Source organism: Opisthocomus hoazin, chromosome 21, assembly GCF_030867145.1.
Source record: "Opisthocomus hoazin isolate bOpiHoa1 chromosome 21, bOpiHoa1.hap1, whole genome shotgun sequence".
In the NCBI taxonomy this organism is placed as follows: Eukaryota; Metazoa; Chordata; class Aves; order Opisthocomiformes; family Opisthocomidae; genus Opisthocomus; species Opisthocomus hoazin.
In genome coordinates this window covers 4,422,262-4,666,054 of record NC_134434.1, presented here as the reverse complement: position 1 = coordinate 4,666,054, position 243,793 = coordinate 4,422,262, and the positions used below count along the sequence as shown (strand labels likewise).

The window sequence follows — 243,793 nt, the reverse complement described above, 5'->3', positions numbered from 1 at the left end:
CCTGCTGGACATCTGGGTCTGGCCGTGAGATTGTAACTTGGCATTGGGTTAGGGTGGGAAAGTACAGGAGTGCTCATCGGTACGAATTCCACTGAGCCCAAGTCCTCTGTACATCTGCCATCTCCCTCTTCCCTCCTACGCATCTTCCCTGCAGACACACAGGCTGATACCTGCAGTGAGCTCAGAGGTGGCAGTGAACCCCACAGATGAAGAACCCGTGCCTACTTGCATGGTGAGGGGCAGGAGGACCCCGTGCACCGTAGGAGGAAGAAAACCAGCAAATATTAGACACAGCAAGGTCCTGTGCTGTGCAACCAAGCGCTGCAGGTGGCACAGAGGGCGCGGCACAGCTCCATTTCCCCAGGCAACCTTACTTCTAACATTTCCTAGCTCTCAAGTTCTCAGCTGCCACAGTCCAGAGCCATGCTCCGTGTGTCCACCCCAGTCAAACCTCTCTGTGCTTTCTGCTCTAGAAACACATCAGTTCTCACCCACTGCATTCACAACTTTTAGTGCAACTATCCACATGGCTGTGCTTGTCCCACCTGACCCCGCATGCGCTCGCCATACAGTGAGTAAACATCCTCCAGGCAATTTTTAGAGACTAATCCAGAAATAATGACTTTTATTGGTAAATTTCTATCATTATGAAATAGTCTTCTTAAATAATTCCTGTGCTGTATTTTTACTGTTCATTACATTAAGCACATTGGATATTAACACTATTTTTAATGTTTCTAAAATTTACAGGAATATTAGCAAGAAACTGTTCATAAGCACAACACCTGCTGATCCCCCAACTTTCGACATCACACCTACGGAAAAGAAACACTCATGTATAGAAAAGGACCAGGTCTAAAGAAATTCACAGGTCACTGAACAATCTAAGGGTACTGGAGAAGGCCACTGACTTCAAAACCACTCTGAATCACAAAAGAGAAAGAAACATTAATTTCACATTTGAGCTTAGCACTCTCTGGGTGCAGAAGATCTGGCTGTGGGTTGGGATCTTCCAGTGCTCCAGTGCAGCAGTGTAGGAATTACAGGACACTGATTTACAGCAGCCAAGAATCTGGTCCTTGTGTCCCTCTGCACCTCTGCCACCACCTCGCAGGCCCTGTTTAGGCTAAGTGCCCAGTACTTGGAGAGACGGAGCTTCACTTCAATCTCAGGATACTATTTTTTTAATTGTCTGATAAAGGCATGTTAGGGATTTGCAGATAAGGTGCTCTGCTGGTGAGCCTAGATCTGTAGCAGCAATGCCACGCCAGCGAGCACCCACTTGGAAGGATTTTCTCTAGTTTTAAGGTTAAAAGTCCACACATAAGTTGGGCCTCTTTGGCGTGTTTTGTATACAGGACACGGGTACATGCTACGGATCTCTTGTTTGTCAGCAGGAATGGCTTTGATGAAAATGACTGGCATGGCTGGGGTTAGGTCCTTGAGCCTGGCATCTGTGATTATCCCGGTCTACAAAGGAGAGAAGACAAAGCCTTAGTTAAATTTCCAAGATGTCCATCAGCTGTACCCCAATACACATGATCCTCTGCAGTGTTTATACAAGCTGGACTTACTGGGCAAGGGCAAGCATCTTTCCAGAGATGAAGGGTGCGGATGAGTCTATCTGAGGTAAGGAGGGTCTGGGTCAGACATTTATCCTGTTTCATCAGAAGCCTCCCTCAAGCATAGCTTATTCCAAGGGGTGTGTACAGATGCCTGCTCTCACCAGATGCCCAGAACCACTCAACAATGTTCCTGGCTACGTCCAGCCACATATCCTCGTGCTGCTCATAAGTCAAGGTGTTTTGCCAGACCAGAACCACCTTGTGGGAGATGTTGTTTGTGCTAGGACCAGTTGTGGACACCTGAACAAGGGGCTCAGGATGGAGAACAATGCTCACTTGAGAAGAGTCTAAAAGGCACCAAGTAAGTCTCCCACCACACCACCAAAATTTGAGCATGACCTGGGATACAACTCTCTGTGCAATGAACACACTCAACGTTTTGTGTGGCCCCAAAAGGCACCACAGGCTTGTTTCTGCCCACAGGTGCTCACGCCAACAAGCGGGATTCAAAAGCACTATTCCTGAGGGAATATTATCATTAAATAACAGGTCCACATTTCCTCTTCAAAGCAATGCTCTCGCTCAGTAGGCTGCCCAACCCAGGAGAAGGATGGTATGCTGTCAGAGCATGAAATCAACGGCTTGTTTCTCTAACTTGGGTCTCTTTAGCAACTTGTTTCTCTTTCTGAAAATAAAATGCCTTGTACATCAATCAATTTCCAGGAAAGCCTTCAATATTGCTTAATGGAAACTAGAGAGACCAAATGAAAACAAATACTGGAGTGGAAATAAAACTCAGTGCTGAAGAAACTGCCTCTCACTGCAGCTTAGCTTCACATATCATTATCATTTCAAATACTCTCAGATCAGACTTACGGGATGAGATTCAGCCTCTCTAGTAGTTTATTTAGTTCTGCAAATGAGTGGAGAAAAATAATCCCTCTTACGACTCACCTCAGTTTAATTGTACTAATGCCATCTGTTACACTAAGCTGCAATAAATCCAACTGTGATTTAGGATTTTATATTTCCAATGTGCTGAACAAACATTAAATAATTCTTATAATACCTTGCAAAGAAGCTATTTATCAAGCATTATTATTCGCTCTTTTCAAATCCACATCTTTTATTTCTCAGGTGGGATTTTGATCAGATGTCATTTTTACTGCTGACAACTCTTCAAATCAAATTTCCAAGGCATATTCTACCTGTTTCTGGGTTAACAAGAGTTGAAACCTTCCTGAGGTACCTCTGCAGAACAGATCATTGTGTTACATCTGGGCTGATTTGCATTTGCTTTTTTTATCGCTCTCATCATCAGAAATTAATTCTACTCTGAAAGCAATTTTCCCTAACTACTGGCACAGCACACCTGGTAAAAAGCCACTGTTCTGTGCCCAGAGAGCTCAGGCCTCAGGTCCTAAAGAAGTCTTCACTTCTGCTTGTCCTGCCTTCTCAACAGGCAATTTGAAGGGTGGAGACATTACACTGCCACTTGTTGATGCATCCAAAGACAGAAACCAGCTGTCCCAAGCCAGGGATGCTAATCAACGAACCCAAACACACATGGTTATGAAGTTAGCCAATATTCCCCCTGCCCCCCACCCCAAATGCCCTTCAAGGTTGTTACTGGCACAGGCGCACCTGCACCCCAGCTAATTTAGTGTCAGTTGGCTTAAAGACCTTCAGCATGGCTTGGCTGTCTTTCAGATAGAGTTGCCTGTGTTTGCAGGGAAGGGGGGCTGGTGATCTGCCCAGCAGTGTAGCCAGCAGGGAACATCACTCCAAGATGCTCCAGAGACTGCTGTGCTTACTGGGGGAACAAGAAAAAGCGACATCCATGGAGCACGCAGTGAAGACAACCTCATGATGCGCTGACCAGTAAAGCCAAATGGGAGAGGAACTTCCATCACTGAGTAGTTTAAGAGTTGAAATACAGATAGAAAAGGGTTTGCCAAGTTATTAAATTTTCAAAAGAACCATAAAGAAGAGACTGGCTGTTCACAGCACCATTTGCAAGTGGCACGTCCATGGCTGCCTTGTAAGTTTAGCAGCTTGAGCCACATCCCACTCTCACAGCTTACAAATACATGGGCGTTACTGGAAGTTGACATCTGCAGGAAAAGGCTTCATATGATGTCCCAGCTCACCCCTCCAGGAAAAACTTCAATCTCTGATGCACGAGATTTGCTGCACCTCGTGCCTCTGCAGAAGAAAGTGGCAAGCTGTGATGTTTGGGACTGTAGCACCAGAACCGGGCTGTGCCAGGGGCTGAGTTGCACAGTGACGCTGTTTTCATCCGCATCTGCTGCTGGGAGCATCTCAGATAAAAAGGAGTGGTGTGTAACTGTTCCCAAAGATATTGAGCTACTTGAACTTTCAAATAAATGTGACTGTTCTTTGCCCCACAGATCTGTCTTTCTAAGCCCCTCCACTGGTTTAAGACTGGTGCTTTACATAGGGCTAGCTTTAAAAAGTACGCAGAAACCATAGCTGATGTGGCTCGAAGGAGGCACGATACCCTCAGTGTTAAGCCACTGCTCAGCACACTGTGCACGGACTGTGCATCTCCTCCAAGGACAGGATGGTGTCCTGTCTGCACCAGGCCAAGCTTCGTGTGGCACACGCGGTGCAAACCCCACCTTTCCCCTTATCCTGTCCTGCTCCGGTGCCCTTGGTGAGTAGCAGGGCACACCTCTGGCATCAAACTCTCCATTGCTGGGAGCAAGAAAGCCAGGAATCAGCCAGCAATCTCCCATGGCTTGAGATAAAACGTCTCAAAGTGTCACCAGTCAAACTATCTCTCACTGAGTCCCACTGACTTTAATAGTGCTACAGCAAGACATCATCTGGACCCAAAATAACCTGCTTTCTTTCATTTCATCTAATAGCTGCCTGCTTTTTTGTAATGAATGTTTTATAAATTTAAGGCACCCAAGGGAAAACATAAATGTTTCAATAAATAGAAAAATGTGAGTAGAAGAACACAGAGGGACTTTTTCCTTTTTTGGAGGCACAACATAAATGTGAAATATTCTTTCAAAAGTGGATGTGTTCCCCAGAGGAGTTCTTCTAAACATGAGCTGCCATTCTTATCAGAGGATTAATTTGGAAGGAGTATACAACCCAAAAGAACTGCGCACTTGTTTCAAAAATGCTGCATCCATTAATATATACTGATGCTCACTGGATTACAGGTAAAATGAATAGTTCCACAAGATAGAAATGACATTTCAGTCTGAGCAGCAACATATGAAAATATTCTTTTCCTTTCTGAAATAAATTGAAGCATGATACCCAGAGATTATGAATGGTTCTATAAGTGTAATTGCTCAGTACCTTTCAATCATAAGGAAAATGTAACCAGAAAAACACATTTACTAAAGTCTGGATGGTCTCTGAAGACAAACCTCATTGCTGAATGCAATCACCTATACAAGTAATTGGAGGGAGGCAGAGGCAAGAAGCCACGTGTTTCCCCAGAAGATTTCTGGCTTTGCATCACCAAAGCTTCTCACTCTTCACTTCCATTACCACCTGGGGATGGGTAAAACCCAGGCAGAACCTTTTTGCCCTTTATAGTTTCTAGTAATGGTGGTAATGATGGTAAAGGAAAACCTAACAGCAGCCACTGGAATCTGTTGTTAATGGAGTATTCAATATGCAAGACAAGGAATGTTTTTAAACTTTCTCTGTACTGTTGTGTCCAGCTGATTTGTATCAGCTTAAATCATCAGTTTTTGAGGGTAACTGAAATCTGGTGCTCACTGTAGTAAGGCGTTGTGCAAGAGCTCCAAGAGGTTTTGTACGGCAGCCACACCAACGGCTTAGGCAGGGGAATAGGCAGGGACCTGTGGGACCGGGGCTTGGGAAATGGCCTGGGCTGCTCTCTGCTCTGCTACTGTGAGTTCTGCTATGAACAGAGCCGAAACCAGGGGGGCACGAGATCTGACCTGATACCCACGTGCGATCTTTACTGCAGCCGTCTGACAGAGCCTTTGCCAGGGTTCCTGACTGCCTGTGGCTTTCCAGACCCAACGCGCACCTCAACCCACTTCCAGAGAGAAAATGGAGCCTTGACCTTACCAAGGCTTTGTGATAAAATGCACCGGATGCCATCAGTCAGTGAATTCAAAGCTTTGCCCAGTTTCCTATTCTTCGTTGAAAACTATTTCAGAGAGGGAGCAGAAGAAGTGGAGAGTATTAGATCTGAATTGCAAGGTCAGGCTGGGGTATGGTATAAAACAGGCATGGCCTCTCTCCTCGGCATCCTACCACCAAGCCCCACAACAGATAAAGGAGGATCTTCAAGGTTAAGACTCCAAAGTGCTGCCTCTGAAAAAGTCTCCTTCTGCGAGGGTGTAAACTTGACACAGATAAGTAAGTTCTGGGTGACCCACTTTGATCAGCCTTCACTCTCTCACAGATCACTGGCAGCAGGAGCATCGCACTGGTTGCCCAGAGTAGGAGCTGCATGAATCACTGTCATTTCATTCTCACACGCAGCACAAATTGGGAGTCATGGTACCACAGGCCAGGCAAATCGGAGGACCAAGCCCAGTGGGAATTTGTCAGCCTAACGGCTCTCGCTCTGCAGACTGCACTCCTAACAGCTGACAACTGTCAGAAGGAATGACAGGGACAATTGTGCTCCTCTGGGATGCTGCTCTGAGAGGTGCACTGCAAGAGGAGCACTGACAGCTATACAGGCAGGAAAAAGCAAGTGTATACGGTTCCTTTCAGCTGCATGGTTGGAGGGTATGGTTCACAGAATCACAGAATGTTAGGGGTTGGAAGGGACCTCTGTGGATCATCTAGTCCAACCCCCTGCCAAAGGAGGGTCACCCAGAGCAGGCTGCACAGCACCTTGTCCAGGTGAGTCTGGAATATCTCCAGAGAAGGAGACTCCACAACCTCCCTGGGCAGCCTGGGCCAGGGTTCCGTCACCCTCAGAGGGAAGAAGTTCTTCCTCATCTTCAGACGGAACTTCCTCTGCTTCAGTTTGTGCCCATTGCCCCTTGTCCTGTCGCTGGGCACCACTGGAAAGAGTCTGGCCCCGTCCTCCTGACACCCACCCTTAGGATATTTATAGGCATTTATAAGACCCCCTCTCAGCCTTCTCTTCTTCAGGCTGAACAAGCCCAGCTCCCTCAGCCTTTCCTCGTAGGAGAGATGCTCCAGTCCCCTCCTCATCCTCGTAGCCCTCCGCTGGACTCTCTCCAGTAGCTCCTCATCTTTCTTGAACTGGGGAGCCCAGAACTGGACACAGCACTGCAGATGGGGCCACACTAGGGCAGAGTAGAGGGCGAGGTTCTTACCCTGGCTGCCCTGAGGCTGGCTGTGCTACAGCTGAGAGGTATCAGGCCACATCCAGAAGGGGAAAGAAGAAGAGCTAGGGCCACCCACACTGTTTGTTTGTCCAGGATCAGCCTACCCCCCCATGCTGAGTCACCAGCCTGAGTCCTCATTGACCACACAGGTTAGACTTTTGTGTAAGCTTTGTTTGCCACCCTAAAGGGATGGCTAAATGTTGTGATTAATTTTTGGCCACAAGGTCTATCTATGCAGATGACAGGACAGTGGTCTGGATTTGGCACATTGCACCCTTTCAGCTCTGGGGACCTGTAGGAAATCAGGGTCCTCTCCTTTCTCCTCACTGCTACTAAATGGGTGACAGAGTAATGACAATGTGAAAGTCTGCCGTGTCACTTTGGGAGGCAGCAGCGAAACTACAACCATGCGAAGGTGCAGGGACAATGCAGCCCTGAGGGGACCCCACGGTTTCTGCCTGTAGTAACACCATGAGCACCGACCACAGTTTAGTCAATGTACAGTGAGGTTGAGATTCACCTTGTAAAGACTAGATGTATCAGTCCAAGCTGACCACCCTGAACTCTCTTCACAGCCATGAAACAGACAGCTCCGAGGTGTGATTCATCTGACCACCTTGGACACCCACTCCAGGCTGCAGAGGAGAGGGCCGTGTTTCACACCTTTCCCATTCCTGAAGATGCAGCTCAAATGACTATGTTAGATGAGTGCCTGCCTAAACTGAGAAGATCCCCAGATAACAGTACCAAGCAATAAGGGCATAACTTCCCTGGCTTCTCTCTCGACACAATACCCTCGGTGAGCTCACCTGTACATCCCACCGCGCACCTTCCATGAACAAACCATGGACATATGCCCCTTCCCGAGGAGGACTGGCAAAATCTTCTCTGTTCTTTTTTGTCACATCACACTGCAAGGTCATCTTGTCCAAAGGCCATTCGTTCTTTCGGGCTGTGGACTGCATGATGGCTGTCAGGAAAGACTGGGGATTGAAGAACCCAGCAAGCCACACTGTGGAGGGTAAGGAAAAGTCTCCTGTCCAGGCCTCCAGTTCCTTGATGCGAGTGAGGAGGTCAGCAAACCATGTGCCCAGGCTGGCTGTGGAAGGGTAAGCCCTCTTTATCCAGGACTCAGGCACCATGTCCAAGAAAAGGGCATTCTGCAAGTTCTCCATGTCACTCGTCATGGTCAGTTCTCCCTGGGTGAGAAAGGGTATAATTAGCACTGACAACTAACCTGAACAAAGCCTGGTTGAAAGCAGAGGCTGAGCTAGGGAACGTGGAAGAGCACAACACTCTACACGGTCACAAGTGTTCACATACTTTGAATTTCTTCATGAGTTCTAGGTTTTCATGAACGCCATCTGTTGCATATTCCTGCATCCTCATTTTCCCTACTGTAAAAACACTGCTTGGAGGAAAAAATGTGTTACAGAGTGACAGCGAGCTTGGCTGTCCCTTAGTTGTCCCAGTGTTGTTTGTGTTTTCTCTCATTGACTGAAGAACTTCATAGGGCAGATTTTCAGAGGTGCAAAGTTGTTCTCACTCATGCTGCCAGGGCAGGATACTGGAGTCTCTGATGATCTATTCCAAAACTGTCCAAATGTTTGTTATGTCAAGTCCTACCCCCTCATCTCCTCCATTTCCCCTCGTTCCCCTCCTTTATGACTTTAAAGTGCAAGTCTTTGTTTTTGACTTCACATATTGTCTGCAAATGTAATCACAGTTTCTGTCACAGCAGGGAAGCATACAGCAAATTAAGATATGATTCAGCCAAGTGAGATATAGAGAGAGATTTGGCTTTTCCTTTATCCAGCAATTAATTATTTTTAAAGCTTTTAGGAACCTGTATCAGTTTTGCCCTGACAGAAGAGCTGGAACATCACTGCATGGCCAAGATCTTCTGCACAGCAATAACCACAGCCCTCTTGAACTTCTGGTACTCTGCAGAGGGTCCCCTGTGACTGCCAGTGCAAAATTAAGAAGATTCCTGCTGTATCCCTCTGAAATTATATTAAATCTAAGCAACAGATGCCTGGATGGTACCAACGGTGAAAGAACAGCTAAGAGAAGCCATTAAGAGAAGCAGCAGTTTGGGCAGCAGGTTGTGCAGAGGGGCACACAGACTGGGCTCACAGACTCTGCCAAGGGAAGCATCTGCTTGCTTAGTGATGGTGGTGGCATGCCACGGGGCATTGTCCCTGGCACCACTGGGAGCAACTGTCCCTGGCACAGCAGAAGCCTCAGCTCAGACCAAGCTCCTCACGGAGGCTGCAGCTCATCATGTCTGGGACTGCAGGTGGTACCTGGAGCCTCTCACTCAGCCTGGGGCCGGGAGACTCTCTCCATGCCTGCAGGAGATATGCATTGGTGGAGGACTGTGACACAAAGTAAAGGATCTGCAGGAGGATGCCAGCAAACTTTTTAGCATCAGTGGTGATGAGAAAGAGACCAACTGGATCTTCTCTGAGACCCTGCAGATGCAAGAGGAGCCTCAACTCCCAACAGTATCGAAGGGAGGCAGGCAGAGTCTGCGCGTATCTGCTTGGGAAAGGCAGATTTGTGTTGTGATGAAGGCTGGAAGCTTGTGACTCACAGCAACAGGAGCAAGACTTCTATCCCCCCTGCAGATCTGCAGCTACAGAATAGGTTCAGTGCCCAGGCAGGAGACGAGGGGTTGGGAACTCTGTCCATCAAAGCAGCCATGCCAACGGAACCTGAGCAATGCAGCAGCACAGGAGAGAGCAGTGAGTGACAGTAGTAGGTGACACCCTGCTGCAGAAGACAGAGGCCTCCATTTGCCAACCTGCCTTGCTGTCTGGGGACATTTACTGCATGTTGGGAACTTGGATCCAGGACACGGCAGAAAGACTACCCCCTTATACTCTTCCACAGGGCCATCAATGATACCCAAAGATAGGTGTGCTGCCATTCAGAGGGACCTGGATAGGCTGGAGAACTGAGCTGAGAGGAACCTCATGAAGTTCAACAGAGGGAAATGCTGAGTCTTGCACCTGAGGAGGAATAACCCCATGCACCAGTGCACGCTGGGGACCAACTGCCTGGAAAGCAGTTGCAGGAAAGGACCTGTGAGTCCTGGTGGAGAACAAGCTGACCATGAGTCAGCAATGTGCCCCTGTAGCAAAGAAGGCCACCAGCATCCTGGGCTGCATTAGGAAGTGCATTGCCAGCAGGTTAACGGCAGCGCTCTGCTCAGCACTGGTGAGGCCACATCTGGCATGCTGGGTCCAGTGCTGGGATTGTTCAGGCTCAAGAAGAGATGGCACAGGGAGGATCTTTTCAATATCTATAAATATCTGATGGTAGGAAGTAAAGAAGATGGAGCCAGACTCTTCTCAGTGGTGTCCAGTGACAGGACAAGAGGCAATAGGAACAATGTAAAATACAGGACATTCCACCGACACAGAAGGATAAACTTTTTTACTGTGAGGGTGGCTGAACACTGGAACAAGTAACCCAGAGAGGCTGTGGAGTCTCCATCCTTGGAAATTTTCAAAACCCAGCAGGGTGTGGTCCTGGGCAACCTGCTCTACGTGACCCTGCTTCGAGCACGGGGCTGGACTAGACGATGTCCAGAACAACTCATCTGTGGGTCTGTGACACTCAAGCCAAGCTGTCTGCAAAGACAGCAACTTGCAAATGCAGGCTCAGCTTCTGTGGGTACATCAAGCCCTTTGCGATTTAAACCTTTGCATGCCCCATGCTGAGCTAGAGGGGTACAACACACGTAGCAGTTTGATGACTTCTAGTTAATGTTGATCGCTGGTTTTCATTATAAATATTTACATTTGTCCCCTTATCATTTTGCCAAAATTTGTCTGACTTACCATTTCTCTTTGCCCCAGGCTAAGCGTTTTTGGAAAGATTAACTGAAATCAGTTGAGCCGTTGCTGAGAACGAGGGCGAGGGAATTGGGTCAGCCTATTCACATTAAAAAATTCCAACTGTTCTTTCACAGGATTTCAGTGCCTCCAGCCACGAGGTCAGCAGAGGTGCCCTTTATTGGGGCCACAAGAATCTACAAAGTTTCCACAAAAGTGGAAATCCACTTAAAGCAAACCCAATACATGTCTAGCGATGCTTGTCAGAGTCCAGCAGTTAAAAATCTTTGCAGTTTATTCCTACGCTGCCCATGTCCCGCAGAGCTCTGATCTGCAGATCACACTGATGGGCTACGACAGGGCGAGATCACAGCCACACACCCACCCAGGCCACGGGAGAGCAGCAATCAGTGTCCTTGCTGGTGGCCCATCCTGCATCTGGCACTAACAAGGAGAAGCGGGCTCAGCGCTGAGTGATGAAGACTTAGGGCAAAGAAGCATGCCGGCACTCTTCGGTTAGCAAGCGAGCATTTTCTCAAAGGAAATTCACTGCAAAGAGACCAGAGACTCCTGAATTTGGAATACAACTTGTCATCGGAACAGGGGTCCTCCGAGCTAACCACGCTGCTGCAAATGCAACACTCTGAGCTGCTGGATGACAGCGAAAACAGAGGGGTTGAACGCACGGCCGCCCCACGCACCGCGCCTTATCAAAGGGAGGAAGGGTGTCAGCTGAATTCAGCCACTGGAAATGTCCACTTTAGCACTTGTGGCTTTTTAGCCACACACCTTCTCCCCTCCACCCTCCCTTTTTTCCCTGTGAAAGTTTCTAAACATCCATGATAAAATTCATTTTGTCTGGCAATAAGCAAGGGCAGTACTTCGCAGGGATGTGTCTCCCCAGCACCCACCAATTTAAATCAGAGCTGAGAGCACTTTTGTGCTGCCCCCGCGCCTGGAAGCTACTGCAGCCCCGGGACCCCCATTCAGAGTCACCTTCCAGAGATCTGTGGTTCCCCTTCCCGCGAAATGTTCATCTCTCGACAGGATGGACTGCTACAAGGCATTATTAAACCTCTGCTCCAAAGAGGACTTGTTAAAGGAGTAAGCTTTTACGGGCAGCAAGCATCTGAACCTGCTGGGTTTCCCAATGGAGAACAGATTTCAGGTGGACAGAGAAAATCCTGTGTACAAAGGTTGTAAGATGGCTTTTGGTTTAACACTCTTGAAGCTAAAAGTGACAAATAGGGTTAAAAGTGGAAGCAGGACTATTTTCAATTAGTCCTAAAACATGCAGAACAACTGTAACCACCTTTCAAAATACCCATCACCTTCTGTCATTTCCTATGAGGAGGGACCAGGTAAGTCTCTGCCAGTAAATCATCTCATTATTTCTATTCAATGATTTTACATTTGTAGGGCATCTCAAAATGATGGGTTACCTGGTAAAAGGTCTTTTAAGTCCTGGGTAGTTCCAAGCACAAGGGTCAAACACTAATTAAAGATTTTTCATTTTGAGACTTTCCATGCAGTGACACAGAAGTACAAAGGCAGTGCACGCCCCGTGCGTTTCCTCCTAGGCACCTGACCTGCTTCACTTTATCTATAACACACTTTCAGACAATTTACTGACCCACAATTAAAGATCACACAATAGAAAAGCGTGGCCACATCTAATTGGAGTGTCTGGTAATGAGCTTCACAAGGCTGACAAAATGATTTGACCTCACCGGGGGGCAGCTGCCATGGCTTTGTTATTTAATAACTTCTGTTGGCATAGGAACTCTGACTTCTAATTGTGGTTCATTCATATCACATGGGTCATCTTCTCCCATCCCAGGAGACCTTAGACCCTGAGAGGACCTATTCAATAGGTTGGTCTCTACCTAAAGCCATGGCAAGACCACGCAGGAAGGGAAAAAAGATCTGAGGGGCAAAGTACTGCCCTGGTCACAGCAGGACACAGAACCACAGGGCCTTCTACCAGCGACAGTCAGAAGTATTCTGCACTGCTGGGCAGGTTTTAAAGCTGGTAAAATATTGCAACATGTGCAAGCAGTCAAACTGATTTAAAGACATAACCCTCATGATCATATAGCCTGTCTAGTTTTATTCTGAGGAAATGAATTAGCAAATGTAATTCCCAGGAAGGTTTAAGAAAAGCAATTTTTAAAGCCTGCGCATTCAAGCATACTTGTTGGAATCTCCTGTGAGGGTTCAAAGCATGTACAGCAGCTATCTCATGGAGTTGTCCAAACACAATTATGCATAAATTTCCATTTCAGATGCTGAATACTAAAGTGCATCCGGAACAATTCAAGGTACTTTTTTTTTTAACAAATTGATGGGAATAATTTTGATGAAAGACACCCTTGGAGGAAATCCTAATCAGCCTACAGACATTCCCTCAAGATGAGCAGACTGTTGTCACAAATTGTTTCCCCAGCTAAGGTTATTTTCACTTCATACAGTGAAATACCCAGCTAGCCTTACAAAATTTGGTCTTACTTTATCGTTTCATAATATTTATTATCCTCGTTTTGGAGACTTATCCTTCACTGAAGTTGTAAAATAGAAAATCTACTTGAAAAAATTACACTGGGTACAACATTAACATGCAAGTGTTTCAGCCCAGCCTCTGGTCTCACCGAAGTCATCCAGAACACAGGGCTTTGAAATGCAACATGCCAGTTATTTTTGATGGCTACCAGTCTATTGCAATTTCTCTTCCTCTTAATGGGATGTCTCCTATTTTTGGACCAAACAATCACTTTCCGCTACACAGACACAATGAATTATTCAAAAATTCAAATTAGGCATGACATTTCCAAATAGCCCTCTTTCAGCAGATAGTCAGTTAAAAACAATAAGACTTGCTTCCTCTGTGTTTTATTTATTGTCTTCTGAGATCTGTGGTTCCTGTTATGTAAACTCTCCTCCTCTGACTGCTGTCAGCAAAGATCCCCAACCCCAGAGATTACCACGCATTAACAGCTCTCAGAGGAGCTGCTCTTCGAAGGAACAATTAAAGAATGATTTCTCTCCCAAACTGAGCGTGAGACCTACCTGACAAGTCAGGACAAAGGCACTGCCTACAGAAAAAGCAAACAGCGTCTCTTCAGCGTACACAAGATGAAGAAATGCTAACACGAATGGATGCTGCTACTCACCTGCTCTTCAGTAGTCCTTAAGTCCTGGCCCTGGGGTGTGTCTGAACCACACCATAGGTGTTGAGGCTGTTGGGACCAACCTACGTAGCCATTAGAGGTGCCTTTTCTTCAGATACCATCTTACTTCCCTGCCTGGATTTGTGGCAGGGTTTTGGGGAGAAACTTGCATGGTCTATTATTGCCTGATTTCTGTGCATCTTTTTTCTCTGTGATTTATTTGTTTATTTATGCATCTACTCATTCTCCCTACTAATATTATACAGCTTATTCTTCCACATTTTAAATCTAATTGCTACACATTGTCCCAGTTACAATTATATCTTGTTTGGTGCTCCAGGATTGAAACATTAAATCACTTCTGTTCACCTGTCTCAGGAAACAGAATTTTCAATTCCACTGCCTTACGCCAGAAAATAAAGGAAATCTGTTTATAATAATTGACTACATAAATATCAGCCTATTTTAAAATGGACTGTACATACTGGGCCACCACAAAGCATATATGCTATGTGTCTGTCTTTAATCAAGACAACCAGCATCAGCAGCGAATGCAATGCAGAAATGTCTGAGCTAGCATGGCCCCAAGCCGCTGGGCTCACAGTGTACAGCACAACGCTGGTGGGATTCACCAGCAGCCTAGTCCTATCCCCACAGAGCTGCAGCTGCCCAAAATCCCAGAGCCAACCCTAGCACCTCTGCGTGCACGCTGCAGATATGTCCTTTGAAGATGTGTCTTCAAGGCTGCCCTCAGGAGAGGGCTGGAGTTGTCATTCAGTCTCAAGACAGGTTCTCCTTGCTCACCTATCAGCTCTTTCTACTAATGGGGTCATACAAAGTTGTTGCAGTTCCTTCAAGAATATTTATTTATAAGCTTGAATATAATATATATATAATAATATAATATAATAATAATTATATTATATGTAATAATATATATATATATAGTTGCTCTTATATTCAAGAGCAGTTGCTCTGCTTATAAATAAATAAGCTTATATTCAAGAGTTGCTCTGCTTATATTCTGTTCCAAAAAGCAGTCATTGCTACGTGTATCCTTAACTCCCCAGTGCCTGCGCGCATGCCCTGCGGACCATGTGCCATTTGAAATTTATCTGTGAACCCTTCTCCATGGAGTCAAGTTGGTTTTGCAGCCAGCAGGGCTGAATACAGAATGTGACCCCTTCTATTCCCTGAGCAGATTTTCCATTCATCAAGATTCTACGACGCTGAAGTCGCAAGCATCCAGAGCTCCTACCTTCAGCCCCAGATCCAGTTCCTTGAGAGAGCGCTTTATTTCACTGGTGAGGATGTTCATGCGCTCACATTCCTGGAAGGCAACCACAACATACGGCGTCCTCTCCTCCACCTTTGCCATCAGTTCTGCAATATTAAACTCATCCATCAATTTCTCTAACATCTCTTCCAGAAGAGCTTTCACCTGTGTGCCGAAGGGAAAAGAGAGAGAGATGTCAGTGAATGTCCCACTGGGCTTCCTCAGCTGACAGCTGCCTGAACACAGGATGAAAACTCCATCTGCCAGTTAGTGTCTCCGGAAACAATCCGTGTCAGCTGCGCTGGGCACGGCACCTTACAAAAAGCTTGCCCCATCCTATTAAAATTCAAATGCTTACAAAAGTTAATGTCAGATGAAAAGCTTTCAAAATGATGGTTTAAAAATGTCACCGTGACAGGTAGCAGTCTCCTTTCTTCTTGGGTGTCAAGCCTGTATTCTTACTTCTCCTAAGGTCAGATTCAAAAGAAGACGATGGATGGGGCTACAGCCTCAGCTGAGCCTCAGGACAACTGAGCTTATGAGCTGGTTTTCTGTGGTATATTGATAGAGAGAGGTGACTATATAAAATTGCATTTTAAGCTGAATTTGGGATTCTGAACTAATGGAGCCAGAGAAGAAAAGCATAATGAAACAAAATTATTTTCTGGTCAGCATCACAGCTTGATTTGGAAACTGTGCTTTATATCTCTAAATACTAAAGAGGGAAAGATCCAAGGCAACAGGATGTTTCTAGTGTCTAAAAAATAAATAAGACAGACAAAAACTTTTCTGATTGACCATGAGGCATGAAGATACTAAACTTCATGGGATCAGCTGTACCTCTGAGGTTTACGTGGACTGTTAGGCAGCTTGGTACCGAAGTCTCTCATATGATGCTTTGCTTCACTTCCATGCTTGAAGCTCAGCAAGACTTTGGCTTCTTGGGGATTTTGCAGGAACACGTAACGCACAGCTACAACTCTGTGACCTGATGTGCAAAACCTGGTGCGCAGGTGCCAGTGACAGCTGCCAGCCAGTAACAGAGGGAGCCCAGGGTAATTTTATTGCCATGCCCACTGACGTTCATATTTTGGACTCTATACTCCAATTTCCTCCCGCTGCTGCTCTTCCAAACCCTCCACATTCACGTCAGATGTTAAGAAGAGGAGACAATGCGTGGGCTGTTATTGCACCCAGCTAGGTGGCTAAAGTTAAAGCTCGGCTGGAAAAGCTCTTCAGTTGCACCTAAACTGCAGTATAGAAATATCCTCTAATTTGAAATTCCCCTGCAGATCCCTTTGGCTCTGATTCTTTCACCACAATAACAGCTCATTGTCTGTAACATGGCCTCAGAAACCTGTGGGAGTAATTGGACTTGTCAGGAAAATGACAGGCTCACAGTTTCCCCATAAGCTCCCTAAAACCACCTCGGCCAAACTAGGGGTTGGAAATCCTCAAATGGAGGAGCTAAGAGACAACTCTTAACTCGCCCTCACTCAAGAACCAAGAGAAGCGGATGCAGCCAGTGCCAGGTGCAGCTCAGATAATGAGAGAGATCACCTCCAGAAGAAAATCAGCTGCGAGGGCATCCCCCCAGGCACAAAGCAGCGCAGTGGGGCCACACTCAGGTTGCTTTCAGGCAGCTTTTCTTCTCAGAGAGATCACAAAAGTCACAAGGACTTCTGTGTTCCTGTGACAGTCTTCTTGACTGTCACCAGGAGTTTGCAGGGTAGCCATGTCCTGTGATACCACTGCTGGATCACTCGCTGATAATTCTGCTTCTCTGGACAAGGAGCTTAACTGTATTTCCACAGAAAACGGACTGGGAGGGGAGAAGAGGTAGTCACATTTGCTTTTTGAGCGTCTCCTTTGGCTTTGCTGCCTCTGAATTATTCCCCTCACCTCAAATTCCAGTATGAACCAAAAATTGAACAAGCCCAGCACTCCTAAGAACCTGTTAGGCAAAGGCAGTAAGTTCCCCAGCTCCACACCAAGCCGAAGGAAGCCGTGTGAAAACACAGACATCACTGAAGCTTTCTGTTAGCCCTTCACTTATTTGCAAAGCTTGAAACACAGCGCTGGGACCTTAAGACTGAAGAAATAAAAAACTGAGCAAGTGTTGGGTGGTTTCAGATCCTGCTATGAACGCTTGGGCCAGATTTTAATGAGCTGTGAGTTTTGAGAGCTAGGGCTGAGATCAGCCCGGTACATAGGCATAGAGAAGGACATCAGCTGGAAACAAAGAATTACAAGGCCTCTGGGAGTTTAGGAGCTGGGTGGGACCTGGTGGCAGCAGTATGAGGTGGGCTGAGCTCTGGGTGGCACGTTGTACCTGGCAGACGGTGCGCTCGGGGAGCTCATTGGTATGCCAGGCACAGCATGGTGCACAGGGACCGGGGGCTTCGAGACAGAAGGTTTGTTTGCAACGTCTTCACAGGATGATAATGAAGGCACTGCAGTTCAGGGGGTAATTAAAAGCCACTGTCCTATTACTGACAATACTCCAATTACATCCCACCATGGTGATGTTCTGCATAATAAGAGGCTAGTGGTTTAGACACTAGGTTTGTATCCAGCAAAGGCAGATCACATTGTAATAAGCAGTTGTAAGACAAACCTGAGCTAGACAGAGCTACTTACAAATGAGACAGATATCAAAGTCCAAAAGCTCCTTCCCCTAACACTCTCACCGTTTCTTCCCGGGTCACCACTCCTCCTTCGCCCGTGCCGGTGTCCCGGGGCTGCATCTCCAACACGGTGCGGAAGAGCTTCTCTGAGGTCTGGGTAAGGAAGCCAATCTCAGCATTGGGATGGAGGCCGTACAGGTAAGGAGACTCTGGAGGCAAGGCATCATCTATGTACTGCACAGAGAAATTCAGGCTCAGGTTAGATACAGAGTCCAGGGCACCTTGCTTGCAGGGTTCACGGCGCTGGAATTATCACCCGAGTAAGTAAGGCCAGGCTGATGTAACACTGCTTGTGGCTGAACCACCAGCGAACTGATGGGAGAAAGGACTGCACCGTTGTTTACAGAACTGCTTCCACTCCAGCTGTGAAAATGCTGTAATTGCTAAAGTTTGGCTTGGCTACATATCTCAGGCCTGGACCTTCTCTAGCAATTATCTGCTATGCATTTCAGCATCAATATCCTGAAATCTCTTGTGGGAATTTAGCTTCCAGTAGTTAAGTTTTATGAACAAAACCAGCCTAATATGCCTATCTTTGCTACCGCATTTGTGTACAAAGAACAGATGAGATCAGTGAGTAGATCAACAAGACCTTTCAGTGTTTCTCATTGAAACTGATGATAAAAGGAGCTTGAAAGAGCCATTTTAGCAAACAGTGTGTGGATGTAATTTTCTAGGAGCCCCGCTCAAGTCTCAAGAACCAATACAGTTGTTCTATTCATGCATGAACAGAATGAGCCCATGATGAACTAGCAAATTACCATTAGACTTGGTTCATCCAAGGGAATGCTGAAATGTCTACAGAAACAGAACATAATGGGAAATAACAGGAGGTGTGCTGAAACACTGCAGTCCTATTCGCTGCCTCCTAAGACAGATCACAGGGCAGTTATGGAAGACATTACTTTTATGTATATAAATAAAGCTAGAAAACAAAAAGTTTACCTGATGATAGCCGTTATAGTCCGTGTTCCCTGGGAGGGGGAATCCTGGAGCAAGGAGGAGTTCTCCCTCCAGCATTTCTGGCTTAATAAATTCTTCCAAATAAGTTTTGCAAAGCCGCCTGTCCCAGTCATCTGTAATGTGACCTCCGTACATAATCTCACCAAAGAGGTAGCGCAAATCATCATACGGGACCTGAAGAATGAACCGGGAGGGCATGAAGAAGTTCAGACAGCCAGAGCTCCACCAGCCATGTTGTCGAGCCGCAGGCTACAGAACTAAGCACTGATTTGCACAGTGAGTGCTTCCACTTCACTATTTCAGTTTTCTAAGTAAACAAACATTAGGTAGTAGTTAAATCCTGCCCAAGGAAAACTGGATCACAGCATAGATTTCATACAGTTTCCCACTGAAATGCAAATTTATTCTAAGCTCTGTTAAACGAAAGACCACTATGTATTTTCAATGAATAAAGACTACAGGCACAATTTGCTATGATTTGTAAGCTGCTACAGATGTGAGTGGCACTGCAGCCACAAATGTACACTGAACTGTAAAGCTGTAAAACCAAAGATACCAAAGAAATGGCATTTCAGGAGACTTCTCAGGAGATTCAGCTGAAGCCGCTCCATCACTGGTGGTTAAAAGCCACCAAAGAGCCGGCCTTTGACTCACGCACCTTTGAGCTGGCCTCCAGGTAATTGTACAGCACGTTCACAGAGATAGTGAGGTCTCCAGTGTTAAAGGGGTAGGAACGGTTCCAGCCTTGGGGACCAAACTTGCGCCTTTCCGCCACCACGGCGTGGAAATAGCAGAGTGCAAAGAGGATGCTCTTGAACTCATTCTCCCGGGTGCACATCTCCAGGGTATCCTGCAACACAGGCAGAGAGGCAGGGCTGTAGAAGTCCACATTGCCCTCAGCCTCAGTGATTCTCTGGGCCTCCCACATGCACCGGACTTTGGACAGGGGTGAACTGATTTGCCCAGTCAGTTCATTTCTGCATAACATACACATTCACTAATTATCTAAGTTGGTGGCTTTGCATTGCAAGTTTATTGGCAAATTCTGATGCGTATTTTCCAAATCAATATTTTTCAACTCAAAGTGGCTTTGCACAGGAACACATACTGACAGCCACGAAGGGAAGGACACGTGCACTCACCCAACACCCCATCACCTGCATGTGCCCCACATCCCACACCAGAGAGGTGGAGAGAGGCACCACACAGGACAAGCGTGCCAGCAGTGGGACTGGGACCATGGCCCTGAGAAAGGCCCATGCCAAGGAGGACTGTGCTTGGAAGAACTAAAGTCTGTCCCACCCCATGAGTACAAAAGCTTTCCTTAGGGCAGCATTTCTTTGAGCTGCAGGGCTGCAGCAGCAGGGAGGTCTCCCAGGAAGGCTGTGCTCCTGCTCCTGTGCCGCTCTGCACGCAGCCAGCCCGGCCGTGTGCGGCAGTGGTGCATTCATTGATGGCACGACGTTGCGCAGCACACCAAAGCGGGGATGTGAGAAACCGCTAAAAATTCAAGCAGGGGAGATCACATGCTTGCAAAGAAAAAAAACATCTAATGCAGCCCCTTAAAGCCAGCCCAGCAACGGGTGCTTCCTTTCCCAACTTCCAGGTGACGTTTGAAGTTTCAATATCTATAAATGAGTAGGCAGAATCGTGATGTCGGAGGTGGAGAGGCGGGATCCTGAGTCATTTAATCAATGAAAATGAACAAAGGGTCTCCAAGAACCCTGAGCAGTGCTGGGAGTGACGTCTCGGCAGGTGGGCACCGAGGGGAAGCCTGGGCAGCCATGCCTGTTCCCAGCAGCGTGAGCATCAGTGTTACAGGAGTGCAGAGCAGCAGAAGGGATGAAGGACTGCAGCTGTAGCATGGTATGAGGCTGAAGCTCAGCTCTCACATGGGAAGCTGAACCCCCCTTCTGTGGCTGAAGCCAGGCAGAGGCTTGGAAAGCTATGGCCCTTGATCTGCCTTGGCAAGTGTGCTGTGGCTGAGCAGCCGATCCCTTGCCCCATGGCAAGAACCTGATGTGATCTCCCATGGCCAGGAGGTACAGATCTCCCCAAACCTGGGAGATGAACATATTGGGTAGGGCTTGCCTTCACCTCTGTCCACGTTTCTGCAAACCCTGCCCGGGCACAGCATATCCAGGGTACGGTGGCTCTGACCTGCACAGCTGAGCAAGTGGCTGAGCAAGGAGGCAGCAGCTGCCCCAGTCCCTCCATCCTCCCTACCCAGGGACAGCCCCTTTAAGTCCACTCTGTTATGTGACAAAGGCTACAAAGGGTGCCTGTGTGACTTCCCTTCATTGTCTTTCTCTTAAAAAAATACAATGTTAAACCTTTAATCAGCTGGGGAGCATAACAGAGCTCAGGGTCTGTGCTGAAAAGGGGGAACCCATTAAGTACGCAAGATGTTGACTAACCGCATAAGATGATCAAGAAATCCCAAACCCTATTTTCCCCTTGATCGGACAGCACTCTAAGCTCCTTTCATTATCAGCAACCTGATGAAGAACTGGTTCAAATATGTGCTGAGCACCTTTCTCATTTCAGAAAATGCCCCTGGACTTCAAGGCGAGCTTGCCTGAATGAACACTGCGTAAGAATCCAGCTCAGTCTCATTTGGCCTCTCTATTTCGTTGTGCATTTTGCTTCAGCTACAAAGCAGAACAATATTCCTCGCACAGAATAATGGGCCTTCTTTGTGGCTTTCAGCTGAAAGCTAAATTTGAACACCCATTCTGTACAAAGCAGGGAAATGAGGTGTAAAGGGGCCCCACCCACTCGCTCCAGTATTTCTGATAACAGACATTTTATAATACTCCAGCAATTTAGAAAATGCTAATTACTATCTGATTGAAATGAGCAGAGGCAGGATGGAAATGTTACTTGGAGTGAAGGTTCTCCCCTCCCTTGCTCTCCTGGACTTTTTGTGGAGTTCAAGATGATGAATGACAGTAGGTAAAAATGGAATAATCTTCCCTGACTACTCGCATTAATCCTTGCGTGGTGCCTCCCTGACTCACCCGCTCAGCAATGTTAGCTCCTGCACTCAAGACTCTCTCCGTACCAACGTCTACATGCAAAAAGAGTTGTGAGCTGCCCCCATTTCTCTGCCCTATGGACCTGTGCCTGGGGTCCACAGTAGGCTTGGGCTGCTCCTGCCTGGTCCCAAATGACAAGAGGCTGTATAGGGAGAAAAGAAAGTGATCCTGCAAGGTTTGCTCTGCGTGTTCCCGGCATAGTCACCAGCAGAATGGAGAGGACGTAGTAACTTCAGTGCTAGCGATCCAAAACGGCAGTCCGAGGGGTGAATGTGCCTTCAGGCCCTTCTGGCTGCTCCGGGTTTAACAGCCAGTGTCTTGCTGGGAGAGCTGGGCACGCCAAGGTAACAGCGATGTGTCACTGCAGATAATGGGCATTCAGGGCAGCAGAACGCAATGGTCTGTGTCTCTAGGAAAGGTATCATCATCAACACGAGTGGTTAGCCCTTAGCCTTTTGTGTCACGTGGAAAACGGGGTCAGCAGAAGCGCAGCCTCCTCCAGCAGCGAGACAGGGCAGTGTCCAGCATGCCCCGACACGGGCTGTGCCCGGGGAGCTGCCGGGACTTGATCCCAGCCCTGCTGCTGTCGGCAGCCGCCTGCCCTGCGGTGCCCGGCGCTGCCGAGCGAGGACACAGAGCAGGCTCGTTTAATCACCGCCTTACGACGCTAACATTGATCCCTACCCTCTGCGGCACCAAGAAAAGAATATTTCCCGTCATTCCCACACGCTTCGCTTTTGTGTCCCCTCCACAAGAGACTGGGCTGCAGTTCCAGCAGCAAAGAGCAGGGACGGTGGCTGCTGGAACAGGAGCGTGTGTATGTGGTGACCATGCAACAAAAGCAACAAGCAACCTGCCATCGGCTATTCTTGTGGGCCAGCAGTTCTCAAGATGGCCTACTTTACCCTCGTCTGGCAAAGCAAGTCCTCCCTGCAGGGCCATTTCAGCTCTAATTTGCAACGCTTCTGATGCCAGCAAGGTTTTGAGCTGAATGGCCTCTGGCCACACAACACCGAGTGCCCCTACGCTGCTCTGAAGAGTGATGTGGGATGTGAGCGTACCAGCAGTTCTGAACCTCTAGCGCTGGTTAAACAGAAGGGCAAGAAAGTAAGGTTTAACCTGCTCGCATCTTCGTGTCTCTAGGTGTTAGATGTGATGTGTCACTCGCCAGCCCAAAAAGGAGTGACACAGAAATCAAATCAAAATGTGGCAAAAGTCTCCCAAATGCTGCACTCAGAAGTTTGATTGCGTAACAAAATAGCCTTTCTAAGGATCATACATTGGTGAGAAAACGATTAAACTGGGCAGAAGTCTGGTATCCTGTCACCTGCTGCAAGCAAGAGGCTGGTCAGGATTACCTGAGTCCTCTCTTGGGAAAATCAGTGCTTGGAAAGAGATCTGTGCCCAGATGTTGGAGAAGAGAGGGGACGTTGTTGGATCCAGAGACTACACGATGCAAAGGGACTCGCACGTCTGCTGCCCGAGGGCGGCAATGCCCATGCCCGTCACGCTCTACGCAGGGCTCCAGCAGCTCCAAGCCAACCCGTCCGCCCGTCGCCGGCGCGAGCCCCGCTGCGCTCCTACCTGGGTGAAGTTGTCGAGGGCTTTGTGCAGGTTTGCATGCATCCCGGTCGGGGCCTCGTTGGTGATTTTGATGGAGTTCTCCAGGATGCCCTGGGGGATGATGTGGCTGTCAGGGGACGGTGCCGGCTCCGCGCTAATGAAGACACGGAAATCCTGGTGGCTGCCCCCACTGTGCTGCTCCAGCTTCTTCTCCAGAGAACTCAGCCACTTGGCCACCAGGTGGATGTTCTGGCAGGGACAAAGCAGACAAGGCTTCATCAATCATCCCCCGCTTACACCCGTGCTGAGCAGGCACCCAATCCATCACAGCAATGAATGGCACCCACCAAGGCTATGCTCTAGAAGTTGGTACTTGCCCCAGTAGTGCCTGTGTGTAATTCACAGCCCCAAATATTCTGTCACATCAAGTACACTTTTAAACTCAAAATATCAATATAAATTACCAGCAATGAAGCAAGCTTCTATTGGGCAGTTTCGGTTCTCGGTGATGATACTCTCCTTCTTGTTACAGCAATGTACAGCTGATGAAGTGGAGTTACTTCCCCAGATCTATCTCAAGCTCGAATGAAAATGTGTTCATTTTTAACAGAATAACAGTGAGGACACTCAATATCCATTACTGAGAAAAAAAATCATGCAGGTGGTTTTACAAAGACCTTTAACATAAAATATTTATTTATTCATGCAACTAATTCAAAATATCTATCGGAAAATTAAGCAGTATTATGCAGATATGGTGAAATGGATGAAGACATGCTTCAGATTTTCAATTAGAGCCCTATACAGTGTTGTAGTTTCCAGGCAAGAAAACAGTTTTTTTATGTAATAGGAATGGGGCAGATCACACACAGCAGGGATTCGTGGGCTAAAACTACCCTCATATTAAAGCTAGGTGTGTAATCCAAGCTGATTGTATTAACAGGCACTCTAGAAGGCGATTTATCCCATCCAAAGACAAGACAAGGAACTTGATAAATTTAAATTAAAAGCAGCCGCCAAAAAGATAAACTGCTTGGAGGTGGCAAGGAAATTACATAAAGGAACCATAGCAGAGGCTTAGAATAAATAAATTTACCACCTATAAAAAAGGACCAGAAAGGAGCTCTCATGCTTAAATAGCAGAGCAATGGAGACTATTAGGAGTAAAATTACTTTCTTCAGAAAGCAGAAATTGTGTTCAAATGAGAAAAACAGAGAATAGCACAAAATCCAGTTACGGTAAGGTCAAAAAAGGTTTAAAGAAGCAATATTGTGAAAACCACACTAACTAATAATAAAGCCTTTTCCATAAACCAGAAACCTACCAGAGAGCCTATAAAACTACAAGATGATCAAGGTGTACAGGGAGTGCCCAAGAAAGGCAATGCCACCTCAAACGAGCTCATATTTGTAGGAATATTCCCTGCAGAGCTTGGGGAGGGTCTCGCTGCTACAGCCTGGGTGACATGGTAGTGTCACTCCAACGCTGAGGCTGGAGACACCTCCGGAGCTCTTCCAGCCAACCCTCCTGCTGGAGGCAGGGCCAGCTAGAGCAGGCTGCTGACTGCATCCAGTTGGGTTTATTGGTATCTCCAAGGCTGAAACCTCCCTTTTTTCCTTTTCCTTCATGGCAACCTGTGCCAGTGTTCAGCCATGAAGGAAAAGGAAAAAAGGGAAAGGAAAAAGGGGGACAGGGAGGGACAGGGAGAGAAAAGGAAAAGATTCTGTTTAAGGGAAACCTGTATTTCTATTTGTGCCCACTGCCTCTTACTTTTTCACTGGGCACCACCATGAAGAGTCCAGCTCCATCTTTCATACTCGCCGTGGGGTGTTTAAACACACTGGTAAACCCCTCTGAGCCACTGCTTTTTGAGGTTAAATAATCCCAACTCTCGCAGCCTCTCCTTATACAACAGATGCTCCAATCCCTTAATCATTGGAAGGACTCTTAAACTGAAGCAGCAGATGAAGAGTTTTTCTGAAAAATTGATAAACTAATAATAACAATTTACTAGGACCAGATGGTATCCACCCTAGAGAAACTCAGATATGGAAGCGCTGCAGTACTCCTTGGTATACGCTAGGCAAACTGGCAGGGGCTCTAACAAACCATGAAATAACACACAAACAGTATGAGTTAGAGAAAACCAGGAATCTAAAATTTCCCACCCATTTTAGATAGCTAATAGCGGGATATCCAAATCTGAGCTCATCACCGTAAACTCCTTTTACAGTTGCTAGAAAGGTGGGCTCCAGCAGGCAGCTCAGCACATCAGCTTCAGGCATCGCCCTGGACGGTGCAGAAGTTGCCTCCATGGGGCCAATGTATCTCCATGCTTGGATTTTCATCAGTATCAGCTATTAATCTTCCAGTTACCAGTATTATTACAGGTAAGAGGGAAGGTCACATAGGCTACCAGCTGGTTAAGACAAGGAAACAGGAGATGGGAAGCTACTGAAGGAGTCTGAGCTGTTCACCCTATTCAAAAACCACCTGATAGAGCAAATGATTGGTGAGCTGACAAAATTAGTCGTAAGACAAAGTAATTTCAAGTACTGAAAATAAAACCTGGTGGTAAAGAACTGCAAAAGTATGCCATCATTCTAAGTGACTGGCAATGATACGGCAGAAGAAATTTGGTGTTGATAGATGCAATGTAATGCACACAGAAAAACAACCCTAGCTCCAGATATAAACAATGATGGGTTCAGAATTAGCTATTACCACTCAGGGAAGATATCTCGGAGTCCTTACAGTTATTTCCTACAAATAACACTTCAGTGCTTAACAATGTGAAAGCAATCCAATGTCAGCAAAGGAACAGAGAATAAAACTGCAAACATTATTATGCCATTCCATAAATCCATGGTGGGCCTTCATCTTGAAAACAACACCCAGCTCTCACTTCTCTATCCCCAGGAGGATACAGCTTCCACAAAAGGAGACCCTACATTGATAGGGACTCCCCAGTTTGGAGAAAGAGGAGATCAGGGTGAAGGGGGTGAGTGAAGAACAAGAATGGAGGGATGAATACAGCAGGCTGAAAATTTAAAAAGCATAAGTGGAAGTACATTTTCATATGACACATATCTAAACTGTAAATTCCTTGCCTCAGGGTTTTGTGGAAGTTGAGTGAATCGCAGAATGAAACTGAGCTTAGATCCACAGAGAGGAACATCCCTGCACCCTTGCACTGTTTAGACACCCTTTCCCTCAGATTCTGGATGTGCCTTTTCACAGGCCAGGAACTGGGCTGGCAACACTTTGGTCTGCCCCAGTACAGTGCTTTTATAGACTGGTGCCATACAGGAACATCAAGAGACCTCCCTCACGAGAACGCAGAAACTCTCTTCTGGCTTTTCTGTTGGAGGACTCAAGTGCCTCTTGTGAGCTACTCGTGGAGACTTCCCAGCCAGGACTGGAGAAGAGGATGAAGAGATGTAGCAAAGGAAAAGCTGAGGTCCTTTAGGCACAGGTTGGGACAGAGCGGTGGCTGCTGTCACAGACTGTCAGCAGTACTTGCAGATGCTGGAGGGATGGGTCAGCACTCATGGGTGGAAGGACCGGATGGTGCCACATCTCTGCAGAGGAGCTGGGGTGCCTCAGGAGAGAAGAGACTCAAAACTCAGTCACATCCAGAAACGGCCCCCTTTGCACATCAGTGACTGTCCTTGGACACTGCCATGTACTTGCCAAGTCCTGGGCACCAAAATCAGTGTTACCTCACACTTTTGTAGCTGGATCCTGCTAAGGATCAGTATGTTTACATCTGGTATCTCAACTATACTTTTTTTTATCCCTATTTATATATGTATTTTTTTTTCCTATTTATATATTTATATCATGGTGAAGGCTGACTTCCAGATTCCTAACAGTGACAGCAATGTATGCCGATCTCTGCAAGCAATGCCACCCAGTCTCTACAAGCAGCTGGACTAGCAGGCACGCTTACCTCCTTCAGAGAGTAACTTCCCTCTCAAATGCCACAAAGCAAGAGCTCTAGTCTGTTCTTGGTTACACAAGCACAGCTTCAGTACAAGGTGCCTTCACAATGACTTTATGCCTCTGGATCTGTACCAGTTTTCCAGGGTACTGGATAGGTCTGAACACAGATGTCTGCAGCTGAACTAGTCATCCCACTGGAGAGTCACGGAGCAGTAGTCATCTTATGAAACACTGGAACGGGTTGCCCAGAGAGGTGGTGGAGGCCTCATCCCTGGAACCATTCCAGACCAGGTTGGACAAGGCTCTGAGCAACCTGATCTAGTTAGCGGTGTCCCTGCTCGCTGTGGGGAGGTTGGACTAGATGACCTCTAGGGGTCCCTTCCAACCCAAAACTTTCTATGATTCTATGATTCTATGATTATCCTAAAGCAGATGTGCGCAGTACATCTGATGGATAACTCTGGTGAATGTGCCCAGCTCTCCCCCAGGCTGGAAAAGCGAGCTGTGGTGACTGGGTCAGATGGAGCCGTTTCTGTTGCAGGCACCTGAAGTTAAACGGGTGCTTTCAGAAGCCTCCTAGTAATATGGGAGACACGTTACTCTCACTGGCTTCAGGAGTATCAGCAAATAATACAAGTGTGCAACTGTGTTTTCAAGACAGTAACATCTTTTAAAAAGGCACACTTCGCTATTTCCATTTTCTTACCCTCCATGGGGCTGGGTACAAAGTGTACCAAGAACTCAGGAAAAGCTCCTGTGCTTCTGCGTCCTTGCCCAAGACCTCTGCGTTTTAGATACAAATACCAACTTGTCTGCCACTTGGTAGCTTCAATATTGCCCAGCTCTGCGCAAGATCTTACAGGGCTATCTTGATGCCCTAAGTCAAGTAAACTGCTAGATGACTTCTGCCAGAGGTCAACCCTCCACCTCTGAGACAGCAGCTGCCTCAGCAACATGAGTCACGAAAATTATTGTTGGGGGAAGTCATGGATACCTTGCACCCTCCAAGTCCTCTTGCCCCAAATCTGATTCACATGGCTGGCAACAACACTTCTTATTTAGAACTGCATAAATTCAGTCTCCTTCCCTGAAAGGATTTAGGGTTGTGCTCACATTACATGGATAAAATGGAGTTTGGAGCGTAGGGAGAAACAAGGAGGAGATGCCTGAGCAAAGAAATCACAGAACCCTAGAATAGTTTGGGCTGGAAGGGACCTTTAAAGGCCATCTAGTCCAACCCCCCTGCCATGAGCAGGGACATCTTCAGCTGGATCAGGTTGCTCAGAGCCCCGTCCAACCTGGCCTTGGATGTTTCCAGGGATGGGGCATCCACCACCTCTCCGGGCAACCTGTGCCACTGTTGCACCACCCTCATTGTAAAAATTTCTTGCTTATATCCAGTCTAAATCTACCCTCTCTTAGTTTAAAGCCATTACCCCTGGTCCTATTGCAACAGCTAAAAAGTCTGACCCCATCTTTCTGACAAGCCCCCTTTTTAAGTACTGAAAGGCTGCAACAAGGGGATAAGAATCACGTTCCGGGGAAGAGTTGCTCTGCTGTAAACAACGACCGTGTGAAGAGCAGCAGACAAAATGCAATTATATCTGACTGCTAATGCACCAGTGCTTGCCTGATATATTTAGGATTTCAAGAGATGAGGTAATCCCCAGGGTCCAGGCAACCAACTCTAAAAACAGAAGTTCAATAATAAAGCAGGAGTGGACTGAAACCTGTAACCAAAGTGTTTCAAAGAACCCCTGAGCTTTAGTAATATAGGGAAAGAGCTCAACAGAATAGCAGAAGAAAAATTGTGCATTAAGGATCAGTTTAATCACAGACTACGTACCTGACCTTAAGTATTTTCATCTTTAATTGGTAGTTTCTTCCTACATCTGCTTTGGTAGCGTTAGATGGCTGAAAAATAATTGCTTTCGCTTGTGTTGACACGACACCAATGATCATTATTTGACAGTATCACTGCTTTCTAACAGCCGACTTCGGGAACATTTCTAATCTAATGATAATTGAGTGCATATCCTTTTATGATAGAAGGGAAGGAAAAGAGGAATATATGCAGCAAAACATGGGTTGGTACTAAGAATTCACGATTTGGTCAAATTAATATGTCTGCAAAAAACAGACGGAGATGCTGTGGAGGGGATTCACAGGTTTGAAGGAAACTTTGCAAATTAATTCTCAGCACTCAGATAACACAACTTTCAGAACAAGACTAATGACAACATATGCCGTCACAATAATTGAACGTTATGTCAATTATCAGTAATGACATAACACAGACAATGCTAAATTAACACTGACCTCAGCTGAGCTGTATGTTCATCAAAGAACCACCTCCTCTTTCTTGTTTTGAAACCTGCCTCCCACCAAGCTCATGGGCTACCTCTAGCTCTCACTCAGGAGAAAGAGGAGATGATCCAGCCTGTTCACCTTCCTTTGGCTCAGGGCTTCAGGCACTCCCAATACTAGCACCCTAAACCATACTCCTCATTCCATAAGACCCCCTGAAGGCACAACAAGGTAATTCACTGCTTTATTACAATTTTTTCTTAGCCAGATTTTGAAATCTGTGAAAAAGCTGTTGTGTAAGGGTGAAAGACAACTCCCTAGCATCTCTCTTTTTTTACAGCTCATGTCTAGGTCTATGCTGCAGGCAGAAACAGGGAATAGTCTCAAATTCATTACCTTGCTTTATGAATGGAAGGTAGGGGCCAAATCCTGCCAAAAAGTAAACTGCTGAAAAAGCAGGCAAAAAAGAAATCTGAAGCATCTTCCCGTGCACACTGACCATTACCACAGTACCTTGCCCTGTGTTATCTCCCCACTTTGTGTTATGGAGTATGAGTGACTGGGAGCAGGTACCAGAGGATGAGAGTCTGTGGCAAGAGCTGGGCTGGGTGCTCGTGCAGGAACGTGGGAGCACCAGTGGCTGTTCTTTGGGAATTCACTTCCAAGCCCCTCTGTGGTTTTGTACTTCACAAGGCAGAACATATATCAGAGGATGCAAGTGTTGCTATGGTAACCATCAGAAATAGCACTACATATATATATATAACCCAGCACACACTCCACTTTGCTGATAGCGACTGGAGACCCTTCACATTTCGGAAAGCGGCTCTCTCCTTCACGCCTTATCACAAAGCACCTCCCAGAGCAATGAGAATCAGTTGTTTTTACAAAGTCTCATTCTCTTGCGAGATGCTCTCACAAAACAGTCACTGCTTTTACAGTCAATCTGAAAGCTAGGCTTAACAGCCCAGCACTTTCATACTCACTGCACCATGTCAGGGCATAAAACAGAACAGGGAGGGGGCACTGCAGAGAGTCTCTTCCCTTGGCCATGCTTACTGTCAGTGGTAGCGTGACGTTTCATCACGTGAGAAGATGCCACACACACTCAGGAACAGCTCCATCCTTCCACAGCCAGCCCTACAACCATGAGAATACTGCTACAGGACTCAGGGACCGCAACAGACAAGCACAGACCCTACCACCAACACCTGCCCATATGTCTAAGAGACCAAGCTATTTCTGAGCAATAAGCTTGCTCTTGTTCGATGTGGAGAGAGGCAATCTCAGAGCTCTGGAAGCACCAGAGAAGTTTTAACCCACCTCTGGCATGTGCTTTCCTCTAGCCGAGAATTTACGGCAGCCAACTGACCAAAGGTGCCCCAGCTGGCAGGCAGTGAGGGCTCCATCACTTTGTCACCCGTGTGAAGTGCTTGGATTTCAGCAGTAGCACCCTGAGGCTTTTTCAGACCTCACTCCATGGTCACACTTGACAAGGAAGAACACGTTTGATCCTTGCATAGTCAGCACTATCTGATCCCTCCCTGAAGCCCTGAACCCCCACCGAGCCTCTCCACACATAATTGGGGGCAGGATTACAGCACGTAAGAGCAAGTGCAATTAATTTGTTGCCCTTCAGTCTCATCTCTGAACGTGCTGTCTGTTCCTCTTGTGTTGCTGGGCCCTATGAAGTTCCGCATCATCTTAGTCAGGCTGGGCCAAAGTAGGTAGCTCTGTCATCTACACAGCGTCACTTCTCTGCTACCACCTTAGTCACGAAGCAATTAAGAACATGGTGGCACCACTCTACCTTTTACTGCACTAAACTACGCATCTGTTCCTATCCTCTGTGGATATGTTATAACTCAAAATTCGTCCTGAGACAGAGGTTTCCAGAGCAGCTGTAGAACAAAACTGGGACTGCAGTAATTACAAAGGTATTGAAAGCCGAACAGAAACTTAACTCCACCCCAGATCGATACTGGGATTACTTTCTGGACTGTAAGGGGATTTGCAATTGGAAAAATTTGGGAATGGCTGTTGTGACATAAGGCAGGAAGGAAAACAGCTGTCTGAAATCCAATACCTTTCTCCATCAGAGTATTTGTCCAAAAATCATGAAGGACAATCGGAAGTCGAGTGGGTATTTCTCCTTTTATACATATTTAGGAATGAAAAGATACTGTGGCTGGAAGGAAATCAGTCTCTTCTTTAGTGAATCAGACGCTTCGTGCCAAATGCTTCTGTGTGCCTTGAATAGACAATGTATGCTGTACAGGACCACGTATCTCTTTTGCTTGTAGCTAGGACTAGTTGTGAAGTGCACAGAAAAAGGCTCCGTTGTACTTACAATGCAATAAGGAGGGCTCAGCTGATGTCTGAATCTCATAGTTTTGCTCTAGGAGCTCACTGTTATTCAGTTTAGTACATGAACCTGACTCACTGAAGCAACAACCTATGAAAATGGAAAGACACTCAAGAATTAAATTAACTTGATCACAAAGAAAGGGAAGTGACATTTTGGCTAATGGATGAAGACTATAATATAATTGGAAAGATCTAATGGCTGAACTTTTCCCTGCACCAGTTCATTCAGACGTGCATCTGTAAACATGTAAACAAATTTTGCTATTTCTTTGCTACTAGGCTGATAAACATCATTTTGTGATTGTGATGGTCACTGTCTCAGCAAAAAGCCTTTCAAGTAGCCCCAGAGAGGGAAAAAGCAGCCATAGTTTTTGCTAGCTCACAGCTTAGTGTTCCCTGATGTGCAAAGCTCTTTCCGCCCTACACAAGCGAGGCTACACGCATCAGAGAAACCATATTCCTGGCTAACTTGGCTGTAGAAATGCAGAGCTCACAGAATCACTGAGGTTAGAGACACTTCTGGGGTTCATGTAGTTGCAACCCTGTGCTCAAAGCAGGGTCAGGTAGAGCAGGTTGACTAGGAGCGTGCTCAGCTGGGTTTTGTTTATCTCCAAGGATGGAGACTCCACAAACTGTCTGGGTGACTTCTTCCAGTGTTTGACCACCCGCACAGTAAAAAAGATTGTACTTAGGTTTAAATGGAATTTCTGTATTTCAAGTTGTCCCCATCAGCCCTTGTCCTGCCACCAGACACCACTGAGAAGAGTCTAGGCTTTACTCCCTACCATCAAGTGTTGATGATGGATAAAATCCCCAAGTCAGCTCTTGCTGAGGATGAACAAGCCACAGCACTGGACCCAGCATGCCAGGCGTGTCTCAGCAGAGCTGAGCAGAGTGAAGGACCACCTCCCTGACCTGCCAGCAATGTTCTTCCTAAAGCAGCCTAGGACACTGGTGACCTCCTTTGCTGTAAGGGCATACTGCTGGTTCATGTTCAGCTTGTTGTGCACCAGGACTGTCAAGTCCTTTTCCTGCAAAGCTGCTTTCCAGGCTGTTGGTCCCAAGAGTATACTGGTACTTGGGGTTATTCCTCTTCAGGTGCAGAACTTGACTTTTCTTTTTATTTGGTATCATTAAGTTCCTGCCAGACCAATTCTCCAGCCTGTCCATGTCCCTCTGAGTGGCAGGACACCTATCTAGTCTACCAATCACTTCTCAACACTTATACATTATCTGCAAACCTGCTGTAGGTGCAGTCTGTCCCATCATCCAGGTAAACTAACAAAGGTTTTTAACAGTATAGAACCCAGTACCAACCCTCGGGGTATACCACTAGAGAATGGCCTCCAGCTGGACTTCATGCAGATGATCAACCATTCTTGAGCTTAGAGGACGTGATCTCTGAATATCAATGAGCTCTTCTGGACCCTCTTATTTCCAGCACCATATTCCACAAGATTCTTCCAAGCAGATCCCTGAAATGGCCAAAGTCTGCTCTCCTGAAATCCAGGCTTGTGATCTTCCTTTTTGCTTTGTTCCCTCCTCTCAGGATCCTAAACTCCATCATCTCATGGTTACTGCAGCCAAGGCTGCTCCTGACACAAACATCATCAACCGCTTTTCCTTTGTGCACATCAGGACCAGCAGAGAACCTCCCCTCACCAGCTCCTTAATCAGCTGGGCCAGGACTTTGTCATCAATACCCTCCAGAAAACTTCTGGATTGCCTGTACCCTGCTGTGTTATCCCACCAGCAGATATTACGACGGTTGAAGCCCCACCATGAGGAGTAAGGCCTGTGAAAACCTTCAGTTGACTGAATGCAGCCTCATCTACTTCCTCTTCATGACCAGGTGTTCTATAACAGAAACCCACCGCAACCTCAGCCAGATTGATCTGCCAGCTAATCCTGACCCATAAGCTCTCAGCTGGCTCCTCATCTGTCCTCAGAGACCCAGGCATTCCTGCTGCTCTGCGTGCATGGCAGCACTCAGTCACGTGAGCTATCCCAGCACATCTTTGGGATCCCAATGAGACTGTAGTCCTACAACTGCATGCAGATCTGTAATTCCTTCTGTCTGTTCCCCATGCTGCATGTGAGATGCTGAAGCTGCCCCCAGTGCAGCTGGATCTGACCTCTACCAAGGCAAATAGGAATGTGTGAGAAGACAAGCTCTCCACAGGGATCCCCTAAGCAGGAGATATTTTTCACTCAGACTTCACCTATCAAAACATTTATAGACTCAGTTGATTATCTCTGCTTGCTATAGTGTGCCTGGAGAGAAGAACAGAAGATTCTTCAGCAGAGACCCTTCCTGCCTAGGACTGGAGCTGTGATTTATCATTCTTTCAGTGCCCACAACTATTCACAGGAACCCAGTTTACAACCGGCACATCACATAAATTGGGTTTATTCTGTTCCCGCCTTGCCTAACATTCACATGATCTCCCATAAATTCCCGCACTGGTACTACCTACTTTCACTGAGCTAAAGCAGCAGGCACTACGATGTGAAGTGCCTACAAAATCAGGACAGCAGAAAAGACAGGAAATAAGACATAACATCCATGCCAAGATCCCACTCATGAATTTATTAAACATCCTCTTAAGAACACTTAGGGCTTTGCCACGACACCTCTGGGGAGTCTGTGCTGGACCTTCACTGCTCAGACAGCCAAAGAACTTTCCAACTCCAGTTCGTACCTGCTGTTTTCTTTGCAGGAATATCTCCTACCTGAAGCAGCTCTTTTTCTGTTTGCTATTAGTCCTGCGCATATGACCTTCCACTGTTCTATTTAAACTTCATCCCATTTCAAGAACTCCAGACCTACAGGCTGTTCAAGTCCTCCTGCATCACATTTCAATCTTCTTCTCTATCGATGACACCCCTCTTAATAATGTGCCAGTGAAAAGCCATTAACATTTACTCATTTTTTTAAGCCAATGTGATGTCTAAAGTAAGACTTTGCCCTGTGACTGTTCCTTAGGATTTCTGCTAGCAACATTCAGCTTCTCAGCTTCCCTAATATGGTCCTGTGTGGCACCATCTCTGCAGCTCTACTACAGTCCACATCAATTAGAGCTGCTGTATTTCCTCTAAAACTTCAGTTACCTTCACAGTGCAAACTATAAAATAGACATGAACCATCTTTAGCAAATTCTTATTACATTTGATACATTTACCTACAATACTTTACTTCTTATGTCCTTCAAAGTTTGTTCTGAAACTGAATACTGTCGAGTTTAGACTTAATTCTTTTGCTCCAGGAACTTCCCACTGTTTTAAATACAGATGTTAAAGAATCTGTTAATTACTAGTCAGATGGCACCCTCCGATTTGACAGATTCATTATGAAGACTTGCAATGGACTTGCAGTTTCTTCTACCAGCGTTTTAATATTCTGAGATACAGATCTGGCCCTCTGAGTTGAGCACATCATGCTCTTTGATCTGATTTTCCTCCTATTTTTAACAAATCTTGTTTTCAAGAAAAGTTCGTTTGTGTGGATCTTCCAAACAGCCAGCCCTCAAGGACAGCATGTCTTTCAACCTTGGAAGAGAGCTGGCACCAAGAGTCTCACAGCCAAAATATTCCAGAAAGGGACCAGGGAATCACAATGAGCAACCTGGGAAGATGCTGTTACTGGAATGGGGCAGCTGCAGAGGGCAGAGCCCTGCTGGACCCTCAGACCATCTCCCAGCTGTGGTACCTGGCTGCTTCCTACCTCCAAGGCTACAGAACTTGCCGTGAGTAACAAACTGGCAATTATCTGCACTTCAAAACTGAATGCTACCCCTTCAAATGAACGGAAAGCTATGGAGAGGAACTGTGCCTGGTGTCTGCGTGAAACTTCATGTGTGTGCAACACCAAGCTCCTATAGCCCTGTGTTCCCCCGCCAACCTGTTCTAGGATAACTCCCTAGTTTGGACCACTACTCCATCAATTCAGCCCCAGAGAGACATCTGGAGAAGTTGGCAACACAGAGGAACCAACAGAAGCTCCAAGAGGCAACGGCTGTCAAGCCTGGAGAGCCCCAAGAGGCATTGCTGGAGCGCTGAGATGTTGGCATCACACAACAGTATGATTTAGTCAGGATCTGCACAGAGCATGCTTCTACCAGGGCATCACGCTGCTGCAGCGGCTGGGCACCCCTCACGCATTTCTGAGAAACCCACGAGAGAGAACAGGCTTTAAATAAACGTTCTTTCCAACTGTGAAATCTCCTCCTGTTTGAAAGTGCTTTTTGTGCAATGCCCAGGAGCTCCAGGTCTCCGCACTTAAGCTACTAGAGATGCTCCTTGTAAGCAGGCCAATGCTGTGCTCTGCTTATCTGCCTCTACGAAAAGCATCCGTCTGAACCACATGGCAAATATTTGCTCTGATCCACCTATGACTGAAATGATGGGAGAATCCTCTGTGGGACTCTTACCCACTGACTCCTGCTGTGATGAGTTTGGATACAGATTTGATCAGTATCTGGAGAGGTCAGAGATTCTGACTTGTGAAAACAGTGTGTCCAACCTTGTAAAAAATAGTTTGTCCAGAGGGTGATTTTATTTCAGGTGGATGTCCACTGACCATAACAGAGTTTTGTTTGACTAGAGGAGTCTTGTTGGTCAATGTAGGGGACATATCTAGCACCTCAGGCTGCTCTCCCTCCTTCTCTTTTTACAAGAAGCCCAGTCCTTGGAAAGAGATGGGAACACAAAGTGAGACACAGAGGCAGGTTCTGGAGCTGAGCAGCTTGGCCTGTCTGGGTGACAGTTAGCTTCCATCACTTTGATGTCACTCTACACGCCTAACAGCGACATCAAATGCAGCAGCCGGAGAGAACTGGTACTGCTGTCCTCAAACATCTGCTGGGTGTTTCCAAGTCTGTCCCAAGAGTGAAGTGCCACTAACGCAAGACACCAGCTCCTAGTGGGACCCTCACTGCCTGGATTGCTCAGAAGGTCTATGACTATAAAAACAAAGGAAGAAATTACTCTTATCTCTGTTTTGAATCCTTTTTCCTATATTGCCTTATTCCAAACCGGGCACAACACAGAACTAGAATATTCACATGCACAAAGTTTCATCAGTCTTGTGACTGCACCAGAGAAAATCCTGGAAGACTGACTGACCCCGAGGAGACCCAAGACTGATGCCTAGCAGCCTGTCCTCACAGCCACCACTGTCACAGCTGAGTTTGCCCCACGCAGTTTGCATCAAAACCTGCTAGCAGCCAGCTGAATTAAGCTCCTCTCTAAGCTCACAGGGCAACCTATCTGCTCTGTGCCACCAGAGACAGTCACACTTGGGAGGTATTGCTGGAAAACCAGTTAGCTCAGCCATCAAAATCATTCTTTCATATAAATCTAATTTTTGCAGCTCTTCTGATTTAACTTTCAATGTCTGCTGAGACCTCTTACTGATTGCTCTGACCATCAGAGAAGATGTGAATGAATGAAACAAAAATACTTCAGGTCCACAGTACTCATCTCCTAGCACTGAAGCAACAGACATGGAAGCTGACATTGCTAACAGATCCTTTACAGTGTCTAACCATCATGGTAGGAAAAAAACCCCTTCACTTTGCATTACTGAACAGAATATGTCCAAAAAGCTGGGTATTTTCTTCTTCATCATCTTCAAGGCAAATGACAGTATTGCAGCCATCTGTATTAAAAGCTCTTTAAAAGCTCAGCACTGTCTACCTTGGAGGGAGCTTGCAAAAAAAGCAAAAAATTCGATCAAAATATCAATGGTATCTAATTTAAATCCAAAATCCGGCCTATAGGCTCAGATCAGGACTTAAAGCTTTGCCTTAATATAATTCTCATCCAAACAATTCAGTGATAATAAATGTTTACAAAATCCACATGAAGGAAATCAGAGGGGTTCGAAGACCTGCAATGAGAGCTGTCATCACTGATTCTGCGTATTAGGAAACCCAAGCACTCACTGAATAAGTGGCTCCATAGGGCACCTGACAAAGACAGAGCTCCCTTCACACCCTAAAGGCTCCGAAACATTTTGCCGAGTCATGATAAGAGCTTCAAGCGTTTACCTGTTCTGGGATGCATAAAGGGATCGGCACCACGGCAGACATCCTCTGCCTTTCCTACAGTGGTGTGCATGATCTCATTGCTCATTTAAATACATGGTACATTTTCAGTGGTAGTAAGAGAACTAATCTAACAGCTCTTACGAACAAAAGCTCTTCATTTATTCATGAAGCAAATTAAAGCAGGGGAAAATGTAGCACAACCTTCTCTCAGAGGAATCCTACAACTACACCCCCTACACCAGGCTCAAAGAGCAAGAAAACCAAAATGACAACGCCCGATAAAAGCAATAGATAGCGTCAAGAAAGAGTTAGAAGGTGGCTGCTTTGGACACACAGATGACACCTCGTCCCATCTCCCACCGGATAAGAACGACAGACTGCTCTCGCTAAGGAGATCAGCATCGGGTCACCCGGGAGAACGGCAGGACTGCTTCCAAAGACACCGTACCTGAAGGATGACCCAGTGTCCCTCCTTCGCAGCCAGATCTAGAGCTTGTTCAGCAACTACCTCTTGACCTTGTCCAAGGGAAACATTGTGGAAATTCCTGTTGTTAAATGTATAACCAAGTTTCTTCCCTGAAAGAAAAAAAAGGGCGATGTTCAGCACTTTTACCTGGGACGGCACCAGCACAGCTGAGCTCACGCAGCAGCAGCGAGGCAGAGTTCAGTCTTATCAAAACCCCTCACAGAAGAGCTATCGCACTTCTTAGAATAGTTATCTCATCTCTCACACACTCCTTGCCAAAGCACTGAAAACGGCTGTAGCTTCTTCCAAACTACTTTTAATTACAGAGCGGCACCTACACAAAGGTACATTATTACAAAGTGCCTCTTGTTTAAAGAACATTATTCCCTTGCAACCTCATGTAAAAACATATTTTACAGTGATAGGAAATTAAAATCATTTCCTACTGATAAAATGGGCTTTGAAGAAGACATTGTTCAGTGAGGAAATGCACCCTGTGATGCATGCTAGAACCAGCAGTAAGGTTAGGAGCCCATTCAGTTCTGAGAAGGCAGCTGAAATGAAATCTGTGGGAGCTTCCTGTGGCCTCGACTCGGGCCCCTCAGGTTTCTTGGAGCTAGAGATCAGGCAGCCCTCCAGATTACTCATGGATCATCACAGGCTTTGGCGGGTGTGGAGATGCCTCTGAGTGCATCACGATGCGTGTGGGGAGGTCCACGGTCAGAGGACAGCAGCAGACCCCAGGGGAAGGGGTGCTCCAGGAGCCACTGCAGGTCACCTTGTACAGTCCCTTCCACATCCCTCTCTGTATGGTGCAGAGTAGGAACCTCACACTCCGTGTCATTTACTATCCTGCTCTGGAGGAAGGATGGCAGCTATTTAGTGTTTCTTCACTTAGTCTGTGACACTCCTTTGGACTCCCCTAATTCCTCCGTGCATCCAAGTGCCTCAGATCCCTTAAGTGATCACGGCTAAAGATCTCTTGTTTAGTCTTCTAAATCTGTTTGTCATCCAAAGATGGAGGACACCAGTTGCTCCTCGTCTCACAGGAGAAGCAACTGCCTGGAGCAGGCTATCTCTGCTGTGTGCTCCTCAGAAGACGAGCAGGAATTTCTGCTGGCGGAGGGAAGCAGCTCGACAAACATTCACGCTGGCTCCATGCACCGTAGTAGGACACGCTCAGCTCAGCTGGTGGGTCAGTACACACGTCCCCACGTGCGCATCCCTTGCGATTGCCTACATTTATCTCTGCATGCAGATTTGCCTTCATGCAGACGATGCACCCTGAATTCCTGATTTCTGCTAAATGCAGGCAAGTTTTCTAGTAAAACAAGGAAAAGATTTGTCTTGCAAGACTTAGGATTCAGTTCTTGGTATAAGTTTGGAAACAGATGGCCATAAGTAAAACAAAATTCCAGACTCTTCCAGTTGCTCGAGCTCTCTGCTTCGCCTTACTACAGCAAACCCCTGGGATACAGCTTTCCCCATATTTGGGAGTTTTCCAGTTTTCTTTCTGACCATCTCCGGTGGCTGCCAACTTTGAGAGCTGCTGATCTCTTCCTCTGCCTTCAAGACCAACCCTCTTGAGAAGGGATGGGGTAAATTTACAGGAGGCAGGGCGCTACCCCAAACCAAGTGATTAATAATAAAATTAATATCAGTTGTTCTTTCCACTTCACAGATAGGAACAGGACTGCAGAGAGATATCCAGTGAATCTGCGCCAGCTGTCTCACCAAAGATGATGCCAGCCTTCTTCCTTCCTTGCTGGCTTGGAGAGGAGAGGGGACGGTGCAGGTGGGCTGCCCCAGGGAGGTGGGGAAGCTTTCCAAGCCCAACAGTGTTTGCCGCAGGGTCCTCCCCACGTTGCCAAGGAAGGGTCCCATGAGTGGGCAGCATCTGGAAGAAGCTATCTTCCATTCACAAGAAATATCTATCCAGACTTTCATTTTAATAAAACCTAATGAAGGACAGAAAAAAATATCGAATACTGAATCCAACCCAAACCCCAGCGAGGCAGGCTTTAAGGCCAGTGCAGCTGCACTGAAGCAATGGTTTTATTTCATTAGATTTTTTGCACTTTTACTTGCTGTAACTTTTCTGGCTGACTAACCCCAGGTGCTCAGCTACACTCATCTTTACAATTCCAATTAAACCATTCATGGTTGGATATTAGTGCTTCATTTCCCATACAATAAAATAACACAGTGAGAGACAGGATCACTGATGTGGCTCCAAAGGGAAGCAAAGCACGTAACAGGGCCTTCCTCAGCGGTGTCCCCTTCAACTCACAATAACGAGAACTGGTATCAGGGCAGAAACAGCACAAAACACAACGCAAAGCCCAGGAACTCCCTACGACTGAGAACTGTGATCTGGCCTGTGGATCAGGCTGCAGTGGTCTTCAACATCTCTGAAAGATGCTAGTGGGAATGTGGGTAAAGACTGCCCCAAACCTCATTTTGGGATGACCCAGAAGGTGCAGCATAGAGAGGAAAACAAATCCACAGGTCAGCATTCTTCACCACTCGCCTGGATGATGGCTTAGTTCAATGTTACTGGTTTCTCTGCTGGGGCTGTCAGCCTTGCTGATGTTTAGTTTGGAGACCTGCCTGCTAAAAACCAGCCAGCAGCTCTACTGTGGTAGTCTGAGATGTAATTCATACATTTTATGTATCCTATACTCCACACTGCTGGGAGCATCACAACGCAAGTTGTGGTCTTGGAGCCATGTGAGGTGCACTGCTGGAGAAGGAGCAAACACATCCAGAGAGAAGAATGGCAACTTGGAGCAGCCCTAAAGCAGCACCCAAAGGCGTCTGACGCATCTGCTCCTGGGAGATGGAGTCACTCCACTGTAACTGTCTCAAAAGAAGTGACCCCAGTTACCGCTGTTCAACAGTAAGAAGTGACCCCATTTCCAGACTTCGTGTAATTGCCACGTTCAAGCTGAAAATGGTAATTCTTCCACAGTGGAGCTGAGACCCAGAAAAAATTTTACACATTGGTGGCTTCAGAGCACTGGCACTGACCACAGCAGTCGGTGCGCAACAGAAATCCCTGCCTTCTCAGACAAGGCACCTTAGAGCAGCCCCTGCAGCTCTGAAGCCAGCTGACAGCACTACATCTGACCATCCCCACCAAAATCAACTCAGGAAGGATGAGATTAAAAATGGGAAACTCTGCCACTAACCAGCAGACTGTTGTAGGGAGCTGTTGCTTATTTTTAGCTATCTGACAGCATATTAGATATCTCTGATGTAAATTATAGGTTGTGTACAAGACCATCTCAGAAATCACTGCGGTGTGAACCACACTGGGAATCCAGGCAATGCAGGAAAGAGACAAGTTTAATTTAAACTTTAGATGAAAATCCAAAAACCTTTAAGAAAAACAGAAAAAAAAAATCCAAAAAACCAGTCACATCCTCTCACAATTATCTATTTTTAACAGATTACTCCATTATCTACAAAGAGATGAGGAAAAAAAAAAACCAGAACAAGAAAGTCATGCCAAGATAATTACAAAGAAGATAAAAAGCAGGGCTGTAGTATGCCTAGAGACATAATTTATTTACCTTGTTTCTCCACATCCTTCAGCGGGTCGACTCCCGGGGACAGGATAAAAAACATTGGGGTTGCAGGTCCTGATTCCTCAAAAGTTGTTGCAAAATCCAGGGATCTCCCCACCACGTATTTACTGCCAAGGTTTTCTTCTACAAAATCTCTGCCAGAAAGAAAAAAGTTTTGCCAGTCTACTCTCTTTCAGAAAAGACAGATTCCGCTGCAAATAATCAATTAATTAGTTTTGATTTTTCTGATTCAAACAAATTAGAAATTAAATGAAAAAAAATAGGTCTGAGATAATTTTAGAGAGGATCTGCAGGCTGGGTTTCTGGAGTTATCACTCCTTAGTGAAGTCTGGCATTTTTTCACAGGGGTAAAATGACACCTGGCACACCAATATCTGTCAAACAAAAGGAAGTGAGAAGGGAAAACAGCGGGACCTACCAGCCCAAGGCTGTGTTCAGAAGTTCAACACAAGTAGTGGCTTGATTCTGACCAAGGTATCTCAGGAGAGAAGAAATAGTTAAGTTCATGTATAGAAAACTGCCGTGTATTTTATAATCCATACAGCTTTTGAAACAGCTTCCCTTTAGATTTATCACCAAAAGTCACAAAAAATCCACATGATTTACAAAATTACTTTGTTCTCGAAAGATAAAAGAGAAGAGTTCTAAGAATATCCAGTGTGTGTAGCTTAGCCTCGGCATGAGAGTCACAAGGAAAAATACAACTGAGTGAACAGGAAAAAACGGAGCTCCACAGCAGCTGCCTGAACAGAACACAGAGCATGGAGAACATCCAGGCTGAATTTCTGCAGGGTGAGCTTCCAAAATCCCTGCTTTAGAACACGAGGATACAGTGAACATCGATTCAAAGGCAGGAATGTTCTATTTAAACACCAGGAATGAGCAGTTTCTCTCTAGGGCAGGTGCATGACTCAGGCCTTCTGGCAACCTCAGTACCACGAGGAAGAAAAACCTCAGCCAGTTTTCACCCGGTAGATGATACCAGAATAAGGCAGCCCAATTCTTTCTAACAGAGCTGAGAGTCTCTTTCAAGGACTAGCAAAAGGCAGTTGGAATAGAAAATTCTAAGGTATTGCAAAAGAAAAAGCTTCCACTTTGTTTGATACCTCTTTCAAGTAGGTTTTTCCGTTCTGGGTCAAGATTTGCTAAAGAGCTGCTGGAAAGCTTCAGTCCACAAAATTTTGAAAAGTCTATCCGATGGGAAGGCGCAACATTCTTGTTTTACATCAAGTCTCAGCTCTACAAAATGATGCCTTGGAGAGTCAGAAACACAGCTGCTGTGACTTAGAGACTCTGAAATGGACCGCCCGTGCAGGAAAGGCAGGCCTGCCCTCAGAGACAGGACTGGAGGAATGCCTACACTTGGTGTCTTTCAGGTATCCATAGGCGTGGTTCACAGCACAAGCAACAGGATTTGGGAAATGGTGCCAGAACAAAAAGCAAAACTACCCAGCAAGACAAATGACTGGCTTACAGCTTTTCTCGGTTATATGAAGCCACAGTTGCCTAAGATCCTGTATCTGAAGAGTCCATGCAAGTGTCATAATCATGGATGGAATTGCAAGCTACTGAAGTCCTTAGTCCTTCTGCATTATTTCAAAGGTCTGTCCCTCAAGGCAGAAGTACAAGCGCTTTTGGAAGGACTTCACCATGACCAAGTTATACCGTGCTAGTAGTTGGGCCGATCTGACCTCATCATGGATATGGAAGCATGTGAGCACAAGGTGTTGCAAGAAGATCCTTGCTGATGTTCTACCATAAGATAGAAGGATGAAATCAGTATTTACACTGGAAAATCCGTTGAGGAAATTATGGTTCTTGGTGATGGACAACAGAGCACTGCCCCTAGCTAAGCTCTAAGGAGTGTCAGGGTAAGAGTGGTTTCTCCTGATGGCTGCCTAGGCCTTGGGAATAAAACAGCGTCTGCAAATATCCCCAGGGATCTGATCTGAAGAGCAGCTGAAAAATCTAACTTCCAAGACAGGGAAATGCAAGAAGCCTGTAGAAGGGTGGATCATTTTAGATACCAAAGAGCTGCTTAGACCACCTTCGTGGAGCTGTCACACATGACATAGGACATAAAGGGTTCTTGCACATTTCTGAACAGCAGCTGGAAATGAGGTACAGGTATTCTAGGGCATCTAAAATACCCCTAGTCACCTGTGATTAGGCTGCCAAGTTACTCCTTGACTCCTAAAACGCACTCCAGTACTTGTCGAGACTCTCAGAGAGACAGGAAGGTTAGGACTAATAGTGATGCCTGTTGATCTTCAGTGAAGTATTTAATGTTAGCAGATTTAGCTGATATAGAGAAGAAAGAGATCTGGAAGTTAAGAACTGCAAAACAGCCCGTGGGAGCCAACAACCTTGCAGGTGTCTAAATCTTGATGAATTTGTTAACACGCACATGATCTTGAAACACTACTGGCTAAAGTAGGGATAGTGAGGCTGAAGTCCTTGTGGTCAGAGTACACAGCTCCCCTACAAGATCCCCTACCTTTTGAAGGGTCACAGACACACGACAGCTTTAACAGTGCTTAGGAAAACAAGATGCCAGATGACCATTAGCCTTCTGTGTGGTGGCTATCAGGAACACTGACTGTATTAAACTCAATCCAAGGACCGCTTTTCCTTCCTACATCAGAGTACTAGACTTCACTGACTGACATGAGAAGGACAGACGAACAGACTCATGTATTTTCCAGAGAGGTGGATCTCTTCGGAACAGCAAATTTCTTCATTAAGGGAACAGTATCCATCTTAGCCAGACTGCTGGCTGCAGAAAGGTTTGAGGGGTATGATACTATCACAGAGGAGCCAGGAAATCAAACGCATTTTAACTATCATTGTTACCATGACTAATTTCACATTTGCTTTGGGGGTATGAGGTTTCTCTAAACAACAGCTCTTCCTAAGCCTTCTGAGCCTAGTGTCTGACCATCCTGTGTTTCAAGAATTTCACAAACATCTGCAAACAAAGTCTCAGGGAAGGCGCTGTGAAATGTTACTGTCTGCACACGTTTACGTTCTAGCCTATTTCTACGTAAGAAACAAAACAAAAAACCATTTAAATACTCTTGTGCAAACTGAAAAGCTTGACACACCCAGACCCTAAAAATATCCAGCCAAGCTTTTGAAGTTGGATTCCCTTACCTTTTCATAAATGAGAAATATTAAAGGTGTTGAAACTTTATGTTCTAGTTATTTTTCAGCTATGCGAGTACCACCATTTTGATTGAAAGAAATGAATTAAACTTGCTGAAATGAAATATGCATCTAAAAGCTCAGAAAGGCAAGAGCTTATTTTACTCAAACTAAACAAAAACAGGAAAAACAATCTTTTCAGCTGAGAGAACACATGGAGAATCCAGCCCTGGAAGAGTAAGAAATGAGACAGATGATGGTTTAGAATGGTATGATTATGATAAATTCTAGTATTTAATTTAATAAAATGTAATAACATTGGCCATAGGGAGACTTCACTCAGTCTTGTCTGCATTTTTCTGTGAATTTTAAAGCACAAACAGAAACCTAGTTCATACAGTGAGTAATACAATCTGCTACGTGCACCCATGTACACGCACATGCCAGATGGTGGAGCAATATAAACTATTCGAGAGGCAGTAGCATGAGAGACATTGCAGAAATGTCAAATCATAGACTACTAGGACAGAGAAGGAAAAAACAAGTCCTAATGCAGTGAAAGACCTTTAGTTTCTCCTGGAACAAGCACCTTGCTTTTGTATACCTTCGTAAAGTTTAGACTTGCCTAGTTACCTTCACTACATAATTTACAACTACAACTTTCAGAACTAGCATCAAATAAATTTTGCATCATACAGAAAAAAAAAAAAAAGAGAAAACCTCTGTAAGACTTTCCTTTACTTCCACACTTTATTCTTGTGCCTAAGGAACAGCCATAAAGGATCTGGTAACTAAAATGGACCTTAATGAACTCTAGAAGTTTTATTAGAAGTTGCACTGATGATTAAAAGACCCTAGCACATGTAACACCTGTATGACGATGCTCATTTCTGACTTGGCACATCTGCTCCTCAACCAGTACTAGTTCTACTGCTCCATCACTATCAGTGATATTGGGCTTACATCTCCCTAAACAAGAAATTCCAGTTAAATGAAATGTGCTAACTGTCTTGTGGAGTTCAGACATGACTCATTCAACAGACTTCTTTATAGGAAACCATATGCAGAACCCACATTCTACAATAAATAACTCTAAACATATTCCTGAATTACTCCTGTTCCCTTGAAAACACAGACCCAAAGCTGTCTGCTAAGCAAGAGCATCACAGAGACAGTAAAGAAGCGCACCCACCTGATCGCGTAGGTCATGCGATCGGGGCGGATGGCTCTCATTATGCACAGGCGCTGCAGGGCTGACTTGTTCTTCCATTCCTGAGGGAACTTCTCCTTTTCAGGACACTCAGATTCAACAAATTTCTTCCACCGTTTTGCAGATCCCTCAATATCCCGATCCAGATTTTTGAATTCCTCCATTGATGAGAGAGCCTGGAAAAATTCAAGGAAGGTCTTCAGAAGAACAATCCTACGTACCTCAGAATTGCTCTTCTAACATTACTGACGGCTCATGTTTTGCTCCACCAGAAGGGTCACAGCTGGAGCCTGGGAACCACAGCCAGAAACCCACCAGGATCAGACTTTGTCCAGTTTCCTTTTCCCAGCTCTGTTGTCAGCACGTTGTCACAGGAACAGTAATCAACACAGCCCGTTTGCAAGGCCACAGCAGAGTATGAGTGAGGACACTTTCATACTTGTGGAAGGTCTTCTGAACTGAAACGTGTCTCAAGGTTGCCCACAGAATGTCAGCTCTAAAGTCATGCTGCACCTAGTACAGCCTTTCCTGGTGCTTTCAGCCACGTCAATGCAACCCCCTTCCCCAGCCAGCGAAGCCACACGCGGCACCCAGACCTTCTCCCCCACAGCACAGGTGCTGCCACATGGGAGTCTGGAAGTGACGATACAGGAAAGGCTGAAAGAATTTGGCATCATCCACAAGGCAGCTCTCCATAACCCAAAGCGAGAGGAAATCTGCCCTCCTGTTTTGAAACCAGAACTGAAAAATCTCAGGTGACAAGCACTTGCTACTGTCAGTTATCCCAGAAATGCCTGCCTTGGATGGGAGCTGGAAATTATCAGTCCCTGTCTGGCAGGAGAGCACATTGCTGGCATTCCCATGAGCCACAAGTCTGGAAAGAGTCTCCTTACTGCTTCAACAGACACAAAGAGAATTGTGCAGCAAAAAATCACAACTTATCATCATTTTTATATACATGTAGTTACTTTTCTCTCCCTGTTGCCCCGTGCATATACCTCTCTATCTGCATAGTCTGGTGCGCATGCTCTGTGAAACCACAACACTGAGACTTCGCCGTGCAGCCATGGTGACCACGGAGCCACAAATCTCAACAAACATAGCGTAAACTCTAAATGGGTGGGTGTTTTCTTTGCACAAGCATGCATACCACCCTGTGCCATTGTAAAAACCAAGGCACCCAGATTTTTACTTGCCAAATGCACACAAAGATTAACTTCTCAGTGCTACAAGTCTGTGGCAGAAGCAGGTAGCTGAAGAATGCCCAAAAGAACAGCTGAGCAAGGCAGCACACAAATGACAATTACAATGAAAATGTAGCTAGATTTTGTGACTAGAAAGTGGCAACTACAAATGTTATGCAGAGAAGTAAAGAATCCAAATTAGCTTTCATACAAGTGGTAGCAAAATGCATTGCACAGCTTGTAAGGTTCTTCTGGATTTCAAGCAAAATTCTCGCTGAAACAGACATCTTCAGAGCATTTTGCATAATCTGAAGCAGTAAGTCGCTGAACATCAAGTGGAAAAGACAAGTGAAATATAAAAGACAGTGAATGAGCTGTTTTCTGTAGAAACAGAAAGGCACACTGCAAGTGAAGCAGAAGCTTTTTGATGGGCAGAGGTGTTCTGCACCATTAATGCTCCAGTTCACATCCCATACAGCTCCACTATGGAAAGCAACTGAGAAAGCTCCTTGAAAAATGCTGGTGTTACACCTTGGTCAGATCAACCGAAAAAACACGCACTTGCCAACAGGCTTTGCAAGCCATGCAAATGCCCTGACAGAAGTGCTGAGCGAGTGCCTTGGACACGATGCTGTTGGAAATGAGGCAGAAGACACTGAAGGCCACTGTGCTCCAAAAACTGCAGGAAAGCCATGCTTTTCCTCTGGAAAGGCTTCCCAGTCAGCAGACAAAAGCAGTGTAAAACTTTGGTCTTTCTAATAGACTGAATTTCATTAGAAGCTGTACTTCAACAAAAAGAGCAAACAAAGGGAAGGAAGGTGTCAGAAAAAGGGGCTCCATCTATCAAATGAGTTCACATTTTTAGCAATGGGAATGCCTGTAGGTGATAGAGAGGTGCAAAGCTGTTTCCAGTGGGTGCCGCTGACCCAGGACATTTGCAGAACATACACCCAGAGCATCACAGAAGCAATGGCTGGAAGAAACCTCATGCTTGGGCTAGGTCTCCAGCCAGCACCGGCTCAGGTCAGCCATGGCTTGCTGTATCAAAACGCTGACCTCTAAAATGAAGCTTTCTCAGCGTCTCTGGGGGCCCTGTTGTAGGACTGCACTATCTTTCTGGTAAAGAAGATTTTCTTTTTAGGATGTTCAAGCTGAACCTCCCTACTTGCAATTTGTGACGGTTGATCCTTATGACATTCACTGCCAATAACAAGGAGAGTTTGGCTCTGTCATCTCATAGCTGGACAAATCCCTTCACCTTTCCTCACAGGTCACGTGCTCTAGGGCCAGAATTAGAGCTATAGGCAGCAAGGTACTTGCAGATATTACTATAAATGCTTCTGCAACAAATCAAGCCTTGCCCAAAGTCACAGTCTCATCAATACCTCTACAAAAGGCACAGGTAAGAGCAGAATACTTGCAATACCACTAGAGAGCTACGGCACGGACTGACTCCGTTTGGCGCTCACCATCTCCCTGTCAAAGTCCCAGGGATCCTGAGAATCTCGTGAAGAAGAGTGTGAGCAAAGTAGTGATTCAACAGATGTTGTTTCCATGTGTGGATTAGCACTAACATGGAGAAATGTCAGCGACAGAAGTACTTGCTCCAAATTCAGTGCCATATCCCGCTTTCTATGGAAAACTAGGAACCAGAGCACAGAATATGAGAAACTGAAATTCACAGGAACACTGCCGTATATTCTGATCTGCCAAAATCTCGTCCTTCCAGCAATAAACATATTCGATGCACCTCTCGTAGTTGAACACAATACTTTGGCAAATGTTGAATTCAGTGGATTCATCAGTGCAAGTGCTTACATAAAACATCTTAACACTGCTGACTTTTGAAGTGACTTACTTAAAATACCACTTCAGAACTTTGGCGGCTGCTGCTTCGAGAAGTCTCTTGGTTGATATTAACAAGGGAGACTCTGAAAAATTGCTTTCTTCTTACTAAATGACAGACATGTAATCAGAGATGATAGTCGCTCTCTCCCTGAACATGTTGCAGAATCAAGACAGCTCTAATTGCAAGTATAAAGTCTGTATTATATAAATTAACACTAAAATTTTCATTAGTCAACAATTTTAATTGCATTTATTAGAAGTGATGGTATTAATAAGAGATGTTGCTATTTAAAAGCCGGTTCAGTGAAAGCTATCTCAATCAGTAATCTTTCTGTGAATATTAATTGCTTTTCAATATCTCTGCTGTGAAATTTTCCAAGAAACTTAGACTAACAATAATATATCAGTGTTTCCAAGCAGCAGGAGTAAAAGCAGGAATGATACATTGGAGCAGCAGATGGGCACTACACATCAACCTGTGCAGCGTGGCTATTTTTGTCAACATAATGAAGAAAACATTTGTCAATTAGAGTTGTCATGGAAATTGAGAGAGACAAAAAACATTCATCAAAATAAAATATGATCAAAAGAGCTGGAGGACTCCTGTTCCTGTCTTTGCAACCCACAGTCTAATCACCTCTGGTGACTGGAAACAGGGTGTCTTGAGTTTATACCTCAAAAGGAGACTTTGCCAGCAAAACAGGTCTCTTCCCACCATGCCAAGGCAAGGATCATTGTTTTCTCAGAGGAAATTGTTTTTTCATTCACTGAATCGCAGACAACGTGCTTTATCACTTTCATTTTCTTTGACAGTTTCTTGTCTAAGTCAGAACCAGCTTTAAACTGGAGCTGATATGTCAGCAGAGCTGTGAATTTCACACGTTCACAAATGCAAAATGCTCCCTTTCCCCCCACAGCTGCAGGAGCTACAACGCGCACCAGCCACCGGCTTTGAGTAAGAAATGCTGGTTGCCTTAGCAGAGCGACCGCTGGTGTGCCTACACGGTGTCCTTAACACACGGCCCGTCGCCAGAATGTCTCGGGGGACAGAGCAAAGGCCCAGGCAGATGGGCACAACGAGGAGATGATGCTCACTCAGTCGCTCCTCACTGCTTGCTGCCCGCGGAGCATGCGCTGAGCCTTTAGCGAAAAGAACAACTTCAAAGCCCTGGTGTCATTGCTGCTGAATGCAATTTCTCTCCTAGTGCCAGATACACTGCCACAAGCTTTTGTAAACTTATTAGAGAAAACACTTGCTCTTATCACTAAGGGCAGGTACTCTCAGGACATCATCTGGTCAAAACTTGCCCCACATTTAGACATTGCTTCATAAGGTTTTATAAAAACCTAGAAAACAGAAAAGTATTATCTCCATGTTTTCTTCCTGTCAACTCTAAAGGACATTATTCTTAAAAAAAACCACAAAAGCTTGTTTTGTATTTTAAACTATTTCCATAATTTAAAATACTTTACCCCAGAGTCATCTGACTCAAGAACAGCTCTGACGTGAGGGAAGTCAAAACAGCACCTCGTTACCATGCTCTGCACCGACATAAATACAGTGCAAGCACAGCCAGTGCTGCCAGAGTGACCTTCTAACGCCTGTTTACCAAGTTCCCCAGCAGCCATGAGACTCATTGCTAAAAAGTTATAATGCAATTATAATAAAAAATGAGGGTTTTTTTTTAAAGCTAGTGTTTTTTAAAAGCTATCCTTGCTTTTTGAGTCTTCCAGTTATACCCTGTTCATACTTTCAGTCTTAGCTTCTTATGTATCTTGCTTTTTTTAAAAAAAACCCCTCTACTTAAAAAAATGAGGTCTATAAGGAACACACTGAACATCAAATGTCTCTCTATAAAAATCACACAACTTGACAACACTAGAGAAAAATTATATTTTATATTCTCACAGGTATAATAATCTCCGAGATGATCAAATCCTAATAACTAGTCATGATTTCACTTGCAAAATTAAGGACATGGTGTTTTGATGAATTACGTTATACAGTTTTTAAGCAGAGCAGGCTCCACAAATAAAAAGTTCACAGTGCTCAGCAGTTGCACAACAAACCCTGAGACGATCTTCTTCTGGAAAGGCAATGCCATTTGCAGAGGCTGCGAAGTTTCCCTAGGCAGGGCTGGCCCCCAGCAGTGACGTGTACATATGGTGGGAGAGACTGGCTTTTAGCAAGCCAAGCCCATAGGCTACTGATCACAGAGTCACAGAATGGTGGGGGTTGGAAGGGACCTCTGTGGGTCACCCAGTCCAACCCTCCTGCCAAAGCAAGGTCACCCAGAGCAGGCTGCACAGGACCTTATCCAGGCAGGGTTTGAATATCTCCAGAGAAGGAGAATCCACAACCTCCCTGGGCAGCCTGTGCCAGGGCTTCGTCACCCTCAGAGTGAAGAAGTTCTTCCCCGTGTTCAGCTGGAACTTCCTCTGCTTCAGTTTGTGCCCATTGCCCCTTGTCCTGTCTAATGATAGCTGAAAGGGAAATAATTTTCAGATGTCCAGTAGAGGTGTGCAGCAAAGCTACCCAGGCTCAACTGTTTTCAATACAAGCACCAGGATTAGATTCCAAGTCTAGAAACACTCCAGCAACCCAAAGCATCTGAGCTGTGCAGCTGTCACCACGGCCTGGCTGTGCTTTTTGGAGCTGCTCTTCACCAACCTGAGGGATGCAGGTTCCCAGTGAGGTGTGGGAATGCCCCATCACGGCTCACCTTCCCAGTTCACATGAAAGCTGCTTTGAACTCTACAAACCCAGTCTGCACATGGGTTTGTAGAGTTCAAAGCAGCTTGAATGTGAACTTTTGCAATGGGTTTAAAGCAGAGCAGCTGTATGAATGCCTGATGCTTGGGAACACCTCACACGTTTTCAAAACACCTTCTAAACGTCTTACAGTGCCCACGTGCATTGCAAATTGGGCTTACATAGGTTTCTGCAAATATTCATAACTTCTTTCCTTTGTTTTCTGCGGATGGCCCAAAGGTCATTAGGAAAACCAGCACCCCCACAGTTGGAGAAAGACAGCTCCTGGAAGAATGGTGAAGTCAAGCCTACATCTGGCTTGAACGGAGAGACTGGATCATTCAGGAAGCAGACGTACAGGCAGATGAATTACCCCATTTGAATACTACTGTTAACTAGAAGGATTAGTGTAGAAAATGATGCATTATTTGCCATCCTTCCCATACTAGGTTTTGATTTGTATTACTCATTCACTGAAGGTGTTATTTTCTGTTCAGCTGCACCACCTGAATTATTCAACTCATAAGAAAAATTTCTACTGAAGGTAAAAATAAAGATATGATGTGTTTGCCAAACTTCAATCATCTCTCAACACAAAAATGTTATTTTAATCCTCCTTGTTTCTTTCACAAAAGCTGACTGACAAGCTCACTGCACTGTATGCCCCTGTCTTCATTCAGTCTCACTCAGTCTCATTGCTTTTTCCCCATGTCTAAATGATACTGGGGTTAAAAATTATGTAGTGCCATGACATGTCACTATGCAAAAACATCCTTCTGTTTATCTGTAGCATCCTTCCTAAAGCATCACAAAACGCAGACACCTTGCAGTTGGACAACAGAAGTGGTCTGAGGAGTGATGGGTTGGATCTCACTACCTTTTCTTGTAAAATTCCCAGTGAAATCTTTAACATAACTCAGAAAGCCATGGCTTCAGTGCTCAAGTCCTTCCTACTCCTACATTCTTACTGACAACTCCACTGGATGGGAAAGGTCAACAACAGAAATGAGATTTAGTCATAATCTTTATATTCTAGTTGCTTATAACCACTCACCAAATTTTCAAAATTTTGCCTGAGATGCTTCATAGTTCATATTGACATTTTTCCTCCATTTTCTGCAAAAGTTGTTCAAGTGGTTTTGAGAATGGGCCTTGCAAAGTCGGGCTGTTCTGCCAAGTCACACTCTTCATCTTTCCTCTGCAGTCTTCGATGCTCTCCCGCAAATTAGGGACACACAGCCAGAACCGGAAGCTGGCCACGGGTCCCTTGTGACAGCTGAAAGTTGGTACTTGTGTGTTTCTGAAAAAGTCCCTGGATTTGGCTATTATAAATCACAGATGGGCCATCACAATGGGCCAATGCACAGCAAAACTTAAAGTATGTCTCATGGACTGGAAGAGCTCAGCTGAAGCATCTATTCAGGATTTCACCTGCTGGAATCAAGGTCCATGGCTCTGTGTCCTGACAGACATATATATACACATATGTATGGACTCATCCCTTGATGAGGCTTCTCACAGCTCTTTTCATAGTGATGGTCTCATCCAAGGTTTCTTGGTGGCACCACAGCAGAACTAGCCCTGAGAACAGGCACCTGACTAGAAGAGGAAATAAGTTGCAGAGCTTCTTCTCTGAGAGCTGGTGCACTCAGGCCCCTGACATAATCCCCACACACGGTCTCACGACCGGCTTGAACCTCAGTAACGGAAACCACAAGCAATCTGTGCCAGCCCTGCACTATCCTCTACCACAAAGATTTTCCAAATGTCTGGTATTAATCTTTCTTGCAGTACTTTGAGATGCACCTTGCTCTATTCTTTACTGATACAGAAAAATGATTGTTTTTTCCCCTTCTGAGGACACTTTTTGTCCCCTCAATCTTGAGGCCCTCAGACACAACCCTTCCCCTTCTCCCTCTCCTCAATCTCTTCTCATAGTCATGTTTTCAGGTATCTGACACTTCTCACTGTTCTCCTCTATCCTGTTTACAGAAGGTCTGCATCTTTCTTAAAATACAGTAATCAAAGATCAAACCAGATTCCAGTAGAGACATGGCCAACTCTGGGTAAAGTGAAAAGCTCCCATGTCTCTGTCCGACTATATTCATTGCACAAGGATGCTCCTATTCAGGTACCGGTGGTGACACTGTGGTCCACTGATGCACTGTGATCACGTGGTGGGGATGATACACAGACCATGAGTGCCTCCACAAAAGGCCATCGCAATCTGCCTCCAACACAGGTAAAGCCTTGGTGTTACCATCAGGGTTCCAGAGATCATTCCCAGTCGAAATTTAGCTGAGCACTTCATCTACAGTCTCCACAGCTGTTCATGTGAACCAACATTGCCATGCAAAGGAAGCATTTATGAGCTCTACCACATTACAGAAATAAGGAGCTCTAACAGGTCCTTCATGGCAGATCTGGGCTTAAAAGGAAGAAGTAATAAAAATGAGCCAAATGCAAGCCAATTGCCTTCATTGACTTTCCAAAAGCATCTTACACACATAGGTACAGTATAGCATGTCCAAAATGGGACAATTGCCTGCACACCCTTAGATGTTGGCAGAGCTCAGCCATCAGACCTCTATGTGGTCAATCCTGGGTCCACAGTCCACTGGCATCTTTTCAAGAATTCACTGCAACTGAATTTTTTAAATTATTTTTTAAGCAAAGCAATGGGACTTCAAAAGACATATAACGTCTAAAAAAGATACATTTGACATCTAAAATATATCTCTGATCAAGCAATTACTTTTCTTTCCTTCCATTTCGAGGGTGAAAGAACTTTTACATTCAAAATGACCAGCTGACAGCAGGCTTTGTGTCATGGGTGGATTGAGAGTGAAGGACAGAGGCTGACACTGCTGTAGACGCATCCTGAGAAATTCAGTCTCCACTCTGCAATCAAACCAGCAGAGTACATCTTTAAATATTTGCTGTGATCAAAATCTCTGCTGTATTTCAGATAAACATCAGATTGTTAGCCAACAGGTTAAAAAAGAAAAAGAGAAAAAAAAGGTAAAATGTTCTCAAGTAGTATTTCTGTGAGACACTGGGAACATTTCTCTGAGACTCGAGTGTTGGTGAGGGCAGATGAATGTCCTTAGGAAACTTCTAGATGACAGCAGATAAATGCACATTGAAGTGTCATAATCAATGTTTTCTATCAAAGATGCACTAAAAGCCTGTACATCTGAAGCACTGAGTTAACAGAAGATATTTAATTAAGACTATGATTTTCTGGCATAATAATAATTCTGAAAGTATATGGAAAGCTGTGAGCTGCAAGCCTTTCATATCTGACCAGCCTGATCAAAGGACCTTGCTTACGTGCAAAGAGCACAATATAGGCAGCAGATTGTGTCACAATGAATCTTTGACAAGAATGAAAAATTTCAGTGTCTGAAGAGTACAAAAAGTGAAAGTTGGAAGAGAGATTTCTGTTCTTTTGTCAAAAACCCCCAGTTTTCTTAAATGTAAAATATATGATTTGGTATTTTATCTCATAAGCCTCACACGCAATCTTCTCATCTGCATTCTGCAAAATTATAAATATGGAGTTAATATACTACTTTGTCTACTGCTGTTCTCCTCCTCAAAGGCTGAATTCAGTATTTAGAGCTCATTATTCAACATCACATTTATTAAACAATGCCCTTTCAGTAGCGTTTTCATATCTACATAATGAAAATTCTTCCTCTTCAGAAAAAGATGAGAGAAATGATTGGGATGAAGAAGTAATCCAAGTTGGCCAGGTGTATCCTTGCTGTATATTAACTAGATTCACTTATCCTACGGGACACATCTGCATTCAGCAATGAAGAGGCACTGCAGAAAATACCACAAAGAAAATCAGAATTGGGAAATGCGTATCCGTGCAAAGGAGATTCAGAGCTGCCTGCATCCAGCCTGTGGGAACAGGCTGCTGCAGTGAGAGCCAGATGCATGCACGGTTAACCAGGGACCACAGTTCTGCAGGAGGCACGAGGCCATGAGGCAACATGGGCACGGCTCCCCAGGAAGGGCACGGCATGGAGAGAGCTGGGGCATGGGAGAATTTCACAGCAGAGATCACTGGGGTCACAGGGAAATCCATTCACCCAACCTTCAGCTAGTCTCAGGGGTCTGAAAACCACCCTCATCTTCTAAAAAGGGCTGGTTTGGTCAAGACAACCATGAAAATGAAGACCATAAGGGTATGACCACTGGCTTTATTAGTAGTGGTGAAGCTCAAGAAGAGCCCTGCTTGACTCTGGGTACATTCACATATCTCTCCTAGAAAACACAAACCTCTCTGCTGAACCTCTAAGAAACACAAGCGTGGTCTTTTGGCACTGGGCACTGAACAGAAGATGCATAACTATGCCTCACGTGAGGCTTTGCCTAAGCTAATGAGCCCTACTGATAGCAGATTGTATTAGCTCAGGACTAAAACCAGACTCACACACCTACAAAGCGATTCCAGAGTGAGATTGCCTCAGACTATGGGGAGAGGGAGTTTCTATCTGCTGATCTCAGACCCCAGCATACCTATACAGTGAGGAGAAGACACACATTTTTTTCTTGCCTGCTGATCTCCTACTCTGTGGTTACAGAAGAGGTCCAGACACAGGCTCACCATGAGCCACACATTTTGCTAGTATGTTGCTGGCTCACATTTGACTTTGACGAACTCGGCTGCTCTCAGAAAATGCCTGGACATAGCCCAGGGGGTAGGACATTCTGAGGACTGTCCGCAGTAAACATTATTTGAGGTCTCTCTGGTCTGGGAGGTGAGGGGAGTATCACTGTATGGATTCACACTGTGCCATGTCACGTGCTGTCAGAGTGGGAAAAGACCCACCAGTTGCTGGTGCCAGTTGCTGGCCCATTTCACTTGCTGATCTAGACACAGTCTGGAAGACCCAACCATGAAATCCAGTTCAATTCAGACAATACTCATCTTCCATCCAGGTATCAATGCCTTCATCTTACGACATTGAAGACCTTCCAGTGAAGGAAAGAAGAAAAAAATGGGGGAAAACCCCTACACAGGATAACACAGAAACAGCATAAAGGTTAAGTTCAATCTTGCAATAAGAATACCAAAATGGTCATTTGCACATGGCTGTGGCCTGATGCTCTGCACAGTTCAAGCAGTAGCATCGTTGTACCTTTGTGGTCCAAGGTGTGTCCACACATTTATTTGTAAGGTAACCAACAGCCAAGTCAGGAGAAACGGACAACCTTGCAGGCACACAACAAACTTTTTCAGATGTACCAACCGAAATAAAAACTTTCAAGCTGAGTACTGGAACACAGAGGGTGAGGAAAGTATCACATACTGTAATAAAGGAAATTGAAAAAAGACAGAAAAGCTCTTTGAGAGTAAAAGAATACGTTTGAATTCTCAAGAGATCACTATTCAGTACATGTGAAAGACAGGACTTAGAACCAGAATGACCAACTCTATTGAACACCAGGGCCAGGGACACAACAAAGGCACGACTTTCGTGAAATAATACAATTTCCTCCCCTTCGTGCTCTTAACTAACCCCTCAATGACCCAGAGGCGGTATTTGCACTGAGAGTAATGACTGTGTCCTTTGCTAACACCTCCCCTTGCTCCAGAGCTAACCAACGTGCTCCACGGAGGCTCCATGGGTAGTACTTTTTCTCCCATACAGGCTGGCTGATGGACAGAATCAGGTTCAGCTCAGAGCAGTTTTTCTCGACCTATACTTAGTTTGAATTCAATTCCTGTTTCAGGCTTAAAGAAGCACTAAAAAGCCTGAGACTTACCTATTTTTGTCAAAGTCTATCAGCAGATTTAATAAAAGAGATTACCTTTCCCTACAAACTGTGCATTTCTGGACAGGTATGTGGGTTTCTTCATTCAGTGGTAAATATTGAGCTTCCCTGGCACACAAATTACAGCAAAAAAAACTCTATGAAACTTTTTACTGAACTTTTTTACTAAAAGAAGGTGGAAAACTAAATCATAAATGTGCGCCAGATGCTCCAGCATCATGAGCTGTTAAATTGCAAAGGACTATTAGCCTATATATATTATTAATCACACAACAACAATAAATAATAAGACAACCCACACAAGGCTATTTGCATGCCCAGACTCCTCAACATTTAATGAGGTTTCCTTTGAATTTAATGTGCCCAAAATGGGAGGCACAGAACGGGCCATAAATATCAATATTGATTTCTTTTGGCACTACTATCTTGGCCAAAACCCCTGGCAAGGGGAGCACTTTGTGAAAGAGCATTTTCAATGTTTCTGTGAAAAATTAGCCGAATGCTAAATTCCACTTCGAATTCGAAATGTGAATCTCAAATGTACTTTGCTCAAGCTTTGTTGAAGAAACAATTTATTACAGCACTTAATCTTCCTGATGAAAGAAAAGGAGATTTTAGCCTGCTAATAAGCTGTATAGGAGCCATGACTAATTAACCTAATTATAGCAGTCTGTGACAAAATGTGATTGTACTAAAACCATGCCTCAAGTAACTGGAGTTGCCAGAAACTCAAAGGCTAATAAACCACCACACATTAACAGAATATAAACGCTAATAAAGTTGACACCAGCCATATTATTTATGGTAATATCAATACTATAATCATCACAAAAGGCAATCTGAAGAGTATTCATCATCTGATAATATTGAATTCACTAGCTGAAAATCCTGAAATACATAAAATTAGTGCAGATTATTGACCAGTGACTGCAACTCTGAGATGTGCAGTTCGTGGGACAGCGGATGCACGCTGAGGCTGAAGTCACCTGACACGTGCAGCACACTTGGACACATTTACATTCTGCCATCTCACAGCTCAGCAAAAGGGTGTGCAGAGCAGCATCTTCTTGGCATCACACAGTTCCCATCTCAACCAAAAAAACCCGAGACTGAGTGGGACAGAGGAAGCTGAGCGGGAAGGGCTCATCTCAAAGAGAATCCACTATTGCGAAGCAACTTCAGAATCACAGAATCATAGAATCATAGGTTGGAAAAGACCTCTAAGACCACCAAGTCCAACCATCCACCCAGCACCACCATAGCTACTAAAACATATCCCGAAGTGCCACATCTACATGTTTTTTGAACATCTGCAGGGATGGTGACTCCACCACCACCCTGGGTAGCCTATTCCAACGCCTGAACACTCTTCCAGTAAAGAAATTTTTCCTAATATCCAATCTAAACCTCCCCTGATGCAACTTGAGGCCGTTGCCTCTTGTCCTGTCTCTAGCTACCTGCGAGAAGAGACCAACACCTGCCTCACTACAACCTCCTTTCAGGTAGCTGTAGAGAGCAATAAGGTCCCCCCTCAGTCTCCTCTTCGCCAGACTAAGCAGCCCCAGCTCCCTCAGTCACTCCTCAAGGTGACAGTACACTCTCAGTTCCTGCCCACCTCTGGATAGGTCTCCAGCTACTCCACACACACAATAACTACATGATAAATGCCCAACACTGCATGAGTTTTGGATCGCTAGGGCATGACGGACTGCTTGCTGCTGGTAGGGATGAAGCTGGGGCATGTAGCTGGGGGAAGAGACAGAGACCTTTTTCAGTGATGCCACTGACACTGGTTGAGTTCTGATGAGTAGAAGTTGCTTACTGCTGGTCTCATAGCAGGCTCTGACACATTATGCTATGTACTTTGACTCTATGCACAGAAATGCCTGTTCTCCTGCATATGTCAAACAGTGATGAAGGAATAAAGTCTGAAGAATGAATAGCTGGGAGTTGATGTTCCTTCTGGTGTTTATGACCCTGAGCTGGCAACTGTACCAACTTCACCACAGTAATGATGCAGTTGCAACAATCATGATGATGCACACTGGGAACAGGACAGGTCATTTCACTCACATTGAACTGGAACCGGTCAGCACAGAAGGGATCATCTCACAGAGAAGAAAACTCACTGCAAACTTAGAAGGTGTCTGCTTGGAGAATGTACCACCTGCAGGCAGGACTAGCAAAGGCATCCTTGGGCACTACAACAGTAATACGTTTCCTAAGATACATAAAAGGATCTCCAAACTGAGAATCAGAGCCTGAAACCTGTCAAACCTATGACGGAAGGAGGCTCACCTTGCAGAGGAAACTTAGAGGACTGAAGCAGAAAGAAGCTTTGCAGTGCAGAACACTTCCAGCAGTGAACAACTTCAACCCAGAAGGACTCCAGAGGAACTGAAATGCACCATTCACCCTATATATCTCAACGCTGAACATGGCCAGGGACAGAGAGAGCTGAGCAAGCCTGAGATTTCAAGCAATATCTATATGTACACCTACAATCTATACAGACTGCACAGCCCAAAGGCAAAATAAGCTGTTGCAAAGCATGTATTTCATGGGCTGATGGCTGAGTTCCCCTGATTATGTGTGTTGACCCTAAGTGTCCATTTAATTTGTGTTCAAAGGACAAACAAAAATAAAGCTGCTGCTGTCCAAACAGCAAAATACCACCGCTGAACAAAAAATGATTAAAGCAAGGGTGCAGAATTTTTTTTAATTCCTCCATTGTTATGGAAATATGTCTTTTAGAGGATGAACAGCGCTGGTTTAGTGAGAAGTTCCAAGCTTATTTTATGCCTGAAAATGTGATTGTGACATTTTCAACATGAGTTAGGTCGCGTGCGTGCGCAGAATGAGGCAGAGGCCCCGTCCTCACTGCCAGTGAGGAGATGGAGATGACAACTCTCGGTCAGTGCAGACACATCTGGCATGAAATGTTCCATGCTACCACTTGAAATTGCTATGGGTGACCTGGGTTAGAAACACCAGTTTCATTTTACTTCTGAACTGCAGCCTGCAACTTAAAGCTCCAACTCCGTGCTCCCTTAAAAGACAGGGTTTGCCAAGTAAAGCACAGCCTACAGGGTGTCTGCCTAGAAAGGCATGCAGCACCATCACCCAGGGCTCCTGCAAAGCTCTGGATAGCTCCACAAAACAATACAAACAGGAAAAGAATATCAGAGGTATCTTGGGCCTGGATGAAGGTATTTTGTCTGGTCGCCTTCCAGGAATCAGATACATTCTCTGTGCAGCATGGTTGAAGGGAGAGAAAGGGAAAACCCAATGTTCCAGATGAAAATTTGAGAACTATCCCAATGAAATCAGGACGTCTTCACTCCCTACTTTACAGCACCACAGAAATGTCCCATAAAGGCAGCATGCTGTAAATAAAACCGGTTCTTAAATCACAGCAGGTGCCAGAGACTGCTCAGAAGCCACAATAAAACAAAAGATACAATCTCAGCCCCAACAAGGTGTGAATGAGCATGCCTGATTTGAACACTTAGACCCCTTCCAGAAAACAAATCACACCCTGCTGAGCAGGTTCAAATCCAGCACAATTCGCATTTTTTGACAAACAGGAACAAAGATGGGATAAATCCTATCTCTTTGGGATGTTCTTCCTCACCTCTCACTCCAAACACATGGCAGCTATTAGACCTTCTCATTGCCACGACAGCAATTTTTGGCAGAAAGTCTGCCAGCTGTCCATATTCTATCCCCAGCACATCTCTGCAGATGGTCATATCTACCTTAAATTCCCGCCTCCTCCCAAATACAGTGAAGATCTCCCAGTTCTTCACAATCTATAACCACAAAAAACAGAGGATATTCTCATTCCTTTCTTACAGAGAGAGAGGCTGAAATCTCAGAGGGAAAAATCACTTTCTTGAGGGCACGGAGATCATCGGGGTAGAGTCATGAAGAGGCCTCAAAGTTGGTCTTGTACCTACAGAACTCTCCATTTCTGTGGCATTTTTGTGCTACTTCTCACGTATGGTCAGAACTTTGTCCACCAAATGCTGTAAGGACCAACCTGCAGGCTGCTGAAAGGCTTTTAGAGGACATACAGGATGCTGATTCCACACAGTTCAAGTGAAACAGGTACCTTGATTCCTCCCCAGGATTGATTAGACAGGAACTCCACAGGGCTTGTGACTCTGGTCTGTGCTGGGTATCTTAGCAGGAAATCCAGTTCTACTGTGCTGATTTCTTTACTCATCAGAAGTATCTGCAATTCCAAACAAACAAAATATCCTTGAGCAGCCAGGATACCGAGCAGCAATATACTCTAGCAGCTTAATTATTCAACTGATGTAGCTGCCAAAGTGTGGCTAAAAAGCACACAGTGCCCCATGTTGGAGAGGTGTGATGAAACACACCGTGTAGGTGCTTTGGGTCTCCCCAGAAGATGACCAGGAACGAGTATGGAGATTGGCAAAGTAAGAGGGCCAAAGGTTGTGAAAACTACATAGCAAGGGCTGTGATCCAGGTTCATAGATAGCACACTGAGAAGTCATCCCTGCCAGTAGAGACACAGGCTGCAGGGTGTGCTGCAGGTCCCTGTGCTTGATACCTGCAGGTAGAGAATGGACAACTTTCTTGAAATGAACAAGAGCATGCATCCCCAGCGCATGCTGCCAAGACCTTGTCCATCTCTCACTACCTTGTTCCATCTTGAAAGTAAGTGGAGAATGTCTAAAACAAACAAACCCAAAATAAAACAAAATGAAAAAAAACCCAAAATAAAACAAAATGAAAAAAACCCCAAATAACTCCTGGCACATGCACCAAGAGAATGAGTAGGTCCCTGAGGTCTCAAACACTGGAGAGCACCTGGGCCGTTCAGCTACCAATAATGTTTTTACCACCAATGGTGGCTTTCTGGAGTGCGTGGAGTTCAGACTGCCAGAGCAACATTAAGGTAACTCTGGAAAGCCACACATGCTCATGAACCCAGCCGGAGCCACTGCTCCAAGTGCACTGTCAGACTTCTGAAAGCTCAGAGACAAACTCCAAAACCTTGAACACCAGTTCTGGGTGGAAAAAGAGCAGTGCTGGAGTGGTGAGTTTGTCCTTTCCATGTCACAGGTCTGTACCTGTACCTCATTATTGCCTCCTGGGCAATGGCATCTGAAGTGTGCCTGGCATCTCTTCCACAAATGATGGCAGTGAGCTACTCAGTTCAAGAGCTCACTGCTTCTTTCTACGGGATAATCCTGTGCCTTCATCACTCAGCTGCCTCCACACGCTGAGATTATGGATGTTGGTTTTCCAGACAACTTAAAGTAATCCATTAACTATTTTTAATGCTGAATGTAGCTGCAAGCACAATGTGTGCAACTTGAATAATTTATTTAGAGATATACATTTAGCTGTTCTTTGGGTCAGGATTAAGGCTGACATTGTAAATTATAAGCTTTTTACACACAATTTATTAATTAAATACATTGCTAGAGTCCATTTTTTATACATGTGTATATATATGTGTGTGTGTATATATATATATATATTTACTTTCCCTTTTACACATATTATTTTGTTAGATAGAATTAAAAAACAATCACGGCAATCACTGGATCAAGGTTAACTAGACCTGCACAGTGTTAGAGGAGTTCAAACTTAGTTCATATCTGCGTTCTACGTGCCAGGGAATTTACACAGTCATTCACTGCACAAACTTCATAACAACTTTGCAACATCATGCCAAGCACTATTTACTGATTGAATTTTATTTCAGCATAGGGATATATAAAGGTCTTCTTGCTCAGACTGTAGACTAAAAATTGTCCTAACATAGTAGACAAAAGAGAGCAGCTATTTAGCACACATTTCTTTCGGATAAAACCAATAAGCCTTCAAGATCAGCTTGCTTTGCCCTCTTTTTCAGGTCCTGCAAGAAGGTATATTACTCTCTCAAGCAACCATTTGTCAGCATAATGCAAATCAAACACAGCATCTGTGACTGTTATCAGCAAGAGAGGCAGAGAAGAAAATCAGCTCCCCAGCCCTTGTATTTGCTGCTCTGATGCTGAAGGCCACAGCCGTGACGGTTTGAGCTTTCTCTGCATGCCAAGATCTTTGTCTGTAAAATAAACCATTGCATACAAACTGCATGAAATGCTGGTGTTTACCTGGAAGGTAACTTGAGCAGTGTAGGTCAATTTATCGCACTCGAACAGCCCCCGGGTTGTGTACTGGAACACGGAGAAGGTAATGCTGTCGATGAGGTTCAGCACGCGCACCGTGAGGCTCTCGTCTGGAGGTGCCCTCTCAATGGCTTTCTGAAACACGATGCTGAACGCCTAGGTGGGGAGACACAGAAAGACAGCGATGGTTTCTAGATGCACTTTCCATGCTCCTGGGTATCGCCTGAAGTGTTGCAACAAGCAAAGCCAACTCAGATACTTTATTCTCTGGAGCCAGTAACAAAGCATTCCCATCTGCCCAGCAGCGTGGCCCACCAGCTCTGGGAGGCAGGGGAACAACATCCAGAGACCAGACCCTCTCGCTGCCTTTAGCTGCTTTTCCAGGAACATACAGCCAGGCAACAACGACATTCCCTGTGACACTGCGCTCCCTTGGGCTTGAGAAAATAGTGCAGAGACAGGCCGACTGGATTCAGAGACGAGGGATACGGGAAGCATTTCTCTGACCAAGTACGTTGTCTCGTAGGGATTACACACTCCATTTTCTCTGCGAATGTTGAGCCGACAGGTAGTGGCGTTCCTAGAGCAAATCATACCTCCCATTTCACAAATGTTTCGACTTAGAAAAAAGCAATTCCCCTAAATACAAAAAAAGAGTCCAATGAGTATTTTAGTGTCTGGACTCAGCAAAGGACTAGATGAGCAGGGCAGGCAGGACTTCACCTTGTGGAAGTGGGATTAACCAGTCAGTAAACTCCCCTCGGGGATGCGTGCGTGCATCGAGAACGATGCGCTTATGTAAGGCACTAAGGATTCTTGTAAGAACAGTTCTGATCTAAATGAGGAAAGACAACAAACTTTCAGAGCCGTCCAAGGAAAACTCATTAGCAAATTATCAAATGCAACTGGAAAAAGAAAAAAAAAAAACCTAAGTCCTGATTAGCAATGCAAAGGCACCGTACACTGGGATGCAGCTAATAGGAAACAACCAGGCCAATACAAATCAATAGCACCAACAGGGCAAGGCATGACTGCGCTGGCAGCATTATTTTTAGGGTTCTACAAAGGAAGAACGATGCCTCAACAAATTAAAGCAACATTGATACCTACTGCATTATTAAATAATTGCAGAATGGATTTTCCTGCTTACATTTCTTTGAATTGTGTTAAAACATGCTGCAGAGTCACATATAAATCTTGTGTGCTCTAATTTATAATGGGCTTCTAGCTGTGTGGTAAGTATTTTAAAATCATCTCTGTGCGTCTTTACACAATGTTTTATGATCTATCATCAAAATTTATTAGATAAAAACATTCCACCCAATAATTTTCTATATAGTTATACACATTGTTAATGTTAACTGGAAAACATAAAACAAACAAAACACGGAAGATGTAGATTAAAGGTGAAACCTCAGAGCTCCTGTATCTATTATGTATGTGTAAGGAATGAACCTTTAAAAGGGCACCCTTGCACAAAAGATATTCTGTACATTTTCCTGGTAAAATTATTTCAGCATACGAGTTGTAGATATCAAAAAGAAAAGCTTCTTTGTGGATGAGGCTCAAAATATTGTATTCTCTTCTCAATTACATTTTCCAGGTCACTTGTCAAGGTAAGAAATCGTTTGGAAGAAGTTCTAGACTAGGATGCCATCTCATTTAACCCTCCATCCTCCAAAATACCTTTCTCCTGTGATAAAAAAAGTTCTTCCATTTATTAAAACATTAAAACTGGAACTCTTTGATAAATACCCTGAAAGGCCCTTGGGTATCTACTGGCCAGACCTATTGAGACTACTCTGCCAAGGCAAGGGATTGTCTGCACTTTTGTTTTTACTGCAGCAGTGCCTAGAAGCTGCGTGGGGGCCAAGACTTCCCCGCTGTCTTGGGAAGCACATGTAGAGCACAGAAAGAGGGGACCCCTGCCTAAAGAGCTTTGAAGGTAGAGGGGATGGCTTGAAAGACACCCCAGTTCCTGGGAGTCAAGGAACAGAAAACAACTGATGAAGTGATGCCCAAACACGAAGCAAAGACATGAACTATGAATTCACCGCTGGTTATATATTTCGTTCTAAAGATACAGCTCCTCGGTCTGTTCACATCTGCCACAAAGAGAAGTACTGGTGTCTCAAAGATAGTCAAGAAACTTGGAAAACATGGCCATGCTTTCATTCCCACAGAGGCTACTGGCTTCCCAATGGGCTCTGCTGCCACATGGCAGGTGGGACGGTTCAGGCCCATCATTGTGAGTAGTAATAATTACACTGAACATAACCTGTCACGTTGGAAATGTTCTCCAGGTGTTCTGGTGAGAACATCTCCAGGTCAGAATGTTCTCCAAAAGGAGGACATTATTCCTAGTTTTTCATTTAACACGTCCATGTGCTACAGAGCTACACTTGCCATGCAGGGAACGGTAGTCTATTTACACCAGAGAGAAAAGTAGCAAGGCCTTTGGAGCACAGACCTTTTGGCTATGTCTCTTCTACATTTCTTTTAGAAGCCCAGGGCAAGAAGTGGTCTCCCTCCCAGCATGGTCCCTGTTGGGGTGTTCACACTGTCACCATGAGCATGCTGCAGCTGAGACTGCCAGCGGCCACACTGCAAGGTGGTAACACACCCATAAATCTCATCTGGACTTCTAGTCTAAGGTCATTTCGGGCTGTAGGCTTGTTTGTCTGTCTGACGTCCACACAGCACTGTGAGAAGAGCAGAAACACAGCCCTCCAGAGGAGTCCTCCAGACTGTAGATAAGCACATGCACAGGCCCACAGCAAAAGGTGGTGAAGGCTCAAGTCATGCACATATTACCTATTCCTTCACTCCAACCATACACAGACACTGCCCAAGTTATATTTCACACCATGCTGTTGACTACTTGAAAGGCTTTTGTAACTGTAATGTAGGAAGCATCCAAGCTCCTGAAAGCCCAGATTCTTGTGACCCTTCTTGAGTTGTAGACATGGAAGTTGGAATTACTTGCCTTTTGTACAGAAGGTGGCAATAAACCCCTGGTGATGTGGTCTTGGTGGGAGAGGACTGTGTTTAGAGACTGATGCGATCTTTTAATACTGTGTCATTTGGGAAGTTAGGACCGTTTCAACATCAAGGTCTTGGATAATTGTTAAGGGTTGCAGCAATTTCTGTTAACTTATGAAATATCTGCATAGGCATCACGACCCTGACGACACCACAGATACAGAACTGATGTAAATAGAAAGAAAAGATTAACTGATAGAGCAAGTGACTCCAAATGCTGTGCAAAATCTCTGTGGACAAATATATAAAACACATAGAAAAACAGTACTTTGTTGGCTCTTTCCCCAGATGATATCTTTTCAATCCATTGCTCAGCTGGTTCTGCCAGGCCAAGGCTGTGGATATGGATGGAAGAACAAATGGCTTGTAAGGGTCTGCTTTGCAAAGAAACTTACTGGATTTTTAGTAATAAAGGATGTTAGCGCGTCTCTAAGTCAGACTGTCTTTCCACATGACTTCAACTGCTTAGAAAGAAATCAAACAAAAGAAAGGAAAGCTAAGTAAGGCTCACCTAACCCGCTCCCAGTCTGACCACCTGCAGTGGGCTGATGGGCAAATTCAGAGCTGAGCAGGGACCCTGGCCCACGCTCAGTACCCAACACGGAGGAACCTTTTCTTTTGGCCGTCAGACCACTCCTCACTGGGGCTTTGCAGGTGCTGCCCAAACTCTGCTCCTTCGACCGCGGGCAGCGATGAACGTGGTCTGCTCAGCGTTAGCAGTGAGTTTTGGACAAACCTTTCCCAATAAGCACTGAACACTATCGCAACTTAAGAGTGATGTATGTTAAGTAGACATATAAAGAAATACATTACAGGAAACGTTTCCGTAAAACCGAATCAGCAGAATGGTTTGGGTTAGATCACCTTTTCGCCTGGGAGTTCAGACATCCCAAAGAGGCCCAAGCCGATGACTTTGAACCTCGGTAAGAGAGAGCAGCGGCTCGCGGGGACAGTACCTTCAGGGAGAACTGGTACATGGGATGGATGGCATGGAGGTCGTTCATGGTGAAGTACAGCAGAGAGGCCCGCGCGGCGGCAGGCCTGTAGTGCTCTCTGGCCTCATTAATCTTGGTTTCTGTCACCTTCGACTCCTGGACCTGGGAGGAAAACACCAAACAAATCTGCTGTGAAAACACCTTTGTGAACTGAGTGTGCAGCCCAGGGGAGGGTTGGCATCTGCCACACAGACATCAGGCCAAGCAGCGGGTCCCACACGGGACCACTGCGGGGACCACCCTCTGTCCTCCCGGCCACGGCGCAGCCAGACCTGAGCCACCCGCTCCCAGCATCCCCCTTCCTCCGGCATATTCTCCATTTAACTGCATTTACCAGCCTGCTGCCCAGTCCTCTGTTTTCCCAAGCTCCCTCCAGGCTTCTCACTAGGATCCCTGCTCTTTACTAACTGGAATTGTTTTTCTCGTCAATGAGTTTCTCCTGCTAATTGCCCCCCTTCTGTGCAGGTCATTAATAACACAGGGCTGAACAGACTCAGTGCTGCTCTGGAGGCAGCTTCCCCCAAGGCTGAGAACTGCTAATTTATAATGGCTGTTTGCTGCCTTTCCTCACCAGCATTTAATGCACCCCTTCCTCGCCGGCCAGGTGTCTGCGTAGGTGCTGTGACAGACACGGTGAAAATCCTTTCAGCGGATACATCACCCCATTATGGTCTCAGTCCTGTTCTTTCTTCCATTCTGCTTCAGCAGCATAAAGTGACGTCTTCGAGTCTCTCAGGGATTATTTCAGGCTCTGCCTATGTACAAGCAGCAGTGTCTTGCAACCCAGCCGCATGCTGCCAAGCCAGCGCTGAGCCAGCCAGCTCAGCAAACCGTGCAACGGGGATGTGGCAGAAGAGGGCTCAGCACATGTGGTACGAGCCAGCGGGGCATGACACAGCCTCCACCGAAACGCACGCCACGGCATCTCCCTCTGCCCTGACCTGAGCTGGTGTGAGCACTTCTGTCTGGGGCACATCAAACCTTCCCAACGAAGCACAGACTGAGCCTTAATCCATTGTGTGCAACCAATCTATGCTGGGATCTGTGGGATCAGCTTGTTTGCTCCCCATGAGCAGTGACGGACTTTAATATCTGAGTCCCCCAAAGAGCAGCTTCAACATCTACTGCAGAAACAAGCACATGCATGGCCATGATTCACCTGTCTAGATCAGAGGAGTTCTCCTTCTGGCAGCACCCATGTGTCTCCACGGGCTATAACGGGAGCCCAGAGTCTAGCTTAGACTTAGGCAACTAACTTTTAGGTATCCCACCCCCAAAACAATTAATAAATCTAGTACAATAAGACAGGGGAAGACAGTAGCTTTCCATAAATAGAGCAGAGAGGACTTCCATAGGAAAGAAAATGTTGGCTGAACATTTTTCTTTGGGTAGACAGACCAAGAAGAGAGTAAATGTTGACTTGAGAAGCAGACTTCCAATGGGGACCTGAGACAGCTTTCCATGTGGGTACCAAACTCATAAAAACCAGATGCAAACACAAAAATTCCTATTCTATTGCCACAGAGCTGGCAGAGACCAGCTTTACAACAACATCATCTTTAGAAATTGAAGCACTTCAAGAACACCTACTTCAAGAGGGAGATGCCAAGCTTGCCAGGTCAAAACATCCCTTCAGCATTCCCTGGGGGTTCAGGAAAACCCTCCTCAGGGAGCTGAATGCATCTGATGTGCCACAAACAGCTAGCAGAAATAATTACAGTTTTTAAAGCGGAGGATCACTTAGCTCCTTGGTCGCTGGGGTGACAGCAACTGGGCAGTTCCAGCCTGTCCCCAGCACATGGGTAACTTCTCCAGGCAGCATGGGCCAGTGGGCTGGAGGAGGACAAGTGTGGGCTGTGAAGGTGGGAGGACCACGGAGGGAAGCAGTTGAGAATGGCCATACAGGAGTCCTGTTGCAGTACTGACATGACAACCACACTTCTCCAGTTCCCTCAGTGGCAGGGGAAAACCACTGTGCATTTAACTAACCCCACGAACACTGATTTATATTCTAAGGAGTGGAAAGTATGAAATACTCAAGTTCTTGCGGATTTACTTGAGATCACAAACTCAACAGATTCCAGTCCCCCAGTCAGTACTAAAATCCACCTTAACTGAGGAAGTGTGACGTATTCAGGATTATGCTGGAACAGTTTAAAGCTGCCTTGATACAGTGTGTAAATTTTATTGTCTTTACACCAGGCACTGACGTTTTCTCTTGGTCTTAAATAGTCCATTTAACACACAAATTCTCCAAAGAACTAAATGGCCTGAAGCTGTCCAGAATGGAGAACACTTCAGTTTATACCACTTTCTGTTCTCTACTCAGCAGAAGTGGCAGAAATGGGCATAGTAAAGAAGTCGCATTCCACTCAGAAATCCTTAAAGATAGCATCACACACACGCTTTTCTCTAGGCTATCACTGCCTTTGTACCTTCTCTTCAATTTCTGCAGCTGTCCGTTTAGTGATCTCCAAGTTCTCCACCAATGCTGTGTCCCCCAGGAAGTTCGCAGATGCTGATGACAGCCGAGAGAGCAAGTTGTCCTCTAATGTTTTCAAGGTGATTTTGAATCCATTCTGTTGCTTTGTGAGATCTGACTGCAAACAATAAATTCAGAAAATTTTAGTCACAAAACACACGGTAAAGTAAGGATTAACCACATTCTCACCGGAACAGGCTTCTAACTGACAACTCTCATAGTCCAATATTGCTTACTCCTGCTCTCTGCAACTCCTGGGCATGGGCAGAGCTCTGGGGATCACTCCATACCCAACACGCCATCAATTCAGTGAAACCTTGAACACCACAGAAAGCACCAGAAGAGCTGAGCCCTTTCACTCAGAATGTATTAAAATGCTGGAAATTAATCAGGAGGAAAAGACCTTCATCCCCCGTCTCAAGCACATATCCTGTATCTCCCTCTCAGAAGTATCTATTTATTGGGCTCAAGTGAGCCTGGATAGTCCCTGCTGCTTCTCACCCCTCCTGGTGAACCTCTGCATTTGCCTCTGCACAGCAACACCAGTCACACCAGCAATGAAGACCACGGGGTTCAAACCTGATGGCAAAAACAACAGCAAGGTCACTTGGGTCCAGAGGTGAGCACAACGCATCTCAGGCTCGGAACTGAGAGCAAAGTCACAGCCTCGTTTGACTGCTGCTCCCATTTGTGTTCTGGCCTTGAGATCTCACTGGGACTAGTGGCTTACTGTGCTAGAAGCTGTATGTGCAAAGACAATGTCTCCCTGTCAAATGATTTGCAAACTCAGCAGAAAGACGGCCAAGCAGATAGAGACCGGTAACAACATCTTGTCTCAAGGGCAGATCTTCTGAATTATAGCACAAATTCTTCCAACTTCTGTGAAATGCCCCCTCTGTTCTCCCCAGACACTTGTTCCATTTCCCTCTCTTCTGCAGAAATACCAGTCATTAGCACTGTTCATGGTGGAAACAAAGACTCTCATCTGGCTCCTTTATGAACTGAACCTCCAGAACAGGCTTTCTCCCATGAAATGTGATTGCCCTATTCTATGTGTTTGCTCAGGGAAATGGCATCTTTCCTGGATTTCAGGTATATTATGTTATTCCACTATATGGTCCTATTGTGAATGCCTATTTTTAGCGTTATCACAGAAAACATCCTGTGGGAAGCCGTGCATCTGATTTGGATGCTGCTATCTGCCTGGTGACTATTCTCTACATAAATGCAGTCCATCACTAACACCTTGGTAAGTAAAACACTGATGTGTGCAGTTTTAAATCCTCAGACTGTATTTAAGAGACACAACCAAGAAATTCAAGTAACTTGCAAATGAGTGTTTTATAGGCTGGCAAAAAATAGCCATCTCCTTGAAGCAGCAGACATGGTGCACGTGGAATTGAGACAAGATCTGGGCCATGTCATGACAGAGTCAGCATCATAAGCCAAGCGATTTAATGCTCCAAAGACAGTTTTTGGAAAACTTACCCTCAATTTCGAACCACATACAAGGTCTGGAAGAGTCCCAGAAATAGGAAAAGTGACCCTATGTCTCTTCTAATCCCGCAGCACATAAGGGAGCCAGCAGTATTTGCGTTGTTGTCAGAGGTTTTCAAGCAGATTAACTAACTCTTTCATTAATAAGTCATCTTTCAATATTTGGGCAGAAATGTCATATACTTGCTGTACGCACACTCATTCCACGTTAATGCCAACCCAAGCATTCAGCAGAGTGTGCACCGAAGCATGCCTTTTATTGGTATTTCAGCTACAAACGGCTGTTTTTCAAGGCCTGTTCTGTAGGCATTACACACAGGAATTTGCCCATGGTGGTAAATATTTTACAAGTCTCGAAACAGAAAACTAACATGGCTAATTTTGTGCGTTCCTGTCACTCAAGCATAGCATGCCTTGAAAAATGACATTTTGCAAGCTATTATTCCAGACGACGGACTGTAAGGCCTGGAGTTATTAATGAGGATGCGTGTGATTTTTGCTCCAATAGCTTGCAATCACCACGCAATTTCTGAAGCCCACCCATACAACGCTGTATTCCCCACAACAGCCTACATCTGTTGCAGCTTTATCATGCCATTGTTTTCAGCAGTAGCAAGGTTATCATTTCTCATTTCTGTAGTGGAGTTCATTATCTGTTACTTTGTAGTTGATATATACCAGCACCACTTCTGGGAAACAGGTTACTCTCAGAGTCTTCAAAATTTTGTTCCATTTAAAAAAAAAAAAAATTTCACCAGAGCTACAGGCCAGTTTTGCAGGATTCACCACCAACGCCTTCCCAGCTCAGCCATGACAGGCATCTTCTTCTCCTTGTGCTCTCTCCCAGTTTTATTGTACTATTTTAACATCACAAACCAGAGGAGAAGAAAAAAAAACACCTGTATTTTTAGTCCACTTCTGCAGAGAACCTTCTTTCCTGAAGAACCTGCCTCAACACTGTCCATCCCAGCCTAAACGTGCAAGGACTTTCACACACACTTTACCCACTGAATCAACAAGGCAGGACCCTACCTCATGGCTTATCCAACTGTATCTTGGGATGCAGCTGCCAAAATATTCTTCCCAAGGCTGTTCTCAGCTCTAAACAGACAACGAATTTGAGGCAAACGCCAGCTGAGACCTTTCAGTCCAAACAGTGAAGCCTGGTGAAGGCAGAAGATGCTTGAACCCAGCCCTGGTAAGACTAAGTGGACCACAGTCATCTGTGCAAAAGGAATTTGCAACTGAGGCTAAAGGCCAGAGGGTCTGTACTGACCTGAGAGGGAAGGTCGCAGGACTTGGCTTGGCTTGCCTTGACCTAAACTTTCAGCTTCTCTTAGCTGTGGTTGTCTCACAGCCAGCTCTCTACTGCCTTAACCTGTTTTAGCCTGGCTTTAATTTAAAGTCAGAGCAAGCAGTTCTTCTGGACAGACTGATCTGTCTCTAGAACCAAAATACGGTCGAGTGTAAATATGGTCTCAGACTCTGAACAGCCACTGTAACAGGAGTGCAATCCTGTGGATCAGATAAAGATAGCGTCAAAGCTAAGAAGGAACAGACAGACTGAATAACTGGGAATCAGTGAAGAAAAATATTATGGAAAGACTCTGTTGAGAAAATGTTTTTAAAATGTTAGTGTTATTGAAATAGGATTAATAATCGCTGTTTGATGAATTTTGATTAGGTTATTAACAATAAATTCTGGGCTCCACATATAAGGTGTGCTCCATCTTTGCCCATAACAAGATATTGAGCTCAGCAACTACTGTGCAGTACTGCAGGAGTCACCTCCGTCTGCCCACAAGCCAGAGTCCTAAACCTTTCCCAGACACCAAATCCCTGTCCCTTTCGTCCCAGAGTAGAGAGGATGGATTAAAACACACCTAGAGAAATGGCCTCTCCTTTGGGGAATCCACAGCTTCAAATCTGTGTCTTCAAGCAGCTCCCCCCAGCTACCAGACAACAGCCCCAGTGGGGCCCCATCAGTCAATAGACTAGGGGCAGAAGATGCTGAGCCCCTGGCCAGCAGTCATCCACAGAGGTCAGTGCACGCACAGCCACTGCCAACCCCCTCACCATGTCTACGGAGACAAGTGTCTGCTTTTACCCCAGCAAGGAAGAGGGTTTTTTAACTGACTGTTCCCCATCCAGCAGAACATCTTGATGACCAGGCTGGTTTTCTTCTCCCTGACCTCTGCTGGGGCAGCAGGACTGTAGCAGGAGGGAAGCAGATCATCACAGAATCACAGAATCGTTAAGGTTGGAAAAGACCTCTAAGATCATCAAGTCCAACTGTCATCCCAACACCACCACGCCTACTAAACCATGTCCTGAAGTGCCACGTCTACACGGTTTTTGAACCTCTCCAGGGATGGGGACTCAACCACTTCCCTGGGAAGCCTGGTCCAATGCCTGAACAGTCTTTCAGTAAAGAAATTTTTCCTAATATCCAATCTAAATCTCCCCTGACACAACCTGAGGCCAAATGAGAGGGAGAAGAGAGACAGCGGGCTCTGGTATCATCTTGCTGTTGTGATATAGAGGAAAAGGCCTTAAATATTCCTAAAAGGCAAGAAATTACAACCCATACCAATCTGTATCTGCTGAGTGCTTTCCAAAGGAGACTACAGCCCCATAGCCCCCACAGCCCGTGGCATAGCTGGCACCTGGGGACGCATTCCTCTGGTCCTGTGCCCAACCTCCTGCTTGCACAACACGTACGCCCTGAAGAAGCACCGACTTGAAAAGATGCGATCCCTATCTCACATTATTTTCACCATTTTCTAACACACCGTTCTTCTGCAGCATGGGAGCGAAGCGCTGCTGGTTTTGAGTTACTAATTTGCAGAGCCTAATCGCGGATTTGTTGACTGCACATGATATTGAATTTCTTTTTCTTATTATGACAGCAACCATTAACAGCGATGCTGCCGAGGCTAAGAGGAACGGTTCTTAACATAGCAGCAGTTAATGACACCACTATGCTAATCACGGTCACCCCCCCAACCCCTCTCCGTGCAAACCGGCGAGGGAAAGCGGCTGTTTGCAGCGTTTGCCGCCCAGCGCTGCGCCTGTGCTGGGGGTGCCTGATCGAGAGGCTTTGCGTCTCTCATGGTCCCAGCGAGACAGCCATGGCTCACACATTAAATCACTTCATTATGTATTTTTGATGCCATCTTTTGGCTCATTAGCACATGAGCCTGGTTAAAACTAAATGCATCATTAAGGCTGCACAGCTAACGTACTTCAGAACCTCATTAAATGAAAAGATTGTTACAAAACTGGCCTGGCCTGACTGAACATGTGCAGTAAATTTATTCCCACTCTCAGTAAATATTTAGTATTATACATATTTGTTACATTGTTAGATGCGCCATTAGAACACAGTATTTTCTTTAACAAAATATCTTGAAAATGAAGCCATACTTATTAAAAGAGAGAGAGAGAGAGAGAACATTTTGGCCCATTACGAACAAGTGGGAGGAAGATTCAGAACAGGAAAATTTCACTTCCAGCCTCACAATATTTACAGTGGGAATCCAATACCATAAATGCCTAAAATTAAGTGAGATTAATCCTACCTCCAAAATTCAATCTATGAAGTCCAGAAAAACCTGATATAATAAGAATCTCAGTTTCCATTTCCAAGAGGAACAGGAAAAGAAAGAGATTCTTACCCAAATTTTTGGAGAAAAAATTTGAAACTGCAATGGAAGTGTTCCCAAAACTCCAAGAAAACAAGACTGAAGAAAAAAATTCCTCAATGTTTGTCATTTAAGGGAAATCTCCTGATTTTATGATTAACTCAGCAATCTCTGCAACTTTGCACATGAAATGCTATTTTATAAAATTAAAATTTAAAAATCATAATTTATTTATTATTATTAATATCATTATTATTATTTATACTTGCTCCCAGTGTACACTCCCAGCTACCAACCTTAAGCTCTTCCAAGTCAGGCCTCTCCATGTTGACCACCGCCGCGAGCAGCTGGTCCTCCAAGCCGTCTCGCGTGACGGTGAAGTTGATGAGGGTGCACTGTGCCTGCAGCTCGGGCTGGAAATGGGGGTTTGCCAGCTTCGTGTGGAGGATGAGACGGAAAGCAGGGTTGAAGTCACACTCCTTGTCCCCAATCTTAATGTACCTGAAATTGGAGCAAAAGGGGCATGAGAGCACATCTCTTCCAGGACATTTTGCCCAAAGACAAATGGTGGTATCAGTCAATGGCATCTACCATCATGAGACTTTGCACTATTCATACAGAAATCATTATTAAAGCAGAAAGTATTTAAAATTGGACACCCCTGAATCACTTCTGATTCAGGATAAAAACACCAGACAGATGGTCCTGAATTTTAGACCCTATCTGAGAAGGCTCACAGTTTCCAGCGGTAGGATGGCCAGGTCAACCATGAACTCTCCTTGTTTTTTACAGAGGCTGTATTCTAGCTGAAGTTGGAGGTACATGGAGGAAAAGTGTCTCAGCATCAAGTTTGTAATCAGCCACAGCTAAAATCGCCTAGTCTGTTGGCTCAGGTCAGGCCAACTCTGTGGTCACACTGAGCTTGAGCAGTGAAGCCAGACTAGGAGAGCGGCTGGTTGCCATTCCTGGGAGGTAACACCACTCAGGAAAATCCAGCCTTGTCCTGTTCTGCATTTCTGACATCAAGTCTAAAACTTACAGAGACCCCAGGAATCAACATAGTTTGAACCCAAGTTCAGTAAATCCCACGGGAATCAGAGGGAAAGAGAAACTGGAAACGCTTTCAGGGGTGCAGTTGGACTGTGATGGGAACAGTGGTGTTATCATGGGAATATGAACACACTTTCCAGTTAAACATCAGCTCACTAAGCATCCTCTTGGCCACCTAAATTGCTTTTGCAGCTGTGAAACGGAGGCAGAGAGAAATCACACAGCACACGCAGCTCACAGCAGCACCCAGAAATACTGCTGAGAGCCCCAACTTCAAAAACCCATCCTGCTCTGGGACTACCAGCAACTATCTGTAGGATCTGGGCTCATGTCCTGCAAAACACGAAACCCATGGGCTTTTTATTTGATTTATGACTTATTTTCCCTTTCTCAAGAAACGTGTGATCTCACGGGGAGTATTGAGAGCGGAGACATGCAGTCCCAAAACGGGATGACTGAGTTTTTCACTGTAGGGGGACTCAGGAGTCTCACCACCTCTGCTGTATCCTCATCTCTGCTTTCCAACATTTCAATCCCCTTCACTGGGACCATCATTTCCTCCAAAGTGATCCTTCCCCTCCATCCTGGAGCTGAACCCACAACTAGCCACCCTTCTCATGATGTTTTCTCCTGTAAATTCTCCAGACAGCTTGCCTTTCCCAGCAATTTACATCATCCTAGGATATTTTAGGCAAGTACAGAAATGATCCTCAAAGAACTTCAGGAACGTGAAAGGCAGACCTTAACAGGCTTTTTGTTATTTACTGCCCAAAGCCAAAAAGCAGGACTGCACGGCGAGGCACAGAGGTCAGCCCATGCCGGGCTCCCGCGAGCAGTGAAGCTGTGGGCAGCAGAGACTTTTAAAAGGCTGAACAACACGCAACCTTCTCAAGGCCAACGACTCCACTCTGCAAAAGCCAGTGAAACAACAACAAAAGAGTCCCTGAATTAAGCTTAGCGCTGAGCATAAGGTTTTATTTGTTGCCGTTATCTGAGTACACATCAAAAATGTGCTGCTTTTACTTTACAAACAGAAAGAAAGAAAAAGTGAATTCCCTTGCTGCTCCTCTCGCTGACGTCCTCTGGGCCGGAGGGTTATCAGGAGCTGCCATGAAGAACTTGACCTCATTAAGAAACATTTATATGTTCTTAATGCTTACACCTGCAGCTGTATTCATAAGCGGTGCATAGTGTTTGCTAAAATTCAAGGTTACTTTTCTTTCACAACAGCAATAGCTATTTTGGAAATAATTCAGTGCCAGGATAGCCAATTACAGACACCAAGGTCACTACACAAACGGAGAATTATAGGTCTCTCTTTTACATGAGGTTTGAATGGCACTGTCCAACAAAATGAAAAATCTAGGTTTATTTCAAAGCCATCCTATGACTGAATTGCCTGTGATTGCCTGATTTACAATGCTCTCACTTCTGAAGGCAGGATGTTAATGCTGCCGTACACAAAAAGCCACAATTTGAGGTCAGGAGCAGAAAGCACAACAGCACAAAGAACCCATTCCCACATGCCATTAAACCTCCCGGGAGCTCACCTTCCTTTCTTGATTGTTTCTCGCCCCAGTAACGGCCCCAAAACTGGATCCACGGATTCCTCCAGGTTTTCAATCAAAACCAATTCTCCTGCAGCCAGGGCTCGTTCCATCGTGTCCAGATACCTGTGGGAAACAGCACTGGTGCGCGTCACAGCAAGGCTGGCTGGATGCTTTGCAGCACAGAGGGGGCAAGGGGGACGGAGCGGTGCTCCACGCTGCGATGGCAGCTGCACGCACATGCCCGCAGTTGCGAGAGAGAAAAAGGGGTAAGATGGTGTCAACATATGTTGCAGAAAGGGGCACTGGTAGAGTCTTGGCTGTTGAACAAAGACAATCAGGTCTCAGACCTCCCAAGGACAAACATAAAAACTGTTTTAATTTTCCCAAGAAAAGATGATGGGCGCCAGTGAACAAAGATGGGACAGCTTGGGGTTATTTTTAGCAAATGCTTTGTTTCTCCCAGAACCCACTGGTGCAGGTAAACTTGCATAAAAGCAAGAAAGAAAAGCAAGTTTCAGATTTGTTTTGCCCAGGGTTTAGGGTCATGCTTAGGACAGCTTCCTTCCTCACAAGGGAATTGGACTCCTCTGCCCAGTGCCTAACTGGGAATGCGACGCTCCGCATTGAGATGCTTTGTGTCGGGCAGGGCAGGGTCAAGCGCTTCTGCTCCCTCCTTCAGGGCTGCTCTGCACTACACGCAACTTGCTTCTCTGCAAAGAGGAGAGAAGGGCCCTGGGCAGGCGGTAAGGATGCTCCGGGTGCCGTTACACCGTCACTGCTGCACTAATCACTCCAGCTAACTCCAATGGCTAAAGTTTAGGTTCCTTGTCTAAGCTAGAGTGTCTGGGACCTCAGGAGGCAATACAAAGATCTAAGACATGAAGTTCAGAGTGACCTTTAGGCCCGACCTTTAAAGGAATATCTTGACACAATGCAAACTCCAGCCTTGATTGGCAGCCCCAATTTTTCCAAGCCCAGGAATATTTTATTTAAAAAAAACAGCCAGAAAGAATGAGAACAGCTGACCCCAAAGCTCTCAAATGGCCCATTCCTGAAGGAGAGAGGGGTGTGGGTTTAAACCTCTTAAAGCAGTTGAAAGCAAAGAAGTACCATTTCCCAGATGATGAAACACTCCCTTCTTTACTGTAATGTGGCAGTGAAACATGCTTTTAGCCAACAGCCCTGAGACATCACAGCAACACACTGAACTCCCCTCTCAGAGTACCTGCCAGCCTCGTGCAGGGCTGGGGAGGAAGGCAGGGGAAAAAGAGATGCTGTGTTTGCACAGCAAGCTGTAACAGCAGCATATGAATGTCACAGGATCTGTTCCTCTTGTTCCATCCTGGAGGTCTGTACTTAGGTGCCTCCTCTGCGATCCTTACTTTTCCCCAGACTGCTTTGTATAACCATAAGGCATGGTGACCAGGATGGCCAGAAAACAGAAATAAGTTCTAATGAAAAATGAGCTGTATTTTCATCCTACACAAGATCAAATCTCATAACTACTTCTTATTCTCTACAAGGAGAGCATAGGAGGCATCAGCAGAACAACCTGGGCAACCTCATGCCATCTCCAAATCTGCAGGAATTTGCAAGCACCAAGCTTGAGTCACTCTCGTCTGTTACCAATGCTTTGCTCTGTATTAAAAAAAAAGTAATATCTCAGGGCTCACACCCAAGCGGGGATTTGACTCTGGGTCTGGTCCATTCCAGCTGGGGCTCCTCACTAGTGGGTAGAAATAGGTGCAAACTGAGACAGCAGAAGACTGGTCTGTGCACCGACCAGGAGCCAGGAGCAGAAAAGCCTTCTCATAAAAGATTTAGCCAGAATGATGCGGAGGTACTGCAATGAGAACCTCCTAGCTGGTGCCAGCATGGAAGCAGTTAGCCCAGCTGGTCTTCAGGGCATGGTGGCCCTCACGACTGCTCCACCCTCCAATGCCCAGGCCCCTGCTCTTCTTCCCAAATGTGGGAAGCCCTATTCACCCTCCTGGGTGAAACTTCATCATGACACAACACACAAGACGAGCCTGATGGAGGATGCCACAGCCCTACGTGTAGCTCAGCCTCCAGCACGTAGCTCTCCATTCTCAGTTTCAGAGGAGTTTCTATGGTAACTGAGCCAAGCACTAAACAGATCCTCCATTTAATGAGAAATCTCTGTCATTTTGGTAATGAATAAGCAGCTAATGCGCAAATACATTTGAGAGTTTTCCTCAATGTAATTGGCTCAGATGGCTTGAGTTAAATATGCACTGTTCATCAAATACGATAGGCAGATAGCCATTAATCGGTATTATTATGTGATAAGGCTGATGTTTACCCCTTCTGCCCAATTCGGATCACTCGAAGGTCTTCGCCATACTTTGCTTTGATCCATTTGATACCCTGCAGCTGGGGATCTACCATGAGGGGCCAGCGCTCGCAGTTGGTGAGGATGGTGGCATTTTCGGTGGACATCCGATCAGCCGGCAGGCCCTCGTTCTGCCAAGCCGCGACATCCGCATCATCTGTCAGCATGGTCAGAGGATCGAGGGACGGCGTTACAGGGATTGGCACCTGGGAGGAGAGGAGAAATGCTTTCTAGTGTGTCAGCAAAAAACAGCGAGTGTGACTTGAGACCTACACTAGAGATGAGCAAGGAAAACCTTTCTAGAAAAGTTAGCTTAATTAACAACTGATAAGTCATATTTAACTGTGGCTTCCCATTCTACAGGATAATTTTGATCTAGCATTAAGTGTTATGAATGAATGCAAATTATGCAGGCATCCCAAAGATTTTTGCCTGCAGAGCACTAAGCACTGCGAACGGCCGCTGCCAGGCCAAGCAGGCTCAGATCCCACTCTGCCGTGTACAAGCTCTCTGAGACGACAGCGTGGAAGAATATCATTAACACCCTCGTCTGCCCACTGTTGTGTTGCAAAACAGCATTAGCAGCTCCAGAAACTGTTCTCTGACACAGAAGGCCATTTCTGGGTGTAACCACCAGAAAGTTATCTGTGCCAGTTATCCGAGTAGAACAGGCCTTTAATTTTCCATTAGAAATACAGGCATTTCCTTGACATTTCTAAGCATGAGTCAGGTCATTTCTGGAACAATATTGTCTTTCTTAACTAAATTCTTGTCTCACTATTAAGAAATGCAGAATGGTGTTTTTTCCTCTCTCCCATCCTAAGGAACTTTCTGATTTTCCCAGCATATTGATTTGGGCATCACTGCCCTGTTGTCACCTTATTTAAAAGCTTCTTGGCATTTCACCAGGATTTATAACATCCAGTTACCACACTGATGTGCAAATGCTCAGTCCTGTGGGAGACCAAGCACTTGCATCTACTGATGTATGAGTGGACCTGGTAAAAATTAGTGAATTATTAAGCAAGTTTGAAGCAAGACAGTCTCCATCTGGTCCAGAGAGCATGACATGGGTGAAACCAGCTGAGAGGCATGGCCAACATGAACAGAGCTTGTGTCAAGCATGAAGGACCATCTGGTGTTTTTCCAAGCCTACCAGAGAGCTGGCAGTGAGCTCTGCCTGCTCCAAGCAATCCCTTCTCCATATCACCTCCCTCCTTCTAGGCCATCCCTGACTCCTGGTTAAAACTGCAGAGCATTGGCACTGGGCTCCGTGTTTGGGTTGCTGCTTTGGGAATTGTCCTCTGTACATGGAGGAATCAGGTCTCCTGCATGAAGCAAGGACACCACGTCTTCCCCAGAGAGGAAGGAGTAAATCAAGTGTAGCTAAGTCCTGCTCCTCAAGCCTCAAGACACAGGGATGTCCCTCATTTCGGGGATCCCCTCACTTGGGGACATCAGAATTTATGGCCATGTTAATCCCAGTAACAAATGCTTTTTGGCAAAATCAGGGCTTACTTTTAGTTGGTGCAAATACGGCTTCCAGACTCCATCCAGGAGGTCCTGACGGTATTTCTTGGAGAAGTATCCCAGGTAGGAGACAAAGGCTGTAATCAGCAAGACATCTCCACACAAGGTGCTCTGTTGCTGTTTCAAGTTCTTCACGGCTTCAGCCCATCTCACGTTCTCACAGGTGAGTCCCCCAACCTACAATTTCCCATGTCAAATTGATCATTACAGTGACTTGATCATTATTAGGCAATATCTCAGGATCTGGCCATGTCCACACCCTGTCCCTGAATTCAATTGCCACTTGCTAAAGTTTGAAACCTGGGGTTGGGAAATATTTCAACTGTTACTTTACTAACACCCCCACCCCGATCAGTGACAGACTGGCCCTGCAGTCAAATACCAGCTGTCTGCTCCAAAACTCCTCTAAAATCCTCAAGGGAGGATCCATCACCTCCCCAGCAGGAATTCACATAAAGTTATCTGCATAAGGATTTCTGAGGCAGCCCATCAGCTGTTAATCACCTTAATGCCACAGATTCACACCTCGTTACACCCTCTCTCACACAAAACACTCCAACAACCACAACCTTCAGCTATTTCACACAATTTATTATAACCCCAAGTAAAGGGGATTTTGATCACAACCCCCTTGTGTCTACATATGCCTTTCCCTTAAGGCTCTGTCCAGAAAACACTTCATCGCAGACATTTTTGATGAGCATCCAATGTACAAACAGTCCAACTGGGGACTTACCAGCCTTGAAAGGGGTACAGTATTTCCTTGTAAAATAAGATCTTTCTACATACAAGGACAACTTCTTTGACCATTGGTACTTTTTGGGGTACCATCAGTCCCTCATTCCTGAAGTCTTGTGATTGTAAGAGATATCCTGACCTCTTCCGTTTTTGAAGAAGAAAACTTTAGCAACTGAGAAACACAGCTTGGAAACACGCATGGAATACATCCTTCAGGTCCACACGCCAGAAGAACCCAAAACACTTTTAAGTTGGTCTCATGGATTTGAGTTTGAGAATGCCAAAGCTTACGGTCAAATTCACAATGACTCTCCTGTCCTCAAGGTGCTCTGAAAACACCCATATAATTTACAAATCCCCTCTATTTGCAGGCCTCTGTTGCCAGGGCCAGCCAGCACTATCTATTTTTCTTCTTCACTGTACAGTCCACATGAGCTTAAGGTTATTTCTCATATTTCTCATTTCTATTAAAAAATCTATATCCTTCTCTTTTGCAAACCTCCCCAAATAAGGGGTGCTGCAAATGTGACTAATACAACATTGTTTCCTTCTTCCAGGTCACTGTTAAATGTTAAACAGCATGAGCTCTATGAGCCCTATGAACATCCTGAATAATTCATTCCCCTAAACTGGGTTATTCTGCCATCTTCAACTGATATGCAGACTGCAGGTCCCCAAGATGGGAAGGCACCACCTGATCCTCACTGAATTTCACCGCCACACATTCCAACTTGACCAAGTCCTATTTCTAGTAGAATCTTGTTACCTTTTGAGGGTTAGAAGCCACCTTATGATTTACAACACAAATTTACTCATGGCCAGTTTATGCCATTCGTTTTCATGCAGACACCGTCCCCCAGCTCAAACAGCTCTCCTCTCACCCTCGTGTGTACCTCCAGATGCTTTTATAACCAGCCAGTAATTTCTAGGGAATATGCTCTGCTTGGCCAAGCAAAAGAAGTTGATCTAGTTCCCCTCTGAAATACCACAACCACAGGAACAGCTCTGCCAGGCCAGACCCAAGGTCCACCTCCTTCAGCATCTTGTCTGCTGACAGCACCCCTAGCAGATGACTTGGGAAGGCTATACAAACGAGCACCTGGTAAGAAATCCTGACATAATCTCCCAGCTTCCCATGACTGGAAGTTTAAGGACCTTCTAAAACAGAGCTTCTATCTTTGTGCTTAATAGCCACTGAGGATTTCTTCTTTCATGCCTGAGTCTAAGCTGCCAATCTTTTGGCACCTACCGCATCCTGTGGCCAGAAGATACGCAGTTTAGCTATGCTTTCTGTAAAAAAAGTACATCCTTTACATCCTTTGATGTGATGCCTGACCTTTTCAATTACTAAAACCTGTTCACACAGTGGAAAAACAGCAAACAATCATGCTCACGTCACCTTCTCCATACCACTCCTGATTTCAAGCCCTTGATATCCCCTCTGCTGTCTCCTTTTGAGGTTGAAGAGCTTTAGCCTATTCAATAATTCCTCACATAGAAAAAGCCTTTTGATTGTCCTTGCAATCTTTATCTTTACCAAATGATGTAATCTTTATTATCCGATTTCTTTTTATTGTTACCTTCTCTGCACCATTTCCCATTCTACTACATCCTTTGAGGTACAGCAGAGGGGGCGGAGGTACAGCTGCAGATTCAAGATTTATTTAGGATGTATTTGTATAGTGAGATTGTGATTTTTCTCTATTTTGTTCTCTTTTCTTTTCCTAATAAACCCTAACATTCAATTTTGGCTTGGGTTTTCAGTTTGTTGAGGGTTTTTTTGCTTCTGGGAGCACAGAGCTCACATACTCACAGAACTCTTAACTCCATCATTTCATTCCTGAATGATAATAACTAGCTCAGCATCACTTACGAAGCGTGTAAAGTAAAACCTGCTTTTTCCAATACGCATTACACTATATTTATCTACCTGGCATTTCATACCTCCATCACTTGGTATCATTTTTACAATTCTTTATAGACAGTCTTCATCATTACTGTATTTGTATTACTGAGAAACTCTGCGACCTGCTTACACACCATCTCATGCAGATTATTTATGATTATTCTTATGAACCAAAGAACTAACAGACATCTGCAACAATACCTTTGATGGCCTTTCTGCCTTGACAAATCTGCCCCTACGCATCAGTGAAAACTGCCTTCTGAGCAGTCTGACTCCTTCCAGGAGTGGCAAGAGAGGTCGCAGATTTTTCTTCGCCCCATTCTGCCTCAGAGCTGTCCCTAAACCTGTTTCAGTTGAGTTACTCTTTCATGAACATGAACCTCCCTCCATCCTACTCGTAAAGCTGCAGAGAAGGTTTCCCCTGTGCCTTTTGCTGATCTCAGGGTGTGCTGATATTCCCTTAGCCTTGCTAGGAAGCCTGCTTTTGATACGATTAGGTACACATCCGCCTTTCTTAGGGCTACACAACGTCTAGGGCAAAGCCTGAACAAATAGATTCAAGTGCCCCTCACTGGTTGCTGGCAATGTGCCCTGGTTTAGAGACAAACAATCTGTTATAAATCCATGGTTACATGTCTGCATCTTGTATTACTGAATTTCATTCCATTCCTGTGGTTCCCATATCGAGACCATCAAGTTATTTCAACTGCACTCATGTTTCCTCTCTATCTATTAGGTCTATGGGACCTGACAAGATCCATCCCAGAGTCCTAAGGGAATTGGCTGATGTAGTTGCCAAGCCACTCTTCACGATACTTGAAAAGTCCGGGCAGTCAGGTGAAGTCCCTGGTGACTGCAAAATGGGAAGCATTGCACCCATTTTTAAAAAGGTTAAAAAGGAGGACCCTGCAAACCACCGACCTGTCAGCCTCACCTCTGTGCCTGGGAAGATCATGGAACAGATCCTCCTAGAAGCTATGCTGAGGCACATGAAGGACAGGGGGGTGATCGGAGACAGCCAGCATGGCAAGTCCTGCCTGACCAACCTAGTGGCCTTCTACAATGGAGTGATTATATTAGTGAACAAGGGAAGAGTTATGGATGTCATCCCTCTGGACTTCTGTAAGGCCTTTGACACCACTCCCCACAACATTCTTCTCTCTAAATTGGAGAGATATGGATTTCATGGGTGGACTGTTCAGTGGATGAGGAATTGGTTGCATGGTTGCATCCAGGGGGGCAGTGGTCAATGTCTTGATGTCCACATGGACACTGGTGACAAGTGGTGTCCCTCAGGGGTCCGTATTGGGACCAGTACCATTTAATGTCTTCATCAATGACATGAACCCAAGTGCACCCTCAGCAAACTTGCAGATGACACCAAGCTGAGTGGGGTGGCTGACATGCCTGAGGAACAGGATGCCATCCAGAGGGATCTGAGCAAGCTCAAGTAGTGGGCCTGTGTGAACCTATGAGGTTCAACAAGGCCACATGCAAGGTCCTGCACCATGGTCAGGACAACCTCCAGTATCAATATAGGCTGGGGGATGAAGGGACTGAGAGCAGCCCTGCCAAGTAGGACTTGAGGGTGCTGGGAGACATTTGCTGGACTCCAGCTGAAGTTGGACAGACCCTGGTCTCAGCCTGCATGTCTGTTCTTATGCAATCCTACTTGTTGAAAAAGAAACAAATTACTACTTTAAAGATACCGATTATTTCTAAGGATCGTACCTAAATTACCCTTAATCTTGATTCCAGTAACAGTGCATACAAGTCCGCTTCCTCCATCTTTCCATTGTAGCTTTTATATGTGAAGTACCTGCAATCTTTGCTCCAGTCTTGAGGTGAATTCTCATAGTACTCCCATAGCCTCTAAGACCAAGAAGACTTTATTGATCTGATTTCCCTAATACTTATAGACTCTGTGCATACTCCTGACTAATTTCTTGAGGTGGGGACCTGAGGTCTTCTCCTTTTCTTGGGTCACACACTACTGCCAGTTTTAGTACCTTTAAGAAATCCCAGGTGTTTTCCACCTCAGATCCTAGAAGTCATTGGAATTCTTTTTATTCAGCAAGTAGCAAATTAAAAGCCACCTGACTTGATTACCTGTAGCTCTTTGATAATGAGGGATAGTGAACAACCATTCCCTATTCACTTTCTGCATGCTATTCACGATTTTATAGGCTTCTGTCACATCTAACCCTATACAGTCTCTTTTCCAAAATGAAGAGTCCTAATCTGTTTCCTCTCTTCACATATGGAAGGTGTTGCGTACATTTTTGTACCTTTTCTAGGTCACCTACAGCCTCCTGAGATGGGGTAGCCCGACTGTATTCACCATGCAAGATGCAGGCACACCATAGATCTGGACTGATACAACGACCGTTTAACTTCTGCTTCCTGGTTTTTCCCTGCCCATTTGTAATATTCAATTTGTCTTTCTTCCTCCAGTCCAGTACCACTCTGCTCTTTCTGAGAGCTCTCTGCAATGACTCCAAGAGCTCTTCTGTGAGTGATAATCGTGCAATTAGGACCCATCAATATAAATGCATGATTACAGTTCATTTTCCCTGCATGCATTATTTTGCATTTGTCATCACTAAATTTCATCTGCCACATTAGCACATATCCACTCGCAGATACCACCCATCAGCCATCCTCCCTTTTCTGATGCACAGATCTCTAGGCATCCCCTGGTCCCTGTGCCTTGGATTCTGCAGCATCTTCCTTAGGTCTTCTAAAGTTCGCGAGATGCCAAACTAAAATCAAGGCACCGTAAAAGTTTGGCTTGCCTTCATCCTCCTGCTTTGTTTTTAGTCCAAAGCAACACTATCTATGTTCAGTTCGGTGTGTTCTTCATACAAATGTGTTTATTTCAAAGTCTGGGAACTTATTGCTGCCCACAGTCACAGAGGTGACAAATCTTGGATGTCAAATAAATTGCACATCAGTAAGGGCTGTCAGGATCTATTCCTAGATGAAAGCCAGAGACGACACAGAAGACGGTGTGCATTGCACAACAGTAAGCTGGCATGCAAGTAGTTCCTTGCATACGCTGCAAAAGCAACCAATTTTTGACAGCAGTAGTAGCAAGCTGTGCTTTCTAACCAGGTCTTTAAAGACAGCTAGTGGAACTGGCACTGACATAACTTGTTCTTGTCTGCATTTACAGCTGACTGTGTTCAGTGCTCCCTCAGCTATGACGCCTGCTAGCAGCTCCTCGCAGCAGCAGCTCTGCCCTGCAAGCACCCAAGACACACAGTGCTTTGAGGAACCCAACAGAGTCTCAATTCGAGTTGTTCCCAGGCCACAGGGTGGAGAGGAGGTGTAACCAACGTGGCCTGGGACTCGGTGTCCCTGCTCCTTCCAGCACTGCTCTCCATCTTATGGCAAGCGGGATAAGATTTTTCCACTAAATAAAAGCTCATCTAAGTGAATGGATTCTCTATTAAACCACAACACAAACGCTGCAGCTCATATCCCAGCCGCAGGCAGACAGCTGATTTCCCAGGGAGTGAGTGCTTCTCTCCTCCTCTCCCAAGGACTCACATTGAACTCTAATATTTCCACCAGCAGAAATAATACCAGCCTTGAGCAAACTTTTAAATCATCCCTGATCCTGATAATTCCCACTGTTTTCCATATGATCCACAGTAAGGAAAGACCCTGGGATGCATTAGGAGGAGTGTGGTCAGCAGGTCTAGGGAGGTTCTCCTTCCCCTCTACTCTGCCCTAGTGAGGCCCCATCTGGAGTACTCTGTCCAGTTCTGGGCTCCCCACTTCAAGAAAGATAAGGAGCTGCTGGAGAGTGTCCAGCGGTGGGCTATGAGGATGATGAGGGGACTGGAGCATCTCTCCTATAAGGAGAGGCTGAAGGAGCTGGGCTTGTTCAGCCTGGAGAAGAGAAGGCTGAGAGGGGACCTTAGAAATGCCTCTAAATATCTGCAGGGTGGGGGTCAGGAGGATGGGGCCAAACTCTTTTCAGTGGTGCCCAGCTACAGGACAAGGGGCAATGGGCACAAACTGAAGCCGAGGAAGTTCCAGCTGAACACAAGAAAGAACTTCTTCCCTCTGAGGGTGACGGAGCCCTGGCCCAGGCTGCCAAGGGAGGCTGTGGAGTCTCCTTCTCTGGAGATATTCCAGACCCGCCTGGACGCGGTGCTGTGCAGCCTGCTGTGGGTGACCCTGCTTGGTCAGGGGGTTGGACTGGGTGACCCACAGAGGTCCCTGCCAACCCCCACCATTCTGTGATTCTGTTTGCTTCCCTGGGAGACTTGGAACCCAGTCACCTAAACAGTCTCATTTTAAGTATATTCAAGAGACTGAAACAACTACAGGAGCGGCCAACCTCACCCACTGGTGCCCAGGCAGAGCCATGCGTGGTTTCTCCAATTCGCACACCACCAAATAAGAGCAGGGTAGGAAAACCAGTCTGTGCACAACCCCTTCCCAGTTGCTTTAATGGTTTCAAGATTTCAAAGTTTGCTGCTGTGGTTCTCCTGAAGCATGGACAGGGACAGCTTTCTTTCCAAAACTGGTCACCAGTGCATCCAAAGCATTCCAAGAGCAACGAAACAGGGAGGCTTTGAAGCTGAGGCAGTTAAACTGCTATACAAAACCAGTCACGAGACTGCCCAGACAATGAAAAACATGCCAAGGTATTTAACAGCTAAGGGTACAGTCCAGCACCGGCAAGGCACAGGAGCAAGGACAGCTGGCAAGCAGGTGCTGACCTGAGCAGTGCCAGTTAACCAGAAGATGCAGAACACGCTTAAAAGCAAACACATTCCTGTTGCTTCACTGAGATTATACTGCCCGTGCCACGGACTCAGTACCATCAGACCATAGACTAAGGCATACATCGTCACAAAAAACCACCACTGCAACTGGAGAAGGCTTTCTAACAATTGCTTCCAATGTCTTCTCGTGATTTCAGAATCAAAATATTTTCTTTTAAAGAAAATTATTAAACTTTAAAAAACATGTAGGAACATACATCATAAGTGACGATCTATCTATCTTGTTAAAATATTTGCTTGTTTTGTTTTTCAAGGGTAATTTTGTTAAGATAGTTAAGCAAAAACCCCCCACAAAACTCCACTTTTTCCTTATCACAATATTGCAGCTGTATTTGAATGAAGATTCATGTTTTAAGCCAAGAATTCACATGCTAAGCACGCACCTTTAAGAAACCTTGTTCTGTTTGTTACAGGGGTACTACTGGAGGGGGAACTGAGCTCTACTGAGTGTAAAACACACACCTGCACACACGCATATACTCCTATGACAAGAACCGAAGCCAACATTTCTATGTTTCTTTTTCATGAAACATTTTCTTCTCGTATTTTGTGTTTAGTGACTCGTACGTGACTCAGAGCCACCTTCACGTCACACGTCAAACAGGATGTTGTTCGGCTGTGGAAAGGCGTCGGGAGATATTCATCCCGCAGAATCTCCCCAGAAACATAAACGGCTCTTTCACATGAAAAAGCTACTTTCCTGTTTTAATTCAAGGCTTTGGAAGCATTCTGCGAGCTATAACCTGAAGAACATGAAAACACAGAGCCCCTTCAGTGGTTGCATAAAAAAGATCTAAACCAGTATAGGAAGGGACTTCTCTGCTGTTTGTCTTTGACCCCTTATACCTGAGTACAGCACAGTCCTGCCTGCATTGCCTGCAGAGCAGCTGCCTGTGCTACAGCAGTGCTGCACTCCTGATTTCCAAAGCAGGCACGCAGAGATGAAAGATGGAAGATTTTTTTAGACGTTTCCCAGTACCTCAGCACGCGGCAGGTGAACGGTGCAGTCTGGGAGCACTTTGATGCCCCACTAAATGCAGCCTTTCTCATGTGCCCACGAAAACCCACCCGAAACCTAAACAGCTCTGAAAATCCAGGCTAAAGCAATTTGCTGAAGGTCACCTAAGAAGGTTTGAGAGTACGAAATGCAGAACTGAGAACAACTCTCCACATCCAAAGCAAAAAGCTTAAACCCCAGAGCAAAAAGCTTAACCACTTGGCTTTTATATTTATCGCTGCATACTACATTGGGGTAGATACAAACAGACACTTTACATACAAATTACAACCCAACACAGCCATGATCTGATAAAAGAAGCAGAGAAACCTGCATCCAGCATCAATTCTAGAAATACCTTTGTATTCTGACTTAGCTGCCAGCAGTCCCACCAGCAGAAGCAGCTTCAACAAGACAGAGACCAACCTCCATCCCTGAATACGTGCAGCCCGGGCAGGACGCTGTCCTGGAGGTACAGGCAGAGTCTCTTGGGAAAGAGAGTGGTTTGAACACAGCATCTCCGCTGCTCCTGGGAGGAAGGGCAGCACAGCAGCCTTTCTTTCAGTGCTGCTACAAGACCAGGCTGCACGCTCACAAGGAAGGGGCCGTGTGTTGCAGTGAGTTTTGCCAGGTCTCAGGCAGGAGCCATGTGCCGAGCTGCTTGGCAGTTGCGCACACGTCCCACACCCAGAACAGGGCAAGGCAGGCACTCTGCGCATCAAGAGCTGCAGCAGAAGTGATGTGGGAGTGAGCTGCCTAAGGCTGTACCCATACAAGTCCACACCTCTACCTGCATCTTCCCTGCAGGTCTAGCAAGGCAGATGTTTTAAAAACATGAAAAAACTGGGGCTCTCCACCCAGATGACATCAACGCTGCCTTCGTGTGCTAGAGGGTGGGCTTGAGTCAGCAGAGCCAGCTGCTAGAACTGGCTCCAAGCCCGCTGCCTGTCGGGGCAGGGCCCAAGCACGGGACAGCCTCCTGCAGCCCTGTTTCCTCTCCTGGAGGAAGAACTGGCTTGCTCCACGCCAACGGTCAGTGCAGAAGCCAAAATACAAAGCCGTCAGGGCAAGTGCAGCATTGGATGTGAGCTGGGGCTCCTGCTAACAGGACAGTGTGAACAGAAACCACCATCTCTCAGTCTCTTATCTGCGAAGCAGTGACAAGGGCATTGCCCCCGCAGAGGACTGGGAGGCTGCGTGTTTTAAACGCACAACAGACTGACACATACCGATGGGCTGATAACAGGGACATGCGCTGGTTTTTTAGAGCTTTTCACTGTTAACGTTTTGTCACTTCAAAATGTGCAAAGGTACTGGCATATTCCTGCCTTTGTTTTCACAATACAATTTTTGAGTCATATAGTTTTGGCCCATCACTACTTGATCACACATTTAAGTAACAAACAGCAGACGAAAGCTGTGAAGAGAGTATAGCCAGTCTCTTTAAACATGAGCAGTGCCTACCCTGATGTATGCAAACAGCCAATGCAAAATCATTTTCATTACTGCAACTTGATGCAGCACAGGAAATGTATTCCAAAAAAATTAGAGGCTGTAGCGTCCTGTGCGCACATGGTTCGCCTCTCAGCAGCACCTGATACCTCCCATTCATGCCATCAGAGTTGCATCTGCTGACACTCACCAGTCGATTTGCAAGAGCAATGGTACACGCTGTAGCTTCAGCTTCTTGCTGACATTTGAGTTTGTCTGAAGTGGCCTTCTCAAACTTGGCTGTCAGCTTTCCCAGGTTCTCGTTGAGGCGCTGCTCAAGAAGAAAAAAAAAAAAAAAAAAAAGGAGAAAATAACAGCACAGTTTTAAGGAAAACCCTTCTCCAGAGAAAATCTACCCTGCAGGCAAAGCTGGCCAAGCTCCACCACAACTCTCGCTGCCCAGGCTGGCACCCAGGGTGCTATATCAACAGTGCTGCGGCATCAGGAGCCAGCGCGGAGCAGCGATGTGCTGCGCTATTTTCCCTGCTTGTAACTCACATGCTTGGCACAGGGCAGAGGCAGAGAACATGCAAAACTAATTCATCTGGGGCTTTGCCCTGATGTGAATTTAAACTGGGAAAGGCAGTCTTTACAGCCAAGTACCCACGACGGTCAAGCAATAAGCAGGGCAGACAAGAAAACCGAATTTTATATTTCCTGATGCTGGAGCCCCCTTGGTTTCAGTCCAGTTCTCGAGGCTCTGCTGATTCACCAAGTTGTGCTCAAAACCCCAAGGAGCTCCTTGAGGAGCTGGAGGTGTGCTTGAAGCACCTCCAAGCCATACCTCCCGCACCCTCTTTCTGGAAGGGAATATGACAAATCAGTCAATAAATTTGTTCTGCTCCTAAAGCTGCCTGAGCAAGAGCCTTGGGACACTCCTGTGGAGAAGTCCAACCAGCTCTAGGTGGGACCATCCACGGGCAGGTTGGCTGCAAAGTGTTTCGGGGTTGGGAAGGGGCAGAAGGAGCCCAAAACACTTGGAGCTCCTCACGCTCTCCCGTTCGTTGGCGAAAAAGAGCCCTTTGCTTGGACAGAGCTGCTCACACTCTGGTCTAAAGCAAATGAATGGCTCCCACGAGCACTTGGTGCATTTCACTTCTGATAAGAGAAGTAATAATTGATTTTATCTGCACCCAACGCAAACAGCTTAAGGCTAAACTGCTTGTAAATCACTTAAACATTGTTTGAGCTACACACTAGAAACAAACCCGAAAATCAAAAAGAATTATATTAGGGAGACCTGCAGCTCTCCAGGATACCAGAAAACACAAAGCAGTCTCTCCTCGACCCGCCTTGGAATTAATAACGAAAAGAGCTTCTGTCTCTGCGTGCATATGAATATATGTGCATGCATACGCTCACGTACATAAAACCCCATCACACAAGCACGATCTGCTAATTCAGTATCTGTGAGCTATGAAGAACAGCTCGGGCTTGCAGCACCCCACCAGACACACTCTGCCGTGACACACAACACATCGGTGTGCAGCTGTGAGTGTGCATCTTGCTTCTACACCAACCTTCTCCAGATTCGTAGCAACCTTACTTTCCAGGCAGATAAGGGAAAAGTACTTAGTATTTTTGACAATCCAAATAGTCTCATTTATTACTAAAAATGGGTATGTGACAGCTCGGGGCCCGGTTGTGAGCAGGTATGAATCAGCCTCACGTCAGTGAGTGAAGCTGTCCAAGATATCCCAGCTTGATAAGCAAGGCTATACCTCCACATCCACCCCCACGCTGAGCAGGGTATCATCACCCGTCTGCAGAGGGGAAAACTCACCTAAACCAGTCAGTTTTGCAAGCGCATGCCAGTGGCGTACCAGTAATCCCCCCAAAGATTGCCATTTTCTTTAACAGAATACCACTTCTTTCAAAAAAGGAAAAAAAAAAAAAAAAGAAAAAAGAAAAGTTCAGGCATTAAAAGCTTTGGAAGCGAGCAGCATAAAGGGATAAAAAAAGTTTCCTAGCACCGTACTTCACATCTGAGATGAGAGAATTAAAGGCTAAAGACCTCTAAGTCCATCCCTGCTCCAGGTGCTGCACCCGCCCTCCTTTCATCCCCATCAGAAAGGGGTTACTGGAGAGCTCTGAAGATTTTTTTTTCATATTTTAGTTAAAAAGTGTAGTAAGCATTTTAAGAATAATAAGCCCTAGGAGGCATCAAGAGAGTTATGTATTTTCCAACATTCTCATGGCAGGGGGGTTGGAACCAGATGATCTTTAAGGTCTCTTCCAACCCTGACCATTCTCTGACTCTATAAGATGTGCTGGTGGAAGAGATGAGCAGTCGGCAAGCTCAGCTGGGGGGACTGTGCTGCCCCTCTCCCGGTGCACATCTCAAGGTCCCTTCTTTAAAGACAAAGCTGCCAGCCCGGCTGCCGGCACACCTTGGCTTTGAAAGGGGATTTGGCACCAGCTATGGTGTCAGCGCGAAAGCACAGCCACAGAGGATCCTTCGCTCACAGGGAGGGATCCCAGATCCAAAGCACCCTCAAAAAGGGCAGGTTTCGGAGTGCCAGCGGTGACTGCTTGCAGCGGGAGGGACCTGGAGAACGGCGAGAGATGGGACGCGCTGGCGGGGTCCCCCCGGGCTGGCTTCCACACTTTACTATTAGCAGGTATTGGCCAGGAAGGGAGGGGGGGAGAAAAGCAGTATGTCTTTTAACACAGAGACAATTTTCTGCGGGAAAAGGAGAAAGGCTAGAAGCTAATCTCTGTAGAAATGCATTTTTAATCACACAGTAGTTTCTTCTATTCAGTGATTTTCTAATTATTTTTTTTAAAGTAGCAAAAATCTAAATAAGGATAATGCACAAGATATGCAGACAGGGAGCTGTGCCGTGACAATTATGAGGCTCCTACTAGAGCAGTTGTCATCCTGCAAAACACAGCCATCACCAGGGACTGAGCACGAGGAGCCAGCCCAGCACAGCTCTGTGCTACCAACCCTCTGAATCAGCCTCCGATTCCTCTTCCCTGCCTCTGTACAGCACACCAGGAACATACTGGTTTGAGATAATAAGTTTTCCGAGGACCCATGAGCAGAAGCAAATTACATTTTAAAAATTCGGCAGGAATAATAAGAATCAATAATTAGCTTTCCTCTTAAGGTGTAGGTAAGGTTGGAGAAGAACAGATGAAATGTAGGAAGCAGCAATAAAAGGGATAGAAAAGACTACGATCTACTGAAGTTTTGGATTCCCACCCTGCCCTTAAAAATGCATGAGTGTGGAGAAGCAGCTTTCTCCAAAGCAGAGGATTTCTGCCCAGGCAGTGACTAGCATGATGGGTCCCACCAAAGGGCAAGCACTTACAGCAATTTTGGCCTTGATGCTGGCCAGCTTGTCCTGGGCAGCCGCCAGCTCCGCGTTGGCTTTGCTCAGAGCCTGTCGCTTCGGCTCCACGTCGCAGTACACCTCGTGGTAGCGCACGATGTTCACCACCCAGGAGCAGAGGCCGGCTGCGGCGGAAGACTTGGTGGTCACGAATTCCGGTTTAAACTTGGGATCTTGTAAATAGGGTTGAAGAGCTTTAAGGCAGTTCTCGTGGATGTTCTCCTTGTCGAACTTGACCAAGGAGTCCAGAAAGCCATCCACCCTGGCCATGGCGACTTTCGCTGCTTTCCAGCTCCTGTCCTTTGGAATCTTTCCTCCTGGGGCCATCAGCACCATCACGGCCGCGGTGACATTGCTGACGGCTGAAGGCGGCGACCCGAAGGACCTCAGCTCTGTCAGATTCTTCTGAAAACGGGGAAACAAGGTTGTTAGACAAAAATGAATGGGCTTTCTTTTTCCTTTGCCGCTAATAGAGTCAGGCTCCCAAGCTATCAATCTGATAAATTGGGTTTCCCTTGGCCCGAACACTGCTGCCTTTAAACCACCGCTATGCATGTTTACAGCACACGAGCTCAATTCCCTGCGTCCAGCTCCTCACATCTCACGCCGGACCAGCACAGCACAGTGTTCCTCCCCAGACTCCCACACTTTTCTTGCTGTCAGCCCTGCTGCCTGGGGGAGCAGGAGGTTCTCCGCCCTCTCAGAAAATCAGGATAATGAAAAAGGAAACCTTTCCAAATAACAACCTCTACAAATGGCCCCCAGACCCTCTAAAACTGCCTTGCAGAGCACCCCTTCATGCTCAACTACACTCTGTATCCGACACTCATGAGTCAAGGTCTTCTTGAATTCTTTGTGTGCACCCACAGGGCCATCATGCAGCCCAAATTTAGGCACTTTAACCAAGCACCTTCAGCAGGAGGTCAGTCATTGGGGTGAAGAGGCAGCTGCCCCACCAGAATCAGCTAATCTCTGGGGACACCCTTGTCCAAGGGGGAGTTCCCACCTTCTCCACCACCAACACAGGTGGTTTTTAAGTGGGATGAATCTTAACCTAAGCAAAAAAAAAGCTGAATTGCAGAGAAAGCACACATTTCCCAACACACTCGCAACTGTGACAGCAACACGATGCTGAGGGTTTGATCTGCTGAGACCTAAAATCCTCTCTCCAGGCACATGCTAGTTAGCTCTTGCATAGGAAAACCAGCACAGGTAAATCAGCTGTGCTCAGATGACAGTGTTGCCAAAACAAGGATAAGGGCTGCTTCAACAGCTTGTATGAACTTTTGTCAGTTCCTGTTTCCATCAATTTTGAATAGTTTTTGATCTATATTCTCTGATATTCTGCTTCTATCAGTTTCTGTCTATGGGAGCAAAGTGGGATAGTCTGCTACTTCTGAGCATCCATTTTTCGCATAAAGGTATCTGCTATGAATCTATTCCTAAATGTGTCTTTGCTTGCTTTCAGCTTTTGTTAATAATCAAGCTGATAGAGACAGCCCTTGGGAGCTGTGTGCATTTCCAGTGTAAAATGGCTCTAATTAACATGCTCAGCAACGTGGAGCCAACCGTGAGCACAGACGAGCGTCCCAACGTGCCCTCCCGCACCCCAAGCACGCAGCTCAGCTCAGCCGGGAGCAGCGGCTCTCCCCGTGCTTGCCAGGGCTGGGAGGGCTCTGGCAAAGCAGCCTGTGTGAACAGCCTGCATCTCGGTGGGAACGGCACGCTGAGCTGGTAGGGTTGTTTCTTCCCTAGGCAGTGAGCACTTCCATGACGTGACAGGAACGGTGACACCACTGCCCTGAACTGGAGGGAGGATGGTGTTGTCCCGACCAGGAGATGGAGGAAGACCTGGGCAGCATGGGGATGGCCGGTTTCCTTCCTTACAGCGAGAGTCTCTGGCACCATGGGAAGAGGACAAGTGAGGTCCACAGTGAGTGCCACAATGATGAACTTGGTTACTAGGTAAAAGGAGCTCTGCTCTTTTCCCTGATGGCATCGATCAATTGCATTTTAACAAATCACGTTGAATTCTTCTTCTGCACACCAAAGTATCCCCAGGATCGAAACCAGACAGGACACTGACACCAAGTGCCACCTGTCCTAGGAACACCAGACACTATTGCATCCCCTAAAGCCTCTGGACCATCTCCAGGTGATATTACTTGCAGGCAATTGCACGGGAGGTGCGTTGCCTTTGATACTGTCACTGCCTTCTGCTCACTGTAACCTGTGCAGAGACTGAGCAGCGCTGGCCAAGCACCATCCTCCTTTCCAAGGGGGCACAGACCGCCCGGCCATCTCCACAGGACAGCTCCTGCCTCCTCTTGGAAAGCGCTTTGTGCCAAGCAGAGACCCACTGGCAGGGGAACGCAGCCCCGAGTCCGCATGCCTTGATCTCCCCCTTCCCTCCTCCCCAAAAAGAGACAAGGATGCCAAAACAGCAGATCCGCTGAGTCCCACGTCCCGCAGTCCTCAGGCCCAGAGGACGCAGATGCTGGGAAGGAGCCCAGGCACCCTCACAGGGTGAGCAGACAAACTGCATTGTAAGAGATAAAAGGGAATTTTTGCCTCTAAAATATGATTTCCCAAGTTTTCAAACTCAATTTCATATGTGGGCTTGCATTTTTTTTTATTTTGCAGGTGCTCTGTGCTGGGTCTGTGACAGCCCACATGTCATTCCTCATGGTCCAAATAATGATTACCTTAATTATTTTTATATACATATATATATATAAAATATATACGTAATTATCGCGTATGTGTATATAACTATCACTTTTTAACACCTTAAATAGCCTCTCAGTTTGCCTTGGGCACTCGCACTGCCACCAAACCCTGCACAAGGCATTAGTGCTAAAGCAGGGGACACAAGTGGCTGCAGCAGCTCCCCCCTGTGCAGCCGAAGCTGGGCTGAGCCAGCCTGCGGTCGCTTCTTGGCTCAGATGGAAAAAAGGACGTTTAATTTGTGAGGAATACACAGAGAGCTAAAACCTGCCGGAGGCCGGCTGAGCCGGGTCGCCCGCTCCAGAGAGCAGCGTGGCTACGGGCGGTTTTGAAGGCAGCAAAGGGGATTATTTACAGCACCAGAAAGATAATCCTCCCACCACAAAAAAAAGGAGCAGAAATCAAGCTGGGTTTAAGCTGTGTCCGGTGACGAGGTAGCACATGCGGCGTGGCCCCCTTCAACTGATCACACATTCATCAGGTGAAGTATTTTCCATTTTGCTGGAATAATTTGCGTACCAAAAAAAAATAGCACGCACTTGTTGCTCATAACTACCACTGCTTGGGAAGCATCTCGTCAACAGCAGCTGCTCTGATTACGGTAATGAATGAGGAACAGCGACTGGTTTAATGGGGCTGTGGCATTCTTTACCAAACACGAGACTGCTTTGCAGCCAGCGCCGAGGGAGGAGGGGATGGGGAACCATCCGGCTGGAAACGCGTGGGGCTGGGCGAGCACAGGGCACACAGCAGGGCCGCCAGCAGCAGCGTGCCCCATCGCACGAGTCACCCGCCACGCAGCCCTGGGGGATTCAAACGGGCTGCCGCTGCTGTGGATGCCCACGCTGGAGGTTAATACCCTCCTAACCGCCATCCCTGCCTTGCTTTGCCCCGATGGCTGCATCCCTCTGGGAGCAACAGGCGCACCTATGGCTGCCTAATGCTCCTCCGCTTCCCTCGCACTCCTCCATGCCGCCCTCCTCCTCTCCCCCCGCTGCAAATCTCATGCAGGATCTCTGGCCTGCCAGGAAAGTCTCATCCCTTGGGTTACTGCCCTGTTAATCCTGGAAATGAAACAAACCTCCCCGACCCATTCACTTGTGTGGACCTCGGATCATCTCCACATAACGCCCTGGGCAGCCCGGGTGCCAGCCGGGCTGCCACACGGCAATGGCAGGCACACGTGGCTTGAGGGCAGCTGTCCCATCCAAACAAGTCCGGCTTTCTGCAAAACTCATCCCACCAAGGGCAACTGGCTGCCTGCTGACCAGCCTCACTCTTCCTTCACCTGGGATTAATGCCAAGGCATCTTCTCTTGCTTCCCTCTCCTCACAGCCTATCTGCGAAAGATCCAGGTCCGAATGGACGTGGCTGCTCTTCTTTTAAACTAGCAAGTGACACAGCCTTCTACTGAACAGCTTTTCTCACTGTTTTCCCTATTAATGTTGCATGTAACAGTGCTGTCCAAATAAGACAACTTTGATAATTGGGGGGAAGCTATAAATACACACACAAATATTGCTGATTATTCATGTCAGAAAGCAGGTCAAGCTTTCTGATGCGTTTCCGATCAGCAGGTAGAGGAGACCACGCTTTCCAGTGCTCTGCTATTGCTGCTTTACAGGTCCCTAGAGAAAATCCCAGCATCTCCCTAATCTTTGCCTAATGAGATATTATACAGCTCCAGCATGAAACCAAAACTAAAGAGACAAACATTCTCCCTTTGTACAGTCTTTTCCCTTCCATGAACAAAAGCCAAAGCAACACATTCCTGCAGCAAAGCCACATTTTTCCTGAATACTAATCAAAACAGCAAACCCATTCCAGATGACTCGAGGTTGCTTTCCTCTCCCCCAGCAGGGCTATGACTGAGCCACGCTTTGAGGTGTGAGCGAGCCATGCCTTGCTGTGACCATGGGAATAACTCTGATCTTCCAGCTGTACCTGGTGCGTGGCCATTGCTCTGCCCTGGGTGCAGTGGGAGTTTGCTGCTCCTGGATGCTGGATGGACGGCAGATTAAAATTGCAGGTACATGTGTCTCTGGTGCATCTCAAAGTGTTGGGCTCAATAAAGGAAGCCCTGGAGCATCCTTGAAGGCAAAACCTTCCAAGGTACCAAAAGCCTTCCCTAAGCCAATCAATTCATCTCCTACAGTCAGACCAGTCCGTATCTCCTGGTTATACATTTTGGCAATGGCATCTTCCTTTGGAGTGGCTTTGTCTGCAGCAACGTACAGCTCTACCAAGAGGTCACCCCACACTCAGTACCCAGCTACCCACCGCCTGCAACAGTGTCCTGCCCAGTCCAGAGACACTGCTGAAGAGCAGGTCCTCTCCCCACCCGAGAAGCCGCGGCACTGGATAAACTCAAATATAGAATGAGGCTTCTGTGCCAGCACTTCTGATCATATCAAACCAAAAGTGACCGCATCAGTGTACCTGTGAAGTCAAGCTATACATATCAGACATTGAGCATCACACTCAACAAGGCCTGAGGAACGTCTTGGACAAAGAGAGGACAAGGCAAATTCAGCCCCAGTATAGTTGGAGAAGATCAGTCTGAACCCTCAAGCCATCGTGTTTTGTTCCTACAATAGCAGGGAACTCGTGAGGGAAAGATGCCCAAGAAGTCACCAACTCTCCGCACTGCATCTGTGGATCTCTTCTCCTTCTTCCTCACCTTGTCTTCTCCCTTGGCCAAGCAAGGCATTTGCCGTGGGCTGCAGGAAGACACTGCCCCACTGTGCTGCAGACTCGCAGGGCGATGTGAGCCTTCCCATCACAGATCCCTTCCCAAAGCAGGAGACGGCTCAGGTGGGAGCTCGGAGGATGCCCACGCTCACCGCCAGCTGCAGCCACAGACTGCCAGCCCCACACCCACCCACAGTGGTCTGCGGGGCTCACACGAGGTCTGTCTGTGCAACGTCCTCAGCACCAGAGATACCGCTGCGGAGAGCGGCTCAGCGCAGCCGGGGGTAAGATCTGCCTTGTTGGTATTTTGGAGTGCTCTCTGCTCCCGCCGTGCTGATGGCACAGAAACACCCCAAGCAAACAGCACCGATACGCTCTCTACTGAAATGAAGGGGTTGGGGTTCACCCGGCCTGTCCTGCAACACCTCCTGCACCTCTGCTGTGACCATCTAAGGGCACAGTGCGCCCTGCTCCAGGACCCTCAGGACAGCTGACAGGCGATCACCCCGAGGGCACCGGCAGCCTCTCCCGTGTCCCCTCCTTCATTCCCCGTAGCTCAGGGGTAACAACCTCAGAAAAGTCTGGGGCAAGATCTGGCCCGTGCCCCTGCCCTGGAGCCCAGCCCTCCATCCTGCATGTCCTCCATCACGCTACCAGGCAGGTCTCAGCCAGAGACAGTGCCTGGACAGCAAGACAGAGGTACGGAAGTGGTGATCCTTATGAGACACTCTTCCCTGGGTCCTGAAGGAGGGTGACAGTAAGGTGACCTCCCCTTCCTTGTGGGGCAGGATGGGAACCAGTGGAGCCAGCCAAAAGTGGAGAATAGGTGCAAACGAAGCACCACCCTCCCTCCAATTCCTCCTGCTCCCCATGGCCATGAGTAACGTGTAACTTGGTGCAGCTTCATGGCTGCCCCAGCTTACACCAGGGACCAAGAATGCACCAGCTGGGAAGAAGCTGGAGGAGGGTCAATACAATGCCCCAAACCATGGGCCATCAGATGACACTGCTCCCCCACAATGCAGAGGGGAGATACTGCATTCCCACGGGAATCTTCACCCTACCTTGTTGAGGGTGTTCAAAGCGGCCTGGGCAGCTGCCAGGGCAGGCTCTGCTTTGGCCAGGTCCTCCTCGCAGTCCTTCTGTTTCCGCTCAACCTCCTGAGCGATCAGTGCGACTTTCTGCTCCTCCTCATCGGCAATTGCCTTTTCCCTGCTTACTTTTTCCGTCTCCACCCCCACCACCTGGATCAGCTTGTCAGCATCATCATTCTTCTGCTTCAGCTCCACTTCTTGGGCTGCCAGCTTGGCCTTCAGCTCATCTACCTAGAGAGAAGAAACACATGAGGAAGGACAGACACTCACCAACCTGCTCCCCACCCTGCCCAGCAGCACGGGCTCATGCTCGAGCAGGGCTGAGCAGTACCCAAAAGCACGGAGGGCCTGTGTGTACAGCAAGCAATGCCCTGGCAGCACAGACCAGCAGTATTTCTAGCTGTTAGCAGGATACTGCTGCTCTCCTTTGCTCACAGTTGCTTGGGTCACGGTTGGAGAGCCCATGCATATGGTCCATGTACTGGACCAGCCTGTTAGCAGTGAGGAACCCTGCAGGGGAGAAACCAGCATCAGCAGGATGAGCTGCTAAGGAGGGTGTCCCACCCCTTCTCCCCGCCTCTGCTTGGGAGCTGGACAGAGGTACCAGGGCAACATAAACGTGGCTTTGAGCAGGATCCAATGAAAAGTAGATGGAAGCTTTCATTTCCAGTGTTCTTGGGATTATTTTCATACAGCCCAGGAGCCTCACCATAGACCAGGCATCTGCAGGAAGGTTCTCTTATTATAAAGCCAAATACATCCAGCTGTGAACACGAGATCTGATGTCACATCGTATCCCCGGTACAGGAGGCGTGCATGCCCTGTGCACGTGTTTTGCAGTGGAGATGACGTGCTACCATTCAGCTACACTTTCTTTCGCTTCTCAACCTTGATGCCAGCAGAACAGAGCACGGGATATTTTGCCGTGTGCAGGTTTTGGGGACGACCTGTGCACCAGGAACCAGTGCTCCCCGAGCTGCCTGCTCGCCCAGGCGCACCCTGCCACTCGCCCACCCTTCCATCCATGCCCCCCACACCCAAGGCAGAGGCAGCAGCCCATTAGTTCCCTCGCAACCATCAGGTCCTATGGGACTTGTGGTGGCAAGGGCATTTTTCCCACCAGAAAGGTTACAGTTAGGGTCTGCTGACAGGTACAGCCCTTCTCAGAGATCCAAGGCTCAAGGGCCATTAAAATGCATTGTCAAATGAGCTTGAGAAGGGACCTCCTGTCCAGCCAGCAGCCAAGCGGCATGGCACTGGTGGCAGCCTCTCACACACTGCTCCACCGAGCAGCTGCTCGCACCCAGCAAAGGCAGGAGCCCCCTCCAGCAAGAGGCTGAAGCATTCGCATGGTGGGGGAGCTCACGCCGGCTGTCACTTCAAGACAGAAAATCTCTTTCTAAAACCCCTCGTTCCAATGAATTTACACGGGCTCTGTGCAGACCATGGAGTTTTTCACTGTCCTGCTGTCAGGCTCACAAAGGATTGCTTAGAGCTCCTGGGGTACGTCTTTACCTATACAAAAATACTCTCTAGAAGGGAAGTCAGACATTTGCTTTTGTTAATAATTCCATTTTTATACCAGAAGAGAGAGCACAATTTGCAGTCTTATAAATAAAAGCTACTGACGCTCGGCATCAGCTTGAAGTGGAGAGCGGTTTCTTAGGAGTCTCTCTGTGCACTCCATCCATCGTCATCTCCTGCTGCCTGGCCCTACAATGCAGTTTTCACCAGGACAAGGACGCGACTGTAAATCCAAACGCCTCTGGCCTCGCAGGAGCACATAATCCCTTCAGTCGTCAAACTTCAGCGGCAGCTTCTTGTTCAGCTCCGTATTTGGGGATTGCAGGAAATTGAAGTGGGAAGCTTCGCTGATGGCAGATACGGCTTGTGACCTTCTGCCCAAAAATCAGTAATCGTGCTGGATACATATACAAATGAGAGCTTTAGGGGTTTACACGACGACGACAAAACATGCAAGGGATTAAAACCCACTAGCACTCAATAATGCTACAAAATGAGCAGATGTAAACTCAGCCTCCAGCACAGCCCATAAAGAACAGAAAATGCCCTGACAAAACCTGCTTTCGGCCAAGCACACGCAATAATGGAAGGGCAAATGACTTAGGATAACATCAGGATTTTAGATTTTTGATTAGCAATAAATTAAATTCATTTCTCCGAGTCAAGTCTGTTTTGCCCATGACAGTAACTGGTGAGTGTTCTCCCTGTCCTTTTCTTGACCCATGAGCTCTTCTCCATCTTATTTCTTCCCCACCATGCCCTGCTGAGGACAGGGTGTGACAGAACAGCTTGGTGGGCACCTGGTGTCCAGCCAAGGTCAACCCACTACACCTCAGTGTGAAGAAAACCAGGAACACTCCACCCTCCAGTCTGCAAGCCGGAGCTCAGGAAGGCAGTAAAACGCACGGGGTATGCGTGCATGTGGTAGGGGCACCACGCACACGGACACAGGCATGGACAACAGGGCCACAAGGAGCTGCTAAAAAAAAGATGAAGAGAAGCAGCTCCATATGGAGGGACAGGAAGAAACTGTTTTATGTCTGAAACAAGAGCATGGGATTGGGGATTCACACCTCTTGACAGACATGAGCCCTCTCAGCTAACAGTGGAGGGCAGGGTGCTGCACTGACCTGTTCTGCTTGATTCTTGTCAGCACATTGGACCCTGCTGTGCTGTGGAGCAGCCACAGACACGTGCTCTATAAATTACCATCCAAACACACCACAGAAGAGCCATTACCACATCCAGGGGAGGCAAGAAAAACACCACTGACTTTACCAGTGTCTGCCAATGCTGGTGAAAGCAGAAGATGGCTTTTGGGTAACACATAGCTGGTAAGCAGAAGAAAGCAAGAACTACAAGAGAATCACAGTACAAAGACAGACTGAGGTGGCATGGAAAATCACAGCAGACTGTCACCCCAAAGAGGAAACAGAACAGAACTCTATTAACCTCCTTCCCATAGGCACCACCAGGATAATAACCAGATCAAGATGTGAGCAGACAGATCCAGCACGTGCCTTAGCACACAAACTATCATTACTGGCCACAGAAGGGTCAGTACTTGGTGCCAAACCATGCTAAGAAATGGGAAAAAACTGTGAGTATCTTCCTGAGTCCAGGACAATCTGATAAGCAATTAGTAATGTGAAGTAGAAAGGGAAAGAGCACAGCAAACGAGAGATTCAAGGGTAATGTACTGCGACTCCCCAGCGGGGAACGGAGAAGTGCTTGCCTACCACCTGGATGAAATAGGAAGAATTATTAAAGAACAGAAAACCCGGAAGGCAGGATCCCAGAAGACTCCTTGTATCTGATTGTCCCTGCCTTGCTTCAACACCAATACATCACAAAGGTCAACGATTAATTGATAGAGCAAGCAAGACTTGAATCTGGAATCCAGTGATGCAGTATTAATGAAAGTCATCCTAAAAATTACTCAGCAACGGGCTCTGAACAGAGCGCTGACCTCTTCATAGTGAACATCACTCTGAAAAACAAATGACTCATCCCCCACATCTTCCCAAGTCTATTATGTCCTAACAACTGGAAGCCAGCTTCTGCTTTTCTGAGTACTGAGGACAGCCACTGTCTTCAGGGAAAGACGGTTAGGCACGTAAGCTAATGGAAAACACTTCTTTAAAAGCAAAGTTAGTCAACAGTATCAAGCTGTCCAAATCTCAAAAGAAAAGAAAAGAGAGGAAGGGGGGAGAAGAGAGGAGTAAGAGGAGAGGGAGAAGTTATTTTGAAACTGGAATGGCTACGTCAAAAAGCACCCTACAACTACTTGCACAACAGCCTCCTCATGCTGAGGCCACACTGAACAGCCTATAGCAACACATAAAAATCATAATTAACTTATCACAGCATCCAAGCAGTAGGAATCTGGAGAATGCTGATGATGGGAACACTAGTCCTCAGACCTAAGGTACAACCAGGTCATACCCAGGTATCAAAATCCTCCACCTTTGCTTTGAAAAAAAAACAACCCACAGCATATCGCTTCCAAGCACCACGAAACAACCTGGATATGACACACCTGAGTGAGACAGAAGACTTGTCACTTCCCCAGCATCCAGACCAACCATTTCCACGGGTGAATGTAAAGTTCAGGCTTTCAAGACTGAACGTTCTGGTATGATTTCCAATACTGCTAAATATCCACACTCTGTTTTCAAATCAACAACAGTTTTGACTGTTGCGCATATCTGATAATTTAGGTGTTTAATTTTAGGCCCCCAGTGCTAATTTTAGATTCAAATTTGACATATTTGTCCTCACTGCTCTGCATCTTAATCAACTTCATAAACAGGCACTTCTCATCCCAGCCTTACTCCAACCAGATACGAACTTTTCATTCTTTTATGCTTCTTGCAATAGCAAAACCTACAAGACCTGCAGGTGCTGTGGCTTCCCATCTCCTCCCCAGTCCTCCACCACTGCTCTGCACCTGTTTTGCGGCTTGTCAGAGCACCCTTGCCAACATAACACCCATATGAAGATACGCCTGAAGAATACAGAAGGGTCCCCATGTTTGACTGACACTACAGGGACTTGTTTCCTCTCAAAAGGTTAGTTTCACACCAGTTGCTCCCAATAAAAAATAGACCTAATCCATCTTGTCCAACACTGGGGCATCATCAAAACCAGCAGCATCCCACAGGTCAGCAAAATTATTTGCCTCTATAGGTAAGGTAGAGGTAAGGTCTGCTTTGCAATGAGGGCACGTACTTATGGCTCTGGTTGGCTTCACTGGTCGTGACAGGACAAGGGGCAATAGGCACAAACTGAAGCACAGGAAGTTCCGTCTGAACATGAGGAAGAACTTCTTCCCTCTGAGGGTGACGGAGCACTGGAACAGGCTGCCCAGGGAGGCTGTGGAGTCTCCTTCTCTGGAGATATTCCAGACCTGGCTGGACAAGGTCCTGTGCAGCCTGCTGTAGGTGACCCTGCTTCGGCAGGAGGGTTGGACTGGGTGACCCACAGAGGTCCCTTCCAACCCCTACCATTCTGTGATTCTGTGATTCTGTGATGGGTGCTCTCAGCTGCTGGTTATTCAACTTCAGCTGCATCCTTACAAAAGAGATGCTAAAACCTGCAAAAGGGACATGAAATGTGCCCGCTCCCCTCCTGTGTCCTCACAGGCCTGTCCTGTGCCATGAAGAAAGCAACTGTTTCAAGTGAGATGCAGACTATCATCACAGTTGAGAGGCACTAATAAAGCCCATACATCTCCCTCCAGTAAGGCACGTATCCTGTTGAGCACGACAAACGTGATTTATGCCACCAGCATTATCCAGAGGACATATCTGGAAGTGGTTGAACCTGCTAGTTCTTCATTCACATCAAGCCCCTGCATTTCTTTGGAGCACCTTCAGGAGAGGCCCATTTGCCACAGTAGAAGCTTGTAAGTGAACACTTGTAAGAGTTAATAGAATATGAAATGGAGAGGAAAACAGGAGTTTAGCAGCAGATGTAGACAGCAAAGCTCTGAAAGGCCGTTTGAGTCACTACAGAGAGGTTTGTGAAATGCTCAGAACATCTAGTCGTTATCACAGAGAAGTGCCAGTGCCGCTCTTTAGCAGGGTGGTTTTGTGATGGCTAATCTACATTTCAGACATGCATTAGTCTTCCTTAAAGATGGATAGCATCATGCAAGTAAAATGAACATCAGCCTTATTTTAAAAGGATGCTCTATTTAGTTTGAAAGACAGGATTCTTGTTGAAGTTATTGTAGATTTCCTGGATGCAACCCCAAAAATCACTGATCTTCCAGTACTTTATAAGCTATTTTGTCACTACAGCTGAAATATAACCATTAAAAGAACATGTACACAGTCAACTGGATTCCTATTTCATTTCACTTATGGTAATCTTTCATTTGGGTTTAGCACCACCTAAACTGCAGAGACTGGACACACATTTCTTCCCTTCTCCTTTCCAGTACAGAATATAACTTCTGCTCCTCCAGGAACCCAGTTCAAGCCAGACTAGTGCCAGGACCTAGCATGAATTTTATGCCCTGCACAATTTCAGTCTGTAAAACTCTCCTTCAAACCAGGATGCAGAGACGCTTCTAACAGAGGAACAAGGAAAGCATCAGCTTTTAATCCTGAAGGATTTGCTTACTTGTGCAGACGTGCTCTTGAGCTTCTCCAGGCCATTCTCCAGTCGCTCCATTTTTGCTTTTAAATCCTTGCCCTTTTTCAATAGCAAATTTTGATAGAGTTTTATTTGCTCGAGGAACGACTTCGGAGTGGTATAGTTGTATCGTCGCTCATTGCTCAGATACAGTCGGGATATCTCGTTGACGCTTGTGTGGACATAGGCCATGAATTTGCTTATTGAATCTTTCACTGGATCCTAAAAGTAAGATGAGCAGACAAGGAGAAAATACTTCAAACAGAACAACTACATATAGCACAGACCTGTGCTGTATATAAAGGAATTTAGTAACTTTTTATTCTGCCACAGCAAAATCCATGATGTAACATCCAAGTTGATCCCTTTTCATTTGTTATCTCTAAAATAATTTTGTCTGTTCATGTACTTTAGACTTCTTTTTATATCTTTTTATCTCATACTTTATACTATTCCAAGCAATTTTTCTAACATTCAACTCTGCAAAATAACAGCCTTTTAAGTATAAATTTGGGCTTTTCTTTCGTACAAATGGGGAAAGTGCACACTCATAAATAGAAACATTGTAGACTTTATTCTTCCAGATCCTGCCCAGAAAACCTAAATAAACAGAACTGAACAGCTTTTAGTCTAGTAGCAGGTTGTCATCAATGAGAACTTGACATATTTTTTGCCCTTGAGAATTACAGACACTCAGACACGCACGTGGAGAGAAAAGTGTGTATTCCCTGAAATAATCACAAGCATTATGTTATTTTCTGCACTGATTTGTAAGCTGCCTTTCTTGCTAGCAGAGCAGCCGTTTCACTGGCAGTAGGATCAGTGCATCACACCCACGAGCGTGGTGCTTACGGCCCTACTTCTGCTAAGGTCCATGCTCCGCTCTGAAAAACCTGGCCCGTATTTCAAGCTTGGTGCAAATAAGCTTAACACACTACGGTGCCACCATCGATTCCTCTCCAAGCAGTCACCCAGATGTCCTGGAGAAGTGTTGGAGAGCAGTGAAGGTGAGCAGGGAGTCCTCTGCAACACCATCCCCCTCATGCGAAGTATTGCTGGCCCTGAACGGAGGGACGAGGTCACACCTGGCTGTCACCAGTGCTGCCTTGGCAGGGGTGGCCAGCGCCTGCACCCCGCAGAGGACCGCAAAACCAGGCAAGGCTCAGGCACCCGCAGATGCCGGTGGGTGAGGTGCTCACCTCCACGGTCTCTGTTTCTCGCAGAAAGCGGAGGCTGACGGACTCGAGGGCCTCCCGCGGCCACTCCTGGAACCAGTCTATGGCCGTGCAGCTGACGATGGCGGGGAACCTCCTGCTGCGGACACGCAGCTTGTTACCAACGGGCGAAAAACACAGCGCGACCTGTGGAGCCCAAGAGAGGAGAAGGTGAGAAGACATGGCCAGGAGCAGGCACCGGGCTCCAGTCGCACAGCCCAGCCCGGACTCTACCAGCCACTTCCAATGGAAGATCTTGTGCCACCAGCTAAGGGTGCAGCAACCTCTATCCTTCAGCCCTTGCACTTCAGGCCAGCAAGCCTGGCCTGGAAAAGGCACAATCTAGCAGAAAACACATTTTTTTGTCTGCAATAAATACAAGCAGTGGTGCTCAGCATTGCTATGGTCAAAAGCAGAAGCCTGGCACAGTTTCAAGGCTGCAGCTGGAGTTTAATCCAACCACTCTTCCCCGCTATAGCGGTGACACAAAGCTTCGCCCAGCAGGGAACTGGCATCCGGATTCAAGTGGTGCAACCAGGAATTAAAGTGAATGGATCTAAATTCTCCTGGCAGGACCACGGGTCTGCCTGGATTTTTTCCCCGAAAGCCAGCATTGAAAACGGTTGAGTCGGCTCAAATTCAAAATCTGCTTTTAACAGAGTAAGAAATTTTTTAAAATAGAGAAATCTCAAAGTAGAATGGAAATAGAAGCATTTGTGAATGCGTTTTCCCTGCTCATTGCATGTTTGCACAGCAGGTCTTTTGCTTTTCAGGCTTTTATTTCAATCCAACAGCTGCTAAAAGCTTCTGAGCTGCAGTAAATTGCGCAGAGCTTGTGGGTCTCTGGGAAATCTCTCTTCACATTACCCTGGGGCCTGGGCAAGGGGTTGTTACTCCTCTGCTCAGCATCCTCCCAGCCCTGCACCTCCCCGTCTTCAGCACCCTTCCCTCCTCCACCTGCCTTTCCCTGCAGGCTGGGAGCCTCCTTCCCCCCACAGCCAGCCTGCTCAGCTCCTCTCTGGTAGGCACAAGCTCTCCCTTTTCTGGAAGAAAACTCCTCACCCAGGGTGTAAAGTCAGGCCAAGGCAAAGTACCTTTCCCTTCGCTGCCTCCCCACCAGCTTTAACAGCAAAATAAGACCCAAGGACCAAAACCTGCCACCACCATTCATCACAGCCCTTCTTCTATAAGCCTGCTGTGGCTGGATTGATGAGCTCTGCTAAGCAGGTGCAAAGGAGGACACCAACAAGCTGAGATCATGCAATGAAGTAGCAACATCTGAGCAAGGGCCAGTTTGGGAAGCAGCATATCTACTGAATGCATCACCCCTCTCCCACTTGTTAGCCCTGGCTGATACCCACACAGCCTTGCAAGTGCCACAGGGCAGACTGCCATCGGCTCAGACATCTCTACAAGGTGTCACCACCTCCACCCTGAGCTAAGACCTGTTTTTAGAAGCTGTGAAAGCCAGCCTGCAACAAAATCACTTTTGTTTCAATTTCAGAAGAGCCAGCTGGACTCAGAGCTTCTGCTCCTCTGACCTGGCCACTGCGTGCTCACAGAGGACAGCATGTAGAAACCCTTTCCACACCTTCAAGCATAAGCCTTGGGCACCTCTATGTTGCTCTCTCAGGGCCAGGCAAGCTTCATGAGAGCATCCATGTCAAGAGCCCTCTTCTACACCTACAATACTCTCTCTCCAGACCCTGGAACAGAAAGTGTGCTGGTGCTTATGCTCTGCTGGGTCAAGATCCACTCCTGTGCTGATTCCAGATGTCCAGCATGTCCTGGACCAGCAGTGGCTCAATCAGCTTTCTGCACAGTGCATGATGCCATCACAAAATGCTGGAGAGCGTAAAGAGATGGGCTGACCCCGTGCATCTGCTCTAACACACCATTAAGGAGAAGCGCAGACAAGGAAAAGGCATCAGCCTCAAGTAAATCACATCCATGCTGCCCTTCCAGTGTACCTTAATCTCTGTCAGGAATATATTTAGAGAAGGACACCAGGCAGTAGAAAACTAAGGTGTTAGAAGAACACCTGGAAAGTCCTGAAACTGTTTCAATGTCTTAGGACGTATTTATAAGGCCTTTCTATGCTGGAATATGGGCTGCAATGGGAGAAATCCTGTCAGCGTGTTGTGTCCCACTTAGTTCCCAGCACTCCGGTTTTAAGATAAAGGATTTTTTAATTCTTTTGCCTCTGGATTGTCAACAGCATGAAGACTGATCCCCTGTGCAATTTTTCCAAGCAGCAAGACCTATTCCTGATGCACCCCAGTTAAACCCCAGCGCATGGCTTTGAAAATGGAAAGGCTGATCCTGCTCAGCTCTCAAAAGAGAAAATTTTCAACTCCCATAGTGCTCTCTAAAGCCAAAGTAGCGATGACAACAGACAGCATTTCTTATGTTTAAGTACTGCTTGCTGAGAGAATCAGTTCATATGAACAGGAGGAAAAGCCTTTCAGGCTGCAGTCTGACCTCCCTCCAACGTAGCCCAAAGCTCCTCCACCCTGTGCCCCTGCGCCAAGGTCGATGGCGAGGACCCGAAGTCCCCCAGCCTCTGTCTCACCTTCAGCTGTCGCCGAACACGTTCTATAAAAAACTTCCAGCAAGTCTCCCTGGAGTCCACTAGCCCCCGGCCTCTGACTTCATTCCTCACGCTGTTGATGATGTTTTCGACCTCATCATCGGGGAAGAGATCAGGGATTTCCCCTAAGAGAAGAGGGCACGTTCAGTTTACTGGTCTGGATGTTGTTGCAGTCTTAGAGCAAAGTGAAGTGGCTGCCTCCCTCTTCAGGGGCTCGAAAAAGCCCCTTCCTCGAGAAAAACCATTGTGCCAGGTATCCACGGGCCCCGGCAGCAGAGAGGTGGCACGGGTCATTCTGCTAAAAAATAAACACTCGTGAGAGTAAACTTTCTTGTAAAAGCACAAGGTGAACAAACATAGAATAGAGTCAAAGGACAGAAAGTCTGTTTTTTTCTGATCTACAGTGCTAATTAGATTACAAAAAAAATCAAATACCTAATACACTATACCCGATAACAAAATCATTTCAGTTTCACAAATGAATTAGAAAACCTGTACAATTTCTACAGCTGTTCAACATCATTGCCAGCAGCAGGCAAATAACTCCAGATCACCAACACATTTTTAAAGTTAGCAATCTTTTAAAAACTTTTAAAAGTTAATAGATCTGCAACTGACTGTCAAAAATGCACCCAACCAAATATTTTTTTAGCGGTTCTTTAATTTATCACCTATTCACTTCCTTGCTGGCTTCTGATTTTACTGAAATCACCGTTATTGAGTGAGATACTGTCAATGTGAGCACTAATCACTTAGAAAAAGACACTAATCAGAAATCTGCTCATTTATAAGAAAGACTAAAACATATATTTTTTTCTAGCTTCCTAGGTGATGATAAGAAGTGTAACAAGTCATAAAAACAAGCATGCAGGTAGCAGAGAGCAGCCAGACCCATCACTCCGCACCCACTGGGCAGCACTAGCTCATGCCATGGGAAGGCACAGTTTCCCCAAGGTCCCTTCCTCAGTCCAGCTGCGATTCTGAGCTGCCTCCCTGGACCCTGAGAGAGGACCTCTAATTTGTCCCCACTTCTCCACCCAGCAACCACAGCAAAATGTAACACCTTTCAGAAATCCCAGAAGATGTCCTGGACACCCCAAAGCCAGGCTGCTCAGTCTGCCCCTTGCTGCAGGACACTGCAGAGCTTCACCATGAGTCATGAGATATTTGTGTCATCTACACCGCACATAAGAGGTGGTGGGAGCTACTCACCACCCTCCACAACAACCCCTGTGCTTACTCCTGGTTACATATTCATCACAGGCAGGGCTTGTTTGCTGCTCAAACCATCTGGCCAATTTATAGCCACATATGTCAACTCTGGAGTTACTCACAAGCTATTGCTCCCCTGTGCTGTCAATGCTCCACCCCTCACCATCCATGGAGGTCACCTGAAACAGCTGGTATCTTCCCACTCCTGACTCATAAATAAGGCAAAAAGTGTCATGCAGTTCATAGCAGTGATTTTCCAGGGAGTCTGGGGAATATGCCCACTCTGGGTTACCTAGGGTGGTCACGGTGACACAGCTGCACTCTCCCATGTGCACTGTAGCCACAGCACACCTGGTATGGGGGGGTGCTCACCCACACCACCTTGTGCCATGTTCTGCACAGAAACAGAGCATCTGCATGTAGCCTGACTATTCTGCAAGTGTTTGGGCAAGCAACAACTCAAAAACTTACATGCATCTGGAAAAACAAAGCGGAAAAGGACTGGAATAGAATAAGCAGCTACATGATGCACACACACGGTCATATGATAGCTTTGCTTCATCCTCCAACTTGTAGATACTCCAGTCAAATATTCTAGGCAGGAACAACCTTATTTTATTAGGTAACTAGAGTGTGGATGCACCGGATCTCTAGGTCAAACTCCTCATCTGTTGACACATTCGTTCGGCTCTGTCCTCAGCTGCAGTATCACAACAAACACATCACTTAACAACCATCTGCAGTATACCATGAAGTATGGAAAAACGGGGCACAAGACATCAGAGAAAGTAAAAAAATCTACCAGACGACAGAGTGCATCAGCACCAAGGAGACCTTAGCAGTGCTTTTATTCTAGCACTTAACCCACATATCTTCTAGCTTTCTTCATATATTGCCCTTCTGTATATTTTAGAACTACAGACGCTACCATGTGCAAAACACAATCACAGAATCACAGAATAGTAGGGGTTGGAAGGGATCTCTGTGGGTCATCTAGTCCAATCCTCCTGCCGAAGCAGGGTCACCTACAGCAAGCTGCACAGGACCTTGTCCAGGCGGGTCTTGAATATCTGCAGAGAAGGAGACTCCACAGCCTCCCTGGGCAGCCTGGGCCAGGGCTCCGTCACCCTCAGAGGGAAGAAGTTCTTCCTCATGTTCAGACGGAACTTCCTCTGCTTCAGTTTGTGCCCATTGCCCCTTGTCCTGTCACTGGGCACCACTGAAAAGAGCTTGGCCCCATCCTCCTGACACCAACCCTTCAGATATTTGTAAGCATTTATAAGGTCCCCTCGCAGCCTTCTCTTCTTCAGGCTGAACAAGCCCAGTTCCCTCAACCTCTCCTCGTAGGGGAGATGTTCCAGTCCCCTCATCATCCTCGTAGCCCTCCGCTGGACTCTCTCCAGTAGCTCTGGAAAGGGGGAGAGGACAAATCAAAGCAATGAGAGATGTACCTGATGCTAAGAAGTCATTCACCAGCACCAAGAACTGCTCATCCGCCACTTGCGCGTCGGTCATCAGGAACACGGTGCCTACGTTCTTCACGCCAGCTTTCAGGTACTGGTTTGCCAGGTCTGCCTGGAGGTTGAAGAGCAAGTGGACTTAGGGGCTGCATCTACATTCTGCAAAGCATGGGCGAGGTACCACCCCTACACATGGGATAGTTCAGAATCTTCCCATTAACCGAGGACAAAGCGATTGCAATTAACTAGCATGAAACTGCCCTTTGGCCACTCTCCATCTCCACGGCTGAGCCTCCCAGGTTATACTGGGGAGTCTATTGCTGTCATCATTGTCAGACATTACCAAGCAAGACGTGACATTATGCCCAGGTCTGTATTGCACAAAAACGAGCAGAAAGCCCCGCCTAGCACTGCTGGAGAAAGGGAAATGCCTGTGGCTGGAACACGTAGCGGTCGGTGCCCGTGGCTGAAGACATCAATGCCATCAGTGGTTGCGGAGATGGCAAGGGGAGCTCGTACAGGCTCACTCTGCCCGGGCTGTGGGTGCAGTAAGTCACATAGACCGGGAGGCTAAAGCACCACGGGGACTGGGAGAGACAGCACTGACTGCAAATCCTGGTCCTTGGTATCCCCATGCTTTCTCTGCTTTCACAAGTATACTTGAATATATTTTTTTTTCTGAGGTGCTGCAACTTTGTTTGTTCATGAGGAAGGGAGGAGGACACCTTGTGCAAACATGGATTTTTTTTTTCAGTTGTGTATTTCTTCCTTCTGTCCCCGAGTCAGAGCAGGGACTCACCCTTCAGTCTCCCACTCAGCGCAGTGATGCGGACAGAGAGCCTGCTCACATGAAGAAGCTGTTTCGTTTTAAAGGGACAGTGTCCTCCTAACGAAGGACACCTTCTTTTTGAAATCCAAGTTGTTCATGAGATGGGAAAAACACCATTATCCAGCTCAAACTCCATCCTTTCCTTCAGGCCCCTCCAAGCAGGATACAAGACATGTGTGGGCCCTTGAGGGACTGCAATGGCCAATGTTTCAGAAACTCTCTTAGATATTCAGCAAACACACTCGCTTCTTCTGAAAGAATGATTTGTTACTTTCATCACTGGAAATTTGGATCAGATCAATTATACCAGCGGGAGGGGCCAATGGCAGATAGGGTAATCTGTCACCATCTTGCTCTTCCATCTCTGAGAAAAAAAAAACCTACTCCATATTTCATAAATTCTTTGAAAATGAATACAGACTGAAGGGAACATCAAATTATCTTCCACCTCCACAGACAGAAAAGCAAAGAGATGCTTTGAAAACAAGTTTATTAACGCTGGTAGCGAGCTATATTCCTAGATGGGAAAACAAGCTTCCTCAATAAACAGGCAGACAGGAGCTAGAAAATCCCTTGAGTGGGGCTGAAAAACACAAAGGAGAGCTGAAAATACCTAACGGACAGTGGGACAGGCTTGTGTGACACCGTGAAAACAACTTGTACACAACCACAGGCCACCAGGTCATGTCACTGATGGGGAAGGAACCCGGGGTTCATTGGCCATCGTGTCTCCCAGGCAGAATGGAGTGAAGTCACTGCAGCTGGGATTTTTACAACGTTTTTAATGAGAAACATTTTGCCAGCAGCGAATGTACTTTTAAACAATTTCAGTGATACTTTAAAATGTTAATTTATAACTCCGAGGCTCACTAGCCTATGCATAAATATAAGCACAGGCACATGTTGTCTATAGTGAACCCTCCACCATCCACCCAGTCCCTCCCTTACACAAAATAGCAGAGGAAGCACTGGTTATGACATGGGAACTCTCCACCTACTCTCTCCTGCTCCTTTTCCACCTCCAAATCACTCCACAACAGGCACCTCACAGACATGCTAATTACTGCATCTTGGTTTAATTAGAAACAACAATCAAACAGAACTTTCCCAGTCCTTCACAGTTTCTTGAACAAGCACGAGGTGGATGTCCATGCTGCTGGGTCCATTAGCACAGCCCAGCACTGACACCGAGTGTGCTCAGGCCTGGCCTGCTCAGAGATTTGGTAGGGGACATCAGGTCTGCCTGCACCCCTGTGCAGACACGCTTCAGCAAGGTATTTCAAGAAGCATTGCTCCTCTCTGCCGTCCCCACATCAATACCATGTCTGAGGCTTTTTAGTGTCTTCACATCGGTGTCAATCAATATGCAACAAGACAAAGGTTTCAGGGCAAGTTCTGCTTTTTATTGCCTTCCCCTCCACCTCAGGCTTAAAGCTACCTACCTTCAGGTCAGGGATGCCATAGCCTTTCCTCAACGTGATCTGGAAAACCTCCAGAGAGCTAATGAAGGCTGCCAGTCTGGTCAGGCTCTGCTTGCCGCTTCCGCCCACGCCAACCAGGAGAGCGTTTCCTCTGGGGGACTCCAGGATACGGTTGATGCGGCAACTAAATTGAAGCATACAAAATGTCTCATTAATAAGAGTATTTTTCTATTTCCCTGCCCAGTGCTTTTCAATACATATTTTATTCACTAAGAAATTGTATTCTGAATGGGATGAAAAATGTCAAACTAAGAGACATGTCAGCAATCAATCCCCATCTCTGCTGAGACCTACACAAAGGACATGGCTGATGAAAAAAATAGTTTGGTGGCAATTCAGGCTGTGTCCAATTTTTTTTTCCACCTGCCAAGTCTTGCTGGACAGAACTATTTTGAGGTGCAGGCCTAGACATCTTTACTGGGAGGATAAAGGAAAAAGCACATTACATCGACATGCAGAAACTGAGAACAAAATTCAGGGCTCTGATGCACCCGGTAAAGGTTTCTCTTCGCAAAGCATTTGGGGTTCATGTTCAGGTGAAGAGTCCTGCTACGCATTAAAGCATATTCATATTTGTCTAGAATGGCATAAAACCTGCCTGGAAAACGCAGTCAGTGTTCCTTCTTTATCCAAACCACCACTACTTAAGAGTGAGATTTTCTCACTCTTAAAATGAACTTGCTCCTATTTTCCAGATCTGTTCACTTGCCCTGTCTGAGAGTTGCCTGGTGAACTCTGCCTGGCTCCAATTTATCCTCTTGAAGCAATTGCTGACATCCTCACATGTTAAAATCCCAAGTGACGGGGGTTTAGAGGATCCTACCGGTGAAAACCTCACTGTCCTGAGTCTTAAATGCAAGCACCATTCCCTTCTTCACAGCATTGCCTTTATTCAGCTCACTTAACTGAGAATTTTCCTTCATTAATCTAATTGATTTTTCAAATACTGTGAAAAATACTGTACTGCTCTATTACAACTTAAGCACCTTATGATCTATGAGCAGACTCCCACTGACTGTGAAATTATACCCAGAAAAGCAAATCAGGCTGTGTGGAAAGCTTTAGTGTTCCCCCTCTCAGTCCTCCAGGCTCTCCCCAAAGATGACAGCACGGTCTCTGCCCCTGCTGTGCTCTCCGGGGCTGCGTGCTTTGTGAACATGCACAAGGAGCCCCGGATTAGGAGGTGACTGACAGGTATCTCCTACTTCCTTACATAAATGAAGTCCTTCACTTTTCCCATTCTTTTCCTTTTTTTTTTCCTTTTTATTTCCCAGCCGAAAATTTTCAGCAAATTCAAGCTGACATTCATGAGCTGTTTGAGAAATAAGTTGTATATTTCAGCAAAATGTAATTTCCAAGTGCAGTGAATGAAATTCACCCAGCTCCAGTGAAAATCACGCTGAATGCTCAAACCTCGCTTTCCCGATTATTCACAATATTAACTGGAGGGATAGTGCCAGGTTTTGTTGCAAATCCCAATTTATGTAAAGTGAAAAAGAAGCACAAGATTAACATTATTGTCACCTTCCTGCAAGCAATGCAAGCAGAAATGCCCACGGACATCAGGTTACATATGACTTATTAATACAAAGGAGTAAATGTCCATACTGCAAGAGAAAACATGCCCCAGCGTAGTGGGCAGACTACACTGCAAAAGCAACTGGTTGTTGAGCTCTCGGAACAGAAATGGTTAAACATCTCATTAAAAGGAGTAGCATTTTATATATATTTTTTTTAATTTGCATGAGAACAACTGCATTAAGCTGCCAGGTCCAGCGAGAAGTGAAATCGCACACTGCTGTGCGGCTTCCTTCTGGCTTAGAGTCACAAATCTGCACCTCTTGACACAATCTTTTCATATAAAATCAGTTAAAACTATGATTTACAGGGCAGGTCCCTCTTCTGAAGTGGTCTAAGGCCAGATCTGCATTTCAGCACCCAGAAATAAGTCTGTTTCTGCTGGGATTCACAACAAGCATTTAAATGGTATTTGAAAGCTGGAAGCATGCCTCACTATCTACCCCACAGACGTGTGAATAGCTTCATAACTATGGGCTGGAGGCTTGCTATTTTCATACAGTCCCACTTGTCCAGTTTCGGAAGGGAACCCATCCGGACCTCCAGGCATTTAAATGCAAGCAGGATTTTCAAAGGATCAAAGCAGTTTAAATGGCTCAATCCGTTTAAACTAGTAGCCTGAATGCACATAATCTTGCTTTACATACTTCTGAAAATCCCACTAAGAACCTGTGTAAACGTGGCTCTAAACCAGTTGTGAAAGCATCTAGGGAAATCCCAGTATAACAAGTTCTGTACCTGGCTGTCAAACGAACACCCACATAAATGATAACACACTTGAACACTGTCACATACAACAAATGTTCACGCCATATGCAGAGCATCGCGGGTCAAAGATATCGTAACAGCATCCAGACTTTAAAAAACACAGCAGCATGCAGTCCCTCCATCTGACAGCCCCAGGCATCCCCGTGGATTCAGAAGCGCCCTCCAAACACCAGCCAGAGAAGCAGCGCAGTATTTGTGCTGGACACGCCATATGGGCAGTTGAAGCTTCTGCACATCTCCAGCTCCATCAGCTGTAATTATGGATACCTACATCCTCCAGGAAACTCCACGGAAGCTACCTGCATTTATGAATGTTATGATGAGACCGTAAAGCCAGAAAATCCCCTTACACGTGGCACATGGCGTCCTCAAACAGTACCAGGTTCATAGCAGCATTAACTTCATTGTAGCTGTCCAAGGCTTCCACAAGGATCTGGTTCAGCTCCTCCCAGGCTGGCACTGGCCTATAGCTGGGTTCACCGACGCCTTTAGCAAAATGGCAATAAACATTCATTTGCTTGGTCTGCTCTAAAGTTTCCTCAATGTCCTGCCAAAGAAAATAAAAATATATATATATATATATGTACATAGCAAGCATAGGAAAAAGCACTCCAGGTCTATGTCATCCTTCCAAGTCGAGTATGGTGTTCCAGCAAATGCCTTCCATATAGTTGCACCAGCATGTTGGAAAAGGGGGAAGAGGGAGAAGAGGGAAAAAGCCCCAGTACTGACTTCCTTTGCTCTAACAACATTTTGCAAATCACAAAAACTTAACTCATTACGATATGAAAATGTAGTGACAAGAAAAGCCCCACAGCGATAGCCGTAGCATTGGGCTGTTGCATGGAGAGTGGTAACACCTGGAGGAAAAAATGCTGTCTGCACTACTTATTGCTTCGGTGATCCTTGTGTGATTCAGACGGCAGCGCTGCTGGGTGATGCCAGGCCTGGAGGAAAGCAGGTCTAGAGCTTTCCTGTGAAAGATATTCCGGAAAAAGGGAAAGCAGTAACGATCTGTGCCTGCATTTCACTTTGCTCCCATCAAGACCAGGGATCTGACCTTTCTCCTGCTTTTGCCACATGAGACTCAAAGCACTTAAATAAAGGAATTTAATTAATTCACAGACCCCAAACGTCCTCTCCCCAATGCCCTTATGGAGTGCATCCTTTACCCATACTGCAAAATTGGCAGCCCAGGATACAGGTGACAGATTTTGCTCCTGGACTACCATCAAGAGCTTTGCCCTCCAGGCAAGAGGGAGATGGGCAGACCTTGGCTCGAACCTTGCTTTCCCAAGGAATTTTTTGTCCTATAAGCATGTACGCTGCTATCAGAATTATGAACCTCAACACTTACGTCATAGAATTTCTTCACTGTCTCCAGCTGGATTTTATCAAAGGTACCATAATCCTTTTCTTCAACCATCTTATCCCGGTACACCCGGTTTGACTCATGCAGGTAGAGTTTCACTAGGTCTTGGGGTTGCTTCAGACATTCAGGAGTAGAGAACAGAAGGCCCTGTGGAGAGCAGAGACCGTCACTAAACCCCATCTTGACCCTAAGGGACCAACCTCACCTCCAGCATCCAGGCTATCACACTAGAATAGGGCTGAATCACTCTAAACACAGAGGTATCACAGCAACCTGCAACTGAACTTCTGAACAAGCTCCTACTCAAAAGCCCCTGGAGAATGTGCCCTTTCTTATCCCCAATCTCCCAAAGCAGTTTATATTCTGTATGCTCATGGTGATACCCCAAACAGCATCCCCAGTGCAGCCTGCCTGGGCTGGTGGTCCCCGTCCCAGCAGCACAGCACGCAGGGTCAGGCATCAGCCCAGACGTGCGGCTTTTGGCATCCCCACACCCCACCATGGGTGCTTTGCCAAGACAAAAAAATAGTTTGGAAATTTTAGTGATGATGATTTTTTTTCTTAATCAATTAATTTTAATTAGGTGCATTCTGCCTGCAGGAAACATTAGTTGCTGTCTGCTTATCACAGTATGTTTACCATGAACTCTATTAAAATGCATAAAAGAATTATATTTCAAAGAGGTGTCACCTATAACTAAGCCTATTAACAGCACACAGGGTTTTCAATGGCATGAATTAAACAGACAGCTTTTATTCCGAACATCTAATTATTTATACATAAAGTATAAAATGTATTAAAAGCAATGTAAAGCAGTCTCTCTCAGCTCACTGGTCCACGGCTCAGATTGTTAGGGTTTCACACTTGTCATCACAGCTGCCAAATTGTTGTTTTATTTTTTTCAGAAAAAAATATTCATGAAAGAGCTGACAACTTGAAAAGAGAAAGGTGAAACCCATCAGGTCCTAAACTGACTTAAAAAACAAAAAAACAAAAAACCAAACATCACTCAGTTACTCTAAAGACACCCAAAGCCACAAAAGTTGTTGTGTTCTTGATGCAAGCACATGTAAGGCTACCTCAGAGAGAAGAAAATCCACACTCCATTCACCAGATCTGTAATCAGGTTATTAACTTCACAGCTGAACATCTCCCCTTTTCTCCCCTTGCAAACCCGACCCTCCTCGCTCCTCTCAGCAGAGCTACCAGGCTCTTCCATGAGCACCACCAGCAGCATCCCCAAAGAGCCATGGGGATGTTCCATGCGTGAGGTCGAGCTTCCAGGAGATGCCACAGTGTCTACGGCTGGGACACATGAAGGGTGCGTAATAGTGGGTCACTGCATCTGTGATGGATGCGATGCCACCATCCAAAAAAACTCCTCTGAAAAATGCAGAATCCCTTGCCTTTGCCATGACAATACCAGTTTTACCCATCCGACTGTTGAGTCCTCAGGTTGTATTTCAGCCAAATCTTTCAGTTTCCCCCACTGACAGAAAGGCCAGAAGCTGGTTAGGAAGCCCCCTCTGCTGCATCAAGGCTTCCCTAGGCAACGATACCCAACACCACGACACTGGCGATAAAATATCGAAACGCCAGAAGAGGCCGTTGCTGAGCGGAGATGCAGTGCCCATCGGGGTGCGAGGGGATCGCCACCGCCGAGGAGCGCGGAGCCGGCCTCCAGGGGAACCACCACCCTCCAGCCAAGATTCATCAAATCAGGATTTATTACCGGGAAATTCTGAGTGACAGGCTCCTCAGCAGCTTAATAATCACCCCAGGAGATGATGCATATTTGGCACGGAAACGGGGAATATGCTAATCATCCCAGCAAGACTCGTCTGCTGTGTTGTCGTCACGCATCAACATGCCAGCGGAGATGGGCTGTTGCGTCTCTGACAAGGCAGGACCTGACCTCAGCCGGTTGCTTGGTTTTTTCCCCATGATCTCCATGAAAAGGAGGAGAGTGAAGAGCATGCATGACCCCACCAGCCTGCCAGGGAGCTTGTCGCCTCCCAGCAGGACCTCACGTGCTCTGCACCCACCACAGCTGTGCTGAGGCAAGTCCAGGAGATATTTCTGCTGCCCATCAGAGTTCTGCAAACAGTGACAAGTATCAGTCAGCTCGTGCTTTACAACATGAGCACATCTGGGCAGTTCGCAGCCCTGGCCTCAGGCAGGACAATTGCCACCACAGCTCCGTTAATGAGTCCTAGCTGACAGCACTACCTCAAACACATCATTATCACTATCCTCTGACCAGGAACGGTCTCCGAAAACCATCTAGTACAGTCACACGCTCCAGTCTGCCCTCCTGAGTTGTATCCCCCCACACAGCCATTGGTTCACCCAGAAACCTCAGAAGCCTTCCACGCAAGAACAGCTTCCACGCAATACCATTTGCTTAATCTAGAAGTTCAGGCGTGCCAGACCAAGGAACAAAACGAAGGTGCTGCCGACCCTGCACCAGTCTCGCAGTCGCTGCTGTGCCCCACTCCAGCCACACGCCAGTAGACGATGCACGAGGTGCATTTCAGCATTTGCAAGCCCAAAGTTTGCAGGGTTCTTTAGCAAGTTGAGCCATAGGTAAATATGAAAATCCCTCCCCGTGCAAAGGAGCGTGAAGCCTGCCAGCTGCTAAAGCCTGCGTGAAGGCGAAGCTCAGCTGGAGCGAGGCACGCCGGAGCCACTGCTATCATCTTGCTGTTGGGAAGAGCGAGGCCGTTCCTCCTCAACTGCTGCAGATCTTACTGTGACATGCTCCTTGAAAATCTTGTTAGAAATGGGAATAAAAAGCAAAATACAACCCTGCCGAGTCTATGATTATTATTCGACAGAGATGACAGATATAATTTAGAGCATAATACCATGGTAACCCTTTCAGATGGAAAGACAGACAGCAACAGGGCTTCCTCTGGTATGAGCCAGCAGGGAATACATTTTTAAAAAGCATAATCCACAACTCTGTCACTGCAGAGACCTGTCTTCTTTAATCAAGGGTACATTGCCTGGAGCGTACCAATCAGTTTTACTCTGCAGAGCATAGTGGGACCCAAAGGCATGAAAAGGTGCCGTAGAAATGCAAGGCAAGGTAGTGTCGGACTTTAACCACAGACAGGACCTGTTACAGAGGGAAAGTAACAGATAACTCCTTCTGACGAGCCCAAAGGATTAAAAAGGACTGAAGGGTGACCTTGCCCCTGCAACAGTAACATCACTAAGTGATATAGTCCAGCGACAAGGAACCACGGCTGCCACTCCTGCAGATCTTGCCTAATCCTACTTCAACCCCTTCTTGCCCACCATCCTGGACTGTGGTTTCCAGTCTCTCCTCACTCTGAACATTTCCCGCAAGATGTGATTTATTTAAGCTGTTTGTTACAGATAAGTTTTACAGTACTTGCTGAGCCTTCTTTAACCTTTCAAAAGCAGCCAATGAGCCCAGGGTGTTGAAGATGATGATGGATTTTGAGGCTCCTTGTTATTCTTTTTCAAAATGAGAAAGCAGCATCCTTCAGTCCAGACCCTAGTGGGGTTCCAGGACAGCAGTGACTTGAACGTGTTGGTGTGTTCATCAGAGAAACCATGCCTGATGCTGGCTTCCTTCTCGCCTTAGTTCCCCTTCTTCACCCACAGCCCTCCTGCCAGTCCCTACCTCCCTGGAGACCCATGTTCCCCTTCAGGGAGCCAGCCCTGCCACGGTGAGCATCCGCATATTTACCCTGGTGCCACACAGGAGAGACCAGCTTATTTCTACGTGAGGGCCTGAACCAAAGTTTCATCCTATGGCTCCTGGCCAGCTGATGCCAGAGAAGCAGTGGCACCACTGAGTACAACGCTGAGGCATTTAGGGTCATCCTGCTGAAGGTGAAGTCCAGAGACAAAAACCAAGTGAGAACACTGGATAAAAACATCGTTGTGTAGGAATACACAGGATTTCCCATGACCTTCTCAAGTCAACACAACTAGATGGTTCCTTTCAGGGGACACTGCTCTACAGCCAAGGGAGCCTCAAAAGCAACACAGCTTGAGCAGCTCAAGCAGTTCAGATAAGACGCCCACACAGGGCAGGCAGATACAACACAGGAAGACACCTACGTCCTTGCACAGCTGCTGGAGCCTGGGCAGGATGTCCTGACACGTTTCAAAAAGCACTAGAGACCTACATTTGGGCAACAGAGTGAAGCCACACCTGTGCCCCTGGTAGGGGGGGCTGGACAGCCTTCTGTCCTTCCCAGCCTTGGATGAACCTAGATATTGTCACACACCTGAATCTGAGCATCTTCATCTGGAGTCGAACCCCACCTTAGACTTGCAAAGTGCCAATGTCTGACAACAAGACAGTCACCTCGGACTCCTCTCGCCTCCAGTCAACGAGGTGCTTCACAAACAGTTCCTCACAGCCCTTCTCTGTGTTTCAGTGAGGATGAGCTGAACTTGAACCACACACAGAAATGCCCGTTTTTCTTTGCTGAGGGAGAGGCCATGACTAGCCAGGGAAAAAGGAAATTCACTAAATATGCTCAGATCCCCAGAGATGATCATTCCAATTAGTCAGGACAAACATCAACAGTGCTTGACAAAGTGAGCCCACTGCTGCCAGTCAAGCCTTCAACCCCTGGGTTTACAGGTTGCTCTTTTTCCCTCTGGTTTCACTGATAATTTTATTTGTCTAGACAAATGTCTCCGGTATTTTGCTGTTATTTGGAGTGAACACCTTCTGGAATCACCTCCAGCTGAACCCTCACACCAGGCAACACGGACATCAGCCTGATCAGCTCAGGCCAAGTGGCAATGGGTACTGGGTGCAGTAGGATACACATGAAAGCAGTAAGTTCCCATATCCTCCTGCTGAGAGGAATTGCTGCTGACTTGCTTTGGGGCAGTCTTCCTTGTTCTGCACAACACTCACATGCACACCAGGTCCAAACTCATTCATTCTTCATTAGCTGCAACAATGAAGATACAGGTTCTTGGACTGTTTTGTAATGAGACAATTAGCACAGGATTCCTCGTCATAAGAGCTGTCAGGAAGTTTTCACCAAGGGATTCAAGCTGGGCTTGTTAGACCCTACTTGATGGTATGATAACGCCGGAGCCACTGAACAGATTGCAAACGGCACTGCTGTTAGCGACCTGTGCAGGGCCAGCAGTATCACAGTACAGAGGCAGCAAGTCCAGTGCTGACTCCTCCACAGCTGCAGCTTGCAGGGGGTCTGTGCCCTTCACTGTTATCACTGGCTGCTTCCATAATTACAGAATAGCTGGGAAAACAACAATCCCAAAACGCCTTTTATACATGCAGCTATTATGCACTCAGTGTTTGATTGTTTGTCTGGGATTAAAAAGAATTTGAAAAAGGCATTATGCACCTACCTGCAAGCCTTACATCCACCATTTCTCCACCTTCCCACAGGCCCTGGCAACTCTGATGGCCCTGCTGTTTTGGGGAGTTGTTTGGTTTGTTTCCATCTTTTTTTTTTTTTTTTCCTTCTTTCTTTTTCCCGGATGCCATCACTTGAAGTGTCATAAAAAAAAAAACAGACCAGACGGGTAGACTGCAAGGTGGTTGGAGAACCAGCTGGACCACCAGGCTCTAAGTTCTAACTGGGGACCAACAGCCTACCAGCGGTGTTCCTCGGGGGTTGGTACCAGGGCAGTGTTGTTTAATGCCTTCCTCTCAGCAGGTCTGTGCACTCTCGGCAGGTCTGCAGATGACGCTGACCAGGCAGAGAGGTTATCACACCAAATGAATGGACCTTGAGAGGCTGGAGAAAAGCTGTGTGAGGCTCAATCCAATTTTGGGTCCCCCAAGTACAAGCAAGACATTGACATACAGTTCAATGTATGTTCAATGGAGGCTACCAAGATTGTGAAACGGCGGAGCACAGGACAGGCAAGGAAAGGCTGACAGAAACGGGTTTATTCAGCCTGGGGAAAAGGTGGAGTCTTACTGCTGTCTACAACTCCCTAATGGGGAGTTATAGAGAAGACTGAGCCAAATTTTCTTTTGGAGGTGCATAGCAAAAGGACAAGAGGCAAAAAAACCCAGCTGCAGCGAGGGAATCCCAATTGAAATAAAAACATATAAACTTCAAAATAGAGTGAATGTAGCAGTGTAACAAGGGCCAAGGAGGCTACGGGAACTCCAGCCTTGGAAACATCCATAACTTGTCTGATCAGCCTGACCTAGCTTTGAAGTCGGCCCTGCTTGAGCAGGGGGTTGGACAAGAGAGGTTGAGCTAAATTACGACTATATGAAGAGGTAAAGCATGCAACACATGGAAATGCATTCCCAGAGCTTCTTTCACACTCCTTTTCAGGAAAAAAACTGTTTTCCAGCAGAGCTAAAAGGAAATCAGAAGACCTGAAAAACCCAAGGATATTTAAGGTAAGGAAATAATCAGGAATGAACAGCAAAACTTAATGCATGATTTCAAGAAAAATTGAACCACAATTTAAATAACCATTATGAGCCCAAGGAGCCAGACTCCCCCACTCCTGCAGCCATGTGATAAACCAAAAGCCATCTGAACTCCTGTCACTGCTCCCACCCTCTTGCCCAGCATCTAGATCTGGCAGGACATTTTCCAATATCCCACAACCTTAGCACCTTTCAAGCAGGCTACAGCTAAAGTTAATGCTTCCTATTGAAATGCTTCTTTTCTGTCTCTCTGCCTTTCAAAGCACAGATTAACTAGAAGCCAGGATTTAACATGACCCACATCTAACGTCAAAGGCTGCTGATGTTTAGCTGAGCACAAGTGACAGGTCTGATTCCTCCTTGACACAACAAAGTTATTGACTTTTTCAAGGTCCTGTTCTTGGACTTCCCATTGCCTGTCACTACTTCAGCTCCTGTCTGATGGACCAGACCACAAGGCCCTGAACTTTCAGTACCTACTTTGTAAAACAGACGTTAATAAGGACAGCAACAAATTACAAACTAAGGTTTTACAACAGGTTATGGTATTTGAAACTTCTTGATTTGGCTGCAAAGAACTTTCTCAAACTTTATTAATCAGCCTTAAGCTCTAAAAGGCTCTTTGAGCAGCAATATCTACTGCTTCACAGCATGAGGTCTCTGGGAGAAAGAAAGAAAATCTCTGCGTTGTTGGAAGAAAACATTTCTAAAGCTGAAGAACTTCCCCTTGGTACAGAACTGGCTCCAGTGGTAATGCAGTTTCAGCAATTAAGTCAAAGCTGGTTTTGATTTGTTTATCAGCTCTTTAAATGCCATGCTTCATGCACATGCTGAGTACCTGACCATTAAGAAGCTAAGAGGATGTGCCAGTACAGGACAACAAACTGTACTGGCTCTAGGCAGAGCAGTCGAACTAGTTACTGCTCTCCTACCTTCAGGGTCAGTAGCCCACTAAGTGTCCACCAGCTGCTTCAGTGCAATAAAATAATTTCCCGGTGTGGTGGAACAGAGCCATTAAACCCCACATTCACTCTTGGGGATTGAGGCTAACAAAGACAAGTCCAGCTCCATCACATTAATCAACAGTCCCTTAATGAAGTGTTGAAGTCAGGAGCCCAAAGCTCCCTGCAGTTGGTCCCTTCTACAGCCAGTGGGTATTTCAACCCACCCAAAAACCTGCACCTCCTTCTGGAACTCCTCGTTGACCACAGGAGGCTGGAAAATCAATAAGCTTCTAACTGATGTTCCTCAAAGTCATGGGCAATGGCTCTGGAATCCATTCAAAACCAAACAGGAACTAGGGAATGGCCTGAGGTCAGCCCCGTTACTGAGGGGACAGATGTGCTGTGTCATTGCCAGGTGGGAGACTGCGTTTTGCTCACCAAGGCTAGCTGGGCCAGGGCAACACGTGTCCACAGCCTCCCATGGCCTTGAGACAAGCTCCAAGTGTCACAGGACAGCAACTGCACTTACTTGGAAGATATTGGAGAAGTCTCTCAGGTTGAAAATGTAGTGGAACTTGATAGCAGTTGGCAGGAACGTAGCAGCTACTTTCTGATGCAGTCCCAGGGCCAAGGAAATCAGCTGCTGGGCTGATTTTTGCACAGCACCTGAGAAATTCCCACTCGTCAGGTGCTGCATTAAAATAGTGCTGTAGATCCTGGACAAGGCATCCTGACCAGGGATGGACAGGGCAAAGACACAGAAGTGACGCTGAGGAAAAGAAGACATGGAAAGGTCAAAGAGATGCGCAACCATTTCTCAAGCAAAATGCCCTTGGGGACTTGATGTGATTGGATGCACTGCTCGATAAGCTCATCTAGGCTCCCTTTGCCACAAAAGGTTGGACCAGATGATCTCTCAATGTCCCTTCCAACCTGGGATGCTCTATGATTCTATGTCTTGCAGTCCACCCGAACAAGGCTACTTCCTCTTCCAGTTTTCCAGCAGAAGACAGTGACACCATTCTGCTCGCTAAACATGGGATTTTCAACTGCATTTCACAACAGCTACGCTGGAAGTTCAGTCCGTTGAAGAGCTGAAGGGCTCTGAAGGTCCCACTGATCTCTGCTGAAGTCAAGTTGCTTTCTCAAACACTGTGTTTCAATGCCTCGAACTCAGCAGATTTAACCCAGCCTTGTGTTACAGCCCTAAAAACCTAACCGTAACAGTGATCATAATTAACAGCCCTTTTGGATTCACTTCCTTACTCTGAGCCTGCTCCCTAATCCTGACTTCCATGGTTTCTTCTGATCTGACAAATACAGCAGCCCCTGCCCTGTTCCCCCTGAGACCGTGGTAACACTTGGCTCCCCCCATCCCACCAAACCACTCTCCCTGACAAAATATGATGGCCCTGTCCCTGCTGCCTGTTGGGAACAGCCCCTGGAAGGTGCCATGTCCCAGAAGAGCCCTTATTGATTTGGAATTTGCAAAGACAGAGGAGATGCCCATTTCCAGCCATGGGATGCTTCATTTGAACACAACACAGCCCCTTGCTAAAGAGGAGCCAGGGCCTGGGCTGACTCTCATCGCGAGGTTTCCACATGAGGGAATGCATTTTGCTCTCTGCTGTCCCAGCTCCCCAGCAGCTGGCAGGTCCCTGCCTGCAGTGCTGTGAGCAGGATCTGTCCCTGCAGCAGCCGCCCCACCGAGCCAGGGCTGCTCTTCCACGGACACTCCTTTCTCAGGGTACTTCTCCACTACTGCTCACGTGCCAGGATTCCTCGTACAGCACGGCAAACACCAGCCACGCAGCCGGGATGGGCACCGTCCCTCGGGCTGCCATTTGTCCCCCCTGGGTGCCAAGAGGACCTGCTCAGTGGATTTGATCTGCAGGCACAGGGAGCAGCCTCCGAGCCCTCCTCATGGGCTGGAGAAAAGGGTAATTAACCTCAGAGCTGATAATAACCAGCTCTATGACCGAGGCCGGGCCTCCCAGCTCCCAAAAAATCAAGCCCTGAGGTTTACAATTTCTTCCCAAATCTATACTTCTGTTACCAGCAGCACTTGTACTGGTTTTTCAGGGTTTTTTTGGGGTTTGTTTGTTTGGGTTTCCCCTCCCCACCTCCACTTAATGAGAGCATACTGCCAGCTCCATCAGGAAATTTCTGAAACCGAAAGGCTTTCATGAACTACTTTCCAGAGGTAAATATTAGCCAAACGAAGGCAAAATCTGCCTATATGAACCAGAAGGCTGTCCCAAAAGTAAGTGTTGAGCTGACTGGCAACTTGTGACTTCTTCCTCCGCCTGAGCAGCAGAACGTGAGGAAAAACAAGCAGGGGAATAAGGGAGCAAGCCTGCTGCTTCACCATTAGGAAGTGCAGTCACTTGGCAGATTCCTGCCTTTTCTACTGATAAAATGACAGCAGAATCTGTCAGCGGTTTTCCTCTGGCCTCATGCTTAAATAATCCACTCAGAAATAAAACCAGCGATGTGCCTGCCGTTGCAAGGGTTTACCTGGAGACGCGGGTTGATGGTGAAACTCCCCGCGGTCGGGTTCATGCACGACACGTACTGCACATTCGTGATCTCCTTCAGCGACAGCTTGGTCCTGTCGTACCTTTGGGCAAAACGAGAGCAGTGGCACAGCGACCGCAGCCCGCGAGCGACAGCCGCTGCGTCTGTCCCAGCGCGTGTCCACGGGCTGCCAATGTCACAGGCTTCTTCCCCACGAGGGTGGTGAAACACTGGCCCAGGTTGCCCAGAGAAGCTGTGGCTGCCCCCTCCCTCCCTGGTAGTGCTCAAGGCCAGGTTGGATGGAGCTCTGAGCAACCTGGGCTGGTGGAAGATGTCCCTGCTCATGGCAGGGGGGTTGGAACCAGATATCTTTAAGGTCTCTTCCAACTCTGACCAGTCTATGGTTCTATGTCCAGTTGTCTTCAGCAGGGTCAGATTCTGCTCCTCATCAAGGCAGGGTCCAGGCTTGCCTGCACGTTGGTACAGGGCCTGGCACACACAAGCCCTGCTCTTGGCGGAAATCTTTCAGCTTCAACACCCTGTAGCTAATATTTCTATTACCTAGTAACAAGCACCGAGCAAAGCCCACAGGTCCTACTCATCACCTGCATCGAAACTGTAGAAAATCGCAGGAGTGCAGCTGGTCCAAGCCCACCTGGGACAGGCACAAGCAAGCTGCCTGCTGCCAGACGCCGCTGCCCACCCGCTGCCTGCGTGCCGCTTTCTGCCCGACTTCCCCAACACCCACAGCTCCAAATTCCAGGCTCCACTCCACTGCCGCTGTACCCGGGAAGGTTTTGGTCAAGCTCAGGCATGCACGCAGCTGAGGAGACTGGAAATGGCCCTGCATTCCCCATGGGAAAGGCTGCAAATATTCCTGTCCCACGCAGCGCCGCTGGCTACGGTGTAAGATGCACCAACCTCCTTCCAAAACACTGTCATTGTTTTTCCTTCGAATGACCTCTGCTTAGAAAATGCTTGTTTATTGCTGCCTGACTGCAAACAATATTAGGTGTTCACAGCAGCGGGGAGTTCACCCCAGCTGAGGCCAAATCCACGGCTTGCCTTCGCTCTCAGAGTTGCAGGGACTCAAGGCTGAGCATCGTGCTCCCCTTGCAGGCTTTGCACTGGGACCAGTCACAAGCTGCAGCGAGAGCAGAGCAAAGCTCCTCTCAACTAGGCTATGAGCCAGTGAGTTTGCTGGGGACAGGACAAACCCCGAGGGCACACAACTCTCGGTTCACCCAGAGCCTCCCAGCAAGTTCCAGCCCAGGAGGACGCGATGACAAACACAGGATGGAAAGAGGGAACCACACTTTGGCTTCCTCTCAAACTCCTTCCCCACACTGGAGCCGAACAAAAAGGTCTCAGACCACCAAGCCCGAGCAGCCTCCTACCAGTGGCCGTAGTCCAGGTGCTGCCTGATCAGCGTATGGGGCTGCACGGTCCCGTAAGCGTCCACTTCAGGCATGTTCAGATCGTCGATGAAGTACACAAGCTTCTTGGTACCCGGAGGGCCATAACTTCTGCCAGCCTTTTTCTCCAGAGGCTTCTCAAGCACACCTGTATGGAGGCAGAGGTGCAAAGCTAAACTACCGAGGGAGTCATTGCTGCAAAATAAAAGCGATTTCTCCCCCCAGCTCGATGCCGTGCTGTGTGTGGCCACAGCAGCCCCAGGAGGAGCTGAGCTATGCACAGGACAGGCAGGGCTCACCTCGCAGCCCCCAGCCCCCTCCAGCCGGTACCTGGGCTCTTGATTGCTTTTTGGGGAGGATGAGCTGGTCTCGGCACGGGATGCTGCTCACAGAAGGACGGTGGCTGTCCCCAAGCTGCAGCTATAGAGCAGCCCGGCACGGGGCTGGAGGGGACCCTTGGGCAGCTTTTTGGCCTGACTTGACCCAAATCAGAGAGCTCTCAATTCCTTCTTTCAAACAAAATACAACAGACCAACAGTCTGCCAGAAAATGGGTCTACTTCATAGCAAACAAAAGGTTTTCATGCAAGATAAAGCCTTTTGAATCCATTCTGCATGTTTTTTTTAAACTAAATCTTGGTTGCTGAGGTTATTCTGATCCGTAGAACAGAGCGGTGAATATTCTCTGCTGTCTGCCCCAGGAATACAGTGACCGTGCCAGTGACACGGGCAGTAGTGGCTGGGCACTGGGAAGGAACAAGGGAGGTGCAGTGGGCACAGAACCCAATGAGCAAAGCCAATTTTGTGAATGTAAATGCATTTTTTACCTCTGTTAGACAAAAGAAATTGGTGATTTCGGGGTCAAATTCCTGGGCATCTTCAGAACAATCAAAATAATATTTTTTATTTAAATGGACCAAATACCCACAAGTTCCCTGATCCCCTCCCCAGTATTACCCAAACATCCAGATAATGTGACAAGACTCAGTTCCAACAGGAGCTGTCAAATTACCACCTAGTTGTAAGTAGGGTCATGCATGAGCAAGGGAAAGCATGGGGAGAGAAGTTTCTCATTTCAAACCTTTGGAAGATTTTAATTTGTTTTAGCAGAAGCCGAGGTTACGTGTTGCTCTAGATTATAAAACATGGAGAATATTTATGATGCTGGGCTGATATTTAACAAAAATCACCCCACATTGCTGCACATAGTGTTTTACAGGTTATTGATGCTTTTGATTGCAGACTGAGCAGCCTTTAGTGACTCGGTAAGTGGAAAAGCAAACAGGAGCAGCTCCGCTCTGCCCGGATCCTGGGATGGTTTTTCCGCCGTGCGCTTACTTGGCCAGCACCCTTGGGCCCAGGGCCTCACCAATCTCCTGAAGACGGGGGCGGAATTTGTTTCATTTACACAGTTTTGGGTTGTCAACAGACCTATAAGGTGCTGTGGAGCAACACAGTGAGTAGCAATTCTTTGTAATTAAGGAAGACTGGCAAATGTAAATGGGAGTGGGAATTTTTATAAAAATCTCCTTGTGAAAAAGTACGCTTAAGCCATCCATCATCACGTGCAAAAGTCATTAAGGAAGATCTATATTCTGTTTTTTTCAGACCACAAATCTTTTATAACACCATTTTTTTTACTGCTTCAGTGCATTGCAGACAGCTTGTCTTTCCCACTTCTCAAAATTCAGCTGATTTCTTGTCACAGACAGTTGCTGCACAAAGGAGTGAATTGTGCCAAGAAAAATGATGAATCTTTCCTCAATGGAATCTCTCTCCCCCTTCAATAAAACCATAATATTTGAAATTTCTGGTAGCAAGTTAAATTAAGTGTTTCAAATAAGCATTTAATTTAAATTTAATTAGTTCTTAATTAACATATAAAATCAGCCCTTTTTGAGGTTAAACAAGTATGCAGGAGATTCATCACACTGAAATGCAATTACTGGGGATCAAGTGACATGTTCGTGAAAGTTGCATTTTAATTCAAAGCCATATCTCACAATAATAATAAAGGGGCCACGTCCCTGCCTCTGAGATCCTGACACACTCAAATTCACACCCGAAAGAAACAGACACCGCAAACGAGACTTCGCAAGTGCGACTCCTCTTGCCTGCTGGATGTTGATCAAGGGGGGGAAAAAAACCTCCAAAACCAAAAAATACCCCATTTATTGCAATTTTCTCAAGGCAGATCTGGAGCAGAAAGGTGCTGAACGACAGAATCCAGGGCTACAGCTGAGGAGCAAGGAGGAGCAGAGGTCCAAGCAGGCAAGAAGCAGAGACCATCAGACTGGAGGTCTGGGGCAATGGGCTGAGAGAGCACCAAATGCCACAGAAATTGGTATTCAGTCACAATACACCAAAGAAAATCCCGAAACTGGCCCCAGGCTTGGGCAAGAGAGAGTGTCTGGCTCCTTTTAACCCCTATGCACATGGCACTTCTGTAAGCCGCAGGGCCCGCAAGGACGGTTTGAACCACATAGCTGTTCTTCCCCTAAAGGGCACGGGCTCTGCACCTTGTAAATCTCTGCACCAACAGGCATCTTGTCTAAGAAATTACTGGATTTCAGCGTAGGCTCTTTTTTAAGTTAAAAAAAAAAAAAAAAAAAGAATAAAAATCCAAAACTGCTTTGTATCCATGTTTTACAAATTTAAAGAGGTGCCTGCTGGGGGATAAAAAGCAGCCAACTGACAAACTACACAAAAACAGACAAATTAACTCTAAAAAATGAGCAGTAGGGAACCAGGCCAAGCAGTATAAATCGTGCTTCCCAATGCAAATCTCAGAGCCACATCTTCATTCACGCACCAGACGACTTGCTCCTCTCTGCAGAGGAAGAAAGTTGCCATCTCAGCCCATAGCTCACGGCCGGAGTAAACAGGGACGCGCTGCCAGCTCTGCCCGTATAAATCTCCACATCTGCACACACTCGCCCATCCGGGTGGAGATAAATGAGCGCACATTGGCCCACCCAGGCAGCCGGGCGGACAGACAGACGGCCCAGCCCATTTACCAGCTCAAGGGCATTTCACGGAGACCTCACATGAGAGGAAAAGAGGCACCTGGGAGGGGAAAAGGGAAGCTGTAACCATCACGCTGCTCAGGGCTGCAGGACTGGCCAAAAGGTGAGATTTTACCATTTTTTCGCTTAAAGGACATGTAAACCAAATAATTGGCATTCCCACTGTGGGCAGAGGCACGGGCACCACCCCACGGGGCTGGCTGGCATGGGCAGGAGACCCTGTGAAGGTGGGCACCAGCAGGCTCCAAAACCCTGCAAACCGGCCCCAGAAAGCTCCGATGCTGGCCCCATGACACGGCCCCAGGTTACACAGCAGGGGCTGAGCCTGTGCTGTCACCTCTCTGCAAGCGGGTCGGTCCCAAAGGGCCATTTCAAGCTCCAACACCTCTCTTAAAACGTGTATGGTGTTGGGAACCTCGCAGGGCACGGATGCCGCCCCAGGTGCTCACTGCCTTCGGCAGCAATTTGGGCTGTGAGCACGTCCTCACCCTGAACCGCTTGGCCAGGAACAACCCAGATGGTGAACGTTAAATCCTTGGTCTCACTGACCCCTCACGAATGGTTGTCCTGTATAAGGCTGGGGGAACAAAAGGATTTCAGGCCACTGGGGCCAAACCAAGCTATATAAAAAAAGCATTTTGCTTTGCAGTGTCCCACAGCTGTTTTTCAACTCAAACCAAACCAGTTGTTTCATTCTTGGTTAATAAATACATGTAAAAAGTTATTTTATCTCCCTTTACGTCAACTCAAAGTGAAAAGATCATTCCAAAATGAACAACTTTTCAAGGATTCCCTCCTTCTTCTTCATCTCTGAAGAGACTACACAGCGAAACTGACCTCTTCTTGTCCCAAACTTCATTTTTCACTGATGTGCCAATATCCTCAAGCCCTGGACCCCCTGGGGAGGTGGGTGTGTGGGACCTGCTCCATGGGAGCACATCAGGCTTCAGCAGGACACAGAGGACAGCACCAGGAACCGGCAGCCCTGGGTTACAGCCTGCACATATCCATTAGCACCATCCTCACTGCTAACTGGGATGCAATTCCCACCACTGCACCCTGAGGACTGTTTGGATCCTAGCCAAGAAAGCCATCCTGTTCAGCATGGGCTTAAATTCGAGCATATTAATGACTCGCATCAAGTCAAGAACGAGGTACGTGCCGTACAGACCAGCAGCAGGTTTAGGCACGTGCTTTGGCACAGCCTTGAAACAGAGTCGTGGTGTGCAGAATTCAAATCCTCACGTCGGAAAACGTTATCTTCCCCCAAACCAGGGGCCTGCTGACCTGAGAGTTTCACAGTGGATTGAAGAATCTGCAGGCACCAATTCAGTGCCCACAAGTGACACAGGCATCACGGCCATGGGTCTTCCCCCCAGAGCGACAGTGTACACCCTGCTCCAAACCCCACCGGACACCCTGGGAATTCAGAAACCCACCAGACAACAGTCCCGTGGCTCAGCTGCTGCCTTACCTTGCAGCATGGCAGAGGTGGTGTAGTAGTTAAACGGGACCTTCTTCACCACATACGCGTCCATGTCCAGTGAGGAGAGCTTGTCCCCCACCAGCACAGACTTCCCTGTGCCGGCACTGCCCACCAGCATCACCGGGCGCTGGCGCTCCAGGAGCCTGTCCATGAAGTACCGCACGCGGACCGTCTCAGTGGTGGGCACCAGGCAAGCCTGAGAGGGGGATAACGAGCAGATCAGTGTCCCCATCCCTGCCACAACCCCATAGCCATGTTATAGAATCACAGAACCACAGAATGGCAGGGGTTGGAAGGGACCTCTGTGGGTCATCTAGTCCAACCCTCCTGCTGAAGCAGGGTCACCTACAGCAGGCCGCACAGGACCTTGTCCAGGCGGGTCTTGAATATCTCCAGAGAAGGAGACTCCACAACCTCCCTGGGCAGCCTGGGCCAGGGCTCCGTCACCCTCAGAGGGAAGAAGTTCTTCCTCGTGTTCAGCTGGAACTTCCTCTGCTTCAGTTTGTGCCCATTGCCCCTTGTCCTGTCGCTGGGCACCACTGAAAAGAGTTTGGCCCCATCCTCCTGACACCCACCCTTGAGATATTTATAAGCTAAAACTGGGAGAGACAGGAATCAGCGAGGTGAGCCCAGATTCTAGATTGCGCAAGGAAGGGAACGATACGCTGCTGTCAGCCACTAAAATCAAACTGCCTGTACAGATGAAACCTTGACAGCTGGATACCAGGAGCAGCATCTGGATCTCCCCACAAGCACACATTTTGCTAAAACGGTAACAATTTTTACAAGTCATCTGCTCTCTGTGGTACTTCTAAAAGGAAAGAAAAGTGTAGCTGGCAAGCGCAATTCACTACCTGCAGAAACTCTCATTTTTTGTCCAAATTGTAAAAACATCTCTATTTTCAGCCATGCAGAATGGCAACACAATGTCTCAAGGGCTTTGTCACTACATCGTCTCATATCCCACTTCTCCCTGTGGGCTGCACTCCTTGGCCAAATGCAGTTTCCACCCTTCACCCTGGGCACACCAACTCCTGGGTCTGGGGCGGCTCTGAGCCTGCCCCTCAAGTACATCACTCATATTTGGAAGATGGATGAAGGATCTGTCTTCACAATCAAAGCACAGTAAATAAAGATGGGTAATTTAGCTGTACCTCATAAAGAATGCCATCCTTATTATGAAGTGCTTGACCTTTACTTAGACTTCATTGAAATGCGCACGTACGGTCACTAAAATTCATGTAGTCCTCGCAGACAAAAAGCATGCAAGGTTCACGTACCTGTAACGGCATTTCTGGATCGAATTCAAAGTGGGGAAGAAGTTTAGACCAAGGCTCAAACTTCTTAGTTTCTGGATCGACATAGAAGTCAAAAACTGTGCCCTGAGAAGGAAACTTGATAGTCTTGAATTCTGCCACCCACCACTTGCTGAACTCCACTCTGTAGTCCACAAGCTGCAAGACAAAAAGTGGAGAAAATATGCTAATCTGGAGGAATTCAATAGTGATGGAGAACATTATCTATCCCAGTCCACCAGAGTGGGATTGGTCCTTAAAATGTACTCCACAGCATAACGATCTTATTTTTTTTCCTATTACTAAGCCTAATTTTTCATTTTCTTCATTTCTTCTCATCACTCCTATTTATTCACCCAAATAATTCATCCTCTGTGTTGATCACTCTTGGTATGTCTGAGATTAGATAGATGGATCAATTCGAAAAAGAGAAATACGTGCCTATGACTAAACAGACGACTTGATTGATTCTTGGTGCCTACTTCTTCCAACAGACAAGGACGCAACATCCGTCTACATCTGTGGTCATGAGTAGTCAAAGCATGCATACGAAAGCTTTTCCTCATAAATCACACCACTCTATTAATACTTACTTGTTTTCTTCTGGCCTCTTTTCAAGCCACAATCTTTTGGAGAAGCAGGATTGCAGACACCAGTGTACAAAAGCACCAGAGAGGGACCGTGCCCCTTTGGCTCTGCTGCGTTTCTGCGCTGCCAGATCACCCTGGAAGCACCCGCTTTCTTGTCTTTCCCCATTATATCTTTCTATTCACGGCAATTTTGGAGCATCTGAATTTTTTCAAGAGCTGTGGTGACAGTATTTCTTTAGATGCTGGGTCGGGACTTGCCAAATGGGCTTAGTCCCCTCCCCTGCCGCAGGTCTCCTGTGTGTCACCAGGGCAGTCACTCAGTTTGAACACCTTCCCATGCAGACAACGGGAACTGCAGACCCTTGCCTTGGGGAGAAGAGGGGATAAGTGCTGTTAAAAAGATGCCTGTGAAATACTGGATGTGTAATTTAGCCAGTTTTAACAGCACAGTTTCTTCCTGGAGCACCTGCGGGTCTCTCCTCCCCATGGCCATTTGACGCACTTTCCCAGGCCAGAAGCCCAGGTGGGACCGCCAGCACGTTGCCCGCAGACTGCTCAGCCTCCACCAGCAAACCTGGGTGTGAAGCTGAACTGAACTGAGTGCCCTCGGTAAAGTCTCCCGAGCCACCATCCATCAAAAGACCAGAGGATTTGAAAAACACATTATTAGTATCCACAATTTTGTAGTCTCGTGCTATTCAGAGAGGCAGAATAACTGTAATTCCATGTTCTCCTGTTGCTATAACTCCTCGGCTTTGGCAGCAGAGTAGCCTGCAGCGGAGAGGGACGTGCATCACTGCTAAAAGCTTTCTCACAAGGGTGCCCTTACTCCTGCGCAGGCAAACTGCCCGCAGCTGCATTGTGACGGGCTGCCCGCCCTCCCTAACCGCGCAGTTAAGTGGAGCTGCTCCAGCCCCGGCTCTATTGCCAGAACGGTGTCAAACTCAAACTGCTTCCTTAATAAAAACCCCATATGGATTTCCACTAATTTCACAGCCTGGAAATGGTAAATCTATCATCTGTTTTTACACAGGGACCCTGCTACCCACCAACAAGTGCAGAGTAGCAGGAAGCCTTCCAGACTGTTTCTGCTGACATTTCGGCAGCAAAAGGTCAGCACGAAGGGCACCTTCAATGGAGAGCAATAAACGGATTTTATATTGGATCATTTTTCATCAGGCTTCCCCTCGCTCGGACTGCTGTATCCTCGCACTCTCAGCTCTGACATTTACAGAGCATCACAAGCAGCAGCGCGCAGTCCAGCCCCGAAGTCAAACCTCCCCGAGGGATGCTGTGCTCGGCTGCTCCGCACAGCACCCCAGCAAGAGCACGCTGCGCCCAGGCCACCGCTCCCTGCGAGCCAGGCAGACCGCAGGCAAAGCCTGCGATGCCAGGGACTGACACTGCCACGATGCAGGGAACGCAGTGTCCATCTGCCACGTGACCGCACTGGCTCGAGGAGCTATAAGCTCCTATAATTAGACAGCAGCTTGGGCTGCTGAAGCAAGGACAAGCAATGCTTCCAGGCTCTGTTGTGTTGGGTTTTTTAAGTCACCCTGCACTGAAAACACCAAGGCTGAGTGTTTCCCAGCTGGCACAAAAGAAATGGATGGTTGAGCTCTCCACAAGGACCAAGAACACTGGTCTCTCACAGGTCATTTAATGGCCACAAGGCATGGTGGCACCAAGTGAGCACCAAGCTGAGCTTGGTCTGTGCTGTTTATCACTCTCTGAAACATCAGCTCCTTGGCATGAAGCAAATGTGAAGAGTCCTGCAGATGTTGTTGGTCTAGCATTGAGGCACACAGAAAAAATGTAAAGAGACCCTAGTGAGCACTTGAGCAGCCTCCAAGAACGGCAGTGCCTCCAAGCAAGCTGGGGAAGGATCTCCAGCGTCAGGTCCATGCAGAGACCTCCCACATACTCCAGACAACACACTTGACACAAGCCCACTAGAGACCAGACAGGGATCACACACATACACAGAATGGTAGGGGTTGGAAGGGACCTCTGTGGGTCACCCAGTCCAGCCCCTGCCGAAGCAGGGTCACCCACAGCAGGCTGCACAGCACCGCGTCCAGGCGGGTCTTGAATATCTCCAGAGGAGGAGACTCCACAACCTCCCTGGGCAGCCTGTTCCAGGGCTCCGTCACCCTCAGAGGGAAGAAGCTCTTCCTTGTGTTCAGCTGGAACTTCCTCTGCTTCAGTTTGTGCCCATTGCCCCTTGTCCTGTCGCTGGGCACCACTGAAAACTGTTTGGCCCCATCCTCCTGACACCCACCCTTCAGATATTTGTAAGCCCTCGACAGCAGTGTCCTGTCACTGGTGGGACCCACGCATCAGGACACATGCTGGAGAGCACAGGACGAGGTATCCTCTGACCAGGAGATGCAACCACTCGACAGGTTCCCAGCAGGGACTGGGCAGAACCAGAGTGAGCAACTCCAACAAATGCCAAATGTACTTCCACTCACAGGCTTTGCAGCTACTCACATTGCTCCCTGTGCCACTTGCTGAAAACCTGGTACTCAAAATCTAGGTCTTCAGGTGCCACACATGCTCTACAAGTGCCTCAGGCTTCTCCTGCCTGCCTCTGAACCAGTCACATTAAAAAATCTCCTGCTTGCACAGCCATCAATCTGGAAACAGCAATGCCAACAGAGGGTGGAAAGCCGTCCTGCAAGCACGGACACTAAAACATGGAACGGAGCCAAGGGTGGCCCCAAAGTTGCCAGCGTTGGCAGCAGGGCTCTGACACACAGCTCGCTGTCCATTATTACTGTTAACAGTTGGAAGCTGTAAAACAGCAGCAGCTTTGCCAATTACTTGGAAATCAAGAGATAGCCCTGCTGTGCCAAGCTGAGCTGTGCAGGCAGGAATTGGGGCAGAACAGGGCACAGGCGTGAAAGCAAATGCCCATTTCTCCCCTCCTGTGCACAAGACATCAAGGAGAGACAGAGAACAGGGAGGGTCAGAGGCAGCAGCACAACTCTGCTTCCCCCAGGCAAGTCTGTAGAAGATCCTGCCCAAGATCCCTGTAGCTCACAAGCCACAGCTCCCACCAAAGCAGCTGTGTTTCAGCCCAGCTGGAAATGTCTGTGCTTCTCCCATGCTTTAAGGACCAGGACCTGAAAGGGGGCTGAAAATGCACAGTATCAAATACTGACCTTGAGAAAGCTGTCTTATAATAATATCACCATGCAAAAGATCACACCCACCTTGTCTAATGCAAGCTGATGGATTCAGAGGCTGACAGCTGCAGTTAATCCTTAGGACAGACGTACTGTGGGAAGCAGCATGGCGAGTAGTGCCCTGTCTTCCCTGCCTCTTGCACATGAGTGTTCTTTGAATGTCAGAGGCAACACCAGCGATCCATGACCTGATTAATCCTCCTGGCCCAAGCAGATCTTGGTCTCTAGATTGTGCCCTCCAGTGCTACAGTCTCAGGTGTGGACATCCATCCATCAGCTGCTTGACTGGGCCCAGCAGCTCATACCAGAGACCACCCAACAGCTGGCTACCTGGAGAGGAGTTCAAGCTGAGCGCCTACAACCATCAACCTCAACCTTGTCAGCACACTCCCAGCAAAGAGCATTTCAAAGAGCAGAGCCACTGTCTGCTTCCATGTAAGTGGAAGCACATAATCCCCAAAGCCCATCCAGCCCTCCTGACCACCCCTTTTTCTTATGCACTTCTTATCAGAAGTTGAGAACAGCCAATTCTTAACATCCCCCTATGTTTAATAAAAGCTAGTGGTGACAAAGCACCAGCTGGTTTGTGTTACACAGCACAACGTCTACCTGTGCAGTCAGATGGCTGAAAGGCTGCTCCACTGACACATCCATCTGAGAAGTCAGTCTTAATTTGATCGCATTAGGCACATCCGCAGGCCTCTATTCATTAACCTCATGTTTCTCCGCAGTGAAATGTGTCTGCACAAGCAAACATCCCTCCACCTTTATCACTTGACCCCTCTGCCCTTCTCGTCTGGTGTTACACCCTGGATAATGAGGCCTGTCACAAAAGGAACTGTTGCTTTCAGGTTTCTAGTTTATTATCACCTTCATGAGAGCCCCAAGAAAACAGCATTACTAACATAGCACTACATTTTTCAACTTATTAAAAAAAAAAAAAGAACAAGGAAAAAAAAAAAAAAAATCTGTGTAAAAGATGCTGAAGCAGCACCTTCCTTCTTACCTGGTCTTGAAACATTGATCCACCAAAGGCCCAGACGGCAGCAAAGACAAAGTAAAGTTCATAAAGCTCCTTGGGACAGTCGGGAGGTGTGTTCTCCTCCGTCAGGAGGCATTCGAGGAGGTAGCACAACATCTGAACCATACTCTGCTCAGGAATGGGAATAATCTTCTTAAATCTAAGGGATGGAAATTGAAAGCATGGGAAATACAATCGGGTCCAGCACCACAGTGCTTTTTCAGAATATTAGCATTTTACTTGTCAGCAGTGCGTGTCTTATTCCCAGGTACAGCAATAAAGAGAACACCCGTTCTCTCCCTCGGACCTGCTGGCACCGGCACATACAGAAGTAATAACGGTAATCAGAAGTTTCAAGCATTTTAAAACTTTTATCCTCTTGAAAGAAGCGAAAAGGAAGACTTGCTAAAGGCAATGATTTCCTGTGAACACGACGAGTTCAAAAGCGGTCAAATAGAGGAGTAATAAAATAAACCCTTTCATCTTGCCATTTTACATTCACTTAAGCTACACTTACAGAATTCCAAACCAATATTGTAGCAGCACTGAAGTCCTCCATAAAGTAATTATAGCTATTTGAAAGGTTAGTTCTACAATTTCTGAATTAAGCAAGCTACCAAAATACTCAGCTCAGGGTTGCCTGCAGCTAATCCCGTGGATTTCACGGTCTGACACAATGTTCAGCAAATAGAATGGGAAATGTCCGACGGACTTTGCTGCCAACAGCTATAGCCAGCTTTGTCTCCAAGAAAGCAGGTCCCTAATAAGATGTCTAACTCCTACTTCCAAAGACCATGCTTTCACTAATGAAGCCCCTTCTGAAACATCTCCATGCTGTCTGGCAACTCCCATGCTCAGTTGCACACTGATATTTTTAATTTTTTTTTAAATGAAGGTGCACCTACAGGAAGCAAGCAGAGGATGGGAGAAGCTCCCTCACTCAAGTTTGTCGGGACTCTACTTTGGCCTGTCTTCACCACAGCATGAGTAAAAGACTTGTCTCCCATGATGATAAGTAAGAACCACACGACTTCTCTGTGGGCACTGCTTTAAAGTCAACTCAAGCCAAAAAACACCAGGACCTTTCCAAATTTCAAAGTTCTTCATGTCCATTGGATTGGTGTCCGATCATGAAACCTGCCCAGGCTGGATGCCCACACATACTGACTTCATTTTGTTCAAATGCATTAGGAAAGAAATTAAAAAGAGAACTGCTGCTAGATCAATCCTACCCTCTCCCACAAACATCAACTTCCTTCTCATCACTGAGGGCCAGGAAAAGAAGTGGGGAGAGGAGAAAAGAGGATCTGCTCTCTCCACCTTCCACGCTGCATACTGAAAACTTTCCTTCAGCAGTGGTCTGAAATCTGCTCTACTGAAAAATAGTTCGTGGAGTGGACTCAGGTCTAGCCTGACACATCAGGAAACTGAAAAACTTTCTCTTTAGGATCTCATGGATTTATTTTCCAAGATACAGAGAACTGGTCCAAGAAATGCAGGAACAATCAAATCAAAACCAGACCTGATGAACACAAGATGGACAGGAATGTCAGCTCCCCACCTCGCCCCGTTGTTTCTCTGAGCTTAAGCCAATGATGCTCAGGGCTTTCAGGGACCAGGAGGGCCATGTGCAGCACAACCCCAGCACAGCACAGCTGGTCTGGAAAGCAGCGAGTGTCCGCTTGCACACGCCAGCGGAGCTACAATCGCTCTTCAGATAGTACCTTGTTCTGAGGGTGTCCAGGCAAATCGGCAGGTACTTATCAAACAGAATGGTCAGGTTGGCTCTTTCGGACTGGATCTCTCGCCTGTCAATCCAGCTGCTCACTGGCGGATTCCAGCCCAGATCTGACGGGTTGATGTACAGGATCCCTTTCGGCCCAGGGTAAGAGAAAACATACAGTAAGGACACAGCAGAGACTAATCCTTTCCTCCAGCAGAATTTCTCAGCTACTTTCATGCAACTAAAACTCTGCCAAATATGCCTGGGTGCCCCATTACCTTCACCCTCCTCCTGCCCCACTGCACAGCAGAAACATGAACAGCGAAAAGACTTCACTGAGGAAACCAGGACACCTTTCCAGACCCTGCCTCAAATTCAGAACATGGTCTTGCTTGAGTCATGTTATCACCCTGGGCTTGATTTCCCCATGTGTAAAACTAGGGGACACCTTCATTTCCTTCTCCCATACTTCATGCACTGCTCCAGAAGAACAGGAGCTCTTTTGGATAGGGACTGTCCCTCTCGTCATCTAAGTCCATGCACAGCTTTGCACAGCAGGAGCGCTCTCTCAGCAATGCTGAAGCCATGATCACCCATCAACAGTTAGAGAGCTCTGGGTAAACCTCCATGATGATGCCAGTTCCACGTATGGATTTGAGGTCAGGATCCTCACTTTGTCTACATGTTTCAGGAACCTACTCTGTTCATCACACGCAGCTGTGATCTCAGGTTGGATACTTTCAACAGGAACCAAGTTGGCCAACAAAAGACTGGTTAATGGCACTAGATCCTACTTGGTCTGTGCAAAAACCCAGTATGAAGTTCAGGCCAGGACTCACCTGCTCTGGACACGGTTGCTGGGGTAGCTGTGCGCAGGTGGCTGATCTCAAAGACCAGCCGCATTGTTGGGTTCAGAGGGATTCTCTCATTGCTTGCCAGGGTCAGCACCTGCACGTGGCAGACAGACAGACAAACATCTTCCCTGAGAACAGGAATGAAAAGCATTCAGCATTTTGCACTAGAAAGCTTGGTTGTGGTCAGGCCAGTTCCTCCAGGCAAAGCAGCTGATTTCTAGCAGGTAGAAGAACAGTCCCTCTCTCTTCCACAACACAGAACGCACAGCACTCCCTTAGGGTGGTGAAAAAGTTGTAGGATTATGACCCCATCCTGATTAACCACAGATGTCCTGATCATAATCATGAGCCCAACTCTCCAGGAAAGGGAAATTCCAATGAAAACAGGCCTTGAGCTACTTCCCTCATGCACCATTTTCTTTATGCAATATTGTCTGGTATACCTGAAGAACCACAATTGCATTATTCTAGGAGGTGTTATTTCACCATCTGCATTTCTCGTAGGCTGAAGCACGCCATGCAGTCAAAGAATATCTGCTTCTTTAACTTCCATTCCCTACCTTATTATCATCCATCACAGTATTAAGAGACTCAATCCACATTGGATCAATATCTCCATCCAGTACCATCCACTTGGGACCATCATGTGTGATGTTGGCCAGCTCTCGCATGATTGATGAAAAGAGCCCTGGAAGGGTGACAGGAATATGTTCATGAACACTGAAGTTGCTACCGGCTCTAACAGTTTTCTCCAGCAACTTACTAAAAATTATCCTAATTAATGCTTTCCTCTTAAGCACTAAAAACTCTATGCATCTGTACATAAATATTACTATATCACAATATAGGTCTAGTCTGTTTTGAAGAAAAAAAACATCACCAGTTACCACCACTGAAAATGACTGCAGACCTACACACGAGCTTCATTCCCACCAAGAATCACAAGGGATAAGAAAAGTGAAGAGCATATACACAGAGGCAAAAGAAGAATGAATTACACAATGCAGAGAAAACCATCTGACTATGCCTTGGAAATTCTTATAAGTTTTTTTGTGGCTTGAAGTATATCATGGAAATCAAGATGCATTAAACCTTGGGTCCTGGCTTTAGTGAGACTGAGGGGAGAACAAGCACAGAATGACATTGAATGACAGAACAAAATGTCAGTAAAATCAAGGAGACAGAGAGGATACAGTATCTCGAGGGGAGTAAATAATGAATGTTAAGAAGAGCAAGAAGGCTGGGAATAGAGCAGCAGTACTGCAGAGCAAATGAAAACTCCACAAAACTATCGCTCTCCTCTACATGTGAAAATATCTAGAGAGATGCTGGTCTTCATGAAAAAACATCAGGCAAACATTAAAAAAAAGCCTCTTTTCTGGTGAATTGCGACGAGCATACTTTTTTTTTTTTTCTCCAGGACAAGCTGTTTCTTTCTGATCCAGGTTGGGAACAGCTGGTGGCATTATATGACTGAGGACAAAGTTTGTGCACAACAAATGCAGAACAGCTCACCTGAAACAGGTATCTGATTCTGAGACTGGGTCAAAAAAAATAACACTTCACTGGCCCTGCCTCAACTCAGGTCCTCAAATGTTGGACACTTGCCTTGGAAACCGCTCCAACATCATCATCAGTATCAGAAACAGCTACTGCCTCAGACCATCAATGCTCCCCTCATATACACCACGACAGCAGCAGAGAGAAAAGTGCCTTTCTCCTAACCTTGTGCATCCACACCACAGAGCTGTCTTGGGATTTAAAAGAAGAGTTTGGTTCTACAAAGAACACTTTTAGGATCCCCTTGTGGGACCTTTTACTAGCTAACATGTATAACCTTTTCAACTCCTGATAATGAAAGCAGTGACAGGATGAAAAGGGGAAAAGACGGGGCTGATCCGTAAGGGAACACGTCAGCTCTTGTTAGGCTGTGGTGAAAATTGCCTTACTGGTCTTTGACGTCAAGAAACAAAATTTTCAGGAATGGTTAATGTAGAAAATATCTGCCTTGAAACCTCAGGGAGGAGTCCCGTAAACTCCCTTGAAAGGTTACAGGCTAGAAACCACTGGACAGCCACCTGTAAAATGTCCCTTCTGCTGTTCAGTGCCACCGCAGTCCTCGATCTGCAGCCACTGCTGCAGCCAGTCTGCAGAGTTCAGGCTGTATCCCACACTTCCCCTCTGTCACTTTGATTTAGGGTCCCTAATTACAATTAAAAAGAAATTAACCCCAGCACTGGAGCAAAGCAGGGGGTCAGGAGGGGTTCCTGGCGGGGCCCAGGGAGGTGGGTGGCAGCTCAGCTCCTAGCAGACTTCTGGCCGAGGATGATTTATGGCAATGTCTTCGCTTACCTCCCCCACACCTCCCAACCCAGCCAGGACGTAAATCAAAGCTGCCTTTACGTATTAGTCACAACCGAACATTTTCACTCCAGATTTCTGTCATCTTTCAGCACGTTTTAAATGCTCATCTTGCTCTCCTCATGAGCAATCAGGATCAACAGACTGGCAAATGCCAGTGTACGACAGAGATCAGGCAGCAATATTTGGTGGAAAAACACTAGTTTTGGGTTGCCGTCTGTGTGCTACCAGCAATGGAAGCCTGGGGGTGGCATGTTTTGGGGGGCCCCAGTGAATACCATAGGGCAGGAGGGAACTCTCTTCCATCACTAGCCCAGCCAACCCTGAAAAACTGCCTGCCCCATTTAGGAACTAGTAAATGTTGGTATTAATAGACATTATAATTACTCTTAAGGCAATAGGATAAAGCAGGTTTATGCTGTCCTTCCCATTTGAAGATCAAAAAGGTAAAACATCCTATGTATCCTTTCAACAACAAACTCTCATGTGGCTGTGAGCAGCAGACGAGCACCTGGGCTTTCAGACCTGCATACAAAGAACCAGTCATCCTGCTGCTGCTGCTCAGGAAGTTTGTTAAAAATATCCTTCATTATCTACAGATTCAGGCATGAAAAGACATTTACCATCTTTCCATTCTCTTGTTGCTGGGTTAATGATGCCAAAAAGCTCATCATTGGTGACGGCCTTGGGGTTGAGGTCTGCCCAGACAGGACGTCGCTTCATTATCTGGTAAGTCTTGTTCAGGGATCTCATCACCTGCGACTTGCCCGTGCCCGCGTTACCCACCACGAAGACAGAGTGCCGGACTGTCAGCAGCTCCTCCAACTGCACCACCTGAGAAAAACACTCCCAAATTTTAGACAAAGATGCCAAACTGAAGTTCAGATCTACAAAATAGCTCCCCTCAGGCCCCTTCTTTAGAAAGATGTGACCCAGAGACACAAACGGTTTTGACGTTGAGTTTGGTTTAGCCATTCTAATCATGATGGGTAAAATCCGCTGCCTGCAGACAAACCTCCAGCACTATTTACACCTGGACAGCCATCAGCCAACGAGGCTCTGTTCTCCAGGGGCCACACTATCATGAGCCTACAAGAGTCAGCCCCTTTGTAAACTCGGAGACAGCCAGTGCTGGCTTTAGGGGCAGGTGCAACTGCATCAGACCCAGCATAGCTGACTGTCCTCCATCAAGGTTGGCCTACAGGCATACTATTGTGCAGAGCTCTCTTTGTAGAAGCAAAGACGGTTGAGAAAACCCAAATGATTTGATGGCAATGTAGGTACAGCAGAAGATCAGTTGGTCTTACTTTGAGCACAAAGTTATCCTCAGCCTGCAGCCGGAGGTCCAGCACAGCCTGCCTCACAAACGACTCAAAATTCAGGTCACGCTTCCGAGGGACATCCAGTGCAGGGAAAAGGTCCCCAATTAGCCCCATAAACACCGGCACATCATCGGTCACAATCTTGGGGATGTTGAAGTCACGAAGAGAGCGCATCAGAACCTGGTCTTCAGGTCGCTCTGGGTCATCTCGCTTGAGGGAGCCGGCGACAACTAGCACTGACTTGATAGCACGCAAGCCCCAGTCGTAGTGATCCTACCCGGGGGAAAAAAAAAAAAGAGGGAGGATGAGTTTATACTTAGACAGTACACTGTCATGCATGAGGAAGAACCAGTAGCTTCGCACTGCCAGACAAGTCAGCAATGGAAATACACACAAGTCTCTTTTTTACTTTGTGGCCAAAGATGTCCACCAGCCGGAGTTACCTGATTTCCATTTCAGTAGGTGAGATTCCCATCAGGGACAGTATCAAAGAGTCATAGAATTCAGCCGTTCCTACCATCTCGTGGGCTCACAGTTGGCATCAAGACAGTAGCAGGACTTGCACCTAAGCTGTTTGTTTCACCTCAATCATAAAGCAGCAAAAGCAAGGCCAACCAGACCACCGGTCTGCAGGAGCTACCAAGGCGAAAGATTTGTGAGTCTATTATGAGACCCCATATACCCAAGTTTCTCCATCCTGCCCATCAGAAGATTACCAAGCATGTTTTGTCACAGAGGCAGTCTACCAAGCAGAGGCTAGTAAGGACATTGCTGAAAAATGACTACAAAAAGGCAGGAGAGGAATTCTCAAATCAAGAAGCAACTCTCTATTTCTGCTCCATCAAGACTCTCCAGAGCACAGCTTGACAGCTGACTGCTTTGTGTGGGAGGCCACGGCTTCCACCAAGACCCCCAAGACACAGCACAAAGTTTCTGTGACAAGGCATCGCCCAACCAGCCTCATGCTGGCACAGCCAAGATCAGGTTTTCCTTCTGGAGTCCTGATTCAACTCTTCTATGGACACAGCTTTGATGTATGCAAACAATGGCAAGGAAAAATTGGACTAATTAGAGCTTTGCACTGGAAATGACCCTACTTGGTCTCAGAAAGGGACAGACATCATAAAACCCTTGCAGGCAGCAGAATCAATAGGAACTGAGAGACTGGAAAGCAAAGGGTCACTGAATACTGCCTCAAACATGGTGTCATTTGAGGCCACTGAAAAAAATCTCTCCCATTAATGCAGCTAGGCAAGTGCTTTTGTCTCTGCAGATCCTCCACTAAAGCAGTTTGAAAGTTTCATTGCTCTGATGATCACAAACCTTCTCTTCTCCCAGCAGCTAGCACAAACACAGTCATTAAAGAAAAGCTGTGAAGCTTCAGCCATGGAGCTGAGCAGCAAGGGTGCCATGTTCCTGCTAATTTTGGAGATCAAGGGGCTTCACTGTACCATCAAACCACAGAAAGGGGCTCACCTGCTTGGACAGGAGCTCTTTGCAGAGTCGGTACAGAGTAATGAACTTCCTGGCTAATGCCCGGGCCTCAATGAATCCCTCAGCCACCAACATAATTTCACAGATCAGCTCAAAGTCTGGCACAACCATCGCACATGGCCTAAAAAGATAAGCAAGAAAATATTGCAGAACAAGTATTTCTTGACTACAGGTCTTACGGGCAGTGGATTTGCAGCTTTATCTTCCAGGTTCTTCTTCTCTGGGCCAGGTCACACTCTGCCCTTCCCATCGCAAGGGGCAGAGCACCTTTGCCCTGCCTGTGCATTCCCAGACCCAAGCTCGTTGTACAAGGCTGAAGCTATCTGTGAATCCCCAATGGAAGTGAATTTCCCAAGGAAATGAAGTCAAGCTTGGATGTTCCAAAAGACAATTTCTGCCTGTTTTATAATACAGGCCATAAACCTTGACCTGGACTCACCTGAAGAGAGCTTTTAAATTCTCAGGTAGCTCGGTTCGCCCTGCATACCCAGGGTTCATGGTGATGAAGATGCCTACTGAGGGTACTAAGTTAATGTCTTCGCCAAGAAAATTGAAGGATTTCTTCTTCTCCCGTACTGCATCCTGCACACTCTTCACCTAGGAATGCGAACAGTGTTATAGTATTGGTGTTCAGTTACAAAAAACACACCAGACAACAGTGCTGCCTTCCTCACGCTTGGCCCCATGACGAGTGGGGCATATCACTGTTTTGTTTTGGTTTTTTACCGACTTTATAAAGCTTTCTACACTGTTTGGAGTAAATCTGTTTGGCAATATCAATCTCCCATCATAAGCAAAGTCTGACAAAGCAGAGAAGAGAGCTGAAGAGACAGCCAGTCAAAGTGCAGAGGAGTTGCAGGAATTAGCACTTTGCTCCATAAGACATTGATGGATGTGGGTCAGGAAGAGTAGCTCAGGAGCAGGAAATGCCCCCAAAGCCGCCTGCATCTCACCTTGTCTTTTGACATGACCTGTGGGACACATCTGAGCACACCTCACAGAAAATATACCATCAAAGGCTAAATCATCTCTCTCAACTTCCCACCTCAGCAGGAGGCCAGATGTGTGATGCAGGGCTGCATCCACAACACAGCCAACATGCAAACACAGTCCCAAGAGTCTGACACATCATGAGCCCCTGATTCCCTTCACCGATCTCTACCTCTCCTCACACACCTCTGCTGTTTTTGACAGCCCAAAATCCTCTTGTGCCTGCTCTGTTCCTTGACTAGGCCAGAAAAGGAACAGCATTTCCCATTAAACTTGGCCTCACAATGAGGGTGGTGAACCACTGGCACAGGTTGCCCAGAGAGGTAGGAGATGCTCCATCCCTGCAAATGTCCAAGCTCAGGTTGGACGGGGCTCTGAGCAACCTGATCCAGTCGAAGATGTCCCTGCTCATGGCAGGGCGGTTAGACTAGATGGCCTTTAAAGGTCCCTTCCAACCCAAACTATTCTAGGATTCTGTGAATCTATGATTCAATTGCAAACAGATTGCTTGATGCTGCTTTTACATTAAGCATCTGATGTCCCAAAATCTTTAAAACCAAAACCACAAGGCAGAAGCTGTAAGACCTCCCCTGACACATTCACTCACGAATATTATATTGTGTTTTATATTTGTCTGATTGCAGTTTTGCTCTTCTTATTCTTCACCTTCCAAAGAAAGCAAGTTTAATTAAGCCAGATCACCTTTCTGCAAACAGCATTTTGGCAAGGGAGAAATCTCTCCATATTCACTACTCTAACCGTACTGCTGTTTGCCATCTTAACGCTAAGCAATTAATCGAATTTTTCTCTGTAAGGAACCACATCGTCATTAGCTGCATGACTAAGACAGCCAATTAAACATCGCCATGGTTACACTCCTAATAGCAGCCAGGAGATACGATGATGGAATGACAGCCGTGCTGCTTTCTTCAGATGCCACGCTCCAGCCAGGAGCGAGGGAATCATTAGCTGAGTCATATCTGGGCTTCTTTTATTCAGTTCCCCTTTTTATTTTAAGATCCTCAAAGACTTTTTTCAATGACAACTTTAAACTACAACCTGACGGAAGAGAAATTGAGAGGGAACGGTATATAAACTGCTGTACCTGCGTGGGACTTCTTTGGGACATCACATAAGGTACCAATTACGAGTGAAAGAGAGATGAGAAGAGCAAGGACTTCATAGAGGGGTTCAGAACAATGCCTTTAACCAAAACATTTACAGAAGTGTAGAAACTTCTGGGCTCTAGATCTTCTTTCTGCAATACCGAGACCAAAAGGGGGTCTAAGAAGAATTCAGCACCTCAAGCAGACAATGGGATTCTAAAACCCGCACTCAGCTGATGCTTGGTTCCAGAAGAACTTAGATACTTTGGCACCTCAGTTTTCAGCACTGAAGTCCCCGAAGGCTCAAAACTTTCAGTTCTGTCCATATCAGAGCTGTCTTGGTCTGGACAGTGCAGTTGAGCACCAATCCCCTGCCCAAACTCCCTTGGTAGCCGGATTTACCTGGCATTTTCAGAGGATACCAATGTCATTTAGGATCTGGACAACATCCAAACACAGATCTCCTTCAAAACAAGGGCCAGGAGAGGCAGCAGGGCCTGCTCTCATCCTGCTGCCCTGTGTTTTTACCCTGGGGTGCCCCAGATTTCAGCCCCTGCCAGAGGGGATTCGCACCCGCAGCACTTACCCTGGGTGCCCCTTCACTGCCCACTGGGCAGGCATGAGCAGGGTACGGAGTGCCTCTCCTCCTGTAATCTTTCCGCCTGTCTAAAATACTTCCAGATTTCTTTGTGGGCCGGTAAGAGGAAGGGAAGGAGGAGGTGAAATGCCAGATTATATATTAGCACAAGGTAACAGGACTCTCTAGCATGATGGGGAGGGCAGTCTCCAGCCCTTCTCTGAGAACTGCTGCTGTGCTTCACCAATAAAATGCACTGAACAGTTAAACTAAGCAGGAGACGGGAAATCATTCTACAGTGAAAAAAACACCTATGCATAGCCAGGCACAGCTCAAATAGCTCTCTCCTAGCTTCAATCCCAGGTTAGCAGGGTATCCTAGGCAAGCACATAAGCAAGGGCTGCAGATCTGCTGTGGGTCCCAGGTGTCACCCAGCTGACAGCCGCTTTCAGGAGCGCTGCCCTGCACGCACGGGGCTGCACACATTTCTTCTAGAAATTATGCCACTTGGCCTGGAAGACGCTCCAAAGCCATTTCACAGAGCTCTCATTACAGACACTGAAATTAAACCTACGTCCATACGAAAACAGAAGGAAGGAAAGGCGACTGCAGAGTCTTGGTGACAGGTGAGTGTTACAAAAACGAGTCTTAAACTTACTCCTGTTTGCTGAATAAAACACACAAGCTGTGCCTGACTGGAGGCAATAAGTAACCCCCAAAAGTCCAGCAGGCCATGGATCTTCCCCAAACATCACCCTTCTCCTCCATGAAAATTATTCCCTACATGGCAGATTAAGTAGCCATAAGTCAAGGCAGCTCTCCTCCCTGAAATGATGTGCTGCAATTATCTCACAGCACATTAATGACACGAGTGTCTTCCTCAGGAGGAACAGGTACAGAGCCATGGTGTATATGGATCTGGGAAAAGACGCTATAAAGAATTGCCTCAATACAAATGCTGTAACTGAGGGAAGAAAAGAAGTGACAAAAATGTTTGCAGCACATCACTGCTACATTCTGTCAGTGCTGTGATATTCATGTGATTAATCTAGGGATATAATCCCTCACCTGCCTACACACAGAACTGAAACCGGCAACATGCATTTTCCATATTTACCCTGGCTCCAAAGGCTGCAGTATGGCTCTGCCTTGTTTGTATTTATTTACGAGCATTTCTCCACTTACCTGTACAGCAACCACAGAAAGGACCTCAACTGAGATCCTGTTAAATTCATCAAAACAGCCCCAGGCTCCTGTCTGGGAAAGGCCTTTGTAAATATTCCCACAAGACTGGAAAAAAAAAAATTACAAGAGTCAAATCATAAATGGAATCAACTCCAACAAAAAAATAGATTTTATTTCCCAGCCTGTTTATTTATAGCAATTTAGAGTCTATTGTGGGTATTTAGAAAAGTGCATGGAAACAGCAGGCACAACTCAATTATAATATTTATAGCTCTGCACAGTTTGCCACTTGATTTGCTAATTGCACTTTCTCGATCTATCTGTGCATTCGTTTCATTTAAAGGTCACCTGTGCTGAATCACTGACGGCCCCGCTTCCTGGGAGAGCCCATAAGCTGAATAAAATATGATCCGAGGCTACCAAAAATCACTGTACCGTGCCAGACCAGCAGAGAGCAAGACTCAGCCTAACGATTCAGCCTTCCGCAGTAGCTGAAGGTTCAGCACGTTTTGGCCTTATTCTGGGAGGGGATCCCGAACAAACCAGGAGAGGTCCCTTCCCATGCCAGGGCCTGCCAGCATGCCAACGAGAAACGACCAGGGTTGAAGCATCAGCACAGCCTTGGTCACAAATGAACAGGCCAAAATTTTTTAAGCATTTTGCATGGAATCTAACTCCAGAAGGGAAGGGAAAGGCATAACGAGGCAGAGAGGACAGTTCAGGTCTCTGCCTTCTGAAGAACCTTGTGTTAAGTCTTGGAGAAGAAAAGGGAGGAGGAGAAAAAGGTGTTCAGCAGAAAGGAACCTAGTAGGGATTTGAGGAGAGGTGATGGATCAAAGTGATCTCAGCTGGCTTATTCTCATCCTCCAGGTTCCATCGGGCCCAAAGCATCCCTAGCCCCACATGAAGGCACTGCGGCCGAGGTGGGAGCAGTACCTTGTAGTCCATCTGCTCGGAGCAGTTAAACACATACACCATGATGCCCAGGGCTCGCCCCAAATCTTTCGTAGTCTCCGTCTTGCCAGTGCCTGCAGGACCCGCAGGTGCTCCGCTCATGGTCAGGTGCAGCGACTGGGTCAGAGTGATGTAACATCTTTCACAGCACAGGAAGAAGGCAAAAAGGAAAGAGACTGAGATTTGGTCCAACACACCACTGTTGGGCTGCAGAGAAATGGCACTACAGCAGTGCACTCAGAAGAGCCTTTCTTCTGAAAAGCTGTACATGAGCAGGGTTCACTTCTAAACTGAAAGTCCTCTTGGGCATTAATTATCACCTCTGCCCAGTTGTGTTTCTCCAAGAGACACTTGTCTTCCACTGGGGTCTGCCCAACCTCTTCACATCAGGGTTGTGCTTTCTTTGGATCCTCGTACCACCCATTGATATTGGGCACATCCCAGGTAGTATGAGAAAAGGTGAGCTTTTCTGAAAGACTTTCCTCTTGCTTCCAGTGCTCTTCAGCCCAAAACATCCCATTCCCCATCACTGACAGAAACCTGCTCATATGGCCTATGAATGATCCCACTCAACGCTGCAGCAAGCCCTTAAACTTCTTCATCATGCTGACGATGGACATCAGGGAGGTATCCACATGTGGATGTCTATACTCCCTGTATAAGCCACAGAGCTGTAGTCAATATGGCCAAGAAAACCTCATGATGCATGCGGACTTGGTTCAGCCGACTGATACAGGTGACTAGAGTCACCTGAGATGCTCCTGGCTACTGAAATGTCACATAATGTGGAAAGATATGTCAAGGGGTCCACAGAAGACCTGCATGCTTCTGGACTGGCAGCTGGAAGCCAGGTGGGACAACACAGAGCATCTCAAGTCACCCTAGGTGTCCCCATTGAGACAACCGAACCAAGTGGTAGATGTCTGCTTCAAGATGGGATGAAGGTTTTATAGACTTACCAGCTCTATGGGATGTGGACATCTTGTGCACAAGCAGACACCCACAAGTGAGTGTCTTAATCTCTGTGCTGAATCCCACCCCGGGATCTGAGGCACAGATACCCCAGAGGGTACCACCATCAAATCACAAACCAAGTGAGAGTTAGAGCTCTGCCTCTGGGTTGCTGGGACATGCAGAAAGAACCAGAGGGATGCGGGTGTCCAAACTAGATCCATCTTTGGTTGGGAGCTCTTTCTCTGACTGTGTGGCAAAGCCCAGCTATGATGGTGTTTCCTGGGGACTTACCTGTCGGTCAGTGGAGTGATCACAAGCCGAGGGGTATTGCCAAGGTATTCGTAGGAATACAGGAACTGGGCATCACAGATGTTGGCAAAGCAGTGCCGTTCCTCATCCGACCATCTGTGCCGGAGCTGTGACAGCCAAATGAAGGCCTGGGCATTGTCCACCTGCAATGAAACCACAAGGGCCATCACGGGAAGGCCAGGCACACACAGCTCAGGTGCCAAAATGGTGACTGCAATGAAGTTTTCATCAGGGATGGACTGGTCCTCACTGCAAAGGCAGGTGAGGTGAGGAAGGTCATCTCCCCATCTCCTGTCAGTAGAGGGTAGGAACTAAATTAGTAATCACGTTGGTGAGAGAGGAAAAAGTGAATACCCAAGAGAAAGAGCAGCACAAAAAGACTCCTGAAGAGGAGATTTAAGAGGCAGCAAGCTGTGAAGAGGCTCTTACAATGCAAAAAGAGTGAGAGAAGGAGCAGAGGCTGTCTAGACAGGGAAGGTGCCACAGACAGCACCAGGGAAATAGGCTGGGGACATGGGGACAAGGACAGCCATGGCCAGCGCTTTCTGCAGGCCCAGCAGGCAGGCCCAGCAGATGGGCTGCTTCACCACAAACCAGGGCAAGGCACCACCAAACTCAGCTGAGCCTTGGAGCCAGAAACCCTGCGAGCAGCCTGGCTGTCTCCAAGATGACACAGATGAGGGTAAAGCCACAGCCCAGCTCACTCAGGGCACCTTCCCACCCACCTGCAGGGCTGGACACTAGTGCGGGAGAGGTGTGCAGGACAAGGGAGTCCCAAAGGAATCCCTGTGGCCCCACACCAGACCAAGAAGGCTACAAAAAGAAAAGCCCAAACACTTTTTCTCATTTTCTAAAGACATAACTGAGACTGCATCCAGCAGCCTCCCAACACAATACCATCATCCACCAACACGTGCCTTGGCAACAGGACACAGGGCCATACGCTCACTCCTGGTGTGAATGCAGCAAGCACCAGCCCCCTGGTGTCGCATGGTCATGACACAGAACAGCACTGCAGGCTTACGGTGCCTTTCTGCCTCCTTACCACAAACATTGTGGAGATAAATGTAGTCACGTATCTCCCACAGAGACAGGCAGTGACCTGAATGGTCTGCAGTTGGTCTATTGCTCTTGTAACCCCCTCTCCAACGCCCAGCACAGGACCGTGCTGAGCCACGAACACAAACCTTCTGCGCTATCATCTTTGCCACCACATCCCGAGAGTGCACGTCGATGGTGCAGATGGTCATGATTTTCTGCCTGTCACCCTTGGAGAGCTGCCCAATCAGCATGGTAACGAGGGTGTTCAGCTGGGTCACTTGCTTCTTGTGATATTCCTTCATTGCATTCTCGTAGCCTTCCTCCATCCTGGCAAAGGCAATCCCGACCTCGGTTGTCCACCAGATCTGGGTGCAGGAAAGAGCCACCTAGGGAAATGGACTGGTTCAGTATCAGGGAAAACACCAGAGCTTCCTTACGTTCGTTACCAGTGTCTGACCCACAGGGAGATCAAGGAAGAAGTATCCGTGACATGAAATTAAGTATTTTTTCATACAGTAGTCACAGCAGGCAGGACAACGGGGATCTGCCCCATGACATTCATTTAAAACATCATATCTGTGGCAGATACATTTAGCAGCTACTTATTAGTAAATCAGCACTTTTCATACGCCTGACACAGCAGAGGAGGAAGAGCTGGAGACCACGAGGCTGTCAGAGGTGCATCCGAGGCTCTCATTTCTCTCGTTCGGCCTCATCACTTTGTTTTCCTACTGCAATTCTTGTTCTTCTGGGTACACAGACTTCCCATGGCCCACAGGGTGCAGCAGGCACTGCCCAAGCCCCCAAGCTCTGTAACCCAGCCAAAAGCATATCCTCTCCAGAACCCCAATGACAGCACGGAGCTCAGCCTTGAAACTCCCATCAGGAGATTGCCAGGACAAAGGACAACTCATCCTTCCTCCCTCCTGGACAGCACAGCAGAAGACAGAAACGTCCCCATCCACAGCTAGAGGCCATTACTGAAAGAAGGGAAAGGCAGGACTGAAGGGGAAGCCAAGCGCTGCCGTTCCCACTTGCCAGCCTGAGTGGAGATGAGCAGCAGTGGCAGATACCTGGGCAGGGTAGTCAAAGAGCCACTGTTCCCTTGGCTTCTCCTCGTAAGCCATGACAGCTTCTGTCATCTCGTCTCTCACAGTAGCCCTCATGCTGTCTAGTACGCGATTCAGCCAGACCTCAACCTGGAGAGAAGATTAAATCTCAGTAACACATTTGCTCTTCTCAAGCGCCTTTCTTAATTAGTGAAGATAGGGAATGGGACAAGCTTCTCAACTCTCGAGCTAAATAAACTTCACAGCCTCCTTCAGACTGGGTGGATTTAGCCCATTCTGGTACTGCAGGATTAGCATCTATTTCCAGACACCAAGAATAAATAAAAGGCAGATTTTTCTTTAACTGTAGCTATAGGAGAAACCAAAATGAACTCCACCAATGAGAAATTTAGTTTGGCGCGTTTCACCTCCAGGCCACGACAGAATCACTCATGGGACTTGGGCACAATCCTCCAGCAGCAGCAGAAAGCTGCTCCTGAACTCGGGAACACAATTCCTGCTGAATTTAGTATTTCACAGGCAACGTCCTCACTGAGAAGACAGTTTAAATGCAGCAAGCTCCATCACTGGGGAGCTCAGTAGCTGGTATTAGATACTTTAGCTCCCATGGAGAAAGGTGCAACTACAGGGACAGATAAGCTGAGCAGTAGTTTGATTCTTGAATTTCATACTTTAACTCACCCTATGAAAAGGAAGATTTGGAAAACAGGAAAAAGCGCCTTCTCTTTCAAAAGACACCCACGCAGAGGTACTATGGAATAGCTTAATTTATTTTCAGTCTGCATCCCCTCCCTTACTAAGGATATTTGTAACAAGCTGTAAGACTAACCTTCAAAATGACTTAGAAAAATCCAAACATAAAGAAAACACAGTTAGAAATAGGCCACAGCCTTTTCTCTCACTGTGGACTGCGACAGCTATGCCTCACTTCAGTGAGGACCTATCCAGCGTGGGACCAAGAGCTGAGGTGTTAGGAGGAATTAAATTACACACCACCGCTTCCAGCCTTTCTCATGCATAAAGGAAGAGTAGTGAAGTTCTACAACATCTTGGCAACAGATGCCCACACAAGGGGCAGGAGGGCAGACTCCACTGGACAGTTTTGATAGACAGTCTTCCCTCTCACCTGCCCGCTGCAGTCACAGGGTTCACTGAAGCTGACGTATTCCTCCTCTCTGCTGTACATTCCCAGGCCAACCTTGGTTGCCTTCTGCTCAGAGTCCAGCTGGAATTTCATTTTGGCCAAGTTGTCAAAGAGTTTGGAAAGATGGCGTTGCACCTGCAAAAGGAATTGTATAAATAAAGCAGCTGAGACAGGACAAGCAGAATGGAGATTACCATACATGTCACAGGCACAATCATGTTCACAAAGGATGATCTTGGACATCTTGGTAGCACTGCCTCTTCTCATATGTGGCCAGGATACTGCCAACACAAGCCTCTTGCTGTCTCTCCCAATACTTCCACCTATTTCTACATCATTTAGAAAACAGACATGCCTTAATAAATCACATTTCCTCATTGGGAAATCACACATACAGGGCAAAAGTACAGAAAAGATCAAACATTGCACGACCTCCTAGCCCCAGTTCTTCTAAATGTAGAGATGAGAGGTCTCAAGCCATTGCTTCACCTCATCTTATTCTCAGAACACTGTGGAGTTTTCTTCACTATCAACTTTTCTGGTTTTTAACTACTAGAAATCAATTCTGTGCCAATGAAAAGTCCTGAATTCTCCTCCACAGAGAAGAAAGACCCGTGGTACACAGCTCAACAACTCAAACTTTCTACAAAACCCCCACTTTGATCAAAAGCACCCTTCCAGCAGGAAAAGAATAATTCAGTCCTGTCCTGTTCACACCCAGCTGAGTTGGAGAAGCGAACAGGGAGATGCTAGCATCGCTGCTGCAGGCTCCCTGCTGGGAGCTGAGCAGGTCACCAATGCTTCTTCTAGATCACTACATGACACACAATTAAGTCACTGTGTGTATCACACGCCCCTGCCAACAAAGCTGGGCTTCTCCCAGGACTGATGTTCCCATGGCAAGGGTCAGCTCACAAAACTGTCCCAGACAGGAGCTGCCTCTCTCAATGACAGCCAGAGACAGGCAGACGGACAGACTGCCATGGGTGGGACGAGAAACGAGAACAGCCTGTGATACCTGGTGCTCTAATGCTTTCAGAGAAAGACTGGTGGACTTGTCCATTTTATTCTTACTCACTGACTCACAAAGGATTATGACACTCCTTCCCACAAGCTGTCCTGCAGGTGGGCTTAGTTTGGGATTCTTCTTATGCATGTTCAAGCAGGACTAAATCCTAGAAGGTGCTAAGTACCTCTGAGAAGCAATGACAGCCCCATATAAGCATATCTCCTTTTAAATGTAAAGTAAACTATAGAAACCTTTTCTTACATCTAGACGTTTCTGCTCACAAATCCCCACTGTCCATTCCCAGACCCTGGCCAGTCTGCAGGGTTCCAGGTGTGCTCCAGCACTTGGTGCAGCCCCGTCATCGGAGCCCTGCATACACCTGAATCTGCACAAGTTCAATACTCACTTCAAGAGGATAATATCACTGTGTATTTAACCCTCCTTTAGGAATTATCAGACTTTGAAACTACAGTGGAAAGGCTCAGAGTGTATCCACGTATGATTCTACTTGACATTTACTTTGATTTTACTGCAAATAGTTTTGAATAACAGAAAACACCAGGAATTTCTTCTTACTCCATGGAGCATTTCAACACAGTATCTTTTCTTTGCTTTCCTGTATTTTTTTTTCTCTCCATTATAAGTATCAATCAGCTATGTATTTATGATACTCTGTGGGCTGAAGTCACCCAGCAGCAGAAACGGGTATAAGCAGTGTTAAAGGTTAGTAGCAAACAACAGCATTTCCAAATGCGCATGCAAACCTGCTCCATTCACGTGCTCACACGACTGCTGAAAATGATGAAAAGCTTAAAGAAGGTGAGATTACTCCCTACTGAAAGATGGAATAAGGAATTTGTTCCTTATCCAACAGTCTCCATTCACTGTGAACATTATGATTGATTTTACACACCAACCTCAGGATAAATGATGCATCCCAAAGATGGCCAGCCAGAACACAGCACTGCCAGGCAAAGTGGCTGAGGCTTCCTGACAGCAACTCCTGTAGCACTAATAATCAACCCTAACGTTTTTATGCTCTGTATGGAAAATCATCTGTGGGACTGAATCCTCTGAACTCAGCCCACTGGGGTTAGGTGCTGTCTGTGCTCCTCTGGGGAATGGGGGGAAGAGCACAGTGAAGCCATTTCCTAAAACAGGAATTTTACTGCAAGTTCCTCCATGGGATGACCCCAGTAAGCCACCAAAGTCAACAGGAGGAATGAAGTATATTTGGAGTGATTTCTAGCATTGAGGCACCATCCTTGGAAACCCAGTGCAGCAGGTCAGATACCCAGCCTGGCCCCTGAGCTGCACAGGGATGGATGGCAACCTGAGAGACCTACTTGATTGCCTTGGCCATAGCCACGGTCTGACCACCAGCTGTCTTACCTCTTTCAGGTTGTGCTCTTTTCCCTCCCTATAATGAGAAGATCTAAAAGGCCTTCGCATGAGGCAAGGAAGGAGTGGCTAACTAGCAAATGCCTCTTCTGCCTAAAAAAAGGGACCTCTCCAAACCATCAGCTGTCAACATTTCCACATTCGAATTCCCAGACTGTGGCTCTTTCAACAGCAGATGCTGTCTGGTGGCATCTCAGGCTGGGGAACCAAGGTCAGCAACAAGTTTTGGCTGATATCCTCAAGAAAGATGGTTTCCTCCAACCTCACTTTATCCCAGCAGAAAAAAAAAAAAATGTCTATTTTATGGCATCAAAACCATAGCTCTACTCTGTGCAGCACTTTCAGAACCATCTGCAAGCATCACCAGGGTTAGATCAGACAACACATCGTGCACATGTTGCCTTTCAAAGTTGAAGGCCAGCTGTGAAAGAATTATTAGTAATCCAAGTGAGAGTGGGAGAAAAAGCACTCAAGAAAGGATAAGCTACAGGAGTCCCAAGACAGCATCTTCCACCGTGACATTACTGACAGCTGGAAAATGCAAAAGTGGTGTAGTACAAGGCTTACCAGCTGTGGGTTGGTGCCATTGGAAAGAATATCCAATAAATCTGCAGAAGAAATGAAGTAAAACCTGGGAAAGGCCAACCTCTTCATGTCCAAATATTCAGCCAAAGCCTTCTCACACAGAGACAACCTGGGGAGACAAAGCAGATAAACAGAGCCCAGGACAGGTGAGTAAATGTGCTTTCATGTTTCGTGCGACAGTTTGGGTTATCACGCAGATTCTCCCCTACATGCAGAAAAGCCAGACCTGAGCCGAGCCTGTAGGCTGCTCCTCGGCAGCGTTTTCCAAATAGATCAACAAAGCACACAGCAACTCGCAGATCTCTCTCTACTCTCAAACAGCCTCAGAATCAGAGAAGCCTCACGAAAAAGCAGAAACACAGGCGGAAGCAGAGGCTAGAAAGGGTTTGCAGTCTGACCTACTGGTTTAGACAAGTTCATAACTGCCACAGGTGATTTCACTTTAGGGTGAAAGTTTCCATAACCGCTTTTATTCTAATGAGCCACATTTTCAGGTTTTTGTGTTTGCGAAGCCTAAAGAGAAACTTGTTTGCTCCGATCTAAAATGAATCTTTCAGTGTTTACAGGCTAAACTGCTGCTGAGCTTACAAAGTTCATAAATAGCATGCAGCTAGTCATCTGTGAGGAACACTGGCCCTACCTGATTAAAAAATAAAATAAAATCTTTCTTTTAAATGGATAGTTATTACTGACACCACAGCTATCATATTAACTTTTAATTGTGTGTCAGGTAGGCTAGCTCATATGTTAAGTGAGAAGTGTATCCATCTCAGGACACTAAGGTCTTTCTCAGGGAGTCTAGTTACACCATGTGTCAAGGGTATACACGCAGAGATAATTTCGTAAATTAAAGAACACGGGCTCAGCTCTGCTGCAGATATCCCTGCCTGGACTGCTAAACAGTTATTTAAGACACTGTATTGGGGTGGCAGTGAGGCTATGTGTAATTAAAACCAGCTGAATGCCTAGCTTCGTATGCCTGCAAATCAATACTCAGGATGAGAGTCTGCACATACACAAAGCCAGAGCCCACTTCGGGGGCTTCGGGGTGATGGATCACAAATAAAAAGAGTCAAGAAAGATTAGAAATGCTGTGACATGTGAATGCGAAGAATGCACATTCTAGGCAGAAAGCCTTGGAGCACAGGTTAAACAAACTTCTTAGAGTTTATCCCAGACTGTGACAAAATCCTGCGACTGAAGTTCCACCTACCTACTCTGAATGTCCTCCAGCTGTTGGGACAGACCTGGCTTGTTGGTGGCCTCAACTACATTTGGGGTTTTCCGAGCTTCACAGGCCAGTTCTTTAAATTCCACATCGATCCCTTCAAAGCGTTTGGAGTCCTAAAAAGCAATACAAAGAACATGTCCAGGGTAAGACACTAACTGTGTGCTAAAAGATCCCGTCCTCTGGATGCTGTCTTTGGGCTGAGGGGAAAGACTCTGTAGAGAGCCTTCTGCCCAGTGCAGAGAGGGACCTCTCCACCGTTTCAGAAGGGCTCTTCCACCCACATGCCCAAAACAATTCTCCCATCAGGCACTTGCCTTCTTGTCACTGTATCCCAGAGGGGTTGTGAATAAAGTGATCCATGCAGAAGCCAATGCCTAGGACCAACTGCTTTCACGAGATTGAATTCCACTTTGAACATCTCCTCATAACTCTTTCTCTCCCATGTCCAGATGAAACACCAAGTCTCCCCGGCCACAGCAGCAGGAGATGCTCCCACATGGGGGAAAGGATACCGACTTCATGAGTACGCTCTTCCCCTCCTGCTACAGCACAGGAGTCGCAGTGCCCATCCCTGAAATGGGTATGATGACACTTGCAGAGCAGAGCCCTTCCTTGCCTTGAGAAAAGCCATGGAAACCCCATGTCAGCAGCAGAGCAGCACATTGAGAATTATGCTATGAACCTAACAAAGACCCTGAATTTCTAGAGCTAAATAGTGACAAATAAATAAAGCTAGTTCGAAATGTCTCTGCTCTTCCCTTCTTCCCAAATGAGGCCTCCTAAGTGAGCCAGGGCACTGAATAAACGTGCTCCAAGCTGTCCTGGCAACAATTCCACGTTAGCCTGTGTTCTGCCCCGGCAGCAAGGCTCTGGCTGGGGCTTGAGTCCTCGCTGCACACAAGCCACGTAGCCAGCTTCAGATGTGCACCCCATGCCCTGCCAGCACATTCTCGCCCAGCCCTGGGTTCAGCCTCCAGAGGCTTTGAGCTTCATCCTTCCTCACAGGGAATGCAAGAGGCCGCTGATTCGTGCCACCTGCCAGACAGGTATGGAGATGCAGACAGCTGCCCAGCAGGATGCAGATTCAAACCATGATGTGATTTCATACATGCTGTTAGATCGCTGTTGGATATTAACAGCTCGCTGGCACACGGTACAGCCTTCAGGGCACTGGTTATTAGCACCTGTATACACCACCCAGTAAGGGAGGTGTGCCCAGCGCTCTCCAAAGCAGAGGGAGGAACAGCCCGAGCAGAGCAGAGTGAAGGGATGGAGACAGGGAGGTGCAGTGTCCGGGTGTCTCTGGGCTGTGCACACCCTGTCTTGGGAGTCAGTCCCCAGCAGCGCTGTCAGCGACGCTGCACGTGGATGGGGACAGTGGTGACACAGCCAGCTGCAGTTCACTTACAGGTGAAAGGCAGGTCCTCAGCACGGCTGCGAGGGGTCCAACAGGGCCAGGAACCAGCTTGGAAGATTTTCTTAATGATCAGGGGAATGTGGTATAAGGCTGGAAGCTGGACTCGAGGACACCCCCGAGGAGGTCACCAGTGACAACTCTGTTCTATTTTCCGAAGCAGGAGTGGGAGAACGGCTGCTCTCCACCTGCACCAGCGCTGAAGGCAGGGAAGGGCATGCTGCCAAAGCTGCCTCGTCCAGCTCTGGTTTGACATTTTGAAATATCTGAGTAATCATCCCGGTCCCTTTCCCTCTGGGGAAAGGGGGAACATGCCTGCAGCACTGAAGGAAGGCAGCAGCCTCGCGCTCAGTCTCCGGGAACTCTGTGTTTGCTATATAGTGGCAGAGCGGAGAAAATCAGCTTCTCAGCGTGGCTCAAGCACAACGTACAGCACAAAAGCAACCTGGGGCAGCACTAGGAAAACTACTATAGCACTAAGGGAGCCTCCAAAAAAGCAACAAAATAGGAGAAAAGCCCTGCTTTGGGGAACTTAGCACTACAGATAACCCTATTTCATATAATGGGGGCTCTTCCTCAACTCTTCCCAAACAGGAAAAATAGGATTTGGGGTTTCATACCTCGGGAAGCTGTGCCCGTATATCTTCTGAGCCTATGAATATGCTCTCCAAGTGAGACCACGTACGCTGCACTTCGAACCAGAGAGAAATGACAGAGTCCGCAGTGGACAGCTTCCTCTGCCACGCAGACACTTCCTCCAAGAAGAAGGCAATGCATTTGGATGTCATTAAATTCTGCAGCTGCACCTGGTTGTCTTCTAAAGTTTCAATGAGTTCCTCATCTGACTTCAGCAGTGGGATGTTCGTCTGGGGGTGAGGCTCATACTGAAACTCCATGGTGCTCCACGTCATTTTTAGCTCCTTCAGGACCTTCTCCATACTCATTTCTCGCACTGCTTTGTCCACAATGCCACGAACCTCATCCTCGAAGTTATGCAGGTTGAGCTTCAGGAGGTCAGCCAGTGTGGTGTCCGAGTCCATCGCGAACCTCACACCCGTCATCTGCATCAGTTGATTCCAGTGTCTTTCTCTAATGGCGGGATTTTGAAGTTCTGCCACAGCTTTCAGGGCCGTCAGCATGTTCTTCACCTTGCTGTCCAGCCCAGTGAAAGCATCCCATGCCCTTGTTTCCTTATCCAAATTCCGAATCTCTCTTGCAAACTTTTTACACTCCAGATCCATGTTCTCCACATTAATATCCATCCATTTGGTGGTCTGCCAGTCATCAAGGCTAGTGTTCACAAGGGAGATCATATCCCAGAGCTCTTTGAGAAGACACAGCTCCTTTCTGCACTGCTTCAGCTGTTTATAATCTGGCACCATGACTTCAAACAGACCAGCTGATTCATAAATTGAGGTCATGGCTGACTCCATTTGTTTAATCTCAATGTGCTTTGCATCCAGCAGTTGATAAGGCTTTTCAGTGTCAAACCTAGAAAGAAGTATTTATTCTTCATAAGGGATATTGTAACAACTTCCAAAGAAAACATAAACCAAACAGTGCCTCTAAAAGACAAAGCAGAGATGAAACGTCCATAGTACACATTGATGGTACAGCCACATAGCACCACTGATGCCACCTTAAAGTGATATTGTGCACTCAGCATCCAGATTCAATCTCTTGCTAACACAGGACAGTGTTCCCGGGGACAAGACACGCCAGGCATAACAGATACAACACTGTGAGAAGGCAGGAAATGTATGCAAGGGCTAGAGCATACGTCCTCAGGACACTCGGAGATGACCCCATAAAGCTTTTTACCTCGGGGCTTCTCTGATGCTATAATTTGTCTGTACCTGAATGGTGCTTCTTTCCGAAATCGCTCTCTGAATCTGTGCTGCTCAACATCAAACGCCGCACAGCTCTTGCGCAGAACTGTCATTTCGTTCGCCTGCAGAGGAGCCACATGCTGTTTCACAGCTATCGACAGCTTTTTTATATTGTTCCATTTTTCTGGCAGCTCCTGCAAGCAAAATTTAAATGCTAGTAGGCAGTATTTGATATTTGATATAAGACGCATCTGATCTGTTTATGCTTAATCACAGAACAGGAAAAGCAACAGATTAGGTGTCTAAAACTGTAAGGAAATTTTGTCGAGATGCAAGGGATAAACACACAATTTGGGATAAAACTTACCAGTTATTCAAAATTTTGAAGACTGATGAAGGCTGAGACCTTATAACTGACTGCTCTGATTGTAAAAACATGTTCAATAAATTGAGAAGGAGTGTCCCAGACTAGATCCTGGGCTCCCAGGAAGGATCAATGCCCAAGAGAGAACAGTGATCCTGCACCAAGCCCAGCGGGACCCGCGCTCTGCTGGGAGCGGCTGAAGGCAGGAGGATGGGCTGCAGATGCAAGCTCGTCAGATCGTCCAGCTTCCCAGAGCTAATTAAGAAACAGCCTAGGAAATATCCTGCCTGCTCTTAGAACAGAAGATGAAGTTATACCAGAAGAACTTCAGAAAGCTCTCTGGGGCAAACCCCTCCAGCCTGTCTATACAGTATCAATACTAAGTAAGACTGGTTCCTTTCTCAGGTCTGTATCCAAGCTGCAAGTGTGCAGCACTGATGACAATCCACCCTTTGTACCTGGGATTTTCTTCAGAAAGGGACATTATTTCTTCTGACTAGGCTTCTCGGGCCATATCCTCAGCCCAGACACTGACACCAGCCAAGGGCTCTGCTGTCCTCAAGTCCCAGTGCTTTGCTCTTGGAGAGCCCACTTCCCCACGTACCATGCAAACCTACAGGAAAGCCTTTGGGTTTCTTTTCCCACCAGTTCACATCGTCGAGGAGATTAATGGAGACCCACCAACACTACGGAAAGAAGGGAAATAACCTGGAGGCAGCTCCGAGGCAGCAGAAGCAGCCAGAGCGGGGCCAGCCTCTCTTCAGGGGTCTCTTTCTGGAACTTTCTATTCTAGTCTCAATAGAAATCATTATCCATGACCACAGCAGGGCACAGACAGAGCTTCTTCCTTGTCCTTCTCACACAAACTCCCAGCTCCAGCCCACCCATCTCCACAGCCATGGAGGGAGCGGTACCTAGAGGACCTTACTTCTGGTTTTCCCACCCTACAGAGGAGTGAATGAATCATTCAGCTACTTGTCACTGTCACTTGCCAGAAAGACTAAAACTGTTTTGTTACCCACTGCATCTGAATGGATGCCCCGTATTCCTCAATTCTTCTATCAGAAAAATTAATCAGATGTTTGAATGTACTTGACCAAACAGGCACCAAACACGCAGCTCCTGGGCAGAGCTGTGCTCCCCACAGCACCATGTTTTATGCTGGACTGGAGTTATTGCAGCAGCCAGACCATCCAGTAATGCAGCTGCCCTGGTTTTCAGGGAGTCTGTAGGACCCTGGGTATCTTTAGGACTGTTACACTATTCTAGATTTGGTGACCTGACCACACATGGACCATGGGTTGCAAAAGCAGAAAACCAGGGGACTGCTATACACCCCGCAGCTCCCATCCAAGCCTGCAGGCACATAGGGCAGGAACATCTCCCCAAAAGGTCCTGCTTTAAACTTTGTGTCCTACGCAGACCCCTCTGCCCACCACAGCCCATGACTATGGGGTACCCATCAGCTTGTAGCCACATGATTCTCCACTGTAACATCTTGGCCATTGCCAGTGCTTGTCTCCAGTTCCCCAAGGATAGCTGGGCACCTCATAGTCTTTTCTACCCTCCATCTCACAGTGCTCTTTCCAGAAATGAATGGAATTCCCAAAAGAAAATTGATTCATCTGAGCCAGATGTGGAAAGGTGTCAAAATACTTTCATAACTTGCTCCCAGTGACATCCTCTGGGAAAAGCAGATTTGGTATTACAGACCCAGTGGAGAACTGAAGTCCTGTGGGAAGACAACTCCTCTGCCAACATCATCCTTCCCATCTCCACAGTTGCCAAGAACTGGCTTATTTAAAAATAATTATAATTCAACCTAATTAACAGATGTATTTGAAAATGCATTAATTTTTCTCAAGAGTAATCGCTGGGAGTTGTAGCAGGCAATTCTATGTTTTTCATACATAACAAAAGGCTTAATCTCTGCTTTAAAAGAAAAATCTCAATATAACTCCAAAATTTAGAGCTATTAAGGCACATCTCGCAATAGCAAAATACTATCCACTGAGGCCCTCTAATGACAGGAAGTGGGGTCTTAAATATTCTTGCAGTGCTCTTAAGCTCACGCTCTTTTGACATCTGCTACTCAGCAAATTGGTGCATCCACCACAAGTTTTCACCCACCTCCAGTTGCTTATAGACTTCCTCTGGCAGCTGCTGCTCGTACGTCTTCAGTAGTTCGATGGTTTGCTTCAGGGGCTCAAACATGGCATCGGTGACACTTTGCCTTTCTTTAACGGCCAGGAGATGACCCATAATCTCCACTAAGCCATCATAATCACCTTTTTCAACCTTTTTGCTCAAACCTTTATCCACAGTTTTTATGAACTCATCAAGGTCAGCCAAGCTATAGAAGACAGAGCAGGAAAGCACAAAATGAGATCAGATCCTATTGAATTAATTATCAGCCTTACGTCAGGCAACTGGACTGGCATGGCTAACCCTGTCCTTCACACAGCAGCACGTTGAGGGCATCACAACCACAATTCATGCTCAAAGTGGTCCAGAGATGTGGTACAGCTTCCTGCAAGGAACAGATGAATACGCTGGAACTTCTCAGGTTGGAGAAAAGGTGTCCAAGAAGGAGTAGAATAGAGACCTGTGAGCTCAGGACTGGTCTGGAGAGAGTGAGTATGAAAGGACAGTTTCCTTCTCGTCTCCTCCAAAACAAGAATTGAAGATCCCATATGAACCTGGCAGGTTGCAAAGCTACAACTAACATGGATTCTTCTTCACACACTGCCTCATTTCACAGGGACTGCAGGAGGATGCAGATGATAAAAATTCACAGCAGTTCAGAAAAGCAATCGAACATTTCTGGGAGAAAACAACGCATCCAGGTCTTTAAATACAAAGACATGACCCCTGTCTCTCAACATCCTTGAGCTATAAATCGTTAGAGACAAAGGGAGTGTCTGGGGCAAGTTTCCCTACCTGCTTACCCTGTTCTTCATCTTGCCAGCTACTGGACACCGTCAGCAGAGGCACGATGGGCTCCTGGATCTCTGGTCTTTTCCAGCACAGCCATTCTCCTCTTTTCAAAACACTTGCTTTTTAAGTGCGCACTTAAATTCTGTGGATGTTGCTGGGTCAAAATGTATCCTTAAATACTTCACCTAATAAAGACTAAACTGCTGAGTCAAGGACTCTTAATAAGAACTCCTAAATGCCTGTTCTAAGCTACGCAAAAACCTCTTTGCACAGAAACTACCTAACAGAATTCTGGTGCTGAAAAGAACACAAGAGATCACATCATTCACCACACGCAGCAGCCTTCACTGCTCTGTACGTCTGTAATTACTTCTTTGTAAGCATCCAAAACCTATGACATCCTTCATTTGCAACTACTCAAATAAATCACCTAAGCTCACGACTGCGCAGCTATTCAGAGCAGGGAACACATATGAATTCAAAACTTACTTCCCAAACTCCTCCTTTTTGTAACCTTGAAACTACCTCCCCAGGACTGCTCATTGCACTCAAAAGAGCAGTTCATTTAGAAATAGAGCAAGCATCTCATGGCACTAACGCAGCTTTACTGATGGCTGAAATCAAATCCAACAAAGCAAGCACAGAGCCCTGGCAGAGACAGATTAGAATGGACAAACAGAGGTCCTATCTAACACCACACAGCAGGTCCCAGGAGAACCAGCTCGTGGGATGTCAACGGTACCAAGTCAATATAACTGTTTCCACTTTACACACTCAGCTGTACCACTTCCCAGCAGAGACCTGGGGATGGAAGATATAGGGGATGTGATGGACCTGGCATGCAGTATGGACCCCCTTCTCTTGCTCTTCTATTAACCTACTGGTTATCACTGTGAAACAATAAAGCCCAGCAAAGATAAGAGAAAGCTGCTTTGGTCAGCACAGCTTCCAGGGAGAGGAGGCAGGAACAGCTCTTACCTGTTCGTGACGTGGTCCATGAGATGCTGCTTGAACACCAAGCTCCACCTTTTAATCACATTCAGCAAGGATGCCTTGAAAGGCCGAGCATCAACCTTCATCCAGCTCTGGAAGATGCTGATGGGCTCAATGTGATTTGCCTCCTCATAGATCTTCTCGTAGGAGTCAATCTGCTCTCTGAACTGCTGCAGCGTGGGAGGCGTCTCGGGGACCCCGTCCTCTGCATGGGCCTCAATTTCTGCGGCCGTGAGGATGTGCCCATAGAGGAGGAACTGGCGGCAGAACTCCTTTCTGTCATCCCCATAGAGGTAGGAGTAGTGGTCGAAGGTGCTGCGGTAATCACAGCAGGCCGCCATCACGGCCTGCACACGTCCCATTAGCTCATGGCGCATGTCAGCCAGATCAGCCATGTCCTCCATGTCAGCCTAGGAGAGGAGAGGAGAGGACAGGAGAGGATAGCACAGGGATGCGGGAGCAGCATGGTACCTCCTCACTGCCATGCAGCCGGAGTGAGTTCCACAGCCACGGACCTGATAGTGGGGGAAGCCGCTGTGCTCAGCCAGCCTGGGCACCAGTGATGAGATCCTGTAGATGTCATTGAGAAGACTTTCCACCATATCATAGAAGCCATCATTTGCGCCAGGGTCCAAGGAGGGACGAAATACCAAATCTGGGATCACCAAATCCAGCTGCACCTCAAACAGGGGAGTGAGCCCTGCCTTGGGATCTGGTAGGAAAGAATGCAGATGCCAGGATCTTTTACAAAGGGAGAAAAGTGACCTTGAGCCACCACTAACATCCCACCACAAGATGCACACATGCCCCACAGGAACACCAGGAAGGTGTTATCGCAGACACCGACTCAACAGGTTCAGTGACATTGCATCTGCACACAACATGGAGGAGATGCTGGCAAACTAGCAGATGTTCTGGTACCCACAGGAGATACTGGAGAACAGAGGAGACACAAGTGATTTCAGGACTGGAAAAAATGCTGTGAAGGAAAGCCTTAAAGAGACCAGGCTCTTCAGCTAATCAAAAGGGAGTCTGAGAGCTGAACAATTACAGCGCGTAAGTACTTGCAGAGGAGAAAAACAACAGGCACCAAGAGGCTCTTTAATTTAGTGCAGAAAGGCATGAAAAAGACCCAGCAACTGGAAACTGAAGCCAAATGCAAATATGAAATTATGTGCATGCTTTCAACAAGATGGTGAAGAACCGGATGCAACTCTCCAGCTCAGCGTGTCTCCACATCCAGGAGGGAAGTGTTCCTGCAGAGGTGTTTTAGCTGGACACCAGCTGCTCTCAGCAGAGCCAGCGAACCTCCATGGTAGCCTTAGGCAGAAGGTCTGATTTAGTGACTCCTGAACCTATCTCATCTCTTCACTGGACTAATGCTCAGGGCTGAGTTTTTTCTTTCATGCCTTTCGTCAGCAGAACTGGCTCTTGAGACTCTCCACAAATGAAAGACTGTGTCACCTTGCTGCTTTCTGCATGGGAGGGCAGGAGGTGGCTGATGCCCAAGCACAGACTTGGGATGATGCCTCAATTATTTTGTCTGTCCATTAATCCCTGCAAATGGTGCACTGTTGGCTCTGTCCCTCCCCCGAAGCAATGCCTTGCTCCAGCGCCTGGGGATGGAGTCACCCTCCCAGCCTGGAGGCTCCCCCAGCACTTCTGTGTAGACAGCACAAGAGGCACCACAGCAAGCCAGGAATTAAAAAGCAACTCTTAGGCATGAGGGAGAGCCCAAACCAGAAACTTCCCTTTGGTGAGAGTAAAGTAGCCACCATGACCAGGGGAGAGGATCCAGCAGTCACCTGTGTTTTCCAGGAGGTACTTGAGTGAGCACTCAATGGCAGTGAAGAATCCATCCAGGACTATCTCATCCACATAATCCACATAGGCCTTCCAGACGTCAGATGCTGGGTCTGCAAGTAAGAGGCACTGGTTTTCCTGGAAAAAAAAGAAGACGTCTTCAAATACAGAAATAAAGTAGGGCTGCATCTGTCCTACAAGAGAGCTGCCCACAGCTAAGGACATGGGTACCAGCCTCATGGAGGGATGGGAAAGCAGACAGACGGATGTTGCTGCTGGAGGAACAGCCACCATTTCCTTCTGTCAAGGGCTGCTTCATCATCTGAAACAACTCAAAATAATTGCAAGGTAAAAATGGAGCGTAGAAGAGGCTCAGCAGCTCTGCAACAAGTTCTGCTCCCTCTTCTCCAAGGACATGGGGCTCAAGAATGCTTTGCACCCCTGGGGCAGGGAGCACTCAGTGATCTGAAAGGCTCATCCCAATGCATGAAGACCCAGTCCTGATGGCCCGTATGATGTTACCTTGAGTGGATGAGGCCTTCAAGGTGGACTGCTTACACCTCTGCCCTACAAATGGTCATCTCAAGAAGAGAGAACTTTTAAAATCGAGAAAGGATTTTAAATAAACCATGTGAAAACAGACAAAGATTGGGATCAGAAGACAAAGGGTTGGCTAACCACCTCCCTCCTCAGCTCATGGTGTTCCCTTCCTCCAGGCAAGCTCCCAGTCAGGAAATTCAGGGTTTTATCTGTCACAGTAGTGACCCATCCTTCCTGGGTTTCCTCTTTCCACCCCCACAAGGCCAGGCTGTGTACCTGCTCCCTGCACCTCCCAGCAGCCTCCCAGGCTCTGCTGTGATCCTGTCCCCTGCCTTGCTATGCCCTCCAAGTGCTCCTTCTCCTAAGCCTGCCAGGGGCTCTCAGCACACGCATGGTCTCAAAAAAAATAAGGTCCAACTTGCAGCGAGCAGAAGTCAACGCACACAGACTGTTGCTGGGGCGTTGATGTTGGCAGCATTTCATGTACGGGGGCACAGGAGAGGGTGCCATTCCCAGTGCTGACATGGCAGCTTGGCACACATGAAGTAGAGCAGCACTGCCAGTTGGGCTTGAGCCAACCCGAAGTTGCTGCTCCCCAACTTCACACATCATAGCTGGGTGCTTAAAACTCTCAACAGAGCATGCCAGGGCTCTGGCCCCATGCAGATTCACCCTGGCAACATGTTGCTGTCATGAGAGAAAGGAGAACTTCATAGGAATGAACTCTGTGCGAATGTCCATCTGAAAGGACCACCCTCTCTTCACCATTCCCTGTCCTTGTATTTGATAATGTCGCCTCCCGTTGTCACTGGTGTTTTACTGAGCCTTTACTCCAGAGGTCTCATCCTGACGAAAGAAGGGCAACGAAAGCCAGCATCTAGCTGTCCTGCCTTTGCCTGTTGGTGTCCATACCCAAATCCTCACTGTGCTTCTCAGCAGCCTCAAGACTGACCCATCCCCAGGAAGATTTGAACAACCAAGGGAAGCCCAGCAGACCAGCTCTCAGCCCCTCTGCTGCTGCTCCTCCAGGTTTGACCAGCACAGCAGGACAGAGGCATGGGGACACCCCATTTTGGGCTATGGTGCCTTTCCATCCCCAGGACTTTCATATTGCTTTGCAGTTGGTCCTGGCCCTGTGAGCAGCATTGGCAATGCCACCACACCAGTGGTGCCAGCCCTCCTGCTGTGACCACAACCCCATATTCTCCTTGGCCAATCTAGGAAGAGCCCTGGTCTTTTGGGTGGCAGCTGGAGGTGGCTGAGCCTGTTACAGCTGTGGCATGGGCACACATGGTACAACATGGGCATGGTAAACTCCTCACCATGGGTTCAGTGTGGAGAGCAGGGGTTTAGAGGTCTAGGACTGACTGCAGACAGCAAGGTAAGGTGAACAACAAGAGCTCAGTGTCCCGCAGAGGGACAGCTGATTCTCTGCAGAGACCAAGGCCAGATGGTGACCCTCAGGAGAGGGCTGGATCTAAAATCCATCTCTCTGCAGGCCAACGTGCTGTCCCTGGCATGTGTAACACCTCGCTCCAGGCAGGTGAGGAACAGAGCGTTAGGCTTTCTCTTGGCCTGCAAAGAGGACTCTGAGCTCTGGCAAAGCTGCTGGAAAGCACCGAGATTTCGGACAGCAGCTTTTCTCCTGCCACTCAGCTTTTCCCTGGATTGCCAGCGTCACCTCCCGCGCTCACAGAGGGACAACACGTCTGAAACAGAAGGGTCAGCCACAGCCAGCTGCCCCTCTCTTTTCAGATAAATATTTCAGAGGGGGATTTTGGCTCTGAGCAGGCTCCCAAAGCCTGATGCACGACTCCCCTCTAGTGGCCCCGCACCTGCCAGGACTGGGAGCCAGACTGCTCTGCTGCGGGGCAGCTGCCCCAGCTCCTGTCCCAAACTGGGGACCCAGCGCTGCCCAGCCAGCACACAGCCACACCAGCTCACTCATCAAAGCTATCGTTAATTAACACTGGGTAAGATTTTCAAATTAGTTAAGGGAGTTAATTTTAAGGTGAAACAGCTCTGGGCATTTTCACCTGAGTGGAGTTACCTATGAAGAGTCAACAAACCCCTGCGGATGGTCCCCCCTCACCTTCACCAGCGAATGAATCCTCTGCCCTGACTCTCTGACGAGGCTGTAACGCTTTTCCAGATGGTCCTGACAGTCCTCCAGGCTTAGCAGTGATTCCCTTTTACAATCTTTCCTCTCAAATACAGGCGACAGCCACGATCGCACAATGGTCTGGATCTCCTCAACATTGCTTTTGGCTTTCTGTATCCTCCGCTCGAGGTCACGGACACCATCCATCACCATGGAGATGTGATCCCAGGCACCTGGTAAAAAATGAGATGATTGACTACTTCTTTTCAGAGCTGCTGGGCCAAGAACCTGTGCATCCTCTTTAAGACCAGCCTCTGACTTTTTCCCCGTGGTCTCATGTATTTCTCACCCACCATTAACGCAGGACACTTACCACCTCAACCAAGCAGAGCTACTTCTAGCTCCCTCCTACCCCAGGAGGCCATAGTACAGCCACAGCTCTGCTCTCTGCCAGGAGTACCACCACCATGGGGATGTCTGACTATTCCCACTTCCCTCTACCCAGGGTTATCTCCCACTGACTGCTACAGGAGCGAGCAGCATGCGGAGGATGAGTACAACAGGCTGAGCGTCCCTACCACCACCACTAGAGCAGGGACCCATAGCCCTGGCACACGGGCTGTGCCAGCCCCAGGTACCAGCCAGGGCTGCGTTTAGAGGTAGAAAACTTCAGGGTTCCCCTGCAGGAAAATCCCTTCATCTTTATTGTGCAATGGAGAAAGAGTTTTCCAGCATGAGGACTTCTGCTTTGCGTGTTCCCAAGGGAGGACACTTGTTCCTGTTCATACCACTAGCCTCATGACAGAAATATATATTCCACCTGTGAGCAGCTTCCTTTCACCAAGAGGAAACAAATTGTCTTCCTCTACTCTGCTTTGCAGTTAAAACTGATCAAGCAAGAACACTGGTTAAATCACCCCAAAGTCACGCTGCACAAAACCACCTCCAGCTGCAGTATTTCATCCTTCTGGAAAAGATAACGAGGTAGCCCTGGCTCTCATGGGGACAAGTCCATCCCAGTGCCAGACGGCTGGGCCAAGGGTTCCCACTCCCTGCACAGCTGGGTGAGAAAGCCGTGCCTTGGGGACACAGGCACGCAGCCACACAACGGGTCAGCTGGGCTGGCACAGTGGGGCCAGCGCAGGCAGTGAGCAGAGGCTTCAACTCCAGCCTTGCCAGATCTTGCAAACCCAAATCTTGCCATGTCCTTGGCCGTGCTGCTTACAGGGCAGCCTCTCCTCCCCAAAAGCCCAGGCTGAACCGGAAGGGAGCACGATCCTGTCCACAACCCCAGCAGATCACGGGAACGTGGAAAGGAGGAGGCAGGCTAGGGGATGCTCCTCATCTCCCCTGTGCTGGCTCTGCTGGGGAGTCTCTTGCCCTGCCGGGAACTGCAGCTGGGAACCAAGTGACAGAGACTGGGCCCATGGGGGAAGCTGATGAGACCCAAGCATATGTGCTTTCCCCCAACCACAGAGCTAGCTCACCCTCCATCTTCCAGTTCAGTATTTCTTCTGCCTCTTTCAGCCTCAAGTCAATATCCCGCAGCTGCTCCTCTATCAGAGGGTATTCGACCTCCAGGACTGTCTTCAGGACCTTGTTGTATCTGTTCACCATCAGCTCCAAGTTTGCCACCATCTGCCGGTACGATTCCTTGGAGGAATAGATTTCTTCTGCCGTCGGTGGGATGGCTCCCATCTGGCTGCCAGACAGGTAGCTCACCTCCCTCAGCACCGAAACCAGCTGGAGAAACAAGGCCGAGAGTTGAACATGGGACAGTCCTCCCCATTAACCTGGCAGACAGTCTCCAGGCAGTTCTGAGCATCTTAGGGCTTTTGTGATGTTTTATTCACGAAGCAGCATGCTCTTAAAATGGCCTGGACACCTTCTAGTCCATACCATCTGTCTCCCATTGATCTTTGCCTCTGGTTTTATTCCCAGTCAAAGACAGCTCTGTTAGCTACCCAGCCAGCAAACTCTACGTAGCCTCTAAAAGCCATGATGATCTCTGGTCCTCGCAGCTATCCTCATCAATAGAGTCTGTCAGCAATACCATGCCTGCAAGTGGAGCTTAGCAATTATCTAAGTGAAGGACGTCAGGCAGTCCTCAGTATGGAAAGGTGAGAAGTCCAGGGCATGCTCTGGAAAGGTGGGTGGAGGAGGATTGGGTGGGAGGAAAGGAAAAACGAGGGGACTGAGGGAGCAAGAGGGCAAGCGAGACAGAACCAAGCTCCCCTCCCTTTTTTGCACTGGAATGTCTGGGACATCCCCACCCTGGGGTCAAACGTGTCTCCCCTTCTTTCACTATCCTCCATGGAAAGTGATCTCTGGAAGACTCTTCCATGTTGAAAGTTTGCAAATACATCCTCCCTCTAGGCAAAATGAGGTGCTCCTATCTATTCCAGAGGGCAGGAAGGGGCTGCTAAGCAGGCACTTGAGGACATCAGGCAGTCCCCACTATGGAAAGCTGAGAAGAGCAGCGCAAGAGCACTCGAAGACTGGAGCTGAGAACAGGCATGCCCAGCACATCACAGGAACCAAACCCTGTCACCAGGGTAAAGGATGGAAAACATCTCCTGGGGCCATTTGGCTCCCACCTTAGCAAGGAGCTTCCAAGGAGATGGGCAAATCCTTTGACTGAGGGCCAAGCTTGAATGAGCTCTGAAACCTAAGCACTTTAACAGCAGCATGGCTCAGGGAACAGGGGAAGTTTTTGATGCCAACATTTCCCAGGTCCCTGAGACTCAACACCTCCCCAGCAAATGGCATTTTTACAGCTGACAGACTCTGGCCCCCGCCAGGCCCCAGAAGCTTTCAATCCATCTATGCACACTGCTGGCTTGGACCCCTGCTTCTGCTTTGGGCGAGGTGGATTGTCAGTCCTCCCTGTGCTGGAGACAGGCTTTAGGGGAGCTCTAGGGCACAGAGAAAAGATCTTAAATCTATTGTAAGCCTCATGCATCGCAGTAAAGGAAATCCAACAGCCACCACATCAGAAAAACAAAACAAAACTTTCCTGGGTTTTTCATAGCCTTTCAGGAAGCTCAGATTTCAGGTACATAACATGACCCTACCTCTGTAGACGATGCCCCAACACTCCCCAAACTAGCATCAAATCTGGTCTGGAGATGCTGACACCAGTTAAACACCTGGCTACTCAGGGAATTTCTGCCACTGGCTTTAACTAGAATTTTCTCTGCTTAAACTGTAATCCTGATATTTTATCAGGAGATAGAGCCCATAAAGAGAATGGTAAATTCATATTACTCGTCACAGAAGGGGTTCCACAGACCTCAGCACAACAGATCTAGTACCAGTCCCACCAGAACCCCCGCACATGGTGGGGTGCAGCTTGGAGACATGCCCGCAGGCAGGCAGCAAAGCTAACTGGCAGAAGTTTTTACCTGAGGATCAAAATTGACTGTGATCAGTTTGCTTTCTGGATCTTGCCGGAGGAGCGGTTGAGTAAGGTTGTACTGTGATTTTTCAGAGACTGTCTGGGACCAGTCTACATAGAGCTTTTCCTGATACCTGCCAGGAAAAAATAAAACACTCACCATGGAGCTACCAAGCCAGCAGACCATGGCACATAACCAAATGAAAGCCAAGTCCAGTTCTGAAGACTGAAGAACATGAAAGAATATTAGAAACCCATCTATGCAACCTCCATAAACAACATACCTTCAAACACAAACACCCAAAAGCCAGTAACAGCATCAAGTCAGGTGGGCAAAGATCTCTTCTAGTCAGCCCAGGTTTTCCACCACAGCAGCTTCTACGTCCAGCAGAAGTTTGTTTCAACATTTCTGTTAGGCTGCATGGCTCCCATTCCTCCCATGCAAACTTCTCATTTCAGGACGTCACAGAAAGGCCGTGGTATACAGCAACAGGGTTTCTGCTTCTCTTTCATCAGAAAACTCCCTCTGGCTTAAAAAGGGACATTCCCAAGCCCTGTGCTCGCAAACATGCTGGAAGGTGGCTTAGAGGAGGAGAACATTTTTTCATATAGTTACAGCCTTGCCTGAGTCACCACTTACCTGTCGAGCAGCTGGACCATTTCCTCATACTTCTCTATCACCCTTCTTCCTTCAGCAGAGTCCAGGCAGCTGGTAGCAAAGCAGACAAGCTCAGTGTTACGTTTAGCTCTGTCAGGCTGTAGTCTTTATTCACCCCTTCCCAAGCTCACCCACCAGTTCGCAGGCAGCCTCTACCTGACTGGGGACCTTGGATTTCACCCCCGCCACGAAAAATCACCCCCAATGAAAAATCATTTCGCTGCACAAAGGCTACCCAAGCCCCAGTGCACTCCTTCTTGGGTGTTTGCACGGCAACTTGCAAAAATGGGAACCACATGCTTGGGGGGGAAGAAGGGCTCAGAGCTGCTGGAGGAAGTTTCACGCTCCGTATCTGCACAGAGCATGGCAACCTCCACTTGCCAGCCAGCACTTTCGAAGATCAAAGAGGCTCGGAAGGAAGCAGCACGTGGCTCCTGCTAGATGCAGCTCTTTGTGGTGCCAAATTTGTGCCTCTCAAACCACAGGGGTAGGGAAGAGCAAAGGCACCCCAGGGTGCAGGAGGCAGAGCCCTGGCCATGCTGCTGGGCTGTACAACTGCCTCCAAACCCAGGGAGGCAGCCAGGCACAGTGATTCTTACAAGGCCACCTTTTCCCCACTGTTTCATCTACAATATTTCCTGCTGTATTCAGCGCTGGTGCAGCCTCACCTTGATTACTGTGTGCAGTTCTGGGCCCCACAATTTATGCAGGGCGTGAAGGGCCTTGAATGTGTTCAGAGGAGGGGAACAAAGTTGGTGGAAGGACTGGAAGGAACATCCTGTGAGGAGCGCCTGAGAACATTGGGTTTGTGTAGTTTGAGGGAAAGGAAGCTGAGGGGCGAACTCCCTGCTCTCTACAGCTTTCTGAGGAGGGGACGTGGAAAGGGAGGTGCTGAGCTCTTCTCCCTGGGATCCAGGGTCAGGACGTGGGAATGGTTCAAAGCTGCGCCAGGGGAGGTTTAGACTGGACGTGAGGAAGCATTTCTTTACCGAGAGGGTGGTCAAACACTGGAACAGGTTGCCTAGAGAGGTGGTCAATGCCCCAAGCCTGTCAGTGTTTGAGAGGCGTTTGGACAACGATCTTAACAACTGACTTCAGCTTTTGGTGAGCCCTGAAGTGGTCAGGCAGATGGACCAGATGATTGTTGTAGGTCCCTTCCATCTGAAATAGCCTATTCTATTCTATTCTAACATTCAAGCCTTCCTGAAAATGGTTATTGATTTTGGAGGACATTTTGACAAAACCTGAATTAACTTAAACAAAACTTAGGAAAGGAAGCGCCTGAGCAGTCACCTCTGGGCAAGTGCTGATCAAACTCCCTAGAAGTAAACAAGTCCCCTGAGCAAACTCCAGCAAAACCATCTTCGCTTTTCCCTTCTAATCCTTTTTCCCTTTCAAGTTGCACGTAGGAAACAGCATCACGTCACCCCTGCTGCAGGGCATGTTGATTAACTGCTCTAAACAGAGGAAAGAAAATCAACTCAAAATGCAGACCTGGGTCCTCCTTCATGGTTTACACAATTTGCCATTCAGATTCAAACCAGACATGGTAACTTGGGCTCTGTGCTGGGAACGGTCCAAGAGCCTGTTTCATTGCACTGATGTCTTTACTGTTGCAGAATATCTGCACTTAAGGACACTTAATGGCAATGCACCGTGAGAGAAAGCTACAAATATTGCACAGTGATAGAGATGGCTTATTTTTGTCAAGCACATAAAAAAAGTGGCTCCATTTACTCAGAATCCCATCCAGCACAAGTAAAACTACCCCTGTGAGCTACAAGGTGTAGACCCTGGAGCACCTTCAGCTGTCCTAAGTCCAACCTTGCTTTGCTTACAGGGCTTTTAAATGCTCACACGGTGCCATGAGGAGTGGCAGCTGCGAGTGTGGGGTCACACTTCTCCAAGACCACCCACAATCGCAAGTGTTCAGGTGATAAATATTCCAGCACCAGCTTCTTTCCTTGATCTTGGGAGATTGCTCCTTTGTTTAATGCTGAGCAAGTTGTCTCCTGCCAGTGCCCAGCCAAGTCCTCATCTGCTCACCAACCTGGAAACTCAGCTCCATCGATTCATCTTAGAAAAGTCCAGTCCAGCACCTCTCTGCCCTTCACAGCTCAGAAAATGCCAGAAGCAGGGCTTGCAGCTGAGGCCTGGGCTGCTCCCAAGGAGGTCCTGGAGCACATACTGAGTGGGACCGCAGTGGGAAAGCTTCCAACACCTCTTTTGTTTGCAACCTAGGACTATGTCTGAAAGCTGAATAACCCATGTACTATCCCACTGTGCCTCTTAACCACTTCAAAACCAATCCAGTTAATGAGTTTCTTAAAAAAATGATCACAGTGAAGCTGAAAAGCACCAGGGCAATAACTTCACACCTCTTTGACTAAGAATTATTCCAGCTATAACCATTGGATAATGTTCAACACAGAAAGAAAATCACATTGATTAGAGAAAAGATATCAAGACGGTTATAAAGTAACTTAGCTGGAACAGACACGCACAGATGTGTGATGTGCCTCAAGTGGCCAAATGGCACCTGGATTCGTGCTCGCAGCTCCCGAGCCCAGCCCAGCGCTCCTGCTACCGGTGGCATGTTCTTGTGCACAGGGGGGGATCCTGGGAGGGCACATTAAAACAGCGTTTGACCAAACTCTGTGCTTGTAGTCCCCAAGACACACCTACAGAAACTCATCTGAGCAAAACTGCTCTGATTTCCCAGCTTCCTTCCTTAAATCCAAGCATCTGCTACACTGATGTAGGTCTGTGACCAGGGCAAGTCTCCCAGTGCCTCTGGACCTTGAATCAGGACCTGAGATCGAAGGAGAAGCCTGACACCTGTTAGAAACAGTGCTGAGAAAGAGGCATCATTTGCCTGGGATGCATTCCCTGCTCCCCACAAACACTGATGTAGGGATTTCTGACCAGGAGCTAGTTCTGACCATCTTATCTAACACCCACAGAACAACATCCTGCAAATTCACAGCCAGCGATGGACCTGTCCTCCATGAGTCTCTCCATTCCCCTTTGTTAACCTGCACTAGTTCCAGCTGCCTCTTCTGGACTTGCCTGGTTCCAGCAGTCTTTCTGAGGCAAGTAAACAAGTTGCTGTTCAAAAAGACACTCCAATTCTCATAATCTGATAGGATTCTACCCATTTCCCTGCTGTGCCGATGTTCTTGGGAAATAATAAACCTGTACAAGGCTGATTAAACCCTTGGTTACGAAGTCCCATTTGCACACTTTGCATTTACAGCTTTACAAGGGAAATGCAATAAATTCATATCGGGGAGCACATGAGCAGGTTTGCAAGTCCCAGGAGTGTCTGAGGTACAACACAAGCGTGGAGAGAAATCCCTTGTCACAGCCTTGCTAGGGGAAATGCTCAGCAAGCGTCTTCATTCCCAGTCACATATCACGTATACACACTTAAAAACCGGTATTTTTCCCCTCAACAAATTATTTGCTTTAATATTAGAACAGAGTTTTCCCAGGCATTTCCATTTCCGCTAGGAGTTATACAGGCTGAAAATGTTTGCAATTTGAAAAGTTTTGGGTTCCTTAGAAAAAGCAAATTATTTTCCCCCAAAAATTAATCTAAATCCAATTTTCTGTAAAATCAGTTTTATTCAGCACGTTCTACCCACCGAGCTCCAGCTCTGCCTGGATGTGCCTGGAGTAGATCAGCCTAGCATGGTCCAAGGCACTGTTGAACATGCTGATGAGGACAGGGTATTTGTCAGCAGCATCTACAGCAATCAGTGGTCGCTCCAAAAGGCTCCCGAACATGTCCAGCAACTGTGGAGGTGAACAAGCAGGGAAAGAAAGGGGAAGAAAATTCACAACCCTGTCTTCTGCAGAGAGACCAACTGGGACCTCCTTCACTAGCCCAGCTGCTTCAATATTGTCTGCACCGATGGGCACTTTGGAAAGGGGAAATTTCTTTCCGTTACCCTGCTTTTCCACATAGTCCCTCCCTTTGTTAGAAAGTCTCTCACACCTTCTCTGAGGGTGAACCATATTCCAGCTGTCATTGTTCAAATGCTTTAAAATTTGCTGTTTTTTCAAAAACCTTACAAAGATAAATACTGTCACATTCTACAGTCTTTTCTGCAAACATGTACATTGAAGTTTTTCAGAAAATACCATTTACTATTTCTGCAAGATAGATTAATTGGTAAACAAAACAGCTTTGTTTCTAGAAAACCTCAGTTTCCAAAACTGAAATACATCCGTGTATTAACAACATTAACAAATTGATATTAACAATAATCACCTCGTTTGTAGTAGCAGCTCTCACCAGGAAATCCTAGAAAAATCATAATTTCCTCCAACTCACAGACAGAGACACAAGAAAAAACTCCTGGCATCTGAAAGCTTGACTTGAATAAATTTTGACAACTCTTTCTAAAACTGAACAAAGGTCCATTCTGTTTGCATCTTACTGGGAAGAGCAGAACTACTCCCAAAGCTTTCAGCAAACAGCCTGCTGCCAGCTCTGTGGCTTGACAGTTTGCGAGGGACCCACCAGCCCCAGCATCACTAACCAAGACCAGCCCAAAAGCCACAGCTCTCACTGTCCCACTGTCCCTTCCCACCAGCAAACACCAGCCCTGGGTGCCTGTAGCTACAGCACTGCCTGGGCTCCTCTGTGTGATTCTCACCAAGGCAAACTGTAGGCACCCTGAGCTCCCTTCTGCAAAAGAGAACGGATGGGATAGACAAACCTTGAAGGCGTGCTCCAGGTCTGAAGCATCGTCGAAAGCCTGGATGAAAACAGTGCCCAGCCGCCGGTCGATGTCTTCTACTTTCTGCTGGAAATCAAAGCTGTCTTGCTCAAATTCCTGCAGGAAGGCAAAACAGCGAGCTGTGAGGCTGCGAGATGGCACCGATAAAGAACCTGCTGCAACCTCCTGACCCAGAGATGTTTCCTCTTCCTGTTCACCATTAATTAAACCACTCCCCTGGCCAACCTTCAGCCATTGCAGCACTGCAGAGCCCCAGCGAGCCTGCGGACATTTCTGTACTGTCCCGCAGCTGAGATCATGGCCCTCCCCGATGGATCCTTTGGTCCTGAGGGCTTTCCACAGTCCAACGAGCACTAATTTCAACCTAGATCCATCCTCCTGGACGGATCCTTTGGTCCTGAGGGCTTTCCATAGTCCAGCGAGCACTAACTTCAGCCTAGATCCATCCTGGATGGATCCTTTGGTCCTGAGGGCCTTCCATAGTCCAATGAGCACTAACTTCAGCCTACAGGCAAGACGGATTATTTTTGCACCCCCTTGCCCCACGACTTGGCCTGAAGACTACATCAGTATCCAGAAAACCCACAGAAGCACCTGCTGAGTTCCATATCTAATCCATTTTCAAGCCAAAACAAGCCTGTCGATCTGATCGTGAGTTGGCTGTACGTGGGGCAACAATAAAGGCAGTTTCAAAACACTGGCACAGGTTGCCCAGAGAGGCTGTGGATTCTCCATCCTTGGACATATTCAGCCTTGGAGATATTGAACCTGCTGGTCACAGTCTTGCTCTAGCTGAGCCTGCTCTGAACAGGGGAGGTGGACTACGTGATCTCCAGAGGTCCTCTTCCAGCCTCCACTGTTTTGTGTTTCTGTACTTTCTGTCATCTTCTGGCACTATTTTTCTTGCTCCAGTTGTAACCAATCCTTTGAAGTTCAAGCACAAAATCTAGGTTTGTTTTCCTACAGGTAAAAGAGCCCAAATCAAAGACTGAACTTGGCAAACTGGAAAACTTCAGTCCTTCTGTCCTAGCTTGGACAAAGCCACTAAAAATCAGGCCATGCATCTCTTCTCTGAAAGGACAAAGCATATGGCAATAGCTTTTGCTATTATCACTGCTGAGCTCCAGCAGAACCAGATGACATTTTTTAGCTAAAAAAGAGGCTCTAGAACGTAACAGAGGGTGTAAAACTCCAGCACTGAAAGAACGAGCATGACTCAGAGTCACACAAAAGGCGATGGGGTCACTGAAACCAAGCCAGCTCCTGCAGAGCCACCATCACTGCTCTTTCTGAGCCCTGCTTGCTGAAGGAGGGGTGATATGGACCAAGCAGCTCTCCAGCAATATCCTCCCAGGCACCAGTGCGGACGTACCACTCACTGCACAGATGTACTGGGAACTAAAGGAAGCAAGTAGCCACCCATCACCACACCAGACAGGTCCCAACACCCAAAGGAAAGTCACACCAGCCCTGTGTACCACCGCCAGTCCAGCCACCCTTCACCCCAGCACAGCTCTTTCTGAAGAGAGCAAGACAGAAGCCTGCTGGAGGGAGGACTTTGCCCCGGGATTACCTTCCACTTGGATGTCTGCCACGCGTGGCTGCCCTATGGCAGTATGAGGCTGGAGCTCCTCACCACAGAGCTTCCCTACGGCCACTCCAGTTTTAGTACTCTCTCCTCTAGATGTGTCAACAGGCCTAACCACATCCTGCTCACCAGACACAGCAAACTGACCCCAGGGCAAACAGGACAAGCAGATGAAGAAATCAAAGATCCTCTGAGATCAGACACAACCATGGGTCATAGACCCTTCAGAAATGCCATTCCTACCCTTCCTTCACAGCTCACCCAGGCTGTGCTGCTCAATGCCAAAGCCAAGAGAGGAGTTTCTGAATAGCCAGTAAGGAGGCCCGTGGCATGTTTGCTTTGCCTGACTTGTACGACAGGTGCTGGTGTGAGCATCTGTGATCCGGATGGTCATTGAGCCATGACCCAGAGGGCTGGGAATATTCCTTTAATTAAAGCACTACTGACAACAAAATACAGCACCCTTGAATTCTAAGAGCACCAGATGCCATGTGTTCATCTACACAACAGCAAACACATCCCCAGAGATTACCTGAGCTGGCCCTCATCAGGCAAGCTAGGCACCAAGAGCAGGAAAGCAGAGAGTTGTGGATGTTGGTGCAGCTCACACACCCCAGCAAGCACCACGTACAGGGAAAGCTTGTGCAAAAGGCATGGACATCCAGGTTTCCCAGATGCATTGGTCTAAGGTCCTGAACTAGCAAGATACGCTAGATATAGACCTGCAAGAACCCCCAAATCTCTGCAGGAAAGGTCAGTGGCATCATGTTCCCTACAGTGACAGATCAGATCATAACAAAAGGAGGAAGGAGTTAGCAGGACTGCACAGGAGCCAGGGCTCCATCGCAGAGGAAACTCCTGCTTTAGAAGTGTGCACATGTTCCCGCAAGCTGGTCCCACCTACCGTGTTGGTCAGGTCAAGACAGTCATAGGTTCGCTCTGCAAACACCTTGTATGCCTCCTGGAATTCCTCATAGGTGTCCAGCACCTGCTGGCTCAGGGCCTTCCCTTTAATCCCGCTGAACTCGATCTTTTCCAGCTTCATCAGGTCCAAGGCAGTTACCAGGAGAGCCTTCAAAGTCAATGGAGGCACACACTGGTTAAGATGTTGACAAAAGAAGATGACAGTTGTCACAACTTTGAGGTGCATTTGCTGCCGTGCTGAAGGACCTCCCGCAAGCTGGTGCTCAAGCTGAGCGGCATGGATGGGAGGGGGGAGCCAGATCCTGCCTGTCCTGGGCATCAGAGCCTGCTCATATAACGTCCCTCCCCAGTGGGACCTGCTGCTGCCACCAGAAACTGCCAACTGTAAACCTGCTTTTAAAGGTATTTAGAGGGCAGATCCAAAGAAACACATGAGACCCTGATACATCATCCAGCTTAACTAAGAATCCCAGTTTCAGAGGTATTAACTACGAAAAGACCTCTAATATTTACAGGTACCTGAACTGTCCTGCTCAGTCAAATCTCCATGTGCCCAAGCGGGTATTACTCAGCCTGCCCAGCTGGCCCTCTCTGCTGAGATGGGGACATGGGTCCTTCCCTTCCCATCCTCTGCAGCCTGGCAGTGTCACCTCTCAGGAACACGTCCCACTCACCCAGCTATAGCAGCAGCACTGCCACCACCCCACCCCATCCATCTCTTTTGGTAGGGCTAAGCAAGTGCTGGCTGAACGTTCGCTGTCTCAGAGGACCAGGAGAAACCTGCTGATCTCAAGCACAGGAATGTAGTGGTGGCCATCCTGCTTGCACTGAGCTCAGGGGACAACCCCGAACACAGAGCTAAGCAGGTAGGGACCTTCGCCCCAACCAGGCAGCATTTATGCAGTGTCAGCGCCTCTCGGAGAGGGGCTGCCACATGGGCCACAGCCCAGGACATGGCCCACGGCCCAGAGCTTCCCACGCCATGCCAAGGCATCACCAGGCTTTGGTGCTGCCCCACGACGCTCCGGGCAGAGGCTGGGAGAGGCCGCACACTTACAGCTCCCGCCATGGTCAGGGCTACCAGGAACAGCTTCCAGCCAAGAGGACAACAGCCACAGGTCCCCGACAGCGAAGTGATCGCTGCTTTGAGAACCTCCCGCGTTTCTGAGAGGACAGAAGAGAGCCGCCCCGGCCAGGCAGGAGGTTTTACAGCAGACATGCACTGTGAAACAGCGAGATGAACGAGGGGAAAGGGACCCTCCCCTCTCCACGTGGTCGTGGGCTACCTGTGCACCAGTGGAATTGCAGCTTTTACAAAATTTCCAAAACAAATGCACACATGCTATTTTGTAAGAGCACAATCACTTTAACAAATACTTTGTTAGGCAAAACTAACGTGGAAATAACAGCTGCTCTTTGCTTTGTCTTACAAGGTTGCTTGAAATGCAAGGAGGAAGGGAAACGGAGACAGAGAGAGACACAGAAGCTTTCCTCATTAGCAAGCTGGTGTGCACTATGCTTTTAATTATTATTTTACAGCTCACTCCACAGGCCCTCCCTCTGACCGCATATACTGCCGCCCTTTTCTGTCCATGGAGGTGTGGGACAGCCATGGAAGGAGGACACAGGCACCAGCCAAAAAGAGCAGTGCTCTGCCACCACGGCAGTGCGTGTGCAACTCTAAACCTCCCTATTGGCTTTCCTTCTGTAGCCCATGTCCATAGTATACCCATAGTATCCAAGCAATTAGTGCTCCGGAGCCTTTGCAGAGTTACAATGCATAATTATTGTCACTAATCACAGAGTGTTAGGGGTTGGAAGGGACCTCTGGGGATCACCCAGTCCAACCCCCCTGCCAAAGGAGGGTCATCCAGAGCAGGCTGCACAGGACCTCGTCCAGGCAGGTCTTGAATATCTCCAGAGGAGAAATACCACTGCTGTTCTCACAGTGGCCTGCAGTTATTCCTGTGTCTACTTACATTCCTCTCTACACTGACCAGCATAATTTGGTTTACTGCTCACCGAACCCTATTCGAAACCATCATTATGAAGAGTTTTAAAACAGACATCAGTCATGATGGTTTTCATCATAGTTAATTACAGAATGCATAAAAATATACAGCCTGTTTAAAACAATAAAACCTTCTGTTCCACTGCAGAGAACAAGAAAGGGAGAAAAAACAACCCAGACCTTCCTTTGAACAGGCAAAAGCCGGCAGCTTGTACACTGCACATCCGATCCTACGCACTGGGAACGTGGCAATGATAAACAAAGAAATGAATTTCAGAAGTGCGTGGACAACAGATGAGCACGTGCAGTTGACCAAACGAGAGACAACAGGAATGTGCAGCGCCTGCACTCCTGCGGTCTCCAGACACAGACGCCCAACACGGAGAGCATGGAGAGCGCTTGTGTGCTCGGGGCTGTCCCCACACATCCCGACCTGCCCTCTGCAGAACAACATCCCCTCCAGCTCGAGGAGCCCTCGGCCACACTGGGAGCTCAGGGGTGACACCAGATGTCCCTGCCTCAGGGGACCACCTCACAGTAACAAGCCTTGGCAAACAGGGACACCCCTGAGCCACAGCACCCCACTTTGACAGACGATTAGGATATGAAGGGATGACTTGGTGAGGAACGTGTCCCCGTTCCTCCCCAGGCCCACGTGGCACAGTCAAGTGGTGCCCAGGCTCAAGGGGAGCACATGGCTTCTCCAAGGCGGGCAGGACCCAGCTCCAGGGTGTCTCTGATGGCAACAGCAGTACTGGGAGATTGCATTGCTTTATTTACAGCCATGCAAACCACAGCCCCCAGTAATCCCCCTTCCTTTGCCCCAACAGGAGCAAGGAGTCCAACAGCAACCCTTCCCAACCCCTAGGAACAAAAGACACACCTACCAACATGACCAGAAGGACACAACTATGTAGCTTACATATGCACCGAGCAGGACACGGTAAAACAAAGACATGGGAAAACAAGGTCCTAGACTTGCTGTAACAGAAGACCCAACAGCAAAAAGAGCAACCCCATCCCCTGGCATCAGGTGAAGCGACAGGAAGGAAAGATGCCAGCAAGTGAGTTCATGGCTACAGAGCTCTCCTGAAGGCTTGCAATGTTTTTCAAGACCAGAGTCTCACCTCCACCATCTCCAGTCTCTTCAGGAAGCTGTCCAACCTTGCAAACACCATCGTGGCATGGAAGCCCCACTCCCTCACTTCTTGGCCTGGTTCGTAATATGTGTGCAGTTTTTCCCTTCTCTCCTCAAATGCCCCTTTGAACGCGTTCAGGATGCCGAGCACCATTTGCACCTTGCCCAGGCTCTCTTCCATCTCCCCTTTCAGAAGGTCTTCTGGAGACAGGTACACCAGGGCCTGGAAGAGCAAAATCACACCTCAGAGGTCACTTTTGCCGTCACAGAAAATGGTGACATCTTGTGCTGAATATATTTGAACCCATCGCTGAAGTCAAACATCGCCTAAAGAATCACTTTGTCGGGGAAGGACAGGGGAAAGGAGGAGAGAGGGGACTTTCTTTAAAAAACTTCCCTTGGCCAATGCAGGCATCACAGCCACGCACCTGCTGAATGAGAAGGTTGCAGATTTCCTGGAGCAGCACTACTATCCGCACAGGCACGTTGTAGTGCTTGGAGGTGACCCAAATCAAACACACCACATGGAGCAGAGGGACCAGGAGAGGCTTCACCTCGCTGAAGTCAACCCTCTCGATGTCGTCCAAGTGTCGCTTGAGGGGCATCAGGTGCAGGTGAATGTCCTGAGCTTCAGTCAAAGCTGTGTTAAGAGATGGGAGAAGTGGTGAGATCCACCAAGCTGTGATGTGCTGGGTTAGGAGCTGGATGCTGACTTCACTTCACCGGATGGAAAAGGTGCTTGGGAAAACAAACAGTCCTGAAATGCAGAAAGCACACCCAACTACCTGTGTGCTGAAGATCACTCACCCCTGAGCATCACTCACCTACAGTAGTGACCAGAAGAGGAAATAAACGGACACGATGGCACGGGACAGGGAGCTGGGACAGGGCTTTCTGCAGCGGCTGAGTCCACATCTGCTAAATGAGTGGCAGGGAAGGTGCCCAGCAGCACCAAAAATACAGTGCTGCCATCGCTACAAGCGGGCTACAGGCCTGGCTATATCGCATCGCAGACCATATAGAATCACAGGTCTTGGCCTGAGCTCATTTTAGCTCAGGTTTGGCTATAGCAGCCCCTTGCCCAGTGGGCAGGTGACCACGGTCCCACTTGTCCTGGCTGTAACAGCAATCCTGTTAACAGCAAGGTGACTAACGTCTGGCTAGTTGAAAGCTTTAGCTAAGCTTTGTACAGCTGTGTGGCTTTTATCCTGGAGAAAAACCCCAGAGTACAAGCATTAATAAAACCAGGTGATCATCGTGCAATTAAACCTGTGGACCAACAAGAAGTGACAGAAGTGCTTGAATGCATTTAAAAATAACCCCAACACTAAGGCAGAAGAAAATCCCACTATCAACATCGCCCTCGCAGCGAGGAAGACAGACAACAGCCACACCACCACGTCAGCAGGGAGGGCACAACTCCAGGGAAAGAGGCAGAGACTTAAAAGCAGGTGCATACAAATCCGAACTGTGTTGTAACAGAAATCAACAATTATAGTCCAAATTACCCAATTAGGGTGAGTATTGCTGTAACCAGATTAAAACCAAGTATTTGTTGTATCTTGATTAGACCCTTAAAGCATTAATTAGTCTGACAACAAACCCTTGGCTCCTTACACAGGGGGTGTTTCTCTAGCCCATATAAATTGCACAGTGTAAAGTGTGACACAGATCCTTAACAGATTACAAGTTTCCACGTGAAGGGGTGAAGAACAGCATTATCTGTCAGCATGTACATAGCTAGCAAAGCCTGAATGGTTTTGTCGTGCCAGAGAGCAGCCAGGTTGAAGATGCACATGGAGGGTCAGCTGCGTTGGTCTACAGGGGACAGAGCAGCAGGACTACACTGACTTTCATGACTGAGGGGAATTCTCAGTGTTTCCTTTGGCTGGACTGAACTCCTCTAAGCAAAGCTCACCAGAAAAAAGATGATGCTTGATTCAAGAGCTGAACTTTTTAAGGCAGAATTTTGCTTCACCTACATGCAAAAAATAAGCCTTCCTTATAAGCCTTCTCACAAATAAACTAAAAAAAAGTATTTAATTCCCTAAACTGGGAAATGCAACTTTGTCATTTTTCTGCTCAAAGCTCTCTTGTCTTACTGCGTTGTGACAGACTGGCAAAATAAGGGAGAGGAGAAGGCAGATCTGCTGATGCACACCTCCACCTACAAGTCACCCACCCCACCAGCATCATTGCCTCACCTTACCTGATACGGTGGCCAGGAGAGCTGTGGGCTGGTCAGACCTTGCAAACCTGGGAGGCCGTCACTGGACGCGTGGGATGGGGGGGGCCATGCTCCCCCCAGTGCTGCAGCCCCATCACAGGGCCCAGACCCCCCCACCACACCGCTACGATGCAGGGCACAGAGCTCTGCCTCTGCCCAGCTCTGCTTGGGTCTGTGCACGACTGCAGGGCTCCTGCCTTCCTCCCGTGTGACACAGGTGACAACACCTGCCTGCTTTCATCAGAGGCCTTGAAATCCTCATGCTCAGAGGGTCCCATCCTGAAGTGAAAACTTTAGCAAGGAGGCTCGGGCTACAGTGGCCAACGCCTGCTAAATCACTGTCTAATAAAGTTCCGGGTAGTTTCAGTTGGATACGAGATCTGTCCTGTCACCCTGAACCTCCATTCCTGCAGACTGACTCCAGAGGAGCTGATGAAAGCTGGGGTCAGTCCTGCTGGATTAACGCAAATGCTTTATTCCAGCAGAGTGAGTTCCCAAATCCACTCACCCTGATCCTTGGGAAGGGTCTGGCTCAACAGAGCAGTGATCAAGCTTGTCCCAGCCTGGAAACAAAAGCATCAGATCAAGCACAAGCAGCCTAGTTTCACTCCACAAACCAGAGAGAGGGCCAACAACGCAGCTGCAGTCCCCGCAGTCACAGCAAGCTCCGAATGACCAGAGCCATTGCAGCCACTTTGGGCTTGAAACCAGTGACACCATGAACACAGGCCAGAAGTCATCACATAGGTATGGTGAAGTTGCCCAAGCATCTCACCTGCCTCTACATCCATGAGCATAGATTTGAAGGCTGGGACGTAGCTGCTCTCGACTCTCTCCAGCACCTCCATCATGTTCCTGACCTTCCTCATTCTCAGCTGATTGTAAATGCACTCCAGGTCATCACACCTACAGCAACCAAGGCACGTTACAAGCCCACGCTGGGGAGCATCAGCTGCCCACACAGCCCACCCATTTCCCCTGGGCCTGATTCAGGATGTCCTCCAGCTACACATGGGCTGAGTCCCAACAGTGAAAGTAAACTGGAGGAAGCTGCTGCAGGAGGCACAGACAAACCCCACAGGATAGACAGCTGGCCCTGGGCTTCACCACGGCAGCAGCTCTGCCACTGTCAGGACACTGCTGAAAGGAGCCATCAGGTGTTTCTGCAGGCATTAGTGACAGCTCTCCAGCAGGTCTTTGCCCCAAGTCAGCCCATACCAACATGGCACAAAGTTTTTCAAAGGGCAGGATGAAATTCCACTCCCTGGCTCTTGAGCATCTGGACTTCATTGGGCATCAACGGGTGAACAGCAGCCAGCTAAGCTGCACCGTTTCCAGACGGCCTTACAGAAGGTGTCCATCAGCTCTTACTCTTGTGGCTGATTCCTAGTGACCAGTGATGGAAAGAGCATTTCCATAAAACTTTCCTCAAGGTGTAGCCCCTGTGCTGGGGTGAAGTTAAAACACAGCCAGCCCAGTGACCTCCCAGACACTTTGCAGATCATGATTATTTTATGTGCGGGAGCAATTTTCCTCAGCTCAAATCTACACGAACCTGAGGCAGCCTGCTCTTCTCAGCTTACAGAAGTAGCAGCTCTGTCTGCCACCAGCAGTCTCCCTCCACCCAAAACCGGAGCCAGCGACCACCATGCCCTGCCCAGGCTGCCTGGGGTACCTGTTCTTCCAGAACTCCAGTTCCACCTTCGGGTTGGGGTTGCTGCCTTGCAGCAGAGGCTCTGAGGACTCTTTCTTCAGCGCTTCCTGGATTTGGTAGCTCCAGTCTATGATGGCCGACTCAGTGGCGTGTATAAGAGATTTATCTATCAGCTCCAGGCTGCAGAAAACAGACAACGTGGTTAACTGTGCTTTCCACTTGTTGATGTGCATTGTATCTGCTTAAAATGATGCCATGGGCAGCTGGACTTTACAGATTATGCCTAGCTTCAGACAGGTCTATGCCAGCTCTACAGATTGATCTAGATACATGTTTCAAAACTACAAAACCATCAAAACCTGTAAGAACTCGCTGCTGTTCTAACACAAGAATTACACCCTGGAGAAAACGGACGAAGCTCTGCAGCAGTGTGAGCAACAACACATCGTTCGTAAAACGAACCACAGAAATGACGAGCCAGTTGGCACCTCTCCGCACAGCCAGACACTGACGTCTCGGACGCATTCGGGTTCAGGGTCTGTCCTGGAGAGCCATAGCTCCAGCAAGATCCTCTCTCCCAGTGCTGTCCTCCCTGAATCTACTCTACCTCCCCACAGTCATTAACTCATTTAATTCAGAGAGATACAACACGAAGTGGGCTGGCATGTTGAGGATCCCTCTGCCTTGAAAGCAGTAATTTCTCACGCAATCCCACCCACACCACGTCCTGCCCCAGGAGCGATTAAACCCACTGCACTCATTAACACATCTCCTGAGGTCCCATAGGTGTAAACATGCAGCCCACACATGACAATGACACGAAGTACAAACACACCTGCCTCTAGGAACCTTCTGGACTCGGTTTTTCTGGCTTGGGCCAGGCTCACTGCACTGCAACAGTTAAATTCCTTCCACTCCCAGATCTGGACACCAACCTGGCTTCTTGGGGAGGACCAGAGTGGAAGTTCCCCCCAGCTGCAATGTGAGCACCCTCCCAGACATATCAGCTAGCAAAGGATGCGGATTCCTCAGATGCTGAAGATTTTGCAGGACAAAAATTGGCTGCACATGGAGCCCAGCCTCCCTTGGCTGCCCTACCTAGCCAGCAGCTCCGGGATGGTTTTCCTGGGAATTGTCCCTCAAGGACTCGAAGGGTACTTCAGAATTGTGATAGCTACTAGGGAGATCTAACTATGAATGGAGAGAACCACAACTATCAAAGATGTTCATTTACTTCTTGAAGGAAAACACAAGGAAATGCAGTTGGTGTCTGGGAAGTCACCCTACTTCTCCAGGAGGCCACATGTAGCAGGTTCCAAATCTCTCTATGGGACCACGAACAGTTCAGAAACTTCCAGGAAGTTGTAGGTGTATTTTCCTGTACCTTTGCAGGATAAATCTGGTTTCAAAGAGAGGTAGAATAGTCCTGATCAAGCAGGCAGCATGAATTATTAACAAAGGAGTCATTTAACTTCTGAACAGTGCACTTAGGGGCCATGCTTTGGCAGACAGAAGCCAGAAAAAGAGATTATCCTGCCTTCCCTTTCAGGGGTATCTGGAAAACAGGAGGGGTTTTGCCCCCAACGATCCGAGCAGTTCATTGCTTCTCTGTGCAGCCACAGGCCTTTGCACTTTCTGAGCTTTTCCTGCCTGTACTGTTGCACAGTCCCCAAAGACAGAGCCCCTAAACTAGAGAGCAGATAGAGCAAAGTACACCCATCTTGGAAGTCTGGATGAGCAGCAGATGACAGAGAGCAAGAAGAGTCACCGTGACTGGGGGGAAATCGCCAAAAGACACAGCACATGTATCAGCAGGAGAAAATCCAGTGAAGAGCAAGGGGTGATACTCACGATTTCTCGTTTTCCAGATCAATGCCCTCAATTCCCTCCAAGCCAGCTGGAAGAGGCAGCAAGGTCTTGCCCTCTACTTGGCCAACAACCATGAAAACAGTACTTTTCAGGTTGTAGACATGACGCATAATGTCTTGTGACACCACTTGTGGCCAGCCCTGATGGTTCTTCTGGTTCGTCAGGATGGGCACAATCACCTATAGCAGAGTCACAAAAGAGCAATGGAGGAAAAAGCGCTGCAGGAGATGGACAGGCCACCATGCTCCGAGGTCCTTGCTCAGCTGAGCCTGGAGACCCAAATTCCTTGCTGTCCCAAACAGTTCCCTGCCTGTGCAGAAGAAAGGCAGATGACGAGGAGTGGGCCTCTCTGCAGGCCCCCTTTGTACACTAGTTCACCCTCTCCCCTGAATCCGAGCAGCTGAGAGGGGTGGAAGGCAGCAGACAAAGTGGGCAGACCTGTCCTCGGGCTCTCCCAGCCTCTCAAACCTGCAACTGGAGGTAGGTCCATGGGCTCTTGTCCCCTTGCCTGCAGGACACCTCCTGGTGCTTGCTCCCCATTTCACGGCCAGTGGGCAGGGGATGCAGGCAGGGGCACAAGCTTCATGCAGCCTTTCAAGTCCACCAGCAGGGCTGGGCAGAACCCAAAGGCTGTCCCTTGATGGCAACCCCCAGTGTGCTGAAAGGGATGGTCTTCTGGTACCTCTTGGGATCTTCTGTTGGTGAGGGTCACCTAGGTCCCCAGCCCAACTGCACTGCAGGTCTTGAGCACAGGCACTTTTTAGGTTATTTTCCAAAGCTGCAACCAACTAAATGTGTCATTATCAGTGAAAGCCCTCGGGGTTTGCACTGACCCAACAGCGTGGGGTCTCAAGGCTGGGTTGGGTTTGCCTGGACCTTCTGGCTCGTTTGAGCTGTGACGGCAGCACAGTGTCTGTCACCTGCATGGGGCTGGCTCTGCTCTGGGACCAGCCTTTGGTCACAGCCTGACAAAGCCAGGTCATCCCTGGTGACAAACAACAGCCCTTTGTGTTACCAGGCTTGGGGGAGTCTAAATATACAAAAATAGCCACAAATGGACACAAAATTGAGAAGGAATAAAGCACTGCCACGGTGCCGTCCCCAGATGCTGATGACTCCTTGTAAGCACAACCAGCACTGCTGGCCTGAGGAAACCCGGCATCAGCAACCCTCGAGCCCAGGGAGCGGTGGGAAGGGGGAGCACAACCCCAGGGAACACGGGCAGACACCGCCGAGGTCACCTGCAATGGTTTTAGCCACGTTATTAGCAAGATTTTTCTCTGTTACTGATGTCACGGGGACTGCCAGTGCTAGTAATGCTGTAACTGGTCTAATGGTAGCTGTTTCTTCTCTTACTAGTTTGTTAAAACGCTAATTGGGCTCCTGATGAACACCCAGCTCCGCAGCACGGAAGGATAAGGCTGTGATCCGCAGCTCAGCTGCGATTCCTCCCCGGATAAAGACCTGGTTTCGGTGTGTCTGCTCCTGACGTCCCACATAACCCACGGGGAGTCTGACACAGACTGTTTCTTTGGCTGGACAAAGTCTTCTAAGACTGTCCTAAAAATCCCTGCGAAAAGACTATCTGCAAGCAGTGCTCCGTGCAGCGGGCACAGCGACGCGCGTCCCCAACCTCAGGAAATCCAAGACCCTTTTCACCTCCGCGCAGACCCACCCCATCCTCCTGACCCAGCACCACCACTCTGTTTTCCTTGAAGTGGGATCCAAACGCAGGCGTGATCCTCTCCCCGTGCAAACGCCGCACCCGCAGGCGGGGGGGAGAGCAAAGCCTGCAAACGCGCAGTCGGGACGCGCAATCCCAACTGCTGAAGGCAGCCAGAAAACGGGATCAAACAGGATCCGTTAAAGTGTTCCTACCCCACCATCTCTTCGTAGCGGAAGGTGGTTACAACGATGTCCACACGCTATCTGCCTAGCGATAGGATGAGAGGCAACGGCCTCAAGTTGCGTCAGGGGAGCTTTAGGTTGGATATTAGGAAAAATTTCTTCACTGAAAGAGTGCTCAGGCATTGGACCAGGCTGCCCAGGGCAGTAGAGGAGTCCCCATCCCTGGAGGGGTTCAAAAAACATGTAGATGTGGCTCTTCGGCATATGGTTTAGTAGGCATGGTGGTGTTGGGTTGATGGTTGGACTTAATGATCCTAGAGGTCTTTTCCAACCTATGGATCTATGATCAAACACCTCAAAACACAAAGTCCCCACGTATGTAACACGTTATCCCACAAAACCAAGATAACCTGCTCTGGGAATCCAATCTACTGGTCACCATATTACTACACCAACAGCTTCACCAGAGCTTCTCAAAGCCAGCAGTTCCACTACCTTCCCGTTGGAGCCCCACTGCAGAGACCTCACCGGGTCAGAGGCCATCAGGAACAAATCGAGACGACGCTGTCTGGTCCAGGCTACTACCACGGGAAAGAGTGAGCCGGGAACCTCTCGAAGACCCCCTCGGGAGAACACCAGCCCACCGGAGGCGAACTATGGGAGGCTCCTTCTGGACATCAGGAACCACTGCTGCGCTGCGAGGGTGACCGAGCACCGGCCCAGGTTGCTCAGGGAGGTTGTGGAGTCTCCAACCTTGGAGACACTCAGAAGCCACCTAGACGTGGGCCTGGGCAACTGGCTTGGCCCAGGTGGCCTCCAGATGTCCCTTCCAGCACCTCGTGGTTCCTAATGTGGACTGGATGTGTGAGGCCACCACCGGCAGACAGCCCAGAGCTGCTGCGGGCTGGGACCTGGGAGGTTTGCACGGCCCAGGCGGTGCCACCGAAGGCAGAGCTGAGGGCACGACACCATCACCAGAGCCAGGAGGGCGGCCAAGGCGGGGGGACCTTCCCCGCTGCCCACCATGGGCGAGGGGCGGCACCCGGCCCCGGGCCCACCCGCCGGTACCGGGACCGGGACCCCCGCCCGCCCCGGGGCTGCCCGGGCCTTACCTCCTCCACCAGGGCCGCGAAGTGCCGCAGGGCATCGGCGGGCAGGTCCCCGCAGAGCAGCTCCCCGGGGCCGGGCGGCCGGAGGAAGAAGACGGCCTTGGGGCGGGCGGCGGCGGCGGGCGGCGGGGAGGAGGAGGAGGAGGAGGAGGACGGGGGGGGAGGCGGCCCCACCTCCAGCTCCCCGGCCGGGCCGCGCCAGGCCAGCAGTGCCGGCCCCGCCGCCCCGCTCAGGAAGTCCCGCAGCGCCGGCCCCGCCGCCCCGCCGCCCGCCCAGCGCTCCGCCGGCACCCCCAGCCCCCGCGCCGCGCACCGCGCCAGCCGCCCGCCGCCCCGCTCCATCCCGCCGCTGTTTGCGGGGAGGAGCCGCCGTTGCCCCGGGGACGCGGCCCCGGGCGGGAGGGACCGAGGGCGGGACGCAGCGCCCGGGGGGTGCAGCCCCCCCCAACCCCACTCCGGTGCCGGCGGGAAGCGTCCTGGGAGTCACAGAATCATGGAAAGTTTTGGGTCGGAAGGGACCCCCAGAGGTCATCCAGTCCGACCCCCCCGCAGCGAGCGGGGACACCGCTAACTGGATCAGGGTGCTCAGAGCCCTGTCCAACCTGGTCTTGAATGTTTCCAGGGATGGGGCCTCCACCACCTCTCTGGGCAACCCGTTCCAGTGTTTCACCACCCTCATTGTAAAGAACTTCTTCCTTATATCCAGCCTAAACTGGGTATTTCTTCCTTATATCCAGCCAGAACGTTCACCAACCCGCCACCGGGCCAAGCCGAACCGCGTTAACAGCCGCCAGCAGCTGCTCACCCTGACCGGCCGCCGAACCGGGGAAGAGGTTCACTCATTTCTAAATTAAAGACCGTTCTTTGCTCCTGTGCAGGGCAGCACAGGGATCCCGCGCAGCTCGTCGCACCCCAGCAGTAACCACGCTCACCCCAAGGCGATCCTTTTCCATAGCACCCAGCTGTGTCAATTACCCAATTTCTTCTAATATCAAAGCGCAGATTGTCTTGGTGGCAGTTCATCTTCATTTTCCATCTTTATTTTCCATCACCTTCAGCTGAAGTTTTAATCTTTAATAGGTGTTGGCACTATTTGCTGAGCAGCACTTGGGGGCCCGGTGCCTTTGAGCTGGCTCTGAAAATGAACTCCTTAACCAAAACAGGTTACAAACACGTGCAGGGACAGCACTGCTAAGGGAAGCAACAAAGCTGACACCCAGTAAGCCTCAAAAACATTCCTCCTAGCCACAGACCTTCCCTCCATCAGCCTGCTTTGCCAGCTTTCCTGTCCTCTGGATCCAGGACTGGGATCTGCTCGAGGAAACCCTCAGTTGTCTGTTCTGGAGCCCTTCAAAAGCCAGGTTGTTCCCAGCTTGAACTGACAGAAGTAGGGCAGCAGAGGCAGATGGGATTTTGCCGGCACAAGACACAACCAGAACAGGCATGAGGCTCCAGCATCAGGGGGAGACCCTGGTCTCTACACCGATGCTGTAAAGCAGAAACAGCCACCCGAGGTCGTTCTCTGGAGCAATTCTGGTATTTGTTCTCCCTCATGAAGTGCTCATAGTGATTCAGACAAAACCCTGTACAGTGCTGAGTGGTTTATTCAGATTCTAAATAAAGATTTTGGAAAACTTATCTTATGAAAAAAACAATCAACGGAAAAAAACAAAATAAAATGGGAACACAGCAGCACTCACATCCCTAAATTAACCTAAAAATCAATTGGGTCCCATTTTATTGTGAAATTTCCTCCTATGAGCTGGGTTCTGATACCTAGTTACATTCCTCATAACGCAGAGACCTGCCTGCCTTAGTCTGGGAAATCCATGGCCCCTCATGGGCTTCTCAGATTTGAGAAGGTCCTTGCCATGGTCACAGCTCCTGCTGGTACATTATCAGTAGCTTCTATCATAAAAGCAAAAACTAAAACAGTTCAGAGAGAAGAACTTTTGGCTAAAAGAAAAACGACAGATGGACTGGCGAGACCTGGAACAGGAACTGTATGGGCAGATACCGTCACCACAAGCACTCACGCTGCTATGAGCATGCTTGGTAGCTTCAACCCACGGAGCTCCACTGATGACCAAGCAAACCCAGACGCTGAGGCCAACCCGTTTTTCCATGCTGCCCCACGGCACTGCACGCTCCTGAGGCCTGCGGAGAGCAAAGCACGTCCCACAGAGCAGAGCGTTCTCAACCTTGTATCTTTCAGTTTACTGTTTTCAGTTTCTTGTTTGGTAGTTCCTGATGGTTCTTGGCTTGTTTCCGTTTCTGGCATGGTGCTTCCTCGTTCTCACCACCAGCCAGCTTGTCCAAGAGCATAGCAGTCTCCTTCAGAAGCCGCATCTCCCGTTTTTCCTTCCGCTCCTCCATTTCTACTATGTCATCCGCAAACAAAGCCTTCAGAGGCGGGATCAGCTTCGGGATGGTCGGAAAGTCGCCAAAACGTACCTGAAATACATCAAGCACAGGAGCACCTGCGTGAGAATTGCTTTTTGTTTTCCTTCCTCCTCCCTGCCTTCTGCCCGCTCAGACGGCAGGGCTCTGACCCAGCACAGAGGGGCTCTGACCTCACGGATGATTTTCAGCTGCATTGACACTAGCGGGCAGGTCATCGTTTTTCAACCCTGTCAGTCCACAGGTCCCGTATGCCCAGTTATTTACATTTTCTCCACAAGAAATAATGTGGACACTGCGCAACTTTTGACTCATTAGTGAGCTACTCTCACTGCTATGACTGTGCCCCACCCAATGGCAGCAGCTCTTGGTTCCTGGACATGTTCTGCAGAAAGCCATTAAAGCAGCGCACCAGGTGAGAAGGCAGCAGGAATAGAAGCAAAATAGCAAAATTAGGTTCTCAGCTGGGAGCAGGGGGCACAGAATAGAGGTGACATGAGGCAAGTAGCCAGTATGTTAAGAGTGAGCTGTTCTCAAGTGCCATCAGCACCTGTCTTGCTCTGTGCCACCCTTTCCCCATGCTGGTGATGTCTGCTGCCAGCAGTAACAGGAGCTGTCTCAGAGGAGACTGCTCCTCAGAAGGAGATGATATATTGATACATGACCCATGGAGAATTTAATTCATGAGCAGCCATCCCAAAGTATCACTGAAACCTTTCCAACAGCATGGCTCAAAGCTCCCAACTTACCCTCATGTGATCAAACGCAATTCCAACCTTCTCACTGAAGTCTTCACTGAACAGTGGGATCTTGGCGTACCTCTGACTGAAGTGATTGAGCATGATGAACTCTGCGTTCATCTTCATCCCGGTCTGAATCGCCTGGGAGGTTGTGCTGCAAAACGAACGGGAACACAGCACCGTGCACCCTGGTCACACACAGACTGGCCAGTAGTGCCCCTCCAACGGGGCAGGGCAGGCTGCTTGGCATCTGAGGTCACATCACACCAACGGCCAACCCTAGGTATGATCCCACACTGGCTGGGCACAAGGTGTGTCCTGGGTCTTTGCAGGCACACCCAGGCACCTCTTCCTCTGCCAACCTGCACTGATGGCAAATCTCTGACTTTCAAACACCTCCAGGAGAGCAGCTGTAATTACTTGGAGCTCTGCATTTAACAGCTCCACAAACTGGTGACAGGGGCTTATTCAAATATTTGTCCCAGGGGTGCCAGCAAGTCCAGCTCTCTTGCACTGTAACTCACATGTAATGCCGAGAAGCTGCTCTCAGGTCTCCCCTCTTTTGCTGGGGGAAGCACTCAGTATCACTGGCTGCAGAACTCAGTTTGAATTGCGTGGTTAGCTGCAGGGGTCAGATGGTTCTTCTACCTCCTGAGCTTAGTCCTAAAACATGATCAAGCAGAGGGCCTCTCCTTTGGGCTAGTCTATTTCTAGGGTTACCACCATCTACTTAAAAGCTTTTCCCTTGTCTCTCTGGGGATGCTTGGAGGAGCTGTGAGGGTTACAGAGCTGGCGCAACGAGCAATACAACATTTTTACTGCTGAAGAGCTCTGCGCACTCCAGAACCATCTACAGGACCTGGGCCCTTTACTATCAGCTCCAAGGACAAAACCCAGCTCGGCATATTTGCCTTCCTTATGGTGACAGACAGCAGGACACAACCCACCTGTGTGTCTTCTCTATAGCTTCTTTTTCCATGCCATCTTCCAGCGTCGCTTCATGGATCAGCAGGGTAGCATTTTTCCCTGTGTAAATAATCATACGTTCAACCTTCAGTTGCATACAGACTAGTTCAACTGCCTACATAAACTCTCCTTTCCCCCCACACCCTCGCTGTGTGGCAGGCACAGCACCAAGGGTTTGGGGGTGCCCACTTTGGATACCAATAGTTCGAGACCCTTCTCCAAGAGATTCTCCAAGCAGAGTGTTTCCATCACCTACCCATTTGTACTAAGGCCATGCAGGGCATTGTGTCACCAGAATAGACTACTTTCCAGCCAGATTTGTGGATCATTGAACATGCAAAAGCGTTTCTACAGTGCTGGACTTCACAAGTCTGAAACTGAACAAGGATACAAGTGTTAGACCTCAGGTCCCCTCTTGCCCCTCATAGCAACTGACCCTGCCAGCTCGTGAGCTTACCTCAGCCAAGTCATAGTTCTCTAACAGAGAACTGACAAACCGTTTGGCTTTAGGCTTGATGTTCTCACGGCCTTTCACAAGAGACTGGGAAGTAATCATTCTGTGAGGGAGGGGAGAAGAGAGAACTGAGGACAGGTACAAAGTAAAACCTGATCTTATCTTTAAGCAGCCTATTTCTCTATTTCTCCTTCTCAGTTCAGCACCTTCCAAACACGACATTTTTGTGCACCCATCTGTTTTTCCCCTGCTTTCACTACACAGTGCCCCAGTAACTCATCCAACCACTTCTTCCCCACTGTCAAATACTCTCTCTCACAGGAATCTTTTTTCATTTGCCCAACTCCCCTTTCCCATGGAAAAGAAAACCTGCATATAAAGCCTCTATGAAGTAGCACAACTGAGTAACAAACCCTATCCTCCCGTTGCAAACAGCACATCCTAACTCTACCCACAGTGGAAGGAGTCAGAGTTGCTTTCAACGAAGGGATGGGGGGAATGGACGAAAGTAGTTTGCCCCGAATAAGGACCCAGCAAGAACATTTCTCCACGTACCACACAGAACACTCACTTGAAGTCTCCGAGAATCTCTTCGCAGTGGTTGTGGTACTCATGTAGCCAAGGCATGATCTGTTCAGGTGCTACCAGAAAGAGAGGGCTGAAAGCCTGACCAAGGGCTGCCTGGAAAAGCAACGGCAGGGGAAAAGAGTCAGTAGTAGGTATACACCATATCGGAGAGAAGAAACACCTAGGGAAATAATGGTGCTTTTCCACTACTCAGAAATTCCCCTCCTCTCACTCCAAGGGAAGTTCAGCAGCAGTGAAACAACAGTGCTACTTACAAAAGCTCTCCGTCTCTCCATCAGGATGTTCAACAACCCCTGCCAAGGCAATAAACAAGACAGCAAGCTGTAGTCAGAAATATCTGGGGCGCAAGTGGCAACAGTGCTACCACAGCTCAGCAAGCTGCAGATTTTTGAAAACCTAGTCAGAAATATATGATTACTGCTTTTCCAATAACTGCAACTTGCTGAGCTGCTGTCATACCGTCACTGCTTCTGCTCCCAAGCTAGTGGCCAGCAGCCCACAACACAAGCCCCTCAGCCCTTCCCAGTGTTGCTGTATCTGCTCCCAAAAGAAGGAAGAGAGCAGAAAGTTTCTACCCAACATCTCAGACCCACTGTGGTTTCCAGACACAAGACAGCAGACCAGCAAACAGCCTGCCCTGAGCAGGCCCAACCTAGAACAGACCAATCAGTCCTCCTGTGACTATTTATTGCAATGCACTGAAGGAAGCTGGGTTGGACACTGCTGAAAAATTACAACTCTGGATGATCCCCACCAGCCTGCAGGGACCCCTAACAGGAAAGGAGAGGGGATTAGAAACACAAACAGATTCAGCAGTGCCTGGGGAATGCAGAGGGGAAGTGCAGCCCTAACAGCAGGGCAGCCAACATTCATCAGCTGCAGCTACATTTGAATTCCAAACAGCAGAACATGCCTGCACAGAACCCCTTCTCCTTCGAACACACTCAACCTACCGAATGATGATCAGTATGCATGTGGGACACAAACACAGCTACTATGTTACACAGCACTTGGTCAACTTGCTCTCCATAGTGGCGACAGAGCTGTCCAAACGTTCCTTCTCCACAGTCCAAGAGCAGGGATCGGGTAGAGCTGGCAAGACAAGTGACAAAGATATTTAGCAGCCACTGTATGAGCTCTGACCAGGGCCCATTCGGGAAGGAGGATCTTCTGGGTTGGAAGGCAGAGAGCTCTCGGTGCTCTACACCTCTAAATGCTACTGCAGTCCTACTAGCCAAGGTTTTAGAAAGACTGTTCTGTCTGCATAGCTCATCCTGGTCTTGGGTTGATGATGAACACACCCTTGGGGCAGATGGGAAAACTAATGAAGACATTAAATGTTTGGCTTTACTGGTAGCTCCCAAGTCCTCCCCACCTACAGAGAGACAGGTGCCCAAAAGTGAAGTCCCACAGACTCCACAACAGGGGCACTCTTGCTGTGCCACCAACACACTGGTCAAAAGAGCCCTTGGGCAACACCCTCTTGAGACACTGAGCCTCTCCCATCAGAATACATGACACTGGGATTTACCTGGTATTTACCAGAGTAGAACTGACATTTCGGATTTTCATTGGAATTGCAGATCCTGTTCCCAAGAACACAATTTCAGGATAAGCACACACGTTTCCTGAAGAAAAGAGACAACAAGGATTTCTAAGTAAATGTCATCCACACACTGCCCAGTCACGCACCATTTAGTTCAATAGCCTAGTAACTCCAGAGTCTACATGTCCAGCATGTTCATTTCTGCATCCCTCAGCCTCTAGCTTTCCTACAGCAACAAGGTTTACAAGGTAAGACAAAACAGAATGACCACCACCAAGAAAACACATCACAATGCATAACTGCATATCCAAAGGCGGGCAAACAAGGACTCTGCTCATTGCCCACGACAGAGCTGGCAGCTCAGGAGAGACCCAACTCCTGTTCTACAGTGCCCTGACTCTCCCCAGAATCAGGATCCAGACAGCAAGTGAGCGGTGCTGTGTCATACCATGAAAGCTTCACTGCCAGCAGGACAACTGAAATTCAGAGAAGAATGCTCCACAGGGAGCTGGTTCTAGAGCAAGACTTCTCCCAGACACAGGGACTCACGCTGTGGCTGCTACGACAGCATTCAACACGAGCAAAGCTCTGGTCAGTTCAGAGAAATAACACACAGCTGCTTTGTGTCTAATTGACCCCAACAGCACTCAGTCCCCAAACCTCGCAGTTTTAGAAAGCCAGAAGCCTAAGACCGTGTAAATCCATCTGAAACCAGTTAAGTCAGTTTACGCTAAGCCTGTCCTCTGCACAGCTCCAGGACAACTTAAGAGCATCTCTCTTAAGGCAGCAGGAAAACTGCATGTTCACAGCTTTGTCTGGGCTCTAGAGTCACCAAGACCTCCTACTTCCCATTACACTGACCCAAGACAAGTTGCCGATCCTTACCTGGTACAGCAGACAGGCTCTCTTTGCACTCCTTCACACGAGACTGGAAGTCAGGGAGATCCAAGGCTTCACTTACAAATGCGTCGTGGTCGCAGACAGTCACAGCATCTCTGAAAGAACAGGCCATGTATCAGGATTGGGCAGGGTAAGGACTGAAGAGACAGCACTTTTCAGAGCAAAGTGCCAAATTACTGTGCCAAAACAGCCTTACAACAAAGGGTCAAATGTGCCTTCCAAGTTCCATTTTGAGGGGAGGGGGAGGATACATCCACGAGTGTGGTGTGAGCCAAAAAAGCCTGGCTGAACTGAGCCGTGCCACAGAAATAATCATTCCACCAAACCAGAGAAGCTCCCGGAAAAGCGCTATGCTCCTGTGTGCTGTTCAGATCCAACGAGCTGCCAGACACCAGAGGGCACTGCAAGGCAGCATGGAGACTCCTGGAAGAGCCACAACCACCCCAAAGGGCTCCAGGCACCTCTAGGAAGCATAAGGGACCTGTGTCCTGGTCCTGCATCAGAGCATGCGCACTACTACAAGCCTTCAGACACCTGAAGCAGACAAACATTAACTATTCTTGGCATCTGGGTCCCCCTGTCCTGCCCAACAAAGCCAGAAATTTGAGCCATAGCAGCTGGTATCCGCATGCACCATGTGGTTCCCTGCCCTTCAGATCCTCATTGAGCAGCTTCACCTGTTTGCCCACAAAGCAAGCACCAGTGGAGAAGTCTACAACCGTTTAACCACCTGGAGCTTTCAGCTCCGATACCATTTCAAGACCCAGAAAGCCTGACAGGACTTTCACTGGGCTCCCGAAAAAGTCTCTCCCTGACACCATCTGCTCTGCCACAGCCACGACTGGGTGCACAGCATACGAGGTCAATGCAGAGGACAGAGGAACACATGAGGTTACAAGAGCGAGGGACAGAAACAACACTCCAAACCACTGGCCAGATGGTATTTTCAGTGGTTCACTCATCTGTGTCCTACACCTTGTCTGAGACTTTCTGGGACAGGCACACCCCTCAAGACACAGTGGATAGCTTGGCAGCTAGCCCAGCACGGCCACCAGTAAGGACCTGCAAGAGATGCCTGCACACCGTCCTCCCTCAGCACAGACTGACACTGAAATGCTGCTTCAAGTCAATGCCCCAAAGCTGCTAAGTCCAAGATTCCAACTGACCTCTGCCACTCCTGTTGGGGTCTGAAGTGGTATTTCAAGAGGCACTCTCCTCGCACAACGGGCACGCTACATGCAGCCTCTTCTTCCTACAGGGAAAGAGTGATGTCAAACACATTCTTTGCTCAGGGGCATGAGGTACACAGGCAAGTAGGACCTGGCCTACCTTGCTCTGGTAGGTGGTGAGCAGAGGGAAGATCTCTGGGTGGATGAGGTTCAGCTGAGTTTGGATCTTGTAGCTCCGTGGGTTATGCACCGCAGAGGAGTTCTCATTGAGCACCAAGTGCTGAGTTCCAGGTCCAAATCTGTACGAGGACAACAAGATGCACAACAGCTTCAGCCCCATGTTAGAGCTGGGCATATGTGCACACCTGAGCCATTAGCTAAAATCTCATCTGAGCCAGCAGAGCCCTGCTGCCACCCAACAGCTGTTTCTACTCTGGGAGAAAACATTTGCACCATAAGAACACGCTGCTGCCCAACAGTGACATGAAACCAAGTAATGAGAAGATCACACACCTTTCCAGCCATTGCTGGTAGCGGCTGTCTCGAAGCACTGACTCTGGAGTCACGTGAATAACCAAAGCGACTTGGTTCTCAGGAAGTCCTTCCTGGTACCTGGGGCGCATTCAGATACAGAAAGAACACCTGAGCTGCAGTCCTCCACCACCTTGGCATCCCCTCCCCTCTCCTATCTTGGTACTATCAGGGATGTTCTCGTGAAGCAGGCAGAGCACAGATCTTCAGAGCCCAGGAGCTCGAGGCTCCACATCGCAGTAGGCACAAGGCTCCGCGAGGCTCAAGCCCGCCATTTGCTGACACCTCCACTCTCCCACCCGGGGAAGTTCCTCTCCTCCAAAAGCAACATCTGCAGAGCCTTCCAGAAGCCTAACATGGTTCTGCACAAGCCCTGCAGAGGTGTTGCACGCAGTCCAGGCTTCCACCGCACAGGGAATCAGCAGTCTCTACGCTGCTCCCCAGTGAGACACCGGTGCACATTTGCCTCTCTGGAAGCCAGGCCCACCTTTCCAAGAAGGCTCAGCTCAAAATGTACCACCAGTCCTTTTGTGCATCTCTAGCTCCTTAACTGTGCCAAACAGCTTGGACATCAGCCACAGGAACACACATCTAGAATAGAACAGGAACTTCTCTCTGGTGAAGCTCAGCATGGATGTCTTCCCCCAAACACTCCAGGTCACCCAGCCCCGCTACCTTCGGAAGGTCTCATTTTCACAGACGGCATCCACAAAGCCCTCGTGAGGACACTCCAGCACAATGAACACCGGGCCAGGATCAGTAGGGGTGCACAGTTCTTCTGGAAAGAGCTGCAGGCAGACACACAAAGATCACACCACAGCCAGGCTATACACCCAGCCCTTCTCGCACCGTTGTGCCCAACTCTTCTGGCAGCTGTCCTGTCAGCCAGGCCCCAGCAGGCACCTCACGCAGGCTCTCAGCGCTCAGTACACCCAGCCAGTGCAGTGCTTGTTCCCTTTCTGCTCTCATTACCCATTTGCATTTTGCTGTGTAACAACAAATCCCTCCCCTAGTGTCAGAGCAAACCACAAGCTAATGTAAGGAAGGGAATTTTAGCAGCTTCTAGGTTCCCACAACAGATTCAGATGGTCGCAGAAGGGTGTTTGTCAAAAAAAAAAAAAAAAAGCTTTGTAACATTCTTATGACACAAAGGTATGTCAATACTATCTCCCAGGTTAGGATCTTCACTTACAGATCATGTGGGACATGGCCAGAGCTGGCTCTGCCTCTCACTTCAGACCAGTGATTGAGAGATTAAGCCCCTGCACACAAGAACCACTGAACTTCTTTTAGTCTCAGAGGTGCAGAGTAAGGAGGGTGTGACAGACATTCAAACCCCAGGTTTAAACCGTGCAGGGATTAACTCCACTAGTTCACTCCTAGACCTGAATCAGCTTTGGGAAGGGGAGATGAAGCAGCTCTGACAAATTGCAGGCATACAGCCATACTCACAAATCAGCTCCTTTCAGAGTCTGCTTCCCTAACCCCACCCCCGCAGCAGCCCCAGACATGCCCCCCATGGGAGCTACTTCCAGCAACAACTTGGGGCCGGAACCGGTAACCAACCACAAGTAGCTACTCAAAGCTCAAGAACAGCAAAAACCCATTCCAGCCTCTTAGCAGGGATGAGAGGGAACAGGCAGACAACCATCATCCATTCTTGCCTCCAGAATGTGTGTTAAACAACCCCCAACATGTCCCAGTGTCTACTGGTAAGCAAAACATTCTGCACAAAGAGATTGTCACCCTGGGAGCCCAGTGCAGGAGGGAGGATGGCAGAGCCACAGCAGAAAGAACAGATACGTCTTACCTCTCTGCCTTCGTAAGTGAAGCTCTCCCCATTTTTGAGAGCTGTAATTATAGGATGAATGGCTGGACTTCCCCTGAAAACAAGGCCATAGAAGTATTTAGCTTGCCAACACCAACACGCCTGGTGTTGCCCCATCCCCCAGACTGGGATCTTGTACTCACACTGGCAGGCCCATCTCCTGTGCTTTAGCTGCTAGGAATTTTCCCTTTTTTGGGTGAATCTGAAGAGAGTTAAATAAAACAGAATTATCAGCCAAATAAAAAGGGCCAGGAAACAAGATCAACGCACTTCCAGTTCATGTATTTCCCCACAAACCAAGGGATTTTTTTTTTTCTTTTCAGTTCCTAGTCTGATTTACCCCAAAAAAGCTTTTAGTAGACTTTCTGGTTTCCAAGGTGACACAGCTGCTTCTCACTCCCTTCCTTAGCCAAATAAGCAGGACAGACATCCCTACTGTAAGCATTAAGCAAGAATGGAACCTGTATACTCTCAATTGGCTGCTCTATGAAGAACATTTCTAAAAAAAACGTGTCTAGTTTTCACACAGTCCTACTCATATTACAGTTACTCTGACCTTTGGACAGTAGAATCACAAAACAACTTCAAAGCGCTGCTTGAAAATGCAGCAATTACATTTATTAATATATTAAATGCAGCCATTAAATCTGTTTAGCCAGATGAAATGTCCTAATGACTCAAGGAAGCATTTATTTACCGAGAGAGTGGTCAGACACTGGAACAGACTTCCTAGAGAGCTGGTCGATGCCCCAAGTCCGTCAGTGTTTGGGAGGTGTTTGGACAATGACCTTAATAATATGCTTTAACTTTCGGTCAGCCCCGAAGTGGTCAGGCAATGGGACCAGATGATCATTGTAGGTCCCTTCCATCTGAAAATATTCTATCTGTATTGATTTAGAAATCTTTGTGTCCCAGCTTACTTTACAAAGGAAAGCCATCACCAGATCGGGATGCCTGCTGGCGCACTTCTGTTTGTCACCTGTAAAAGAAAGCAAAACTACTCAGAATCATCACTGACTATCAATTTTCTTTAAGCCAAAACGTGTCAGTGTTTGCTAAAGCATTAACAAGAACAACAACATCCAGCCAACTCGGAGCTCAGCAGCAAAATATTACAAGCACCTAAGGCCAGAGAGACCATGGTTTCAGTTACAAGAAACCAACATAATGCCGAAGACTGAAAAACAGTCAACCCCAACATTCACTCATAGTTAAATTACAAAGGCTGGAGCACCCACTCCAGCCAGCAGCAAACTGCTACAGGGACTAATCACACCCCAAGCAGGAATCATGTTCAGTTTCTAGGCGTTATTAGCTCTGTGTCAGAGAACATTCTGCTCCATCTTTCAGTTTAGCTTCTCTACAGACCTCAGTTCCAGAAAGCAAACAGTTCAGAGGACAAATACACATCCTTAATTTGGCTTTATCTCATTAAAGTCAAAAAGATCTTTCCATTTTTTTTACCTGTTTTCTTTGGGCTTTCTTCTTCCTCGCCATCCTCCAAGTTTCGCTGTGCAGCTCTTGGGGATCCAGACCCTGTGTCTGCTTTAGGGCTATTTCCACCTTGGCTTGATGCTCCAGGACTCTGAGGCAATGGACTTTCAGTGGCTAGTGGTTTTCCTGTCCCAAATCCAATAAAATCAGACAAAGATCACTCAGTCAAAAGGGAGAGATAATAAAAGCATGAGCAGCACTCCCTCTTCCATGACAGTCATGTTTAAACTGTACCACAATAGAGATCTTTCCCCCCAAGTCTCACGTGTGCTTGCATACTCTAGTCACTTATTTCAGGAGCCATCCGTCATCCAAGCCCTTCAGATTCTCTCAAACCTGCTAGACTCTGTCAAGCCTGTGCCTGTAGTCTAAGCGTTGCAGTTTTCAGCAGTAAGAAACCTCAGCTGGCTAGCTAAGAAAGTGATGTTTCACACGTCATTCTACACGCCCACACCTAAAGGAACAAACCAAGGCCCTGACTCAGCATGTCTTGTTTCTTTGAAAGAGATCCTTCTCCTGAGAAAAATATGGAAATTCATAAACCTCTTCTTACTCAGGCTTGCAAACAGAAGCCGCTCCTTTAACCACCTTCAGCATGGTTACTGAGCAAGTGCTTCTTCTGCCTGATTACAGTGTCACGTGCTCACCTGTCAGAGGTATTTGGTAGACTGTCATCGTCTCGTCCTTATACTCAGGCTCTGTGTGCAATTGCACAGCTGAAAAGAGATCAGAAACTGGCATTAACAGGTTCATAGCAAGAGATTCATACTCCACAAGAATTTAAATCAGGAAAATATCTTTTTCCTTTCTTAAACAAAACTTGCTGAATGTCCCCATGGCCTTTGTCTGCCCAACTGCAAAGATCAATGAAAAATCAAAGCTCTTAAAAGCCCACCGTCCACAAAAACTAGCCAACGACACCACTGTGGTCAAGTTCACTGGCAGTCTCTGGAAGCAAATCACCCTTACAGTGCTTCAAACCACAGTGATGTCTACTAGTCAGACAGACTGGCAGCTGCCTACCAGAAACAGAGCTGGAAACTATTTTTCTTCCAGGCAGTTCTTGTGATGGCTTTGAATAGTGTATAAGATCAAAACAAATGTTTAAAACTTTGCGTGGACCTAAACCAGAGGCATTTATTCTGAACTTATTACCATTCAATGCAACTTTGTCTACAGCCAAAACAAAAACAAGTTGCAAGTTCATATTAGCTACACATCCCTGACCTACATACCTAAATCCATCCGTTTCAGGGGTCCAGGAAAGAGTCGAATCGCTTTCAAGTAGTTTTGCTGGAAAACAGATGGTGTATCAGGAGGTCTCGCCCAAGCAGTACAATCACAAGCACCACTTTCAGGAATTACACTCTCTTTCAGTGAAGTCAAAGGCTCAACACTCGAAAAACAGACAGCACACAGCCAGCCAGAAAGCACTGGGCAGACGTGCCACCTCCAGTGGGCATTACTCATTTAGGAAGAGACAGGAAAATAAAGAACCACTCTCCACATCCCTTCCATCAATCTAATGAGTCAGCAAATAGTGCAAGGAAATAAAATCATGCTAAGGGTTGGAAATTTTCAGCCTAGACAAGGCATTAGGCTGGCAAGGATCACGTTAAGCAGGAGATCAGAAACCAAGTTTCTATTAAATGAAAACGGGGAGGGAGCAGCCAGGTGAACAATCGACGCCCTTTTCCCAAAGTATGATTTACCAGAATATTAGCTGACAAGACAGTTCTAAGGAGCAGAAGTCTGATGCTGTCTCATGCATAACCTAAGAGATCTGTTTTTTAAAGCCAGCCCTCCTGGCAGAACCTTTGGGCTGGCACTAATTCCGAACAGCTTTTTACACCTGTACGATGACTCACTGCTTTGATACCAGCTCCCCTCATGTAACATCTGAAGGGTTCGCTCTCCCTGCTGCCAGCTTCCCCTGCTTACCAGCTTTGGTGGCCCTAGGAAAACACATCTTTGAAGCCCCACAGCCTTCAACGTGAGAATCATACCTAAGAGAAAGCAGAGAAACAGCTTTACCACAGCCCCACTCACGGCTGGTGGATCACACAAGGAAGATCCCTCTCAGGGCCCAGGAGCGCTGGGCCTCTCAATGAAGGCAGAGCTGAACTCGGATCCAAATTCAGTTTTGCCTCAGCTTTGTGGCAGTTTCAACAAGCCACTTATTTCCACCTATAAAAAAAACCAATCTACAATTTGGAACACATTACCTTAACAGATTGTTAATCTCATCCTTTCTTGCTGATTTCCAGAAGTTTAATGGATAAGATCCTAAGTGATCTCTTCTCACCTCACCCTGCTTTGAGGACAGGCGTGGGTCAGCAAGCTTTCTAGGTCCCTTTGAACTCAAGTTAGCCTGACTCACGCCCAGCTCCCTGCTGGCAACGCACCACTGCTCATGCCTTCTACTTTCGAAGATTTGGGGAAGATAAAGCCACGCATGCTGGGGAGGCAGCGCCTCTCCCACCACATGTCCACACACACTGCCGCAGAGACCAGCCTGCAGCTGGAAGCACCGCAGAGCGACCCGGCCGCTCTGGCAGCGCTTCTCCTCTCTCCACCGCCACGCAGAAGACCCCGAGCACTGGCCACCAGGCAAAGCAACCACCTGTGGCCTAAGCCACCACCACTCAGGGCCAGAGGAGCCAGCGCCAGGGCACCCCGCCAGCCCCCTCACTCACCTGGCAGCCCCCCGACGTTGGCCCAGGCCACCCGGCTGAGGAAGATGCTGTCCAGGTGGGAGATCTTCAGCCTGAGGGGCGAGACGGGGGTGGGAAGGGAGTGAGCAGGGACCGATGCTGCCCCCGGGGAGGGGAACCCCGCCCCCCCTCCCCGGTTCCCCCACTTACTTGTGCTCCTGCATGGCCCGCTGCGTGCCCTCGCCGCAGTTGAAGAGGTACCTGAGGGGAAGCGGGGTCAGCGCAGGCCTGGGCCGGGCTCCCCGGGCCCGGTCGTCCCCGCGGCCTCACACTCACCGGTTGAACTCGGAGAAGACGTAGACGGCGGCGCCCGCGTCTCGGCTCCCGGCCGCCACCACCTGCGCGTAGACGGTGTTGGGCCCCGCCAGGCCCGTCCCCGCGCTCCGCCGCCGCTCGCGGGCCCACACGTGGCGCGGCACCCCCTTGGGCCGCCGCGCCGGCCGCGCCCCCGAGGAGCCCTCGGCCATGGCCCAGCACCGGCACGGGCCCGGCCGCCGCGCAAGGCCCAGCACCGGCGACAGCGCCCGCGACAGCGCCCACATCCGCACGCGTCCCCCCGCCCCCGCCGCGCGCAGCCGGCCGCCAATAGGCGCGCAGCGGCTTCAGTAGCGCCCCTCACCACGTGACGCAGGCCAGCCAATGACAAGTGAGAAGCCGCACCAGTCGACCCGCCCCTAAGGCGACGCTCTCGGGCCCGGCCCGGCCACCGTCCGCTTTCACGTGACTTGATTTACCCAATCGGAACTCCTTTCCCTGCCCTCACGCTAAGGGGCGGTGCTTCGCGGCGCCTCACGGTTACCTAGCAACCCCCGCCCCTAGCAATCTCCGCCCCTCCACCGGCCTCGCCCGGGCCCTCCCGCGGTGCCGCTGCTGCCCCAAGGCCCGGCCTGAACACGGTGTAGCTCCCGCCGCGGCGGGCGGCCGCTCCGGGGCCTGCCAGGCCCTACCGGTGCACAGCTGGGGCCTGCGAGGCCGGGCCAGGCGGGCGGACCGTGGGCGAGGGGCCTGGTGAGGCCTGGTGGGTCCTGGTGGGGCCTGGTGAGGCCTGGTGGGGCCTGGTGGATCCTGGTGAGGCCTGGTGAGGCCTGGTGGCTTCGCAGCACCCACGAGGAGGAGGCCATCGAGGAGCCGGAGCCAGGCTTGTCACAGCGTGTCAGGAGGAGGAGAGGCAGCAAGCAAAAACGCAGGCGGTGGCAGCCGGGCGGACCGAAAGCCCCTTCCCGGGTGGGCGGTGAGGCGCCGGGTCAGGGACCTGGCAGCGCTGCGCAGTGCCTCTCCCTGGAGGTTGTCAGGACCAGGCTGGATGGAGCCCTGAGGACCCTGGTGTGACCTAGGAGCTGACCCAGCTCGGAGCAGGAGGTTGGACCTCCCGAGGTTTCTCCAGACCCAAGCTACCCTGTGGTTCTCCAGTCTCCTCTTCAGCATTTCCCCATTGCTCACAAGCTCCTCTTCCATATGAGCCTTGTTCGGGGCATGTTTACAAATACTAGACGATTCAGGCCACAGCTCTGTTTATTTTTGAGCTCTTTAAACCCACTCTGAGTTCTCGGGCTTTCTGTTTGCTTCAAAAAGAATCACTAAATTTTACTGTAACCAGAGTTCCCCAACATAAACAATCCTAATCATCAATATCCCTTTTATTCCTTACTTCCAAAGGCAAACCTTATCTGTCTCAGTGCTTTGCTTTCCAAACACAGTCTCCCTTTATTCCTCCTGCCAATGCTCTTCCCTTTCTATTCTAGTGATCCAAGCAAGTGCTTTGAGGGGGGACCTGTCCAAACCTCAAGATCTTGCCATGGCTGTTTACATCTGTTCTGTCAGTCTTTCTTCAAATCTATAATTCACTTAACCATTTCTCCTTCTGACTCGCATCTCTTCACACAATAGCTCAAATTAGCATGGTCTTTTTTCCTGGTTTTCCCCACTTCTGGATGAAATAAAAGGTTTGTTCCTTTGAATGGCAAACTCTTTATGCATGTTTTATGCGTCCTGCAGCCTAAAGCTCACTCACAGCTCTTGGCTCTGCTCCCTGTAGCGACATAGGAAATGTCAGTTTAGATCTTAAATTGCTTCCGGATAAAAGTTGATGTTTCCTAAAGGTGAGTGCTTCATCTGTGCATTCCTGACGCACTGCTGCATCGTTTCCTCCCTGTGTCAATGATTTTCTGCTCAGGTGAATAATTAGGAAGTATGAAAATACCTTTTTTTGTGCTTAATGCATTTTTCTTACACCTTTTGGGAGCACAAAAGCTTTTTCAGGGCTCTGACCAGCTGGCATGGGATTTCCACTCAATGTGGCTTTAGTTGATGAAATAACTAAGAAGGTGTGTGGTATTTTTCATCACAAGAATCCTGGCAATTTTATCCAATCTTGCTGGCTTGGGTTTGTGTGCACAGGCCAGTATTTAAAGCTGTGACCTCACTAAAATTCTGTAACGTGGCAGAACTGCCTGGAATATCTGGACAGTCTTACGAAGATTTCACAGGAAGTAAATAAAAAACTCTGACTCTGATCTGAGGTTTGTTCTAATGAAAGCACATGGCTGTCCTTTGCCGTGTCAGCTGCAGTGTTGTCTAGGCAGCTCACACACTGGGGAGGAATTTCACAGACTGGTTCATAGTTCAGGAGGAAATATCTTGAATTTTAGTTTCAATCCTTGCTGAGGGTTAGAGTGGTCCTAGCCTAACAGATTTGTTGGCAGAGAAGTAGGGACATCCCAGAGTTTAGTTCCTATAATACTTATAAAGTGCATGACTCACGCATTTAATTATTGCCGTGATTCAGATTTCTTTGGAAAACTATATTTTGCCTGATAGAGTCCTTGATTAAGCTGGGAACGATCTTGGTTTCAAACTTTCAGCATGACCTTGTAGAGTTTGGAATAGTTCTCTCTCTCAGAAATTCTGGATGTTAAAGCCATCCTTTGCTTCTCAAGTCACCTGGAGTAACAGTTGTGGGCTATTGGTGCACGTTTTGGGTGCGCAGTCAGCTTTGCCCGGGTTGTGATGAGGACCAGGAATCACCCAGAGACATTAACGCTGCAGACAACATCTCTGTGTTTCTCAAAATCCCTTACGTAGCGCTACAGGGGCCGCCCGAAAATGGCTCGCGGCCTTTGCGTGCAGGAGGTCCCGTTCCGAAGCGGGGCTGGGGTCCGTGCAGGACCGGCGTCTGGCAGTGCCCGTGTGCGGTGGCTGCGGGGGCCGGCAGGAGCACACCGGCAGCACGCCGCTGTTTGACCCCGCCGGAGCAACGAGCAGCGTCCGTCAGAGGGGCCAGATGAGGGGCCAAGGGCTCCGTCTCCGCTCTAACTGAGGCTACAGAGACCAAAACCAGTCTCCTGCACAGGGAAAGCCCAAGCTGGTCTGCAGCCTCCTGTCCGCGTGTTCTTTCGGCGCTCCTCGTGCCCGTGTGCCCTGTGTGGGGCAGGTGGCCTGTCCCAGCGTCGTCCCGAGCTCCCTCCTGCTGCGTGCGGTGCCGGTGCTGGTACAACCGCCTGCCAGCGACCATCGCTGATCTGGGAAGCGGTGGTCAGTCGAACTCCTGCCAGGCCAAGCAGAGAACTGCTGCGGGAGCACGTGGGTCTCCTGGAACAGATCTCCTGCCCCTTTGATAATAATGCCAAATTACAGTCTAATTTCCCCTGAATGCCTCGTCTTTCCCGCTTCTGAAGATCACGTGCAGTAATCAGCCCCAGCTTGGAGAGTCGTTATAAAATCAGCGCTGCCTCTGGGCTGCAAGGAAATGCACCCCACCTGGCCTATTAATACTTAAATAAGACACAATAATGCAGAGTTTGGTTAACTAATTCAGCCGAAGTGATAACATCAGCCATGCCACAAGGGAGATTTAAAAGCAATATCCCGACGGATACCGTGAACAGACAAGGGAGGATGCTCATATCTGAGACTCCCAAGATGATACTGATGCTTCAATTTGTTTGCTCACCCAGAGGCTGTAGATTATACTGATTATCCATTATCCCCTATAGTCTAGAGTTTTATTAGAAGAGCAGGTTTACATGTGGATTAAAGACGGCACAGGACAAGAACAAGAGTTTGGGTGGGGCAGTGGCCCACTCAGGCTTCTTGTGAAATTTGTTCCTCGTAAAGATAACCAGTCTGGCCGAGATAAGAAGCAAAATTAGTGGAAAATAGAAGACCTTGAGGGCAAAGCAATAACCACAATGTACTGGTCTCAGGCAAGAGGGTTCTCCTCCCAGAGCAGGAGGGAGCATGCTGAGGGACAGGTCTGTCCTGCCTCGTGAAGCTCTGTCACTGCAAGGGTGCTCATGGCTGCCCAGAGACAGAGATGTCACCCTGTGACGGGAGGCTCTGGGAGAGGCGGGGTGCCGTTGGGCGTGCAGATGGAGGAGTTTGTATCTGGGGCTCGGTGCAGGTGTCCCCTGTACTGAACTGGTGCAGCACTGCAGAGCATGTGCTGGTCCCAGCCTTTGCCCTTAAGGTGCTTCCAGGCCTGGCCCAGCACAGGGGAGGACTCTTTGTAGCTCAGGACTGACGACCATGGTCAGGAGCATCATGTTGGCAGCCTGATGGGCTTTGCTGCAGGGCACAGCATCACCCTGGGCATCGATCCTCCAGGACCAGGCTGTCCCACACCTCCTTTCCCACTGCCATTAGGCGCAGCCACACTGCTGCCTGCCCCGTCAGCACCTCAGAGGCAAGTCCAGCTCACGTAAACTGCACAAAACTGAATCCCAAACGGACTAGTGTCTGAATCATCCCACCCAAGCTGAAAGCGTGGCAGAGGTGATCTGCTCCACAGCTGAGGGGGGTCTGACACTGCGAAGTGCTGGTATAGACGGGGTAGAGTCTCCTTGGCAGGACGCAGGGTCAGAGTAGAGAGCTGAGGCCCTTCTGGGTTGCAGATGGAGGCTTTTTTGGTAGTGATGCTCCAGTGCATGTAGCCTGTGTGCTTTCTGCCATGGTCAGTGAAGAAGCTGGAGTGAGTCTGACACTCCCAGGATGGCTGTGGACAAAGCAGGGAGTCTGCTCTGAACCTCACGTTTCTTCTGCACTGGGTGTCGGAGTGAAGTTAACAAAGAGCTGGGGAGGGGCTGGTGTTCCTCGGCAATGGATTGCAAGGAAACATTTCATTCTTTCTCTGTGGAGCCAGGTTCAGATGAGCAGCAGAAGACTCACTCGGTGAGGGAAGCTGAGTTTGGCTCTGCAGAAACAAGGTGCTGGATTTTACCGGCAAACCTGTTGTTTCTGAGTGATACGGTAACCACAGTTATCAAGGACATCAAGTAAATGAAGAACAGACATCCAAGGAATCAGGAGGAGAAATCAGTATGGCAACGCTGATTTTGCCATAACTATGGCATATGAATGCAGGAGATTGATAGGATTACCCCAGGAGATGAACTTTCAGGTGATTTATCCCTCACATGAGCGGCATTTTGCTGAAAAAGCCTCGTTTCTCACCAACAAATAATGACAGTACTTGACAGGGGAGTGGGGAAATTCTCACAAAGCGGCACAGGACATCACAGGGACTGCCTTAGCTGGTAAAACCTTCAAAAAGACAGAAAACAAATAGGCAAAAGTAGAGAAAACTAATGGGGAAAGAGAAAAAAATTCCTTGGGCCACAGAAATACTTGAATTTAGAATGAACTAGGGAGACAACAGCAAGGTGTGACCCAGGGAGCTTCATTAAAAAAGAGTTCACATTTCTTATCTGTAATCTCACCCAGAGCCCCCGGTCCTGTTTCTGCCAGAAGAGCAGATGTATGGATATGTCTGACCCCCTGCAGAGGCAAATCTCTCTCTCCCAGTCACCCCAGTTGGGGGGATATTACTTGCTGCTCTTTCAATAAAAGGAAGGCAAATACTCCGCGCTCAGCTGCAGGGGCCCTTGATTATTATCAATTCTGGTTGTCAAAGTATGAAGTAAATCAATTCCTGTTGTTTTGAGAACTAACAGGGTCCTTCTCTCTGTAATTTTCTCTTTGTCCTCTGTCCACGGCACACAAAAACCCAGCCAGCATCATAGGGCTGAATTTGTCATTGGTTTTGAGCTAAGTGAGCAGGAAAACAAAGAGCTGCTTCTTCTACAGGAGATGGGGCAGCTGAAATGTATAAATTGAGGCTTTTCCCACCTGCAATGAACTTCAAGCCTCATGGCTTAGACCACACAGAGGGGGACAGCATGCAGCGCTGAAGAAACCACTCTGTCAAGCCAAGCTGCGTGTCACAGTCACGTCCGTTAACCCAAGCGTGTGCGCTGGGAAATGCGCTGCTCTCTCTGATTTTCCAGGACAAAACTTCGTTAAACTGGGACCGAAGTGAACACCGTAGACTGCAGCGTAGAGCAAAAGCCTTCAGAGAGGCAAGTAACAGAAATCGGACTGAGATCAGGAAATTTGCTCTAGAATCAATGCTAAGGAAATCCAAACACCTGGAAATACCAGAACAGATAAGCAGCACATGCAAGCAGCCCCAGCTTCAGCCTCACTGGACCATCCTCCTCCTCTCTCCTCCATGTTCCTTGCAGACTTTGGGCCTGATTTGTACAAGCCTTGGCAGCCCCAGAGCCCCTTGCTGTCCTGTCCATCACTCTTGGGCTGCCCGTGGGCTCCATGTGCCTGGGTCCAGCCTTTCCGTCGTCATCTTTTCCCTTGACAGCTGCAGGAGGTGGCAAATTGCAAGCACACAGAGGACATCCTGTGCATCCGATTTAGGAGGATTTATTGCCGCATGCTGCTTTTCTCTTCTCAAGATGTGTTTGTACTTCTTACTGCATGACCAGGAGGTTGGTATCTCCTCCAGAGAAGTGATCTTGGTCTGATCTCACTGTGTGGAGCCAGCACTGTACCTATGTAACTAGCTTCCAGACCATGACCAAGCCTCACCAAACTGAAGCCAATCTGAGGGGCACTTCAGGGCCAGGTTTCAAACAGTGGGTAAGGCTCGGTGTGCTTCTGAGACCAAAGGAGAGCTAGAGGCACTGTGGAGAAACCTCCCACCCTCATGGGCAGGGAGACTGCCTGATCTGCCCAAGGACAGGCAGAAAGCTTCACTGTGCAGCGAGGTCTCTCTTGAAGACCAGACTGATGTCCAGGCACAGCACTGTCACTGTCACCAGCGTGCTTCTGGGAAGCAGGCTACATGCAGTTTTGGGAGACTAATTTAAGACTTGACACATGTGCCCTCAGCCTAAATGCCAAGAGTCAAAAAAGCCCCAGCTGTGCTCCCAGAGCTTTCTGCAAGATCCAGACCCTGCTGCCTGCAAGGGCCAGGACAAGCTCAGAGCGCTGGGACCTCTTCACCTCTGAGAGCCACCTCCTTGCCCCATCACCCACCGAGGCCTTGCCCTGCCTGGATGCACTGCGAGGAGTTGGCCCCCACCTCCTCCTACAGACCATACCCCCAGCCCAGCTTTCCCTCCATTCCTTGGCCGCACACGGCTTGGCGAGATGGACAAGGAGCAGCCCGGAGCCACCAGCGCTGCGGTGGGGACGCAGAGCAGGGGGCTGCCAGACTGTCTCGGCGTGCAGGCGGCTGCCCAGGCGTAGTGTGGGTTGCAACGGCCAGGAAACAGATCTGCACTGCTGGACCCACCGGCTGCCCGCAGGCACCCTGCCCGAGAGGGTCCCCGGCACCCCACCTCTGCTCCACCCGACTGCGGTTTCTTGGCTGAAAGTGGTCGGGCGTTGGAACAGGCTGCGCAGGGACGCGGTGGAGGTGTTCAAAACCCACCTCCATCCCGGGAGGGGCTCAGAAAACGTGTGCATGTGGCACTTGGGGACATGGTTTAGCAGGCGTGGCGGTGATGGGGTGACGGTTGGACTTCATCCTAGAGGTCTCTCCCAACCTTAATGATTCTACGGGTCACAGAATCACAGAATCACAGAATAGTAGGGGTTGGAAGGGACCTCTGTGGGTCATCTAGTCCAACCCTCCTGCTGAAGCAGGGTCACCTTACAGCAGGCTGCACAGGACCTTGTCCAGGCGGGGCTGGAATATCTCCAGAGAAGGAGACTCCACAACCTCCCTGGGCAGCCTGGGCCAGGGCTCCGTCACCCTCAGAGGGAAGAAGTTCTTCCTCATGTTTAGACGGAACTTCCTGTGCCTCAGTTTGTGCCCATTGCCCCTTGTCCTGTCACTGGGCACCACTGAAAAGAGCTTGGCCCCATCCTCCTGACACCCACCCTGCAGATATTTATAAGCATTTATTAGGTCCCCTCGCAGCCTTCTCTTCTCCAGGCTGAACAAGCCCAGCTCCCTCCAGTAGAGAGGGACTGGACTCTCTCCAGTAGCTCTTCATCTTTCTTGAACTGGGGAGCCCAGAACTGGACACAGCACTGCAGATGGGGCCTCACCAGGGCAGTGTAGAGGGGAAGGAGAACCTCCCTCGTCCTGCTGCCCACACTCTTTGATTCCCATTGCATTGCACCCCCGGCTCTGGCCCAGGTCACCTCCCGCAGCCCCGGGGGAGACGACCCCCGCCCGGGGAGACCCCTCGGCTGCCGGGCCGGCCGCTGGCCCCCGGGGAGCGCCGGGGTCCCGCTCCTCGCCGGGCTCTCGCCTTCAGCCCGGAGGGAGCGGGTGGGTGCGGAGGGGCGGTGCGGGGCCCTGCAGCAGCCCGGGCTCGGCCCTAGATGGCACCGCGCTCCCGCGGCCACCGCCGCTGCCGGTGGAGGGGGGGGGGGGACCGGCGGGGAGGGGACAGGGCAGCCCCTGCGCGTCCCCGCGGCCGCCCGAGCCCCGCCACGGCCCCGCACCCGCCTCGTGCTGCTCTGTCCCCCCCCTGAGCTGCCCCTCATGCTGCCCTGATCCCCCCAGCCTGCCCCGCTGCCCCCCCTGTGCTGCCCCGCTCTCCTCCTTGCTGCCCTCCCCGTGCTGCTCCCCCCCTTGCTTCCCCCCCCCCTTGCTGCCCCCCTCCTTGCTGCCCCCTTCCTTAATGCTCCCCCCATTCTGCCCCATTCTTGCTTCCCCCCGGGCAGCCCCACGGCCATGCCCAGTGATCGCAGCCACTACAGGCTCAGTCCTGGCCAGAGACCCCCTGGCTCCATCCCAGCCCCGCAGCACCATGCTGTCACCCTCTGGCTGCCCCGTCACCTTCCCTCTCCTCCGCTGCTGCCCTTGGTGCCACCCCAGGCACCCCTCGTGACGGGCCAGGCCCCCCAAGGGAGCAGAGCCATCTCCAGCAGGCACACGGGCAGGACCTCTGCCCCATGGGGTGCCCTGTCCCCTTCCCCAAAACAGGCTCCCTCCAATTGCAGTTCTTATCCTGCAGTCCAGAGGTCTGGGAGATGGGCCCTGCCTGGCCAAGGGTGACGTGACACCCAGGATCAGCTCCACTTCCCACCCTCCACCCTGGGTTGGCTCTGCTCCAGCCACAGCTCGGACAGCCAGGGAGGCACGGCTGGGTTTTTGCCAGCTCCCCCATCCCAGGACCCGCTACAGGGCCTGAAGCTTGTGCTTGACATGGGCGATGCCCAAACAGGTAAATTGGGCATTGGAGCATCCATGGGAAGCATCCCTCCTTCCCTTCCCCGGGGGACCGATCCCCCCAGGAGGAGCAGTGGGTCTTCCTCCACTCTGAGGCTGCCTCGCTCCATCCTGCCCACTCACGTGGCTTCTGTGCTGCAGGAGCAGATCCCTGTGGGAGCAAATGTCCACAGAATCACAGAATGCTGCGGGTTGGAAGGGGTCTCTGTGGGTCATCTAGTCCAACCCCCCTCCAGGACCTCTCTGCTCTTTATAGGGACCACCCACCCACCCACCATCCCTGTCACTTCCTCCAAAGGTCTTAGAATCACAGAACGCTTTGGGTTGGAAGGGACCTTCAGAGGCCATCTAGCCCAACCCCCTGCAGTGAGCAGGGACATCTCCAGCTCAATCAGGTTGCCCAGAGCCCCGTCCAACCTGGCCTTCGACGTTTCCAGGGATGGGGCATCCACCACTTCTCTGGGCAACCTGTTCCAGTGTTTCACCACCCTCATTGTTAAAAATTTCTTCCTTATATCCAGTCTAAACCTCCCCTCCCTTGGTTTAAAACCATGACTCCTTGTCCCGTCACAACAGGCCTTGCTAAAATGATTGTCCCTGTCTTTCCTGTAGACACCTTGTAAGTACTGAAAGGCTACAATGAGATCTCCCCGCAGCCTTCTCTTCTCCAGGCTGAACAGCCCCAACTATCCCAGCCTTTCCTCACAGGAGAGGTGCTCCAGCCCTCGGATCACTGCTGTGGCCTCCTCTGCCCCCGTCCCAACAGGTCCATGTCCTATTTACGCCGGGAATTCACTATGAGATGTGTCTGGAGAGAGGAGCAGGGAGAGTGGGGCAGCCCGGAGCACGTCCATCCTGACCGCTCTTTTCTGTGGACGGTTGCGCAGAACCAGCCCCCCTTTGCTCCCAGGTGGGCTCGGTGGTCCTGGTCCCGTGTGTGGATGGGGACGCCGGGATCCCACCTCTGCTCAGAGTGGTCCCTACGCACGAAGGTGCTTCCCCTCACTCCCCGTTGTCCCGTGAAATGCCCTGGGGAGAAGACGCACTTGAGCAGGCAGTTGACAGTTCATCCCTCGACACAGCGCTCATTTAACTCCGTCCCCCTCCTCGTTTATTTATGGGCCTTCGTCGCCGGCACGTCTTCACCCTGATGGACGGCGTTTGCACATGTCCTTCTTATCCAGAACATGGGGCTTTGCAGCCACTTCTCTACTTACTGTAATTTTTAGCTCAGACACAACCAGAACTCCCACCCTGTCTGGGCGTCTTAGTGCAGAAAACAAGACTAAACTATTTTGGGATGTTTTTCCCTTTTCCTCATACTTGGGTGCTTTCCCATGTGGCTAAGTCTTTGGAGCTTTGGGGAGGGTGAACCTGCTTCGCACACCCCCGAGAGCTGCCTCTGGACCTTTCTGCAGACTTTAACCCTCCTCTGACCATGGGCAGCTCCCACGCGAGGCAGCTTCTTGCTCCACTTGGTTCTCTGAGCTAGAAAATGCATCCAGCGTCAGGGGATGAGCTGGGAGCGCGGCGGACGGGAACAAGCCTCCCAGGCTCCATCCTTCTGCACCATCCCCCTTGTCACCTTGTCTGGTCACACCTCCCCGTGGTGCCCAGAAAACCAAGCGCTGCTGCCCCAAGGCAGGGTGGGGAGGTGGCTTTGGCCCTGTTTGTCTGGCACACGTGACAAAGAGCCTGGAGAATGTCCCTTCGCCTCCATCGCTCCTCTTTTAGTCCTTATTGCGTGGCACCCGCTGGGGAACGGCCGGCACAGAGCCGAAGCGACGTGCAAACCTTCCCCCCGCCGCCTCTGTCACAGCCAAGGGTCTCTCCATTGAAGTTTACTTAAAGGTCTAATAAAATTTCCAAACTGGAAAAATCCTTACGCGGAGGGTTCGCTTTGTTTAAAGGAAGAGGACCATAAAGATTAAGCCGTGCCTGCCCGCTGCTCCCCTCCCGCTACCAGGGCGAGGGGCCGTGGCACAGCCCTTCCCACCCAGCCCGGCCGCAGACGGAGGAAGAGCTTGTTTTCCTAACGAGAAGTTTGAAGATTAAAAGGGGAAAAAATCAGCCATTTGGAATCCTCTACTGACGCTGCAAATACCCTCGTTAATAGATATGTCTCGTTTTGTTACCTCATTTTAATTAATCATTAAACAAAGACAGCTGCCAAATTTTGGCTCTGGCTCTGAGCCTACAACTGACTTGGAGCCCTTGAAAAATAGACTATTTATGGTGCCTGGGTTTAAAGCTTAAATTTCTTGTATAAACTTTACCCTTCCTAAGAACAGTGTGGGGAGTGCATTGCCGGCTGCATCCGCGGTGCCCTGCGCCCCTGGCCCTGAGCCCTGCGCGGTCTGCGGGAGAGACCCGGGTCCCTCCGGCTGCCAGCAGCCCCGTCCCATTGCATGGGAGTGGCTGCACCAGTTCCAGGGTGTCCCTCACCCCGGTGCCACCCCGGCCCACCGTCCATGTGTGGGCAGGTGCCGTTGGCATGGGACATGCCCCAAACCCGTGGCCAGGTGAGAGAGCTGGCTTTTGGGCAGAGCATCCTGATGCGGGAGAGCATCCGTGCATCCCCCGGTGCTGGCCGGGTGTCTAAGGCTCTCCTGGGAAGTATTTGTACCCTCTGGGAAAGGGCAGGGCGTGGGGTGAAGAGCCCACTGCCTGTGTTAGGGTGCGACTGCTGCATCCAGCCCTCCCAGTGCCCCCCCAGCACTGGGGTTCCTGTCTGCTTCATACAGACACCCGATACCAGGGCCCTCGGATTTTGTATCGTGGTGACCAGTGCTACTAGGGCTGCCTGCAGTGGGGACCCAGGGCTCCTGCACCTTCGCTTGGATGGTGGCATGGGGCTCCACAGAGAATGAAATGTCATTTTTATTCCTTTATACTTTTTGAGTATTTTTTTTTCTTGGTTAGATTACCTTGGGGATAGGCTGGAGCCTGCCCTGCCTCCATCGCCCCGGCTCCCAGGGGAAGGAGCAGTCTGGGTGGCTGCAGCTCAGCAGAGGGAGGGCATGGCAGCGCAGGAGGAGCAGCCCCAGCACAGACTCTTGGCTGGCTGACTCGTGCAGCCCCCCCGAATGCTGGGTGATGCTCTGGGGGGTTTATGTCAATGCAGGGACTGTGGTCTTTGGGTGGTGGGTGTCCTGGTGTGCAGCCCGCAGAGCGTCCTGCCGCAGACCGCACGCTGCCCTGTGGTCCTGGCCTCACGCGAGTGCTCACGCACCCTCACATGCATCCGTGCACACACGTATTCACGACCCAGAATTCTGGGCAAATCAGTCCTTTACGCACAGACACCATCTCCCGGAGTCCCGTCACCTCCTTGCACACGTGCACGGCTGAAATAAAAGCACGGGAACCCGAGGCTGCCGGCTCCAGAGCGGAGCCACGCTGTACCACGCTCCAAGCATCCCAGTGGTTATCTGACCGCCTCGTAGTAGCACCAGCGTCCCAGTTTTGGGCAATTTCTGTGCAGCAGCACTGGCAGCCCCAACGGGAGTGAGATGAGCTGGTCGATAAATGGGGGTCCATGTGGTGTGCGTCCGCCTGTGCACAGGGCACAGCATCAGGCTGGACCCCGGGCGCAGGACATTTAACGCTCTCACCACCTAAGAAGCGACCAAGATGTAAGAACTGGGAGGAAAAATCACCCTGCATGGCTGCTGGCTGCGTGGCGCGGAGCCTCGCGAGGGTGGGTTTCCCACGCAGCCGCTGAGCGTGGCCAGGACTAAGCTCTGCGGCTGTGGGGTTGTCCCGGCCGGCCGTGGTCCAGCCGGCCCCGCTCGGGGCAGCGTGGCTGGACGCAGCCGGTGCTGGGATCCGCACCGGCTCTCGCCGACCTGCCCCGGGAGGGAACGGGGCCAGGCTGCAGGATGAACTCCTCCAGCTGTGGCCGGGAACCCGCAGCTCATATTTCACCCCGCTCCCAGCTCTCCCACTCGGGTGACACCAAACGCGTGTCACAGGCGCTGGAGCAGGCTGACAGCCCCCATCCCACCCACACAGCCTCAGCCCCCCCTGATCCTCCAGCCTCTGCCCTCCATCTCCCCGCCTCAATGGCTAAAATAAACTGTCTGATACACAGCTCGCGTGGTGCTGGGAGGCTGAAGCTGGATGGAAACCCAGCGTGGCACGTGCACTGCCAGACGCCCGAGGTCGTGTCCCCAGCACCTGCCTGCATCCAGGGTGCTGCCAGATCCAACCTCCGCATCCCGCCTCCCCCCAGCAAACCCCCAGGACACCCCCAGTCTCCCTGTCCCAAGCAAAGCCCAAGCACTGGTGAGTGTGCACAGTGGCACAGCCACGCCAGCACCACGCCACGGCCACCCTGCTGTGACCCGGGGAGGACTGCGGCACCCGCGGGCAGACGGGGAGGGCAGCTGCCTGGCACGGGCAGCAAATGACCCCGTGCACCCATGCTGACTGCTCACATGGTCCCGTGGGATTGCCGATGGAGGTACCCCAAGCTGTCTGCAGGCAGCACAGCCATGCCACCTCCATGCCACCAGTTGATGGCCCCACGCCATCAACCCGCTCGTTCCCCTGGGCCGCGTAGCCTGGAGGACGGAGCTGAGCCCCTCTGCTGTGGGGTGTTGTCAGCTCACGGCACTGGGATAAACTCACCACGGGTGGAGCTGGTGGGGAGGGAATTCGTCCTGTGGCCCGTGGTGTTATCCAGCTGCCTGCCACGTGGCTGGCCCCGCTGCACAGCCCACACGCAGGTCTCCCTCTGAAAGCTATCTGTGAAATGGATCCACCACCCTCCAGACCTCCTTCTCCTCCTCTCATCTTGGCCTGGCTGCTAGCACTGGGCTGGAAGATCTGGAAGATCAGGTGGGGCAGCACCTGAGCTCTTGTGGCAAAACCGTTGTGAAGACCTTCCAGTGTGAAGATCTTCCAGTGAAAACTCCAATGTCACCCCGTCAGTGGTGACAGCATGGACAGCAGATGGTTTGGAAGAAAGCTCAGAGAAGGGTGAGTTGTTCCACTGCCCAGTGTGGACTGTTGACTCTGAACCCTAATGATGACAGCCCACATAACAATACAGGTACTATATAGCCCCTTGGTACAGAAACACTCACCTCTCCACCTCAGAAATGTTGCTGTTTCCCTTTGTGTCCTTGTCCTGAAAACCTCCTGCTCCTCAAGGACACTTTTGGGACCACAGCTCTGTCTTGTCCACAGGTACTGTGAACAGTCCTGTCCCAGACAGCGTTGAGAGGGGATATGAAATGAACTTCCACAGGGACCATCGTGCCTGTTAGATGACTGGTGCAGCCCTTTTGGGTTGCTGGCTCAGGTCTCTCCTAGATCAGGAGCTGCTTTGCCAAATGGGCTCCGCTTCCAAGCTGCCGTGTAAACAAACCTGGTGGGAGCTGAGGATTTATGGAAGAGCTGGGGAAGGGCTGGGGGAGATCCCCCCGCTACAGATGCCTGCCCCGCCAGCGGCTTCTGCACGGACCAAAGGGACGTGTTTGTTAGTACAAACAGCAGGTTCGCCGGCGGGTGAGTTTACAGCAAGACGAATATAAATAAACGGAAGAAAAAAGACTTTCCCTGTGCAGGGGAGGAGTCTCCTGCCCGCCTGGGGAAGGCTGCCCTTGGGCTGGATGCTGGTGGGAAGAGGGGTTTTCTTCAAGGGAGCTACCTGCTGGTGTAAAAACACCTACAGTGATTTTTTTTTTGAAGTGTGAAAGATTGGGGCAGGGGGGAGGGAAACTGCCACCAGCACCGTCCCCAGTGCACAGCACAGCAGGGGCACCCCGGGGGAATGGGTGGGTGGACGTCATTCTGCTCTTTATCAATTAGGAGAAAGCACCAAGGTGAGGATGTGTAGGGCAGAGGCAGAAGAGGTGCAAAGAGCATGGGCAGAGAGCCTTTGGGGCTCGGTTTTAATGGGGAAAAGAGGTACAGCCTGAGCAGAGCCCTCCTGGGCTCCTCCTGTGTTCAGAAAATGCTATTTAGCCCAGGTGATGAGGATTGCACCTGGGAAGACCCTCTCTGCATCTGGGTTCCCCTCCCAACACCAAGAGCCTGCAAACCTCCAGGCTTCAGCCAGGCAGCCAGACCAAAAGGGAAAGAGTTGATGTGAAGGACGGTGGAGCGTTACAGGCTGCACTGGCACAGCGTACCCCAGCTCGGCGGTGCGGGGCGGCCGAGGCTCGCTGAAACACCAGAAAGGGGTTTTATCTGTGGAAAGGTGACGTTTTTAGGGCTTTGATGCATAGGTGAAGTCAGAGGGTGCTTGACAGCAGTTTGTTCTTCAATCCCAAGGACCAAGTCTGGAGAAATCAAATCCTTCGGGACCTGCTGATGCAGCGAGCGTGATGAAGAGCAGCTCCATTGCTGAGATGAGGCTGTGTTCCCAGGACACAGGGAGCGGGGTCTGTAAGCATCCCTTTCCCCTTTCCCTTCCCCTTCCCCAGCCGGTGGTGCTCCCCAGAACTGCCTCTGGTACCCTTTGACGATAGCCTGATGCTTCCACGAGCGTCAGGGTCTGGAGGGTGGGGGCTGTTGTGGCTGTGTGGACACGTGTCTCGTACCCCAAAGGAAAGACTGATCTTGGGGTGCTCAGTGCAGAGGACCTGCCTCTCAATAGACTTCTTGGTGCACAGCTGTGCCTTTCCACCGCTCGTGCCCTGGGTTTCACGGCCGGTACGTGTCATGCCGGCTCCGTTACCAGCCTGTGGACAGAGACCACTCTGCTCGAGGTGACAGACCTCTGGAAATGCCGAGCTGAACTCCATAAAACCCTCTGGTGCTCAGCTACCTGGGGATTAGACCTCTGGGGACCCTGGCCAGCCCAGGTGCTGCAGCTTAGGACACGAGGCTCAGCAAGCCCCGGTTCACCCAAGCCTGGGCAGTCTGCAGCGCCAAGGAGACCAGTTTCTCTGCTCATCCAGACTGGTCTCCCTGGGCAAACGGGGATGCCCAGGATTGTAAGGCACAGAGTCTGACAGGGAATGGTCCCTAACTCTCTCTACAACTACCTGAAATGAGGGTGTAGTGAGGCAGGTGTTGGTCTCTTCTACCAAGTAGCTAGTGATAGGATGAGAGGCAATGGCCTCAAGATGTGTCAGGGGAGGTTTAGATTAGATATTAGGAAAAATTTCTTTACTGAAAGAGCGGTCAGGCATTGGACCAGGCTGCCCAGGGCAGTGGTGGAGTCCCCATCCCTGGAGGGGTTCAAAAACCAGGTAGATGTGGCACTCCAGGACATGGTTTAGTAGGCATGGTGGGGTTGGGTTGACGGTTGGACTTGGTGATCGTAGAGGTCTTTTCCAATCTATGATTCTATGATTCTACATCTCCTGGCTGGGATCCCTGCCCAGCGGCTCACTGCCGGGGTAGGGCTTTGCCAGCTGCCCCTGCCCCCACCCCCACCCCCCACTACGAAGATACTTAAAGGGGTGCAGAGATAAGGGGGGGGGAACACACTGTGCTTCGTGCAGGAGGTCGCAAAAGCCCCGCGCATCACGGGAGCAGCGCTCGGGTCCGCGCTCCCGGCTGCGGCGAGGCTTGCGGCGGGCTGGGGACCCCTGCTCTGCCCGGGACCCCCTGTTCTGCCCAGGTCCCTCTGCTCGGCCCGGGACCCCCTGCTCTGCCCGGGACCCCCTGTTCTGCCCAGGTCCCCCTGCTCTGCCCGGGACCCCCTGCTCTGCCCGGGTCCCCCGGGCTCTGCCCCCCGCACCCCCCGCCGCCGTGCCCGGCCCTTCCCGAGGGGGTTCCCGGTGCCCCCCTGAAGGCCGGGCAGGAGCGGGGGGTGCGGGGGCAGGTGGAGCGGCGGCCGGAGCGGGCAGGGCAGAGCGGGGGGGGGTGTGCGTGCGCTGCCGTTGCCGAGCGCTGGCAGGGGAGGCTCCTCCTCTCCCTTAACCCTTGCGGGGGCCGGAGCGGAGCCCGCGGTCCGGGGCTGCGGGGGGGGGGAGGTCGCCCAGCGACCCCCACGCCGGGTGGGGAGGGGGGGGCTTGGCGCCGGGCAGCCCCCGGGCTCCGTGCTGGGGCCGCCCGCCCCCCGGCCGCTGCCCGGCGGGCACGAGGAGGGGGGACAGCCCGCCCTCCCCCCCACCTCTGGCTCCGCACCCGCGGGGGGGGCAGCACCCACCCCTCACCTGGGGCCGGAGCCGGGCAAGGTGCGACCCCCCCCCCCCACCCCAGCCCCCGGCCAAGCCCCTGCCGCCTGCCCGCCAGCCCCCGGCCTCCCCGCCGCTCCTCCGCGGGCTGCAAGAAGTTAATTTATTTTTGGAAAAGCAGCTCTCGGAGTTTGTCTAATTCCACCCGCACCGGCTCCTTTCACTCTATTTTAAACCAGTTCTTACTGTGCTTCAAGTTTATAAAAACAATCACTGCTCCCTGATAAAAGCAGCCCTAACCCGCGGAGAAAGCCAGGAGTCACAAAAGCAGCATCTCCTCCCGGACACTCTAGCTCAGCCGAGAAGTTCGCAGGTAATTTAACGTTTCCTACTTCGTGTCTTTCTGTTCTTCTGGCTGCTCTCTGACGGGCGTCTTTGGTGCTGCTGACACACAGCCCCTGACGTGCTGCAGCGTCTCCAGGGTTATTGGTGGGGCCTTGGTGGCCGCTGACACCTGGTAGGTCCTCGACTCCGTATGGACCTACACAGAGCGTGGCACTTACTCGGGAGCAGGCACAAGGTGCGTTCAGCACACCAGGAGCTGCCCTTCCCGAGAGGCTGGCAGGGAAACGTGGAGAGGCTGCAGAGGCTGGCTTTGCACGGGGAGGGTGATGGTGAAGGGCCGTGTGAGGTTCCCACAGGCTCTTTCATTACTGCACCTATCTGGGGGCTGCTCTGATGGTTACCCTCATCCCTCTACCCCAGCGGGTCAGGCTGTGCGATGGCACCCTGCTTTTATTCCTCTTGCTCCTGCTTTGTCAGGAGGGCTGTGTCACAGCTCCCCGAACCGCGGAGGGTCATTCTGGCTGCGCCAGGCGCTCAGCCGTTTCGTGCAGCTTCTCCGTGACTCACCAATGCAACCCACAAAAACTATTTAGAAAAATCTCCTGGCATCGCTCACTCGCAGAAATCCGGGGCATTTATGGACCAATTTGTTTCTTTTAAATGAATGCATTGCAAAAAGCTGCCAGCCATAAACTACTGATGTCATTTGTTGAGCACTAAAGCACTCGGGGGAGGTTTTGTCAGCCTCGTGCAGGGCTTTCTGGTGGTTCAGGGTTAATGCTTTCGAAAGCACCGCCTTGGCAGCCGCAGTTACGTTTCCAGCGCTGTTCGACCGCGCGGGAGCGGGACGGGCGGCAGCGCTGCCAGGACGGGGCTACGCCGGTTCCCTCTCCTCCTCGCAGGCTGCGTGACCCAGTGCTGCCCGCAGGCAACCTCCCTCCTCATCTGAGCCGTCCTCGGGGCATCAACGTGTGTTTTCGGAAAAGGGATGAGGGCTCAGGTATTAGCACTGGATGTTACAGCTGCTGCTTCGCTGAGATCCATCTGGGTCCGGTTGACTTCTCCCTGTTGGTGAAACACACATCATTTCAGCTCAGAGTGCAAAAAAACCACCCCAAAAGGCAGAAAAAGTAAAGTTATTTTTTTAGGATTGCATGACCCGATCTCTCCTATAAATGTCATTTGTCAGATGGCCCAAGGGACAGCAGAAGTCAGTGACCCCACATCCCCCTCTCCAATGCCGCGCTTTCTGGTGCTGTCCGTGTGTTTTGGTGGTCCAGCACGCAGGGGAAGGGAAATGGGGTTGTTGTGTGGAGTGTACAGGCTAAAAATAGTTTCCCTCTCGTGCTCCATCTGAATGGGCAGCCACATATGACTGTACATGGATTTGTCTGATAGTCCCATTTCAGTGTAAGAGACAAAATATCTTAGTTATGGCTTTGTTCTTCAGCTAACAATGGGTAGCTAAAAATATCCGACTTTGTTCCACTCAATAAAGCTCTCTCAAGGGGAGACACTAACGCTACATTTTTGCCAAATCCTTGCAAAACGCAGCCAAAGAAAATGCACATTTTTGCCAACAACTTTTCATAAAACATGTAACTAGCAGAAAACTCCATACTGTTCTGCGAGCGGGGCTGCGCTGTCTCCTGTGCGCAGCATCCCGGGGCTCCTGGCTGCCCTGCTCCCCGGCAGCATCCGAGGAGCGAGAGGCACACGGCCTCCTCCCCATCCTCATCCTCCTCCGTGCGTGCTCCACCTGCACGTGGGCTTGGCGGGCACAGGGTGATGCGCTGCTGCCCGCACGTGCCTGGCAGGGGGAAATTGCCCCATCGCTGCCAGTCGCAGCTGGTTGGTGGTCGCTGCGGTCTCTCTCCAATTCCCTTATTTCCCATTTTATGGCAGCCAGGGCTGGAGGCCAGCCAAGCCGGCCCAGTCCCGCTGTGCAAGCGCTGTGCTCGTGTTAAAAGCCTGGCACGGCTGCTGCAAGGCGCTCGCAGCCTGACAGCCAAGAGGAAGCCAGCAGAGACCTCACTGGGCTGGCACGGTCCCCGCAGAGAGGAAGGAGATGGGCCCTGCTATGCTCACCCCCTTCCCCAAATAAAACCGCCGCCTCCCCGCTGCTGCCGCCCTGGTGCCTGGTCCCTTCCTTCCAGATGTGGCACGGCACGGTGGTTGCTGCTCCCAGAAAGGGCCAGCGAGGCAGGAGAACCAGTCCCCTCTGTATGTCTGTGGAGGCCAGCCTGCGCCTTGGCCGTCACTCCTTCCTGCGCTCCCTGGCCTTGCAGCCATGGGCAGCGCAGATCTGGGTGACCCAGCTAAGCAAGCCCCTCGCTCTGTGTCAGAGCTGGTCTGGGTGAGTAAGCAGACACACCTTTTACGACAGGCACTTTGCTTTCTCATCTACAAGTGCCCAGGCTCAGCTGGAGCTCATTTTGGTTTGGGCTGGACAGCTGTGCACCAGGTGCTTGCTGAGTGGGACTAAGTCTTGTTTTAGCTTTGCCCAGCGTCAAGAAAAGAGGTTGAGCTTCTTCTGTCTTCTGTGGTAGAAGTAGAAAGGTAGAAACTAGAAGGTAGAAAACTTCTTGCAGTTTTCCAGGCTGCAAATCATTCTTCTAGCTCTCTCTAAACCTGTTCCCACTTTGCAGCATCCCTCCTGTTGTATGGGCACAACGACCAGTAACGATCTCCCCAATTCTGAATGTCTTGCTCCGCGCTGTATTTGGTCTCCGAGCCACAGTGCCACCTCCAGAGCTCCCACTCGATCAGTTTGCGCTGTGCCCCTTCTTGCAACCTTGTCGTGTTGCTGCTTTTCTCCAGGGTCACTCCTGTTTGCACATGGCCGTGTTCAACCCTACTGGCATTCAGGTAGGGACACTTCAGAAGAACAGAGGAGGTTTGTGGGTTGTGACAGAAGCAGTCCCCTGTGCCAAGACCTGCAGAGCTGTTTTGATGCCAGTGAGCAGCTGAGGTTACTGATGGAGAAGGGATGCAGGCCAGGGGACACTGCGTGGCTCTTCCACCTGTCACAGCTGAAGCAAAGCCTCTCTCTGCCTGGCCGTTCTCCTGCTGCTTCACCACCGCTGGCATGGAGGACCTGTCTTCTGCTGGAGAGGCTGAGCTCCAAAGGTGGGCTGCCCGCCCCGGGTGGACAAGCACGTCTTTTGGGAAGAAGACGCTGCCTGACGTGATTCATGCAGTGTTTGCTGCCGCAGTATTCCCAGAATGTACCTGCTTTATTTCTTGTTGCCTGTTTTTGGAGAGGAGCTAAGCTGATGTACTGGGTCTTAGATGTCAAAAAGGCCCAGCCCTTGCTCCTGGGCCTGGGGTACGCATGCACCCCGTGATTAGGGGTACCTTGGACCAGGGGCGCAAACACAGCACAGAGCTCCCCGAGCTGAAGGGCAGGGACCCTCCGGGCTGTTGCTCTGCCAGATGTGACACGTTTGTGACAGGGTTATAAGACACCTCCCCACCTGCCTTTGAGCTCCCGGCAGGCTGGCTGTGCACGTCCTCCAGCACAGGCTGGCTGACGGGTGCAGATAGCTTGCAGATGGTCCCCTGCTCCTGGGGAAGCTCGGTGATGTCCCGTAGTGCACATCTGGGGACATTGCTCACGGTGCCAGCTCAAGGTTTCCCTCAGCTGTGGGCCCCTCAGCGCGGCTCTGCTGGAGGGTGGTTCAGAGATACAGCACAGACTGCTGCACCCAATGGAGCAGAAGTGAGAGGCACCAGTGCGGAGCAGTCGCCTCTTCTGCCTGCCTCTTTCCCCCTGCTCCTCCACGAAGCTGCCTGGCCTCCTCCAGCCCAGCTGCGTGCCCCACAAAAGCCGTCAGCCCTGGTGTTCCCATGCACTAGCCTGGCTCCCAGAGGGTACACACTGCATAGACAAGACTGTCTTTTAGAAACTCCCCCAAAGCCCACCTCTCCTGCCAGCTTCATTCCCAGGCTCTCCACAAGGACCCATGTCCACTCTTGGGACTGGGAGCCAGCGGGTGCCTTGGATTCAGGCATCAGATATGGAGACTGTGTCCAACCTCGAGCCCCCGTGCGTGAAGTCTGGAGGGGAGCAGTGAGCGTATAGCTGTGAAACAGGAAAAAGAGCACATGGTGTCCAGCTCCTTGCTGTTCGGGAGATTTGCAATAGCATTGTTGTGGTGAGTTACAAGCAGGACATTTCTGGAACGAGACAGGAGGCAAGTTCATTTTTTTTTTGGCTGAGGTGATCCAAGGAATCACAGAATCACAGAATCGCAGAATGGTAGGGGTTGGAAGGGACCTCTGGGGATCATCTCTGCCAAAGCAGGGTCACCCAGCGCAGGCTGCACAGGACCTTGTCCAGGCAGGTCTTGAATATCTCCAGAGAAGGACATCAGATTTCCCTGCTAAGTCTGCAGAGCCTGAGCCTTCAACCATACTCTCTGTCTCCTGTAGAAGCACCTCTGTTTTGAGGTTGCCCAGATCACACATGGGCTCTGAAGGTGGTACAGGCACTGATGTTCAGGAGTGTGATCCTAAACACTCCTCCCAAGTCATTGTAGCCCAGGTGCCTGCTGCCAGCCCTGCAGCCTGGAGGTAGGGCTGTTGCCATCTCTGTGGTGGCCCATCTTTCATTCACTTGACTGTAGACCCAAGTTACTGGGTCTCAACCTATACCCTCAGCTTCCCAGGCGAGTTGTTTCATCTGCCACTTGCCTTGAAGCAGGGATGGACATTCTGTGACCAGGAATGCTAGTTTCATGGGACAGGCAGCGAGAGGGATGCTCCGTACTTGTCCTTCCTTCCAAGCCAGCCCCTAGCTGGTTTGCAGTCCCAGAGATGACAGTGCAAGGAACGCAGTTAGGGGAGGCAAGGGGAGAGGTGAGGTTGTGGCCATGTCCAAGCACTGATACATGGGTGGGAGAACGGTCTGGCAGTGCAGACCCTGCCGCTGTGCACCTACAACTGGCTGCCAGGACTTGAGGGCTTCTGGCTTGCAGGGGTAGCCGTGGACATGGGGCATCATATACGGGAATACTTCATCCAGCCATCGGAAGATACTCCTTTGGGACCTTCTAGCTATGTGTTTGTATCTGCACGGCCCCAAGATGGGACCTCATGATTAAGGGTTTATGCCTGTGGCCTCACCGTGACGTGCTGTGGTTATCTCCTGTCCTGTCAGCTGGTGCTGCTCATTGGGTTCTAATGATTTAGTTTAAACCATGAGGCAATTTCTGAGAACCTCAGGTAGGACCATGCTGTTTGGATCTTCCAGGCTGTGCTGTGTGTGTGGTGCACATGGCTTCCTGGTCAGCACACTCTTCTCCTTGGGGTCACGGAGCACGTGGGTAATCCTGTTCTCAGGATTGTCCCCTTCCACACATTGGTGCTTGGCACCTGATCTTGAAGCTGGACTAGCCAGTGCAGTGACCTTCATGATTCACTGGCCACTGCACCTGGGACCTGCCTACGTCCATCGTGCAAAGTGTCCCAGGCACACAGCAGCCACCAGCTCGGTGCTGTTGGCGTTGTGCTGGAGAAGGCACCAGGGCAGGGGATGTACGTCTGCCTTTTCTGACTCATGTTGATTTATGTCCCAACCTCAAGCCAAAAATACACGCTGCTTGCATGGGCACTGTTGGAACAGATGCAGAGGGCTTATCAGCTGTCCCCAGGGGCTTCCTGGCTCTGGACCTCATCATGAGGGTGTGATGGCCACGAGTACCCAAGGAACAGGGCCATACCCCCTCTCTGAGCACTGGGGTGTGGGATCTGCTGCCTCTTCTGCAGGGATGGCAGTGGGACTCTGCACCTTCAGCATGCTGCATGCTGTGGGTAAAGATTCTCCCCTGCAAACAGAGCTCTGCCTGGTGGAGAACAGTCAGCCTCCGAGGCGGCTTGTTTCCACGAGGATGTCTGCCCATCTACCAGCACACTGGGCAATGTGATTCCTGGTGTCAACCAATGGGACATCCCCAGTGGGCCTGCAGATGCGTGATGCAGGACAAGCAGATGCCTTTGCAGATCTGGGAAGAAGTTAAATGGACTAAAATAAAATCCAGGCTAAAATGAGAGGGGCTTCCCACCCACCCTTCATGCTGACCAGGGACTAGCCCAGCCTGGTGCCCCTCAGCCTCCACCAGCTCCTGCTCTTCTCTGGATCTGTCCGAACATTGCACGGTGCAGGCAGCAGCAGACCCTGGGGTGCCAAGAGCTGCTCTTTGAGAGCCAGAAGGACGATGTGGGACCTGTGCCAGCTCTGCGCTGACCCCATTTGGACACTCACCAGTGTTGCCAGTGCTGAGCATGTGTCCAGGGAGGTTCTTCATCATCTGTCCCTGAGGGCTCTGCTCAGGAGGGAGAGAGGACATCACGTTGGCACTGTGTATCTCAGTGAGCATCATCCAGCCCACAGGCAGGCGCTGACCTCCGATGGGGAAGCCTGCCGATGTCTTCTCGCATGTTAGCAGCAGGAATGGTGCCCAGTCTGCCTGATAGTCTCCATTCCCAGTAAATATCTGGGACACATCTGTGAGCTCATCGTACACCTGCCTACGTCAGGCATCTGGCACCCTGCAGTGTTCCCTTTGTAACATCCCTCTTGCTCTGTTAGAGCTTGAGCAGAGCCATTGCTGCTTTCTCTGTAAGCATCAGCGTGGGCTCAGGATCCCCTGTCTCCTCTGTGCCACTGCCCAGCCTTGTCCCAGCCCCACAAGCAGTGGGTGCTGGGGGTTGCGTGGAGGAGAATTGGTCTGGCTCTTCCTTTGGAAAGGTTGAGCAAGGCAGGACCTGCAGAAACCTGCAACTTTTCACTGTGGCTTGCTCTGGTTCAGTTCTCCCACCTTTCCCAGAGGTGTGCCTACAGTGCCGACCACGCTGCCCAGGGGGTTGTCCTGCAGCAAAGCTGTCCCCGAGCCCTCAGAGTTGTCACCCAAGTGCAGCAGCTCACACCTAGCTTCTGCGTCTGCCTGGACGAAGCCCCAGGGCTTTCTTCTCTCCTTATAGTCCTCCCATCTCATTAGCTGCAGAGCTGGTTTTATCCTTTACGTTATTTTTCAGGCATCCCAAGGCCAATCCATCCCCACATGCTGCTGTAGCCAGCAGAGGGGAAGAAAACAAAGTGGCTCTGGCCTATTGAGGATGACAGCCTGGCATACGCTTATTTAGAAAAGCTTCTCTGCTCTGAGGATGTTTGTGAGCAACAGGGCGATGCTGTTCCCACAGTGCATTACAGTGTATTACTCCCAGCTGACTGAGTTTTGCAACGTTCCTGCATTTCTAGAAGCTCAGTTGCTGCTGAGGCAGGGCAGATGATCAGGGAACTGGGCTGAGCATCTCGCTGTAGGAGCCGCTTTCAAGGCGTTCCTACAGGGACTTGCTGAAACGCGGGGGGACCTGGGGATGAAAGAGCTGAAGAGCGCACATGGACCCAATTGGGTGCGGATCCAGATCCAGCACATGTCTGTGCGTGACGTTCCCTATCTGCGCTGCAGGCTGGTGCAGTAAATCAAAGTGGATCACCAGGAGAAGGCCTGTCAGAGCAGGTCAATTCGCAGGGCTTTGACATCGGCCAGCCAGCTGCTGGACGGGGCGTATGGAGTTTGTTTAACTACCAGCAGCAGCACATATTGCCTTGGGTCCAACAGCTCTCTTTTCAGTGCAAGTAACAATAACATGCATTAGCAGTTGACGGAGGGTTGCAATGCCATGTGGGATTTGCTCTCAGCTCAGGAAATGTTCCTGGGAAAGTCTTTTCCCTCCCAGTGTTAGAAGAAGAGCCTCGACTCCTTTCTAAGCGGGACAATGAATAACAGCTCCCCAGAGATGTGGCAAATGCTGCGAAACAGCCTCACATAGCTGCGAGCTCCAGCTCAAAGGACCCCGCTGCGTTCTGTCCCTGGAAAACTCGCTGGGTCTTATTTCTGCTCAGCAAACAGCACGTAGGCATCTCCACCAGCAGCTGTCATCACCACCCCGAGGAGCCGTCCCGGCATGCCGTACGGAGTCCCCCGGCTCAAGGCTGATAAACTACTCCCTCCCCGGAGAATGCCCCTCTCCGCTGCACGAGCGCGTGTGTCCCTGCGCCACACGGGCTTCCCCTCACCTGGTGTTTCTGTGGTGGCCTGGACAAGGGCAGGAGTGGTTGCGAAGAGCTCGTGGAGTGCCGAGCTGCTGTCAGCACAGCCAGGCCTGCTGCTCCTTGCAGCCTCACTGCTGAGTGGGGTTCAAGTGACAGAAATGGTTCTTTAGGTGGTATTTGAGCTCGGTAAATTCCTTGTGCCGTTGCTTACACATCCCCGTGCTCTCTCTGTTCTTCTGGGGCTTTTCTGTAAGGTGGATCCCGGCCTGTGTCCCGCCAGGCTCCAGCGCCAAGCCCTGCAGAGCAGCCAGAGCTCCTGGGGCTCCGTGCATCCCCATCCCACTGCGGTGCTTTCCTGCAGGAAAAGAGTCTCCTCGTCTCTCTAGCAGCACAATCAAAACAGACATGAAGAAGGTGCATAACTCCTTTAGCCCCATGAGTGCAGCAGTTTCAGAGTCCTCCTGGCAGGGGCTGTCTCCTGTCTGGATGACATCCAGTGCCGTGGGGCCACCAGGGTCCTCCCAGGACCCGGGAGGTTGGATAATGTTGCTGCACAGGACTCTCAGTATCATCCCAGAGCTCTGTTCTGCTGTCATGCTTCATTTCAGGGGTGTGCAATAGTGAAAGGTGGACACATGGCCTTGCAGCAGGATTCCTGAGCACACTCCTTAGTTCAGTTTGAACAAGAAGCATACCAAAAATATATATCTCAAGCAGCAGTGCCAGCCTTGATTTCCTCCTGAGGAAACTCTGCTATTCCAGACTCCACTCGGGGTCTGCAGAGCCATGGAGAACAGCAGAGACAGAGGGCTGAGGGGCAGCGGTGGCCTACGAGTTCTGATGAAGATGTATGTAGTAACTGCTGTGTCCCTTCTGAGACACCTCCCACCAGTCTTGGCTTCGATGAGGGTTGGTAGGCTCCTGAGTCCAAGCCTCTGGCCCAGGCGGTCTAAGCACAGGGACCAGACAAGGATGAAGGGTGGAGAGGTCCTGGGTACAGCACGATCAGGGTACCTGGGAAGAGAAATAGGGTTGTCATTTGGGACCATGGCAGATTGGCTCAGCCCTGGGTGCAGGAGGTGACATGACACGGTGAGAGGAGCGCTGCTGTTACTAGAGCGCAAGAGACTCTGATTAAAGCCGGGACATAAAGAGTGCACTGAGGACTGGTGCTCACAGCAGTTAACCCGTAGCACACAGCCAGGCCTAGAGAAAGAGATAAGGGATGTCTAAGCCCAAAGTGGGAGGCAGAAGCTCTTTGGAGAAGAGTGGGATGTGCCAAGAGCCCTGGTTTTGTACTTTATAGCTGTACAGCAGTCTTGACAATAAGCCCATGCAGGCTCTTCCGTTGGGGGTTTTCACCCGTACAGTGTACTTGGTGGTATCTGCTCCCCTGCACTGCCTTCTCTGGGGCCATCCGACTGCAACACGCACGTTCTGGCTGCCCAGCTCCCCAGCCATTTGTCACTGAGAAATTTAACTTTCTGAAGTCTGCAAGCTTGCTAAGAATAAACTTAATAAATTAGTGAGCATATTTAAAGTGCACCACTGCTCGCTGATCTGGCATTTTAATCTACTCGTGAAGCTATCCAGAGTGTTTGCTCAGCGTGTGGCCAAGTTCTGAAATATTTGCATGCTGCTATTGTCAGTACATCTTCTGACCCTTTGCAAAAGAATGGCAGGAGAACTGAATTTATAAGAATCTTCCACTGGCGAAGGTAGCGGAGTTGTTCCTGCTAACACACTTGGTAGAATTATCTCCCTGAGATCATCTTCGCCTGTTATTCCGATCTGGTGGATGAGATACTATTAAACAACGCAGCTGTGTTTTATGTTCTCCAGGGCTACATATCCTCTTCAGTGACACACATTCTTTGCAGGTCAGTTGTAAAACATGTTTGATGTTGGCACATAGGCAGCCGGAGCAAACCGAAGCCGCTCTTTCCACTTGGGAATGACGGCAATGGTAGCGGCAGGTTACGCTGGCCTCTGCCCTGTTAAGGCAAGAAGTGCCCTGCCCGTCTCCTTCCTGCAGCTGCAGGCAGGTAGGCAGTGGGAAGAGGGGACTTGTGCAAGCCAGACTAGGGCCAAACAGCTGTGTGCAGGGCTCCAGGAGCTGGTTCTCCTCCCCTCGTCCTCTGCCTTGTTGCCACGGTGTGGATAATGGCCCCTCCACAGGCTGACTTTTTTGCAAACCACCTTCTTCCAGTAGCTCGTGAGGGTTCACAAAGGCCTGATGAAATGGAGCAATAAGCCTTTGACTATCTGTAGCTGTGGTTGTGCTTCCTTCTGTGACCATCTCCATGCTCCGGTCTGCACAAGGTGGAGGCTCTGGCTCTGGAGTCCTTACACAACTCCAGGATCTGCCTTCGCTGTGAGCAGGATGCAGAGATTTCCAATTGCTGGGCAAAGCCATGGTCCTCCTGGCTCCAAGGCACTGAAAAGACTTCAGAGTTTCTCAGGGCAGAGCTGTGCAGGGAACACAGGAATCTCTGGCCACTGTTTCACTGCACAGAAGCTGACATTTTTAGGTAGTGGATTGTCTGCCCTTATTTAGACATCTGCTTAGTGCAAGATGAATTGCTTCCTGAACATCACTGACTACAAGGGTGATACCTGCTCACCCAGGTGTGGAGAGTGACAAAGCAGGCGGACCCCAGAAGAGGATGCCTCCCATCCTTGTCAGCATATCGTGAAATATGGATGACAGCAGCTCTTCCCATGCTTGGGGGTCCCAGAAGAGCCTTCCCAGCCTGGTCAGATGACGGGTCAGTCCCCTGTACAAGTTGTAGGTAGGAGCAGCTAGGTTGGGTGCAGCTGAAGAGTCAAAGATGACACATGAGCATCTGGGAAGGCGGCAGTGCTGGAGGGAGGGAGGGAGGAAGAAGATGGGAGAGAATGTCAGATGGCAAGTTAATAGCTGGGTTTGGGCCACCATGAGTCAGGTGCGTTCCTGCTTGAACATCTAAAGACAATAAGAGAGACTGCTCAACATGTGGGATTAGGGAAAGTTAGAGTTTAGGTAGGAGCACACAGAGCCAAGCTTCATAAGGAAGCCCAGTTTTCAGTTAATCTGGGATAAAAAACCCTAAGAACTTGAGAAGAATCCTTGTCAAGAATAAAAGCCTTATTTTTGAGAAAATAATTAGTAGAAAGTTATTGTGGAGGAGGATGGAGAAGGGGAATTGTGGAGGAGGATGGAGAAGGGGAATCGTGGAGGAGGATGGAGAAGGGGAATCATGGAAGAAGAAAACAGAGGAATTGGAGCTGTGAAGGACAAGGTAAGGTGGAGGC

At 48.6% G+C, this 243,793-nt stretch overlaps 2 protein-coding genes across 2 annotated transcripts; both read right to left on the bottom strand.

Moving 5' to 3' along the window:
* Positions 1-801: 801 nt before the first annotated feature.
* On the bottom strand, positions 802-201,335 carry DNAH9 (dynein axonemal heavy chain 9). The gene is made up of 72 exons (XM_075440716.1): positions 201,227-201,335; positions 201,080-201,135; positions 200,015-200,079; positions 199,213-199,558; positions 196,235-196,431; positions 194,405-194,563; positions 193,505-193,635; positions 190,931-191,142; positions 190,492-190,725; positions 187,334-187,501; positions 184,821-184,937; positions 183,741-183,891; positions 182,598-182,712; positions 180,076-180,144; positions 179,443-179,569; positions 177,526-177,781; positions 176,030-176,271; positions 173,400-173,535; positions 172,110-172,306; positions 171,580-172,004; positions 169,795-170,017; positions 167,328-167,494; positions 166,092-166,962; positions 164,040-164,170; positions 162,809-162,935; positions 159,814-159,966; positions 158,691-158,816; positions 157,764-158,003; positions 156,559-156,719; positions 155,296-155,452; positions 154,360-154,464; positions 150,941-151,098; positions 150,484-150,622; positions 148,993-149,280; positions 148,309-148,519; positions 145,885-146,012; positions 145,310-145,418; positions 144,472-144,619; positions 142,733-142,907; positions 137,931-138,104; positions 136,639-136,846; positions 132,122-132,287; positions 130,725-130,827; positions 128,737-128,976; positions 120,825-120,986; positions 119,818-120,014; positions 117,083-117,245; positions 114,803-114,926; positions 112,122-112,264; positions 109,535-109,696; positions 108,324-108,557; positions 102,141-102,401; positions 95,638-96,063; positions 92,472-92,591; positions 82,375-82,563; positions 80,827-81,062; positions 78,504-78,626; positions 76,200-76,404; positions 70,716-70,880; positions 68,242-68,382; positions 64,229-64,399; positions 62,203-62,325; positions 46,494-46,687; positions 42,143-42,291; positions 38,550-38,677; positions 23,453-23,680; positions 19,489-19,680; positions 18,813-19,004; positions 17,871-18,041; positions 15,163-15,345; positions 7,705-8,094; positions 802-1,470 (listed from the first exon to the last, which is right to left on the bottom strand). Exons 1-72 carry the CDS (start codon positions 201,333-201,335, stop codon positions 1,243-1,245), a joined length of 13,620 nt encoding a protein of 4,539 aa, XP_075296831.1. The 3' UTR covers positions 802-1,242.
* ELAC2 (elaC ribonuclease Z 2) lies at positions 200,796-215,081 on the bottom strand. Its single transcript, XM_075440967.1, has 24 exons — positions 214,816-215,081; positions 214,690-214,740; positions 214,522-214,592; positions 213,767-213,831; positions 213,061-213,118; positions 212,473-212,541; positions 211,796-211,951; positions 211,252-211,310; positions 210,475-210,533; positions 210,314-210,386; positions 209,179-209,291; positions 208,486-208,584; positions 208,133-208,271; positions 207,970-208,055; positions 206,789-206,898; positions 205,889-205,985; positions 205,311-205,449; positions 204,612-204,650; positions 204,341-204,450; positions 203,773-203,872; positions 203,572-203,692; positions 203,297-203,375; positions 202,359-202,503; positions 200,796-201,663 (listed from the first exon to the last, which is right to left on the bottom strand). Exons 1-24 carry the CDS (start codon positions 215,079-215,081, stop codon positions 201,421-201,423), a joined length of 2,547 nt encoding a protein of 848 aa, XP_075297082.1. The 3' UTR covers positions 200,796-201,420.
* Between the last annotated feature and the right edge of the window lie 28,712 nt (positions 215,082-243,793).

Excerpts from the sequence above, each read along its gene's own strand:
- DNAH9 (XM_075440716.1), bottom strand. The coding sequence starts at position 201,335 with ATGGAAAAACGGGTTGGCCTCAGCGTCTGGGTTTGCTTGGTCATCAGT. Across the intron at positions 193,636-194,404 it reads CTGGAGTTCTGGAAGAACAG|GTGTGATGACCTGGAGTGCA; the intron begins GTACCCCAGGCA and ends TGGTTGCTGTAG. Across the intron at positions 8,095-15,162 it reads AACTGGATCTGGGGCTGAAG|GGAGAACTGACCATGACGAG; the intron begins GTAGGAGCTCTG and ends TTTCTCACCCAG.
- ELAC2 (XM_075440967.1), bottom strand. The coding sequence starts at position 215,081 with ATGTGGGCGCTGTCGCGGGCGCTGTCGCCGGTGCTGGGCCTTGCGCGG. Across the intron at positions 214,741-214,815 it reads GTCTTCTCCGAGTTCAACCG|GTACCTCTTCAACTGCGGCG; the intron begins GTGAGTGTGAGG and ends GCTTCCCCTCAG. Across the intron at positions 211,952-212,472 it reads CTACCAAATACCTCTGACAG|GAAAACCACTAGCCACTGAA; the intron begins GTGAGCACGTGA and ends GATTTGGGACAG.